Consider the following 247,101-nt stretch of genomic DNA (forward strand, 5'->3'; position numbering starts at 1 on the left):
AATATAGCGATTTCATTTAGTTGTTAAAAAGACTACCTTTCACAGTTTCTCCAAATATTCAAGGACATCTGGGAGCATTGTTTTAAAATAAATAAATAAGGTAAGAAAGCAGTAAATAACTGGAGAATAGGGAAGACTGTAGCTCCAGAAATTGGTAAAGAGCTTCTTAGAAGGGCCTTCCTCTAATTTCCCCTTTCCTGGTTGCTGGCCTTCCCTAATCATTGAATTCTGACTGAGGATGCTCAGGAGGAACTGTGGGGAAGACGTCTCTTGGCTGCCTGCCATCCTCTGAACTGAGGACGATAAAAACACTAAAGTACAATAATAATGGTAAATTATTCTGTCTTCTTCCAAATGATTTTAATCTTTTTTGGAGAGCTTTCAAATGCTTTTGAATTAAGAAAATGATTGCAATCCTAAATTTCAGGGACGTGACAAAACTTAAAGTGATCCTATTAATTTAAAGTTGAGGCACCTTTCATTCTTAATACATGTTATTTTACAAGTCCTTGCATAGTTCAAGGTCTAAATAGATTTTTTTTTTAATTAATTAATTAATTTATTTATTTTTGGTTGTGTTTGGGTCTTCGTTTCTGTGCGAGGGCTTTCTCTAGTTGCGGCAAGTGGGGGTCACTCTTCATCACGGTGCACGGGCCTCTCACTATCGTGGCCTCTCTTGTTGCGGAGCACAGGCTCCAGACACGCAGGCTCAGTAGTTGTGGCTCACGGGCTTAGTTGCTCCGTGGCATGTGGGATCTTCCCAGACCAGGGCTCGAACCTGTGTCCCCTGCATTAGCAGGCAGATTCTCAACCACTGAGCCACCAGGGAAGCCCAAGGTCTAAATAGATTTTAAAAAATGTTCTTAGAGCCCTAACTTCTTTATTTTAACAGAAATAACATAGACTCTTACTTAAATGTATAAACTTAATATATATTCAAATATCCAATAACAGAGAATGTTTCATGTTAGCTTGTTAGTTAAATTACATTTTGCGAGTAAACAAATTTAGAGCTTATGAATGAAACCAGATGGAGAACCAAAAGTACCAGTGTTTGCCATATTTCGACTGCAAGACAGTGACTGAGGCATTTTAGCTATGCACCATGCCTCAACCCTGACCTCCAGAGGCCGTTCTAAGAATGACGGAAGGTGTCTAACATTTAACTGTTGACTGAACTTTGTTAAAGCTATCAAATTTGTCCATGTGCTTCGGTGAACCTGTCTCAGAGTACAGCAAACAAATGAGGAAATTATCCTGTCTTAATCCAGAGAACAATTCCAAACTATTGTTTTAATTTCCAAAGCAATCCTTAATATTTTCCAACTGGCTGGAATTTCTAACCCATTCAAGTGTTACAAATAACTTTATTCACTCTCCCTTCCATTCTTTATGAAGAACGATAACTCACCAATATTCTCCTTACTTTTTATTATCAGCTAAATGAAGATTACCAGCAAAACAGTTCTCGGTTTCCCTGAATGACCCTTTAATCTTTTCCTACAGGTCTCATTTTCTAATCTCTACTTATTTTTATGAGTCTACTCTAAGACTTTTATTAGCTACCCAGTTAACATTAAAGGTCATATGTTAATGATGAAAGAGATGAATTTATTTATAATACTTTAGGGAAATTTCATATTTCCTTACACATAAGCTACCAAAAGACCATCCTGGAAAATTGCAGTTAATTAAATGAATTAGCTACTAATGAGATTTAAACAAACAAACAAAGCTACTAATGCAATTTAAATAACTTGAAGAAATGTTACTTAAAGCTCACTAATAATCATTACACCCTCAAAGTGTTACTTTGACATACAAATAGGAACAAGATGGTGTCAGATGCTACCCAAGATCGTGTTTTCCAGGAATTGGCTACTAAAGCTTATGCTGGTCACACGCGGCCCATGTTTGAAGAATAGAGAACTTACAACCAACAGGATCAATGCTTCTCGAAAGACTTGATGATAGACACCATTTTGGCAGGATCCCACATAACTACCACCACACCTCCACCACTACCCACCAAATTTCCACTTTCCCATTCCCAAGACATATAGAATCCCACAACCATGAATATGATCAGATTTGAGGACTTGCAGAGGGCGGGGTGATATTATTATGACATATCACTTTGCTGAGAATGATACTGTGATCTATAAGAAATACATGTAGAACCAAAACTGAAGTGGAGTCACTTATGTTGGGGACAAAAAAGGAGTTGGCGACACAGGTGCATTAAAGAAAAGCAAAGGTTAACCTTACCTTATATCAGTTGGGAGAATTTACAGCTCTTCTCAGAAATCAGCAGAGGACACCAGCAATCTGCAAAGGTCAAAAGTCTGTTCACACCACCTCTGGACTTTTTTGTTCCCCTAAGTCAGCTACCCTGATTCAAAAAGAAAGAAGAACATCAGGTAACCGGTCAGCTGAAAAAGACAAATAATTTCCGCATTTACCCCATAAAAACCCTTTAGCCTGTAAACAGCTGGGAACTCACTGCTCCCATAGCCTTGAGTTTCCCAGCTTGCCGGTCAAAACCCTTGCCATAAACTCATCTTTGGCTTTGTTTTACTTGGTGTGCAGAGTTTGGTTTTTCACAATATATTTGGCCATTCAGATGACCAAAATATATTTCTCATATGTATCTTGTCTTCCTCCATGGTTCCTGGCTCACAGCTCCCCAAACCTTTGGAATTTCCTGAGTGAGTGACAAGAACAATGGCAGCATCTTTTGTTATAATATTTGGTCTCTTGTCCTCAGTTTCTGGAAACACTTTAGAGTCATAAAGGTGAAATGGGTGTCTTGTTATATATAAAAAGCCCTCTATCACTACTGGATTTATGTTAGGGAGATGATTTTGGGATAGCAAATAAGGATGGGGGCTGGTTGCCAGGGGAACCAAATATTCTTTCAAAGAGGAGTATTAGGCCTGGCTTAATTGAGAACCACTGATTTGATACTATTTTAAATTTCCAAAGTTAGTCCCACTTTCTTATATCTCCCCTACCAATTCCTCTACCGAGGAAATAAAACCAAACAAATTTATTTAAATATAGTCAAGCCAAAGATGGCAAAGAATATTTTCTAAGCAGGGAAAGAAATTGAAATAAATGATTGACCAAATCATCAAAAAATTTATTTTTTTCAAAGGTGTTGCTAAACTCAAGCAGTCCCTCTAGTGCTTGGAGTTGGGGGCACCACTAAAGGGACGGCAAGGCTCAGAATTCCTTAAGAAGTCAATTCTGAAGGTGATGAACAAGAACAGAATAAGAAGCTTTTGCTTAAGAAGTCAAATGTGCACTCAAAGTATTTCCTGTGTCCTTGTCAGTGTGTTTTCTTAGAATTCACTGTGTTCACACCAGAATGAAAAGAGAGGATGGCATCCAGAACCCACACAAATCAGCTTTCCAGCCCAAGGTGGGCTCGAGTCTCAGCCCCCAGCAATGGGCGTGGATGAGAAGTTGGAGAAGAGTTCTTCCTGGCATATCAAGTCCTCTCTTTCTTTGGGAGAAAATAGCATACTTTGGCCATAATAGGAAAGATTGACAAACCTGTTTTAAAGGATGTTTACTGAAGTGTTTCTATTGTATTAAAGCTATGCCTTTTAGTATAATAAAAGGAGTGAAATTTTTCATCTCCTCCTAAATGCCTTCTCAAAAATAACTCGAGAGATAAGAAAAGTTTCGTTAACTTCTGCGCCAGTAGAGGAGATTACCCTCTTGTCTCTTCCCACAAGAGACATCAGGGTCTTAAGGGTATGATTCACTGTGAGATTAATTTCCCATCTCTTCGGTTACAGTTTGCATCTCCCAACTGGGAGGAACGTTTCGATTTTTGGTAAACATTTTAAAAAAATCAGCTAATGTTTTGCCAAGTTTGTATGGATTACCCAATTAATACTCAATATAATCATTATCTGGAAGCTGCTTTTGGGATAATCACCAATTAAATAGTTATTTTATTTTAATGAAGAGAGAAAAAACATTTTCCTAAGGAAGAATTTTTTTAAATTAATTGATTTGTTCTCCAAGTTGTAAGACGTTAGCATTCACATCTTGCCTCTGCTTTACAGCTAGACATCACTTTTATCATTAAGAGAAGGAAATTATGACTAGCACTCAACAGTAGGAATAGCACCTGGAAAAAATGAGTCTTTATCTCATTAAGGCTTTCAAAATGACTTCTGAGATGATGATAAATTATTTTACATTCCAGGAAAAGAAGAGACAACTGTAACTATAGTTACCAAGCGTTATCAGGGGCCCCTGCTTTCCAGAATAGCCTCCAGACTAAGTATTTATTCAAGGGAGTTGTCATGTAAACACACTGAGAGGCAGGAGGTTAGAGAAGGCTTTAAATGCACCTGTCACAAACATTTTAATATGCAACATTTCTTATCTTCACTTTTTTTCATAAAATACTATGTACTTTGGAAACATCTTTTAAGAGATAGCCTCCCTTGAGTTGCCTAGGACAAAAACCATTAGATGGCCTTTGTTCTGGTACAACAGGTATTATTTTCTAGACTTCACATGTCCAGGATGTAATGCTCATAGATGGCCTTGACTTGCTTAATACTTTTAACTGGAAAGAAGGAATTTCCTGTTGTTTTAGAAGACAGGAAGTAGAATGTCCAGCTCCCCTTGCCTCTAGAAAACACTCTCTGTACTTACTTCATGGGGATATAAAATTCCAGTGCTCTAGGTAACTTCTGGAATTAGAGATGTCTTTTCCCTGGGGCTGTGCTATAGGCTGTATTATTTATTCTACATATTGATACTCAATATATATTTGGCTTCTTCAGAGCATATAAGAACATAGGATCTAAAATCAGGTACCTGGATTTGAACACTGGATACTTCACTTACTAGACATGTGAACATGGCCAAGTTACTTAATCTCTTCAAACTCTATTTCCCCATCTGTAAAAAGGAGAAAATAGTAGTGTCTTCCTCCTAGGTCGGTTTTGAAGATTAAATGAGGTAACTCTCCAAGGCTTAGAATCTTCCAAGATTTCTCTACCAGTGTTAAGAAAAGAGAGGATAATCTTTCTCATTCTTCCAAGAGAATCAACAGGAAACTATTCTTTAAACACACACACACACACACACACACACACACACACACCCCTCCAAAGGAGAGGAGTGAAATTCAGAGTCAATATAATACCGAAGAAACTATTTCCCTAAAAAAAAAAAAAAAGTACAAAGTGCCTAGCTACAAAGATAATAGCCTGATATTACTATGCACAGTGGCATGAGTTTCCTTTCGTTCATCTATTTGAGATATCTGGATTAAAGTCCTAACCTCAGGCTTTTCATCCTGGTAGGGTTTTAACTCCGTTTGGAGAACTTCAGTTATCCCTACTGCCTTAAGCAGAGTTGAGGGGAACCAAGGAATATGCCTAGGGCTGCCCATGCTCCTCTTCCAGGAGCCAATAGAAGTCTTAGTATAAAGGAAGATTCTTGATTTTCTGGCCAAATTAGAATTATCTTACTGTTACTAGATGTAATAAATTTCAGTTAATTCTTTTTAGATTTTGTAGGTATAAATAATAGCACTGTACATTATGATAATGCAGATGCTTCTTATCTAATATTTATTCATGACCAAATTCTTAGAGGGAGCAATTTTATATGTACACTTTAATTACTAATGTTGTTAAAAAATAAAGGTTCAAATATTAGTCAAAAATATTTTTTGGGGGGCCTTCCCTGGTGGCACAGTGGTTAAGCATCCTCCTGCCAATGAAGGGGGACACGGGTTCGAGCCCTAGTCCGGGAAGATCCCACATGCCACGAAGCAACTAAGCCCGTGCGCCACAACTACTGAGCCTGCGCTCTAGAGGCCGTGAGCCACAACTACTGAAGCCTGTGGGCCACAGCTACTGAGCCTGCACTCTAGAGCCCATGTTCCACAACAAAAGAAGCCACCACGATGAGAAGCCCGCGCACCACAACGAAGAGTAGCGCCCCCCAGCTCACCACAACTAGAGAAAGCCCGTGCACGGCAACAAAGACCCAACATAGCCAAAAATAAATAAATAAAATAAATAAATTTTTAAAAATAAAATATTTTTTTTGAAAATGACCATTAGTGTAATAGAAATAGAATGTAGATTTCAAACCACAAAAAAAAGAGTAATAAAATAATTTTATTCAATCAAGCAAAAGTCAGGGCAAAAAAACAAGAAGAAGAATATAATGAAGACAGCATAGTAGGAATTAAATAGGACTTCTGCTTCTGGACTTGACAGAACAACTGGTACAAGTATCGTTCCCTCTCATGCTGTAAACAACTATTAAACTGGACAAAATATATGAGGTAACCATTGTCAGGGATTGAACAGCAGGCAGCACAGGACTGTGATTCTCCGAGGAGGAAAACACACGTGGTGAGCCTCATGATAGCCCTGGATTCTGCTTAGAGGTTACTTCTCTACCTTGGCTCAAGGAGGTGGCCTCTAAGAGGAGTGACGGGCATTGAGGAGGCAGAGATTGAAGTTCCAAGTTGCTGAAGGGGTTGGCACTTAGAGGGAAGCTACCAGAGCTCTACTGGTGGAGGACAGGCGGAAGTCTGCATAGAGACTGAAGGTGGGTCATTGGGCTAGGCTGAATACGCACAAGATCAGACTTCGGGAAACTTAGCAGAGATTGTCTGCTAAGTTTGGGGCTAACTTTTGGTTCAGCAAATTCTGAAAAGGCATTTTCCAAGTGGTTAACATTCATTTGAAGTTGAGCACAGGGGAGATACTATTAAAAATTATCTTCATCCAGCCTCATCAGAAAATGTAAATAAACATAGACGCTACTAGATGGAGAAACTAAATGAGAATGCAGTTAAATTGGCAAAATAACCCAGAGTGCACAACAATCAGGTCCAAGTGTAATATTACACGTGAAGAGCTTCAGTGAGTTTCTTTAAACTTGTTTCAAGATTCACTTCCTAGTAAGTCATATTCAAATTATAGATCTATCTCAAGTTTAGATATCTGTAGCTAATCAATATCCTAGCACATTTGCGACTCATTTCTCATTTGCATGGGTCAGTTCTGTTCTTAATTTTGCTGGACTATCAGAGCAAGAAAAACCAGAGACCAATACTTATGAGCCCTGGTTTCCTCACATGTAAACTAGAGGCAAATATCTGTGGGATCCAAACACAAAAGCTACTGCATAAATACTTTTTGATTATTTAGACTTATACTGCCAAAGGGGGCTATAAATTGCATACAGACCATAGTTTTATTGTATTTTCCTAATTAACTCATTCAACAAATTGTTTTTTAGTATTAATATATGGCAGGTATTGTTGGGCACAGGAATTAAACAGTGAATAAACCTAACAAAAATCTTAGCCTTTATGGAGCTTATAGATAATCATAGGGTAATTAAGTAAACATGACCTAGAGGATTGAGTTGGCTTATTTTCTTTTTTTCCTGGCTGATATTTTTAGGAATAAGTTACCCTGGTTATTTTTTTCATGCTTTGGCTTTATTCCTTATCTTAACAATTTAGGGTGCTTATTAAAAAATAATTACATTTGATTTATTCATAATAGTCAAGTATCAATAAATAGTTTTAAACATGTATAATGTACTTAAAAATCTGTACATACTGAGAATTTATTCTGAATTTAACTCAAAATGGATAAAAGTATCTCACCTGTTTATCACAGTTTTATTAGGGCAGGTTTTATTTTTTTGATTTTGTTTATACATGTATTTAAATTTTTCTACAATGATTGTATGGTGCTTTTCGTTAGAAAAAGAACATTATTTTTAAGTCTTTAAATATAGTTCCTTATACTGTCTATAGAAAATTAGGTCATGAATAAATAAACATAAAACTTGCTTTTAAAAAAATAATATGTTTTTGAACCTAGAAGTCTACTATAACCTAAGCAAATAACTATATTTATATATTTATATTTATAACTTTGCTTAGCTATAACCTAAGCAAATTCTGCAATTTGTTGAGGCCTCTTTGGCTGAAAAATTAGGACATTTCTTAAAGCAACAGACTGGAGAAAAACATTTTTGTGAAATATACCCTGGATAAACAAGCTTTAACTTAGTCTTTTCTGATGTGCACTGCAATATATTTTTATATGAAGGAACACTAATCTGTATAAAACAAGTTTTCTGTTGCTTAAATAGAAATGCCATTACATCAGTGACAACTGTCCTGAGTTTAAGAACTGCCCTGAATGAATAGTGAAATCCTCCACTGTTAACACTCTCCTGAAAGGGACTGCTAAGGAATTTTTTTTGTGGGGGGGGCTGCATTGGGTCTTCGTTGCTGCGCATGGGCTTTCTCTATTCGTGGCGAGCGGGGGCTACTCTTCATTGCGATGAGCGGGCTCCTCATCGCGGTGGCTTCTCCTGTTGCGGAGCATGGGTTCTAGGTGTGAGGGCCTCAGCAGTTGCGGCACGCAGGCACAGCAGTTCTGGCTCACAGGCTCCAGAGCACAGGCTCAGTAGTTGTGTCGCACGGGCTTAGTTGCTCCACAGCATGTGGGATCCTCCTGGACCAGGGCTCGAACCTGTGTCCCCTGCACTGGCAGGTGGACTCTTAACCTGGAGTATTACTCAGCCAGAAAAAAGAATGAAATAATGCTGTCTGTAGCAATATGGATGGACCTAGAGATGATCATACTAAGCGAAGTCAGAAAGAGAAAGACAAATACCATATGATATCACTTATATGTAGAATCTAAAATATGACACAAATGAACATATCTACAAAAGAGAAACAGACTCACAGACATAGAGAACAGACTTATGGTTGCCAAGGGGGAGGGGGTGGGAGGGAAGGATTAGGAGTTGGAGATTAGCAGATGCAAACTAGCCAAAAATACTGAATCAATATGCTGTACACCTGAAACTAATATTGTAAATCAACTATATTTCAATTAAAAAAAAATCAAACATAGAGTGTGTTCTCCATGTATTTTGTGTTCAAAAAATATTTTCTGAACACCTATATGTCTGGGCACTGTGGTTGGCACTTGGAATTTGAAAGGAAATAAGATAGACAAGATCCTTGTCCTTTGGGAGATAGATTAAGAATAAATTATGTACATATTTTTATAAGTGTTTTAGAGGAAATAAATGGAAAGCTGAGCAAGATGGATAATTTAGGCCAAAACTCTCCTCTGGTATAAAGAAACATCAACATAACATTTCACCAAGGAGTACAAGTGAAGGTGGACTTGCACTTCCAATGTGTCACTGTGGTGCTAGTGTAGGGTGAATTGTGCCCCTTCCCCAAAACTGGTATGTTGATGTCCCAACCCCAGTATCTGTGAATGTGACTTTATTTGGAAATGGTGTCTTTGCAGATGTGATCAAGTTAAAATGTGGAAATAATGGACTAACATGGGTCCTAATCCAACGACGAGTATTCTTATCAGAAAAGGAAAAATTGGACAAAAACACACACAGAGGAGAAAGTCATGTCAAAATGGAGGCAGAGATGGGAGTTATGTACCCACAAGGCAAGGAACACCAAGGATTGCTGGCAACCACCAGAAGCAGAGAGGAGTGTGGAACATACACTCTCTCAGAGCCTCCAGAAGAAACCAACGAAGGTGACACTTTGACTTTGGACTTCTGGCTTCCTCAACTATGATAGAATACATTTTGTTTGAAGCCACCCTGCTTGTAGTACTTTATTATGGCAGGACCAGGAAACCAAAATAGGTGCCAATGGCTTTATACAAGGGGACGACCACATAGGATGTTTTCTCGATTGTACTATGCAGAATATCATTTTTAAAAGAGAGAACAAAAAATCAACAAAAAAGAAAGATTGATTTATATTGGGCAGACCAAAACCAGCTAAGAGTCCCTTCAGTTCTTGAAATTCTCTGACTCTTAAACCAGAAAAATTGTGTAGTCGAGCAATTATCCACTCAATTAGTCCTCACGAGACCAACTTACTAACACAGGAACCCACTGAAATGGGGCATGCTAGCCTCGCAGTCTGAGTTGGGATGGCTTTACTTGTGCTCCTTGGTGAAATATTATATTGATGTTTCTTTACACCAAAGGAGAGTTTTGGCCTACATTATCCATCCTGCCTATCAAAATCAACAAAACCACACGTGTTGCATAAACATGACTTTAGTGTTCATATAATTGTGTTTTTTCAGAGTTTAAATACTTAAAATCCTTTAAACCAGGGAAACCTTCATTTCTCTTCTGGGATACATATATTTCCAGTGTAAATTTTTTAAACAAAGAAAAATAGCATAAATCTTTTCAACAACTATAATTTAAACTTGAACCAAATAAAAGTGATTTGGTATTTTCTTGGAGAGACATGCTCCTATGAAGCAGAAAAGGAAAAATAGAAATAGTTTTAAAACAAAGAACTTGATTTGTTTAAGACAAACATAAAGCAAAACAGAAAAGGTCGTGCCCCCAACCAAACACCACAGAAAATGTCAGCATAACAGAAAATGTCAAAAGAGAAAAAATTTAACCTTTTTTAAATCCCATTCATTTCCCACAGACTTTAAGAATCTTTCCTTTTTAAATAAAAATTTTCTTCCTTTTTCTTATTGCAGGAAAGAATATAAATCAATCTGGCACTGCCCTATAAAACTCAGACTTATACTAAACAGAAGCAACACAAGTGTGAAATGATCTTCCCTTTCCCGGTGCTGCCTTTCCTTCAAGGGCCTTAGCGCACCAATAACAGAGACCACTTACAGTCCAAGGTCATGCAATAGAGAACAGAATGAGCCTTAAGTTTAAGTCCACCCTTCCCTTTGCCCAGGGCGATAGAGCAGAGTGGAAGGGCTGCCATTTGCACAGCCCCAGGGGTGCCCTTCCCATCACATAATCTACGTTTGCAGTGTCTCAGCAGAACGGGTCAGAGCTAACCTCTCCAGGGAATAGGTGGGAGCCGGTGTGGCTTCATTACTTATTAACCATGTACCTTGGCAAGTTATAATAGTTAACCTCCTAAGCCTCAAATTCCTCATCTATTGAACAAGATAATAATATTCCCTATTTCATAGGATTGTCAAAGGGCATAAAATAATGCAAATACCTGGCATTATAAGAAGGAGCTCAACAAATCACTTATGTATTGTTAATATATATAAGCTTAGGAGATGGAAAGTGAGAAAAGGTTAAACCTCCCTTCTGGGCCTCTCCTCTACAAGTATGTTCATATATTTGTTCCCACCCCACTTCCTGACATTCTCATCTATTTTGTCCTCACAACACTTAATTAAACAGCTAAAAATAAAAATGAAAAAAAAAAACAGCTAAAGCTCCAGTTATGAAAGTGACATAATGCCCTTGATAGAAGACAGCTGTTGCCTCAGCTACTTATGCTGATAGAGATTCAGCTTCCAGTTTCCAACAAGCCTTGAGAGGCATTCAAGCCTCTGCATTGATGTTCTATCAGTGGCCTGGAGAAGCGACCAACATGAGTGAGGAGAGAGTGAGTTAAAGACACACGTAAGCTGGACCCTTCATGTGTGCTCACTAATAGATAAACATTTGGGGAGTCAGTAACCATTTGAGTGTCCTATCTGCCAAGACAGTGGTGATTTTTGACCAAAGAGCGAAAAGTCTCAGGCAGTCTGCTGGTCCCTCAACCACTAAGCCTAAAGATGTGCGCTGAATTGCAGCTACATTAAATGTATCTCTTTACCCATGAACCAACACAAAAGAAGCAAGCTGATTCTGGGTACCTCCCTTAAATGCCAGGTGGTGTGTCAACAATCTTGGAATGGAGCTGTTGAGCCAAGTATCAGTTTTCCTCAACAAATAGTCCTTTGAATATGTGCTCCATTAGATCTATGTGAAGGCACCAACTATGAAAGAGTTTCTTATATTAAGTCACAGTAAATTTTTTAACTTTCAGAATTAATGTTTTTGTCTTCATTCACCCAGAAGTAAGACTGGTATTACTTTGGCAAGCCTTAAGATTAAGTCCTAGCTTTGACAGAAATGAAACAAGTAAAAATTTTAGTGAGCTTATATTTGGAATTATGTGTCTTAGGAAGAGTGGGTCATTTTTACAGTTTGTGTTATGTATCCTAAGAAAAGTGCTGGAAGATGAGTTTGGATAAAAACTGCAAAGAAAAATTATTTTGAAATGAAATTCAAATCTCGTTATTTTCCATCAATCACAAGCGTGTACTAAGTGAGATTTCATTTGTCAGTTAAGTATAATTTTTACAATTCAACCAAAAATTATTATTTTTAAAACCTACTGGAATATAGCATACTAAAGAGGAATAATTAATTAAAATGTTAAATGTCTTATGAAATTTCTTGCCTTTGCTGCATGAGCTGTCAATATCTTTTTAAAAAGACAAAACGATCATCCAGTTTAGAAGGACAGCTCTGGTTATTAAAGAGAATGGTCTTCCCAACCTACAAAATTGTAAAAACAAAACAAACAAGCAAAAATAACCTACTGTGTGTTAATAAAATAAGAATTTATTGTTGGAAACCTGTGTGAAAGCTGGTCAGAGAGACATGTTCCACTCATGTTTTATTGTATGGCCTTTGTGAAATGAAGGCTAATGTTTCCTTAATGAACTGCAAATAAACTAGCAATTATGCTCATTTAGTTATTCCTAAAGTTGAAGATTTACTGTGACAGATAATAAAACACTTACAGTTAATGCTGTGACTATGGCTCTCAGAAAAGAATTTATCTATAGAGGCATAATAATTAGCCAAAACCACTTTTTTGAAAATGTCCAGTAAAAAAAAAGCACTATATTGAAGTGTTTATTATCTCACAATATATTTCAATTTATATCTAATGCATCCTTTTTCTATAATACACTATGAACTTTTAGAGAGAAATTTTAGACAAAACATTTCCTTTAAAATTTTTGTAGAAATGCATTCATGGACAGAATAATTTTTAAATGTCATTAAATGAATTGAAATTCACACTGTATTGGCCATCATTCTCTAAATGATAGAGACCAGATTTAAAACTCACTTAACTCCATGGAAATTCTATTTAAGAAGGGGAAAGAATTAAAGGTTTATTCTGAATTTTATGTTTCCCTGTAGTAAGGATAACATCAAGAATTACATTTAATGCATACAAAGCACCAGACATAATGCCTGGTGTTTCATGCAGCATTTTGTATCTTCATTTTGAAGTTGCAAAAAATTCCATGCAATAAACTGAAGTAACTTTCCCTGGCACCCAGTTAGATAAGTAGCAAAACTGGGATTTGAAACCAGAGTTCTGACTAGGAACCAGTGCCCTCATCCACTGCACTACAGCCTCTAAAGCTGGGCACTTTGATATGCGGATTCTATGCATAGATGTGAAAACAGTTGAGGTCAAGAATAAAATTTCCAGATATGTAGCATGATCTGAAAAATTAATGTTTTTCCAGTTGGTAATGAAAATGCAAAAGCTGTCACCAGGAAGACAGGAATATTTGATATTTGTGCCCTTATTCATAAAGAGATCAAAACTGAGTTGATTTCCTCTTTATTCCCAATTCTATCCTGCCTTCAAGTCTCCATTATATTTCTCAGGATTCCGTTCTTAGCCCTCTTTTCTTACTTGCAGTCCCTATGTCCTTGTTTCCATCTATTTTTGATGATTCCTAAATTTATAACTCAGGCTGCACCCACCCCTCTCCTGAGTTCCACTCTCCAACCCCCAGTTGCTTCCTGTACATCTCCATTGACGTATCACAGGTGCCACATCCTAAGCAAGTCCAAACAAAATCTACCATCTCTCTTCAAGCCTGCTTCCTTCCTCCATCATCAATTCCTCTTGATCAGTGCCATCTTTACCCATCAGCTCTCTCAAATTTAAAACATCAGGGTCATCTTTTCTCTACCCAACTATTTTCAATTCAACAAACAATTGATCGTTTAAATCTAACACATTCTGCTTCTAAGGTGTTTCTTGTATTCACTATGTCTTCATACCTATTCTGGTTCAAGCCCTTAACACTTCTTTTCAGGACTATTGCAGTAGTCCTAAATGGTTTCTAATCTCTTGCTCTCCAATTAATTCACCAAATAGTAGGCTGTGATATTGTGATTTATAATGTAGAACTCAACTAAAATGGAGTCACTTATGTCAGGGACAAAGTGGAGTTGGCCAATGCAGGTGCATTAAAAAAAATGAAACTTAACCTTAACTAACATCAGTTGAGGGAATTTATAGCTCACCTTAGAAATCAGCAGAGGACACCAGCCAATCCCCAAACGCCAAGTCTGTTCACACCATCTCTGGACTTCCTTGTTTGTCTAAATCAGCTACCCTGATCCAAATAAGGAAGAAGACCACAGGCAACCAACCAACTGAAAAAGACAAATAACTTCCAATTTACCCCATAAAAAACCCTTGGTCTGTGAGCAACTCAAAACTCATTGCCCCCATAGCCTCTAGTTTCTAAGCTTGCCGATTGAAACCCTTGTAATAAACTCATATTTTGGCTTTGTTTTACTTGGTGTGCAGAGTTTGGTTTCTGACAATATTAAAAAAATGTATATCTGATCTTTCCCCGTTTCTGGCACAGAGCTCCTAAAACACATGGAATTTCTAAGTGATGAGAGCATAAAAATGTATTTTCTTATGTTAATGAGGTGACTTTTGGAAAGTGTTTTAGGATGGGGTCGGTTGCCAGTAGAACCAAGCATGTGATTAAAGGGCTGGAACTTTCAATCGCCCCCTCCTCGCCCCATCTCCCACTCCACCTCCAGGCAGGGAAGAGGGGCTGGAGAATGAGTTCGATTAGCAATGGCCAATTCTTTAATCAATCATGCCTATGTAAGGAAGCCTTTATAAAAACCCAAAAGGAAGGAATTTAGACTGCTTCTGGGTTGTTGAACACATGGAAATGCTGGGAGAGTGGTGTGCCCCACGAGGGCATGGAGACTCCATGCCCCGTCCCACCTACCTAGCCCTGTGTATCTCTTCATCTGGCTGTTGATTTGTATCCTTTAATATCCTTAGTAGTAAACTGGTAGTCTAGTGAGTAAATGGGTTTCCTGAAATTGGTGAGCCATTCTAGCAAATTAATGGAACCCAAGGAGGGGCTCATGGGAACAGCTGATTTATAGGCAGTCAGTCAGAAGCACAGGTAACAACCTGGACTTTCATCTGAAGCCCAAACAGAGGGGTCCTTGGAACCTCCAGTCTGTTGCCAGTTAGTCAGAAGCACAGGTAGAAACCTGAGGTTTTGAGACTGGTGTTTGAAGTTGGTGGGGAGTTGGGGAGTGTGTTGTGGGCAGTCTTCTAGGAGTGGTCCTTTAACCTGTGTTACCTGATGCTACCTCCTGGTAGACAGTATGAGCTGAGTTGTGGGGCTGGTGCTGGAGCATTGCCTGGTGCTACGGGAAATCCACCCCCCACCATGTGCTGAAAATTGGGTGACCAGAACCTTGCATGGGCACAATAATTTTTCTAAAGAACAGAACTATTCATGTCACTCCGCTCCATAAAACCTTCCATAGTTTCCTATTAAGTATAGAATGAGATCCAAATTCCTATTCAAGGGTTAAAAAACTCTTTACACCTTAGTTCCAACTCATCTTTTCCCTGCAATCCCATTTCTCTACTGCACTATTTCTATCATACATCCTAGCCACATTATTGCCCCCAAACCAGATACCCCGACACCTCCAAGCCTTTGTTCATGATGTTTCCTCAGTCTGGAATGCCCTTCTCTACCTCTGCTTGAAATTTTTCTTAGTCTCTTAACTGACACCATTTCTTTGCAGCCTTCCCATAACTTTCCCATGCAGCAGGAAAAGTAAACTCTTCTGTGCGTCCATAGCTCTCTGTACACAGCTTCATTATATTGTGTTATAATTATCTTGCAGCGTCTATTTCTCTTGCTCTACTATGACTTTCTAAAAAGCGCTGGCTATGTCTTAATAACCTTTGTGCTCAAAATAAACATTTCTCAAATGAATAGTATTTACTAAGAGGCTAAACATTAAACTTTCATAATATCATATATTTTAGAAAAGTATCTGTTCAAACCAACCTGTTTGATTAGTTCAAACAGATTTTTAAAAGGAAGATTCTGTTCAAACTAATTTCTTTTTATTTGTTTATTTTTATTTATGTATTATTTTTGGCTGTGTTGGGTCTTCATTGCTGCGTGCAGGCTTTCTCTAGTTGTGGTGAGCGGGGGCTACTCTTCGTTGAGGTACACAGGCTTCTCTCGTTGCTGAGCACAGGCTCTAGAGCGCACGGCCTTCAGTAGATGCGATGCGTGGGCTCTGTAGTTGTGGCTCGTGGGCTCTAGAGCACAGGCTCAGTAGTTGCAGTGCATGGGCTTAGTTGCTCCCCAGCATGTGGGATCTTCCTGGACCAGGGCTTAAACCCGTGTCCCCTGCACTGGCAGGCGATTCTTAACCACTGCGCCACCAGGGAAGCCCCAAACTAATTTTTTAAAAGGAAGATTTCTTCCTTCATTTCATCTTAATTTCTGCAAAGTGAATAAATAGTTGCATTTGACAGTTATCTAAGCCTCAAGTATGTTTTTTTTGAAAAAAAGTTGATATCTCTAGATCAACAAGTTTTTAAAATATTTCTGTTAACCAAACACTATCAAAATCAAAATAAGTGAGAGTAAAAATGTTCCTCTTTATATCTGGCTCACTGTTTAATTTAGTTTGCATTGACTGTTTTTGTGAGTTGGGGACATGTTGTTAGACTTATTAAAGCTATCTGCAGAGACATATATCCTTCAAGTTTTTCAAAATGATAGTAGAATAGAAACAAGAGAACAGATTTAGCAGTGAAATCAATGTGTCCACATCTAGCTAAAATCTCTATAAACATCTTTAACAAAGACATCAGATTTTCTTTTGCCAAAATGTCACCATTACCAGCAGCACAGTAAACAAAAGATAGAATTAGTGTTGGTGACAACTGGACTAGCGTTATAAGAAGTCAGTGAAGACTAGTTTGTCACCATGGCGGCTCAGAGCCTTTAAGGTTTACAGATACATTTGGAATGACAACCTCAAAGTGGTCTGATGGACAATGTCTTTGAATCTAGAAGTTGCAATTCTTCTCAACAATCTCGCTATAGAACCATTAAGGTTTCACAACTGCTTGGTATTCTTTTGATCATGCCTCAGTGCCTGAGAGTCAAAGTTGAGTGAACACTTTCCTTTAAACTTCTTAGGCTCTGAGAAATACCACAATTATGATCTCTAACTTGGTTAACCGTTCCTCAGGGTTAAAAATCATTCTTAACTGGTTGCTTTCATCCCTAACTCAGGTTTAACAGATTCATTTTTAATAAATAGTAAAGACTTAAGCTAGACCTTGATCTTAGAAGCCTCAAGTCCTTTAAAATGCTAACTTATTTGTCCTTCCACATCGGTTTATGAAAGGGAGAGGATAAAGACTAAAATGTCCAACAGAAATATAGTGAAGAGGATACACCCATTTAGCTTCTTAATTCTACTTTCTTGATCCCAAAACAGATGCAGTACACTTTTAGCAAAAGAAGAAATTCATGTTTTCATTTATTAATTAATTCACCTATTCAAAGGACATTAATTAGACACATTCTCAACACCAAGCGTTTTACTTAGGCACATAAAACATTAAAAAAAAACTTTTTAAATAAATAAGCTGCAGTCCCAGCCATTAAAAATGTTGGGAAGATGATCAGTTAAGGCGCAATTACAATATAATGCAATATAGTGTGAGGACAGCTCTGATAGAAGCAACGTGGATGCTATGAGAATACCATGAAAATGGCACTCAGCCCACAGAGGGGGTGAAGGGATGAACAAGTCAAGGAAAGCGTCACATATCAGATGATCTCACAAGTAAGTCCAGAAAGATGAGTACGGATTAATCAGGAAAAACAGGTGAAAAGAGAACATTCCTGGCAGAAAGAGCTGGAAAATTCGTAACAGTGTCCATTTTGGGAAGTGAGCTAGGTCAGTGTGGCTGGACACTAGGGAGAAGGGCCAGATGAGTGGGAGTGGCTGGGTGGAAGCCAGTGGAAGCCAGGAGGTAATCAAGGCTGCTTCCTATGACACTCTACCGTGTTCTGCATTGTCCTGAAAGAGGGGGACTTAAGGATTTTTAGATGGTGGGTAAGATCACCAGCCAGGTGCCTTTTGCTCAGGTTTTGGTCATACTTTTTAAGAAAGTATTTGTATGCAAATGGTACTTATGTATCCATTTCACTTCTTGCCTGCTAAAATGACCTGGATTTTTGTGATAGTTTCTTCTTACACAATAGTATGCATAGTTTTGTAAATATAGGATATCTAGATACAACCTAAGGAAAGAATTACCCATTTCCAGGTTTCCTACTTTTGTTCATGCTGTTATCTTACCTATAGCACATTCACCACCTTTATTCTTCTATCTAAACTGCTCCAGGTTTTCAATCCTGCATCAAGGGTTTTGTTTGGTTTGGGGTTTTGTTTTGTTTGTTTTTACAAAGTTTTCTCCAACCCCATCAGGCCACCCAGATTTTTCACTTCTTTAACCTATAATTTTACTTTATGAATGTGCTACATCACCATGTTATCAGTGTCATCAGCATCATTGCTAATTACTTGAGTGCCCCCAAAAGTAGAGTTTGAGACAAAGACTTGGGTAATTTTTGTTTGGGAGGTGATGCCAGGAAGCCAGAGTAAGCAGTAAGGAGAGTAAGACAGAGCAGGGAAAAAAAACCTGGTAAAGTAGGTATTGTACAGCTGGTTATTGCTGTGAGCAACTGGGATTTAACCTCACTGGGAACCCGTGGCAAACCACCTAGAACGCACCACAGGATTCGTATTTAAAATCACAGCCCAGCTGACATCACTAAGAGAGAGATGGAGATGGGAGAGTGGGGAGATGGGGAGAGTAAGTTCTCCTGTGAAGTCAGATTATCAAAGGGAATGAGCTGGGCGGAGAGGAGGTGGTGGCCTCAAAAGCAGTGCTTGAAATTGAGATTATAGACAGTTTCACTGTAGTTCTTATGTTAGCTCCCTTATTGTAGGAGAGCTTCTTCTCTCCTGGTGAGAAAAGGAAGCTCAGAGTAACTACTGCCCCTCTCTGTGCCTTAACTCACTCTACCCCTGTGCAGGTTAATGGTTTATATGAATGTAAATTTGGAGGAACAACCCATGCTTCACTCAGCTCCACCCTTTTTCCTTTTGGAAGTACCTCCTTCCAGAGAGTACCAGCTCTCCTGTGCCCTCATACTGTAAGGATGCAGGGCTACCTCTGTCATGGGAAGAAGGGGAAGAAGAAAGGCCTGCTCCTGCCCAGTGCTGCTAGGGACAACATGCTTCCTAATTCTTGGGTTCAAAATTGGAAGTTCACTTGGCTTACGAACCTAAAATTCCCATGGAAGATGGGAAAGGGAATTGCTGCTGAGAATTTGAAACCCCAAGCTGATCCTATTCTAGAATATATGCCTCTTTGAGGTGGTAGAATCTTCAGCTTAAAAAAAAAATTTTTTTTTTTTTGATTAAGAAGAACAAGCCTAAGAGTCAAGTGTGAGTGAACCTAGGACCCATATAGGAAAGAGCTTCTTCTCATAGAGGCTAATCTAAAGGGATAAACAGGACTGTTTTGAAGCCAAGAGTGGAAGAGGGTGTGCTATCAAAACAATCATAAACTCATCATTTAGGATCTAGTATGCTTGCAGGGAATACTAAAAAGAACATGGTTTTGGAGTAAAACAAAGATCCCAGTTCTACTTTTGCCATTTGCTTGTAAGCTTCTTTAAGCCTCATTTTGTCATCTATAAAATGGGGCACTAACACCAAACTTGCCAGGATATTATGAAGATTAGAAATGTGTGTGTAAATGTATCACAGCACCTTGTGTTTACAAGGTAATCATGTAATAAATGGAAGCTAGAAGATGTCTCATTATAAAATGAGAAAAGTGATAGAGATGGACTGAAAATGACTGTGCCATGATTTAAACCTATGCCAAGAAAAGGAAGTACAGGAAACTTGCCTCAATTGGATATAGTTTGCTTTCCCCAATTATTCACAACATAAGGAGGTTTAGTTCTATCCTAGAGACACGAGCCAGCCTCGCATGGGCAATGTGGGGAAAGCGGGCCTCCTGAAAGAGAGGAAGCTGGTGTCTGTGGACCTCAATAGATGTCTCCAGGAGTTAACCTGAGTCCTCAGGTTATAGCAGATCTGAGAATATACCTAGCATCAGTTTAAAATCTAAATATGACAAAATGCGAACTCTGTCTAAACATTTCATTTTTGTTTTCTGAATCCTTAACAGATACCCCTAACTTAGACTCCACTGAAAAAATATTCATGAGCCTATAAACATCTTTTCAAATGTACTCAGCTAAATCAAAATATGTTTAAGCAAATCTATTCCAATCTTTGGTAATCCCCATATACTAATATTTCTCTATTTAAAATAATTTAAATTAGAAATTTCACTAACATACTGAGATAAAATGTTAATCAATGTGGTAACCGTGTATAAAATGAACTTTGTCATAAAAATAAAAATATTTATTTATTCACTAAATATTGACTGCATGCCGAATAAGTGTACTGATCTTGGCACCAAAGATACAGCATGCAGGCCCTTCTTTTGGTTTCTCCTTGATGCTAAAAAGATTCGACTGCAAACCAATTTGTTCAACTGTAATTCAAAAATGGTAAATCAATCAAAGGGTGATTGGAGAATTGTGGCAGGTTTTGGAGTCCCATCAAGGAGACAGTCTGGTGTAACAAACAAAGGATGGACTCTCCTTTAGAGACTTGGACCCTAACTAACATTTCCACTTTTTAGGTTTTTTGGTAAGTTACATACTGACTCTGTACCTCAGTCTTGGTCTGAAAGATGGATAGAATAAGCATCAGAGAAAATTTGTACAAAAAATAATTTTAACTAGATTGCAAAAGCAACCAATTATGAAAAAATTAACTAGTGAATGTGTTCGTCTCATGCCTTAAAGAAGACTTACGCTATGAAGAGAATTGATTTAATTCACATCATCCGCATCTGCCTTTTAACAGTTCAAAAGGCTTCTTCCTACTTTTGATGTTTTCTTGCCAAAGCATGTTTTTTTTTTCCAGCCCTACTGCTATTATCTGGATGGCAGACATTTCTTTTCTACCAAACTAGAGAGAAAAATTCACTAGATTCATTTAGTTTTTCTCTAGGTATCTCTAAAAGTTACTAAAGTAAACTTTACCTCCACATTTATTTTAATTAATCCCTATTCAAGGATTTTCTCTGAGAACACAACCACAGCTTTTCCCAAGGATACCATCATTGACTGTCTGTCAGTTACAAAGCAAACCCTTTCGAGTTTGCTCAGGTTGCACACTTATATAACCATTTCATTCCAAGGATCGCTGAGACCTTTGCTGGCATACACACCACTAAGCAAACACAACGTATGGAAATTCAGATTGACCCAAAAGATAAATGGAGAATATTTTTCTTTACAAAAGGAATTGCTATGGGTTTGTTCTGCCTACGCTGATGCATATCATCAAACACATTTTAAAAAAATTATTAAATGCTACCTGTAAGTCCACTCTGTTAGGTGCAGTGGAGAATGACTGACTGCCCCCAAGGAATTTACAATTAGAGCGGGGTAGAGCTACATAAAAAACTAACTGTATCTCAAAAACTTTAAATCAATTAGAAATAGGGGTTCAACCAACATATTGTAAATGTGGAAAAAAGAGAATAATACATTCTGATTGAAATATTAGTGAAGATTTGGTAATTATCATATCATAAGCATTAACATATCAGAAACATTTTGATAAATTGGTGCAACAGACTGTCTTGGTGGCCTGCTCATATCTCCTACCATCCCTTTTACTGGTTTGGTTGATGTACCCAAACCCTAGTCGCTGTAGGGTGCTTCAGCTAACAGTTCACACCGCCAATCCTCCGTGGAGGCGTGCCTGTGGATGACTAAAGCTACCTTTTTTTGTTTGTTTTGTTTTATTGTATTTTAACATCTTTATTGGAGTATAATTGCTTTACAATGGTGTGTTAGTTTCTGCTTTATAACAAAATGAATCAACTATACATATACATATACACATATCCCCATATCTCCTCCCTCTTGCATCTCCCTCCCACCCTCCCTATCCCACCCCTCTAGGTGGTCACAAAGCACAGAGCTGATCACCCTGTGCTATGTGGTTGCTTCCCACTAGCTATCTATTTTACATTTGGTAGTGTAAAGATGTCCATGTCACTCTCTCACTTCGTCCCAGCTTACCCTTCCCCCTCCCCGTGTACTCAAGTCCATTCTCTACATCTGCGTCATTATTCCTGTCCTGACCCTAGGTTCTTCAGAACCACTTTTTTTTTTTTAGATTTCATATATATGTGTTAGCATATGGTATTTATTTTTCTCTTTCTGACTTACTTCATTCTGTATGACAGTCTTTAGGTCCATCCACCTCACTACAAATAACTCAATTTTGTTCCTTTTTATGTCTCAGTAATATTCCATTGTATATATGTGCCGCATCTGCTTTATCCATTCATCTGTCGATGGACACTTAGGTTGCTGCCATGTATTGTAAATAGAGCTGCAATGAACATTGTGGTACATGACTCTTTTTGAATTATGGTTTTCTCAGGGTATATGCCCAGTAGTGGGATTGTTGGGTTGTATGGTAGTTCTAGTTTTAGTTTTTTAAGGAAGCTCCATACTGTTCTCCATAGTGGCTGTATCAATTTACATTCCCACCAACAGTGAAAGAGGGTTCCCTTTTCTCCACACCCTCTCCAGCATTTACTGTTTGTAGATTTTTTGATGATGGCCATTTTTTAATTTTTATTTTATTTATTTATTTATGGCTGTGTTGGGTCTTCGTTTCTGTGCTAGGGCTTTCTCTAGTTGCGGCAAGCGGGGGCCACTCTTCATCGCGGTGCGCGGGCCTCTCACTGTCGCGGCCTCTCCCGCTGCAGAGCACAGGCTCCAGACCCGCAGGCTCAGTAGCCGTGGCTCACGGGCCCAGTTGCTCCGCGGCATGTGGGATCTTCCCAGACCAGGGCTCGAACCCGTGTCCCCTGCATTGGCAGGCAGACTCCCAACCACTGCACCACCAGGGAAGCCCCTCATTGTAGTTTTGATTTGCATTTCTCTAATGATGATTAGTGATGTTGAGCATCTTTTCATGTGTTTGTTGGCAATCTGTATATCTTCTTTGGAGAAATGTCTACTTAGGTCTTCTGCCCATTTTGGATTGGGTTGTTTGTTCTTTTGATATAGAGCTGCATGAGCTGCTTGTATATTTTGGAGATTAATCCTTTGTCAGTTGCTTCATTTGCAAATATTATCTCCCATTCTGAGGGTTGTCTTTTCATCTTGTTTATGGTTTCCTTTGCTGTGCAAAAGCTTTTAAGTTTCATTAGGTCCCATTTGTTTATTTTTGTTTTTATTTCCATTTCTCTAGGAGGTGGGTCAAAAAGAATCTTGCTGTGATTTATGTCATAGAGTGTTCTGCCTACGTTTTCCTCTAAGAGTTTTATAGTGTCTGGCCTTACATTTAGGTCTTTAATCCATTTGGAGTTTATTTTTGTGTATGGTGTTAGGGAGTGTTCTAATTTCATTCTTTTACATGTAGCTGTCCAGTTTTCCCAGCACCATTTATTGAAGAGGCTGTCTTTTCTCCATTGTATATTCTTGCCTCCTTTATCAAAAATAAGGTGACCATATGTGTGTGGGTTTATCTCTAGGCTTTCTATCCTGTTCCATTGATCTATATTTCTGTTTTTGTGCCAGTACCATACTGTCTTGATTACTGTAGCTCTGTAGTATAGTCTGAAGTCAGGGAGCCTGATTCCTCCAGCTCCGTTTTTCTTTCTCAAGATTGCTTTGGCTATTCGGGGTCTTTTGTGTTTCCATACAAATTGTGAAATTTTTTGTTCTAGTTCTGTGAAAAATGCCATTGGTAGTTTGATAGGGATTGCATTGAATCTGTAGATTGCTTTGGGTAGTATAGTCATTTTCACAATGTTGATTCTTCTGATCCAAGAACATGGTATATCTCTCCATCTGTTTGTAACATCTTTAATTTCTTTCATCAGTGTCTTATAGTTTTCTGCATACAAGTCTTTTGTCTCCTTAGGTAGGTTTATTCCTAGGTATTTTATTCTTTTTGTTGCAATGGTAAATGGGAGTGTTTCCTTAATTTCTCTTTCAGAGTTTTCATCATTAGTGTATAGGAATGCAAGAGATTTCTGTGTATTAATTTTGTATCCTGCTACTTTACCAAATTCATTGATTAGCTCTAGTAGTTTTCTGGTAGCATCTTTAGGATTCTCTATGTATAGTATCATGTCATCTCAAACAGTGACAGCTTTACTTCTTCTTTTCCGATTTGGATTCCTTTTATTTCTTTTTCTTCTCTGATTGCTGTGGCTAACACTTCCAAAACTATGTTGAATAATAGTGATGAGAGTGGACAATCTTGTCTTGTTCCTGTTCTTAGAGGAAATGGTTTCAGTTTTTCACCATTGAGAATGATGTTGGCTGTGGGTTTATCATATATGGCCTTTATTATGTTGAGGTAAGTTCTCTCTATGCCTACTTTCTGGAGGGTTTTTATCATAAATGTGTGTTGAATTTTGTCGAAAGCTTTTTCTGCATCTATTGAGATGATCATATGGTTTTTCTCCTTCAATTTGTTAATACGGTTTATCACGTTGATTGATTTGCGTATATTGAAGAATCCTTGCATTCCTGGGATAAACCCCACTTGATCAAGGTGTATGATCCTTTTAATGTGCTGTTGGATTCTGTTTGCTAGTATTTTGTTGAGGATTTATGCATCTATGTTCATCAGTGATATTGGCCTGCAGTTTTCTTTCTTTGTGACATATTTGTCTGGTTTTGGTATCAGGGTGATGGTGGCCTCATAGAATGAGTTTGGGAGTGTTCCTCCCTCTGCTATATTTTGGAAGAGTTTGAAAAGGATAGGTGTTAGCTCTTCTCTAAATGTTTGATAGAATTCGTCTCTGAAGCCATCTGGTCCTGGGTTTTTGTTTGTTGGATGATTCTTAATCACAGTCTCGACTGAAGCTATCTTGAAGCCATTTGCCCCATTGCCAATGGCCAATTATTGACTAGACAGGAGTCTAAAAGCCTCTCTTCCTGTCTCAAGGTGGGACAGTGCTTGCGGTGCAATTTACATTCCAAAATTCCCCACTGTATCATGATGATGACTCTTCCTAAAACTACCAGGGATTGGATTCTTCCACAGCTTCTTCTCCTCTATATTGTTTCCACCCCTCAGATTTTACCCTGAAGCAGCTACAAACCCTGAGCTTTATCAGCTGGAACCAGGAAAGTATGCCTGGGAAGGATGCTAAGGGTGCTGGACCAAGGCTGGCAAAATGTAAGACTGGATAAAGCAGAGTTTATCAATATGGGGGGCCTCTCCACATTAGACAGATTTTAATGTCCTGGTAAGAGCCCCAGTCCTAAAGCACTGCGAGGAAGGCTGTTAGATACTTGGGAAAGTGTTAGCTCCCATTAAATGGGTAGCAATACCAGAAGTGTCCTGGCAAAGTATGAAAAAGGATCAAAGGCTCAGAGGAGTGGGCTTGCTAGACTGAGTCTATTATATAAGTCCTCAAACTCCTAGTGGACTGTGTTGTTTGGAATTCTCAGAGGACTCTCCTTACTTGGTGGACTAGCTACTGGTCTCAGCCTCAAGGAACAGACCCTGAGGGCAGCAAGCCTTGTTCTGTAGGGTGGATCTCTCCAGAGTGTATTTTAAAGGGCCCCTGTTGAGTGTGGCCAAATGGACAGAGTCTGAATTCACAGATCAAGTTTCCTTTAAAAAATAAAAATATATGGGAAATAAGCAGAAAACAATAGAAGGGAACTTAAATCCTTCCAAGAAAATCAGTGAGATTGGAAAAATGATTCTGAATTAATCAGAAATGCTCTCTCCTCCTTAAAGAAAGGCAGCAACAATGGACATTGGTCCAATTCAAAGGTTTTGTGTCAGGGCCAAGTCAGGACCTGCATCCCCCAGTCCCTTCACTGTTCAGCCTAGCATCTTGGAGTGGGAGATTAGGGACTTGCCATGTAAACATGAGACTCTGGAAGCAGCACAGAGCAAAACCTCTACACGCCCGTGAAAGCTCTTTCCCATCAGGAAGGAAAACACTGTAGATGGTACTGAGTGTACCATAACAAGAGCAATTACAGTGAGAGAGATTACAGCCTCAAGGATCAGTGCTTCTGTTATTCTGTCACAGAAGGAGCATTTGGAGTCACTGACACATGGTGTGTCGGGAAGGAACATAATGTTGGCCCCAGAGATAGGTGCTCCAGAGCCATGAAAAGTATGGCCCTCCTCCTAGCAACATCTGTCACCTTTGCGGTGCCCAAAGTGTTGTTACTGTAGCTTTTTTCAGAATATATTTTAGGCTTTCATTTTAGGCAAGATATCACACGCACATCGCCATCGACCCCATTACAGCATTTGCTGAGACATATGGGAAGAATAGTGAGGAGCAGGCTAGCACTGGAAAAAGTGAGAAAAGAGCAGAGCCAAGATTGGTTCTCATTGTTAACCCACAGTGTACCCAGAATGGAATCCGAGAGGCAAGAATGTTTGCAAAACAGAAGATATGTTAGTTGTTTTTATAACATAAATCTCTTGAAATAAACTCTGTCCAAAAGCTGTCATACCTGTGTTTGAAGATCATATAAATCAGGACAACATATACAAAATAAGGTGCTCAGTGTTTGCACACACTGGCAGCTCCACTCCAAGCACCATGCATGATCTGTATGTCTTTGGTTACCGTTAAATCTTACATGTTAATAATTTCTATCTGAAATCAGCTGGGCCTATTGTCTCTTAAAAAATGCACTGGAAAAAAAAAAGCAACCTGCTTTGATTTAACCTGTATTGTTCCTAGGTTTGCTTATTATAGCAAAGCAGCCACAAGACAGCACCACAATCCTTTGTGATCTTATGCCAACCATCTAGCCTCTCTGAGCTATAAATCTGTCATCTGAAAGTCTCTTCTTGGAGTTTCTAACTATAGAACTGCTGACTTTTGGACCCAAGATTCATGTGTAAGTTATTTGCAAGGTAATGAGAAGCCTATGTCAATAAATTGAATTCAACTGGTCTACTGCAGGTTGGGTTCTCCAGAATCAGGGCTGAGGTAAGAGATTGAGGGAGTTGTTTATTAGGGATAAATGCCTGGGAAGGGAAGGAAGAGGGAGCAGGATGGGGCAGAGGGAGAAAATGAATAGTGATGCATGACAAAGCCTCAGCCAACCCAGTGAGGTTATATGGAGTGAGTATTGTCCATCAGAGTATCCCGAATGGGGCAGGTATAGCCAGGCCGTTAAACCTGCTTCATGATCTCAGGTGCTGTGGCTTCCTACAGCTGAGCAGAACCCAAGTGGCTAAAAATTAGAGATTGTCTGTTTAGCACACTCTCTGCAGTGGGTCAGAAAGTTCTTTTTTTTTTTAAATAAATTTATTTATTTTATTTATGCATTTTTGGCTGCACTGGGTCTTCGTTGCTGCGTGCAGGCTTTCTCTAGTTGCGACGAGCGGGGGCTACTCTTCATTATGGTGCACAGGCTTCTCATTGCGGTGGCTTCTCTTGTTGCAAACCATGGGCTCTAGGCGCACGGGCTTCAGTAGTTGCAGCACGCGGGCTCAGTAGTTGTGGCTCTTGGGCTCTAGAGCGCTGGCTCAGTAGTTGTGGTGCACAGGCTTAGTTGCTCCACGGCATGTGGGATCTTCCCAGACCAGGGCTTGAATCCACGTCCCCTGCATTGGCAGGCGGATTCTTAACCACTGCGCCACCAGGGAAGCCCAGCAAGTTCTTTCTTGAAGAGGGATCTAGATGCTGCATTTCCGTGTCTGCCATATAGTTTCAAATTGATGGCGCCCTCTGGGTCCTAGCAGTAGAAAATACTTTCTGGGAAGAATTTTTCCTGATTCATGCCTCTTAGATTAAGTTCAGCAAAGTATAAATTCAAAATAATAAAGTATCAAACATGTAAGCAAATAAGCCAGTGTGAGAGAGAATCAGAAAAAAATAATAAAACATTTAGACACCACACAAGACTTGAATACTGACTATAAAATGTTAGCTTAAAATGAATTTTTAAAGTAAAGATATATTGAAAGTATGATTAAGAAACAAAAGGCCATCAGATTGACTGGGTAACTTCATATAATTCTATGGAACAAAATTTGAAATTCTAGTAGAAATTGTTGATCTTCTAGGAAAATTAATCTAGCAGAATTGGCCCAATTGAGATTAAAAAGTCCAAATAGACCATTTACCATAAAAGGATTAAGAAAATTGTAAAATAACTTTCGGGCTAAAATGTACCAGGTCCAACTGGTTTCACAAGGGAATTTATTGGATTTTTCAAGATCAAGTAATCCTAAAGCTATTTAAACTATTCTAAACCCTAGAATAAAAGAAGAACTTATAAATTATTTTTATGAAGCAGATTAACATTTATGTCAAAATATATTAAAAATTGCACAAAAATTGTAGACATCTCCTTTTAGAAAATTGGCATAAAAATCTTAAATGATTAGCGAGGACACTTGCAAAACACATTAAAAAACAATACATCATGACCAACTAGAGTTTATTACAGAAATCTAAGGTGATTCAGTGTTGGGAATCCGGTAATATATTCATCACATTAAAAGAAGTAAGGAGAAAAATCGTGATTTTTAATGAAAATTTGACAAAATTCAAACTCCATTTTAAAAACCCAATTAAATAGACAACTTACTGAATGGGAGAATATATTTGCAAATCATATATCTGATAAGGGGTTAATATCAAAAATATATAAACAACTCATACAACTCAATAGCAAAAAAACCCAAACAATTTGGTTAAAGAAATAGAGAATATGCATAGACATTTTTCCAAAGAAGACACACAGATGGCCAACAGGTACATGAAAAGATGCTCAACATCACTCATCATCAGAGAAATGCAAATTAAAACCACAATGAGATATCACCTCACACCTGTTAGAATAGCTATTATCAAAAAGACAAGAAATAACTAGTGTTGGCGAGAATGTGGAGAAAAAGGAATCCTCATTCATTGTTGGTGGGACTGTAAATTGGTGCAATCACTATACAAAACATTATGCAGGTTCCTCAAAAAACTAAAAATAGAACTACCATATGACCCGGAAATTCCACTTTTGGATATTTATCTGAAAGAAACAAAAACGCTATTTCAAAAAGATATATGCAGGGCTTCCCTGGTGGCGCAGTGGTTGAGAATCTGCCTGCTAATGCAGGGGACACGGGTTCGAGCCCTGGTCTGGGAAGATCCCACATGCCACGGAGCAACTGGGCCCGCGAGCCACAATTGCTGAGCCTGCGCGTCTGGGGCCTGTGTTCCGCAACAAGAGAGGCCCGCGCACCGCGATGAAGAGTGGCCCCCGCTTGACGCAACTAGAGAAAGCCCTCACACAGAAACGAAGACCCAACACAGCCATAAATAGATAAATAAATAAATTTAAAAAAAAAATTAAAAAAAAAAAAAAAGATATATGCACCCCCATGTTCATTGCCGCATTATTTTATAACAGCCAAGACATGGAAGCAACCTCAATGTCCATCGATAGATGAATGGGTAAAGATGTGGTATATATCTATAGAATGGAATATTATTCATCCATAAAAAAGAAGAAAATTTCACCATTTGTGACATGGATAGACCCTGAGGGCACTACGCTATGTGAAATAAGTCAGAGAAAACAAATACCATATGATTTCACTTATATGTGGAATCTAAAAACAACAACAACAACCCAAACCTTGAATTCATAGAGAGAACAGATTGCTGGTTACCAGAGGCATGGGGTAAAACGTGGGAGAAATGGGTGACAGTGGTCAAAAGGTACAAACTTCCAGTTATAAGATAAATAAATACTAGGAATGTAATGTACAACATGATGACTATAGTTAACACTGCTGTATGATACATAGGAAAGTTGTTAAGAGAAATCCTAAGAGTCCTCATCACAAGGAGAATATTTTTCCTTTATTCTTTTCTTCTTTCTTTTCTATTTATTGTTTCTATAAGAGAAGATGGATGTTAGTTGAATCTATTGTGGTAATCATTTCACAATATATGTAAATGAAGCCATCATGCTGAACTCCTTGAACTTATAAATTTTCCAGCCTAATACAAACCTGCTGTTGTCTTCCTACTTAGAACTGTAATTTGTTAACATTAGAACTGCTTAACCTTGAATTTAGAGGATACAGATGATTCAGACACTAGGAGAAAATCTCTCAGCATTTCAGCAGACTTTTCTACTCTTTTGAAGTAAATCCTCCTTATTACCTCTTTTTGAATTTCATAAAATCTATCATCCTTGCTTTGAGCTTTGGCAGGTAGGAAACCTCCCTGCAAGTGTGTGCAGTAGACTCCTGACAGTAAGTGAAGTGAGCTTGAATAAGCATGGAAGATCATGACTAACCAATCCAATAGCAGATTGCTCTCTTACAAGAGAGAGAATTATTAGAATTCACAGAAACTTGAAAATCGCAAGGCATTTCAGGCACTTAGTCCCAGTCCTCCTTCCTGCATCCTGACAAGTCTATAAATTCCACTCCAGTAATAAATCCAGGTTCTAACTAATAAGAACCCGCTGTATAAAAAAAATAAATAAAATAAAATTCAAAAAAAAAATAAGGAAAAAGGAAGGAAGCAAGTATGTCATCAAGTTTTTTCAAGATTCAGTGACAGATTAAATGAATAGCGACCTTCTCCGGGATGAAAGGATCCAGGAAAAGGAGTAAGCTTGTGAATAAAGGTGATGAATTTGCAAAAAAATAATAATAATAATTAATCCAGGTTCTTAGGTTTGAATCTTTAAGCTCATCTTTGACTCCTCCCCTTGCTCTCTCCACAACAGGTAGATCAACTGGTCTTGCTGGCTCACGCTGTCTCCTAAACCCATCCCTCCATTTCTGTTTAGCACTGCTCTAATCCCATTCTGAGCCGATACTCTCCTTCTTCTCCCAAATATCCCATAAATTATAGCTGGTTGAAGATAAGAAGAAAAGTTACAATGATGATCACCTTTTCCATCAAGTCAGATGTTGACTCATCTGCAAAGTTCACAGTACACACCCCCCAGAGAATGACGTAAAGGAAACTAGGCACGCCAACTTTTTCTTTCAATCTGAAAATCTTGGTTGACGTTGGCAATTCTGGCTCCCCGGCTTTTTTGAAAGTGTCCCTGTTTTTGGCACTAAATTCAACCTTTTCATATTTACACCGAATTCCTCAAATTACTTACTGGTTATGTCCTCCCAGTGGGTATATGTTACCTATTTGGATTATTTACTTTTAAAAGAAAGGAAGAGAGAAAAAGAAAAGAATAAAAAAGTGAAAAGAAAAAACCCAAGCGGGTAGAACCCAGAGTCAGCGGGTCACATTTAAAGCCCCCTCAACTCAGGCCACACATTAAATACTGCTTTCATTATGTTCAAGTCCAAAGTCCTTTTCATTACACTCAAGGCTTTTACCACTTCTCTCTCTCTTAATCCTGTATCCCATTACATATAAAATCACTTGGCCTGGAAGTATGCCTGCTTCACTAAGTCCTGCTTTATTATTTCCACAGCAATAAGGGAATTAGCTTTTGCACGTTGCCAAAGTAATTGAGTATTTCCCAAAGAACCCAAATACCCCTTGAGTTCTATACCAACCCACTCACTCCCAGCCAGTGGTTTTATCATCAGAATTGCACTCATTAAAGAGGTGGTGGGTCACTTCAGACTCCGTGGACATGGAGCTGGTTGAGTAGTCACTCACCCAGAAGTAGAACATTTATATAGGGAAAGTCTGCATGACATTTTGTGCCTTTCTAATAGACAACAGATAACAGTAAAGCAGGAAAAGTCAAAGTTACCACTACTCTTTCTTAGGCCCCGACTTTCTGTATTGATCATGAAGACACACATCAGAGTATTTATCCATATTTTATTAGCTTTGTGGCTCATAGCTTTTTTTGTATTTTAATTTAGCTTCAATTCAAGAAGTATATTTTTGGACACGTGATTCTAACTCAGAACCATGCTGGGTTCTGTGGGGTAATGGAAGATTGTGTCCCTTTATAAGTTAAAAAAAAAAAACCAAAAAAACCTGAAGAAAGCAGGAATGTTGTTTACCTTGAAAATGCATCATTTTGAATAATACTGGATAGAAGTATATACCTAGAAACTAGACTAAGGAGAAAAATGTGACTTCCAGGCTAGGTTTTGGCACCTATCTGAGAATGCAGAAATGTGTTCTACTCCTTTTCTTATCAGTCTGTATCCAGTGAAGAAAACAGAAACTGCTCTAGGTATTTCCAACAAACAGCGCTTTAATTCAGGGAACTGGTGTTTGAGAAGGTCTGGCTGAGCAAAACAGATAGGGTGTTACCCAAAGACCAGGAAGCTGCTACCGCTGAGGGGCCAGAGCCAGAACCCTAGACTCATCACTGACCCTGCTGGAGATTCAGCCACTGCAGTGGAGAAGGACATGTCCCTGCTACCTTTACCTGGGTCCCCCATGCTAAGTCTGTGGAGCAGCTGTCACTGAGGCTGCTGGACCCAAGGCCACCACTGAGGAACGTGAACTTGCCTGCCACTCCCAGAGACCCGAGGAGAAGAGTGCCTGCCTTCCTACTGCCTTCTCATTTTGCTTGCATTCCTCCTATTGGCAACACCTATCTGAAACCCAACCTCCAAAGGATTCTAAGAAAATGGCTCCAGTCTTTCTGGAAACAGAAGAATGCATGGAAAAGAGGGGCTGTGATTGAGTGCTGGCAGACAGTACCTGGTACACTTAGAGATTTTAAGAAGAAAATAACGAGGTAGGGGCTTCCCTGGTGGTGCAGTGGTTGAGAATCTGCCTGCCAATGCAGGGGACATGGGTTCGAGCCCTGGTCTGGGAAGATCCCACATGCCGCGGAGCAGCTAGGCCCGTGAGCCACAACTACTGAGCCTGCGCGTCTGGAGCCTGTGCTCCGCAACAAGAGAGGCCGCGACAGTGAGAGGCCCGCGCAATGCGATGAAGAGTGACCCCCACTTGCCACAACTAGAGAAAGCCCTCGCACAGAAACGAAGACCCAACACAGCCAAAAATAAAAAATAAATAAATATTAATAACGAGGTAGAAATGATACCATTAAAACAGGCTTGTATTTTTACAGTTCTGGGTTAATACAAGTTTTAAAAAATGCCCATTAAAAGAACTGTACATAGTTTCAAGAAAAAAATTTTTTCTTAGAGAATAATACATAATAAAACAGGCTATTAACTCTAGCTAGCTTTTAAACTCTGCTTACTAGAAAAATAAATAAAAGCCAAGTTCATGTGGAATACCATTAAGCCAATCTTCAAAGTTAAAGAGATTTTCTAATGTGAAACTTTACTTTGCAGTGAAACAAGAAGCTGACATACAACATCATTCATTCATCCACTCAGGAGTCTGAGATAGACTACATGCATTGTTCTAACTTCTGTGGATGGTGCACGAGAACACCCGTGGCTTTATCTGCACCTGCACAATTGAGATAGTCCGCCAATAAATAATTACAGCATACTGTAACAGATGTATGTACAAAATACAATGGAGGCATAGAGATGGAGTGAGAGAGAACATTGGAGGGCAGAAGAAATAGTATATGCAAAGCTACAGATGCATGAAAAAATTTTGATACATTTGGGAAGTGCTATTGAACAGTTTCACAATATCAATTTCACCTTGTTACTTTTCTATATCTCAAACCCTCCAGTGGCCTCCTTCACACCAAAAAGAATCCCAAAGTCTTTACAAGGCCCTGTGTGATCCGCCCCCTGGCTACCACTTGGACTTCAGTTCCTCCCACGTTGGCTTTCTTGCTGTTCCAACCTCAAGGTCTTGGCTCTTGCTGTTCCCTCTGCCCAGAATTCTCCACCTCCAGGTATCTGCCTGGCTTACTCCTTTGCCTCAGTTAGCTTGCTGCTCGAATACACCTCATCAAAGAGCCTTTCCTGACCTCTGTTACTAATAGAGCTTCTCTCTTCTAACCTTGATTAACTTTTCTTTTCTTTTTTTTTTTTTTTTTACACACACACACACTGTATTTTATTTTTACAAGAGATAAATTGATAAACTTTTCTTAATGGCATTTATCTCTAGCTGACATTATATATTTATACTTTTATATTAAATACAGTCAGGGCCAACTATACTAGTTATTTTATGTAAGAGACTTAAGCATCTGCAGATTTTGGTATCCATGGGGGTCCTAGAACAATTCCCTGATGGATGCTAAAGGACAACTGTACTTATACATACCTATATACTTGTACATTATGTACATATAGATTGGCATTATATATCACTTATACATTATTTGTCTGCCCCCCCCCACACACATGGGGACAAGGACATCGCTTTATTCACTGCTGTGCTGTACGTCAGCACCTAGAACAGCCAAGTACATACATGGTAGATAATAAATAATCACTTGCAAAATGAACTAATACATAACTGAATGAACAAATGAATCGATGAGTAGGAAAAAGGGTGGAGACCTGGACAGATCACCCTGGTGGGAAAACAGAACGTAGTATGAGGGAATCAGTCCTTGTATTTGATTGAGGTCAAAGAAGTGCCACCAAGATGGGTGAATACATGGGAAAGGGAGCCCCAATCAGTTTTTTCAGGTTCCGAATTTTGCCTCGCATTGGCCCTTTGGCAAATCACTGTGGCTTTTAGATTCAATAGGAAATGCTTTTGCTATACTTAGGAGACTTTCAAGGGGGAAACTCTGCATAGTCTCACTTCAAACTTTAGCCTAAAAAAAAAAAAAACAAAACGGGGGAGTTATTTGCTTCTAAGCACTGTAGCCAGAATAAATTATGGAAAGATAAAAATATCACAGAACTCTGGCTGAATGACTAACTTGTAATAAATCCCCTGCCCAGCCTCCCTTCCCAATCACTGTCTCCCACAATAACTGCAGGGAAATCTCTTGGAGATACGTGTAGTGAAAAGTGATCAGTTCCAAAGAAAAAAATGGAGTGGGGAGTGAGGGGTGGGTGGTGGCGGGAGATTAAAATTAGAATGATGACATGGCAAGTGAAATTAACACCAGAAAGGGAAAAGAGCTTGAAATCCAAGTCAGCCTGACAAACAGCACCACTCAAACAGCTGCTCCCCAGCTATACTGAGAGGGTTGGAGAGGGCTCTGCCTTTCTCTTTCCCAAAGAACCTCTCCCACTTGACACCCTATGTATCACTCCTCCCAAGTCCTCCCCGGACACTCTCTCATTCTCTTCCACTGTCTCCCTGACCTCGGAACCCAGGCTTGTTTTCCTTGGTGCCTTGCCAAGAAAAAGATGTAAATTCCACATAAATGTCAAGCAAGGCCCTGAAGCTCCTCCTTGACCTAAGAAGTTGGTTTTCCTCGCTGCTTAGTTAACTGGAGCACTAGCACAGAGATTTTCTAAATTTATTCAAAATGTTAAGACACTGAACCACTGAACAGAGGACATCAGGGAATCTAGACTGGGAAGCAGGATAACTTCTGCTGCCCCAGTAGGGATTTGTAAGTCGGTTGAAACACAATACAAACAGCTTACCTTGCTATAATCATTATAATGACGTAAATTATTTATATAGATGAGCACAGATAAAAGTGAAGTTAAAACACCACTAATGAATTTCACCATGTTCTGTTCTGTTTTGTTTTGCTGCACTTTAAAGCTTTTGAGAAGGAAAAAGCATGTTGATGAGGATGAAGAAAGTTTACTAGAATAGATGCGTAATTAACAATTTTTCTGGTTTAGTGAAAGTTCTCTTCAATTCTCTGCCTTTTGCCAAATGATTAGGGGCACAGAAAGCCAGAGAATTACTGCTATAGCAGACTTGCCAGATTTAACACAACAAAAATATAGCAAATAAACATTCAAATTTAACTGGACATTCTGTGTTTTACCTGGCAACTCTGCCCTGTAAGGCTCTTGTCTTATTCTGTGTCACGATTAAGAGCATGGCTTGGAGACCTACAGCTCTGTTATCTTAGTAAACAGTTTAACCTCATTAAATCTTTGCTTCTTCAAATGCAGAATGAGTTAATAATAGAACGTACCTCATAGAATTGTTTTGAGAATTAAATAATTCAGTCCATGTAATACCACACAGAATGGTGTTTCACACATAGAAGATACTTAATTAACTTTTATTATTATTATTAAGGGATGGTGAATTTTTAATCAATTAATGCAATTAATTTACAGAGGATTATTTACAAGAAAAATTCAAGCAAGTTTCCATATTTTGATTTTGTTTTATTGTGTTTTTAACTTTAGGAATTGCTCTTGAAAGTAAGAACAAAGGGTATATAAAATTATTACATAAATATTAAAAAAATATTATAGAACTACATTTCAGTTCTATATTGGCTAACTGGGAGGTATGGGAAAGGAAAAGGAATAGGGGAAGATGGAAGAAAGAAAGACAAAGACAGGCCAATATGCTTGGTTTGGACTGCATGGTACCTTAAAATGTTTTAAGTTATTTTCCAACACTTAAAGACTGGGAGAGTTCACATAAATATACACAGTTCTGGCTCCTCTGCACAAATTCGAACTTCAGGCCCTCCAAGCCTTGAGTAGCAGTTGCCCTTATTACATGGGGCATACGCATTACAGTTCAGCCCCTACCATCTACCAGACTTTGAGGCTTGGTGTCGGTCACCATGATTCAATGTACTTGCACTGTTTTCATTCTTAGACCTGGTCAGCTTCACTCATTCATGTCACCTGCCTGGCACAGCAGGGGGGTCCAGGTGTGGCTGCACTAAACCTCCAAGATAATCTCTAACAGCAACCCCAAGCTACCCAAATAAACAAAACATCTAAGTAAAGAACTGGTGAGCTTGGTGAGCTAAAATGACTTAAGACAAATCACCTAGACCCACAGACTTCGAATGTCTTTGCTCAAATACCTCCTAAAGGAACTTTGAAACCTTTGTACCTCTTGTACATTTTTATGTTGAAATCTAAAAAATTCTGTCATATGGTTTAACAGTTGAAATGATATAATTTCTAGCATAATGTAAGTACTAAGTTTTAAATAAAACTCATATCATTCCTTTAAAGGCACCTGATGGACTCTAAATATGACTGTATATATTCAGCATTTTATACTGAAATTTTAGACTTTAAGAAAAGACTCAAAGATAGTACAGAGAGCTCTCTGTGCCCGTCCCCCAACTTCTCCTAATGTTTATATCTTACATAAGTGTGGTATAATTATCAAAACTAAAAAATTAACATTGCTAAAAAAACTATTAACCAATACTAATAATGACAGACTTATTTGGATTGGCCCAGGTTTCCCACTAATATCCCTTTTCTATTCTAGGGTTCTATCCAGGGTACCACATTGTATTTAATTGTCATGTCCCCTTAGCTCCTCCAATCTGTGACAGTTCCTTGGTCTTTCCTTATCTTTCAGCATCTTGACACTTTTGGGGAGTACTGGTCAGGTACTTTATAAAATGTCCTTCATGGGACTTCCCTGGTGGCACAGTGGTTAAGAATCCGCCTGCCAATGCAGGGGACACAGGTTCGAGCCCTGGTCCAGGAAGATCCCACATGCCACTGAACAACTAAGCTCGTCTGCCACAACTACTGAGCCTGCTCTCTAGAGCCTGCGAGCCACAACTACTGAGCCCACGAGCCACAACTACTGAAGCCCGTGCACCTAGAGCCCGTGCTCCGCAACAAGAGAAGCCACCGCAATCAAAAGCCCGCGCACCGCGATGAAGAGTGGCCCCTACTCACCGCAACTAGAGAAAGCCGGCGCATAGCAACAAAGACCCAACGCAGCCAAAAATAGATAAAATTAAATCTTTAAAAAAATAATAATAAAATAAAATGTCCCTCAATTTGGGTTGGTCTGATGTTTTCTCATGGTAAGAAAGAGGTCATGGATTTGTGGGAGAATTCCACAGAGATGATGTGCCCTTCTCATTGCATCACATGAGGAGCTACATGATATCAATGTGTCTTTATTATTGGTGACGTTACCCTTCATCATTTGGTTAAGGTGGTATTTGTCGGCTGTCAGCTTAAAGTTACTAGACTTAAATTGTAATTAATAAATATATACTTTGAGGTAGACACTTTGAGACTACTTAAATAGCCTATTTCACTTGTTGAGTATCCATGGACAGGTCTTGCCCACAATTACTCTGGTGTTCTAAAGTGATTTTCTATTTCCCTTATCCCTTCTTCATTTATTAATTGGAATTCGTTTGTAATGAATACTTACCCCTTCTCCCCCATTTATTTATTCAGTTATTTATATTAGCATGGACTCATGGATATTTATCTGATTCTTTAGGTTATTAGTCAAGAGTTCTCCAGAGAGACAAAATGAACAGGACATGTATATACATATATACAGGTTGTGTGTGTGTGTGTGTATACATGAAGAGAAAGTGAGAGAGGGGTTTTAAGAATGAACTCACACTAATGTGGAAGTGCAACTCTAAAATATACAGGGGAGGCCAACAGGCTGGAGACCCAGGGAAGAGTTGTAGTCTGAATCCAAAGGCAGTCAGCTTACATAATTCCTTCTTGCTCAGGGGAAGTCAGTTTTTGTTCTACATTCAGGATTTCAACTGATTGGATGAAGTCCATCCACATTATGGAAAGTAATCTGCTTAATCTCATCTAAAAAACACCTTAACAGAAACGTCCAGAATAATGTTTGACCAAATATCTGGGCACCATGGTGGAGTCAAGTTGACACATAAAATTAACCATCTCAGGTTATAATCCAAATGACCATTATTTATTTTCTTTCTCAAATTTTTCCAACTTTACCCATTAGGAGTTCCTTCAGGTTGACTCCTATGTTCTCCTGACAAGCTTCTACCCTTTGGTACTTTTATACTTTCTGGAACTATGACATATTTCAGGCTCATTTGTATTTTACCTGTCCCAGCCCTGGAACCAACCACTTCTCCAAGGAACGTTGTTCTTTTTATGGAGAAAGATATTTAGAAACAAAGATCTAGGCACTGAGTGTGCTCACTGCTACTGGGGTATCAAAGCTTGTAGGACCTCTCAGTGGACAGAGCTAAGAAATATGTGTATGTACACTTACCTACACATATGCACAAATACATATTTATTTCTGTATCTATCTCTTTGCATATTTTAAAACATGAGTTTACATTGATACCTCTGAATCTAATTTAGTGCCACAGGGTTCAGTTCTAGCCTTCCCCCTTCCCTTATTTGTAATGTCTTTTTCCAACAGTGAGAAACCCTTTCTGACATTATGTACAACACATTAACTTGTTTGTTCAATTCTAGCTTATATATAGTTTCAGTATTGTTAGCCCATACTGCTGCAGGAAACACATTTACCAACCAGTGTTCAGTGACTATGTTTAGTAATTTTGTCTTTAGTCTTACATTATCCAGTCAAAACTCTGCTTTTCAAAGTTACTTAAGTCAGTTCCATTCATTCCCACCCCCTTCAGTGCAGTTATGCCGTTCCTTTAAACTACAGTTAAAATCATTTGTCACAGTCTATCTTCCATCTTTAGTTCCTTCCACATCATAGTCAATCTTTTCTTTTTATTTACATACAGTAAAATTCTCTCTTCATGGTGGACACTTCTGTGAGTTTTTACATAGTCATATAATACCATGATAAATGATCTTAACACTTTGCTGTTTATTAATTTTTTTTCTATGCCTATCTGTGTCAAAATTAACATTATAGTATTACTTCCATCCTATCTGGGAAAGAGTATGCCACTAGAATAAAAAGACTAGTTTTACAGATCATGGCCACTGTTTAGACTTCATCTACTTCATATTGTCTTCCCAAGGATCAAACGAGATCATCATATAACTTTGTCTGGCAGGAGATAATTGGCTTCAAGCTTTTTGTATTACCATCCATTTCTTTCTCCTGTAGAAATATAGTTTTGGCTCTTGTGGATATTAAAATGTATAAATTCATCTTTAAAAATAAAGTGAAATAAAAATAAGCGATCTTTCATTATCCAAGCTTATTATAGGATCTCGTGATCCATATGCTGATTCTAAAGATACTTTTCAAAAGCCATATCCATACATAAATTTACACTGGCAACAGTCCTTTCTTCCTGCTGGAGTGCTTTAAAATTCAAATGCAAAGAGACCATCCTGAAATTTTCTTGCCTTGTGAGCGACATGTTCCGTGAAGGCCTAAATTTATCTCCAGCCCACACAGATCCAGTCTTCACAGAGTTTGCTGCTATGAATTTTAATAGCTGGAATGAAGAATAGTAAAATAGAGGTCTGAGAGATTACTTGTGCTGAAAAAACTCAGCCGCACATCAGTTTAGATATCCTTTCTGAACATTTAGTTTCAAAGAAGGAGACTTACTTAAAGAGGAACCGATTACAGACTTGGACTCAAGAAGAAATAGGAGGCATGAGTCAATACACCTACAGAGGGTAGCCTGTGTTTTGTCACCTGAAATCAGGAATGGCCTTGAGAAAAACTGCCTTGTGGCACCTCCCAGACAGTAAAGCTGGAGTTAAAGGAAATGGGGTGAAAAAAGACTTCTGTAGTGTGTCCCTAAATAAGGAATTTCAAAATTTATGATAATATCTGGGGACATGAAGAAATATTGGGTAAAGAAGTTAACTGTGATATTTCTAGGTGTCAAATGAGAGATTGTTATTTAAAAAATGGTAAAAATGGTTCTCCATCTTTGTTTGCAATGGAACAGAGGACATAGGCCTGGTCTGTGACATGAAAAAGATTGGTTAGGTAATAGGAATTTCCCAGCAGGGAGGACTTTCAGACTGTGGAATGGTTAACAGGTGAAAGTGCTGGGCTTCATTAGTGAAAGCATTTTGGAATCCATATTCACTCTTACATTTGTTACTTCCTTTTTGGTGAGGGGAGGGTGATAGGAAAATGCACTTGATCACTAGCCTATTTCCAGTGCTCTTCCCAGTAACTAACTCATTCCCCAGTTAAGGGACAGGTCACAAGAGTTCACCTCCATTGATTATGGAAAGAACAAGACTCACCATGGAAATAGAAAGCTAAGCAGACATAGATGGTGAATGTTATTGGAAAGACATCTGAAATGAAAGGGGAAAATTGTTAGATGAGAAGTAGTGTCTGGGAGTGAGCAGTGGGCAGAAGAGAGAGAGACACTAGAAGCAGGGACTTGGGCGGGGCAGAGGGAGGGGTGGAGCCAGATGACCACTCTACTTCTCTCCAGGATGAGACTTAGAAAGGTGAGAGGAAGAATCTTTAGGGCCATCTAGGTCCAGACATGTTTATGAAATGGACAAAGTTTTGCTAGCACAGTTCACCTCCCAGTCCCTCTCTCATTCTAACATTTCCAGACCCTTGTGCCCTGTCCCCTGGTCAGCCAGTCCCTCTAGCACCCTAGCATGCCCATTTAGTCCTTTCTTTCCTCTATCCTCTAAAACTCAGAAATTGAGGGAGGTCTGCATTCATATGGATCTCTTCTTGTTCTTTTCCTTAAATATGCCCACAAAAGCAAGCTCTGTCATTATTTTCTCAATTTCTAACTCCTGAGGATTTTATTTCTTCCCTTCTCTGTCATCCTCCCTCAATGTCCTCGCATTGTGTTTCAAGTTCCCTAGATCTTGAAGGTGTCTTGTGAGGATGCAATAATACACGTAAACAATAGGTTGTTCAAGTGGCTCCAGATACTCCAGGATTCTACCTCAGAAATTCTGACTCACTAAGTCTAAAAAAGAATTGGGCTGCAGATTTTTTTAAAGCTCCCTTGGTGATTTCAATGGACTCTCTACTTAGGAACAACTGGATTAACAGATATTTCAAAGAGAAGGTATAACTCACCCTAACATTCACATCAAAATGCAAAACAGTTAACTTGACCAAGTACTTTTCAAAATACTAAGCATTATATCTGTTTTCTTTTAGTTGATGCATCTTCTTCATCCTTGTGAGTGTCTGTGTGTGTGTGTGCATGTGTGTGTATAATCTCCTTCTCTCTATAGATAGACTGATATTTGCATCTTTCCTCTTTCTAGTTTCCTCTTCTTTAATCCCTTTCTCTCCTTTTTTCTTTTTCTCCTACTTCCTCTGGCCGTACTATAGATTTACACGCTCTAATGTCTACAGAAGTTAGGCCAGTGATGCCCCCAGAACTTTTGCACCAGGGGAGCTAAAAGCCAGCAACAGTGTGAGAAAGGAAGGCAAAGTTAGCAATTTTCAACCTAAAGAGTTAGTGGCCCTGGGGCAAGGAGGGCACAGGAAGACTTTTAAGGGATGTAAAGCCACCCATAGTTTTAAAGGAATTAATTTCTCAACATTCATTTGCACTCTTTCTTAACATCAGGTAAATTCTATTTTCCATCTCCCTTTTCACAATATCCCATCTGCTACCATAAGTCATACCCTTGGCCATTAGGAGTCTCACTATGGTACATTGTTCCAAGGGGTAACAACTTCCAAGGTGACAAACTAAGGGGCCATTGCAAATACTATCTTGGGGACCCTCATTTAATGAGTAATCAAAGTAGATCAAACCTATCTTAATAAAAGCTTCCTGTCTTCCTGTGTCTTATATCAATTTGACGAAAGTAAGAAGAAACTGGGTATTTGTTAAGATGATCTAAAATCAAATATATTGTAGAACGTGGTCACTCAGAGTGATGATTTTCCTTTTACAACTTTAACCTCTCCATCCTTAAACCATTATCAAAGAATTAGTTACTAAAGAAGGTGCAAGCAAAGCAAATCAACAATATGAAAGAAAATATAAAGGCTGAAAATGGATTTTTTTTTACTTAAGTGTGAGCATTGTTTTTCCATTTTTCTCAGTATTCATCCACAGAATGAGTGATTAGGTGGAATAAAAAGTACCCCTAAACAACCAAAGAAGAACGAGAAGTACCACATCATTCTAATTACAACAAATAAGACCTGCAGATGCAAATTTAATGTGATATTATTTAAACTTGGGAAAATTAAAGCATACAATAAAGTAATACAATTAAGAACCTATTTTCAGAGATTGGTTCAAGATGGTAGGGTAGAAGGACGTGCGCTCACTCCCTCCTGCGAGAGCACCGGAATCACAACTAACTGCTGAACAAACATTGACAGGAAGACACTGGAACTCACCAAAAAAGATACCCCACAACCAAAGACAAAGGAGGAGCCTCAATGAGATGGTAGGAGGGGCACAATCACAATAAAATCAAATCCCATAACTGCTGGGTGGGTGACTCACAAATTGGAGAACAATTATACTACAGAAGCCCACCCACTGGCGTGAAAGTTCTGAGCCCCACATCAGCATGAGTGTGTTTCGTGTTTGGTAATTGCAATCATTGTTGCTTTTGTTGTGGTCATCCATTTACAATGCTTGGTGTCAGTCTATTTATCTCTTGTAAAAATAAAATACAGTGTGTGTGTGTGAAAAAAAAAAATTCAGACAATTTGAAAGACAATCAATAGAGAAAGGTAATTTAAATATATTGTTTGTCACAAATAGTGTATTTAAGTGTAATAACATTTGAGAAAGGGATGGACTAAAATTTCGTTCATTTGGAATAATAGTCAAATTATTTAATTAAGTTTCTTAAAAAGAAAATTGTTCTAAAATTTTCTAGGAAAAAAGTTTTTATTCTTCCGCCTTTAACACAGACAAATATATCTTCTTCTACATGACTGAATTTAAAGTTGATTTTAGTTTACTAGCTAATTTTTACTTAGGGAACATTTTGGTAACATTATTTCACAGATAGCCTAGATTGTATTTCTGTCAGTAAAGCCAAACTTTTCAAACATACAATCATTCAGATTCCACAGATTTATTTTAGGGAAAAAAGTGGTGTGTTTTTCCAAAACAAATAAGTCAACTTAAAAAAAAAAAACAGTTTCCCTTCATTTCATATAAGTTAAAATTACTTTTTACAAGCACGGCTATGAAGCTTGTAATCTTCACTGAGAAATTTCATTAGGAGAAAATTAAAAGTGTTTTGAAGGAATTGTTTATCAATTACTGATTTAGAAGAACTCAAGTAAAAAACTGAAATAGGTATTGTATTATACAAGCATCCAAATAATGAACAAAAACTTTTTCTCAAAACATATCTGAGAAAGAACACACAAATCAGTAAAAGCTAGATATTCACTTTTTACCTGCCTTTGTACTTGTTGATTTCCCTCTTTTCTGTTGAAGCATGAAAATTCAAGCAGGTAAACTATGTAAGAATGAGGGAAAGTTTTCATTTCAACAGTTGTCTACTGAGTTGTTTTTTCATCCATAATGTGACTTTATACGGGTCTCTGATCCAGCGCAACGGCTGTCAAAATGACTGATGAGGCTGATGCTTAGCAATGTTTAAGAGTTTGGGTCCCTGGGTATTTGGACAAAAGAGCAATGAAAAGTTTTGTAAAAGTTATTGGTCAATATCCTGATGGGTATAGAAGGATGTACCGGAAAATACAAGCAGAAAACATTCATATCTGAAAAAAAAAAAAAAAAAAAGAAACGTTTAACAAAGACCTAGAAGAATTAAAGAACAAACAAACAGAGATGAACAATACAATAACTGAAGTGAAAAATATACTAGAAGGAATCAGTAGCAGAATAACTGAGGCAGAGAACAGATAAGTGACCTGGAAGACAGAATGGTGGAAATCACTGCCGTGGAAGAGAATACAGAGAAAAGAATGAAAAGAAATGAAGACAGGCTAAGAGACCTCTGGAACAACATTAAATGCACCAACATTTGCATTATAGGAGTACCAGAAGGAGAAGAGAGACAGAAAGGACCTGAGAAAATATTTGAAGAGATTCTACTCGAAAACTTCCCTAACATGGGAAAGGAAATAGACACCCAAGTCCAGGAAGTGCAGAGAGTCCCAGACAGGATAAACCCAAGGAGAAACATGCCAAGACACATAGTAATCAAATTGACAAGAATTAAAGACAAAGAAAACTTGTTAAAAGCAACAATGGAAGAACAACAAATAACATACAAGGGAACTCCCATAAGGTTAACAGCTGATTTCTCAGCAGAAACTCTACAAGCCAGAAGGGAGTGGCATGACATATTTAAAGTGATGAAAGGGAAGAACCTACAACCAAGAGTACTCTACCCAGCAAGGATCTCATTCAGATATGACAGAGAAATCAAAAGCTTTACAGACAAGCAAAAGCTAAGAGAATTCAGCACCACCAAACCAGCTCTACAAAAAATGCTAAAGGAACTTCTCTAAGTGGGAAACACAAGAGAAGAAAAGGACCTACAAAAACAAACCCAAAACAATTAAGAAAATGGTCATAGGAAGATATATATCGATAATTACCTTAAACGTGAATGGATTAAATGCTCCAACCAAAAGACACAGGCTCGCTGAATGGATACAAAAACAAGACCCGTATATATTCTGTCTACAAGAGACCCACTTCAGACCTACGGACACATACAGACTGAAAATGAGGGGTTGGAAAACGATATTCCATGCAAATGGAAATCAAAAGAAAGCTGGAGTAGCAATACTCATAACAGATAAAATAGACTTTAAAATAAAGAATGTTACAAGAGACAAGGAGGGACACTACATAATGATCAAGGGTTCAATCCAAGAAGAAGACATAACAATTATAAATATATATGCACCCAACATAGGAGCACCTCAATACATAAGGCAAATGCTAACAGCTGTGAAAGAGGAGATCGAGAGTAACACAATAATACTGAGGGACTTTAACACCTCACTTACACCAGATTATCCAGACAGAAAATTAATAAGGAAACACAAGCTTTAAATGACACAATAGATCAGATAGATTTAATTGATATTTATATGACATTACATCTGAACACATCAGATTACACTTTCTTCTCAAGTGCACACAGAACATTCTCCAGGATAGATCACATCTTGGGTCACAAATCAAGCCTCAGTAAATTTAAGAAAATTGAAACCATATCAAGCATCTATTCCAACCACAATGCTGTGAGATTAGAAAGAAATTACAGGGAAAAAAACGTAAAAAACACAAACACATGGAGGCTAAACAGTACGTTACTAAATACCCAAGAGATTACTGAAGAAATCAAAGAGGAAATCAAAAAATACCTAGGGACAAATGACAATGAAAACACGACGATGCAAAACCTATGGGATGCAGCAAAAGCAGTTCTAAGAGGGAAGTTTATAGCAATACAATCCTACCTCAAGAAACAAGAAAAACCACAAATAAACAATCTAAACTTACACCTAAAGGAACTAGAGAAAGAAGAACAAACAAAACTCAAAGTTAGTAGAAGGAAAGAAATCATAAAGATCAGAGCAGAAATAAATTAAATAGAAACAAAGAAAACAATAGCAAAGATCAATAAAACTAAAAGCTGCTTCTTTGAGAAGATAAACAAAATTGATAAACCTTTAGCCAGACTCATCAAGAAAAAGAGGGAGAGGATCAAATCAATAAAATTAGAAATGAAAAAGAAGAAGTGACAATGGACACCACAGAAATACAAAGCATCATAAAAGACTACTACTACAAGCAACTCCATGCCAATAAAATGGACAACCTGGAAGAAATGGACAAATTCTTAGAGAGGTATAACCTTCCAAGACTGAACGAGGAAGAAATAAAAAATACTAAAAGACCAATCACAAGTAATGATATTGAAACTGTGATTAAAAATCTTACAACAAACAGAAGTTCAGGACCAGGTGGCTTCACAGGGGAATTCTATCAAACATTTAGAGAAGAGCTAACACCCATCCTTCTCAAACTCTTCCAAAATATTGCAGAGGAAGGAATACTCCCAAACTCATTCTACGAGGCCATCCCCACCCTGATACCAAAACCAGACAAAGATACCACAAAAAAAGAAAATTACAGACCAATATCACTGATGAATATAGTTGCAAAAATCCTCAACAAAATACTAGCAAACAGAATCCAAAAACACATTAAAAGGATCATACACCATGATCAAGTGGGATTTACCCCATGGATGCAAGGATTCTTCGATATATGCAAATCAATCAATGTGATACACCATATTAACAAATTGAAGAATAAAAACCATATGATCATCTCAATAGATGCAGAAAAAGCTTTTGACAAAATTCAACACCCATTTATGATAAAAACTCTCCAGAAAGTGGGCATAGAGAGAACCTACCTCAACATAATAAAGGCCATATACGACAAACCCACAGCAAACATCATTCTCAATGGTGAAAAATGGAAAGCATCTCCTCTAAGATCAGGAACAAGACAAGGATGTCCACTCTTACCACTATCATTCAACATAGCTTTGTAAGTCCTAGCCACAGCAATCAGAGAAGAAAATGAAATAAAAGGAATACAAATTGGAAAAGAAGAAGTAATACCATCACTGTTTTCAGGTGACATGAAACTATACATAGATAATCCTAAAGATGCCAGCAGAAAACTACTAGAGCTAATCAATGAATGTGGTAAAGTTGCAGGAGGCAAAATTAATGCTCAGAAGTCTCTTTCATTCCTACACACTAATAACAAAAGATCAGAAAGAGAAATTAAGGAAAAATCCCATTCTCCACTGCAACAAAAAGAATAAAATACCTAGGAATAAACCTACCTAAGGAGGTAAAAGACCTTTACTCAGAAAACTATAAGACACTGATGAAAGAAATCAAGGATGACACAAACAGATGGAGAGATATATACCATGTTCTTGGATAGGAAGAATCAATATTGTGAAAATGACTAGACTACCCAAAACAATCTACAGATTCAATGCAATCCCTATCAAATTACCAATGGCATTTTTTACAGAACTAGAACAAAAAATCTTAAAATTTGTATGGAGACACAGAAGACCCCAAATAGCCAGAACAATCTTGAGGGAAAGAAGCAGAGCTGGAGGAATCAGACTCCCTGACTTCACACTATGCTACAAAGATACAGTAATCAAAACAATATGGCACTGGCACAAAAACAGAAACATAGATCAATGGAACAGGATAGAAAGCCCAGACATAAACCCACGCACCTATGGTCAACTAATCTATGACAAAGGAGGCAAGGATATACAATGGAGAAAAGACCATCTCTTCAATAAGTGGTGCTGGGAAAACTGGACAGCTACATGTAAAAGAATGAAATTAGAACACTCCCTAACACCATACACAAAAATAAACTCAAAATGGATTAGTGACCTAAATGTAAGCCCGGACACCATAAAACTCTTAGAGGAAAACATAGGAAGAACACTCTTTGACATAAATCACAGCAAGATCTTTTTTGATCCACCTCCTAGAGTAATGGGAATAAAAACAAAAAAAAAAAAACAAATGGGACCTAATGAAACTTCAAAGCTTTTGCACAGCAAAGGAAACTATAAACAAGACCAAAAGACAACTCTCAGAATGGGAGAAAATATTTGCAAACGAATCAACAGACAAAGGATTAATCTCCAAAATATATAAACAGCTCATGAAGCTCAATATTAAAAAAACAAAAAAACTAATCAAAAAATGGGCGGAAGACCTAAATAGACATTTCTCCAAAGAAGACATACAGATGGCCAAGGGGCACATGAAAAGCTGCTCAACATCACTAATTATTAGAGAAATGCAAATCAAAACTGCAATGAGGTATCACCTCACACTGGTTAGAATGGGCATCATCAGAAAATCTACAAACAACAAATGCTGGAGATGGTGTGGAGAAAAGGGAACCCTCTTGCACTGTTGGTGGGAATGTAAATTGATACAACCACTATGGAGAACAGTATGGCGGTTCCTCAAAAAACTAAAAATAGAATTACCATATGACCCAGCAATCCCACTACTGGGCATATACCCTGAGAAAACCATAATTCAAAAAGACACATGCACCCCAGTGTTCATTGCAGCACTATTTACAATAGCCAGGTAATGGCAGCAACCTAAATGCCCATCGACAGACAAATGGATAAAGAAGATGTGGTACGTATATACAATGGAATATTACTCAGCCATAAAAAGGAAAGAAATTGGGTCATTTGTAGAGACGTGGATGGACCTAGAGACTGTTATACAGAGTGAAGTAAGTCATAAAGAGAAAAACAAATATCGTATATTAACACATATATGTGGAATCTAGAATAATGGTACAGATGAACCAGTCTGCAAGGCTGAAATAGAGACACAGATGTAGAGAACAAACGTATGGACACCAAGGGGGGGGAAAGTGGTGGGGAGGTGGGGGGTGGGATGAATTGGGAGATTGGGATTGACATATATACACTAATATGTACAAAATAGATAACTAATAAGAACCTGCTGTATAAAAAAATAAAATTTAAAAAAATTTTAAAAATTTTAAAAAAGAACCTATTTTGTCAAATTTTATAACAAAATGTGTATAGATATTCACACATATGTCTCATGTATATATACACATTATATGTAGTATATATAATAAAATCTTCATTCCATCCTTTTAATTCACCTTATAAAAAATTTCATACTTACCATATTCTACATATTAATAATACATAAAAATACATAGTAGCTACTGGATCAACTAGTTTTTAGTAGTATATACTTCTTTCTTTTGTTAATACATAGGAAAAGCTTAATCTTAACACCTAAAGAAATTAATGGAGTTATTTCTGACTTTTCATACATAATTCTTTTTTAATTATTCCCCAAAGCTGAACATCAGAGTCTAATATATGAATGTATACCCATTTATTCAAGGAATACTATCCATTTTAGCATCCTCTTTGCTTCTTAAGTAAATTATATTAGTTATTCATATAATGCATTAGTAAAATTAGTAATGAATAATTACATAAGTTTTTGTCTTTAAAACCTTCCAAAAACTTAATTACAGTAGTTATATCAGCTACAGTAGTATTCATTACATTAGTTCTTATATAATTTTAATCTTGAATTGACTGCTTTTTATATTTTATGAGATTTATTCCATAATTTATCTTAGACGTTTTTATTATATCCTGAAAATTCATTATTTTGTAATTGTTTATGTAAACTGAAAAAGGGAGCCAGACTTTCTGACAGAAAGGAAGTCTAATTTGACTGATTGTGTTGATTGTGAGGATTTGCTTTGTTAATTACATTAAATGGCAGATATTATACAGAAATTTATGTTACTTCAGGTCCTCCAAGAAGCACGTGCCAAGACAGAATTAGACAGGCAAGAGACTTACTAGGAAAAAAATCCTATGGAGAAAAAAGAGAAAGGAGCTGGGGTTGGCAGGATAGCCTTTAGACTACAATGCAGTTCTGACACCTACGAAAAGAGAAAAAGCAAGAAAGACCAGGGCAGGAAAAGCCTGAGACTGCCATGCAGTTCTGAGAAAGTTTTAACTATGGATGTGGATAGTCCGGAGCCAAAGCTGACTGTTAAAGGAACCTCATATTCACAGGAATGGGCTAGCACTGCTTTACCCACCATTGGTTGGGAGCAGCCAAGGAAAGTCCAGCTTCAGTGCAAACCCAGCAGTGGATCCAAGAAGCAGCAACTGGGGCTGTGAGCCAGTTACGCTCCCCACAGCAAGAGATCTAAGTGGCGTGTTCTACGGTCGTCACAAATTCCATGAGTTAAATCAATAATCTGCAGTCTTAAGTTTTGAAAAGAATACTTTAAAAATATCTAATGCAATAAAAAGCATTCTTAACCAAAATATTGTATTGGCAAAAGTCTTTTTAAAATTAACAATATTTTAATTTTCATAGACTTCTCTTGGAATATTGGGTTAAAAAGTGAAAAAAAGACTTAAAAAGTCTCTAAGTGAAAAACAAAAAAATAATAGATATGATTAATAAGTCATTTGGTAAGTCTTATTAATTCTCAGAATTAGGAAAGTAAATGATTATAATGACTGAGTAACAAATCCTAGTGTAAGCCAGGTGGTTTTCAGTTCTTTGCCTTGCACAAAATTAAAGAATCACCAACTGATTAACTAACCAACTGATCAGTAAAAGTTATTTGTAAATTTTGTATTCAAATATTTATATAAATAAATATTATTAAATATTATTTTTAATTATTTTTGAAGATAGAACTCTATAGGCTTTCTAGCATACAATTCACGAATTTAAGGAATTAAATGACATCGCCAAAAAATTGAAATTCCAGTTTATATGAATGTTTTGTTGCAGAGAAGTATGACTGTGATCAATAAAAGACTTTCAGGCATTAATATACACTAATTCCATCAAGATAAAGTTCTGTGAAGGAGGTAGAGTTGTGAAAATATAATGTACATATCATCCTTGAAAAGGTGGTTAAGTGGATGATGAAGAATATCCAATTGCTACTGTATCAGTTTCACCTTGGAAACTGGAAAGAGCATCATTCCCACTCTTGCAACAAAGAAAAAGCTGGAAAAATGTCAAATTAACAAGTTTCCTTTAACCAATCAGACAACTGAGGGCACAAGGCAAACAAACGACCAGAAATCTGCGGACAGGGGCTTGCAGGGAGAAGCAGTTGCTTATCTATGGTGGATGCTGTCAGATACCACAGATACCAGTAAAGAGTCAGCTGAATAAGGTTAATACATTACAAAGGGATGAGTGTAGGCTAGTATGACAGTGTGAAGCTCCTGAAGACCAGATATCCAGAGATAAAAGGTGTTCATGGGCTTCCCTGGTGGCACAGTGGTTGAGAATCTGCCTGCCAATGCAGAAGACACGGGTTCGAGCCCTGGTCTGGGAAGATCCCACATGCCGCAGAGCAACTGGGCCCATGAGCCACAGCTACTGAGCCTGCGCGCGTCTGGAGCCTGTGCTCTGCAACAAGAGAGGCCGCGATAGTGAGAGGCCCGCGCACCGCGATGAAGAGTAGCCCCCGCTCGCCACAACTAGAGAAAGCCCTCGCACAGAAACAAAGACCCAACACAGCCAAAAATAAATAAATAAATTAATTAATTAAAAAAAAAAAAAAAGAAGGTGTTCATATTTCTTGCACGCTTTTCCTCCAAAAACCTCACAAGGCACTCACTGAAATGACTGGGAAGAATCTAGAGAAAGTTCCCTTGTGGTACAGTTTGGGAGAGGAATCAACAACCACCTCTGAAGAACTCTGACAATACAGTTCAGATGTTACCCTTCTCCTGAGCCTATCCAAATTCTGGTCTGGTTTGTGTTTATTGTAGACCTAAAATTCTGGAAATGCAAGCACCACAGAGATTATCTGGGCCAAATGGTTCACTGTAAAGATGAAGAAATTAAGTTACTTATCCAAAGTTAAATACATAGTAAAATGCAGCATCAGAACTAAAGCCCAAGTCTCCTCAAATGTCCCACAGTACCTTTCAATAACACTTTCTCATTCTTTAGCTGTGGTATGCATATACATTCCAGCCTAAACGACACATATGGGAACACTGTAAAATCTTAAGTTAGATTTCCTGCTCAACTTTCGGAATTAGCCACATTACGCTAGCTAATGTGTGTGTAAATGAGACAAACATACTGTGGATAATATTAAAGTCAGAAATGCTAATTGGCATTTCTGCTTTGGACAGGTGAAGTGGGGCTGCATTTCTCTACCTGAGTAACGTTGGCAAATGAAAATACGGACCGTTGCACAGAGTGTATTATTTAGTTTCCTGATTGGCACCCCTTCCCAGGGATATGGTCAATCTTTTTCATTAAATATGAACTCACTTATAATGCATCATCAGAACAATTCAGAGAACAGAAAAAGAAAGCGAGAGAGAAAAGAGAAAACTCAGATTGATTTGATATTAACAGTTGAAAACATTCAACATCTGGATTTCATACATGAGTAAACTACTAAAATAAATTTAGTTTGAATGAACACTCATTTCTTAGATTGAGTAGTTTTAAAAACCTAATAAATTCAGTCGATCTGATATACTCATATATTATTTTAGAGGAAGTAATTTTTATGCCCAAAGTCAAATTATGGACTACACATATAATTGCATATGAATAAAAACCTGCCTCAAATATTTCTTCTCAGAAATGTGCCTTTAGGTTATATGAATCTGAGTAATATTATATGCACAGAGTCAAATATATAAAAGACATGTGACTGAATATTTACCTTGAAAAATATAAATTTTATTTAAAGAATAGCACTTGACTATTTTGCATTTCTATAAAATAAAAATTATATTGCAATTATAACATATTACATTTGTTGAATATAGCTAAAGCACTGCCTAGAGGGAAATTTATAGGATGAAATGTTTCTATGAGGAAAGAAAAGAGGTTTCAAATCAATTCACTAAGTTTCACTTGAAGATTCAGAAAAGATAAGTATTAAACCCCCCAAAAAATAGAAACTATGACTTAATAAAAGAGCAGGTATTAATGAAATATATAGCAATCAATAGAGAAAATCAATTAAAGTACCAATAAAAGAAGGCAGAAAAGATATTATTTTCAACAAATGGTACAAGAACAACTAGATATCCTCCATATTAAAAAAAAAGAAACTTTAGAACCAGAGTAATTTCCAGCTACTAGCCTATTGCATTTGAGTTACATCGTTCAAACTTTTGACATTATGCACAGGATCATTGATCTTTATATATAGTTTGCAAGTGTTTTAAATAGAGTTTAAAAAGAAATTATGGAGAAAAACACCAATTCATTAAGAGTTTTACCATGTGTTATTCAGGAGTGTTAATGTTCTGGGGAGGGGGGCCTGAGGGGGGATAGAGAAAGTGAAGGAAGAGAGAAAAGTATTGCATATGTAGATTTAGTATTGAATAGAAATTGTTATGAATATTTAAGTTGTATTACTGTTTGAATATTTTTCATCACAGGCATGAGTTAATTTTATATAAAATAAATTTTCTTTGTAATTTCAAAAAAATTGAAAACCAAAAAAATTAAAAAGCTGATTCACTTTGTTATACAGCAGAAACACAAGGTTGTAAAGCAATTATACTCCAATAAAGATGTAAAAAAAATTTTTTTTAATTAAAAAAGAAACTTTAATCAATCCTTATCTCACATAATGTACAGAAATTAATTCAAGATGGATCAAGGACTTAAATGTAAAGCTTAAACTACAAAGTAGAAGGAAATAATATCTGTTCAACTTTGGGGAAGGTAAACTCTTCTTAGAGAGGAAACAAAAAGCATAGACCACCAGAGAAACAATTGATTAATTGGACGTTAACAAGTTAAAAACTGTTACTCATGAAAAGACACCATTAATAAAATTAAACAGAGAGCCAGGGACTAGGAGCAAATATCCACAATACATGTATCTAACAAAGGACTTGTATCCAGAATTTATAGAAAACATTTACACCTAAATAATAAGAAAAACAATCCAATTAAAGAATGGGCAAAACACTTGAAAAAACATATTCCAACAGAATGCATAAGAATGATCAACATGAACATGAAAACTGTTCAACATCATTAGTCATCAGGGAAGTACAAATTAAAATTACAATGAGATGCCACTTATATCCACCAAAATGACAAAAAGGTCTACACCACCAATTGCTGGTGAGGATGCAGAGCAAAGAAAATTCTTGTACGCTGGTGGGGGGGGGGCGGGTATAAAATAATACAACCAATTCTGGAAAACCGTTTAGCATTTTCTGCTAAAGTCAGAGATATACCTAGCCTACAACCCAACAATTTCAGTTCTAGATATTTACTCAATAGCAATAAAAGCATGTCTGTTAAAAGGCTTGATAAAAGAAAGTTTATAGGAGCTTATTTATAACAGTCAAAAAAAACCTGGAAACAATCCAAATAAAATATCACTCAACAGTAAATATCAACAAACTGCTGAGACATCCAACAACATCAGTGAATCTTGAAAATGTTATATTGAGCAAAAGAAGCTAAGCACAAGAGTCCTTTATAAAATGCAAGAACTGGCAATGTTAATGTTTGATCATTGAAATCAGACTTGTGATTATCTATGGTGGGTAGGAACTGACTATAATGGGTCACAAAAGTACTTTCTAAGGTAATGTAAATGATTTATAACTTGATTGTCATGTTGGTTATACAGGTGTATACATTTTTTGAAATCCATTGAATTATACATTTAGGATCTACACATTTCACTATTTACAAATTTTACCTCAACAATAAAATGATGCAATAAAAATTAATTCCTTATGGTACACTTCAGTCACTGCAAATAAAAATTGTAAATAATTATAGGTATATTGGGGGATTTGGCATCCTTTTTATGAGTCAGATGTTGCCAGATTTATGTCTTATAAAATATAGTTTTTATTAAAAGAATAACTCGACTATTTTTGCTAGTTCTTATTCATAGCATTTTATTCATAGCATTTTTGTATTGATGTTTTTAAAACAAAGCATCGTTATGATGTGTCAAATACCTAAGGCCACTTTCCTTCGCCACATTTCCATAACTCACGGAGGGAACCTGAACAGTACGTGGCAGTTTGCCTTACACAATAAAGTTTATCCTTAAGAGTTATTCACAAGGAAAAGATGGATTAAAAGGCAGATCAAGATGAGTTAGGTCAAATAACATAATTAAAAAGCTGGAAAAAAAAACAGCAGACTAAATTTGTGCTAAAAATAGTTAATATCACTGGAATTTTGTCCAAAGAAAACAATTACAAAAATATATTGTTAATATAGAACAGCTGGAGATTTTGTTTAGCAAATAAGAATTTTTTATTCTTTATTAGAAAGCAACTTAAAAATTTTTTTCAACTCAAGGGTCTTTTCCTGGCTACTTGCTGTGCATAATAGAAATTAGTTTCTTACACTGGGAGACCAACTCCAGCTGCTTTTATTCATATTGATTTAAAAACAGGTAAGGAGAATAGAGCTATCACGATATATAATTTTTTATCCTAATAATTGATATTTTTAAAACTTTCACATTGTTAGAGAATATTTGTAAACTAATAAAGCCTAAAAAGTTTAAGACCACATACAGTTCTTTGTTTCAAAGCCTCCTGAAGTTTGAGAGAATTACTGGCTTTATAAATCAGAAAAGAGAGAATTAGTGAGTTGTTGTCTTCCTAAAATTGCCCAGCTGCCTCTAATTTGGGAAAGATAAATGCAGGTTAGGAAGACCATTGGAAGCTGCCAAACACAAGCATTAGCAGGAAGCCAAGCTGACTGGGAGGAGAGAGACAGCAATCCATCTGCAGATAAAGCTCTTGTGAAGTTGGGGAAGTTTTTTTCTGAGGAAGTGCCACGGAAAGTTCATAATAATTTCTTGAACACTTGTAAAATTCATAGCAGCAAGGTATCAGCAGTAGCTGTTCACACTTTACACACCTGAAACCTTCACCTCCAGAAAGTAGAGTTCTGTCTCTTTTGAATCGTTTTCATGTACATTAAAAGGAAACAGTGAGAATAAGCGATCACACTTGGACCAAATTAGGATACAACGGCTTTGGATGAATCCCCACAGTACGTGAATAACCACGTAGGGCACCAAGAAAATGACCAGTCATTGAAGGGTAAACCTAATTCTGTGTGTCTCCTATCAACATACTGCATATGAAATAATAAAAGAAAGATTATACTGTTTTATAAAACACTTAAAGCAAAGAAACACTAATCCTTCATTAAACAAACATTTAACACTTCCTGTGTCCCGTATGTTTTATATACACACTTTAATTTTTAACAATCCTGCAGCTGAAATAATGCCAACTTCACTTTACAGATGAGGAGACACAGAAAGACTGCAATTATTTGTCTGTCTGTCTACATGGGTTCCTTGAGGGCTTGAATAGTATTTTACTTGACATATGGCCCCAAGGCATAATAACTAGTCCATATTAAACTCAAGAAATATGTGTTGAATAAATGAGTAAATGACTGAATGAGGTACAGTTGGGCTGACCTTGAAAAATACGTAGGATTCGAATAAGCAGAAGCAGGGGAGTGAAGGTAGAAAAGAAAACCAGGAGGAATATCCAGCATGTGAAAATGCATTTTATCAGAGAGGGATAGGCTTATAAGTATAGATGATAACGATTTGAAGAGCTATTAGGAAAGAATAATGGAATTTCCTTCTTTCAATTACTTGTTCTTGTACCTAAGTCAATTCACAAATCCAATACTGATGTAAAACACCAAACCTCAGTGTATCATTCTGTTGGAGAGTCAGAAAAAACACAGACTTCTGACTTGTATAAAACTTTACACTCTGTTCAAATCGATTTGTGTGTGCATCCCCTATATTCGTCTTCACATCAAGTCACTTGAATCAGCAATGATTAAACATTGCTGAATTCTGTTTTGATACACTCTTAATTTCAGTTTCGACGCGATGTAAAAATGTCAACTCTCTAGAATCTAGGATCACTTTTCGCATGTATTTGTTAAGATTATAATTCAATTCTGCATTGCGTATGGGAGAGAAGAAATTCAAATTCAGTTTACATTTCACAAACATCTTGCAACAGCTGTCCACAAGATCCTATGAAAAGCAGACTTTGACTCTCGGTCATTATCACAAACTGTTCATATTTGAAAGATTCGTAGTTTAGTATGTATTTTCCTTTCCTGATTACATAAATATGCACATTTATGGGAACTTAATGGAAATATTTCCTCCTGAATCATTAAGGTTGACAATTCAGTATAGGTATATGTTTTTTAACATTCATTGATAACATTTTAATCTATTTTTATGTGTATTAGATTTTGTTTACTATAAGAAATGTTCTTTAAAATCTGCAGTGCATTAAATTTAAGTTGGTAAAAGGATTATCAGAATTTTCTCCAAGTCAAGAGCATCCAGGGGACTTCTAGTTTCCAATCCAGCAAGTAAAAGCTTAGAAGTCACCACTTCGCCCCAACAAGTAAAAAGCTAAACAAACTGAAAAAGCAACAACTCTTCTTAGATCTGTAAGAGAAGTGAGGTCACAGGACGAACCCCTACCCCCAACACTGGAGAGAAAGACAGGCAAATACAGAGAATCACAGCCTATTGGAGCAGAAACCTCCATGGGAACCAGTGCCAGGGTAGGGACCCTGAACTGTAATTGATGAATTGCTAGAGGCTCAGTGTGGACAAGTCTGAGAGATAGAAAATCCAGGGGAATCCAGGCATCAGAGATCTCCACATTTTGTAAGTTTTATTTCCTGGAGCTCTATAAGATTCTCACAGTGAAGATTAGAGAAAAATCCCCTCATGCTTAGGGGGAATGGGGAAATTAATCATTTCAAAATATGCCAGATTATTCAGTTCTTCTGAACAAGCTCTGCCCTCAGGAGAAACTATTTAACCAGAGACAAACCTACTGGGACTTTATCAGCACCTAACGGACCCGGGAGAAGGGAAATACCCAACTCCAGCTCACTCTAGCACATTCTGTCCCACTAAGTGGGAAAGAAACACGAAAACAAAAACCAAGAAGTACGTGTGAAGTTCACAATCCAGACTCACTAAAAGACCGACACTTAATCATAGGACTATAGAAACCTTCCCCTCCCCCTACACCTTACCACCACTGCTAAAGTCCTATATTACAGCGGTTCCTTTTACCCAGTTAATGACCCATTAGAAAATAAATAAATAAATTACAATATATACTAAAAGACAAACAACACAGTGTGAAGAGACAGAGCAAGCATCAAAGCCAGATCCAGATATGGCAGAGATATTGGAATTATCAGACCAGAAACTTAAAACAGCTATGATTAATATGCTAAGGGTTCTAATGGATAAAGTAGGCAAGCATGCATGAACAGATGGGCAATGTAAGCAGACAGATGGAAATCCTAAGAGAGAACCAAAAAGAAATGCTAGAGATCAAAAACACTGTAATAAGTGCAGATAAAATTAAAACTTTTGTTTTTCTTATTCTTAATTAATCTAACAGATAAATTCATTCAAAATAATAGCAAAAAGGTATTTGACTATATATATACTCATGTATACTTATATATAAGTGAAACAAATGACAGCAATGATACAAGGGATGGGAGGGAGGAATTAGGATTATTTTGTTGTTATAAGGTACTGGTACTACCTGGGAAGTGGTATAGTGGTATTTGAAAGTGGACTCAGATGAATTGTAAAGGTATATTGCAAACTCTAGGGTAACCATTAAGTAACACTTTAAAAAAAAAAAGGTATAACTGATGACACCATGAGAAAATTAGAGTAAATATAATAAAGAGAGGAGAGACAATAGATTCATATAAAATACTCAGTTAAAACCAAAAAAGACAGAAAAAGAATGGAAGACAAGAGTAGAAACAAAGAACATGGGTAACAAATATGAGCGATATTACTACAACTATATCAACAATCACTTTGAAAGTCACTGGTTTAAATGCACCAATTAAAAAACAGAGATTGTCAAAGTGTATCATAAAACAATACGCACCTATATGTTGCCTACATAAAACTCACTTTAAATATAAAGACAATTTTTATACAGATTAAAAGTAAATGAGTGGAAAGAGATATTCTATGCTAATACTAATCAAAAGAAAGCATGAGTAGCTATATTAATTTTAAATCAAGCAGACATCAGAACAAGGAAAGTTACCAGGGATAAAGAGTGGCATTACATAATGATAAAGGGGTCAATGCTCCAAGAGGACATAACAATCCTTAATGTGTTAATGCACCTAACAACAGAGCCTCAAACTGCATGAGGCAAAAACTGATAGAACTTCAAGGAGAAATAGATGAATCCACTTTTATAGTTGGAGACTTCAACACCCCTCTATTAGAAATAGATCCAGTAGGCAGAAAATCAGTAAGGACATAGTTGAATTCAACAACACTTTCAATTAACCAAATATAATGGATATCTAGCCTATATACTCCAACATGATACACATTTTTCTCAAGCCAAGAGCATCCAGTACTTTATTTTTGACTAAACTTTTTTGGTTCTCCCTCAGAAAGTCTTTCTTTTAAATATATATTATGATTCTATAAAATATAATGTGTGATAGTTTTTAGAGTCCAAAATGAAATTTCATAATGCCCGTTATGGAATGATACGTTATTCCTATAAAGCAACATGGTGTATTGCATCTATAAGGGTACCATAGTATACTACCTGGAGTATAATTTGGAGTGACAAGGGAGTCTTATTGTGAGACCTAATGAGAATAAAATAATCTTATATCCAAAAAAATGTGGAAAATGTTTCTTCTCAACCAGGTATCGGTAGCTCCAACCTGTGGAAAAGAGAAATTATGACCTGTTCACTTAGGACGACACACTAACTTAACCATTTGGGCTCTCTAAAGAATTGCTTTGTGCGTCTCAAAATCCAATTCACTGTGAATATTACTATGAATATTACTGTGTTCCCTGGAGAGATTCCTCCCTGTGCATAAAAGTCTACACACTCATTGAGTCCAAGGTTGAAGGGATGTGCATAGGTTATGTAGTATAATAGTGAAACAGGACACATTCAGCCTTATCCTTTTGTTCCTAGTCCTGTGCATTCTTAAGATAAGACAGCAGCATCCATTAACCAGCTCTACCCATTGTTTCCCAGTCTATGCATTCTGGCTGTGAGGGAGACACCACTTATTGGCCAAGGATTTAAAGCATGTGCTGTATCCTGTAGGACAGCACTCCAACCTCTCAGGGTGTTGTCACCCAGATGGTGCCATAACTGACCCTTTAGTAGGCCATGCCAGAGTTTTATCAAGTCAGGTATTTCTGGGTAATACAGACATGGTAAGATTGGTGAATTCTGTGAGCATGACCCATTGTCTCACTTCTGCCTCTGTAAAGCGAGTTCCTAGATTGAAGGTAATATAATACATGATACCACAGATGTCACATCTGTAACCAGAGCTGCAACTGGCATCATCATCTGATTATCTTTTTTTTTTAATTTTTTAAATTTATTTATTTTGGGCTGTGTTGGGACTTTGCTGCTGCATGCGGGCCTTCTCTAGTTGTGGTGAGCGGGGGCTACTCTTCATTGCAGTGCACGGGCTTCTCATTGCAGTGGCTTCTCATCGCGGAGCACAGGCTCTAGGCACACGGGCTTCAGTAGTTGCCGCATGCAGGCTCAGTAGTTGTGGCTCACGGGCTCTAGAGCACAGGCTCAGTAGTTGTGGCACACAGGCTTAGTTGCCCCACGGCATGTGGGATCTTCCCAGACTAGGGATCAAACCCGTGTCCCCTGCATTGGCAGGTGGATTCTCAACCACTGTGTCACCAGGGAAGCCCCATCATCTGATTATCTTTATGATAATCCACAGCTTTTCTTTAAGATCTGGATAGGATCTGCACCAGCCCAAAGCATAATTAAATGGGACTGTGGTAGGAATCCTAACCTTCCCAGTATTTGGTGGCATCAATTTTGCCATCGATGCAGTATTGCTTTCGGTTTACTCTTTCTGGGGGGAAAGGAGGGATTTGGAGGACAGTTTCGGGGACTTTCACTTGGCCCTTTCTATTACAATAATCCTCACTGCATAAATGAGGAAACATATGGGAGAATCCTGCTAGTTACTAAGTATATGCATTTCCACTTTATATTCTAACCTTGGGGAAATGAGCACAGGATGGTTCTGTGGTTGCCAGGCACTCATCGCTGAATTGATTTGGGGCAGGAACCAACTTACTGCCTAGCCATCACAGACTCCCAGTAAGCCACAGTGATGTTTTGAATCTCTGGAGATCAGAGTCATCTCAGAGCCAGTATCTAAGAGCACTTAGAAGGTCTGGTTACTTGTTTCCTCCTGGGCATTGTCAATGAGATAGGTCCCACTGGAGAAGGCTTGGAGGAACATACACAGTAAACACACGTTTGTGGAAGAGTCATTCTTTAAAGAGAGCCAGTCTCTCCCTGCATAAAGAGTCTGTAGGTCTGTGTTAAATTAATTAAACAAGAAAGCCATTAGACTGAGGGAGCTCTAATGCCATGGCAGCGTACATAAGGAAACCAAAAATCTAAGCCTGTAAATGTCTCAAGGTTATGAAATCAAAATGCTAAGGACAACCAATCACAAAGACCCAGCTAGGCTTTAAGTTATAGCCAATCAAATAATTTCTGTTCTCAAATTGGAAAAGAAGTAAAACTGTCACTGTTTGCAGATGACATGATACTATACATAGAGAATCCTAAAGATGCTACCAGAAAACTACTAGAGCAAATCAATGAATTTGGTAAAGTTGCAGGATACAAAATTAATGCACAAAAATCTCTTGCATTCCTATACACTAATGATGAAAAATCTGAAAGAGAAATTAAGGAAACACTCCCATTTACCACTGCAACAACAAGAATAAAATACCTAGGAATAAACCTACCTAAGGAGACAAAAGACCTGTATGCAGAAAACTATAAGACACTGATGAAAGAAACTAAAGATGATACAAACAGATGGAGAGATATACCATGTTCTTGGATTGGCAGAATCAACATTGTGAAAATGACTACTACCTAAACCAATCTACAGATTCAATGCAATCCCTATCAAACTACCAATGGCATTTTTCACAGAACTAGAACAAAAAATTGCATAATTTGTATGGAAACACAAAAGACCCCGAATAGCCAAAGCAACCTTGAGAAAGAAAAATGGAACTGGAGGAATCAGGCTCCCTGACTTCAGACTATACTACAAAGCTACAGTAATCAGGACAGTATGGTACTGGCACAAAAACAGAAATATAGATCAATGGAACAGGATAGAAAGCCCAGAGATAAACCCACACACATATGGTCACCTTATCTTTGATAAAGGAGGCAAGAATATACAATGGGGAAAAGACAACCTCTTCAATAAGTGGTGCTGGGAAAACTGGACAGCTCCATGTAAGAGAATGAAATTAGAACACTCCCTAACACCATACACAGAAATAAACTCAAAATGGATTAAAGACCTAAATGTAAGGCCAGACACTATAAAACTCTAAGAGGAAAACATAGGCAGAACACTCCATGACATAAATCACAGCAAGATCCTTTTTGACCCACCTCCTAGAGAAATGGAAATAAAAACAAAAATAAACGAATGGGACCTAATGAAACTTAAAATCTTTTGCACAGCAAAGGAAACCATAAACAAGACAAAAGACAACACTCAGAATGGGAGAAAATACTTGCAAATGAAGCAACTGACAAAGGAATAATCTCCAAAATATACAAGCAGCTCATGCAGCTCAATATCAAAAGAACAAACAACCCAATCCAAAAATGGGCAGAAGACCTAAATAGACATTTCTCCAAAGAAGATATACAGATTGCCAACAAACACATGAAAGGATGCTCAACATCACTAATCATTAGAGAAATGCAAATCAAAACTACAATGAGGTATCACCTCACACTGGTCAGAATGGCCATCATCAAAAAATCTACAAACAGTAAATGCTGGAGAGGGTGTGGAGAAAAGGGAACCCTCTTGCACTGTTCGTGGGAATGTAAATTGATACAGCCACTATGGAGAACAGTATGGAGGTTCCTTAAAAAACTAAAAATAGAACTACCATATGACCCAGCAATCCCATTACTGGGTATATACCCTGAGAAAACCATAATTCAAAAAGAGTCATGTACCACAGTGTTCATTGCAGCTCTATTTACAATAGCCAGGATATGGAAGCAACCTAAGTGTCCATTGACAGATGAATAGATAAAGAAGATGTGGCACATATATGCAATGGAATATTACTCAGCCATAAAAAGAAACGAAATTGAGTTATTTGTAGTGAGGTGGATGGAGCTAGAGACTGTCATACAGGGTGAAGCAAGGCGGAAGGAGAAAAACAAATACCATATGCTAACACATATATATGGAACCTAAAAAAATAATTTAAAAAAAAGGTTCTGAAGAACCTAGGGGCAGGACAGGAATAAAGACGCAGATGTAGAGAATGGACTAGAGGACACGGGGAGGGGGAAGGGTAAGCTGGGACGGCGTGAGAGAGTGGCATGGACATATATACACTACCAAATATAAAATAGCTAGCTAGTGGGAAGCAGCTGCATAGCACAGGGAGATCAGCTCCGTGCTTTGTGACCACCTAGAGGGGTGGGATAGGGAGGGTGGGAGGGAGACGCGAGAGGGAGGAGATATGGGGATATATGTATATGTATAGCTGATTCACTTTGGTATAAAGCAGAAACTAACATACCATTGTAAAGCAATTATACTCCAATGAAGATGTTAAAATAATAATAATAATAATAATTTCTGTTGTTTGTTTCCACACTTTCTCAATATAAGTCTTTCCCCTGGTTCCTTTTGGCAGAACGCCCCTAACCACTTAAGGTTTGACACGGCCCAATTCAAATAGACTGTACTCAAATAAACTCTTAAAAATTTTAACATGCCTCTATATTTTAACATCTGTGAAATAGCTTAAGTTTGAGAACTCTGGTAAAAGACCAAGATTCCTCACTACCATACCTTAACTAATTTTTTTTCTGCCCTTCAGAACTGGAATTTTTCTGTTCATATATGTCATATAGAACCATACTGCTATAGTGGATTGAAAGGTGGCTCCTAAAAAAGATATATCCATGTCCCAGTACCTGGACCTGGTAAATGTGACCTTATGTGAACAAAGAATATTTCCAGATGTGATTACATGAAGGATCTCTAGATGAAATCATCCTGGATTACCCAGGTAGGCCTTAACCCAATGACGAGTGTCGTCATAGAGACAGAAGAAAAGACACAGACACACATAGAGGAGGAGGCCAAGTTAGCACAGAGGCAGAAATTGGAGTGATGCAGCTAAAGCAGCCGAAGAATGCCTGAAGCCAGCAGAAGCTAGAAAAGCAATGAGGAATTCTCCCATAGGACATGCGGAGGGAATGAGGCTCTGCTGAACCTTGATTTTAGACTTCTGGCCTCCAGAACTGTGGGAGAAGAGATCCCTGTTGTTTTAAACCACCCAATCTGTGGTAATTTGTTACAGCCTCTAAAAAACTAATACAGCAGTCCATTTCATGCCCGTGGATCTGATTATCAATTAACCACTGTAATAAATCCCTGCAGGACCAAACCACTCTGCCCCTAGGGTTCTTATTATAACTCTGCCCACTTTTTTCTGATGCTTAAGTTTCAGCCTGACTTCTAGCATTGGGGATTGCATTATTCCCATTAAACCAGGCTGTCAAATTCCACTGCAGCCACCACTGTCATCTCCAGCTTACAGGGAACAGTCACCGTAGAGTTTTTCAAGGATGCTGGTAATCCACTTATGATCGCATTTTTTAATGTCTTGGTGAAGACCCTCTTGTGGAGTATAGACACCTTTAAGAGGTGTCTGAGAAAGTTGCACATAACAGATCCACTCCAACAACCCATCTTCCTAATATTTTCCAGGGGGAGTTCTGGCATTTCAAGCTCACTGATATAGGCCACTTTTGAGTTTAGGCTCCAGATAACACATATAGCAATTCTCAGGGCCTCAAGCCAACACATTAAATCTTGAATTCTAGGCAAGAACATCAATTTGGCTTGATATAATCTTTTGTTTTATCCTTTTTAGTCTAACACCCTTACAATAAATTCTTATATATACTCCCCTGAATCTAAGCAAAAATTGACACACTCCTGAAACTTTTTCAGTATATAGGCTAACTCATACCAGACCATACCTTGTCCTTCCTCACCAGTATCCTTACCTTAGCATGAGATCTAACCTGGGTGCACATCTAATTGACAAGACAACTCTACACACATTACAAGCAGGCTTCAGACTTAATCCTTAGCCACGTATTCGCTGTACATGCAGGAGATAATTTCTTTAGAGCTGTCTTAGGGCTTTCTGAATTTCTGTCTGGGTCTGTATTGGACATTTAAGGCTTTCAATACATCCATTTCTTTATGGACTCTCTCTAGTGTAAGAATACCCATCTTATGCCACAATCTTTGTCATCAAACTGACTAATTGCCTTAGCCATTTCATCTCCCTAAGCTTATCCTCCATCCTGCACCCCGTTCCATGCCTCCACTGGCGAAGTTTTGAGTAATCATGATGCTACCACACACTGCATATTACCAGTGTCCCATTTCCTATATGGAGGGTACCCACATGCTCTTCAAACATGTAAGCAGCCCGAGCCTAGGATTACCTCTTAAAGTCCGTTTGCTGGGACCACTCCTGGTACCAATTACTGCTTTGTTCATGGTCCAGCAGAACCTGTTGGCAGATTCAAACTGGCTAATTTGAGAAGTATTTAGTAAAAGGACTGTTTACAAAGATGACATTGTTTAAGGAAATCAAAAAGAAAAAGTGAAGCACCTTAAGCACCTACAGCCATTATCACCCATAAGCTGAAGAAGTAAAAAGAAGGAATGAGCCCCAGAACTCAAAGAGAGTTGGAGAGTAGGAGGGATGACCATCCAACCACAGCTGTGGTCTTAGGCAGATAAAAGCAGTCACTTGACAACAACAGACCAAAAGGCAGATGGGAGAAGCCAGGGTAATAAATATCCCAATATCCCAACCTCTTTCTCTCAGACCTCAAATTTCCTGCTGATGCTTCCTATTGACCAAACCCAACTGAGGAATATTATGCACTCATTGATGCACTGCATAAATATCAGCCTCCAAGGGCACAAAGAAGAGAAGAGAAGGGGGGAAGGTAGAACTGAAGAAGCACATGAAGAATATCCAGGAAAAACCATATGCTTTTATCTTTGAATACACTTTTTGGATTTGGTTTGCTAATATTTTGCAGTCCAATGCTCTACCACTGAGCTATACCACCTATTTGCTAATATTTTGTTTAGGATTTTTGCATCTATATTCATAGTGAAATTGGTCTATCATTTTCTTTCTTGTACTATCCTTGTCAAATTTTGATATCAAGGATATGCTGGCCTCATGAATTGGGGAGTATTCATTCTTTTTCCATTTATTAGAAGAAGAATATCTAGTTAGTAGAATCAGAATCTTTCATTCCTTCAGTGCTCAAAAGTGACACAAGATAATTTTATTTGCATTACATTGGACAAAGCATGCTACATAATCCTGCCTCACTTCAAGAGGATGGAGAATTGCAATCAATCACCCAGTGTTCCTGGAAAGAGAAGAGAAACAGCATTTTGTACCTCTTGACTCATTTCTTTTTTTTTTTTTTTTTTTTTCCATTTCTAAGGTTATCTGTATCAAGAACTGTGAAGTATCTGAAATGCTGTCCTAATTGCAAGGTAACAAGTTTGGTGCCACAAGTTCATAAATGATAGTAAAAGACATGAGACTCCTGGGTCAGAGATAAAGCACAATTTATTGTTCACAGAAACAGCAGCAGCCAGAATATCAGCATTTTGCCCTAAATCCCTCAGGGTGACACAAAGTCCGGATGACACATGCACACAGTGAGCTGCTTTTTAGACTGGGAATGCTGGGCTTACAGACTCTGAATCTTTTACAGGGAACAGTAAACACCATCTCTATCTTCCAAGACTGCTTGCTTTACAAACATCCTTGAAAAAAGGAGAACTAAGTACCTCTGCTCAAAAGACGTGCAGAAATGTTAAAAACCTACGGAGAATTGTTTCCCAACTGACTTTTTGTTTTAAGCCTACTTTCATACCCAATATAGAGATTAATTATTCATTTATATTGTGAATAATAATTTATCAAAATAAAGTAACTTCTTTTGCTCTCTTTTTCTTCTCAATTTCATCCTCGATATTAATATTGCCACCAATTATTTTGTTGTCTATTTGTATATGACTGATATAGTTTTACTATATATCTTTAAATGTCATTTTATTGGGGGTACATATCTGGTACACAGCTTGTAGTTCACTCCTTTGACACCATATAAGAATAACTATCCTCTACTAGAATTTTAACCCATTCAAATTTATGCACTGTGCTATGTTTAATCTTGTTTTTCTCTTATATATACTTCCTATTAACCTAAGAAAACAAACAAACAAAACCCCTTTATTTCACAATAGTTCTCAAGTTTGTTGCTGTTTCCTTTTTCTCTCTAGAAATGTGGAGTTTATAATTCCATTTTCATTCTGCTAGCAGCTGCCTTTAAAATTTTAAACTAAATATTTGAATACCAACTTTCCTACCTATATATCCATTTACTCATCTCCCCTTGAAAAGATGTGGAACACTTTTATCCCTCTGAACCCTCCTACAGCAGACATTTAGTGACAATACTTGGGGTATTTTTTTGTTGTTGATTCATATTGTTTTTTGCAGTATAGATTTTTATTTGAAAATTTATTTTTGTTCATTGCATTGTTTCATAACCATAAAAATGATGATCATTTAGAAAGGATCTTGAAGTTGTAGCGCTCACTGCCATTTCTCATGTACAATATCATGCCCAGACCCTACCTCCATAGTTTCGAGGTCAGCTGGAGGACAGAATGAGTACACATAGATTGATGACATACTTCCTGCCTAACAATGTCTTCCTGTTGTCTTCACCAAAAAAAATTTGCCTGAAAGTAAAATTCTTGGGTCATTTTTTCACCCTCAAAATTCAAGTCTTCAATAGAAATGTTCCTCCTTCACCTTCTGGCACTTAGTGTTGCAGAAGAGAAATCTATGCTGTTGTTATTGACTGTTTTCCTTGTGGCTTTTCCTCTTCAACTTGAATGCTTATAGAATTTGTCCAATATTTCTGAAATCCAGAAATGTCATGAGGCTGTGTCTATGTGTATCTCTATATTAATTTTCCCAGTACTTGGTAGATCCTTTATACAGCTATGGATATATGCCTTTTTAGCTTAGGGAAATTAGCTTTAAATCTCTCTTTGCTAAGTGTTTCTCCTTCTCTACTCCATTTTAGGCTTATGTTATTTCTAGTGTAGACAAAGCAAAGCTGTTAGACTTATCATTTTTGCTCATCTTCCTCATTTCTTTGACTTTTCCTCTGAATTCACGGAGACTATCTTTTTTTTTTTTTTGACCGCACCGTGTGGCACGCAGGATCTTAGTTCCTCGACCAGGGATCAAACTCATGCCCCCTGCATTGGGAATGCAGAGTCTTAACCACTGACTGGACTGCCAGGGAAATCTCTAGGGGACTATCTGGAGGTAATGCATCCAATCCCTGTATTAGCTTTAGCTTTCAAGTACCAAATCTGCTCTTCATTGCCATTAGTGTGTTGTTTATTCTAATTCAGCAATTGTTTATTTTGTTGTGGTTATTTATTTATTTATTGTAATGATTTATGTAATAGCAATTTTTCCCAGTATTTTTTTTCCAAAAGATGAAAAATGCTATCAAATGTCCTTAATATAGTTAAGAGATCTGTTAAATGAATATTTGTTCTCATTCTTCAAAAGGATCCCTTTTTTGATTTTTGAATCTTTACGTATATGGTGACTATCTTTGGTCAGCTTGTTTTTGCAATATTGGGATATAAAACTTTGTTCTGTTCTACTGTTTAGGCCTCTATCCATATAATACAGTCCTCCTAAAGGAGAAAGAAGGAAACACCTTCTACAGTTTCATTTGTTAGTGGGCCAGGGGAGGTGTGCTCATCAGGTCATAAACTAGAGAAATGCAGGTCCTTCTAAGGCAGGGGAATTTAACTTCTTAACGGGTGGTTGTCCAGTACCCTGGTGCCAGGATTCTAGTAGGCAGCAACTGGACTTTTTTCCCTGCTGGCTGCTCTCTAGCCTGACACCATCTCTAGCCCCTTCTGCTGTGGATTTTTGGAGACCTGTGTAAAATGAGAGCTGTAGTTCCAATAGGATGGAAAAGAGTTTCCCAGAAGAGTTGACCTTATTAAGCAAAGTCTGTCTGTTGTTGAGCCTGGTTTTTTTTTTTTTTTTTGCCTTTGTGGTTATTTCCCCAGCCCTAAATTAAGGTGCTGCCCCTTTTCATGTATGATTCAATAGCTCTGGTTGCCTGCCCTCGCTCTGCCCGCCACCAACTGTACTCCACAAGTCTTCCATTACTATAAGCAAGTGCTTTACTCCTAGGGCAATAGAGGAATTCTCAAAGTCCTCTATTTGCCCCTATCTGACTATTGCCCCCTCCCTGCCTGCTGCCTCCTCAGCTCCTCCTACCTTGACCTGGGGGTTTCTCCTGAACTGTCTTGTGAAAACCTGGTCATTTCCATTGCAGTGTAAACCCACTTTTGTCTGTGTTAAATTTTTACCTGTTTATTAGTGATCAGAATGGTCCCCAATCTAATCCTATCTGTAATTTATTGTTTAGCAAGTTCCCAGAACATCTGAATTGTCTATGAAAACTTGAAAATAACAACAGCTTTATAGTGCTTCCCTTTTCAATGTTTAGTTCCTTAAAAACAATAATCATGTGCCATGCTTTTGCTAAGTAAAAAAAACTGTGGATATCCTAGAAAATATGTTGCTAAAATGTTGGTAAATATTTATGTAGAATAAATATTAATATTTAGATTGAATTCCTTGACTCCTTGATCACTAAACTTGAGAACAGCCTCATTAATTACTGATTGAAATTAAGAGAATTCTCTCTCTATATATATATATATAATATACACATACACACATATATATACTTATATATAAGTATAATATATACAAATATATATAATTATGTTGTATGTGTATGAAATATTGCTACTTGAATTATAGCTCTTCACTTTCACTTTTAATTCTTCTCTCTAGCTGGACGTCTTCTCTTTAGCCAGCCAAATCCACTCTCCCACTTGTCTCCTCTGATCTTTGCCCTGAAGCTATATGAATTATGTCCACAGACTTCTATTTTTTCTGCTTTCCTTTTGGGTTCTTCCAATGGGAAACCCAAGCAAGAGACTGGAGGAAGAGAGAAGTGTGAGGTCAGAATATTTATTTCTCTAGCTCATGAGATCACCTAGGGCCCTGAGAGTTGCTCACTGATCTTCTCAGTTATCTCCTTTACACTCTCTTTCTGGGTTCCCAGACCGTTCCCTCCCCAGATCCATTTGAGATTAGGGTAGACACAGCTTATCTGATAGTGACCCTACATTCCTACACTATTCCCTTAGTTTCCCTACACACTGCTCATGCTTTATAAGAAGTCCCTTTGTAAATAAACTCTCCTTGAATTATCCTATTTTGAACCTATTTCCTGTTAAGATTGACTCATATACCGTTGTTCATCATTGTACGTCCCTGACATGCATGTGGTCAAGGTTATTCCTTTGGTTTATTAGGGAAAGGAATTGTTATAGTTTACTTGACCATTTTTATTGTTCTTACAGAGTTTCGTCATTGCCCCACAGGGAGTTTTTCTACCATATAATAAAATATAGTTCCACTGTTCACCCTGTTTTCCAGTATGGAATGCACTTTTTTGTTTGTTTACAGTTTGTTTTTTCATTGAAATTTTGAGAAGAATGCAAGACGAAAGTAGAAGATAAAATGAAGATTCAAATCCCTGTATTAAAATGTAGCATCTTTTATCCTATATGTAAAGATTTTCATGAAAGAGAATTCTATAATGTTTCCTCTCATCCATATACTGACTATTCTCCTGTAACTACATTTCCTTCTAAAATAAATTTTTTGAGTTGAAAGTTAAGCCTAGCTTTTGTTTGTCTGTTGATTTTAACTATAATATAATGTAGTTGCAATTTTTAAAAATTTTAATGTGAAAATAAGTAAAATTAAAATGTTCTCATTAAAATATTAATTTCAGTAACAAAATTATATTTAAATTTAACACTAACAATAAAGCATTTGTATAGGGATGTCTTCTCTTCATACAACTTATGACACTATGAAAAACAATTAAAATCAATAAAAGATAAAATTCTACTTCCGTATTGTGTGACCTCTGTATTACTCTATTAGCAGGGGACAAAAATGCGGATCATCAAACAAATAGTCCTGGATCTTTTAAGGACTAGGCCTGTGGATATCTATAATCTTAGATGTTGGTTCTGATTGACGTTTCTTTCTGATCTCATCTACTTCACCATCACCAAGTAAAAATGAAGCCAGCACTGGAATTTGTGAAAAATAGTTCTTAGCCAGGAAATGTTTGTGTTTGATCTTGTGAATAAACAAGGGTTCATATCCCTGAAAAGAAAAGAAAATCAAATTCTATTAAATGTCACAAATATATTTTGCCAAGTAAAAACACTTTTATGCCTCAGTGCCTTTACTTGTCAGTTCCTTCAGCCCAGAAAACATTTATTCTCACTTTGTCCATCATCTTTCGGGGCTCAGCTTTTATGACACTTTAACCTGGAAGCCTTTCTTGATTCTCCCTCTGACCTCTCTCTAAGTCTAAACTAACCCCTCCTTCTTCCATACTTGCAAGCACTTTCATGTATTTTCATTGTAATATTTAGTTCATTCTGCCTTGAATTTCACTATTTACTTGCGAGTCTCTTCCATGATAATAAGGAAGACTACTTAAAGATTCAAACTGGGTCTTTTTTTTAAAAAATATTTATTTATTTATTTATTTTGGCTGCGCTCGGTCTTAGTTGCAGCATGAGGGATCTTTTTTTAGTTGTGGCATGTGGGCTTCTTAGTTGCAGCACTAGTTCCCCGATCAGGGATCGAACCCGGGCCCCCTCCATTGGAAGCGTGGAGTCTGACCCACTGGATCACCAGGGAAGTCCCTCAAACCGGGTCTTTTTCATACATGTGTGTCTTGGCACCATAAGGTAAAGAGTCAATCAATACTTTTGTGTGAATGCTCTTGTCACCTTAGTTCTCTTTAAATCTATTTCAATACTGATACAATTACCCACTTGAATTTTTTTTTCTAAAATTAGTCCTTCCCTCTATATCTCCAGAGTTCAAAATAAAGATCACAAGGTGCTGTGACAATGTAAGCTTCTCTTTAGTCACCCTTTTTACTACCTTCGATATGACTCCCTGCACTGTTTCTCTTCTGTTTCTCTTCTCTGTCTTCTAAATAGAAAATAACCTTCCTGCCTTTATCAAATCTTCGTGCCTTTCCATTTTTATGTGTTCATAATTAATTGTTAGGCTTCTTGTCTCTCCACAGCTATAGCAGCATTTTGAACTTTCTCTGTTATGTAGCTTTGCCACATTATAAGACAATCTGTTTTCTAATGAGAGGGGCACACTGCTAGTTGCCAACCCAATATTCATTCTCTCTTGTATTCATATTTAGAGGCCCGACTCTATATAGGGGCCTTATTTTGTATTTTGTGATGTGCTCAGCTTTCTTAGGCTTTATTATAGCTAGGGGTGGCCATATGACAAGTTTCTGACATATATGTGTGTGTGTGTATATATATATATATATATATATACATGTGTGTGTATGTGTATATATATACACACATATATATGGCAGAAATATATATATATTTATATACACACATGTATATATGTACATTTTTTAAAAAGAAGTCATTGGATAAAGCTTACAGGGAAGCTTTTTAGGAGTGGGAAGACTCACCTGTCAAGTACCTTTAGGCTTTTGCCATATCTAGGAGGTGGATATAATGCAGAAGATGAAGTAGCTATCTGTCTCTAAGAGTACACAATCATTAGGATTAAAGCCAAAGGTTAAATATGGCTGAGGAAGAAGTTAGAAGGCCTGGGTTTCTGAGAGCATTGTGGAGCTACCATACAAGCCCCCAGATGCCAAACTCTGGGTTCCTATTATATAAGACAACTAACCCCATATTTGATTAAGTCATTATATTGCTTAGTCTGTTATTTGCAGCTAAACTCAAATGCAACTGAAACAATGAAGTATTGTATCCATTACATTTCCTTGCTTTTCCCCAAGCACTTATCACAATATCCGGTAGATTCAAAAGCAAATTCTGGTTGAATTAATAAATACCGTCTATTCTCTTTATTAATCATTTTTGTTTTTTGGTTTTTTTTGGCTGTGTTGGGTCTTTGTTGCTGCGCGCGGGCTTTCTCTAGTTGCGGCGAGCGGGGGCTGCTCTTCATTGCGGTGCGCGGGCTTCTCATTGCGGTGGCTTCTCTTGCTGTGGAGCATGGGTTCCAGGAGCGCAGGTTTCAGTAGTTGTGGCACATGGGCTCAGTAGTTGTGGCACACGGGCTTAGTTGCTCCGCGGCATGTGGGATCTTCCCAGACCAGGGCTCGAACCTGTGTCCCCTGCATTGGCGGGTGGATTCTTAACCACTGAGCCACCAGGGAAGCCCCTCTTTATTAATCTTAATTGACTCTTCTTTTCAACCAAATCACAAATACTACCTGTACCTCCTCCTAAAATTTGTTTTCTGAAAGGTTAGATATCTCCTTACTAAAGATCCTTCCATAGTGTCAAGTCAAGATAAAGAAAGCCCTGGAGAAAAGGAGCCAAAGGATGTGGCATTCTTAAAGAAAGCACTAAGTACAAATATCCTGGGCTTATTTTAAAGTTTCCTCTCTATGGTATATATGTAAATATACACAATGGAATATTATTCAGCCATAAAGAAAAGAATGAAATTCCACCATTAGCAACAACACAGATGACCTAGAGAGTATCATACTTAGGGAAATAAGTCAGAGAGAGAAAGACAAATACTCTATATTATCACTTACATGTACAATCTAAAAAATAAAACAAATGTATATAACAAAATAGAAACAGAGTCACAGATACAGAGAAAAAACTACTGGCTGCCAGTGGGGAAAAGGAAGGCGGTGGGGCAAGATAGGAGTATGGATTAAGAGGCACAAACTACTATGTATAAATAAATAAGCAACAAGAATATATTGTACAGCATAGGCAAATATGGCCATTGTTTTATAATAACTTTAAATAGAGTATAATCTATACAAATATTGAATCACTGTGCTGTACACCTGAAACTAATATAATATTATAAATCAGCTATACTTCAATTTTTTAAAAAAAGTTTCCTCTCTACAGACAAATTCACCAGGTCAAAATACTCATTTAACCTTATTCCAACACTTCTTAGCCCATATTTCATTCAAGAAATACTAACACATTTCTGTTATACAACATTAAACAAAACATGTAGAGAACTTTATAGGTTTTCAAAGTGCATAAATAAAGGCAAAAGGTAATCATTAAAGATGAGAATAGCACATTATGGTACATACAATAAAAGGAACAATAAGTAACTCTTAAAGAATAATATAATATGGAAAAATATCCAATATCCATTATCCCCATTTTATAGATGAGAAAACTGGGGCATTGTGACATTAACAAACTTGCCCAACTTCTCCCAGCTCATAAGCGGTAGAGCCAGAATTCAAAGCTCTAGTCTACTCTAATCCTTTATACCAATTTCATGTTTTTCGCTAACCTTTATAAAATTTTGCAAAGCAAAGAAGGCAGGTCTTAATGTCCTGCAGATCGTTAGTGACAGAAATGGGGAAATACTGGGTCAGGTGTCTTGACTTTAAATCCACTATTGTCCTACTCTGGCCATTGCACACACCAGGAGAAACTGATCTGCCTCATATACAGTTCAAAGAACAGAAGTCTTTTTCCATGCTTTTCCTACAATTTGTATCATGATTGCAGGAGTCAAGATTATTTTAATTTCTGAGTATTTTTTTTACTCAATGAGATAGCAAATACCTCTGCGCATATAGGAAATTCTGGAAATTACCACAAGACATAAACTATTCTTTAACTAGGCTGCATATTAATACTTAAAAGATTACACCAGCCCAAAACCATAAAAAGGCAAATTTTTTAGTTTGTCTGAAATGACAATTATATTTGAAGTCATTTCTTTATTTACACTAGGGTTGCTTGGCGTAAATGGAGCTCTATTTACAGAAATTCAATAAGATCCTGAAATTAGAAATGCATGTGAATAGAACATTTAATTTGATACTGCAGTAATTTGATTAAATACACAAAGGGAGTTGTGTGCATTAATTGAAGAAGCAGTGGGAATCAGCTTTGGGAATGAACTTCAATCCCACTATGGGTCTTATATGAAACACTATTGCTAGTATTGGCTAGGCTTTCAGTGATTAAATATTTATGAGGCAGCTTAGTTTACTAAATATAATATTTAACATAGCTTCAGTTTCTTGTTACCCTTTCCTTCAGTCCCTAGAGTAAAACTTTTCTTAGCCTGACTTCTAATGGAAAATTATTCAAAAAAAGTTAAAAATTTAACTAGTTTCTCCTCTTTACTCCTTCCCCCTCCCTAATAAAAACACAGGCAGGAAATAGCACGATTCAAAATAACTATTATATTTGAAGTCATTTCTTTATTTTCCCTTAGCTGACATCATGCATGGAATTAAAGTACAGCAATTTAATCAGTAGAAGGCAGAGAATCAATATCAGCTGTTGGGATCATAGGCTTGCTTAGTATAAATGGAGCTTTCTGGGAACTCATCAGGGACCCCTCAATTCTGTTCATCAAAATGTTTTACAGATTGCATCTTATAAATTACTGGAATTAAATGGTATTTAATTTTTACAGTGCTTTCCCCACTCCTAGTTAGTTGGAAGCAAATGAAAAATGAAGCCTCAGAACTATACCCCATCAGTATGATTGTCATTTAGGGCACAAAATTATGAACAGAATTTATTTGAGAATCTACTGTGCTTTTAGGCAGACTTGTGATGATTAATCAAAGGACAGACTCTAGGTTTCAAAATACCTATCTGGTGATAATATTCATTTATTCATTCAACAAATACTTATTAATTCCCTAGTCTGTGACACTGTTGTAGGTATTAGAGATATAGACACAAATAAACTAAACAATATCCCTGTTCTTACAGAATTTACTGTGGAACTAATGCGCTTGAACTTGCTATTATTCGGAGGGTCTGGTTTCATGTTAGGTACTTGAAAGACTTTCAGATGTCTTATCTTTACCTTTTATGTGTCTTAGCTTCCTTTCAATTTTAATCTCTGCCATACATACCATCCATGTATTTTGTTACTGTTATCCATGGGTTCTCTGTTTCTTAATCCAATGGAAGTATTTAACTTATGCATGGAATGTAGTAAAAGGCAGTCAAGTTACCTCTAATAATTCCAATGACCAAATTAAGGTCCCAAATAAAGTTTGACCTCCTTACCTCTTCAACACTCTTTAGCTTGAGATGAGTAGTGCCTTCATCTTTGGTAAGAAGAATGCAGTTCCAGGGTGACCACTCCAAGGACTTATCCCACCTGACCATGACCAGATCATTGAGATCGCTCCAGGCACTGAGCACTGACTGGGATGCCCAGATGTTCTCAGTCAGGTACTGAATATCTTGTAGCTGCATGTCAAAACATTTGTGAAAAACAATGTTTTCTTCTAAACATAAAGTTTTAAATTATTCTATTACTTGAGAAAACTAATTATACCGAGTATATTTTTTAAAGGAAAACATTATTCATGAGGCTTTCTGCGCACATAAGCTTCTTATTTCTCATCAAATCTCTGCTCATTCTGCCCAAACCATACGTTACGAGTCTCACAGTCATGACTGCATCTTTAACCCAGAGTAAGCTGTGTCTATTTCTTCCAGTATGCTAATTTTACCTTACATTTATATGGTATTAAGTACTTTTCAAAATTCATTAGTAATTATCATCTTATCCTCAGGGTTACTGCAGATCATTCTATTCCCATTTTACAAATGAGGAAATTAAGATTTAATAAAGAATAAGTAATTCGCTTAGTGTTATTAAAAACTTCATTGTTTTAATAAAAAAAGAGGGAAAAGGGAAGAAATGAAATAACTGTTTTAAAACTTTTTAAAAAAAATTTAAACCATATTAGCTAAAGCTCTTGAAATGACTTTTTTGTCACAAGGTCTGCATATTAAACTTAGAATTGCCAGAGAGGCAAGCTTCACAAAGAATAAACATAGGAAGAAGAACCATTATTTTAATAGGTTTGGATGGGAAAGCAGAAATCTTTTCTGTAAAATCAATGGACAAATTTCATCCGTGATTGGCAGCATTTACTGATCATACCTGCATCAGGAAAGCAATTTTAGAATCATCTTCATAATCAGCTTCTGAATAGTAAAGTCGCTGAAGTAAACATTTGTACTTCAAACATGATTCTCGTTTTTGAGTCTCATTGTCAAGGTTAATGCAGTGACGACAGCGGTAAATGTGGTGTGAGGTGGATGATACAGCAAACTCTGTAGAAGGCAAATACAGCTGGCAACTGAGGCAAAAGTAAATCTTCTTATAAAACTTCAGTGGGTCTTGAGGGACCTAAATGAAAGAAAGAAAGGAAAGGAAGGAAGGAAGGAAGGAAGGAAGGGAGGAAGAAAGAAAGAAAGAAAGGAAGAAAGAAAGAAAGAAAGAAACTATAACAGCCAGGCCAAATGCTAAGGGCTAATTTACCTTAGAATGAGATAAAAAGTTGGTTAATTTTAAAGTCATATTTTTTCCTTAACTTCCTACTCTATGCAAAATTTAAATTTCAAGTAGTATTCATTTACCCTGCCAAAATATTAAAAATCTCTATTATTCATAAACTTTTAGATATACATGGTAAAATCACCTAGAAAATTAACTGACTGAAAAAAATGAGTAGGTAGAGGCTTTTAGTTGCAATAGTAAGAAAACTTTCCAAAAAGAAAAGAAAAGAAAGTGCTTTGGCACTTATTTTTAAGAATTTAGATTTTTGGTGCTATGCTGTGTTAATTATTTTTACAGGCAATAGCTAGATTCACATAGAAATAAAAGCTCACTAAACCAAGTGTTGTTCTCTTTTCATTTATCTTAACACTAAATTTAGATTGGCTCAATTATCAATATTCAAAATTTGAAACTCTGCATTATATGGTAGTTCTATTTTTAATTTTTTGAGGAACCTCCATAATGTTACATTTCCACTAACAGTGCACAAGGATTCCCTTTTTTCCACATCCTTGCCAACACTTGTTACCCTTTGTCTTTTTGAGTAGACATTTTAACTTTGGTGAGATGATATTTCACTGAGCTTTTGATTTGCATTTCTTTGATTAGTGATAATGAGCACTTTTTCATGTACATGTTGGCCATTTGTATGTCTTCTTTGGGAAAATGTTTATTCAGGTCCTTTGCCCATTTTTAAATTGGATTAAAATTATTTTGTCATTGAGTTGTACATGTTGTTTTTGATACTAACTCATTGGATAAATGGTTTGCAAATATTTTCTCCCATTCCATAGGTTGCTTTCATTTTGTTGAATTCTTTCCTTTGTTGTGCAAAAACTTTTTAGGTTGACACAATCCCATTTGTCTATTTTTGCTGTTGTTGCCTTTGCTTTTGGTGTCATGAGCAAAAAATTGTTGCCAAAGCCAATGTCAAGAAACTTTTCCTCTATGTTTTCTTCTAGTAGATTTACAGTTTCAGGTCTTACATTTAACTAATTAATCCATTTTGAGTCGATTTTTGTATGTGGTATGAGATAAGGGCCCAATTTCATTTTTTTTGCATGTGGCTGTCCAGTTTTCCCAACACCATTTATTGAAGAGACTGTCCTTTCCCTGTTGTGTATTCTTGGCTCCTTTGTTGTAAATTAATTGACCATATAAGTATGGGTTAATTTCTGGGCTCTCGATTCTGTTTCATTGATCTATGTGTCTGTTTTTATGCCAATAATATACTGTTTTGATTACTATAGCATTGTAATATAGTTTGAAATCAGGAAGCGTGATGCCTCCAGCTTTGCTCTTCTTTCTCAAGATTGCTTTGGTTACTCTGGGTCTTTTGTGTTTCCATACAAATTTTAGGATTTTTTTTTTCTATCTCTGTGAAAAATGCCATTGGAATTTTGATAGGGATTGCACTGAAGCTGTAGATCACTTTGGGTAGTATGGACATTTTAACAATATTAATTCTTCCAAAAATTTCTTAAATACAAAACAAACAATAAAAGCATGATCCATTTTAAAAATGAACAAATTGAACGTCATCAAAACAAAAACTTCTGCTCTGTTAGAGATACGGTTAAAAGAATAAAAAGACAAGCCACAGACTGAGAAAATATTTGCAAATCATGTATCTTACAAAGGACTTATATGCAAAATATATTAAAAATTTCAATAACGAGAAAATAAACAACTCAACTGAAAAAATGGGAGTGACAAAAGATATGTGGAGACACTTCACCAAAAAGATATATGGATGGCAAAAACGTGCATGAAAAGATGCTTAATATTATTACTCATCAGGAAAATGCAGATTAAAATACTACACACCTATTAGAATTCCAAAAATGAAATAAAAACTGACAATACCAAGTGCTGACAAGGATGCAAAGCAACTGGAACTCTCATACATTGCAGATGGGGTGCAACATGGTATAATCAGTTTGGAAAAATGTTTGGCAGTCTTTATAAAGGTAAATATGCATTTACCATATGACTCAACAATCCCACTTCCTAGGTATTTAACCCCAAACAACCAACTTACACAAAAACTCACAATTGAGTGTTCGTAGTGACTTTATTCACAAAAGCCCCAAACTCTAAACAATTTAATGTCCTACAATTGTAAATAGATAAACTCTGGTACACCCAGACCATAAAAATATTATTCAGTTATAACAAAAAACTAATGATACACTGAAAAAATATGGGTGAATATCAAATACAATATGCTAAATGAAGGAAGCCAGTCTCGAAAGACTACAGGCATACCTTGGAGATATTGCAGGTTCAGTTTCAGACCACTGAAGTAAAACGAATAATAGCAATAAAGCAAGTCACACGAATTTTTTTGTTTCCCAGTGCATATAAAGTTATGTTTACACTATACTGTAGTCTGTTAAATGTGCAATAGCATTAAGTCTAAAAAAACAATGTACATAATTAAAAATACTTTATTACTTAAAGATGCTATCATCTGAGTCTTCTTTTTTCTGGTGAAGGGTCTTGCCCTCCTTAAGGGCTACTGACTTGTCAGGGTGATGATTGCTGAAGTTTGGGGTAGCTGTGGCAGCTTCTTAAAATAAGACAACAATCAAGTTTGCTGCACTGATTGACTCTTCCTTTCATTATGCTAACGGTTTCTCAGTAGCATGCAATACTGTTTGACAGCATTTTACCCACAGTAGAACTTCTTTCAAAATTGGATGAAACCTCTCAAACCTTGCCACTGCTTCATCAACTAAGTTTATGTAATATTCTAAATCATTTGTTGTGATTCCAACAATCTTCACGGCATCTTCACCAAAAGTAGATTCCATTCCAATAAACCACTTTCTTTGCTCAGCCATAAGAAGCAACTCCTCATTTATTAAAGTTTTATCATGAGTTGGAGCAATTCAATTACATCTTCAGGCTCCACTCTAATTCTAGTTCTCTTGCTATTCTCACCACATCTGCAGTTACTTCCTCCACTAAAGTCTTGAATCCATCAAAGTCATCCATGAGGGATGGAATACACTTCTTCCAAACTCCTGTTAATGTTGATATTTTGACCTCTTCCCATGGGTCACAAATGCTCTTAATGGCATCTAGAATTATGAATCCTTTCCAGAAGGTTTTCAATTTACTTTGCCCACATCCAACAGAGGAGTCATTATCTATGGCAGCTATAGCCTTATGAAATGTATTTATTTATTTTTAAAAATTATTGAAATATAGTTGATGTACAATATTATGTTAGTTTCAGATGTTCTACATAATGATTTAACATTTGCATACAATATGAAATGATCATCTGGATAAGTCTAGTAACCACCTGTCCCAGTACAAAGTTATTACAATATTATTGACCATATTCCTTATGCTGTATATTATCTCCCTGTGACTTATTTACTACATAACTAGAGGTTTGTACCTCCTAATCCCCTTCAACTATTTCGCCCCCCCGACCCTCTTACTTCTGGCAATCACCTGTTCGTTCTCTGTATCTACGAGTCTCTTTTCGTTTTGCTTTGTTTTTTTATTTTTTAGATTCTACATATAAGTGAGGTTGTGCAGTATTTTTCTTTCTCTGTCTGACTTATTTCACTTAGCATAATACGCTCTAGATCCATCCATGTTGTAGCAAATGGTAAGATCTCATCTTTATGGCTAATACTTCATTGTGTGTGTGTTGGTGTATATATATATATATACACACATACCACATCTTCTTTATCCATTTGTCTATCAATAGATAATTAGCTTGCTTCCATATCTTGGCTTTTATAAACAGTGCTGCAATGAACACTGGAATACATATATCTTTTCAAATTAGTCTTTTTGTTTTCTTTGGGTAAATACACAGAAGTGAAATTGCTTGGTTACATGGCAGTCCTATTTTTAATTTTTTGAGGAACCGCCACATTTCCATAGCGGCTGTACCAATATAAATTCTACCAACAGTGCACAAGGGTTCCCTGTTCTCCGTTTCCTCACCAACCTTTGTTATTTGTTGTCTTTTTGGTGATGGCTCTTCCACAGGAGTGAGGTGATATCTCATGGTGGTTTTTATTTGCATTTCCCCGATGATTAGTGATGTTGAGCACATTTTCACGCGTCTGTTGGCCATCTGTATGTCTTCCTTGGAAAAACGTCTATTCAGGTCCTATGCCCATTTTTAATCCTGTTGTTTGTTTGTTTTTGATGTTGGGTTGTATGCATTCTTTGTATATTTTGGATATTAACCTCTTATTAGACATTTCATTTGGAAATATCTTCTCGCATTCAGTATGCTGCCTTTTCATTTTATTGATAGTTTCATTCACTGTGCAAAAGATTTTTAGTTTGATGTCCTCCCATTCACTTATTTTTGGCTTTGTTTCCCTTGCCTGAGGACACATATCCAAAAAATACTTCTAAGACCAATGTCAAAGAGCATACTGCCTAGGTTTTCTTCTAAGAGTTTTAAGGTTTCAGGTTTTACATTTAAGTCTTTATTCCATTAAGTTGATTTTTGTATTTGGTGTGATAAAGTAGTCCAGTTTGATTCTTTTGCATGTGGCTGTCCAGTTTTCCCAACACCATTTATTGAAGAGACTGTCTTTTCCCCCAGTGTGTTTTCTTGCCTTCTTTGTCATAGATTAATTGTCCATATAAATGTGGGTTTGTTTCTGGGCTCTGTATTCTGTTCCACTGATCTATGGATCTGTTTTTGTGCCAGTACCATACTGTTTTGATTACTGTAGCTTTGTAGTACAGTCTGAAGTCAAGGAGCATGATACCTCCAGCTTTGTTCTTCTTTCTCAAGATTGTTTTTACTATTCAAAGTCTTTTGTGTTTCCATACACATTTTAAAACTATTTGTTCTAGTTCTGTGGAAAATGCCCTTGGAATTTTGAAAGTGGTTGCATTAAATCTGTAGATTGCCTTGGATATTACGTAATTTTAACAATATTAATTCTTCCATTTGTTTATGTCATCTTCAATTTCTATCATCAATGTCATAGTTTTCTGAGTACAAGTTTTACCTCGTTGGTTAGACTTATTCCTAGGTATTGTATTCTCTTTGATGTAATTATAAATGGGATTGTTTTCTTAATTTCTCTTTCTGAGAGTTTGTTATTAGTGTATAGATATGCAACAGATTCCTGTATATTAATTTTGTATCCTGCAACTTTACTGAATTCATTGAATTCTAATAGCTTTTTGGTGTTATCTTTAGGATTTTCTCTACATAGTATCATGTCATCTGCAAATAGTGATAGTTTTACTTCCTTCTTTCCAATTTGAATTCCCTTCATTTCTTTTTCTTGTATGATTACTGTGGTTAGGATTGCCAATACTATGTTGAATAAAAGTGGCAAGAGTGGGCATCCTTGTCTTGTTCCTGATCTTAGAGGAAATGCTTTCAGCTTTCCACTATTGAATATGATGTTGGTTGTAGGTTTGTCATATATGGCCTTTATTATGTTGAGGTATGTTCCCTCTATACCCACTTTGTTGAGAGTTTTTATCACAAATGAATGTTGAAGTTTGTCAAAGCTTTTTCCGCATCTATTGAGTTGATCTTATAATTTTCATTCTTCAATTTGTTAATGTGGTGTATCACACTGATTTGCAGCATTGAACCATTCTTGCATCCCAGAGATAAATCCCACTTGATCATGGTGTATGATCTTTCCAGTGTGTTACTGAATTCGGTTTGCTAACATTTTGTTGAGGACTTTTGCATCTATGTTCATCAGTGATATTGGCGTGTAATTTTCTGTGATGTCTTTGTCTGGTTTCAGTATCAGGGTGATGCTGGCCTCATAGAATGAGTTTGGAAGTATTCCTTCCTCTTCAGTTTTTTGGAGTAGTTTGAGAAGGACAGATGTTAATTCTTCTTTAAATGTTTGGTAGAATTTCCTGTGAAGCAGTCTAGTCCTGAACTTTTATTTGTTGGGAGTTTTTGATTACTGATTCAATTTCATTACTGGTAATTGGTCTGTTCATATTTTCTATTTCTTCCAGGTTCAGTCTTGGGAGATTGTATGTTTCTAGGAATTTATCCATTTCTTCTAGGTTGTCCACTTTATTGGTGTGTAATTGTTCATAAGAATATCTTATGATCCTTTAATTTCTGTGGTGTTGGTTGTAACTTCTCTTTCATTTCTGATTTTATTGATTTGGCCCCTTGTTTTTTCTTGATGAGTCTGGCAAAAAGTTTATCAATTTTGTTTATCTTTTCAAAGAACCAGTTCTTAGTTTCATTGATATTAGTCTCTATTTATTTCTGCTCTGATCTGTATTATTTCTTTCCTTCTACTAACTTTAGGTTTTGTTTGTTCTTCTTTTTCTAGTTCCTTTAGGTATAATGTTAGGTTGTTTATTTTGAGATTTTTCTTATTTCCTGAGGTAGGCTTGTATCACTATCAGCTTCCCTCTTAGAACTGCTTCTGCTGAATCCCATTGATTTTGGGTCATTGTCTTTCCATTTTTATTGTCTCCACGTATTTTTTTTTTATTTCCTCTTTGATTTATTCAGTGACCCATGTTTAGCAGCATATTATTTAACCTCCAAATGTTTGTGCTTTTTGTAGTTTTTTTTTTCTTGCAGTTGATTTCTAGTCTCATAGCACTGTGGTTGGAAAAGATGCTTGATATGATTTCAATCTTCTTAAATTTATTGAGACTTGTTTTGTGGCCTAGCATGAAATCTATCCTGGAGAATGTTCCATGAGCACTTCAAAAGAATGTGCGTTCTGCTGCTTTTGGATGGAATGTTATATATATATATATTCATTAAGCCATTTGGTCTAACGTGTCATTTAAGGCCAGTGTTTCCTTATTGATTTTCTGTCTGGATGATCTGTCCATTGATGGAAGTGGTGTGTTAAAATCCTCTACTATTATTGTGTTATTGTCAATTTCTCCCTTTACGTTTATTGATATTTGTTTTATGTACTTAGGTAATCCTATGTTGGGTGCATATATATTTACAATTGTTATATTCTTATTGGATTGATTGCTTTATAACTATGTAATGTCCTTTGTCTCTTGGAACAGTCTTTGTTTTAAAGTCTATTTTTTTAAATAAATAAATAAATTTATTTATTTATTTATTTATTTATTTATGGCTGAGTTGGGTCTTTGTTGCTGCGCACGGCCTTTCTCTAGTTGCGGCGAGCAGGGGCTACTCTTTGTTGCTGCGCACGGCCTTTCTCTAGTTGCAGCGAGCAGGGGCTACTCTTTGTTGCAGTGTGCAGGCTTCTCATTGCGGTGGCTTCTTTTGTTTCAGAGCACAGGCTCTAGGCGTGCGGGCTTCAGTAGTTGTGGCTCGTGGGCTCTAGAGTGCAGGCTCAGTAGTTGTGGCATACGGGCTTAGTTGCTCCGCAGAATGTGGGATCTTCCTGGACTAGGGCTCGAACCTGTGTCCCCTGCATTGGCAGGCAGATTCTTAACAACTGTGCCACCAGGGAAGCCCTTAAAGTCTATTTTTGTCTGATTTAAATATTGCTACCCCAGCTTTCTTTTTGCTTTCATTTGCCTGGAATACCCTCTTCCATCCCTTCACTCTCAGTCTGTCCGCTTCTTTAAATCTGAAGTAAGTTTCTTGTAAGCAGCATATACACGGGTCTTGGGTTTTTTTTTTATCCATTCAGCCATTCCATGTCTTTTAATTGAAGCATTTAGTCCATTTACATTTAAAGAAATTATTGATAGGAATGTACTTATAACCATTTTGTCCACTGTTTTCTGGTTGTTGTGTAGTCTTTTATTGTTGTTTTTGTTGTTCCTTTTTTGCTCTCTTCCCTTATGATTTGATGACTACGTTTAGTGTTATGTTTGGATTGTTTTCTCTTTTGTGTGTGTATCTATTATAGGTTTTTGTTTTGTGGTTACCATGAGGTTCATATATAACAGCACATATATTTTACGTTGATGATCTCTTAAGTTCAAACACATTCTAATAACCCTGCATTTTTACTTCACTACCCACCACTGCCATGTTTAATATTTTTGACATCATATTTTACATCTTTTTGTTCGGTATATCCCTTAACTACTTATTGTGGATATAGATGATTTTACTACTTTTGTCTTTTAACCTTCCTACTAGCTTTATAAGTGGTTGATCTCCTATCTTTACAGTATGTTTCCCTTTACCAATGAGATCTTTCCTTTTATAATTTTCATATTTCTAGTTGTGGTCTTTTCTCTTCTGCTCAAAGAAGTCCCTTTAACATTTCTTGTAAAGGTGGTTTAGTGATGCTGAATTCTTTTAGCTTTTGCTTGTCTATAAACCTCTATCTCTCTTTCAAATCTGAACAATAGCCTTGCCAAGTTGAATATTCTTGGTGGTAGGTTTTTCCCCATCATCACTTCAAATATATTGTGCCAATCCCTTCTGGCTTGCAAAGTTTCTGCTGAAAAGTCAGCTGATAGTGTTATGAGAGTTTCCTGGTATACTACTAGTTGACTTTCTCCTGCTGCTTTTAAGATTCTTTGTTTGTCTTTAATTTTTTCCGTTTAAATTATAATGTGTCTTAATGTGAACATCTTCGGGTTCATCTTGTTTTGAGGCTCTCTGTGCTTCCTGAACCTGGATGTCAGTTTCCTTTCCCAAGTTAGGGAAGCTTTAAGCTATTATTACTTCAAATAAGTTCTCTGCCTCTTTCTCTCTCTCATCACCTTTTGGGACCCCTATAATGTGGATGTTAGTATGCTTGATGTTGTCCCAGAGGTCTCTTAAACTATCCTCATTTTTTTAAATTCCTTTTTTTCTTTTTTTTCCATTGAGCTTGGGTGATTTTTCACTACTCTTTCTTCCAGTTTGCTGATCATTTCCTCTGTATCACCTAATCTACTGTTGATTCTTCCTAGTGTACTTTTTATTTCAGTTATTGTATTCTTAAGCTCTGTTTGGTTCATCTTTATATTTCCTAACTCTTTGTTAAACTTCTCACTGTGTTCATCGCTTCTTCCTCTGAGTTCATTGAGCATCTCTATGATCATTACCTTGAACTGTTTATTGGGTAGATTTCTTATCTTCACTAATCTAGTTTTTTCTGAGGTTTTGTCTTGTGCCTTCGTTTGGAACATATTCCTCTGTCTCCTCATTTTGCCTAATTCTCTGTATTTATTTCTATGTATTAGGTAGTTCGGTTATGTTTCCCAAGCTTGGAAACATGGACCTACATAGGAGATGTCCTGTGGAGCCAAGCAGCACATTCCCCTCTGGTCACCAGAGCTATATACTCTAAAAGTGGCCCCTGTGTGGGCTGCGTGGGCTCTTCTGTGTGGCAGGGCCAACTACTGTGGTCATGCTGTTAGGCAGGGCTGGCCTCTGGCCCTGTTGGCTGCCAGGCCCTGCCTCGTGTGGTGGCTGCCAGCCCACTGGTTGGCTGGTAAGCCCCTGGTGCTAATAGCCTAGAGGGAGGACTCAAAATGGCACTTGACAGCACCAGTGTCTTCTGTGGTAGAATGAGCTTCCAAAATGGCTGCCTCCAATGTCTATGTACCCAGAGGGAGTCCCAGCTGCCTCCTGCATCGCCAGGAGGCTCTCCAAGATCAGCAAGTGGGTCTGACTCAGGTTCCTCTCAAATTGCTGCCTCTGCGCTGGGACTCAGAGCATGTGAGATTTTGTGCATGCCCTTTAAGAGCAGAGTCTCTGTTTTCTACAGCCCTCTAGCTTTCCCATATGCAAGCTCTACTTGCCTTCAAAGCCAGATGTTCTGGGGGCTCGTCTTCCTGGTGCAGAACCGCTGGGCTGGGGAGCCCAATGGTGGGTTCGGACCCTTCACTACTTGGAAAGAACCTCTGCAATTGTGATTATCCTCCCACTTTATGGGCCACCTACCCAGGGGTGTGGGTCTTGACTCTACCACATCTCTGTCCCTCCTACCCTTCTCCTTGAGGTTCCTTCTTTAATCTTTAGTTGTGGGAAATCCTTTCTGATCATCTTTAGGTTGTTCTCATAGATAGTTGTTCTGTAAATAGTTGTAATTTTGCAGGGAGGAAGTGAGCTCAGGCCTTCCTACTCTGCCATCTTGGCCACATCTCTTCATGAAATGTATTTCTTAAATAATAAGACTTGAAAGTCAAAATTACTCCTTAATCCACAGGCTGCAGAATGAATGCTATGTTAGCAGGCATGAAAACAAAATTAATCTCATTGTACATCTCCATCTGACCTCCTTCATGAGCAGGTTCACTGTCAATAAGCAGTAATATTTTGAATGGAATCTTCTTTTTCTGAGCAGTAGGTCTCAACAGTGGGCTTAAAATATTAACTAAACCATTGTAGGAAAGAGATGTGCTGTCATACAAACTCTGTTGTTGCATTTATAGAGCACAGGCAGAGTAGCTTGGGCATAATTCTTAAGGACCCTAGAATTTTCAGAATAGTGAATGAGTACTGGCTTCAACTTAAAGTCACCAGCTGCATTAGCCCCTAACATGAGAGTCAGCCTGTTCTTTGAAGCTTTGAAGCCAGGAATTCACTTCTTCTCTATAGCTAGGAAAGTCCTAGATAGCATCTTCTTGCAATATAAGGCCATTTCATCTATACTGAAAATCTGCTGCGTAGTGTAGCCACCTTCATTATTTTAGCTAGAACTTCTGGATACCTTGCTGCTTCTGCATTAGCACTTTCTATTTCACCTTGCACTTTTATGTTATGGAGAAAGCTTCTTTCCCTAAACCTCATGAACCAACCTCTGCTGGATTGAAACTTTTCTTCTGCAGCTTTCTTACCTCTCTCAACATTCATAAAAGTAAAGAGAGTTAGGGCCTTGCTCTTGAAGAGGCTTTGGCTTATGGAAATGTTATGGCTGGTTTGATCTTCTATCTAGACCACTCAAACTCTCTCCATATCCGCAATAGGGCTGTTTCACTTTCTTAGCACTCATGTGTTCACTGAAGTAGCACTTTTAATTTCCTTCAAGAACTTTTCCTTTGCATTTACAAGTTGACTAACTATTTAGTGCAAGAGGCTTAACTTTTGGCCTATCTCAGCTTTCGACAAGCCTTCCTCACTAAGTTTAATCATTTCTAGCTTCCGATTTAAAGGGAGAGGTGTGCAACTCTTCCTTTCACTTGAACTCTTAGAGGCTGTTGTAGGGTTATTAATTGGCCTAATTTCAATAATGTTGTGTCTCAGGGGATAGGGAAACCTGAGGAGAGGGAGAGAGTTGGAAGTACCACCAGTTGGTGGAGCAGTCAGGACACACACACATCAATCAAGTCCGCTGTTTTATGTGAGTGAGGTCCATGGTGCCCCAAAACAATTACAATAGTAACATCAAAGATCAGTGACCACAGATCACCGTAACAAATATAACAATAATGAAAAAGCCTGAAACATTCTGAGAATTACCAAAATGTGACACAGAGACACAAAGTGAGCAAATACTGTTGGAAAAATTGTGCCAACAGACTTGCTCAATGCAGGGTTGTCACAACCTTCAATTTGTTAAAAAAAAAAGAAAAAAAGAAAAAACACACACACACAGTATCTGCAAAGCTCAGTAAAGTGAAGTGCAATAAGACATGGTATACTTGTACATAGCATATCATTCCATTTATGTGACACTCTAGGTTAGGTATAACTATAGAAATAAAATTCTGATCAGTGTTTGCCAAGGGTTAGGTAGCCAGGGGAAGGGCTGATTACAAAGTAGCAGCATGAGGGAATTTGGGGGAGGTGATAAGACTATTTTTAATCTTGTTTGTGCTGTTGACTGTTGATTACATGACTCTGAATTTGTCAAAACTCACCAAAAAGATTGAATTTTACCAAAGGTAAATTTAAAAAGTGAATAAAATGATACAATGTTATATGAATGTGTAGAATATTAAATTCTATTATACTACTGCAAGCATATAAAAACTGAGTAAGTCTATAGAAGACTAAAAGGTAGCTTGGAAAAATGAAACACCAATGTGAATAAGAAATAATTCAATGGTCAACTCTTCTCTTGAACTTTTGTTATATTTTGAAATTATCCTGCAATACAGTTAAGTTTCAAAACTTCATTAAAAAGAAAGACTATAAAAAACAATTTTAATTTTTCTAAAAATTTTGACTAAATATTGAGATTTTGTTTATGTTAAAAAAGCAAAATACATGTTTAGTCAGCTTCTTAAATAGATTATTAGTCTAAACATAATCACTGGAACAAAACGCTGTTTCAAATTCTTTAGTAAATACCCCCAAAACTTTACTAAAGGTGTTTTAAATAGTTTTGCAAAGTAAGAAGGCAAAAAGGCACTTATCTTGGCTTTAGAGAGAAAAATCCCCAAAGAAGGCTAAACATGTTAGAGTTGGAAAAGGTAGTTTAATTCAAATACGTGTTACATTTGAAGTTCTCGCAGGATATCTATGTGGATCTGTTCAGTAATAATTATAACTCCGTGATAAGTATTATAAAGGAACACAAACAGGTGCATGTAGAATCTCAGATATGAAGAGTTTAACTCTCTCTGAGGCCTAATGAAGGAGGGTACATGTGAATTGAGTCTTAGAAAATGAAGAGGAGTTGGCTGGGTAAAGTAGGGGACAGCATTCCAAGTAGAAGCAACAATACATGGAAAAGCATGATGGCGTGAGAGATCATGATGTGTTCCACACACTGTAATATTCAACTGGATATTTAATCCAGAGAGTAGGAGAGAATTCAAGCTTGGAAATACAAACAGAAAAAGTTAAATGATTCATTTATCAACATAAAAAATATCATTCAAAGGAGATTTCACCAATAAGATGGTCTTCCACATGGACCCCTAGTAAAGTATTAAAGCAAAATCTGCATATACTTCGACTTACTATAGCACGTCTTAGAATTTTGATAAAGGAATACAGGGAAGAAAAGGTAGAGTACCTTAAGGTGTCTTGCAACTTCTGGATTAAACAGAGGTGTTTTGATGTAATGAAAAAAGAGTGTTGCAATCCTTTTTCTGAGTCCTTCAAGGTTCTCATGTTTGACTCCTCTCATCATAAGGTCAACCTCCCTGTCAATCAATTCTAGAATTTCCTGAGTCAGTTTACATTCATGTTCCTGTGTAAAACACAACCATATTCAGTATAGAATTTTAAAAATCACTAATTAGTTTTTAAAATTATCACCCAAACAAATTGAAAACTAGATTCCAAAAGTAACGAAACATTGCTGACATAAGTATAAATTGGTGCCACTAATTTAGAAAAAATTTTGACATTATCTAGTAGAACTTAAGATATGCATAATCTACAACCCAGCAATTCTACTTTAAGTGCTTTAAAAAATGTGCACGGAGTCATCGTTCACACCAGCTCAAAATTAGAAACAACTAAATATCCATAAATAAATTGATTACATAAATAATGATGGCTTATTCATACAGTAGAGTATTATCTGATATATGGACATGAACTAACTAGAGCTATATACAGTAACAAGTTTAAATCTTACAAATTAATGTTGAGCAAATGAAGCAAGGCACAAAATAATACATACAGTCTCATTCCATTTAAATAAAATCCAAAAATAAACAACACTAGACCGTATTATTTAGAGATGTGTACAGAGGTGGTAACTATGAAGAAAAATCAAGGAAATGACTACCATGAAAGTCTGTATGGTAATTACTTTTAGAGGATGAGAGGGTGAATTGCAAATATGAAGAGAAAGGGGGATGTTGGCAATGTCCTGTTTTGGGGCCAGAGGGCAGTAACAAGATTGGTGGTTTTATATTTGCTAAACTATACACGTATATTTTATACAATTTTTTTCTGCATGTTTATATAATTCACAATAATCTTTAACAAAGTAATAGAAATGATGGTGATTGAATAAGAAAGCTCAAGTAAGAGTGAAGTGATTAAAGTAGAAGGATTTAGAAGTAATAAAATAGAAGTAAGTTGCTCCGACTGCCCAAGAGGGACTACAAAAACCATAGTTTGAATGAAGAAGTCAGAGGGTAACGTCAGTAACTATAAAATAATGCTCTTCTCTTCTTTTTAATATGTACTTGGTATGGCTAATACAAGAGTCTGCATCAGTGGTCTTTGACCCTGAGGGCACATTAGAATGACCTGGGGAGGATTTTAAAAGATTTTAACAGTGCCCTCACACTTGAGAATCTGATTTAACTGCTCTGAAATGGGGCCTAGATATCAATCCTATTCATTTATTCTCATACTCTCTCTCCTTTTCTCTGTGTATCTCTTTCTCTCTTTCAAGCTCTCCAGATGATTCTAACATACACCCAGGTTCAAAATTCACTGGTCTATATTAGCAACTGTCATCAAAATAATACTTATTATTTATTGAGGGCTCCCTATTTGTAAGCATTGAGACACATAAATTATATATTTTATTTATATTCTATATACATACGTATGCGTAAATATATACACACATATATGTGTATCTTCAAGGCAACTAATTTTACAGATGATGAAACTGATTTTCAGAAATATTAAATTACTAATCTAAGGTTGTGCAGCCACAATAAACACAGCCAGAAATCGAGTCATGCTTAAAAGCCTTAATCCTCCATCAAATATTGTTAAATAAATGTATATGTGGATATATTAGGTTAAACATATTAAGACATGCACAACTTATCTTTTATGAGTCCATCCTTTGGCTTTTTTAATTAACCAGCTAATGGTCCTAATTATGTCAGGTAAGAATATTTCTACTGTACTCCCTACCTGTACTCTCTTTTTTGCCAATTTGGTCTTTCTATTGCCCTCTACAGATACCATGCTTATTTCCCACCTCTGGCCTATGGTTTCTCCCTCTCTTCCTATCTCTAGCTTCAAAGGCATAGTCACTTGACAAACATCTCTGAAAAGGCTGTCCAGAAAAAAGGCAGTCAATGCCTAATTGAGTCCATGCCTCTGCTTTCAAGATGGGCAGAAATGTGAGAGACCTATGGGGACTTACCGTCCAACAAGAACCATTTACTCAACTACTTAAAGTGCCTTAAATCAATAACTGATGAGGAAAAGGAGATAAAAATACTTATACTAATGCTGCTTTAAAATTGCTAAAAAATAAAATTTTCATTAAAAAGTGTCAAAATATATAGACAATAATTGCCGTTTTATTGAACCGAGTTGAGTACTAATCTCATGCTATATATATCTGCATTCATTGCAAAGTTAAGGATACATTTACATTTACAATATTCATTGTGTTATATTTACTTTTGTATGTGTCATAATATATAGTTTGAGAACTTGCAGATAAATGTTAATGCATAAACCATATCCTCCAATTACCCAAACAATATAGTTGTTGACAAAATAAAATTCATATATATAGACATTTATTATCTTTATAATTACTTAATACAAACCATCTTGTTTATTTTAGTATTCAATTTTTTTATTGATAGTGGTAGTGATACCCAAAAACTAAGAGAAAGTAACGTACCTTCACAGTATGTTTAAGTGTTAAGAGCACATCTAGTCTCTCATCTTGAGAGATATTTTTCAGCATAATGCAGTTATAGATGTTTTGCAGCTCTCTGGCTCTGATGGTGAATTGTGTATCCATCTCAATTATTTTGCCATCAAATGTTCTCCATATCTTTGGAGCTGAACACTTAAAAATAATATGTTTATAATTATCAGTTAATTAAAGGTTCAAAAATAATTTTGTTCCTTCTACTATAAGTTAACCTTATTATTATGTGCTTTATGGAATAAAACTATCACTAAAACTTAAGAAAATGATTTGAAGAATTTGTAGACCATGGGAAAGTAAAACAATTTAGGAAAAAAAATATGAGAGAGCTTTAGTCTGCACAAGTACAAACACTTCCTCAGGATTCAGAATTTGCTACTAATTTGTACTAACTAGTATGATGGTTAGCTTGATGGATTTATGAAATAACCCCTGGGGAAAAAAGCATGCTATTTAGAATGCTAAAAAAATTATCTACTTCGTTCAATTATATTGAGTTGTATGAATGTGTCTTGATCATGCCTTGCCAATTGAGAACAACCTTTGTGGAACAATGATTACAATCCTCACGGTGTTAGACATACAGATATAGCAATATGGGACTCAGTTACAGTTCTGTTTCCTATAAAAATAAATCTATAACAAGTTCACAGTTCTTCACAAAGCAGATGTCCATAGGGAAACAGCTGTATTTAGCTATTTTAGCAGTGCTGTGGCCCCTGCCTCCCTGACAATGGCTAAGATTCTCACTTCCTATTTCCAAATCTGGCTTGATGCCTCCCAACATAGCCTGTCTCCTGAACTGAGGGTCAAAGATGGAGCTAACTTGCCCTGAAGCTCATGTGAGGAGTCCCAGGCTAAGAATTCAGAGACAGGAAATGGAGTGAGTCCTCCACTGACTCAGGACCACAACAAAATATTTAAAGACTATGTTTGCCAGTGCTTTTGTTGCCTCCTACCCAAACTATTGAGACTTTAAGAGAAGATTCATTGACCTAGAAAGAGCACAGTGAAAATTCACTGACTCTTCTACTTTTAAGGTATAAAGCTGCTCAGTTTCTTTCCCTGATTATAATCTATCAAAAAGGAGGCTATGTTGATCACGATTTCTAACTGTCCAAATGCTGTATTTTTTGTAGCCTGATTGGTAATTGCTTTGGAGACCTGTAGTCCAATTTATGCCATACTTGCAAGCATTTAAATCTTAGATTTGATATAATTTAAAGTTTAAATAGAAGCCCATGTATCGGAATAAATCATCAGGAATGTAGAATAGCCAAATAGAGAAACCATTTAAGGCTGTATTTAGTATGACAGTAGTATGAATTTTTAGTTACAGCCTCAATTTACCTTTAATTTTTTTTTACATTTCATATTAGCTAAATTACATTGAAAACTACAAAGCTACCATTTAACAACTATATTTGATATGTTTTCAAAGTAATGGCATCATTTTCTGATCAAAGGTAAAATGAATGTTGTGCAGAACTAGGAATCTTCATCAGAAACTTTAGATCCTCAGTTCTAGTTTTAATCTAGCAAATGAGAAGCTGCAGCCCTATGATTAGTTTCTATTTTTAAGGCATAAATCTAATATTAAATAATATAGAGTTAATTAGCAGATTGATAAAATTAATAAAATTTATTAAGGATTATAAAAGGGAAATAGCTCAATAAGAAAATATTTTATGATTTAATTATTATCACTTAGAAATTTTAAAAATATATTGTTTTAAATGGATACAGCCTTGTTTGGGGTAGGCCTCAGAGTGTTACTGAAATCTAATGTTTGCTGCAAAGCTCTTTTTAAAACCTTTAAGGAATAAGCAATCTTAGGCTAAGTTTCATATAGCAATATTCTAAAGTCTAAAGCCTTAATCTTTGCACACAGTTTTCCTCAGGGTGGCTCTATTAAATGTAATTTCCCTTCTTCCAGTAATGTGAACAATACCTTTAGCTCTTCAGGCTGATAAGTTATTTCATTTGTAATAATCCAAGTACAATAACCTTTTAATGAAATGCTTAGTTCATCTACTTTATTGTGGTTTTTTTCAGCTGTTGTATTGATTTAACTCTACCTTCCCTCCAAGATTTTAGCCCCATCTAAGATACTGTGATATAGTAATACCTTGGATTTTTTCCAAATATATTTAACATCCAAATCGTTTCTACCCTTCAATTTTTAACTTAAATCCTAACTTTTCTATAAAGATTCCTAACTACTATGGTTTGAAATCACTATTATCTGTCCTATTGTACTTGTAAACACACACACACACACACACACAGTATGCAGTGGGGCAATGCAATTTGGATCCAAATTGTTCTATAATTGTAACGTTATTTCTCCTTACAGATTATAAGAAATAAATTCCTTATGTAGTTTTATATATTTCACAGGGCCTACAGTATTCATTCATTCATTCAATAAATATTTATTGTGTTTACTATAAATTGGTCAGTGTACTAGGTAGCAAGTAGATAAATTCTAATTTCATGAACTCTTAAACCTAAGAGCATAGAAAGATTAATAAATAATTAAAATAAAAGTTGATTATGCTTGATGATGCAGGTAAACAGGTAACTACAGTTTGATATGAAGCACTTAACTGGTGAAAAGAAAATAATATCTAAGATAAAACCTGAAGAATAACTAGGAGTTAGCCAGATTAAAGGGAACTGAGGGATACAATCAAAGATTCCTAGATTTGAAGTTTGAGTTCCCTAGTGAAAGCACTGTAATGACATTAAAAAAATCTGTTTGGCAAAGTTGCTTTTATATTTGGATTTATTTCTGCCAACACTGATAACCTGGTCTTCAAGTCTAAGCTTCTTTGATTGCAGGCCTTAAGGTATCTTTTTTATTCTGATGCAGGAAAATGTCAACTTTGCTTATTTCTCTTTCTATGCCTTATTTTCTTTGAATGCTGTGGCTGTAATAAGAGATGTACAACAATCATGTTCTTAAATTGCTTCAGAAAACAGGAGCATAATAAATTCCACTTAGCTGCCAACAAATGAAACAGTGTAGACTCTGGAGGAGAGGAACAGAAAAACAGCAGGAAGACACATTTTGAGGAAGGGAAGGTGGAGAGATAACAAAAACCTTGAGAGCAGCAAGCTTCCACAAAAGAGAAGAAATGGCTGCACTGTGAGAGGCGGTCTTTTCTTTCTCCTAAATTAATACTCTAGACCCTCAGGGCACAAATTAAGAATAACACTAACCCCCCAGAGCTACTGGGTAGTGATCAACTTTTCTTTTACACAGCAAAGTGGTTTTGTCCATCCATAGAGGACACCCCTGTGGACTGTGGCGCTCAGAGAGAGGCAAGAGCTGGTTGCATTTTTCTATCTCATTACCTGTTGGCCACCTGAGTAAGAAGAAAAAAAATTAAATGACACAGCTAAAGTAGACTGCAGTTTTTTAGCTTGTGATTGTGAGAAGTGGTGTGTAAATCAAAGAGAATCAAAGAAATAAATGGCCTTGACTCTAGGGAAAACCTCTTGCAGAAATTCAAATTGTCTCTTTACACAGTTTGGGTAAGCAGTACCCAAGATATATTAGAAATTGGCTGATGATTTTTCATTCAAATTTCTTGACCTGAATTTCTTCACCTCTGTCAATTTATGAGTTTTTAACATTTGACAACCTGTGGTTGTCAATGTCTGATGTGATAAAATTACAAATTATTTAACTAATGCTTCAAAAATCTTTAGATTAAACTTTTTATGGAGAATGAAGGCTTAGTATAGAATCCTTAATAACTGATTAGTTCAGTGCTTTTATTGGACTAATTTAAAATAGTAATCATTCATTACTCAGAGAAATTCTGTGTCCAGGATAAGAAGATAAAAAATAAAATACTCGTTCAATACACTACATAATACTTAGACACATTGAAGTTAAACTAAAACCAAACCATAAAATTTTATTTTCCAGAGTTATTTCCAAATTATGAGAAAGTAAATATTCTCTTTACATATCTATATGTTATGGTGCTAAATGTGGATCTTAAAATCCGCATCATGGCCCTGGTTGTTAGCGTTAACATCTGAAAAAACTCTGACCTTATCTAGCCTCAGGGATTACTTATAAGCTGTTTTTTCTTAGCAATCAAAAAAACTGTAGAATAAGTTACTTCAAGTTTCATGAAATCAACACTGACTCCTCCTGAATATTACTGGAGACAATGCTAGGCATGGGTAGGGTGGGATAGACAGGCATAAAACGGAATAGAACTGGTGTAAGTATTTACAACAAAAGACTATAAAATCTACCTTAATTGTTTTCTATGATGTTTATTATGGCATCATATACAAAAAGGTGATTTAAATGACTTTGTATTAGAATAACAAAGATTTCACAATTTACTATAACAGGTTAAAAGCAGGTCAAAAGTCACCGTTCGTCAATATTTTTAAAGAATGGACTAACTAGGCTACGTAATGGACTGGCGATTGACCTCAAGTGCAGTTGTTCCATTCCGTGTTGTGTTTTTCTTGCCCTGTATAACACTTTGGTCAAAACTGAGGTAAAATTCTCTTGTATCAGCTAAAATTTCCTCTAAGTCTTAGCCTGGGGATTGGTGAGATTAACTGGTTTATCAGCTGGGGTGACCACGGGTTCAGAACCCCAATTCTAAAACCTATGACCCACAAAAAAGCCTTTCCCTTGATTTCTACAAGTTCTTGTGGCTAACTTTTCCATCCTTCCTGCCATCTTCTGATCTTGCATCTTTGTGTGCTGCCCTGAATCAGTCATTAAGGCCCAGTCATTTCTCTTGCTCCTTTTCCTCTTATGAAAAAAAAAAAAAATCTTGCACTTAATATTTCAATTATTAGTGATATAATTAATGAAGTTACAAGAAGCCACATTGTGTCCCACTGCCTTCTAACTGTGTCCTCCCTCTACTCTCTCCCCTGGCAACGCTCGAAAACCTCCATTTTCCTGGAATAGAGCAATTCTTCCCATACTCAGGATCATTTAGGGTCTCAGATTCTACCCCAAAACTTATCAAAGTATTTACCAAAAAAAAAAAAAATCTTCCTTCCTCACAGGAATTCCCATGAACAAAATCTCCCCATCTCATCTTTTTTTGGTGAAATTTAAAGAACTTCTTAGAAAGTTATACTTCATGACAGAGAGTAATCGTCATCAACCGACTCCAGAGGCGCTTTTATATGTTGGGACTTGATCTACCTTTGGACTCTCTATAATTCAAAACATGTTTAGGGACAATGCTAGACATGAAGCTGGAGGTTGGGGGGTGGGGTGAGGGGTGTGCAGGCTATAATGAAGAATAGACATTGTATAAGTATTTACAACAAGACTTTAAAATCGCTTATAGGAAACAAAGCAGCAGATGAAGCACAAGCAGGAAATCCGTAGTACAAGGTTCAGCCTTAAATAAGGAAGGTAAGTACCACCCATCTTCCCTGTCCATCGGCACCTGAGAGGCCTCCAGCTCCTTCTTGTGCCCTGGGTCCATGCTGTCCTCTTAAGGTTAACAATCAGACACGTAAGGAACACAGTGCGCAGTGATGAAGCTGGATTCAACATAGAGCAACTTGCTAAAGGAATAAGTTTAGTTCAAAATATGACTCTGGAGAAGTATGAATATTATGGCTACCATACACTAGAACTCAGCTATTCTAGAATGAAGATATTCAAGAATTTGAAATGATAGTATCTACATTGCATATTTTCTCATAGTACCTGAAATATAAAATTACAAACCATTGGGGCTTCCCTGGTGGGGCAGTGGTTAAGAATCCGCCTGCCAATGCAGGGGATACGGGTTCGAGCCCTGGTCCGGGAAGATCCCACATGCCGTGGAGCAGCTAAGCCTGTGCGCCACAACTACTGAGCCTGCGCTCTAGAGCCCGCGAGCCACAACTACTGGAGCCCGCACATCACACTACTGAAGCCTGTGCTCCGCAACAAGAGAAGCCACTGCAATGAGAAGCCCGCGCAGCGCAACGGAGAGTAGCCCCAGCTCGCCGACCGCGCGCAGCAACAAAGACCCAATGCAACCAAAAATAAATAAATTTAAAAAAAAAATTACAAACCATTATTTCTTTCCCTTATTTTTCCTCCCTACCTTCCTCCACAAGCACTTATTGATACTCTGTGATGAGCACTGAGCTAGGATATGAGGCTATGGAGATAAAAGATAGTTCTTGCCTTAAGAAACTCAGAATCTAGGAAGGATTCAGACATGTAAACAGATATAATAAAAACTGACCACTATGTACTAAGACAAAAATGAAACAGTCTTATGAAGGTATATAGTACAGGCTAAAGTAGGAGGATCAGTGATCCTTTCTGGAGGAAGGGACATCTGAGCTTGTTTTGAAGGGTGACTACCTGGTTACTGAAGAAGGAAGGAAAGGATGTTCCATGTAGAGGCCACAGCAGATGCAAAAGCATTGAGAGCATGTGGTCTTTCTGTGAACGTGCAAGTAATTGAGCGTAGCTGAAAGTATGGCTGTAGTGTGCGAGCAGAGATGATAAACAACTGTGGGATGGGTCAGGTGTGCCAAGAATCGACTATAAAAGTCCTTGTTCCCTGAGGGCAACAAGGAGGGCCAGGGGCAGAGCTGTGTTGAATGAGGTCCATATGGCAACAATACGGATGATGGAGGAGGGAATTAAGAAGTGAGACTGGAGGTCGAAAGCCTTATTTGGGGACATAAAGTAATCCAGATGGGAAGGAAATCCAGATCCAATTAAATCAGTGTCAAGCTCACACACACAAGGCAAGACCTGTCTCATGACAGCCTCTCAGAGGAGATACGGAAGCAGGAGAGGGGAGCTGCTCCATAACATCTCAGAAGCTTCCCATCCTCTCCAGTGCCAGCAGGATCACAAGGCATTCCACCAAGACTCAGATTAGCTGTGGTCCAAGTCTTTGTTTACGTGGCGTATTTAGATACACGCAAGGTCATCGAGGTACATGGCAGAGCCACTTCCCTGTAGGCAGTGGTAGTGAGTTTGGAAAGGAAGAAGTAAAGGACTGAGGAGATTATTAAAGTAATAGAACAGACAGGTTGGTGGCTAAGTGGGACGTCAAGAATAATGCCCGGGTTTCTGTCTGAAGCAACTTAAGTAGATTATGAAACATTCACAGAAGATAAATTATGTGAGTGTTACAGAAGAGGATCGGTTTGGAGGTGAGGGGTCAAGGAAAGGTAAGATGATATGACTCAGGGGTTGACATGTCAACTTGAGGTGTACTCTGGGGACATCCAAAGAGCAATGATAGTAGGCAATTCAGGATGTGATCTGGAAGCTCCTAGGAGAGGTCTGGCCTGGAACTGCAGGGAGTTCCAGGATGCAGGCAGTAGTTAAAACCACAAGAAAAATTGAGATCAAACAGGAGAGCATATAAGTAAGATGAGTGGGGGGCATTTATAGTATCAAAAACTATGGTTTTTAAGACTATGATAACTAAGATAACTATGTTATCTCAAATAACAAGAATCATACAACCAGAATCACTACAGGAGAATATCTTGAAGGACTCCATCCCTTTTCTTCTTGTGGCTGGATTGGCTTTTAATTGTTTGGAAAGATCAAGTTTATAAAAGGAAATTGGTCACTATGGAAACAGGCTATTCAATATCAAGCAGGCAGTTTCACCACAAAAGGGTAATTACTTTAGATTTTCCCTTAATTTTATGTTTTCATGGTTTTCAATAATCATATATCCTTTTGGTCAGAAATTTCTAGTTACTTAATGACCTGGTGAGCAAATGCAGAAACACTAGTCTATAGCTATTTCCCCCACGTTGCTTACTATGGGGCACTGCAGATCCAGACATTTTGTGACTTCAATACTCTACATTTTATCAGGGTGTGCAATTCATCTAATTTCTATAGCCAGCCTAAGTCTAAATGAACAGAGTCACAAAGGTGGTGTCTCCATTTTTTCCTTCATAGCTCTTTTGTTAAGAACACGTTAATTTCATGTGACTTGTCAATCGTTATTCTAGGCTGCAGTGAAAATCTAAAGCTGTATAAGAAAAAAGAAAAATATATACAAAATTTAAATAAATATGTCACCAAAATACTAAACAAAATTCACACAAATTCTTACAATGTAAGTCTCTTCTTTAGTTCATTATTCTATATTGTTAAACTCAGGATACATTCATATTTAAATAATTGTTACTTCAATAACCTTATCCAAAAAAGCTTGTATCGATGCTTCCTGGTTAGCCGTATAAGCGATGTATCTATGTCTCCCAATGGAAGCAATTATCTGGGTCTCTTTTTCCAGGAGTTCACACAAAGCAGCTTTCCTTTCAGCTCCAGTGAAAGACTGGTTAATGCGTGCAAGTTCTTCTTGCCTCCAGACTAGAGGAATAACATAAAAGACTCTTGAGTTTTTAAAATCCCACATCTTTACAGAGCATTTTTTACTATCACCTCCTGACAAGTGTATTTTATTTTTATAACAATTTAAATAAAATTATACATGAATAGAATCATTCATATTGTACACCTGATATATGAAAAAAATAGGATGAAATGAAAGCTGAGAGACGTAAAGCAATAAAAGTAGAGTCAAACTAACAGAAGTTGTAAGACATCAGTACAGATCATGTCAAATTATGCCTCCAAGTAAGCATGCACACCCCCCAGTATTGGAACAAATATGGCTTGGATTTGTGGCAGCCATGAACGTGTCCTGCTCAGATCTCCCTCCAAGAGAGTACCTGTAGCTAGGAGTACAGGTGGCTAACAGTACCAGCTACAGCACTTCGGATCTGCCGCCATATTGGAGCAGAGGCCACACTTTCCCCACTAAGCTCCCAGTCAATGAGTAAGAACCATGGGAGAATCAGGGCCTGGCCATGTCTGCCCAACAGTGGTCTCTTCTGTGGTCAATCAGAGCTGACCGTCGGGCCAGCTCAGACTTCCTCAGAACTCTACCTGTTTGAAGATCTCCATCCCTCATCCTCATTCCTTCCCTCTCTCAGCTTTCACAGGTATCAACCTACATCTCAATCTGAAGACTTTCGTTGCCTTTCCCTGCTCTCTCTTCCCTTTATCTTTCACTTCAAACTTCATCTTGGTGTCTGCTTCCCCCAGTACCCAAATTGACAGTTTTATGTAGAAATGTTGACTTCAATTGTTTTCTTCATTATTAGCACTTTTAGAACGATTTTCCATTTCTTTACAAAACCCTAATTATATCAGCAAATGTTATAAAGTAATTACATTTACACTTTTACAGTATTTTAAAGTGTTGGTTACTATCAACAAAGACTGTGTTGCACATTACTATATATAAAATAGATAATCAAGGACCTACAGTATAGCACAGGGAACTCTACTCAGTACTCTGTAATAACCTATATGGGAAAAGAATCTGAAAAAGAATAGATATATGTATATGTATAACTAAATCACTTTGCTGTACACCTGAAGCTAACACAACATTGTAAATCAACTCTACTCCAATATAAAATAAAAATTAAAAATAGAATGTGTTGCATGAAATACATCCTAAAACCAAACCATAAAATGCCAAAGAATAGTACTTTTATAAACTCACTTTACCTAAAGATTACACCATATTCTCAAAATTAACCTCAGAAAATACAGAGTACTAGATCCTACCCCAAACGTAAATAAATCAAAATGTCTGGGCTCAGAATATATTTATTTTAACAGTGTTCCATTCAATTCTTATACATGTTAAATTTGGGGGAGAAAACTGTTTTATATCTCATATTTCAAAAATGTCAAACTTATTTACATTAAAGGAAAAATAGTGTTGGAAAGAACCTTAGAAATTAAACAGTTCAACACCCCTCCCCATCTAAGACAGCATCCTCTTCCCAGCAGCTTGGACAGGTTTAATTTGCTCACCCTGGTCCTGGTCCTAGCCTGTGAGGCTAAACAGTCAGTCTATTCTTTGCACCACATGGCATCGAAGACAGCTGTCACGGTCCACTTAGGTTTTCTCTTTTCCAGACAAAAACACTTCCCTTTCTTAAATTGCATATTATTTGACATAATTTCATGTCCCATCCAGGCCTAGTTCCTCTTTAATATATGGCATACCAAATTTCTGACAAGATGGAGGTTTATATACAGGCTGTTAACTCCAACTCCTCTCTCCTAAGTTCTTCTAGAAATGATACAGCAAACATGAAATGGGGGAGGAGAGGGAGAGACCGGAAGCAGTACTGGAAATCAGAGAGAGGTGTGATCCATGTGGTAGAAATCTTAGGGCAATTTCCGTAAGACACAGTGCAGATTCGACTGGAAGACACTCAAGGAGGCACAAATGTCGTCCCCCAAACTGCTGTTGTCTCATCTCAGAAAGTGGACCCTCTAGCAGAAGGTAGTAAACCTTAACTCAGGACTCAGAACTAGAGAAAAGGGTAGGCTATGAATCCATTTGATAGTTTACCTGTTTTAAGAACGTCTTTGAAAAACTTTAAGAAGGAATAAAAAAAGAATGCTTACATTTCAAATCATTGCAGAAAAGAGTAACAATCATAAATGATTGTGCAGAAAAAGACAAAAAAATTAGAAATAAAAAGCATAAAGCAAGATGAGAGAAACAAAATCAGGCATAATCGTTAATATTGAAAAATATGAAATGGTTCGATTTTTTTGACTGAAAATAAAATATTATGGTTTTTTAAAAATTCAATGACATGATGTTTTTGGAAGGCACAAAGTGATGCCAAAGACTAAGGTTAAACATAAAAGGATGGTAAATATGAACAACAAAAAAGACAGATACAGCAATATTAATATATTGAAAATAGGGGGGAAAACACTCAAAATTCATCCCTTGGGATAGAAGATAATTTTATGATGAAAGGTATGACTCTCATGAATATTTATACTGAAAAGCACATCCCATCAAGCTATAAAAAGCAAAACTTCTATCAGTTATAAACACTACTGTGGTGAGTATATTTTATATTATATAAACATAAATAAAATACAAATGAGTTAATCTATGACAGTCAAGAAGAATTAAAAACAAAATATATCTGACACAGTATGATTAACCAATTTAAATTAATTAATATACATCAAGCTCTGAACACCAAAGTCTGAAAATATATCTTATTTTCAAAGTTCTATGAAGCATTTATATAAATTTACATAAATTCTAGGAGTAGGAATAGAAGAAAACATAAATCCCCCAAATCAGAAATGTCGAAAACTGCATTTTTTGACACAGTACAATTCAACTACAATTAATAACAAAAGTTTAAAAAAGAAATATATTCCCATCTGCTTGGAAATGTAAGAAATACTATCAAAAATAACATTTTAATCAAATAAGAAGTAAAAGGTATGAGTGTCAACAATTAAGGAAAGAAAAAAAAAAGCACTACATGTCAAAATGCATAGGATGAACCAAAAATTGCAGTAAGGTCAATTTGGGGGAATTTTACATAAGGAAGCCTCAAATTTAAATCAGGCACCTGAAAAGTGTGTATTGGGGCAGGGAGCTGGGCAGAGTTATAAAAATCTGTAATGTATGTGACAGTTAATCACAAGCCTTCTCTGGAAGGTCATGTCTTCTGGGCACACCTCCCATTCTCCATGATTACTGAAAGATAACAGTATGGCTTTGATCCCTTGGGACATACATTTGGACTGTGAACCTGAACTCATTTGAGCCATATTTGTTTTCTGTTCTTCACAGAACATGGAAGCAAAACAAAAGTAGAAACAGTGACCTACTGTTCTTTATTCTGAACAAATATTCCATAAATTCACTCTAGTCTTTGACATTCATCACAATTCTTTTCAATGTGAACTTATTAGGTGCTTTACTACTGGAAAGCCATATTTACTTAATTAGCCATGTAATTCTTTCCTTTTATGTAGAGATGATTTATTACTTTATTGTCAGAATGATGAAGCTTCAGAGTCTCATGAACTACACTCTAGCCATAGAATCAAGCCTATTTTTTATCTGAACTTCAAAAAACCTAGTTCCCTGATCTGGTTATTATATCAATACTTGTCAAAATCCTATCACTTCTTTGCCAATTCAAAATACTCAACTGCAATTTTTAAGCAATTATTATCTGAAAGAACTCTATAAGGTTTGATGGTACATACAAAAGTGAGAAAGACATAATGCCTTCTTGAAGGAGCAAACGTGTCTCTGCCTCTCCCTAGTTGGATAGACTGTAAAATCCTTCCACTGGGACAGAATTTTTGCTTGTCATTACAGTTATCTTTACCCAAAAGCCTGACATTTTTCACCATTAGTTTTAAAGACTTCCTTTGGGTAAATCAACTCTTGACATAAGATTACTTCCTCTTATCTTCTATTAGATATGATTCAATCAAGTAAAATGTACTCTTCTGTTGTTATATTCCAGGCATGATTACTCTCTCATCGTGTTGCAGGGATATTTCAGAATATATTACATTTATATATAATTTATATAATTAGAAATTATATTTTCCTTTTTCTATTAAAATTTCAAGTTTACTTTAATACGAGTCCCTGCATCGAAAGGTAAATATCTGAAGTCATAAGTGTTGTTTCTGGCCCTCCTCTGTTATAACCACTGCCTTTCATGATATCTAGTTTTATAATTTTACCATATTATTTCTTCCTCCTCTCAAATTTCAATTTGAAATCATCCTGATCAGGTCAAGGACTTGTCACTTGTGTTCTTTATAAGAATCCCATTCTGTCTCTTACCAGGAATACATTATTCAGATACTGTACAGTTTGGTCTATTTGAAAAGAGGATTTGTAAATTTAAAAGCTAAATTGTGTTCAGCAAAAGGGTTGTAAATTTAAGTGCTAAATTATGTTATGAAAGTCCAGAAAATCCAAGATTGATGAGATTATCATTTAAGAGTAGTTTTACCAACCAGAAAACTTTAAAAATTTGACAATATCCATATACTAAAAGGCAGTATATGAATAAAGAGGAAGATTGCTTGCTTGTGGAAATAATAACTGAGAATATTTACCTCATGGGATTATATGGATGTCCCCAGAAAGCAAATAAAAACTGAATGATATTAGTAAGCGTATTTTACTTCCCAGTTTCACATTAGAAACCTTTGGGACCAGTAATAAATTTAGGCCATTAGGATATTTAAGCTATTCTGCCAACCTCAAAAAGCAATATACTGATCTGCTAGATTAATCCTTAAGTCCTGGGTGAATCTGGAGCTATACATATGTGTATTCAAATACATTTATATCCATATATATTCAGATTTTGTATTTTGCTTAAATTATTAGTATGACTTTTAAAAAGGAAACAACCCAATGAAGCTAATTAGAAATATGAAAATAACGGACCTTAATTCCAATAAAATTCTCCATTAGATGAACAAACTCCCTGTAAATCTATAGTAAAGGATAGACCATGGCATCAGAAAAATACCATGACCCACTACTAATAAGGAATAGAAAAACACAGGGACCAGGAACAGCTATATAAAACTGATTTTATAACTGATTTGACAGTTTCCAGAACTATACAGAGAAGACATTGAGAAAAGTGAGAGATTCTTCCTGCTTTCATAAAATATATTCTCCCTGGGAATGATAATAAAAGCAAACAAAAAAAATTGGAATCCTGCATTAGTTTGCTAGGGCTGTCATTGCAAAGTACCACAGACTGGGAGGCTTAAATAACAGAATTTATTTCCTCACAGTTCTGAAGGATGGAAGTTCAAGATCAAGGTGATGGCAGGATTAGTTTCTCCTGAGGGCCTCTCTCTTGGGCTTGTAAAGGGCCACCTTCCTCCACTGTCTTCACATGACCTTCTCTCTGTGCATGTCTGTGTCCTAATCTCCTCTTCTTATAAGGATACCAGTCATACTGGACTAGGGTCCCATATGACCTCACTTTTTCTTCATTAGTTCTTTAAAGGCCCTATCTCCAAATACAGTCACATTCTGAGGTACTGGATGTTAGAACTTCAACATCTGAATTTGGGGGGAACATAATTCAGCCCATAACAGATGTCAATAACCTCCAATATTTTTAAAGAAAAAGATATGAAAGCAACCGGTTCCTTTCAAAGAATACATTTATCTTATAACCTTAACTTACATTCTTGAACAAATTACCTAATTTCCAGGGTCTGAAGTTCAACTATAAAATGAAAGGGTAGTACTAAAATATAAAGTCCATACACATTCTAAAATTTCTGAGATCTAATAAACTTGCTATTTCCAAACAAGAAACAGAAGAACATACAATATTTTGTCTGTCACTGGCAGTTTATACGCATCTGCTTTTTAAAATTCTTATCACAGACTGGAAGCCTGAATGGAAAAAAAACCAAGAAAGATTCAGACTGAAAGCCCAGGGCCAGATCTGTCAAAGGACTGGGGCCAGGGAGTCTCCAGAAGCTAGAAGTCAAGGGACCTTGAGATCAAGAGGTAATAATTAGAGAAGAGTCAGAAAACACCATTTCCACAAGTTAAAACAAGACAAAGCGTAGACGATTCAATTCAACAAACATTTATTAGACATAATGAACAAGGTCCTATCTGGTGCCCTAGGTACAGACATGGACAGTTAAGAGAATGGTGTGCACAGAGAATAATGGGGCAAAGAAAAGAGGCTCTGAGCCTAATCCTTGCTGATAAGAGAGGTTTCCTAAAGATAATGACTCCTATACCGAGTCTGAGATAAGAGTGACCAGTCAGATCAAGGAAAGAAGTTGCCCTCAACATATTGCTATAAGAAAAAAAAAAAAAAAGAAGACATAAAAATCAAACACTGTTGCCCGGAGATAGTCTTGTCTTTGATAGAGCATATTATCATATATAGTTAAATTCATTTTCCTAAATTGATATCATTTTGCTTTTATTACTAAGGAACAGGTTACCTGGAGGAAAAGTTAAACTTTGTTATTAGGAGTTGTAATTCAAACTATGCAATTGTCACTATGAGCCACAAGAGGGCAACAGTTTCAAACACTGGAGTAAAGAATATGGAATGAAAACTATAGTAAATAGAAGAGCTATGTAAATTACTGAGCTTGTGAACCAGAATTTTAACTACAACAAAACAGAACTTTAAATTATTCTTAGAGTTCTAATTTAGAATTTTAGGCCTGGAAGAAAACTAAGAGATGTCTCTTTTATGTAAGAAATTTCATTTTCATTTTCTTCCATTTATCAAGGAGATAGATGTATTACTATTGCTTGTTAGACCTAGTGTTTAATTGTATCATCTTCAGTAAATAGCATATTATCATATAGCTATTTAAATAGACCTGATATCTGATACCTAAAATTGTATTCGATTAGAGAGGAAAGGATGACCTGAGTAACAGAGCATGTAGTAACGTCCACAAATAAATAGTATATAAAGAAACAACGTTATAGTAAGAAAATTTACTTAAAGTTAATACTATGAATAATCATAGAGAAGTTAAAGACTATTATTTCTTTGGATAAAAAGACCGTATTCAACTAAAAAAAAAACCTGAGGCTACTTTTAATTTTTTTAATTCTTCTATGTCATCACAAGAGCCCAACTTCACTTTCCGGTATCTAAGGTAACAAATAACTCTTCTGTTCTGGTTACTTCCACTTTAGAGGTACTCTTGGGAAAGCAGAAGCTAGAGACAGTTGCATGGCTACATCCTTGGGTTTCCCTTCGTTCATTCACTTATTCATTCTACCAGTATTTGTTGGGCATGTGAGCTAAACACAGAAAAAGAGATCATCCAAAAAATAAATGAGTCATTCATTTACGGAGCTTACAGTCCAGTAGTGAAATTAATGTTAAAAAAAAAAAGTATTGTGGTGTTATAAATGAAAAGTTTGGTGTGCAGTGAGAACCATAAGATGATAATAGGATGTCCAAGTTGCACTGTCAGTCACAAAAGCCTGTGAGTAGGTGATATTTAAGCTGAGATTAGAGGGTGGGTATTGGGGAAAAGCTTCAAGAAGAACAGTGTATATACTGCCCAAAGTAGGGAGTGATTGGCTTGTTCAAGTAACGGAAGTTTTTAACTGTGTCAATGACTAGCACACATCCTATGGAAAAAATAAGCCATAAAATCAAATGTGTAGAGAATATATATACATATACATATACATATACATATATATATATATATATATATATGTATATATATGTATATATATATAATCATTAGTAGAGGGGAATAAAAAGGTATCTCCTGAAAAGAGCAGAATCAGAGACAGAATGCTGGACTGAGGGGTTCAAGACAGTTCGACTCTGAGTTCACAAATTCCCAAGACCATCAGAGAAACAGACTGGACAATACTTTCCCTTTTTATCTCATAGGGATGAGGAGCAAATGAGATAACATACTAAAACTGAATAATTCACAGAGCCGTGGTCACATTTTATTCATCCATTGTTAATATAAAAGCGTTTCCAATTTCACTCCAGCCTTAATTCCTGTTCCAAATGTAAGACATTATTCATCTTTTAAAATTCTCTAGTCCAGATACCCCAGACATCTTCCTAAAATAATAAGGTCCCCCTTTTGTCTTTAGTAAACCTGTTTTTCCTACTAATGAAAAATTATAAAATTAATATTTTATGCAAAGCCTAGTTCAAACTTACGTTCTAGTGCATTGTAAAGAAGTTCAAAATCTTCTTTTGTTTGAGGATTATGCCTCCGGTAATAATCCAATTTCATCCACTCTTCTTTTTCTCTTATCTTCCTTAGTTCTTCCTGTGCTTCCCACTGCAACCTTAACATTTTCTGTCTTTTTAAACTGTCTACGACAACTTTAGCATGCCATTGTCTGTAGTAAGTCTGTATCACAATTACCTATACTTAAAGGAAATAAAATATGGTCAACCTTATTACACAATGAAAGGCAACAATGACTATTTCTATTCCAATTCAATAAGTACTAAAAAATACTGACAGTCTAGTTTCAGCTCTATGCCATGTATTCTCACATACATTATAACAGAAAGGTCATAGATAATGCACATCAGCTATCTGACTTTGAAATCTAGTAGCAAGTATACCTTCACAGGAGGCAGTTAGTATGAAGTTAAGGGCACAGGGTCTGGAGTACAGCTTGGTTTAAATCTTCCCTCTGCTACTCACTAGTTAGTTAATTTGGGGTAAGTTACTTGCCATCTCTGTGCTTTAGTACCCTCAGGTGCAAAATAGTGATAATAATACTACGCATATAAAGTGCTTACCTCAAGCCTGGTACACCACAAGTCCTCAATAAATACTATTATTGTTATGAATACTATGTATTGTTATCTACTTTTTCTTAATTGTCATTAGCATAGGCTCATATCTTTTAAAAAATGGTATTTACTAACCACACAGTGGGTAGGTTATATGTGGAAACCACCAAAGCAAACATGTATTTATTAAATTGTGAGAAAAATATATATGTCTGAAGGTATATAATACAGTACTAGAGTCACAAAAAGCTTGCGATATAACTGAGAGTTTTTTTGTTTTTATTTAGTAAACTCATTTAAAAAAAGTAAAATATAGAGAGGCTAGATCAAGTTTGAGGGTAGAGAATATGCTGACACGTCCCTTCCCCTCATCCTAACCCCTGATGACTACAGAAAAATTATAGAAGCAGAAATCAATAAAGATATTGGATCATACTGAAGGAGTCTTCCAACAGAACAGAAACTTTAAAGAATTCCCTTCAGGAAAGGAGGCACGTGGAATAAACTGAAGAAGGAATTAGTGTTACAGCTCTTTTAAAATTTGTCTCAGGTTTTCCGGTCCACACCGGAAAACCCCCCACGGAGCAGGGGTGGAATTTGAAGGAATCTACAGCCTAATCATGCACTGGAGAGGCAAGCTAGAAAACACAGAAGTGTCTCTAAGATGTTTCAACCCCAAAACTGGTGGATCCTGTGAGCAGAAGGGGTCTTAGGGCAACTAACAAGGTGACTGCTTGAAAAATGCAAAAGGGACAGGGTCCTCTAAAACAATTTAGGTAAAGAGCATCAGAGGTATTTGCCTCTAGGCAAGAGTGGCTAGTGTCCCAGAAAGCTGGTGACACCCAGAATGAATAGAAGCCCCCTCTCCAGAAAACTAGCTGCCTCCCAGAATCAAGCCTTGTGCATCCCCGAAAGCCACTGAGGTAAGGCTACAGTAAACAAATATGTTGTAGCACTTTGGACATCAGGAATTTCAAATACTCTTGAGTACACACCCAAGAGTAACCAAAGATTTGAGAACAGCCAACAGAATAAAAGGTGCCTCATTCAACGTAGAAGAATTTACATTTGTGTGAAAGAGAATTACTAGAACAGAGGTTCTCAAAGTATGGTGGCCAGACCACCACCAGCAGCAGCAGCATCTGGAAAATTGTTAGAAATGCAGATTCTCAGGCCCACCCCAGAGTTACTGAATCAGAAATTCTGGGATGGGCATGGATTCTGTATATTTACAAGTTTTCCAGATGTTCTGCTGCATGCCGAAGTTTTAGAACCACTCTTTTAGAGTAAAACAAAACAAAGCAAAACAAAAAACAAGACCAGACTAGATAGAGTTAACATTTTCAGAGAGAAAGGAAAGGCTGTTGAATCAATACAAAAGAAGCAACAAAAGACTGTGACAACATTTTTATTGTTGAAATTTTAAAAAAATCAGTACAATGTGTTTATCTTGGGGGCTATTAAACTTGTTAAACTCATTAAGGATATTAAAACACCGTTGTTTAAACAACTTAGTTTTTCCCTTCTCGCATGATACTCCACGGATTGGCCCAGGGATTGGCAAGCAGTTTAGGGCTAGTAGGAAGCTCTGTACTGTTTTACAAATGGCTTCCTACTTGTGTTTCCTAGTGGCTGATCCACTTATCATCATCTTCTAGTCAGTAGAATGGGGGAAAAGACAAAAGAATTGCAACCCAGTCAGTTTAAGAGCAATATCCAGAAGGGGCACACATCATTTCCCCTCACATTCCTTTTTTCCAGGCCTTAGTTCCTTGGCCTCACCAACACAGAAAAGAGGTTATAAAATGTAGTTTTCAGTGTTGCAGCCTCATGCCCAGCTTAAGCTTTACTACAATGGGAAGAATAGGTATCAGCCAATAACTAGTAATCTATTCTGCTGATCTACAGAATGTGCAGAGTCTAAGAGGGAATTAGTAAGCAAGAAACTTAGACAAGAAAATCTTTTAGAATGCAGGGTGAAAGGTCGTAAAAATTAGAAAGAATGGAGGAATATTAAGAGACATGGAAGATAAATGTAGACATTCCAAAATATGTCTGATACAAGTTCCAGACAGAATGAAGAAAGTTGGATTAGAGAAACTGCTCAAAATATAATAGAAGAGGATTTCCCCAAACTAAAGACATGAGCTCTCAGACAGAAAGGATCCATCACCAAGTCTCAAGCACATCACCGTAAGATTACTAAGGATTAAGTGAAAATCCTAAAAGCTTCCAGAAAGAGGAAACAAAGAACTGAGAATCCCATTGACATCAGACTTTTAATCAAAAACATCTTCAAAGATATAGAATAAAATAATTTTGAAAATAAGTTTGAATCTAACCTTCTACACCCACTCAGACTAAAACCCAAAATGAGGTTCATTCAATAGGACTTAGATGGTTCACCTCCCATGTGTAATACCTGAAATAATTACTAGAGAATATGTTCCAACAAGAACAATAAAGAGGGGGAACCTTCAAGATGGCAGAGGAGTAAGACATAGAGATCACCTTCCTCCCCACAAATACATCAAAAATACATCTACATGTGGGACAACTCCTACAGAACACCTACTGAACACTGGCAGACCTCAGACTTCCCAAAAGGCAAGAAACTCCCCACGTACCAGGGTAGGGCAAAAGAAAAAAGAAAGAACGGAGACAAAAGAATAGGGACGGGACCTGCACCTCTGGGAGGGAGCTGTGAAGGAGGAAAGGTTTCCACACACTAGGAAGCCCCTTCACTGGCGGAGACCACGGGGATCGGAGGGGGGAAGCTTCGGAGCCACGGAGGACAGTGCAGCAACAGGGGTGCGGAGGGCAAAGCGGAGAGACTCCTGCACGGAGGATCGGTGCCAACCAGCACTCACCAGCCCGAGGGGCTTGTCTGCTCACCCGCTGGGGCAGATGCGGGCTGGGAGCTGAGACTAAGGTTTCGGAGGTCGGATCCCAGGGAGAGGACTGGGGTTGGCTGCGTGAACACAGCCTGAAGGGGGCTAATGCCTGACAGCTAGCTAGGAGGGAGTCTGGGAAAATGTCTGGACTTGCCTAAGAGGCAAGAGACCATTGTTTCGGGGTGCGTGAGGAGAGGGGATTCAGAGCACCACCTAAACGAGCTCCAGAGACGGGCGGAAGCCGCAGCTATCAGCTCGGACACCAGAGACGGGCATGAAATGCTAACACTGCTGCTGCAGCCACCAAAAATCCTGTGTGCAAGCACAGGTCACTATCCACACTCCCCCGGGAGCCTGTGCAGCCCGCCACTGCCAGGATAAATCCAAGGAGAAACACACCAAGACACATATTAATCAAACTATCAAAAATTAAATACAAAGAAAAAATATTGAGAGCAGCAAAGGAAAAGCATCAAACAACATACAAGGGAATCCCGATAAGGTTAACAGCTGATCTTTCAGAAGAAACTCTGCAAGCCAGAAGGGAGTGGCAGAACATATTTAAAGTAATGAAAGGGAAAAACCTACAACCAAGATTGCTCTACCCAGCAAGGATCTCATTCAGATTCAATGGAGAAATTAAAACCTTTACAGGCAAGCGAAAGCTAAAAGAATTCACCACCACCAAACCAGCTTTACAACAAATGCTAAAGGAACTTCTCTAGGCAAGAAACACAAGAGAAGGAAAACACCTATAATAACAAACCCAAAACAATTAAGAAAATGGTAATAGGAACATACATATCCATAATTACCTTCAATGTAAGTGGATTAAATGCTCCACCCAAACACCTAGACTGGCTGAATGGACACAGAAACAAGACCCGTATATATGCTGTCTACAAGAGACCTACTTCAGACATAGGGCCACATACAGACTGAAAGTGAGGGGATGGAAAAAGATATTCCATGCAAATGGAAATCAAAAGAAAGCTGGAGTAGCAATTCTCATACCAGACAAAATACACTTTAAAACAAAGACTATTACAAGAGACAAAGAAGGACACTACATAATGATCAAGGGATCAATCCAAGAAGAAGATATAACAATTGTAAATATTTATGCACCCAACATAGGAACACCTCAATACATAATGCAAACGCTAACAGCCATAAAAGGGGAAATCGACAGTAACACAATCATAGTAGGGGACTTTAACACCCCACTTTCACCAATGGACATATCACCCAAAATGAAAATAAAAAAGGAAACACAAGCTTTAAATGATACATTAAACAAGATGGACTTAACTGATATGTATAGGACATTCCATCCAAAAACAACAGAATACACTTTCTTCTCACGTGATCATGGAACATTCTCCAGGATAGGCCATATCCTGGGTCACAAATCAAGCCTTGGTAAATTTAAGAAAATTGAAATAGTATCAAGTATCTTTTCCGACCACAACGCTATGAGACTAGATATCAATTACAGGAAAAAAAAACTGTAAAAAATACAAACACATGGAGGCTAAACAGTGTGCTACTAAATAACCAAGAGATCACTGAAGAAATCAAAGAGGAAATCAAAAACTACCTAGAAACAAATGACAATGAAAACACGATGACCCAAAACCTATGGGATGCAGCAAAAGCAGTTCTAAGAGGGAAGTTTATAGCAATACAATCCTACCTCAAGAAACAAGAAAAATCTCAAATAAACAACCTAAACTTACACCTAAATCAATTAGAGAACGAAGAAGAAAAAAAACCCAAAGTTAGCAGAAGGAAAGAAATCATAAAGATCAGATCAGAAATGACTGAAAAAGAAATGAAGGAAACAATAGCAAAGATCAATAAAACTAAAAGCTGGTTCTTTGAGAAGATAAACAAAATTGATAAACCATTAGCCAGACTCATCAAGAAAAAAACGGAGAAGACTCAAATCAACAGAATTAGAAACGAAAAAGGAGAAGTAACAGCTGACACTGAAGAAATACAAAGGATCGTGAGCGATTACTACAAGCAACTCTATGCCAATAAAATGGACAACCTGGAAGAAATGGACAAATTCTTAGAAAAGCACAACCTTCCAAGACTGAACCAGGAAGAAATAGAAAATATAAACAGACCAATCACAAGCACTGTAATTGAAACTGTGATTAAAGATCTTCCAACAAACAAAAGCCCAGGACCAGAGAGCTTCACAGGCAAATTCTATCAAACATTTAGAGAAGAGCTAACACCTATCCTTCTCAAACTCTTCCAAAATATAGCAGAAGGAGGACCACCCCCAAACTCATTCTACGAGGCAACCATCACTGATACCAAAACCAGACAAAGATGTCACAAAAAAAGAAAACTACAGGCCAATATCACTGATGAACATAGATACATAAATCCTCAACAAAATACTAGCAAACAGAATCCAACAGGACATTAAGAGGATCATACACCATGATCAAGTGGGATTTATCCCAGGAATGCAAGGATTCTTCAATATATGCAAATCAATCAATGTGATACACCATATTAACAAACTGAAGGATAAAAATGATATGATAATCTCAATAGATGCAGAAAAAGCTTTCAACAAAATTCAATACTCATTTATAATAAACTCTCCAGAAAGTAGGCATAGAGGGAACTTACCTCAACATAATAAAGGCCATATATGACAAACTCATAGCCAACATCATTCCCAATGGTGAAAAACTGAAGCCATTTCCTCTAAAATCAGGAACAAGACAAGGTTGCCCACTCTCACCACTATTATTCAACATAGTTTTGGAAGTCCTAGCCACAGCAAGAGAAGAAAAAGAAATAAAAGGAATCCAAATCAGAAAAGAAGAAGTAAAACTGTCACTGTTTGAAGATGACATGATACTATACATAAAGAATCCTAAAGATGCTACCAGAAAACTACTAGAGCTAATCAATGAATCTGGTAAAGTAGCAGAATACAAAATTAATGCACAGAAATCTCTTGCATTCCTATACACTAATGATGAAAAATCTGAAAGACAAATTAAGGAAACACTCCCATTTACCACTGCAACAAAAAGAATAAACTAGCTAGGAATAAACCTACCTAAGGAGACAAAAGACCTGTATACAGAAAACTATAAGACACTGATGAAAGAAATTAAAGATGATACAAACAGATGGAGACATATACCATGTTCTTGGATTGGAAGAATCAACATTGTGAAAATGACTATACTACCCAAAGCAATCTACAGATTCAAGGCAATCCCTATCAAACTACCAATGGCATTTTTCACAGAACCAGAACAAAAATTTTCACAATTTGTATGGAAACACAAAAGACCTCGAATAGCCAAAGCAATCTTGAGAAAGAAAAATGGAGCTGGAAGAATCAGGCTCCCTGACTCCAGACTATACTACAAAGCTACAGTAATCAAGACAGTATGGTACTGGCACAAAAACAGAAATATAGATCAATGGAACAGGATAGAAAGCCCAGAGATAAACCCACACACATATGGTCACCTTATTTTTGATAAAGGAGGCAAGAACATACAATGGAGAAAAGACAGCCTCTTCAATAAGTGGTGCTGGGAAAACTGGACAGCTACATGTAAGAGAATGAAATTAGAACACTCCTTAACACCATACACACAAAAAAACTCAAAATGGATTAAAGACCTAAAAGTAAGGCCAGACACTATCAAACTCTTAGAGGAAAACATAGGCAGAACATTCTATGACATAAATCACAGCAAGATCCTTTTTGACCCACCTCCTAGAGAAATGGAAATAAAAACAAAAATAAACAAGTGGGACCTAATGAAACTTAAAAGCTTTTGCACAGCAAAGGAAACCATAAACAAGACAAAAAGACAACCCTCAGAATGGGAGAAATATTTGCAAATGAAGCAACTGACAAAGGATTAATCTCCAAAATTTACAAGCAGCTCATGCAGCTCAATATTAAAAAAACAAACAACCCAATCCAAAATTGGGAAGAAGACCTAAATAGACATTTCTCCAAAGAAGATATACAGATTGCCAACAAACACATGAAAGGATGTTCAACATCACTAATCATTAGAAACATGCAAATCAAACCACAATGAGGTATCACCTCACACCAGTCAGAATGGCCATCATCAAAAAATCTACAAACAATAAATGCTGGAGAGGATGTGGAGAAAAGGGCACCCTCTTGCACTGTTGGTGGGAATGTTAATTGATACAGCCACTATAGAGAACAGTATGGAGGTTCCTTAAAAAACTAAAAATAGGGCTTCCCTGGTGGCGCAGTGGTTAAGAGTCTGCCTGCCAATGCAGGGGACACGGGTTCGAGCCCTGGTCTGGGAAGATCCCACATGCCGCGGAGCAACTAAGCCCGTGAGCCACAACTACTGAGCCTGCGCGTCTGGAGCCTGTGCTCCGCAACGGGAGAGGCCGCGACAGTGAGAGGCCCACGCACCGCGATGAAGAGTGGCCCCCGCTTGCCACAACTAGAGAAAGCCCTCACACAGAAACGAAGACCCAACACAGCCAAAAATAAATAAATTAATTAAAAAAAAAAAAAAAGGAAAAAACTCAACTATTAAAAAAAAACCAAAAAAAACCTAAAAATAGAACTACCATATGACCCAGCAATGGTAGCAATGACCCAGCAATCCCACTACTGGGCATATACCCTGAGAAAACCATAATTCAAAAAGAGTCATGTACCACAATGTTCATTGCAGCACTATTTACAATAGCCAGAACATGGAAGCAACCTAAGTGTCCATCAACAGATGAATGGATAAGGAAGATGTGGCACATATATACAATGGAATATGACTCAGCCATAAAAAGAAACGAAACTGAGTTATTTGTAATGAGTTGGATGGACCTAGAGTCTGTCATACAGAGTCAAGTAAGTCAGAAAGAGAAAAACAAATACCGTATGCTAACACATATATATGGAATCGAAAGAAAAAAAAAAGGTTCTGAAGAACCTAGAGGCAGGAAAGGAATAAAGTCGCAGATGTAGAGAATGGACTTGAGGACACAAGGAGGGGGAAGTGGGGAAGGGTAAGCTAGGACGAAGTGAGAAATTGGCATGGACATATATACAGTACCAAATGTAAAATAGATAGCTAGTGGGAAGCAGCCACATAGCACAGGGAGATCAGCTCGGTGCTTTGTGACCATCTAGAGGGGTGGGATAGGGAGTGTGGGAGGGAGACGCAAGAGGGAGGGGATAGGGGGATATATGTATATATATAGCTGATGCGCTTTATTATACAGCAGAAACTAACACAACATTGTAAAGCAATTATACTCTAATAAAGATGTTAGAAAAAAAATCAAAAAAACAAAATAAAATAAAATAAAAAAATAAAAAGAACAACAACAAAAGAATAAAGAGGAAAAATTAAAGAAGTAAGCAAAAACTTCCAAAAAAGGTTTTAAGCTAAATATAACATATTTGAAAAAATTCATATATATTATATTGATGTAAATATATAAAAACAATCTGAAGTTATAATTATATAGTAAATTATAATGATGTAATATACATACAATTGTAATTCCAGATCAAGTCCTCACTGAACGGGAGGAGTGAGTGAGGAGGAGGAAGAAATGAAGAAAAGCCTGCCAGGGTCCTGACTTGTTCATGGAAAAGATATAGAGGCTGATTAAATATGCATTTGGTATTAAAAAATTAAGTCCATTAAAATTTTTTTATGAACAACCACTAGAAAAATAGAAACAAAGTACCTACTTCTGACCTATGAAAGAACAAAAAAATGGAAAAGTTTAGTCAAATCAAAAAAAAAAAAAAGGTTAGTAAAAAAAACTAAACAAGAATAAATAATAAATCAAAAACAAAATGAGATGGCAGGAATGAGTACAAAAATATCAGTAGTCACACATAATATAATCTTGCTTACAACAAGAAAGATATAAATACTAAGCGTTGAACTCAAGAAGTTCAAGAATAAAATAAACATGATACAAATAGAAAGGTATCAATCAAGATAGAAGCACGTATTAAATTGAAATTTACTCCTTTTACTGGCTTTTAACCAATCCCTCTGTTTACAGCTCACATCTCACTTCCATCTTCCACAGAACCTCCAGTTCACTTTCCAAGATTCTGTGGGGCAAACTGATTTGGTTCTTGATGCCATCCCCCTTGGCAGGCATTTAGATTTTCACTTCCTCTGCTCAAGTAAGTCAAGTTAACACTTCCCCATCTGCTTTACAACTTTAAAAACTCGACTGACATTTACTCTTCTCTCTTCCCATATATTCTTTGTTCCTGTATGTTTATGCTTTTCTTATTCCCTTAATATCATTTTATCCGAGTTTGGAAAGTGTTGTAGTGTAGTGTAGTGTTGTCCATTTCCCCACCTAATAGCCTTTCTCTCCGACTTCCTTACTAACAAAATCTCAGTCTTACTGAGGAGCAACAAGATGAAACTTTAAAAATGTAATTATCACATAGTCCCAGCAGGGACAGTGAAGTCACATGACCCAGTTCAGGTCAATGAGATGCAAGTTGAATCACTGGCAGGGGCTTTCAGGCAAAATTCTTGAATGGCATCCATGGGACATGCTCCCTTGACTTCTCCCTTCTTGCAGAATGCAGACATTATGCTGAAGGTTGATTAACCATTTTATCATCATATAGTAACAAGCTCATGATAGTAAGATTAATTATTAGAGTGGAAGGGTAAAAGGAATTCAGGTTCCTGATAACATCACAGAGCCACCAGCCAGGTCCCGTACAGTAAGAAATTAAAAATTCGTTTGGACTGAGAAAATAAGAATCTATCAGGCTTGAACACCAGGCACGAATAAAGTCAGCTACAAAATTAATAGGAAGCAATATTTTTCCCAAGGACACTCTGCAGCTATAAAATGTCATAACAACCCCTTCTTTGAGTGCCTACTATTTTCTTTCTCTCTGAGAAACTTTGTTCTCTAAAATCGTAATCTATCATGAACTTTGCTGTCTGAAATTAGATTACTAAGAATGAAACACCCCACTCTTGCCTGGAGGATCTGTGTTATTTTGACAGAGAGAAGCAGCCTTGATTTACAACCAACGTGCTGAACTTCAGAGAAGAAACACATCCACATCTCTCCTAACTTTGTTACCAAAGGAACAGGACTCTCTGGTCCATGTCTCGGTCCAGACTTGATGCTGACCCATCTACACGCAACCTTGTTTTACAGAGACAATCAAAATACTGTAACACTTAAATTTCACCAAAACTTCACTCCTCCCCAAAAGTCTATAATGACTCCACATTTTCCTTTTGTGAAAATTAGTTTGGACTGAAAACGTAAACATTCTTCAGGCTGGAATCATTGCAGGCACTGATAAAGTCAACTACAAAGTTAGCCGCGTGGTTCCCCCGGTAAGCAGTCTCCTTCAGTGCAGTGAGTCAACAGACTGAGACTTCAGGCTCCTCTCTCGATGTCCTAAGCTAATTGGGCTAGAACAGCAGTCTAGCTCCAGGTTTCTTGTCACGCAAAAAACAAAATCACTGCTTTCAATTTTTTTTATTCAAGCAAAATGATGCTAGGAAGTAGCAGAGATAAAATGCATATGCTTTGTATGTCATGTTTAACTGATATCCCAAATGTTTAACAGGGTAAAGGTGTCCATTTTTCCCCAACTGATCAATGTACTTCTGAGCGAGATCTGCAATTTTTCATGAAAATTGCAAACTTACTCTAAAATTCATATGGAAGAAAAACTTGCATTAATAGTCAAGACAGTCTTGAAAAGGAAGAACAATGAGGTAGAACCTAATGGACCAGGCCTCAAAATATATAACAAATCAGTAATAATTAAAGCAATACATTACTGACAGAGAAAAAAACATATACACTAATGAAAGAATGAAGAAATCAGAAACAGATGCATATATATATGAAAATTTAGTATACATTACTGTGGAGAGAATAAACTTGAATATTCATGGTACTCAGCAGTTGGCATTACATTTGGAAAAAATAAAATTTAACTCTTCTTCATATCATTTTTAAAAATCCAGATAAAGTTGTACACACACACCAACTATAAAAGAAAGTTATACTTGTGACTGTGGGATGATACAGCCTTTTATAACAATACATAAAAGGCAAAAACCATAAAAGGGAATATTAATAAGTTTGACTATAATGAAAGACATCATAAACTAAGTGTGAGTGGTAGGCTGCGAGAAAATATAAAAATATATTTAACATCTATAAGGAGACAACAATTTTTTAAAATAATATGTGCTACTGGTGAAGTCAGCATGGAATGGGCTCTTATAAGTGGTTTATGCGTACATCATTTGGTACAGTATTTCTGAAAAACACTTTGGTAATATCTAAAACTTTAAAAAAGTCATCATTTTTTCCCCTAGTAATTCAACTTCTAACATCTTCTCTAAGTATTTTTTAAATGCACACTACAATTTATATAGCATTAAGATTTTGATGAAAACATGTCTATATGTCCTAAAAAAGAAAGTAATTAAATTATAGTGTTAACATTGTAGAATAATATAATGCCGTTAAATTGTTTACAATAAATACTAAAAGGTAGAGAAATGATTACGATATAATGTTAGGTGTACAAGAAACTTCTTTAAAGTTCCATGTATAATTATCTCCCAATGGAAAGTAAGAAAAAGAAAAATCTGAGTGAGGAATTTTCTGCAAATTTTTTTAATTATTTTTTTCCATTTGGAAAAAAAGAAGGAAAATACCATATTGACTATGTTTAGGGTTAGATACTGAATAAAATTTTGTTTAAAATGTATGGTGACAGAATATCAACAAAGAGACAGAAATTTTAAAAAAAAGAACCAAGTGGAAATTTAGGAGTTTAATAGTAAAATAACTGAAATGAAAACACAAAAAGCAGGCTCAACAGCAGATCTTCACTGGCAAAAGAAAGAATAATGAATTTGATGATAGATCATTAGAAACTATCCACTCTGAAGAAGAGGGGGAAAAAAAGGTAAAGGAACAGAGACTCAGAGATCTTTAGGACACCATCAAGTATACAAGCATACACAAATACTAAAGGGAATTCTCCAAACTGAAAGAAAATGATATTAGATGTTAATTTTAACTCAAATGAAGAAATAAATAGCACCAGAAAAAGTAATTATGTAGGTAAAATATAAAAGACTATATAAATATATTTTCCTCTTTTCTACTCTTATTTAAAAGTCAATTGCATAAAAACAATAATTATAAAAGGAATTACAGGGCTTAGAACATAAACAGAATGTACATGTTTGTATGATAATAGCACAAAGAAGAAGGGATAAACTTGGAGTTCTACTGGAGCAAGGTTTCAATACGTTATTAAATTTCAGTTAGTATTAATACAAAGTATGTTGCTATAAATTGAGATGTATATTCTAATTCCTAAATTACACTTGGAGCAACCACTTAGCAAATAACTAAAAAAAATTTTTTAAACAATAAAGCAATAATAAAAAAGATGACCTCATTAAAATCGGACAAAGTATCTGAATATACATTTCTCCTAAGAATATATATAAGTTGTTAATAAGCACATGAAAAATATTCAGTATCATTAGCCATCAGGGTATGCAAATCAAAACCACAATGAGATACCACTTCACACTCACTAGGATGGCAATAATCCAAAAGTGCTGATAAGGATATGGAGAAATTGGAATCCTCACACACTGCTGGTGGGACATAAAATGGTGCAGTTGCCTTGGAAAACAGTCTGACAGTTCCTCAGAAAGGTTAAACAGAATTACCATATGAGGGCTTCCCTGGTGGCACAGTGGTTAAGAATCCGCCTGCCAATGCAGGGGACACGGGTTCAAGCCCTGGTCCGGGAAGATCTCACGTGCCGCGGAGCAACTGGGCCTGTGCGCCACAACTGCTGAGCCTGCACTCTAGAGCCCGCGAGCCACAACTACTGAAGCCCGCACGCCTAGAGCCCGTGCTCTGCAACACGAGAAGCCACCGCGATGAGAAGCCCATGCACTACAACAAAGAGTAGTCCCTGCTCGCCACAACTAGAGAAAGCCCACACGCAGCAACAAAGACCCAACTCAGCCAAAAATAAATAAATAAATAAATAAATAAATTACCATATGATCTAGCAATTACATTCCTAGGCAGATGCCAAGAGAAATGAAAATACATATCCACATAAAAACTTGTACGTGAATGTTTATAGCAGCCTTATTCCTAACAGCCAACAAGTAGAAACAAATCAAATGTCTATCAACTGATAAATGGGCAAACAAATTGTGGTATATATATTGACCTACCTACAGTAGGTATATACAATTGGGTACATACAATGGAATATTACTTTGCAATATAGATTGCAATATATTGATACATGTTGCAACATGGATGAGCCTTGAAAACATTATGCTAAGTAAAAGAAACCAGTCACAAAAGACTACACATTGTATGATTACATGTATATGAAATACCCAGAATAAGCAAATCAACAGAGGCAGAAAGTAGATTAGTGGTTGCCTAAAGCAGAAAGGATTGGAGGGAAACAGGGGCTGGCTGCTATTGGATGTGGGATTTCTTTCTGGGATAATGAGAATGTTCTAAAATTGACTGTGGTAATGGTTGCATAACTCTGTTTACATAGTAAAAAGTCATTTAGTATTCACCTATAATAAAAGTTATCTTACCGCCTTTAATCTTTTAGCGTGGTATTCTGCTGCTGAAAAATATTTTCCTGGTGTTACCAGTTTATCAGTCATATTTGATACATACACACCAATTTTAGTCATCTGTGTGGGTGTTGTATTTGTAGTTTGCTGGAGCTTTCTTCTCTGAAAAACTGTCTAAAATAAAAACATTTTAAAAATTTAAATAAATATCCACTATATACACATAAAGTGAGTAAAGAGCATATTTTCCTACACATTTAAGTTAATATCTTTTATTATTTTAATTACCATATAATTCCTTAGAAGATTTTAATTTTAGAGAGCTACACAGTAAAACATTTGTTGTTTCTGTAGCTTCAAAATCCTACATGGAAAAATAAAAATATTACCTGTGTATCCCTACAAAATGCATTCAGTTTTTCAGGAATCTTTTTAGGTACAGTTTGTGTTCCAGCATTGTGATATTCCATTCCTGTTACTTTATGTCTGAATCCACCAAGAAATGGTTTGTGAAAATCAGATTTTATCATCTCAACAGCTACTTCCTGGTACTGATCAATGCCTGAGGAGATAAAACCAAGATTAAATGAAAGTTCAACTACAAAGGGACTCTAAAAAAATACTTTATCTAAAAGATATATCAAATAACTAACCAGTTTGTACTCTGACAGTTATGATTTGAGAGGCATCACTTGATCTGTCTATTCTTTTGATTGGATATAGATCTGGATGTAAAGAAAAGATTTCCACTTGGACAATATCCTGGGGCTTAACTCCATGTTGTAGTAGCGTCTCATGATTTTTAATAATCATTCCTAAAAATGAGATAAAACTATAAGAAGTGTTATGGCAAAGAAATGATTATATGTACTCATTTTAAGGGATGGAAAACATCAGTGGTGCTTATATGAACACATATTGTTTAATTACCAAATAGCATATTGATGATGTCCACCTCTTGCTGTATTATTAGTATCAAAAACTCCACGATGGAAAAAATTAAGGTGGTACTCCTGAGCAAGAATTCAGCATTATGAGTAAAGTAAAAATACAACTCTCAACTCATCAGAAATACAAATATACAATAACCATGCAACTATAAACATTTAAAAATAAAAAACACATTCTATAATATGAGTAAAATCATATTCTAAACATCGATTCTCTAAAAAATCACAATGTTTTATACATAAGCATAGGACATACCCATATCAGGGAAAGCCTGATTATTTTAATACACACTCCCAATGTATACACTCAGAGTTCTAAAGAATCCCTTCCTTTCTGTTTCTATAATCAGAAATTCATATAAATTAATTCATGCCAAGGTAGGGCTAAGACTCAGTTTTTTGCTGAAAAAAGTGTACATCATCACCTTATTTTTATGTTTTATTGCTTCAACTTATACCCCCATCCCCACTGGTTTATTTCATAAACTGACTATAAATTTTTTTCTATATTTTAAGGCATACATAAATACGTACAATGTTACTGGCTGCTGCTTTGTATAATGATAGAAACTATATCAGTTTTCCAATGTATGTTCTTCCTAAATTACAATTAGGAATTTAACATAGCAAAGGTTTGTTTTACTCATTCTTAGAAATAGGTCACATACCACTAGTCTATTTTAGCTATGTTCAAGAAAGCACATTCAAAAATCTTTGAGTTTCAATTTCACCTTAAATTCTTAATTTAAAAAAATTAACGTTATATGGATTTTGCAATAGGTTGAATAATGGCCCTAAAATATATCCATGTACATTCCTAGAGTCCATGAATGCTACCTTATACGGAAAAAGTGACTGCAGATTTTATTAAGTTAAGGATTTTGAGACGGGTAGATTATCCTGGATTATTCACAGGAGCCTTAAATGTAATCAGAAGTGCCCTTTAAGAGGAAGGAGGAGGGAGATTTGACTACAGAGAAGATGATATGACAGAAGCAGAGAGAGATTTAAAGATGCTATGCTGCTGACTTTGAAGATGAGGAAGCCCAAGAAAGCAAGAAATGCAACTCTAGAAGCTGGAAAAGGCAAGGAAGCAGACTCTCCCCAGAACCTCCAGAGGGAGAACAGCCCTGCTGACACCTTGACATTATCCAAGTGAAATTGATTTAGGATTTTTGGCCTCCAGAACCATAAGCAAAATAAGCCACTAAATTTGTTAATTGTTACAACAGTCATAGGAAACTAATAGAGATTCCTCTTCCAACTAACACAGAGCCCTCTTCAGCCCTCTAATTGTTTCTAGTGTAGGCTTAGTCCCACCAAACTTGAACTCCACTTCTAGTACTAGAAGAACGTACCTGTCTTAGAGAGTGGTTGGCACAGAATCAAACTCTTTTTTTTTATTGTTGCTGACATAAGCCAGTGGCGATGCATGGTATTTACACATAAAGAAGAAAAGTCATGAAATGCAAAGAAATAGATTCTTAGGTACCACTGGCCAGGTGCTCAGTCTCAAAGTGCTCTCTCTTCTCCAGTTTTGAACTTCACCTTATAGTTAATGCCAAGCAGTTCCAAATTCCCTTTTTGGAGTCATACCTATATTTAAGTTCAGACTCTGCCACTCATAAGCTTTGGGAATTTGCAGAAGTTCCTCAAGCTTTAGCTTCCATCTCTCAAAAAAAATTAACAGTAATACCTACCTCAAAGGATTGTTGTGTAGATTGAATGATAATGTGATAATGTAGGCAGAATATTCTGTAGGACTAGCACATAGTAAGTGCTCATTAAATTAGCCATCATCATCAACATGATCATTATCATCATCAGTATCATTATTGTTACAATAACTATTTAAATTTTAGCTTTGTTTCCTCAATCAAGCTTTAGTAACCTGTTGTTTGAATACATGAACATCTTACTGTTGGAGCACATTCATTACAATAGTTTTCTAAAAATAATTTTGAAATTGAACTGATCGTTTTTCTCTGATTTGGCAAGGAGGAAGAACTTCATAGGTATGGCTTACTCCTTTTTAGCACTTCGGATTTTCCCACAAAAAAAATGTTCTTATTGCCCTAGAAACTTGTGGCATCTTTATAAGTTAATATCAAACTTTTAAAAATAAAATAGTATGATCTGTGCAGGCATATTCTACAGAAACATTTCCTGAGCTATTCTAGTCTGCTTAATTCTATCACAGTTACTAAGACCTCAGCCTCTCATGACACAAGGCTAATATAAGGTGGGCTACTCAATATTGCCCACAAAATACAAATAAAGTTGAACATCATCAGAATATGAACTGACCTTCATGTACAGAAGACTGATAGATAACCCATTTTCAGTCCTCTTCTTTTTCTATACATGCTCATTCATCATCTATTTTTTTAACCTCATTTCCTCCTACTTCCCATATATAATTTACTTCTACTCCCTCTAAACTCCTTACCACTTCCCAAAAGTCCCAGGTTTTCTCACGTCTTTGGGACTTAACACAAGTATTATCATTTTTATCAGATGAAGCTTTCTAGAATCTCCCAGTTTCCTTCCTCGCTGTTCTCACAGTTTTTTGAACATATCTCCATCAAAACATTTACACACTGTGTGGTAACCATTGCATACATTTTCTTCCTTCCTAGTCTGTAAACAACTTGAAAACAGGGATTTTGTTTCATGTTTCTTTATATATTTGGCTCTTAGCAAAGTATTTGGAACAAAGTATGTCCTCAATAATAATGTGTTGAATGAATGAATATATAACCACAATATAATGTTCAAACAGTAAACATGAAGATATTTAGTTTAACAAATCAAAGAGAAGTCTCGATAAGTTTTATTAGCCTCCAAGCTTACCTGCACATCTTATCTGCAGGACATAAGGTGGGACACCTAATAGAGATGAAAAATGATCCTTGAGGCATGTTAGAACAGTGTCAACTTTAAAGGGCATTATAATTTCTTGGCCCACAGGAAGAAGTACAACTTTTACTGTAGAAAAAATAAGAGAAAAAAAAGAGTCATAGTTAAAAGCAAGGGTCAGCATCATAGAATCCACAGGCAGACAGAGAAATATGGGACAATTTGTAATCACGTAGAATGCAGGTTGTCTCTGCCATGTTCTCCCACCACACCTCCGTAATAAGAGCTAGTGTTCATTTTCTAAGAGGAGATGTGACAAACATTCAGTTGCAGCGTTTTGCTTTGAAAATCAATGCATAACCTCAAGAATTGGCATCAATGGTCAATGCCTGCTCCCCCAACTCCAGCTCAAAGTTCAGATCTCTCTTGCATTGCCTTCTATGAGGATCAGTGCACGTTCGAGATGACCTCCTCGCCCAGAATACCATGAGAAAGAGGAAATGAAACTAAAGTGCTTTTAAAGATTCTTTTAAAATCATTTAAAAATTTTAAAGATTCCCAATATCTGATATATATAATTCAGATATAAACATAGGAAACATCTCAGAACATCAAGCGTTTTTGTGTAGTATTACAAAGGGAGACCCTGAGACCTGAACTTAGAAACATACATGCTTTGATTATATATTTATACCATGCATCAGGAAATCAGTGTGTATTCATGAAGTTAAGAAAAACCAATAGGGAAATTTTTAAAGAAAATTTTCCTTGACCTTGCGATGACAAAAGATTATCTAAGTCCATTGTTCTTCCCATAATTGATTTATGTCTATAGGTGGCAAAATGCAAAACAGAAAATCATCGTTTTTTTACAACTATCTGGAATAACTATGCACAAATCTACTTTTCACAAAAAAATGGACATTATGTAGCTCACTCCCAACTCTATAAAATAAAAATCAAGACACATGTTAAAAATAGAGAAAAACTGTTATTATAAAATGATTATCTGTTCAGAAATTATAGGGAGGGTATATAGTACTTAAAAACTAATTATGATGGGCTAAACTTTTTAACTTTTATATCTACAGACTTTAAATTTTAATGGAGAAGATATAATATAAGTAAGATGGAGTGGAGAGTACACATGTAGACCAAAAAAGTTTCATATATTTCTAGATGCCTGACATGACAGTTTTCATAAAGCTCTATGAGACATTCATCACTAATCCCAGCATGAAATGTAACAAGGCATTATTGATGCTAAGGTTCTTTAAGCTTGTTAAATATTATTTTCACAGTTCTCTCTTAATAAGAGAACACTCTCACAGATGTTACATTATCAGAAGGCTATTTTAATTGTTTCCTGGATTCAGAATTCTATGATTAATGTACTTTAAATTTTTCACAGCAGTGACTTCCTAAGCTTTGGGAAGGGAAAGTTTGTTCAGGAATCTGTGAGCCTCAGGAAGTACAGGACCAAGACCACTTTTTTTTAATCATCATATATTTGGTAAAAGATATAATCACAGGGAATCACAGAATTATCAAAAAATGGAGCCCAAATTCACAATGAATAATGTAATTGAGGGAAAACAACTTCAATTAGGCATAAATGGGCTTGATTACTTCTCCTCCTCCTTTTTATTCTTACTTGTGTGGACACACCACACAAGAGCTAACTACTCCACTAGATTCAAAAGCTACATTTTACCAGCCAGACTAAGCTGCTGTTATTGTTAAATGATGACCCATGTTCTCCACTCTATGGATGGAAACTCTCTCAAAAGTTATGGACAAGGGGGAGAAGGAGCAGTCAGTTAACCACCCAAGTAGAATTCTCCATGTAACCACCTTCTTGCTGCTCCCCTTCTGCTTTGTTACCAACGATGTAGTAATAACTTCCACATGCCATGTGATCAACATTATATCTTTAAAATTAACCCATAATGAAAGACAACAATGATTTTTCTGAAGCTTAATATAAAGTTAACACTAAGCAGAAATATGGAAATATGTAAAAGCAACGAGATATGTGGAATGAGTACTGTATATGAAACTAGAAAAATATGGTGTCAAGTTTCCATCCCACCTCTTCCTAGCTATGTACAATTAATTCCAAAATGGCATGCAAAAGAATTACAATTATACTCAAAAATTTCTCCCTAAACATTTTAAGAACCTATTTTATTTGGGAAAACCAGATAAACAACACTTTAAAATTTATTGATGCTCCTTCATTTAGGGAAGTAGATACTGCAGAATAGAGGAGAGGCTTCACACATAATTAGGAGATTCAAGGGGCATAGCCACAGAGGTTTGGTGGATAAGGGAGTGGGAAAGTAATATCAAATATAAAATAAATCTTCAAGCAAAAGCAAACAAGAAAAAACAACCATTCTTCAAAATGAGGTGGAAAAAATACCCTGTCTTCCCTAGGTAATACCTGTTGCTGATGAATCTTTCATTGATGTTTTCAGAGATTCCTTTACAGCCTTTATTTTTTCCAGAAATGCCAGAGAATCTTTTGAATATTGTTCGGCTGACTGCACTGCATTATCAGATTTAGCTAGAGACTCTCCACCGTCTCCTGGAGAATATGAAACTTGTTCATCTGCCCTAACATCTTCCATGAGTTGCTCGACATCATTTCGCTCCAGGCTTAAAACGCTCTGGTCACTCGTCTCCTCAACACGTTTTTCACGGCCCCCACTAGATGGCTCTAGTTCAGATTCACAGTCTTCAGTTTGATCTGACTCTGGAACCTCTTCTGCGGGAACTGGAATATTGATAGTCCCGAAAGCATCCTCTCTTTCTTTTGCTGAATCAACACTCTGAGCATCAGATCCTTCCTCCTGGTCAGACATTGTCCTGAATTTAAAATATATATATATATATATTTACTACACTTAAAATTTCTGCACCAAATATCAAATTAATTGCTGGCATACAGCAATGTTCATAGTATACTACAATGTGGCTCATTTTTTTTTAAATATTATCTTAGTAATGGCATTAGGTAAAAAACAATGGTGAATTTTTAATAAAAACACCACAGAAAGTAAAAATGTGTACCAAAAAGAGAACCTCAAAACACAATAAATTTGAGAGAAATATTCCATGAAGAATATATTAAAAAAATTCTAAAATATGTTATCATCTCTTATTCAATGAACAATGCCTTGTGAAAGAAGAATTTTTTTCAATAGTCTTTTTTCTAAAAAAGGCTATTTATGCTTCTGACATTGCAATTGAATAGAAGCTCCAAGGAACCTGACATCTCCACAGCAGCTATATGCTGGAAAGTACACACTGTAGTAGCTTAGCTCTCACAAATTGTAGCAGAGGTGTCCAATGACCTCTGTCCCCCAAAACAAACATATCAACAAACAAATGTGGGTTGATCTTGGAGCTAACTAGGGCCTAAGCTACAGCAACCAAGAGTTTTGGCTTGGGAAACAGTATGACAGCGTACAGGAGCTTGGGCCAGGGTGGGCCACAGCAGCCCAGAGCCGGGCGTCAGAGGCAGGAGCTGGATCAGAGCAGTGAGAAGCCAGTATAGCCAGGAGCCTACCTGTAGAGGTTGGCAGCCAGGAAAAGGGGACAGGGGAAGTGACCCTGAGGCTGATTTCTGAGGCAAAAGCACAGGGAAGATTAAAACTTGAAATAGTAGTGAGATGGAAAAGCTATGTTTGGAACTTTCCCTTAAGCATAGATCCTTATGGAGAAAAAAATTAACCTTAGTGAAGTTCTCTGGCTACCAGATGACAAATTAAAAATAATTAATAATAATAATATCCTGAATAAAAATGTATACTTTTTGAATTCAATGAATACAGCATTAGAGCTGAAGAGAGAATTAGTAAACTGGAAGATAAATCAAAAGATTTTATATAGACTGTTGCAAAGAGATAAGGATATGAAAAATATGAGAGATTAAGAGCCAGGGAGAAAAGAAAAAGAAAGTCTAGCATATTTTTCTGCTAAGCATGTCTCTTGCTGTGAGCTAAGAATGGCTTTGTATTGCTAAAATAAAAAATAAAGAGGGACTTCCATGGTGGTGCAGTTGTTAAGAATCTCCCTGCCAACTCAGGTGACACGGGTTTGAGCCCTGGTCCGGGAAGATCCCACATGTGTGCAGCAACAAAGACCCAACACAGCCATAAATAAATAAAAGAAAATTTTTAAAAAATATATTAAAAAAACAACAAAGAGTGTGCAACAGAGACTGCATGTAGCCTGTGAAGCTCTTTTCAGAAAAAGTCTGCCAGCCCCTGATCTGGCATGTGTCAAATTGGAGTCCTAGAAGAAAACAAAGATAGAAGGGAGAAAATATCGTAAAAGGTAATGGCTGAAAATTTTTCAAAACTGATTAAAAATATGAATCTACAGGTCCAGGAAGCACAATATAAAAATATACTTAACAGGATAAATAGAAATAATTCATAGCCATTTATATTGTAACTAAATTACAGAATAACAAACAGAAAATCCGAAAAGCAAACAGTGATCAAGGACATATCATCCACTGTTTTGAATCATATTTGCTGGCATTAATGCAAAGGAAAGAAAAGTAAAATCACTGCAATTTCTCATCAGAAAAATAGAAGCCAAGGCAACAATAGACTAATTAAAAGAAGGTAACTATCAACCCAGAATTGTACACCCAGCAAAACTATCTTTCAAGAAGAAAAACAGAAACATTTACAAACAAGTTATCACCAAGCTATCTGCTCTAAAGGAACTTCTAAAGGATACACTTGAAGAGGAGTAAAATGGACCCAATGTAAGTCTGAAGCGCAAGAAGGAAAGGCAAACAAATAAATCATAAACATATGGGTAAACCCAAATAAATATTGTCAACACAAAATAATAGCAGAAAATTAAAATATGAGACAATAAGAATATGTAACTGGGAAGGGAAAGATGAGAATAAACTATTATCAATTCCTTATACTGTTTACAAAATTGAGAGCTATGATATTCTTAACTCTAGACATTGTTAAATTAAATATGCATAGTTAAACTTCAAGAACAACCAATAAAAGAACTGAAATAAAGTTTTAAAATTCCGGAACAACAAAGAGAAAAAAAATGAGACAAAACTGAACAAAACTTCAACTTTTAAGAAGTTCTAGAAACTTCTTTAGGCTCTCACCCACACACACACAAAAATCTTCATTTTGGTTATTTTCTCCTATGACAAAGTTCAGTGGCCTGATTAGAAAGAGAGCACCATAAAGAAGCCTTAACTCCTAGCAACATAATTATCTACCCTTTTTGGAGAATCTGAGATAATGCTTTTGTTTCTATCTGGTGGGTCATCCTCCCCCCATGATGGCCAAGATAGCATCTTCTAAAACAGCAACAGCAACAAAATCAAAAACTTCTGCTCTTAAAAAAAGACAAGTAGAAGAATCAAATGGCAAACCATACACTGGGATGTAGTTTTTTGCAAAACTCTTATCTGATAAAGGACGTGTACCCAGAATATATAGAGAACTTGCAAAACTCAATAATAAGAAAAAAAAAACTGTGAAAAAAATGAGTAAAAGATTTAAACAGATCCGTCACCAAAGAATATACAAAAGAAAGCAAATAAGCAGAGCCAGGACAAGATTGAGGCAAGCGTGGCACCTGCACTGCCCTATACACGCACTTGCACCTGAGAATAAATGCCTCCTAAGATTTTAGACCTAGTTGCCTCAGTTGCCTCACTCTAATCCTGGCCCTGAGTACAAGCACATGAAAAATGCTCAATATCATTAGTCATTAGAGAAATGAAACTTCAAATCACAATGAGATTTCACTACACATCTATTAGAATAGTTTTAAAAAAATTTTAGCCCAACAATAGCCAGTGAGTATGAATACAAGTGGAGCTCTTATACCTTGATGCAAAAGTGAAAACTGATATAGCATTTGAGATAACTGTTTGTCAGGTTTCTTGTAAAATTAAACACATTTATCATATGACCCAGCAATCTGTATCCTTTACCCAAGTGGAATGAAAAACTACATTCACTCAAAACCTTCACACAAAAGTTAATAAAGTCTTCATTTTCAATCACCAAAGACAGGAAACAACACAAACGTTCCTTAGCTGAGGAATGGATACACATACTATGATGCATTCATAAAATGGAATACCACGCATAAATAAAAAGGAATAAACTATTGATACAACATGTGTGAATCTCAAATAAATTATGATAAATGAAGAAGCCAATTCTAAAGGCTACATACTGTATTGTTCAATTAAGTGAAAAAGCAAAGTTCTTGGTTCACAACCTCCAGAATTCGCTGGGTAAAACAGAAATTGAGCCTGGTACACAGAGGGCAAGGAGAATCGAAGAAAGAGGCAGACCGCTCCAGATTGCAGGTGGCAGGTTTAATAAGCAAGGAAACTTACAAAGGAGGGTTGTCTTACGCAGCCTAAAGACAGTAAATCTCAACATCTACCCGCCAAAATTCCTGAGTTTATGAGATCTTAACTGGGTTCAGTCAGGTATACAGTTCCGATGGTCTCAATAGCACATCTCCTAGTTCAGGAACAATGGGCAGAAGGTACATTCCAAGGACAGGGGAGGGGAAAAGAGCCTCCGATTGCCCCCCTGGGTAGTGGGTAAACCGGAGGTCATGTCCTTTCAATGACCTCTCCTCCAACAAAAGGACATACCAGTATGTACAATGTTACAGATACGACTACTTTTGTATATGTGTAGAATACCTCTGGAAGGTGAACTGGAGGGCAGGGAGTTGGGGAACACGGGTGCAAGACAGATTTTCACTGTTCACTCTTCTTACTGTTTCAACTTTTAATCATCTTTATGTAGTATTATGTATTATGTATTCAAGGGTAAATGTTATAATCTTTAAAAAGTTGTTTAAAAAGAAAAAAAAAAACACTCTACTATGATTGCATACAAAAACGTCCCCCTTTCACCTACAATGCATAATTTCGTTGGTATATCTAGAATATTAGTGTAAGTAGTAAGGCAGGGATCCAGTTTTCCCTTCTACCAAATAGCCTTGTTGAGCTTTTAAGTTTCTTAAGAGGGCACAGCAAAGACCGTGGGTGGAGAGGAGTGAAAGAGGAATGTCTGAAAGCGCTCTGTAAAGACTAAAAATGGTCACCATGGATGGCTAAACATTTTCTAATGCCAGACTGGGTTGCACACACGTCTTGCTTCTATATTATTAACCGTGAAAAGCGCTCGGGGTGGGAGGTGAGGTACACCTCCTAGCTTGATGCCGCTACTTCCGAATCCCAAATTAGAGATACGGAGCCAGAAAAGGAACCAAGAAAGATGGGATGCTTGGCACAGTTTTTTAGGCAAAGGTGAAACGTTCCCGAGTGGCCATACAGTCCCCAGAGCCCAGGTTGCATCAACGCCCCGCACAGAGCCCTCGGAGTCCAGCGCCTTAGCCACCCGCTCAAGGTCGGCCTAGGGATAGGGCCAGTCGAGGGCAGCCAGAACCTGTCCTCCTACCTAAGAAACGCAGTTAGTCGGGGAGAAGCGGTTTCCCGGGCTCCTAGAAAGCAGAGTCCACACTCGACGAATTCTCTGTTTCCGGTTGTATCCTAGCAACGGCCCCGGCACCACTCCCTCCCACCAGAACACCACTCCCGCGAGAAGAGGCGGTGCCCGCGCTTAGAAAAAAAGGGGCGAGGGATGGAGCCAGGGGAGGGGGCGGAGCCAGGGGAGGGGGCGGAGAGAAGGAATGAAGCAGAGGTTGGGGCGGGGTGAGGGAGCGAGGGGATTTCTTACCTACTCGCTACCTAGATCCGAAAGTGGTTCTGATGGTAACCACTCTCTAAGCTGTCTTTTACACTTGTGAAATGGCACAGTTCTCCGAACCAAATACTGACAGCAATTCGCGCTATGGATATAAAAAATCAGGGTTAGAGAAAAGGAGAACACAGGTGTACAACAGCAGGTGCCTACTTGCTTTTCTTAAATTTGGAACTTGGCTCTTAGCTCCCTTGCAGCCAAACAGAAAAGGGAGATAGGAGCTACTAAATAATTCCCCTTTTAAGTCAGGAGAAGCAAAGCTATTGTTAATCACTGAATTATAAACGGGTTTTTTTTCCTATGACTATAAATTCTTTAAATTGAGAAGGTTTTTAAAGAAGCACGTATTATTGCGGGAAAGGATCAATTGTGTTCCTATTGTATATGTAGTAACAAACTTCATGTGGCTTCATAATAGCTAACATTTATTATTATTTGTTACTAAGCACTTACATATACTTCTAATTTAAATTTTACAATGATTTTTTAAAGGAAGAACTGTGATCTGCTTCCTCTTACTAATGAGGAAACTAAGGCTCAGAGAGGTTTGGTGGGGGAACCAGAAATAAACCCAAGCAGTGTGACTCCAGAACCTCCATTTTAAACCACTATTCTATGCTGCCTTTAACCTAAAACCCTTTGCTATTTAAAAAGGATGTAAGATTAAGTAATAAAATTAAAATTTGTGTTATATATAGTACCGGTCCATTCTTCCTTCATAATGTTCAATGTCTTCATTCCTTTATGCCATTCTGTTGAAATTGCATTCTCCTCTTCCCAATAACTTCCCAATAACTTCCCAATAACTTCCCAATGTAATTTTTTTCCGTCTTTATCTCATTTTAAAATAGATATTTCTTACTAGAACAATATAAAATATGTATTATATTCTCAGATGAAATTGGCTTTGCTAATGGTTTTAGATAAAAATGTTTTGTTTTTTTTTTTTGCCTGCGCCCGGTCTTAGTTTCAGCAGGATCTTTAGTTGCAGCATGCGGGATCTTTTTTTAGTTGCAGTATGCCAGATTTAGTTCCCTGACCAGGGAGGGAACCTGGGCCATCTTCATTGGGAGCTTGGAGTCTTAACCACTGGACCACCAGAAAAGTCCCAAAGCATATGCATTTAAATCATTTCATGAATCCACATATTCATGAAGAGCAGAGAAAAGGGCATTTTGATAACCACTAGGGTTAGTCTCTCATGAATAAACCAGATGTTGCTGGAGATATGCAGACAAATTCTTCCCAGTGCTCCCCTACTCCCATCTCCAAAATCATAATGTATCTTAAATTTTACTAGTAATGAGAATTTAATTGGTTTTAAACACTCACCTTTCTGGGTCTCCTGTTTAAAATGTATCATTCACTGCCCTCCCTGTTAGGGACAGTATGAAAAGCTAGATTTAGTCATAGAGGCAGGAGATGGAGGGATGAAAACCTGGTGGTAGATAACTTAAGTACTTCACCATCTTAAATGTGACTTGATACCCACTATATGTTCATATTTTATTTATAGTTTGCTGTGGAGGCGATTTTATACAACTCAATTTTACAATATAAGCCTAACTTAATTGGTAGGCTTCCCAGGTAGTCTATACAAGTTGGAAAGCACATCAAAAGCACATACATATATATGTGTATATACACACACAAACACACACAGATATACGGTTGTTTGGTTATATAAAATAAATGTAAATGCAAGCTGAAAACAACCAATCAGAAAAAGACCCTCAATTCTGAAGGTGGAAAAGTAATTTAAAATACCATTTTACTTTTCACCATAAACCTATGCATTTTTCTCAGGATTTATTGCCCAAAATGACTTATCTTTATTTCTCATGAAATAAGAATCCACCTTTATTTATCTCAGCCTTTATTTATACAATAAACATTTCTTTTAAAGTATTTTTATTTTTACAAAGATGCCATCTAGTGGCTTTATGAAATCAGGCATTTCAAAGTATTTCCCATTGTTACTTCATGCTAAAATGCAAATGAATGAATCAGAAAAAAATATTAGAAGAATAATTTAGACCAAGGACCTCAAAATTATTCTTTAGAAATTATCTGTAAGAACTGAATTTGGATCATAATACCTTTGTGAGCTTGTTAAGAGACTGGAAATACAGATCCATAGTCCCTTTTCTGAAACCTTAAGGGACAGATGCGTTTGAAATTCAGGTTTTTTTCAGATTTTTGAAAGGTAATATGGACATATACTGTATATTCTGTAACACCTTCAGTGGGTCTGGGGAAGTACTCCAGAAGCAAATACATTAGTACTTCTATAACAAAATATAACCATAATCACATTAAAGTGGGTTAAAGACCATAAACAGCCTTTTCTCAATTCAGGTCAGGTTTTGCTTCCAAATGAGTTATTAAAAAACTTTCCATTTTCAAACATTTTTGGAGTTTAGAATTTAGATATGGAATTGTGGACCTATTTTACCCTAAGAAAAAGAACCAACCCTCCAGTCATAGAAAAAGAGAGTTAAATGAAATATTATCATAAAATAGTAATGTTTACCTTTAGAAATGCCTAAAATGTTCACCTGAAAAAGAAACCAACATATTTGAAGATTATGAGAAATCCCAAAAAAGAATCTCTGTAATGCTTTTCATTTACAGTCATGTATAGAAAGAAGCTAATTGACCATACATATCATGTACGCACACAACAAAAAATTAGCAGCAAATATAAACCGAAAGACCACTTTGAAAACCCAATATTAGCAATGTGTGGCAAGTTAAATTTATGAGTTCTATAGTACATTACAAAAAAATTGTTTTTAACTTTGGTTTTCTATTTCTTGTTTCTATATATGATTTACCATGTTCCCTTTCCTCTGCCTCTGTGTTTATGAAACCACGTGTTGAAATGTCATCATTCTCAGCCCAGATCCATTGTGTGACTCTTTTGAGCACTGTCGACCCTCATTGGACATGTAATATGAATAAGAAACAAACTTTTGTTGCATTAAGACATTGGGATTTAGGGGTAGCCTATTCTAATTCACTATTTTTCTCATATTTTCCTTCACTAAGGAGAGTTTTGGCTTATTACCTCTAAATGAAAACATTCGAATAAATTTCTTCAGTCCTCATAAATAGTTCAATTTCTGTATCACATTCCCACTTTGATTTTGTTGGGGAGGAAGAAATTTTCCTCTACCCTTCTACGGTCTTCTGCCTGGTCAAAGAATTAAGTTGACCTGAGACAGATTAACAAGAGAAAATCACACAAATTTTAATAACACATACATGGGAGAGACCCAGGAAAACTGAGTAACTCACCAAAATGGCTGAAACCCTCACATTAAATACCATCTTTAGCTAAAGACAAGAGGATGTTGTGGGTAGTTGTTTGGGACTTCAGAGGGGAGGAAGGCATTTCACAAGGATATAGAAGAGCGAATGTTTGGTAAATAAATGTTTGCTGGGCCATGCAGAGACAATGGGACATGGAAATTTTAACAGACTTTGCTAGGTTCCTCCCTGTCTATACACCTAGTTCATACTATAGTTATGTATGGTGACAGCTTCCTTCAAAATTTCTTCCTGAATCTTTTAGGCCTTGATTGTTTCCAGCTCAAAATAATCCGCATGCCACAGACATATTCTTGTGAATTCTATTGAAAATAAACCTCTTCATTCCCCTCTAAACCAAACTCCTATCTTCTCATTTACTTTTTTCTCCATTGTAATTGTAGTATAGGCTGCCATCCCACCAAGTACTGAGTTTCAAAGGAAATTCTGACCTAAGATGCAAAATACTACTCATGGTATGTTCGGTGATTCGCTGCTTTACCTTTGACCCCAGAACACACTTGCACAGGCAGTTTCTTTAACTTCCATTTGTCTATATAGCCCTTGAGAGTGGGAGGAAAAAGAAAAGGCTGATATTAACCTATATGTGGGAATTTTCTTCGATGGAGCACTGTTGATTTTCTCCCTTTTAAGAAAAAATGTGAGGGTAGCAAACTGCCTTCCAGTGATTAAGAAGCCTGATATAGATAACTGGGGACGTGGCAAGGGTTCAAGCTCTACAGTCCTCTCTTCAGTTGGAGAACACGGTAGGCAAGGTCCTGCAAGACCTGAAGATCTTGGCTTTTTGAGAAAAATGAAAGTGATCTTCAATTTCATGGGAGAGTTCCTGGGTAAACAGAAGAACACAGACTCTGGAATACTGTCTTGGCTGTTAGAAGGAATTAGAAGAGCTGGCCCAGTGGGAAGGCCCATTTGAAAAGCCTGATGAAGCATCAGGTAAAGAGACTTAACTTCTAAAGGCAACACAGCAAGTCTTCCCATCGTAGTAGGTCCCAAATTCAGCTACTTAAGAATCTGGTGACAAGAGTTACGTGGATTTGAGGAAGCTCTCACCTGGACCCAAGTGAGAGGCAGGCAAACCGGCTGGGTTGACCAGCTGGGTTGACCTGGGGAGAAGTTGCCCTGCACTCCACTTTGCAAATGTGGACCAGGCAGCCCTCAGGGACCCTTGCACTTAGAGAGCTGGCCTCAGGGCCTCTGGGGCCCCTCCAGCTCAGAAATGGAGGCCGACAGGTTGCTCGCCCCTGCACCCACCAGCATCACAAGAATAATGTAAGCTGCCTTTTTACAGTGAAAAAAAAAAGAATCCTGATCTTCTCCATTTGATAGATTTGACAGAAGATTGCTTTCCTTTTTATCTAGTATCCTAATCTTCACTGCTGTGCTCAAAAATAAATCTGCTTTGCCCTGTAACCACAAAAAAGCTCAATTAGCTTCACTTCTCTAACTATACTTTAGGATTAGAAAAGGAAATTAAAACAGAGATAAGCTTCCTTACTTCCATCCCCAATTCTGAGGGAAAGGACTCAGAGAGTGGAATAATGCGGAAGAGGCAAAATGACACCTGAGGTCTGGCGGCACATGATGGCTGCCACTACTGGCATCATATCCTTTCTATTCAGAAAGGCAGACAACTTCCCCAGCTTCTCCTGATCAGGATGGCAACCCTCAAGGCTGAGCCATATCCTGTGTGCCCAGGATAGCCATGGCTTATACCTATTATTCTTATCATACTTCCTTTCACTCTCACAATCATTACACAATGAATGAAAAATTATATGCTTATCCTAGATATAATCCATTTTCATCCCAAAGGAAAGAATGCCAGAAATTTGAATATTCTGCACTCAGTCCACAGACTGGAAAAAGGGGGCATCACTTTGCTGCTACTTTCTTCTTTGTCTGCAAAGCTCAAACTGATTAGCTTCTTTTTCTTGAGGTGCCTGGATTATGGTGATTTACTTGAATGAGACCTATGAGGAGCCCAGGGAGACTGAAATGGGCCATTCGGAAAACTACTCAAATTAGTCTAGAAGCCACTCAGCAACAACTGAAGATCTTTAAATAGAAGAATCAGCTGCAAAAGATCAGGAAAGGTTAATCTGGAAGTTTATAAAAAGCACCTGGAGAACATTTGCAGACATAAAAACAATCAGGTGTAAGATTATAGGGGCAGCTGGAATGGCAGTTAGGAAGTGTAGAAGAGTGGACCACACAGTGATGTCTTTAAAATACCTACCCCATTAACATTACCTGCCTATGATCCATATGAAGATTTCTGTACAAAATGAAATCCAGTTTATTACTTTATATTTGTTTTTTATAGGTACTTTGACAGAAAAAGTTAAGAAAGCAGATCTACATTCTTTTTTTTTTTTAGATCTACATTCTTTTGGTGCAGTCCAAACAGTACAGGCAGGAGGGACAGCTTCCCAAGCATATTCATAAAAAAAATATAATGTTTAGGAGCATGAGTTCTGGAGCAAGACTGTCTAGGTTCAGAAGTTAGCTCCACAAGGAGCTAACTATGTAACCTTGGGTATGTTATTACACTGTCTCTTTGCCTCAGTTTCTCCAGGGTCCCCATGTTGCCTAATTGCAGGGGAGCACTACTTGCAACTGAATTCTGGTTTCTTTATCTGGAAAAATTTGCAGGATCTCACTCTTAAGAGTTGTAATGCAGATTTAATGAGTAACATTAGTCAAGTACTTAGAAAATCGCCTGGCAAACATCAACAAACATTAGTCATTATTATTATTACTATGACTACTACTGCTATTCTACAACTAGCATTCTAATTTCTAATGTAAACATCATATAAAGTCCCCTTTTATTAACAGCCACAGGAGCTCTGCTGGTGAAATATATAAGATGCCAAGGATCATGGGAGAAATGGAGCTGGAAGTATGTATCAAGTCATCTTTCTGTTTTCATGTACCCAAAGGACCTGAAAAAATGGTTGGCCAGAAAAATAGCTTGAAAGCACCTATGCAAACATGCTTTAAGATCATATATTTTGACCTCAGTAAAATTATATATTAAAGCAAATGGTTAGAACTGAAAAGGAAGATATAAATCATAAATTCTACTTCTTTTACAGAGAAGGAAATCAATAGGTTCTTTTGAGAAACTGACCACGTGCCTCGACTTAGTCACTGAGTTCATGGTAGTGCTGGAGCCTGGGAATGAGAGCCCCTGGACTCGCCCCCAAATGCTTTTCCCACTTCCCACACAGAAGCGTCCTCTTGCAGTCTGACTGCTAAAAATTATCTCAATCCACTTTAAATATTCCTTTAGCACTCAATTTACATCTATATAAGGGGAGAAATATTGGAAAAAAAGAAAAACACATTTTTTCCCCTCATTCCGAAAATTCTGAAAGGTTCTGTTTGGCCACAAGAGATAGCAAAACACATATGTACATGCACACATACAAACACAAAAAACAAAAGTACGTTGTTCTTATCTTTGAAGGTAAGAACTACCAAATTTAAATACTTAGAAATGATAGGAGGCTAGGTAGAAAAGGTGAGGACATATGAAAAGTAATTTTATTTTTGTTTAACCTTAAACTTTACCAAACTGCTTCTTCCTTTGAACAGCATTTATCTTGTTTGATACCCAGCTGCATCCATATTGGAAATTAGTGAAAACTACTTAATGATTCCACTTTGAAGTTATAACCATATAACTAAGATGTTTTGAATATAAGCCTATCTGTAAGTCAGATAACCTTTAAGAACTCTTAGTGTCTCTTCTTTTACAGAAATTCTATCTCTATCCTACTGTACTTCGGTTGATCAAGAAAACTAAAGGCAAAGGGCCAGAAAGCTAACTTCCTTAAAAATGAGACAAAAGGAAAAGTTTTTCCAACTACCACTATAAATAAAAATTTTTCTTTCAAATACCAAATCAATTTTCTCAAGTGTACAATGAATTCTAATTTGATAGGTTTTTTTCTTACTACTTCACTTCAAACAGTGACCTATAAATTTGTTTAAACAATAATAATAATTAAGTACCTTTTATGTTTTTTCAGAATAAAAAAAATTAAATGACGTGTTGAAGATACTACTAAAAATACTTCACCTTTTGAATATGGCCCCTGCGTTGGAGATCTATAGGAATTTTTCCAATTAACTTTCAAATCTTCCCACAACATTTCTGTTTTAAAAAATATTTTTGAAATAATTTGAATGAATGCTCTACAAATCAAAAACCAATTCACAAGTCCCTATTACATAATCAGCGATTTTATCAAGTCTCCTATATATGTTCTGTATCAGTTTTCTTGATTATAAGATGTCAATAATATGGAAATATTTTTAATATAACAGAATATTTAATTACATCAGTTTCCCATAAACACACAAGTCATTTAATGATGCTTATATTGGCCATTTCCATTGGTTGGCAAGAGGCTCTTCCACTAAAGGCTCCCATGGTTTCCATTGCACCATTTTTCTTGCCAGACTTAGTTCATTTTCAGCCTGTTAATAAGAAATTTTTAAAAGATCGTTTGATTATATTGTCTAATAGATATTTATCACAGCTAATAACTGAAATATAAACTAGTAGAGCTACTTCTTTCATATTAATACATAATAAGCTGTTCCACCATCACATGTTGAACATCATTAATTAAATTACCTTAATTCTCACAGCTACACAATCATCATGAGTAAGAAAGGATGGCTTTTGATTTCTTCCACTTGATTAAAATTTGCTTTTAGAGTGTTCAAAAGTTTAGTTGGTGAGTTTTTGATCTTAATTGTCTGTTTCACCATTTAGACTACAAATTCTCTGAAGAAGTATGTCTCTTAATCTATGTTAATGGCTTTCAAACTTTATTTGACCATGGCCCACCGTTTAAAAAAATTTCTTTTTTTTTTTTACTAAGGGATCCACAAGATGCACATACAACTAAAACAAAACTAAAAATATCATCACCTTTACTAGCTGTCATACACTCTATTTTCTATTGAATGTAAAAAAAAAAAACTAGTCACAATCCACCTAAACTGATTTCATGATCCATAATCCTTTAGACCCACAATCTGTAAAACTGTGATCTGTGAAGTGTAAGAGCATACAATAGTTGTATTTTTATTGATCAATCAAATCAGTTTCCTTAATCAGATTATGTTACATTTAATTTTTCCTTTCAAACACAATTTACAACATATTTAACAAATATATTTTAGCTATCTTTTTTTTTTAACATCTTTATTGGAGTATAATTGCTTTACAATGGTGTGTTAGTTTCTGCTGTATAACAAAGTGAATCAGCTATATGTATACATACATCCCCATATCTCCTCCCTCTTGTGTCTCCCTTCCACCCTCCCTATCCCACCCCTCCAGTTGGACACAAAACACCAAGCTGATCTCCCTGTTTAGCTATCTTCTTATTTCACATTTTTTCCACAGCAAAAAGACCTATGACAACTCTGGCCAACTTAGAAGAAGAACACTGTTGAACATCTGTCAGGACATCAGAGAAAGAATTCAAACACAGAATGAATGCTTAGTTTCTATCAGAGGCTATAATTCTCCAGTTAAAAGGCAATGCCTCGGGACTTCCCTGGTGGTGCAGTGATTAAGACTCTGAGCTGCTAATGCAGGGGGCCTGGGTTTGATCCCTGGTCCGGGAACTAGATCCCACATGCATGCTGCAACTAAGAGTTCACATGCCACAACTGAGGAGCCGGCAAGCCACAACTAAGGAGCCCGTGAGCCACAACTAAGGAAAAAAAAAAGGCAATGCCTCAGTTATGCCAGTGGTGTGAAACAGCCAATCTATGTTTAGCAGCAACAGTCTAAAATGTATATAAACAATGAGTTAAAAAGAGTAGATAAACAGAAATCTGGGGGTAGAGGCATTTCCTAATGCTGAAATGAGAAAATACTGATTAAAACTATCCCTAAGGATGACTCTCTCTCTGAATGCCCTTTGACTTTTGCCTCTTGAACATTCATGCCTTCTCTATGCCCCCAAAAAGTCACTGCACGCTGAGGAGGGTTCCTACCCCTGAACACCACTTAAGTCAGCCCTACTTCAGGGAGCTGGACTCAGCTGGCATGTGGTGCCTGTATCCACTCCCTCCCTCTTCTCTGGCTTCCGACACACTACCCTTTCCTCATTCCTCTCACATGTCCCTCTAGAAATGGGCTGTCCAGTACGGTAGCCACTACCTACCTGTGACTACTGAGTGAGCACTTGACATGTAGCTAGTTCAAATTCAGATGTGCTGAGAGTATAAAATACACACCAGATTTTAAAGACTTAGTATAAAAAAAATGTAAAATGTCTTAATTTTTTACATTGATGATATGTTTCAATGATACTATTTTAGATCTACTGGGTTAAATAAAGCATTATTAAAATTTAACCTTAGCATAGCCCATGAAAATTTGAGAACTGCACAGATAACATAAAAATACTTAATGTACCCTACAACTATAACTGCATGATAAATTAATGTACCAGCTAAACTAAAGTTATGATCAAAGTGAAATCAGGTAGAAAAGAAAGAGGAACAGAAGGAAGACAATAATAATAAGTTTGCATTAAATTCCCATAACACTTTATCTAGTACCATATTCAACCTGGCAAATGAATAGGAAGGCGAAGAAAATAGGCCTCTGAATGACTGAAACAGTCTACATTTATAGAAAGCTGTCTGAATACTCCATTCCTCTTTTAACAGAGCCATCTAACAATTCTTTCAAATTTATATATTATGTCTATTGGTAAGAGATTTTGATAAAAGGCAAGAAAACGTAAGAAAAAAATGTTTACATTTTTTAAAAATATGAAAGTCATAAAAATTACATGAAACAGAATTAAACATTTATCAGACCCTTATAAGGGGAAGACATTCTAAACCTATATATAATATTAGGAAGGAGGGGAGATTAAAAGGGGAGTGGGCAGAGGGAGAGTGATTTGGCCAAGTAAAAAATTTAAAAACCTCTACATATGGGAGAAAAGTCAAAAGGCAAAGAACAGACTAAAAAAAGAAAAAAAAAACAATATAGCAAAAATTTAAGGTTAATATCTTTTATTTGAAAACAATCTCAAAGAAATATATAAGAAAAACACTAAAAACAAATGACAGAGTAAAAACTTTAACAATATAAATTACAAAACATGAAATACAAAAACATATTTTAAGAATTTAACCTTCAAGAGTCAAAAATAAAAATGAAACTACATTTTAATTTTATGACTCAAAAGATCTGTATTTTTCCATATTAAAAATATAGTAACCCTTTAAAATGTAAAAGTATATGTATCTAAAAAGATAAATTATTCAAATAGCAATAATACTGTGTTACTAATTTGAACTAAGGAAAGACTAACAAGAACATGCTAATTAAATTCCAAACTTCCAACAAAAGCCTCATAAATTCAAATTATAATCAATGATAAATATTTAACTGACATACACATGTCAGAGTATGCATTTTCTTATGTGGTTAGTCTTCTATTGGATGAATTGATATAAATTTAAAAGTTTAGTTTTCTTTTCTTTCTGGAATGTCAGTTTTGTACCTCTATAACATTGTGCCTTTGAACATTTGAAGCTAAACATCTGAATATTCAACTTTTCTTTACCTGAAGAATCACCTCTTCTATTTGGCCTCCCTGAAGTTGCTCTTCTAATTTTTTAACATTTGGTTCCTATAATTTAAGGGAAAAAAAGAAAAAAATAGTTAAAGAAGCACAAAAAGCACTTAATATGACAAATGTAATTAATTTTTCTTTCATTGTACCCTTGCTAATTTTTACCAAATATCTGGTTAAGAGCCATTTCATCTCTCTACTATTTTATTGCTTTTCTGTCTTAATATTAAAAGTATTAAATGTTTATTGATGTGCTTATCAAGGGTAAGAATATGATGTTTAATTCAGTTTCTCTAAAATATGGATTTTAAAATAATACTTTATTTTCTTAGTACTTCCTATATTTCCTCTTAAGCATTAGCATTAAAAATAAATGCTAAAAAATAAATAAATAAATAAATAAATAAATGCTACCCTATGACCCAGAACTCTACTCCTAGGTATATGCCAAACAGAACTGCATAATACATTAACCAAATGACATGTTCAAGAATGTTCACAGCAGCATAAATTACATCCCCAAACCAGAAACAATCCAAATGACCATATATAATAGAATAAATGAATAAACTGTAGTATTTGAATATAATATAATATTATAGAGCAACGAGAATGAACTACAACTATATGCAACAACATAGATGATTCTCTCAAACATATTATTAAGCAAAAGAAACCAGACAAATACATATTGATGATTCCACTTATAAAAAGTTCAAAACCAGGCAAAATGAATCTGTGGTGTTAGAGGTCATAAGAGTAGTTATCTTCAGGAGGGGAGTAACCTTGAGAAGAATAAGAAAGGGTTTTTGGCATTCTGGAAATGTCCTCTTTTTTGATTTAGTGTTGACATGTGTGATTACTTTGTGAAAATACATCAAGTTCTATGCTTATAATGTCTGCACATTTCTTTATGTACATTATTCTTCAATAAAAGGTTACCTGAAACTATCACAACATTGTTAATCGGTTATACTCCAATATAAAATAAGAAGTTAAAAAAAAATAATTAAAAATAAAATAGCCACTGTGCTTCCCCACTTTGACTCCAAAAAAAAAAAAATGTTAATATAGTAACTAGAACATTCAATGACATATATTTATTTTCTAGTAGACCAAGCTTTTTGAGAGCCAGAAAGCATGATCTATATATACACATGCATATGTAAATAAGGTGTAAATAGGGTAGCTTCTTGGCCTATAAACGGAGTGAAAAGAGGGAGAAAAAAAAGTTATTTTCTACAGGAATTGGCATCTGTCTCAGGGCATCTGCTGGCTGACCCAAGATATGTGTATGGCTTGTTCCTCCACTTCCATCAAAGTCTTTGCTCATACATCTTCTTCTTAGTGAGAACCACTCTGATAATTTATACTGTGGTAGGCTGGAATAATGCCCCACAAACTGTACATGAACTAATCCCTGGAATCTATGAATGTTACTTTATATGGCAAATATTTCGCAGATGTGATTAAGGATCTTGGAATGGGAAGATTATCCTAGATTATCTGAGTGAGCCCTAAATACAATTATAGGTGTCCTTATAAGAGAGAGGCAGAGGGAAATTACACATGGAAGAAGAAAAAGTAAAGACTGGAATGACTCAGCCACAAGCCAAGGAATAAAAAAAGCCACCACAGCTGGAAAAGGCAAGGAATGAATTCTATCCTAAAGCCTCCAAAGGGAGTGCAGGCCTGCCGACACCTTGATTTTTGCCCCTGATACTAATTTTAGCCTCCAGAAATATAAGACGATAAATTTCTATTATTTTAACTCACCAAGGTTGTTGTAATTTGTTACAGCAACCATAGAAAACTAATACATATTACAACACCCCTCATCACCCTCATACACACCATTCTTCCTTCTTTAATTTCCTTCACTGCACTTACTATGTTCTAACACACTATGGAATGTACTTCTTTATTCACTTATTTTTCTTATTTATTTCTTTGCCTCCCATCATTAATGTATAATCTCCAAGGCAGGGATTTTTATGTTTTGTTCATTGCCATGTAGGCACTAGCTTCCATGCCCAGAACCATACGTGGCATATGATAGACATGCATTAAGTGTTTCTTGAATAAATACAAAGTAGTTAGAAAAGAGAGGGAAAAAAAGCAGATGAACATGTTTGAGAAAGACTGTTTAACTCAAAATGACTGAGCTATGAAGCCAAAAATTAATAACAAAACAGGGAAGCTGGTCACTGTCATGACACCCAGGAGGGAGAATGTAGAGAAGGCAAGGAATATTCAACATTATTTTCAACTCAGGAAAAGCCTGTGTTGGGAAAACAATTCAAAATTTGTCTTACTTAAGTTGGGTCAATAATGTGAGTTTTATTTACTAATGGCATAATGCCACCAAGCTTAATAAGGTACCATGTACTGAATGCTCACTATATGCTTGCAACTGTGTTAAGCACTGTACATATATTACCCATTCAGTCCTAACAACAAGTGTTCAAGGCAGGTATTATTATATCCAAGTTATAGATGAGGGAATTGAGACAGAGAAAATGGGCAATATGCCAACTCACCAAGTAAGTATTAGAGCTGAGATGAAAATTTTGGAAAGGCTACAAACCAATGCTTTTCACCACTATGCTATTACTATCTCCCTAGTATAATCTGAAAACAATATTTACTTTTATTTCCATTTTAGGCTTAGACACTTTATAATCATTACAATATTCCCTGAAGATTCCATGGCTCTATGGGTGGGGTTAAAAATCTATGTTAATTTTATCAAACAGGATTCAGCAATACAGCGATTACATAGCGCTTGGTGTTTTAAAAAATTATTTGTATACAGCCTTTTGGAAAAACAAATATTTCTAAGGACCTCATTAAGTGTCAGGCACTAAGCTAGATTCTTGGGATACAAAGATGACTGCAATTCACAAGTAGCTTATGGACTAGTAGAGAAGACATAAAAGGCTTCACAGAGGAAGTGATGGATCTTGAGGACTGAGTAAGAACTGCCTGGCAGACAAGGTAAGGGTATTCCAGGAAGAGGGAAGAGAAAATACAAAGAAACCAAAAATAAAATTGCATGGAACTCACATAACTGTCAGCAGTCTGGTATTACTGAAGTATAGTGTACAAAACAGGAAACGACAAGATAAGATTGAGAAGGTAACTTAGAGCCAGATCTTGGGGGGGTTTCCATACCATGCTAAAGACTTCATCCTATAAGCCAGTGGCTCCCAAACCTGGCTATACGTCAAAATCATACAGATAAAGGTAGCTAGATGAGTTTCACACAACCAGCCCAGCATAAATCCTTAAACTCAGCCTTTGAGAAACACTGAACAGGAAACCATAGTAAGGTTTTAAGCAGGAAAATCTCATGATCAGATTTACATACTGAAAAACAAACTCTATTGGCAGTGTGGGGCATATAATGAAATATGATAGAACTAAACACAGACCAATTTAGTTATAAGGCAACTGAAACAGCCTAGGTCAGAGAAAAGAATTTTAGAACTATTAAGTGAAAGCAATGACAGTGAACTCTTCTTTGGGTGACATTGGCAAAAGTAAAGGAAAATATAAGGATAAGTTTTCTTTTTCTTTTAAGGTAGGAAAAAGCTAAATACATTTTGAGGCTAACTGAAAGATGATAATAAAATGGGAGGCTAAAAGAGAAACAGAGAAGAAATGATTAAAGGGGAACACGGTTATGGAGAAGGAAAGCAGAGAATAAAAAGACAGTTGAAGAGACTGACTTCATGAAAAGAAAAAGAGAAATTTCTTACTATGAGATGGGAAAAAATGCATAAGCCCATTTTCCTTAAAGAAAGATGAATTCAAAAGAAATGTTAATTTCCCCTTTAGAGACTTGTAATCTGTGAATTACTTCCAGAACTGCCAAGATAAGAATAAAAGCTCCAAATCGAATTGCACTGTTTTGCCATATACCTGCAGAAAATGTAAGAATTCTCTCTGGACTACAGAGTTTGGTGATCTAATAATAAGAAAACTATATTAGGGCCACTTATTACATGTATAAGTGGTCCTAAACTTTTGGAGTTTATGAACACTATTTTGGATAATTACAAAAGTCCACGAAATAACTGCTAGTGTGGAAATTTAACAACAGTACAATATAGTTTGGTATAAAAGAAGTAGCAGCAGTCTATTGTGTGCCTGTCTAGGGCCTTTGATTCAGAAGCTGTAAAATGCTTGTATTAGTCTGCCTGGGCTGCCATAACAAAATACCACACATAGACTGGATGGCTCAAACAAGAAAAATTTATTTTCTCACAATTCTGGATACTGGAAGTCCAAGATCAAGGTAAGACAGAGTCCGGTGGGAGCTCTCTTCCTGGCTTGCAGACAGCGACCTTCTTGCTGTGTCCTTACATGGCAGAGAACGCGAACTCGCTGGTATCTCTTCTTAGAAGGACACTAATCCTACTGGATCAGTGTACCACTCTTATGATCTCATTAACCTTAATTACTCCGCACTGTGGAGTTAGGGCTTCAACATATGAATTTGGGAGGACACAAACATTCTGTCCATAACAATGCTCAATATAATTTTTGGTAGTTAAGAGACTAACTTGGTCCTCTTCTTTTCATAACAAAGCACTTTTTAAAATAGTTATTCCTGACAGTTGTTAAACACAATATACATATTTTTTTCGGTTTTGTTTTCATCCTTCTCTACTCTAAAACTAGAAAAATGAAATAAAGATTGATATATCTATGGATAAGAAGTAAAAGATCAATAAAGGACTAGACAGGTAAGAGAGATAAAAGAAAGCTATAATGTTAACTTAAGGAAGGGACTTGATCTTATTCTTTCACTCCTGTATTTATAGTGCCTGTCATATAAAAAGTACTCAATAAACAGGAGTTTGATGAATGAAAGGGAGAAAGGATGGAAGAAACGCACGGAAGGAAGGAGAATAGAAAGGAGACAGGAAAGTGTGCAGAATATGCAAAACGTAATCAACTGAATTTTGTATTTTTTTGTTAAATGTTGCATTGGATACCATACATCCAAGAAAACAAAATCAAGTTAGCTACTTACCGCTTTAACCATACTCAGCTTCTCATTTGTAATCTGTTCTGTATACTTTCTATATGCTGCATTTTTAGGGATTTGTCCAAGGACATCAAGAATCTTTGTATACAATATTTTTAGCCTCTGAAAAGACAAAAAATACAAATTTCCAGTTTAAAATGTCACCAAAGATTTAAAAAGTCTCATCGATTATTAAAAAAAAAAATTCACACCTGTTTTTTAAAAATGCATTTAACTTTTCCTTGCTGCAACTTCTTCATGTCTACGCCTATCGATCCCTTTACAACTTAGGAAAAATGTGAATATAAAGATGGAAACTTCTCATATTTGTATGTATGACAAAAGTTGTACAGAAGTTAAAGGTATGATAACAAAAATAAAACTGCATTCTAACTTATTGCTAACAATCTTTTTGGTAAATTAAATCACTTACTAAACCAGTATGTCTCAAATTGAGGTCCTAAGCACTGCAAATTCTGATTTTTAAAAAATTTTTTATTTGAATTTCTATAGAAATAGAAAAATATATAAGCAATATATTATCAGTATGATCACATTTAACGGAATGTAGTGATGATACTTCAGTGCTTATGCTTAGTGACTATGATCAAGTTGGTACCATGTGAAGATTTCACCACAGGCTCAACAGAAAAAAGGAGCAAGAAAACTGAGTCACTGCACATATTAAAGCAGCACGTATTAAAGCACACTGAACTTAAAGTTCAATACAGCAGCCAGCAATAAAGTCATATGATAAAAAGTTGTTATAGTAGACCCTAATTCACAGTTCATAAATATTAAGTATTATCATAAATATACATATGTGATGAGGATTTTTCATTATTTCTTTGAAATTTAATTTGAAATTTGTTTTAGTTTAATTGTATGAAACCATAGATGCTAATACCTAATTTCATTCATATATATTCACCATCTATATGAATGAACAAAACCAACCTTAAGGGCCTCTAAGAATCATTTTTCTTAAAAAGTGCTCTGCATATTTAGACATTACTTCTATATTTGAATATGATGTTCCATAATAGAGGGTATTTTACTATACTAATGTAGAGCTTGTTAGATAACATATAATCTAAATTGTGTGTGTGTGTGTGTGTGTGTGTGTGTGTGTGTGTGTGTGTGTGTGTGAGGGATGGTTTAGCCTCATTTCTTCTCAATTTTAGCAAAGGGCATGACAATAGAAAGGCCTGGTAAGAGACATGGATTCTAAAATGGGGATGTTAATAATATTAGCTTCATAGGATTTTGTATAACTTAGAACAGTACCTGGCGCACATTAAGTTTCAATAAATGTTAGCATTATTATTCTATTGGGGAAAGAAGAGTCCCATCAGCAGATATCAGAGAAGGTTTCATAGAAACCTAGAAAAGGCAGCATCTGAGATAGACCTGGAGGGATGGTAGGACTTAGACATTTGAAGATGTTAGAAAAGGCAATCTTACACATAGAATACATACAGAGGATTGAATGGCAGAAAATACAGGGAATGTAAAGTAATTATTATATAGTTCTATTTCCCTTGAACTGTGTTGTCTAATATAGTAGCCACTAGCCAAATTTGGCCATTGAGCACTTGAAATGTGACAAATCTGAACTAAGATGTGCTGTTAAGTGTAACTACACACTGGATTTTGAACATTTAGTATGAAAAAAAGACTATAAAATATCATTAATTTTTATATTGATTATATATTGAAATGGTAATATTTTGGATATGTTAGGTAAAATAAAATATATTAACTTTTTCCTTATTAAAAAAAGTGACTCCTAGAAAATTTTGTACTACAAGCATGGTTTATATTTATGACTTGCATTATATTTTTATTGGACAGCACATGGCTAGAATATAGGACACAGAGAAAATGCTTTGGAGAAAAAGCAAATCAGACTGTAAGTGGTTCTGCATGGCAAGTTAAAGCATTTGGGCTTTATTATGTGGGCAATTAAAAGATTTAGGGAAATTGTGATTAGATGTATGCTTCAGAAAAATTAATCTGGCAGTAGTGAGTTAAAAGAATAGGATAAAGGAGCAACAGAGAAGAAGGCCAGTAACAAGGTTGTTGCAAATCTCTACACAAGAACAAGGGACTAAACTGTGGTAATAATAGTAGGACAAAAAAAGAGAGGTCATAATGGAGAGCTGTTATAGAAAAGGATCAACAAAATTCATCGCTGCAGTGAACATGAAGATAAAAGAGTGTAAGAGAAGTATCAACTATGATGTCCAATTCCCAGCCTGCAGAGTAGAAAGACTTTGATACCATCAAGAAAAATACTCCACAGTGGAAGAAACAGATTTAGAAAGGGAAAACCATGAGTTCAGTTTTATACAATGAGTCTAAAGGCATTATGATCTCATAATGAGCACAAGACATTAACTCAACAAACATTAGTTACTGAACACATACCATGTGCTAGCATAGTTCTAGCAGTGAACAAAAGAATAAAAACTCCCTGTCTTGATGAAAACCTACAATCCAGTAGAGAGAGACAACATACAAGATCAATCAGTAGAATACAGTCCGTTGAATAGCGATCTGGAAAACCATTGTAAGCACTTTTGTATTTAGAGTGAAATGGAAAAGCACTGGTGAATTCTGAGGAAAGGAGTCACATGACTTGACTCACATTTTAGCAGGCTTACTTTTGTTGAAAAAAGATCAAACTGAGGCAGTGAAAAGCAGGCAGAGGCAGTTAGGAAGCAAATGCAATTATCCACAGCCATGATGATGGCGGCTGAGAATAGGGTAGTAGAGGAGGTGGTGAGAAGTAATCAAAATTTGGATATAATTTGAAGGTAGAACCCAGAGGATTTACTGAAGTACCAAATGTGGGGTGGAAGAGAAAGAAAAGAATGAAAGATGACTTCAAGGCTTTTGACTGAGTGAACAGAAAAATGGAACTGCTGTTCACTGAGATGAGCAAACCTGAGAGCAGAGCAGGTTTTGGGGAGATCAGGAACCCCATTTTGGGCACGTTAAGTTTAGGTTGCCTGCCTGACATCCAAGTGGAGATGTCCACTAAGTAATAAAATATACAAGACTTCCACAAAGGGAGAGGTCAGTGTGCTTGCCACGGAAACCCAAGAGTTATCAGTGTGTAGGTGGTATTTAAAACCATCGGAATGGGTCCAGACACCAACAGAGAGCAAATACAAATAGAGAAAAGACCCAAGAACAAAGTCTTAGAACTCCACCATTTAGAAGTAGGGATATGAGGGATAAGCAGAAAAGGAGAAAGCCAAAAGAAGTAGGGAAAAAAAACACACCAGGAGATTGAGGTGTCTTGAAGCACAGTAAAGTGCTTGATGGACAGTGCCAAAAAAGTCAAATGCTGCTATTGGGCCAATAAAGATGAGAAACGTGAGCTGACCATCGGATTTAGCAGCATGGTGACCTTGAAAAGAACAGTTCTGGCCAAGCCTGACTGGAGTGCCTTCAAAATGGAATAAGAGAAATAAATAGGAGACCGTTAAGTACAGATAACTTTTGAGTTACCTGTAAAAGAGAAGGAAGGAGAGAAATGGCGTGATTATAGGAGGGAGGAGAACGATCAAGGGAGGTCTTTTTTTTTTTTTTTTTTGATGGAAGAATGTCTGAATACTGATGGGAAAGACCTACTAGAAGGGAAAAAGGATGACAAAAGGCGGCAACTGCTAGACCGCTATCTTTGGTAATCTAAAGTGTACAGAATCTAAGGCACCTAAGAAAAGGTGAGGCGGGGGAAAAGGTGGAAAATGGCGATACAGATCTGGGAAGACACTCGCAAAAGTACCGGTGAGTCACTAGAATGCCACGGAAAAACTCAACAAGAAAATGGTTTGAGAAAGAGATCATGGCAAAACAATCAAACAAAAACGTGGTACCAGATAAACCAAGTACTAAATACCGCTGTTGACTCAAGAGCTCACGCTGAATTGTAATTTGGGGCTTGCAATATCCGTATCCCGTTAACCATTCAAGAAACAAGGTCGCAGGATTCCAGGCTTCCTTGGAAACTCAGGAAGGAAGAAAAGAGGTACATACCTCGTGTGGACTCTCACATACAGCCAATCCCACAAGGCCAGTGGTCTGTTCAAAAAAACAAAACACGATTCATGCTGTTTACTACAATTCCCCGTGTACCCACGCTAAGACAAGCAAAACCACTACTGTCCTGGCTAAAACTGGCCTAAAACCAGCTACCGGTCTCTCAAAGCCGCTGGTTCGGAGTTTCCTTCTCCCTCTCCGATCGGAGCCGCTAAACTGGTGACCCCTAAGGGCAGAGCAAAATGAGTCCCCCAGAAGCACCGCCAAGCCCGTGACAGTTCCGGCCACCACCCGCGGGCTGACTCCATCCCCACGGTCTAAATTCCGTCAGTGACCTCCACCCGCCTCACCTTCTTCAGCAAGCCCGCCATGACAACGCCGAGCAACCGGCACGCGCAGCCCTCTGGGAACTCGCCCAGACCCGCTCAATCCACCACAGAGGCCGCCACTCCGTCACCTTGGAAACAGCTTGGCCCCGCCCCCTGAGGCTCTTTACCGGGGCAAAGGCTCTGCACCGCCCATTCCTAAAAGAAAAAGTGACGCATGCGCAATGAGTGCACAAAGCCTCTAAACCAGAAGGGTGGGGCAAAGGTTATGTTAGGTGTCTTACGTCTCAGTTCCTGACCCTCTCACGCTGCCTGCCTGCCCAAAGGTTGAGGGAAACCGTCCAAGCTACAAAAACACACCAGGAGATTGAGGTCATAGTCGCTCTAGGAACCTGCATTCGTGTTAACCTTTGGTGAATTCCTCTCTTCCAGCGTAGTGTGCAGTAAAATGAGGGTGGTCGCGGAGCTATCGTCTAAGTGATCTCTTAGGTGCAAAGGTTAGTTCAGTATTCTCAGTCTTATGAGCCAAAGCAGAACCAGAGGACATTTCCCATCGCAAGCCTTTTCTCTTTCATTTCACTCACTGAAGTACAACATCCATTTTCGCATTTTCCCAGGTGAAGTGATACCGGACCATACGCTTACCTCTACAAACATGTATTGAACACCCGTTATGTGTTAGTTGCTGGGACATAGTTTGTAAAACAGCATCTCTCATCGCGAGATTCACAGAACAATGACGAAGACATGCATTAATAAGTAATTCGTTAAGTGTTCCAAAAGAGGTTTGTGCCAAGTGCAATGGTAGCAGGGAAGAAGAAATAACAAAATTGTGGGATGACTGGAGTTAAAAAGGGCATTTGCTTAAAAAGTCAATGGGAGAAGAGCACAACAAATTGAGAATATATATAACTTAAATGGTAAAACAACCCACAGAATGGGAGAAGATATTTGCAACCACATATAATCACCAAAAGATAAGTGGTGCCTAGAACATATAAGGAACTTAACATAAATCAGTAAGAATAGAACTATGAATTGGGAGATTGGGATTGACATATATACACTACTACGTATAAAACAGATAACTAATGAGAACCTAATGTATAGCACAGGGAACTCCATTCAGTGCTCTGTGGTGACCGAAATGGGAAGGAAATCTAAAAAAGAGGGGACATACGTATATGTATACTGATTCACTTTGCTGAACAGCAGAAACTAACAACATTGTAAAGCAACTATACTCCAATAAAAATTAATTAAAAAATAGAAAAGAACTAATAACCAGAACAGGTCTTCCTGCTTCCATTCTTGCCTACCTCTCTGGAATATATTAAATGGGTTAATATATGTAAAGTGCCTGACTCAGTGCATGGAACACAGAACCACACAAGTGATTTTGTTATTTTTTATTTTGCTGTTATCATTCTCAACCCAGTAGCTAGAATAATCCTTTTAGAAAATACTTCACAGGGCTTCCCTGGTGGTGCAGTGGTTAAGAATCCGCCTGCCAATGCAGGGGATACGGGTTCGAGCCCTGGTTCAGGAAGATACCACATGCCACGGAGCAACTAAGCCCGTGTGCCACAACTACTGAGCCTGTGCTCTAGTGCCTGAGAGCCACAACTACTGAGCCCTTGTGCCACAACTACTGAAGCCTGCACGCCTAGAGCCTGTGCTTTGCAACAAGCCCTTATCAGCTTCTAAAATGCTATCTAATTATCTTACTTATATTGTTTTGGGGTATCATCCTTTCTAGAATATAAGCCATATGTGGATGGAAATTTTTTTCTACCATATCTCATGTGCCTGAAATAGTACCTGGTACATAATAGGCACCCAACTAATATATTTTTAGTGAATACAGTAGAAAAATAAACAAAAAAATGACTAGACAATTGACAGAAATGGAAACAGGATGAGTCAATAGACATGAAAAGGACTCAACCTCCCTGTTAAACAAGGAAATGCAAATTAATTATAATTTTACTGCCATCTTATGGACAAAAATTAAGGACTTACAATACCAAGTGTTAGCAAGGATGTGAAGCAACAGGAATACTCATACACTGCTGATGGGAGTGAATTGGTATAATCACTTTGGGGAATAATTTTACAGTAGTTAGTTGAAGATATGCAAAACCTATGACTGAAAGCCACGGGTGAATTTGAATTTTGTCCCCTTGGGTACGAACTAACACTGAGTAATACATTAGCTTGATCGTATGCTCCTCTCTTCTCTTAGAGTAGCTGCCCCTGGAAACATGAGCTATGGGGATATAATCTTTCCAGTTCAGATTACCCAAGAATTAGGCTTTACCATAATTTCCATCATAATTTCCAACTTCTAGTTTTTAAATCATCCACAATTACAATTCAGGACAGAGTAAATATACAGTAATGAATATGCATGTGTCGATGGCATTCTAAAGATACACATGTGCATGGATATAAACACATACATAAAGTAACTATTGATTTGGAACAAATCATCTGATGTACCCATTTGCTTCTACAAAGGTGACATATATATTTGGACACACTAGATTAGATTCAGAAAGCCACATTAGGACTGGGAAGAAATGCCCCTCTTTTTCAAACCAGACAATGCTGAAATAGTCACTGGAACTTAGATGAATGGAAGTTTATGAGGTCACAGTCTTTGTTCCCTGTCCCTCCAGATTCTAAGAACTTTTGCCATTGTGGGATGTGTTCTAGAATGTAGAATCATGGGATTATAAAAGATGCATATGTTTTCATTGGTTGTAACTTTGGGTTCAAGCTTCTGCCGTACGACATTTGCTGAAGACACCACTGCTAAACAGACCTAGCTGATCCTGGCTAAGGTACTGCATAGCTAACCAGTTCTATGTCGTGGGAAATTGTGTAGGTTTTCTGAGCTAATCCCTTTGCAGAGGTGCGGGGCTATGTATGGAAGGGGCTTGATAGTGGTATCCTATGGCTGGTGGCAGTAGAATTAGCTACAAAGGGAAATCAACCTTGGCATCTGTGATATCAGAAGGGGATTTGGGAATGTCTTAATGTGAGTAGCAAGGGCACCAAATGCACTATATTCTGAGGTAAGAGTTTCCAGAGGGATAAATGTTGGGATCCTCGTCAGGAAGGAGATAGATGTTGGAAAGTTCTTCTGCAAATAAAGTTAGCAGGCCAGGTAACTTAGAGTTAAAATCTGTAACACAATTTGCCCTGCAGGACCTCTAGCCTACCCAACAAGGGAGTTCTTGTTTCTCCAAAATTAATTAACTGGAAGAGTTAGGACCTCCTACACTGCTTCTTAATGACACAGACTCTTTTGTGAAGGGCCAGATCTTACCCACAGTTAAACAGTTAGAATATTTGCCTAGAATATCTTCTCAGAAAGATTTTACCTAAGAGAGGCATGAGAAAAGGAAGAAAACATCTCAGTTTTCAGGGCAGGAGGAGCTCATTCCTGAAAATCTAGAGGGGATGAGTACTGCCTTGGTCACTTTCCCCTTAGTTTTCATGTCAGGGGGCAGAGGTGAAAATAATCTCGACTCAGGGAGTGTTCTTTCCTCTCCCAACTTGGTAACCCAAAAAATTCATTTTTCTGAAGTTAGTTCTTAGAACAGACCTGACATATTAAGATGCGAATAGTTTGGATATTATCCATCTCTTATGCCTCCATTCATATCAGGCGTGTTCAAAACAATTTGGATTTTTTTCCTGTATTCTTCTTTATCTATGCTATGGATACTTCTAAAAAGTGTTCGTACCAGATAACTGGGTGTTTCCAATATGGTAGTTTTTAGAACTTCATTCTAAATTGGGCTGTAAGTCAGATAAAAGCCATTACCCAGTTTTATCTGAGTGGCTATTGGCTTCCAGGTGTTTGAGTTGTCTAATGTGTAAAAATGGAGCTAACCAACACTTCCACCCAGATTTGGATTAAGTTTAACAATTGAGATTAAACATAGGCTATTGAAAAATAGAGAGAACCTATGGGAGGATGGAATAATAAAGATGTCTGTGGGTACATATCTAGCCCCATTTCTATGTACGAAATGCTGCCACTTCTTATTTAAAAGCAAAAAGGAGGGACTTCCCTGGTGGCACAGTGGTTAAGAAGCCGCCTGCCAATGCAGGAGACACGGGTTCGAGCCCTGGTCCGGGAAGATTCCACATGCCGCGGAGCAACTAAGCCCGTGTGCCACAATTACTGAGCCTGTGCTCTAGAGCCTGCGAGCCACAACTACTGGACCCGAGCACCACAACTACTGAAGCCCGCGTCCCTAGAGCCCGTGCTCCACAACAAGAGAAGCCGCTGCAAGGAGAAGCCTGTGCACTGCAACAAAGAGTAGCCCCCGCTCGCCACAACTAGAGAAAGCCGGCGCGCAGCAACGAAGACCCAACGCAGCCAAAAATAAATTAATAAATTAATTAATAAAAGCAAGAAGGAAAAAAAGTGATGAAAGGCAGGAAGTTTGTTTGAGGAAATAAAAACTATTTTATGAGACTAAAATAAATATTTATTAACATAAGAATATACTAATAAAATGGTAATAAAACAATAATTATTTTAAAAATAAATTTTTAACAGAATTTAGAAATAGGAAGATAAAATTAGGTATAAGAAAAAAGTTGAAAATGGTGAAAAGATATAATAAATGTCAATATTGTATTTTTAACTATCTCTTCCAAAGTAAAAGGACAAATTAAGTGAAATAAAATAACCAAGATAAAATGAGAGGAGGGGGAGACAACAGCTAAAGTAGAGAAGGGACTTCAGAAATATGAGAGGAAGCATATGACTATTTTTAAAAACTGGATAAGCAACAGAAAAACTAAATAATCTTTCATTAAACAAATGTATATTGATTGCTTACTTTGTATCAGAAGCTGCAATGGGTCCTAGGGTTCTGTCAGTGAACCAGACTGACAGGTCTCAGTCATCAGGGAGCTTTGTCCTAGTGGCTGGACACACAGTAAAAACGTAAATCAATTAATAAATAAAATTACCAAATGAGATTATTTTCAAAAGGGAATGAATTAACTGTGTTAGGATACGTGGATACCTAGCGCAAGAAAACCTTTCTGAGAAGGTGACATTTATTCTGAGGCATGAAGGAAGAGAAGGATCCAGTCATAAAAAGTGAGTTAAAGAGTGTCCAGGCAGAGGGAGCGGTAAGGGCAAAAGTGTGAGGAGGGAGAGTGCCATGACTGGAGTTTGACTAGGGTAGAAGGCTGAACAGTAGAGTGGCAAGGACAAGGTTGAAAAGATCGTGCAATGGGAATGGCTTAAATATGGTATGTTATTGTCTGACTTACACTTTTAAAAGACAACTCCAATTAATATTGGGAGAATGGATTGCAGCAGGGAAGGAATAGAACAAAGAAATGGTTAGGAGACTATGCCGTAATCTGGGCAAGAATGATGATGGTTTGAACAATCTTGTAATAAGATTGGCAGTGGAAGAGGGCAGATTCATTGTTTAATTTGAAAATGAAACCAACAAAAGCTACAGCTAGATTGGATATGAGAGGGGAAGGAAAGGACAAATGAAAGAAGAGCTCCTAGGTTTCTGGCTTTGGCAATAAGGCAGGTAAAAATTCATACCAAAGAATTTTTTTTTTAAGGAAAAGAATGAGTTTCAAAAGTTTAAACAGATAAATATTAGCCAAATTATAGACTAGAGAAATAAAATAGCAAAACCAAAAATGAGGGTTTAAAGAAAGGAATATTGGAAGTCATCAGACCCAATATTTAACACCCTCACACAAATGTGATGCGATGGTGGGAGGCCCGCACACCGCGATGAAGAGTGGCCCCCACACCGCGATGAGGAGTGGCCCCCGCTTGCCGCAACTGGAGAAAGCCCTCGCACGAAACGAAGACCCAACATAGCTAAAAATAAATAAATAAATAGAGTAGCTATTAATTAAAAAAAAAAAAAAAAACAACCAAGATTATTGGGCTTCACCCTCAGAGTCTCTGACTCTGTAGAGCTGGGGTGGGGACAACACTAAAAAAAAAAAAAAATCCAGCCGTAAGAAGTGGAACCTGCATACCCAGCTTAAGGCCAATCAACAAGGTGGAAAAGGGAAGCTAAATGGAATTCAAATAATATCCTACAAGCACAGTATAGCTGTGATGGTTGTAGGGGACATGGTGGTGAGACTCTTTTTAAAAAATATTTATTTATATATTTATGTATTTATTTATTTGACTGCGTCAGGTCTTAGTTGCGGCACGCGGGATCTTCATTGCCAATCTTCATTGTGGCATTCGGAATCTTTAGTTGGGAGCTCGGAGTCTTAGCCGCTGGACCACCAGGGAAGTCCCAGGGGGTGAGACTCTTGAGGAAACTGAGAAGCAAGCATATTAAATACAATTGATTTCTCTGGTAAATTACAAGGAAGAGGGTGCAGAAGAGAGCTAGAGTGTGATGGAAATGCCTTACTATCGATAACTTAGACAATTAGACATTAGAAGTAAGTAATGATTGCTGTTATTACCTTTTGGTCTAAGAAAAAGTGTGTTACGATGGGGTATGATTAAATTCTTGTCAACAATACTGGAAGTTTACAACTATTGCCATAGTCCTTTTTCTTCAGCCCACCCTTCCCAGACTGCCCCTTCCACAGAGACCTGCACGGGCTGCTGCTGCTGGTACAATACTCATGTCAGCAGTCACGTGGTGCCTTCTTGATCGGCCTTTATTTTGGGGATATTCTAAGCATGGGCAAGGAAAATTTTCAATGTCCTCGCTTACTCCAATAGATATGCCTGCTCACCTTTACCTGTAGGCTTCAACCAACCCACCTTGACAGATTATGGTCTGAGCGGATTGGCCCTAAAGAGTCCTTCAGTTAACCAGCTGTTAGTTCTGCAAGGGACACAATACAAGAGAGATACCAAGCAATTTCTCCCTACCTATCTTAATTTTGCAGAATCAAGTAGGCTATATATCTTACTTCTTCAGCCCTGCCCGTTCCCCATTCCCACTGAAATTTATATATTCCTTCTTCTAACACATATACCCCACCCATACGGCCTTTTACTCAAAATAATTATGAACTGAAAAGAACTCTAAGCAGGAATATTAGCTTCACCGTTTATTAGCTCTATGGCTTGGGGAGGTCCTTTAACTTCTTTGGATCCTGACGAGTATCTCCATCTGTAAAACTCATGATGGTTGGACAAGGTCATTATTTTCTGGAAGGTAGTTCAAGAACCCCTAGCTGTTCCAAATTGTGTTCCAGGGCATTCCGGTCAATATAAGTTGCAATGATATTTGTTTCGATTTATACTTTCAAGTGATAAAAATTATTTAAAATTTCCCATTAAAATGGAAATATTTGAGAGCCTCCAATAGCACAGCAGGTGACTATGCTGTGGTTAATGAAGGTCAGATGATTTGGGAACAGTTCATTACACATGTACAGAGAAAGCCTCAACCATTTTGACTGTTATTCAGTATAGTTTTTTAATTTTGGAAGGGATATTAACATTTATACAGCATATTGACATTTATACAGTTAAGATACAGAACACTTCCATTACCGTAAGGATCTCTCATATTGCCTCTTTATAGCTACTTCCAATTCCCTCTCATTCACTCCCCCTTTAACTGCTGGCAACCATTAATCTGTTCTCCATTTCATTTCTATAAATGAAATCATACAGTATGTAACCATTTGGAATTCACTTTTTTCACCCAGCATAATCCTCTGAAGATTCATCCAGATTGTTCGTGTATCAGTAGTTCATTCCTTTTTATTGCTGAGTAATATTCCATGCTAGGGATATACTACAGTTTGTTTAACCATTTACCTGTCAAAGAACATCCACGTTGTCTCCAGTTTTTGGCCATTACAAACAAAGCTTCTATGAACATTCATATTCCGATTTTTTTAGTCAGTGTAAGTTTTCATCACGCTGGCATAAATGTTCAGAAGTGCAATTGCTGGGTCGTATGGTAGCTTTATATTTAAGTTTTTGAGAAACTGTCAAACTGTTTTCCAGAGTGACTATATCATTCTACATTTCTACCAGCCATGCATGAATGATCCAGTTTTCCACATTTTTGCCGGTATTTCGTGTTGTCACTGGTTCTTTTTTTTTTTTTTAATTTTAGTCATTCTGACAGATGTGTAGTTATGTCTCATTGTGGTTGTAATTTGCGTTTCCCTAACGGCTTATTGATGTTGAACATCTTTTCATGTATTTATTTATCATGTATATAGGCTCTTCTCACCAAAAAAAGTGGTAACTATGTGAGGTGATGGGTGATGGATGTCTTAACTTGATTATGGCAGTCATTTTACAATATATACATACATCAAATCATCACATTGTACACTTTAAATATAGACAATTTTGTCAATTATACCTCAATAAAACAAACAAAAAACATTACCAGCACACCACTAAATTTAGCTCATCCATTTCTCATTTCTCTGATTTCCTATGTACTCTAACTTAGTACTCCACGGTTTAGAAACAATTTGATTTCTGTTTCCTCTTTGCTAATTTTGAGAGCAGAAAACATGATTTTTACTTCTTGTACTTTCCCATGGCACTTTCTACAGAGCTAGTCAGAAAGTAGGTGTACCTAACAAATATACCGAAGTCAACTGATTGTTAAAGCTTATAAGTGGTGGAAGAAACCTGAATTTGAGAACCATACAACTTTTTCTTCTTTTACCACCAATATTTTGTTTTTACTTTCAGCATTTCAGACTTAAAGATCACTGAAGGAAAATATTCAACCAGGCTCTGAAGAAGTGCTCCGGAGCTTGGGCATAAGCTATTCTCTATTCTTCACATGAGTATTTTTGGCCTGAGGCTGCACTATTTAATTTTTATTTATTTATTTTTTAGTAATCTCTATTTACTGTAGCAATTCATTCAGACAGCTAGACAATTTATTCCTTAATCTACTGTGTTTTGTTCAAAAGATCTTGTACCAATATTGTTTCTTGAAGGATGGATTCATTTCTTAGCCAGTAACAGGATCAATGTCAAATTGATCCTTTTCCTTAATCAATGGTAAGCTCTTTTTCATTTACTGATGACAGATATGTTTGCTCTGGTTTTTGTAGTTTTTAAACATATCTTTTCCTAGGCAACCTGTTTTTATTTTTTATGTAGTTCTTCAGATATTTAGAAAGGCTTTATTTTTTGTTTCATGATTATATTTATAATATTACATACCTCTCTTGGTTTCCAGTTTTCCTAGACAGTACCTGTTAGTTTCCTACTAGAAAAAAATTGATAAATTATAATGTTCCTTTTTTGTCTCTCCCTGCTCTGCATTTCCTCTCTCACCCAATTTTAGTAAAAAATATTACTTTTCTTAGTGTTCACCTTCATATGTTAAATATTTTTATACTCCCATGATTTGGTACATCAGATTTACTTTTAATCATTTCACTCCCAGCTACACCAGATGAAGCAATCAATGCCACTACCTTCTTTTCCTTTCTGTCCCAAATTTATGTTAATTATCTCATGTCTGTGTTGTCAGGGCATATAACACCAACACTCTGTTCTGTAACCTTAATTCCGACATTTCTTTTATTATTAGTTCTACAGTAAATATATTTTTTCAATATTCTCTGCTGTCGAGGATGGGAAATTTTTCCCCTACCCCTCTTGGTTATTTTGGCTGGTCTAGTAATTAAATTGACACAAGGCAGATTAACAGGGGAAAACAATTAATTTTGCATGTACAGGACTTCATAGAAATATGAGACTCAAAGAAGTGACCAGAGCAGGCAGCTTTTATACCTTTTAGACAAAGAAACAATACATTTGTGAAGAATTGACAAGACAAAGAAGTTTGGGCTTGAGGTAGTGAATTGGTAAAGAAGTACGAGTTTTGTTTATTCAGCCTTCTTGGCCCTGCACTTCATATCTCTGGAGATAAGGATGTTTCTTTGCCTTCTGGTACAGGGAAGGTGCCTTTCACATGAGAGATTTATTTCCTCCTTTCAGGGGAGCAAAAAAGGGTCAGAGTGTCCTTCTCAGGCCAGCTGTTTCTGACATAACTTTAATTCAAAATAATCAATATGCCAAAGTGGCATATTTGTGGGCATCCTGCCCTGACCTCCATCACTGTTAATGATGTCCATACGTCATAGTTACCCCAGTCATTTATTGTTTGGCTGAATTAATCCCTTAGCCATTTGTTTTTTTTTTCCTACAGGTGATTATCAAATCTCATCTGAATTTATGCTGATTTGTTATACATGTCAGCAATTTCTGATGTACAGCAAAGTGATTCAGTTATATATATGCCAAGCATAGAACCTTGCACATAGAAATTACTTTTAAAATATTGAATGAAGAAAAGGATATATGAATAGTAAAATAAAGTTCAAGTAACAAAAGTTATTCACAATTCCTACCGGAAAATCTAGTTCTGTCCTAACTGCTCACAAACTACCTGCTTATATTTTGCATCAGTTTAAAGAAATCATCACATTTACCCTTGCAAAGCTTCCTGGTGCCTCTTTCACTCTCTGTCTTGCTCAGACTTTACCAACAGTGTTTCTGTGATCAGCACTGGCTATTGTTCAGTCTCTAGGAGGTAACTTGCCTGGACCTGGATACTTTTCATTCTATTATTTGCCATTCACCTAAACTGTGAACGTACCCCTCTTTCCTGCTTCTACTTCTTTCTCTTTAAAGAACTGTTCTTTAAAAAGTTCTATAGTTTTAGTACTTGCTCATTGATTCATTGATTCATTGGTTCATTCATGCCATCTCAGTTAATTTGAGGCTTTAGCTTTTAACATTATTATCACCAGTCTTTATATTTATCTGTATTATAGGGGCCCTTGCCATCTTTAATATACACACTTTTAATATCTGAGCTCATGAAAGAGGTTGCTGTGAACCACAGTAATTTCACTCAATGCTTCACCCTTTTCTTTCTCAGTGAAATTTGTGTGTGCCTGGTTAGAATTTTATATCCTATACCCTACCCTCCCTCTTGTAAATATTCAGGCAACTAAATCATTGCCATCTGGAAACTTTATGAATTCTAATTTCTCTTGTTTCCTATCTGAAATATCCAGTTTCTGTTTTTCTTAATTAATATAAATCTATAACACAGTTTATATGTGAGGTATTTTATATGCAAAGGTTAAGAATCAAGTAACAGTATTAATAGCAGCTGTTATCCAATATATAAAAATGTGGGTCATGTTTATTTTACCAATTATATTTGAGTACATTGATTCCATAGTAACAACATGTTTTCTTTGATAATTTCAAAGCTTAATTGGGAAAAATCTTAGATGAAAATATCTTCTTAGTTAGGATTGAAGAATGAGGATCTTAAATTTATTTCTTGAATATCTGTTGTTAAATTTCTACATTGCTATATACTCAACTGCAGAGGTTATAATAGTTATGTTCTCTGAATTCTTTTTTTTACTACCAATTCACTTCCATGCAAAACAAATTCTCCATAAATATTCTCAGAAATATCCTGAACGGCTTTTCTGTTTCCTTCTATTTAATTCCTGCCTGACTTTAGCCTGAGGGACTGATAGGTAATTGTAGTCAAAATGAAAGTTTAAAATCAACTCAGAACTAGTTTGCAACTTGCCTGGTACTAAGGGATTTGCAAATCTGTAACTCAATCAGCTCTTGGGAGCTGAGTTAATTATGGCAAATCACACTAATTAAATTATTTACTAGGTCTTTATTAAAAACAAATCTGTTATGTTTTAGAATGCATTGTGGATTTGCCTTAAGACTCCTAGCTTGTCTTGCCCTGTATTATGAAATTCCTAGTTAGACATTTAGTTTAAGTGAGAACCTTAAAGATACGGTGAAGCTGCAGGTTTCTCTTGCTGTTTTTTAGGTCCCCAGGCCTCCAATTCAATTCAATTCATATTTATTGAACACCTGTGTTGTGCAAGTCCCACGTGTTATATGTTATACTCTATGTCCTCAGAGGTTACAAATAAAAACCTGATGTAAGAAATGTACATAAATGACTACAATTCAAGGCAAACAAAAAATACATAATCAGAAAATAAAAGAGAAAAAGAGATGGGCTCTGACAGGATTAGAACTTCACAGAGATGGGGAAAGAAGATTTAAGCTGGGTCTTAAAGGAGTAGAAGGACCTCTACAGGCAGAAATGGGGAGTGGCGCTGAGGGCGTTTGAGACAGGTCACAGTGTGAATAGGACTCAGAGGGAAGAATATGCGTAGCCTGATCAGAGAGCAAGCAAGTTAAGCTAAGGTAGCAGGTGAAGTCTTGAGGGGCATGACAATCCACGGGTCTCTATTGCAGGGCTTGATAAGTTTTTGGTTTGGCTACTTTGTTGAGTTGCTTGAATCATTGAACAAAGCAGCCATTACAATCAACTTGCCAGGTACAGAGGCAGCTCTGAGTTTGCCTCCGCTTCGGGCCACTTGAGCAGGGGCTACTCTGCAGTGGAAAGACACTGCACAACATCTCTCACTCCAGTATGGGAATGGGGAGGGCAGTGATTCTACATAGGAGGACTGGTGCACACACACATCTGCACTCACGCTCCTGGGAGGCCTCCAGCATATGGGCAAGTCTGTCTGTGTTAAAATCCTAGCTCTGCCCCTATGAGCTATGCAAACCTGGGCAATTTACTTAACTCCCTAAGTCTTACTTCCTCCTTGAAAAATGACCACGATAATATAACACCTACTTTGCAGGAATGTTGTGAGGATTAAATGTGAGTTAATGCATATACAGGACCAGGACTGCATTATACAGCACCTCTGTGCATTCAGAAAATGTCAACCCTCTCTCCAGGTAGGTACAACCCTTCGCCAGGGCACTCACATCAGTGAGTGGAGATGAAGGTGGATTTCAGTCCCCTCACTCCTTTACCCAAGCATCCTTGTGCAGGGCGCAACCTGCACAACTGTACACACAAACCTTGAGGAAAGGTCTTTGCATAATACTTGGTTATAGCAAGAGCTCAATAAACATTGGCCATCATTATAGTTATTAGGTGGCAAACCACTCCACATGGTGTTGAGGCTCAGTCGGAGACCATCTGGTTAAGCCAATTGTGAAAAGAGACTGATGTATTCACAATGCACAGGTAGGTCTTAGAAAAGTTCAAAGCACAGAATTGGAAAGCAAACCCATGGGCATCCATTCCTGTGACACTCTCCTCCCACTAGGTGGTGCTGTCTCTCACAGAGGCACGGCTTCAGCTTGCTTTGGTGGAACTGACCTCCGATTAGAAATGGCCTTTATTTACCAATCATTCAATAAATAGCCACGTGGTATCTGTGTCCCACAGGCTTCCTTCAACTCTCTGGAGGTGTTACTTCTCTCTCAGAGCACCAGTGTCCCATAATATACTTAAACACTGCTCCAAAGAAATGATTCTCACTAGATGGTAGAAAGCTGTAGGAGGGCTGTCAGCTGCTGTGAAAAAAGTTCCATTAACCTCCTAACTCTTCGGATTGAAAACCAGAATGTTAGCAATAATTTATTTAACAAGTAGCAGCATCACTTTACTATTTGACGACCTTTGGCATTGTTAGAGCGTGAGTGTGGAAGCAGGACATGATAATTCAACTGTGTGGTTATAAAAAAGTTAATCTCTAGATGCCTAGTATCCACACCAGAGGAAGGGGATCCTTCCCAACTTAAGTCCTAAAACTACATTTTTGTTATTTTTATCTTTATCATTTTTAAGTTTTTCTGGCTCTAAACTTGTGAGCTTCACTACACACAAGATAAGTTTCTGAGAAGTCTTTTAGTTAAATTTGTATACATCAAATTATGAGGATAACTTGCTACTTAAGAGATTCTTTAATAAATTACTTTGTAAAATGAAATTTTTCTTTTACTGCTATTTAAGTCCACTTGTGAATATGCCATATATGTTTGCAGAGTTTCTCCCTTTTTGTCACTCCCAAGTCTGACAGATTTTGAGGAGAAAATATGAAACTTCAAGGGTATTTTTCAAAAGATTACTGCAAACCACTGAAGACAATATGAATGAAATTTTCAGGCAAAGCAAATGGATTGATTAACAAACTGTAAGCGGTCTTCTGACTCCTCCCGCTGTTCGTTTTGGGCAGTGCTGGGGCAGACGCTGTGCTGCCGCTGTGCCGTGTCCATTTGTAAACAGAGTACCTCCTATTCATATGGAGAAAAATCTATACCTCAGTTTTAATGGTGAATTATCTGCAAAACAAGAAGAGGGAGTAGAAATTGTGAAATCAGATCATGACATTTGTCCTGCCTAAAATGCTCCTGTAACTTCCCCTTGCCATGGTGGTAATCAGACTCAGAACGCTTGCAGGATAGACTCCTTCCACAGCATTTGAAGGTTACATCTTTGCAGAAGGAAGGATGTAGTCAGGATGAGAGATGACACTATATTAGAATATCCAAAGAGAGTGTGTGTTCAAAATGTTCAGACCATACACACAGCCTTTGAGAGTCTGGTGAATAATATACCACATACACTAGTTCACCGCAGGGAGAAAGTCCTTTCTCCACTGCCCTGGAGGAAGAAATAAAATACTGAATTCCCTAGTTCAGTATATAACGTCCTACATATTCTGACTCCTGCCTAAATCTCCTGCTCATTTACTGCAGACTCCTCAATGCATTCTGTGACCAGCTATAATACATGTTCATAATTACCCCCATATACGCCATTTTCCCTCAGACCTATGTGCATTTTTTCTGCCTGGAATACTTGTCCCTTTATTTATTTATTTATTTATGTATTTATTAAAAATTTTTATTTATTTATCATTTATTTTTGGCTGCGTTGGGTCTTCGTTGCTGCGTGTGGGCTTTCTCTAGTTGCAGCGAGAGGGGGCTACTCTTCATTGTGGTGCACGGGCTTCTCATTGCGGTGGCTTCTCTTGTTGCACAACACAGGCTCTAGGCACGTGGGTTTCAGTAGTTGTGACACATGAGCTCAGTAGTTGTGGCTCGCGGGCTCTAGAGTGCAGGCTCAGTAGTTGTGGCTCATGGGCTTAGTTGCTCCGTGGCATGTGGGATCCTCCCAGACCAGGGCTCGAACCCGTGTCCCCTGCATTGGCAGGCAGATTCTTAACCACTGTGCCACCAGGGAAGTCCCTGTCCCTTTTTTAGATTCTCCAAAAAAGTCCTTCTCATCTTTCAAGTCTCAAGCCTTTATCGTCTCTCTGACATACTCTTGTCTTCTCCTGGAAGCTAATTCTCACCTTCTTTGGGTCATCTCTTTATTTCCTCCATCAATTGAGATTAAGAACTGTCTTGTTTAATATCATCATTGTACCAGGCACGTAGTAGTGAATAAACCCCTGTCCAGTGAATAAATGAATGCAGTACTGTTACTCAGAAATGATAACTTAGGACTGTGAAAGAAACTGGTGTAAATCTTATTTAAGAATTAATCAATTAGCCTGTGTTTTAAAATCTAATTCAGATAGAAGGCAAAGAGACGGCAAGCATCACAAACAAAAATACTTTAGCAGAAGCTGAAACTTTAAAAGTAAAATGTTCAGGCTATTGAAGATAAGATGATAGCATTATAGATTCTTAAAATTAAAAGAGAAATTCAAGTTCATATAGTTCCAGGCCTAATTTCAATATTTCAGTTGAGAAAGAGGATCCTGAGAGGTGAGACTGACCCATTTCAAAGTATCTTGGCATTTTCGTTTCTGATGATCTTATGTCACGGGAGGCGATATCATGGGAAGTGAGCTCTAAGGACAAGCTGGAAGTGAGAACTATTAAGCACAGCAAAATTCTAAGCAGCCCCCCAAGTCCTCTCGGACCGTGGTCATCACGCTGCAGTCCTGCCCTCCACCTCGACCACTTGCTCCTCCTTCTAAGGAATTATAATACAACAGTTTTCAATTCTACTTAAATTTCTGTTATATGACATTATTTTTATTCTCAAGTAGTTGCTCATATAAGCTTTAAAAGAACTGATTTTTATATTAATGGCCCTTTTTCATAAAATGAGATAAAAATGAGCTGAGAGAGATTTTTTTCAGAGAGAAAAGGAGTAGGAAAAGGAAGTAACGTTCCTAAATTTAGGGGCATTGTATGTGGGTCTTATGAGCCCCTAAACATAAGAACACTGTGTCTTTCTTCTTCATACTGAGAAGCAGGGCAGAGAGGGAGAAAGATGGGAAATCTTTGAAATGAAGCCTGGGCAGTTAGTGAGATGATTCTGGAATAGAAGACAAACCGAAAGGTTGCTAAGTCCCATGGTCAGTTCTTAGTCTTCATCTTACTTAACCTAGCAGCAGAATTTGATACAGTTGATTGCTCTCTCCTGCTGCAAATGTTTTTCTTTCCTTAGCTTGCATTCTATCTTGTGGCTTTGGTTAGCCACAGGGCTCATCCCTTGAATGCCTTTATTTTTATGTCTTTGTGTATTCATTTGGTGAGCTCATCTAGCCTCATGACTTTATGTATCACTAATTTGTTTTTCCAGCTCAGACTCCGCCCACAAATGTGGACTCACATTCACCTGCCTCGTTAACCTTTCCTCTTAGACTTTAACAGTATTTCAAGGTTTACATGATCCAAGCTGAGGTCCCATTCCTCCTCTCTAGACCTGCCCCCTCTGGGACCTTTTCGATCTCAGTTTATGGCAACTCTATCCTTCCAGTTGCTTAGACTCGATCCTGGTCTCCCCTCTCACAAACCCAACATCAAATCTAAGACAAATTCTGTTAATTTTACCTTCAAACAGAGCAAAATACCTGCATGTTAGATGGTGAAATGTTGTGCTCATTACTGTATCCTGAGTACCCAGAAAAGAAAGCCCCCTTGAAAGTACTCATTTACACTGACACTGGGTGGTCCAGACCTTCAGGATTGTACCCAGACTTTCTAAGCTGCATCAAAACACTTTAACAAAACCTCAAAACTCAACTTGATTTTAGTATTTTTGAATTATAGTATTCGAATTTAATATTTTTGAATTAATACTTTGAACTATTTAATATTTTTGAATTATAGGAAATGTGAAAAATTGTCTTATTTGTATGGTAATTGCATATTAAATCCTCAAATCAAGCTACAACTAAGCTGCATATAATGTATGATAGTAGAAATTCCATTTTGGAAAAATCAGAGTGTTTTGTCCTAGGACTGACACTATTTACTAGAGGTAAATCTAAGTCTAGCAGAAAGAATTACATTTTTCTAGTTTCCTGACAGAATCACTAAGCTTAACTTTTATACTGGAATTGTTTGAACAAAATGGTGAATCAATTTTGAAATGTAAAAAATAAAGATCTGAATGCAAGTGGGGGGCAATACCAGGATCTCTTAATGGTAATGAATTTACACTGAAATTTAAAAATTTTAGCATGGTAAGTTTTCCTCATCCAATTCATAAAAATTTTCTACAACAGGTAAGGTCAAAATGCTCTTTTTCATAATTAACTACTAACTGATGGAATGTCATGCATGAACAACTTCAAAAAAATCAAAACGTAACTACAGGTGCACATGAAAAGATCAATTCTTTTCAGAAAGAACAGAAGAGAATACTGGATTTTCAGTAATTCAAATTTTACTTTGGTTGTCAATATAAAGCTCTATTATACAGTCTTGATTATGATGATGTTTAGTTTATATAAAACAAGATACTAAGAGTAGTGAAAGTCCCCTTGCCTTAGCACTATCAATTTAGAATATGTAAGAGGTTAGAATTAGGAAAGACTAGAAGAAAAAGACTCAAAATACTTTGAGTATCCATTAATGTAAAACCAATCTCTCTCTCTTTAAAACTCAAATGTGTGTGCGTGTGTGTCTTTTATTCTCTGACCCTCTCCTCCATAGCCTACTTATGTCTTATCTCTCTTACCAAATTTGGGCTTCTTTTCTACTTATTCTCTCTGTACAAATGGTAAACTTCTTCAGGGCTAGAATAGTGTGTCCCACTGCCCCACCCCATCTTGGCATGCATGCCCTGAGCGGTCTACATCACATTCTGCATATACTAAAATGTCTGCATGTAGAGAATAGACAACTGAATGGGATAGTTGCTTTAATGTCCATTTTATGTCCCAGGAGTATGATACTGTTAGTAAGCCCTGTGTCTGTAGAGTGATTACTATTTTTTCAAAGAACTTCTGTAATTATGCTCTTATTTTATTCTCATAATGATATGAAGTAATGAGAGCAGTATTATTACACAGGTGGGAACTAAGGCACAGGCATTTCAACGGTTTGCCTTAATTCACAAAGACATGGACAAATCTGAGACTAAAATACAGATTCCCTGCTTTCTTTTAGTTCAGGGTTCTTTCTCTTGATGCCCTTGAAATGTCTCTCACAGTATTGAAAATTAAGAGCTTTGTTCTAAAAAAAGAAAAAAAGAAAGGTCGACCTGCTTTCTTAAAATTCACTTTGCGTCAGTTTTAATTGAATCAACCTTTAGTTAAGTTAGACAGGATATAACTGCTAACCTACATGAACAAGTCACCAGTGTTCGGCAAACCATTTAGCACATATTTGATGCGTGCTTTCTATGTGGCAAGGTCTTTACCAGACACTGGTGATGAAGTGGGAAATGTAACTGGGGGCCAGTACAGAATACTCCCCGCTTTTTGCCCATTATTGGTTTAGTGTGCTTCTACAACACTACCTTACTAAAAACTACCCTCGCGTCACTTGCCTTTGTGCTGCTGTGTGGAAACAAAATGACGGAGTGATGTCAGCAATGCAGTTTCTCCCAGGGGCCTGTGACATCAGCGCTCCTGATGGAAGGCGGTGCTAAAACTTTTGACTCACAGTTTCAGTTGTGTTCCAGTCTGAAAAAAACAAAAACAAAAACAAACAAAACAAAAGAGTAGAAAGCACAGCAAGAGCAAACAACCAATTATCAAAGTACTGGTAAGCATACTAAAATAAATGATTTCTTTTCTTTTCTCACATTTTTCTACTCTGTTTTATACACAGTTGAAATAAAATATGCATTTCTTAAAAAAATAACAGCCCCCAAGACCAAAATAATGAACAAGTGCAGAAAGGAAGGAAGGAGGAGGAGAAAATCTGAAATATATCAAAGTATAAAAATGAAGCCAAGTGAAACATACACAGTACTGCTCCCTAAACTACAAAATAACAGGGCAGAACAAAGTGGGGTTCTCCAAGATGTGTGAATGACACCGTTTTGCCCAAGAGGCAAGATAAAGCTGCAGTCTGATAAGGCTTTTATGGAGAATGGGCTGTATCAGAAGGGAATATGGGGTGCCAAATGGCTTTGTGAGGTGGATGGTAACAAGAGCTGTATTTTAAATTCTCAGTCAAAGGCCTGCAAGCCCCATATCTGTTTTCAGGAACACAGAGTACCTGTGGGCAGGTGAGAAGTGTGGTGGCAGTGGGTGCCTTAAATATGAAGACTGGGAAGCCACATGGCTCCCTGGAAGTTCACGTACAGTGCTGCCAAGTCTCCTGTTCCCAAAATAAAAGTGGGTGGTTCCAGGAACAGTCCCTTTAACACTGTGCTGCAACCATTTCAACCTAAGACTCCTCGTATCAGTTGCTAAAATTATCAACTTGACACAGGACATGCATTTCTTGCTATATATATATAAAAGGGACATCTATTTGGATGTCAGTAACGTTATATGTACCTTCCTCAGAACAGCGGTAGTGTTCAGTAGTCATTCACTGCTTGATCACATCCTCACTGAAACTCACCCTCACCTATAAACCACGGGTACACTGTTCAAAAATCCAATTCACTTTGTTTCCATTTGAGAAAACCAGCAGGAAAAGCCAATTTCCAAAACAGGCAAATGTGGAAGTGATTATTAGCATTATGAATAGGTCATTCTCTTAAATGTTTGAATTACTCAAAGCCTGCTTTACTGTGTGTGTATAGATGATTAGCTACTTGAGGAATAGATCTCATTAAAATGGTGAGTGCCATGGTCATTGTATTATTATTATTTTTATTACGGTTATGATTATTATTACTCCCAAATTACAGATGAATAAACTGAGTCTCAGAAATTTTAAATAGCAAATCTAAGGCGACAGAGAGAGTAAGTGGTGAGGCAAGACTTGCTCATAGGTCTATGTCATCAGTAGCATATTTTCATTTATTTACCACACCGTTTCTCTTTTTTGTTCTTTCTATTATTTTAAATATTGTATGATATAAGTAGATCTATAATAACTATTATATAAATGGATAAAACAGGCATAAATTTATTCACATAAGAGCAGAAATGTCCCTGAAATGTACCAAACTACATTTTCAAATGTCGGGTATAGGTTTTTTTCATAAATTGAATTATACTCTAAACCTTCATACGAATTTTTAATATTATAAGTTACAGGGCTTCCCTGGTGGCGCAGTGGTTGAGAATCTGCCTGCCAATGCAGGGGACATGGGTTCGAGCCCTGGTCTGGGAGGATCCCACATGCCGCGGAGCAACTGGGCCCGTGAGCCACAACTACTGAGCCTGCGTGACTGGAGCCTGTGCTCCGCAACAAGAGAGGCCGCGATAGTGAGAGGCCCGCGCACCGCGATGAAGAGTGGCCCCCGCTTGCCACAGCTGGAGAAGGCCCTCGCACAGAAGCAAGGACCCAACATAGCCAAAAATAAATAAATAAATAAATAAATAAATAAAAATTTAAAATAATACAGACATACATTAAAAAAATATATTATAAGTTACAAAGCTATAAAAATTAGTTTCACAATGTTGCTTGCTTTTTATAAGAATTCTTTATTGAAAAATTCCAAATCAGATTAATAATTATAAAATGTGCACAATGTTCTAGGCTTCAACCTTAACTATTTCAAGACACAGTTAATGGTGGTATAAATACAAAATATTTCTTGGGGTTTGCTCCAAGGATGACAGAAATACAGCCTCTTTTATCACAAAGAGGAGGTAGAACCTCTGAATTCACATTTATGGTTTCCACATTTTGAAATAAAACTGGTAAATTCACTACAATCCATGTGTTTATTTATTAACACTAAGTACAGAGAATGAATCAGAGAGATAAGAAGAAAAATAAAAGCATATAGTACTCCACGAAGCCTAGGGAGTAGAGAGTTCCAGGAAAAAAAGGGAGGGATCAATGGCAGCAAATCCAACAGAGGGCCTGAAAAATAAGAAATGAAAAGTGTCCATCAACCTTAGACACTAGGAGGTCAGTGATACCCTTGAGAAGAGTTATTTTAATGGAGCTGTGGGGACGGAAGCCAGATGGCTTTGTGAATGCTGACAGTGGCCGAGTTAATCCAGGGATACCCATGTCAAAACAAACTTAAGGCAGATTATTTTCATTAGAAAATCAGTAAGACACTAAACTTTATTTTTTAAAAGAAAACAAACAACTCTTCCCAATTAAAATACTAATTTTCTGCTTGCTTTACCTCTGCTGCTCACTTTAGACTCTATGTTTTATAACTTGAGCTAAAAAGTCTTGATCAGATTAGATATCACTGAATGTCATATCCCCATCTGTGTATCAGACTGGCAGGTATGAAATGCAAATCAAATGAAAAACAGTAAATTCCTACAACAAGAAGATCATATTTAATGAGATTTGACATGAGTCTAAAAGATGAAGAATGAGAAAGAGTGTGTGTTAAAAGTGACTAAAAGTGGATTTGGATCTGCAGATGCAGACTCACAGATTTGTCTCTTGAACAACTGATTTTAAAATATTTTTAAATTCTACTTAAGTGGTTTTGCTTTGTTCCTTCAGCAAGGACCCTCATAGCAGCTGGGTTGGCAGATCATTTGTTTTCATGAGAGCTCTTTGAACCAATCAGGACCCAGATAATCTTATTACACCTCTGTGGCCATGTGTTTCTTGTGATGAGGGTCCAGAGAAATCTCACTTTACTATGTGCCAGGAATCGTTCATATTTCAGTTGTACAAGGTCAGATCTTAATTTAGCCACCAACTGGGTACTTAATTTTAGATACACAGAGGAACACATTGGCTCCAAGACACTTTCTCTGATTTAGAAAGGCAAGGTCCTGGATAAGAATGACAAGATGATAATTCCAAAAGGTGAGAGATTATGAAATATTTTATCTGTTCCTCACCAACTAGCTTCAGTAGTCTAGTATTGGGAATATTTTGAAGAGATGGAAACACGTATTGTGATAGCTTCTCATTACTTTCTTTACCATTGATCACCTGTCTAGGGCCTTTTTAATTACAGAATAAAGCCAGGGTTGTTTCATTCGTTTACGGAATATTAACTCAATTGCATAGTTATTAAGCTTAATAAAAAATAGTATGAGAAAAACAGATCAAGAATTAATATGCTCATAGAAAGTGTCAGCATAGACACTATGGAATGTCTTAGCTAGCCCTGGTTTCTGAGAAAAAAATTGAATGATTTTTGTGAATAATTAAATTTTTATCAAGGTGTTTTTAAATCACTTATAACAAAAGATGGATGCTTAATATTCAGATCAAAAGAATTCCTTTAACTTCTTTTAGGTCAGATGGAAAAAAAAGGATCTCAGTAGAATTGGAAATTCGCTTCTGGAAATTAAATCATAGAGTCTTGAGGTTGGAAAGTCCTTAGAATTTATTTGAGACCATCACCCATCTGGCTCTTAAATGAATAGATAACTTCTAAGGAACATTCTACATCTAAAATGAAATGATTTCTATGAAATAGCAGTAATGTGGACGAGGAAGTCCTAACACTGCTTTGTGCTGAGAACATTATTATTGTCATAAAATATCATAATTCTACACTTTGTTGTTTTTATGGGAATACCTTGTTTTGAAATGAAAATCTACCTAAAATATTTATATTTTCACTAGAGTTGTTTGATAGGTTTGCTAGTTATTTGCTTAAACTCTTTTTTTTTTAAATTTATTTATTTATGGCTGTGTTGAGTCTTCGTTTCTGTGCGAGGGCCTTCTCCAGCTGCGGCAAGCGGGGGCCACTCTTCATCGCGGTGCGCGGGCCTCTCACTATCGCGGCCTCTCTTGTTGCGGAGCACAGGCTCCAGATGCACAGGCTCAGTAATTGTGGCTCACGGGCCCTGTTGCTCCGCGACATGTGGGATCCTCCCAGACCAGGGCTCGAACCACTGTCCCCTGCATTGGCAGGCAGATTCTCAACCACTGCTCCACCAGGGAAGCCCTTAAACTCTTTTAAAAACTTTTTTCTGAGGCTTATGAATATTTGGATTATAAAATGAGACACTTTTGTATTAATTCCGTCAGAGCAGCTGAGTCATGAGTTACAGTACAGCGGTCAAGCTGTGTGACCTCTAATGTCAAATGACTGGGTTTGTATCTACATCTCTGCCACTCACTAGATGTACAGACTTGGACAAATTACCTAACCATTGTGTTCCTCAGTTTCCTCATCTGTAAAATGGGGGGGGCGAGTGTGTCATAGAAATTACATGACATAAAATATTTAACATAGTTAGCTTAATGCATGTCACAGGTAGGCACTTAATAGATATTGCTTATAATAAGTATTAAATTCAATAAGACAAATATTTATTGAGGACCTGCTGTGTGCTTGGCTCTCTGCTAAACCTTTGAAGGGAGGGGAGTTATTGGTGTTGTTTCTGGGGAAAAGTGTAGAATGCATTATTTAAAGGCAGTAAACTCCTTGGTGCATGGATCCTATTGCCTTGTGTCTAGCAATGTGCCTGGAATATAGCAGACACTGAATACATATTTTTGAATGAACGAATAGGATGGTCTGAAAATCCTCAGGAAAAATAATAATAATTACTGAGAACTGGTGAGTCAACGCTCCTCCTTTGTCTTTTTGACTTAGTAGAGAAGAGGAATGTAGTAGATACTATGCATCTGTATTTCAACAAGATATTTGACAGTATCTCTTGACAATGGTCTTGTTATCATAAAGGAGACATTAATAGTAGATGGTGGTGTCTTTGGGAGGATTTGTAACTGCATAAACAGCTTTTCTTGAAGGGTGCTAAATAATAGATCAATGTCAACCTGAAGGCCTCTGTCCTGCGCCAATTTCTGTTCAACATTTGCATTATTAATGGAGCAGGTAGACATATAGAAGACATGCAAATAGAACAGTATTTGGAGGGATCGAAAATGCATTATCTCTTAGCAGACTGAAATAAAGGTCAAATCTAAAAGAAAGAAAGAAACACAATAGGATTAAATAAAGAGTCCTACACAGAATTGTACAGTAGTAATGTGGGGGGGGAAATATGACTTGTAGAATTTAGGGGAACAGAGGTCCAAATCAAGTCTGTAATATAACAGCCCCAACTTGTCTGAACTTGGGCTAAATTAACAGATCTTCAGTGTCTAGCAAAAGGGAGGTGGTCACACCTGCTTACTGTTGTGTTGGTCTGACTACAGCTGTCGTACTGCCATCAGAGCCCATGGTCCAGAGCCACTTTTAGAAAGAGATGGATAAACGAGTGTGTTTACAAGAAAGCAATCAACATGGTGGAGGAAGGTGAACCCACGTCATAGGAAGAACAGTTGTCCAGGTCTGGGTGGAGAAGCCTCAGTGGAGACCTGACAGCCTTCCTGAGAGATGTTTAAAGGGCTCTCGTGTGGCAGAGGAGCACATTTTCTCAACGTGGTCCTGAGGAATAGAACTAGGATTATAGAATACTTATTCGAGGAGACGGATTCAACTTAAATGTACTTCCTAATTGTTAAAGCTGGCCATAGATGAAGGGCTGTGTGGGATATAGTAAACTTCCTGTCACTTTGCTGTTCAAGCTGAGGCTGGATAATTACTTGTTGGGCATCTTGGAAATGGGATTTACAAGTGGGGCTACCTAATGCTCTTCAACTCTGAAATCAGGTGATTCTAGAGAAAAGGAAGGAGAAGGAAATAAGGAGTGTGTCAGCATACCTGTTCAAGAGTGAGGACTAGAGCTAAAACCACCAGACAATCTCTAGACTTCTACTTCCTCATTCCAGAGGGGTTCAGTCACAGAATAATAACAGGTAATGTTTGTTGACTACTTGCAACACGTCAGACACAGCTAATAAGGCAGCTAAGCTGGGAGGGCAAATTCAACTACTGCCTCCAGCAGGAAAAAATCAGTGGCCTGTATATAATTTCAGAATAATGTATGAAGAAATGCAATGGCTCATTATTGAGTTTTTAATGGAAAAAGATTTGACAAGCGCCAAACAGGAACTTCTGCCCTGTTCAGATGAAACAAATATTTCAGGAACAAATATTTTTAGAGGGAGAATATATGTATATCTCTATATGTATTTGTATATGTATATATGTACAAATACATATAAACATATGTATATGAACAATACTTTTTATTAAGGTCTAGAGATATTTAATTTTTATTGTTATTGTAGCTAATTAATGTAGTCAGAACTTTTTTACTCAACCTACAATTCAACTGTGTAAATAAAAGGCAGCTATTTTATAATCTATAATGGGCTTCATCTTCCTCAGGAGCTGCCACTCACTAATTAGTGGAAAATAAATTTGGTCTCATGCAGACAGACACAATAACTTAGGTAAGGAAGCCTTTGCTTGGATCAGGTAAACAGATCAGTCTTTCATATTTCTGCTCCTCCCCAAGCCAAGACACTCTCTCCACCAGGGTTCACCTGCTTTACTATAAATGTGGGTACTTTCCTCTCTTCTCAATGTCACCAAGGTCTGGCCTGCCAGGAAGTGACCTATCTCACCACCTGTAAGGCTCAGCCTGTGAACCAGATACCAGGCCAGTTTTCTGGAAGACTTTGTAAGCTTTGGCTCTATAAAATCAATCTTAGTTCCCTCAAAGTGTCTGGTCATATTTGATTAAATGAACCTCATTCTTGTATATGACACTTATCTATGGCATTAAATATTCTTCAAGGATATGATTTTAATAACTATATAGTTTTCCATAGCTTGGGTGCACAATAATATCTTCTACAAATTCCCTCTTGTTGGACATTTGATAGTGTTTCTAATGTTTTGGCAGTTTACATATGACAGAGGTGAACATTTTCACATACAAATCTTTTTCCACATCTCTGAATTTCTATATGATAGATTCCTACATTTAGAATTACAGACAAAAGGATAAGTCTTTAAAAGAATCATGTCATCATACCAGCTTGTGATAAGGTCGTGTCTGTGAATAATTTGCTTTTTCACGGGCCATGTCTGCTCTATTCTTTTCCATTCTCTTGTTTCTATTCCCCTAGAAATCCACATAGTTGTGAACCTAAAGCTCCTTCCTATTCTATGTGAGTGTCATTTTCAAAAACTAGCATACGTCTTCAGCCATCTCTGTCACAATTGAAATTGCCTTGGAAATCAATAGGAGGGAGTAAAAATGTCTAATTTTGTAATATGAAACTAGAGATAAGCAAAACTACTATGACAGGTTTTTTTTTTTTAATTAATTAATTTATTTATTTATTTATTTTTGGCTGTGTTGGGTCTTCGTTTCTGTGCGAGGGCTTTCTCTAGTTGCGGCAAGCGGGGGCCACTCTTCATCGCGGTGCGCGGGCCTCTCACTGTCGTGGCCTCTCTGGTTGCGGAGCACAGGCTCCAGACGCGCAGGCTCAGTAGTTGTGGCTCACGGGCCTAGTTGCTCCACGGCATGTGGGATCTTCCCAGACCAGGGCTCGAACCCTTGTCCCCTGCATTAGCGGGCAGATTCTCAACAACTGCGCCACCAGGGAAGCCCAGTATGACAGGTTTTATCACTAATGTTTTTACTTAGAAATTAAGCCTCAGTTAGTGCAGCCCCAAAATTGGATGTGAACTTGGCAAAAACATACATATGACGTGGAGGAAAAACACAAGGTTAATCTATTCTTTTGCTAATTTTAAGAGTAGAATATATTTGATCATTCAATTATTTATTTATTCAGCAAATACTTAGTGAATTCTTATTACATACCAGATATCATACTTAGTGACTAGAGAACAATATGTTCACTTCACCTTTTTATATCCTTTCTAAAATGTTGAGTTGTATCTTTTTGAGGCAACATAAAAGTAGCATTCATTTTCTGGACTAACATTGTGTGTGTGTGTGTGTGTGTGTGTGAGTGTGTGTGGTTTATCAGAACTAGTTGTGCTGTTAAGGAAGCTGCTATTTCAACTGGTCTAGTTCTCCTTGTCATTCACAGGATTTCTCTCTAATAGAAAAGGCAAATACCACGAAGAGGGAATTGCTGTAACTTATTACTTGTAAATAGAAGTTACCTTTGTCTGTGCGTTGGAACCCAATTCTGACAGTTTTACGTCCCTCTGAAATCTCTTGGGGAATAGTTGCTGAAATCAGCCTAATAAAGCCATTTATCTGATTTGCCACTTTGTGCTACAGGATTCTGAAAAAGCAAAAGTGTGTAGCCACCAAATAAAAAACAAAGTTGTAACAACATTTTATTTATTTTGATTTCCATATGTCTTCAGTATTACACAGATGAAGGTCAAAATGAAGAAAAATGAGAATGAATATTGTTTTGTATATGAAAACTGTCTTTTTCTAATAAAACCAAAATGTGAAAATGCCTTTTAACTAAAGCTACTCCTCTCATAGGACAAATCCTGATGATTCTCTCTGGGACTTCTAATAGATAAGCTCCTCGCTCCAGAACCATTGCACTTTCAAGGTAAAAGAAGATTTCCTCAGAATATCAGCATCCCCAGTTCCACACAGCAGAACTTGCACCTCTTTCAGAACCTCAGAGTGTTTATTTTGGGGCTGGCCCTGTATAAAGAACACCAAATTTTACTGTATTGCCCTTTTCTTATCCCCTCCTGTCACCTTCCACTAGATTCAGTCTTAGACCCTCTACCATCTTCCCCACCCCATGCCACTCTCGGCAAATATTCCAAGAGATCCTGGTCCTACATGGGGGGCCAGTATGGTGTTACTGGCATTTTAAAAGGGACACTGGAAGATGGAACAATAAGCCCCAAAGGACAGACTCTCTCACTGATGTAACAGAATTACACTGATGTGACAGGTGCTGAGGTAGGGTGATATTTATGAACACAAAGTCCTTCCTTGCATCATGGAAGCACCTGCCCACTCCGGGAACTCTTAAGACCAGCCCTGTTTAGAACCCACAGAGATGGCTTCAATTTTTTATGCCTAAGACAGAGCATGTGAGTGAGTGATGTAAACAGGGAACTCTTGAGACCAGCCCCGTTTAGAACCCACAGAGATGGCTTCAATTTTTTATGCCTAAGACAGAGCATGTGAGTGAGTGATGTAAACAGACTTGTATGTAATTGGAAGCAAGCCAACCAAGCAATTCACCAGGAACAAAGGTATACTGGCCCTGGTCCAGGGAGAAGGAGGACATTGGTCCCACGCTTTAGGAGCTCCCAGGTTTCAAGGGGAGGTCTGAGGGGCCTCACAAGCTTATCAACAGTATTGTGGCAGCCTGGATTGTGGATTGAGGGGAGATTAGAGAATTCAGTGCCGAGAGGCATCATGTACCCATGTTCACCCCTGCATCATACCTGCAACATCGTCCCAACCCCTTGGCCACTTCAGTCAGGCACAAACTGGAATGTTGATCCAATTTTTTAGGCAGTAATGTTTAGATTCCAAGACAAAAAGCATAGAATAAAAGCAAGCTTACGATACCTCAGACCACCCTAAGCAACACACATCTTTATTGCACAGAGCTGACGATAAAGATCGATGTGTCCCTGGAAGCTATTTTTTATTTTTGGAAGTTATTGTCATCAAGAGCTGGCTGTTAAGAGCAAGATGAGAATGTTTTCTTTTAAGTACAACAGACTGTGGGCTGTTTTCCTGCAGCTTCGGAAAGACATTAAAAATGAAGTTACTGTACTCTATCCAGACCCTACTTAGCAGCTCTGTGACACTGGGTGGGTCTCTCAACCTCTTGAAGCCTAAGTTTCCACCTATGCACAATAAATCTCTAATACCTACAAAGTAGAATTGGAGGATTTAAAGCAAGGCAGTGTATGCAAAGTGCTTTGCATGGTGCTTGAAACAAAGCAAGCACTCAATAACTTACGGCTATTATCATAATCACCATTTTTATTATTACCAAAATTATTCTAAAACTTACAGGATCACCAAATCCTTTTCCCACTATCTTACTCTAGGATTTTATTCAGCCCATCTGAAAGTAAACTAAAAATTCTTGATATCTGAATAATAAATTTAGCATTTGGAAATCCTTAATTTAGTGGTTCTTTTCCTGGGGTACATGAAAGGGCTTCAGAGGATCCATGAATTCCCTAAAATTTTATGCAGAATTTTGAGTGGGCATGCATCCCTCCAGAGGGAGAATCCACTGCTTTCATCAAACATGTTCCTGACTCTAAGCAAGGTTAACCAGTGCCTGAACTGAAAAGGTTAACGTTCCAATGATAGTCCCAATTATTGTGTAAATCAGCTACTTATGGAGAATAAATCTCACTAATGGGCTTATCCAGAAAAAGATTGACAAATGATTATCTAGAAAAGGTCAATTAATTATCTAGACTGGGAAGTGGGGTTTTTGTGAATAGGTCTTAAATGATGTCAAAATATTATTTGGCCTTTCCTCAGACTCCTGGTTGGTGCTTTATTTAAATAACTTTAAAGAAAGGCTGGCAGTAGACAGATATATCTCCTTTTGCCCTTCTCATTGCATCTTGATGTCTCTGGTTCTGTTCCAATGATGCTCCCTTGATTGTCTGTCTGACTCCTTAGAGGACCTGCACACAGGTCTTCAGTTCATCCCAAGCTTTCAGGAAAATTTTGGAGACAGTTTATTTTAGATGGGGGATGTTCCATGTAGTAGCAAGACTTTCCTCACCATTTAGATCCTGCTGTTGCTAAGGATACAAAATAGTTAAGAGTCTTAGATAACATCCTACTGGATGGTAGTTAAAAGGACATTAAAAAAAAAAACCAAAACTTTCCACAGAGCAACTCAGTTCTCTAAGGAGTCTGTGGTGTCTCACGTACTGGAAGCCCAAATTTCAAACAGGTTTAGAGTTAAGCTGGTGACTTAAATAGGCGAAAGTCTCTGGATCCCATTACTAATCCCAGAGCCATGCAATCCCCCCATCTCCACAGTGACATTAGTGAGAAAGGCAACGGGCGATGCCACACTGCTAACTTCATCATCTAATCATACTGCCGGAAGGGACTCAGGACTTGTCTGCCAGTAATGAGTCAACAACTTTTTTCCAGTGATCACTGAGAATGGCACTTTCCTATAGTTGATTAGGAGTGGAATTAGAGAGAAAAGACATAAAGGACAAAGAAAGTAAGGTTTTTTTTTTCCCTCAGAAAACTAATAGTCCAAGTGAGAATACAAAACATGAAAATGTGAAGAACTTGCAAAGCTAATACAAAATGAGTGTAAATCCAGATGTTGGAAAAATACTATATAAGAGGAGATATTCATGGATGAAGAGGTCCGGAGAGGAGCTGAAGAATTTCAGCAAGGGCTTCCTTCCAAAGGAGGAATGGCTGGAGCTGGGCTTGAGGCCATGGGGACCATGAGTTGGAACAGCTGGGAGGGCCTTGTGAATGAAGAGGAATAAGATGTAAAAGCACAGAAGGGAGAAAAATGAAGCCAGACACAGAGTGGGCAATCAGATTCGTTTAGTTGGAAGAAAGATTCCATACTTGAGGAAAATGGTCAACTCTAAGAATAAAGCAGAACCTAGATTATGTTAGGTTCACTTATTAGCTCATTCATGCATTCATTCATTCAACACCCATTTATAGTCCACATACCTTAAGATGGTACTTCTCTTGGCTCTGAAAATAGACTAATTCTCTGCTCTTATTGGGTTACGTTCTCGGAGAAGGTAGACAATGAACAGATAAACAATAGATTTTTAAAAATACCACTTGAGTCTATTTGGTGAATAAGGTCCCTAGGGCACGTGTCAGACTTTTGAGGTTGCTGAGATACCATGGCTTTCTTTCTGAAGGAGAGTAACCAAATCCTGAGGCCCTTCCACTTTGGGAAAAGATTGGAAGACTGGATGGTGAAAGGTGTCATGTCCATCTCTCCTCATTTGTTATCCAAAACACTAAATAATCCGGCCTCTTTTTGTTTAATTTTCTGGTGTTAAAAAATTCTCAGCTGAATTCAGGAATCCCACAGGCTATAAGCGCTTTGGTGCAGATGAAGAAAAGATGCTGCTTCCTTGGGGAAGCACCCAGCCAGCGTGCACAACTCGAGTAGGGGAGATTTGGCTGGATTTCATCAACCAGGAACACTTGTGTAGCGCACATCCTGCAAACCATTCATGGTGGCTCTGATTTGGTTGAAACAAGTGGATTAGGGAGAACTGAAAGAGCCATCAATAAATGACGTCAGTCAGTCCAGAAGCCTCTCTGTTTTTGACTCTTTTCTTCAAAAGCAGGAGTCCATTTTAACTCTGCTTATTGTTTGACAGTTCCCACAATTAAGCCTCACTTAATAAAGCTGGTCCTTACCACACCTGTCCTTATATTAGCAGTTCCAGCCTCCCTAACTGCATTAAGGATGCCCTTCTGTCAAGGTGTGAGAAAGGATCTTTCCATGGCCAGGAATGCATGTAGCACAAGTCCATAAACGTGGATTTCCTAGAGTGCCCAGAGAGCCATGTGGTCTATCAAACCCATCTAAACTGGTCAGTAAAGAAGTCCTCCAAGTGCCTAAGGCTGTTTTTGTCAGGTTAACGCTCTCCTGTTTTATTTTAAAGTTCTGGACTTCTGAAAGCTGTTCACTTCATTGTGAGACTAGACAGTATTTTCTCAAGAAGAACAGTGCTTAAAAGTTCTCAGTTCCTTCTATCTGAAGTTTCCTTCGTGTCTTCTCCACTTGCTCTATCAAATTTCCTGAGGGCAGGGCTAAGTCACTACATTTGTGATGTCCTGTTCTCTCCAACTTTAATTCAACAGATGTTCATTGGGAAGCTTCCCCATGCCAGACACCTTCTAGAGTTGCAGACAATGCAGCGATAAGTGAGGTAGAGCCCTTCACCTCAAAGAACGTAGATTTTGGTAGAAGGAGTTGAACACAAATACAGAAATAACTACAATTCAACGCAGCCAACTCAAACCATGGGTGTGAAGAAAGGACTAAACCAGCAAAAACACCCACACGGAACAGAGAATAAAGAAAAAGTAAAGAATGTGAAAGGCTCACCGTTCTTTATTCCTACCCCTGTCTGTCTTCTCAGAGTTTTGAACTTCTAATGTGCTGTGTAGAACAATGTCTTGAGAAAAACCATGGGCCATATTAGTATATGTCAGAAGTGTGGAAAAAGTAATTCTTGTAAGCCCAACTATAGTCATTACTCAAAAGAAAGTCAAAAATTAGAAAATGTAGACACCCAAAGGGCAGGCAATTAAGGTTTCAAAAGTTAGAATGGGTGTTATATATACAATATGGATTAAAATATTAACTGCATTGTGTTTGTTAAATGAGGAAAAGTGAACGCATTTTAATTTTTCATTTTGCGTCTTTCAGGTAAACTCTATATGTGGTTCTGTGGCATTTGCTGATAATAAGAATTTGCCTCTTTCAAAATTATATTCAGTCATGGATGCTAATGATGACTCCGATGAAGATTATCTTACAAGTTATGATGTTCAGCTCAGTATTCAAGAATCCACTGCAGCCAGCAAGACTGTATTTTATCCTGAAAGGTAACATTCAAATTGACTCTCCTCACCAAAACTTTTTCATGGCCTTCATTTTGTTGTAAAATGAAATGAATGACATTTCCTGAGCCCTCCTCCAGGAAAACACTTCCCTTTCTTTTCTGGCAAGGAATTCAATACCGTACAAGAGCTACTGTGCACAGGTTTAGCTATTTGATCTTCTACAAATCCCCGTCTCCTGTGGAATATGGAGATTACCTAGATGGGAAATTCCCAGTTGAATTTGGTTATATACAATTGCCTATTTCCTAAATTCCTATGGAATCAAACAGGACAATAAATAATGTGAACAAATTTGCAAGCACTGTTTATACGACTAACGTACAGATAAGTATACAGAATCTGTTCTGCTACTGACTCAGGCAGCCTTTATAAGAAATGGATTCCATGTTGCACCTTTAAAATATGAAGAATAATGTTAACTCACCTAGCCTGTAAGTTTAATGAATGGGAAAAGAGTTGAGCGATTTTATTATATACGACAAAGTAATATATAAACCAGAGCCTATTTAATTATCTACTATTCAAGTGACAGCAGTTAACAAATTTCACATAAAATTGGTGTTTTGTGTTGGCAAGAGTTATAGAGTCTAAAACTGCCAAAGTAAATCTTTGTCTTGAATAGCATACATTATATTTCTGACAAAAACAAATTTTAGTTTACCTTTATATTCTATTATAGTATTTAGAATCCTGTATTCTGAAATTTTGAAGTGCTTTTGAAAAGGTTCAGTGCTATAAAATTATTGCTTTTGAGCTTTTAAAAAAATGGACATATTACATTTAAATTTCTGGTCTCGTTAATTTTTCCCTCATCTGCAACAGATTTTAAAACTTCAGAGTTCCCAGGAAGGCATTCACAGTCCTAGAATACCAGTGGATGCTTCTGCTTTAATAGAGTTAAATCAATTTCTTATGAAATACCTTGTTGCCTCTGAATAAACACACACACCAGAGAACTTCCTTGAGGGTTGACAACGACCTGCTGGGCCAGTGATTGGGAGTTTGTTCGGTAGATGCTCAGCCTATTTTTCACTTGTGGATCGGTTGTTTAAAGACTCTAACATGCAGCGTAGAGCATACACTCCCAAGTAAGCAATCATTAATTAGCAATTATTAAGTTCAAAGCAACAAACCTTTACTGAGCATAGTGTTTTTAAAGTTGGGAGAAGCCTTAGAGATGTTCCTATTTAATCCCCTCATTTTATCAACGTAGGAACCACCATCCAGAGAGGCTACTGGCCTCCCCAGGATAACAAAATCACAAAACCTGAACCCAGCTCTTCTGACTCTGACTCCAGTTGTTTACCCCTTTTTCATTGCCTACAACTAATTTCAGAGACGATGTTATAATCTTCTGTTTTTCCATCTTCACTAATGTTCTTAGGTCCAATGTATCATAAATACACTCTGTATCTGACTTTTAGACATTTATGCTTTTAAAGTAGATAAAATTAGTTGTGTGCATTTCTTATAGATCTTGATTATTAAAAGTATGTGCAAAAACTAAATAAATGTTTTGGTTCCTTGAAGTATACCATGAATACAAATATAGCTTGTTTTTCTTTCTCTGTAGATTTGTACCACTAAGTGATAAAACGAGAAAGCTGGTGGAGGCCATAAAGCAAGGTAAGTGGGTGTATCGCCTACAGTAGGATGGATTGGAGATTCTACTTGGCCAAGAGATTTGTTATCAGCCCATGTGTTTATTTTAGGTTGCATTCTTGAGCTCCAGGAGTATGTGAAATATAAATATGCATTGGATGAAGCTGATGAAAAAGGATGGTTTCCATTGCATGAAGCTGTTGTTCAACCCATTCGACAAATACTTGAGGTTGTCCTGGATGGTAAGAGAACATAAAATCCCCTTGACCAAACTGAAGCGGTAATGTAGATGTTATGGAGTAATCCCAATGAACATAACAAGCAAAAAGAAAAATTAGAATAAAAGATGATTTGCAGTTTGGAAAAGGCAGTACTCATGCTTTAAACTGAGTACAAAGATCAGTACATTTTGTGGGGTTCAGGGCTCACCCTTTGCATCCTCCTAAAAATATGGCACAGGTTGGTGGGAAGATGTTTGTGATTATCGCTTAAAAGTTTGTTTGCAGCATGAATTAATTTATTTAAATATAAAGCTTTTTGCTTTTAGAAGTCAGTTTTAAATTTTCATCTTGAATTGTCTCTTGAGTTAGTGGTTTCCAAAAGAGTATTATTTAGTACAACAAGTAGTACTTACAATATCTATCCTTATATTACATTAATTTTTTCATAATGCAAACATTAATAATTATTGCGGTAAGCCTACCTAGGGTTAGATATTAATAATAATTCTGATGTTCTAATATAGCATTTTTCACATCTCAGCATCTTATAAAACAATTTGAAAGTGCTCTACTTTTCAACCTTCAATGTTGCTCCCTGATTCTGCTGTAGGAGATAATGATAGCTACCGGATAATTAGCTATCCAGCTATCCAGCCAGCTAAAAAAATGTTAAAAACAGATAATTAGACAGGTAGACAGATAGTCAGACAGACAGAAATAGATGATGTTAAGCATGGTATTTCTTTTCTGACATATTCTGACTGGATACATTCATTCAAATACTTCTCATTCCCACATTCACAGACTTCATTTGATAAAAAGCAATTTCAGATGCAGTTTAAATAAAAACACAAAGGATTGGGGATTTGTTTTACAATTTATTAAGAAATGAGAATTCACAACCCATTATCATTTTTTAAAAAAGGCACCTTGAGACATAAATGTTGGTTTGCTAGCTGTCAACTTGATTAGCAAGCCCACGCTCATCTACTTCTACTCACTGGCATTTGCTAGACTTTAATCATATCTCTTTTTAGTCTTCCCTTTTTCATCAGTTGACTTTGTTCAATCTACTGTAGATAATATTGCATCATTCTGATCTATATGATATCCTTTAAGTAAAGATTTTTAACTTTACACAATGCTTTCATATCTCAGCATCCTATAAGACGCTCTGGGAGTTCAAGACCTCTGATGGAGAAACACCCTTGACTTTGGCAGTCAAAGCTGGTCTGGTGGAAAATGTAAGAACCTTACTAGAGAAAGGAGTGTGGCCAAACACCAAAAATGACAAAGGAGAGACACCCCTTCTGCTTGGTAAATGACCTTTCTTTCTAGAACTTTTATAATTTGAGATAAATAATATTTAATAAGTACTTATTGGAAACCACTGTGTATTGATTGGCTAAAGTTGTGTGACCTCATCTCCTTCCATTCCCTGAGGTCTTCCCCTAACCCCCATCTCACCTGTCCTATGATTTTGTTTTTCTATCCCACAAAGAGGTCAAATGTGAAAGCTCTTTCAGCAACAATTAATCAGGAGGGACCCGAATGAGGAGTTTTATGAGGCCAGGAGTGCCAATTCTAAAGGAATATTCTCTAACTGGTGTCCAGCTATAAGGAAGGTTGCATGTGTGATCTGTAGCCTGAATATAAAGAAGCAGAAAGGGAATTCCAAAGAGAGACATCAGGTCCACAGCAGGACAAAGAAGAAGAACTGAAAGGCAGGAGATCCAGCAGATTCTGAGCACACAGGTGCGGCACTGGGCACCACTAGGGGGTTGCCGCTGTGACACAACATAGGAATGATTGTAAGCCTGAAGGTGTCGATTATCTATCAGCTTCTTCTCAGGCTTGTGTGCTGCTTGTTGACAGATAAGAATTAGCAGGTCTGTTTGTAGAAGCAGAGAGAGATGAGATTAACTACAAATGACCAAAGATAAACTTTCCTTCTCTTAGGGACATAGGTGTGGAGTAAGAGTTTCGGCTTTGGCACCTGAGATCCTTGGATTTATTTTCCCCCCCATTTTATTGAGATATAATTGACATATAACATGGTATTAGTTTAAGGTATACAACATGATTTGATATATGTCTATATCACGAAATGATTACTACAAAAAGCTTAGTTAACATACATCACTTCACAGTTACACACTGTTTTTTCTTGTGTTGAGAACTTTTTCTTTTTTAATTTATTTATTTTATTTATTTTATTTTTGGCTGTGTTGGGTCTTCGTTGTTGCTCACAGGCTTTCTGTAGTTGCAGCGAGCGGGGGCTACTCTTCGTTGCGGTGCGCGGGCTTCTCATTGCGGTGGCTTTTCTTGCTGTGGAGCATGGGCTCTAGGCTCGCGGGCTTCAGTAGTTGTGGTGCTCGGGCTCAGAAGTTGTGGCTCGTGGGCTCTAGAGCACAGGCTCAGTAGTTGTGGTGCGCGGGCTTAGTTGCTCCGTGACATGTGGGATCTTCCAGGACCAGGGCTCGAACCCATGTCCCTCGCATTGGCAGGTGAATTCTTAACCACTGTGCCACCAGGGAAACCCCAAGAACTTTTAAGATCTACTCTCTTAGCAACTTTCAAATATACAATACAGTATTGTTATGTGAATGTTAATTCTAGCTGTGAGATTGTAGTCATGGACCACAGTTTCCTCCAGTATAAAATGGAAATACAACACCACCATGCAGAATTGTTATAAAAAATTAGAGAAAAATATAAATATGTAAAACTCTTGCCACATGGTAGATGCTCAGGAGAAGAGAGACGTTACGAAATAGTGTAGGCATGGCAGGAGGAGAGGGAGAAGCCTTGAAATTGTGCACCAGCAGTCACAGAGGAAGCAAATAAAGCATCACGAGCTGTGGGCACAGCGAGAAAACAATACCACAGCTCCTGTCCACACTAAAAATCACTAAAATTTTTAAAACAACCTGAATATCAGTAACAACCTGAATATCAGTAACAACTCGAATATCAGTAACAGAAAACTTAGACAAGTTGAACATCAGTAAAGTATTTACATTTGACAACATTAATTCAACAACATCAGTGCAACCAACGTTTACTGAAAAGTCACAGTAAGCCAGCATGTGCTGGACAGCATGGATAGAAAGACGAATGTTATGATCGTCTTCCTCTCAAAGGGTCTAGTAGGAGAGTCTAGATATGATTGAAATAGAATATTAGTGTTAATACATGCTATAACAAAGGTGTATATTCAAAGTAAATTGGGGAAATAAGAAAGCAGTGAATCTGTGAAGCTTCCAAAGAGAAAGTTGCTCTTGAGTTGTGACTCAGGGGGATGTAAAGGGGATCGTCAGCGGACAGGGGAGGGAAAATCTCCTAGGCAAGCCTTCGCCCCCGGACAAAATTGTTCAATGAACAGTGTCACCACAGTGTGGGTGCATTCTGATCTGATTCCTTACTTACTCTTGCCCTGTGTCAGAGCTTCCAGCCTTCCCAAATTCAGATTAAATTGGACAAACTAATTATTATAGTTAGGGTAGAGGTAAAGCTTCCATAACAAAACAAACAAACACAGACACACAACACAAACAAACAGCAATGACTTCAAAAGAAAGAAGTTCATTCCTCTCTCACACAACATTTCAGAAGTGAGTGGCCTAGGGTTGGCAGGGTGGCTATGCCTCCTTTACACAAGACTTTCAGATGTTACATTTTCCAGCCAGCAGGGGGGAGGAAAGAGGCAGCCTTGGGAAAGCATGTTGGCCTCTAAGAAGATGACCTAGACATTGTACACAGCACTTCTGTTCATACCATGTTGTTCAGATTTTGTCACATAGCCACACTTAGGTGCCAGGGAAGCCGGGATATTTAGTGTCTACCTGGATAGACTGTGAACAGCTAAAACTTGGGAGTTCCTCTTGCTCGAGGAAAAGGGGAAACACAAGTACTGAGGAAGAGATGATTTTTCTCTGCATACATGTTACCAGCCTTTATGTCACAGTAACATGGTGCTTTTCATAAATGAACGGAGCTCTTTTCCTGAGCAGGGATACTAAATGGAATATCACCTCTGGTTGTTTCACCACTATTAGTGTGATCTATTATTTTTGTAAAGGCATATACCATGGAGTATTTGCATGTATTTGTTGGTGTTTCTATAGATAGTCTTTGATTTCTGCAAAAAAGATACACTTTTCCAGAGTTTGTATACTATCTCACTTTGCGAATATACAATTATTCTCTACTTGCTATTCTCAATCCACTCATGTTCTTAAGGGACAACTAGGTCATGATTATCACTCATTTGTTTTCTTTTTGTTTCATTTAAATTTTTCTTTACTGCTTAAGTAAAGCAGAGCATTAAGTATTTATTTATATGCATTTCAAAGTCTCAATTGTTGATCTCTCTACTCTAGCAATAACTAAAGTATGGGAAAGGAACTGGATCGTTGAGTTATCAAAGTCAAAATAGAATTAACATTTGGAAATAATATTTTTAAAAACCAGATGGTAACATCAAAGATAAAACCAAAGTCTCATGAAGGAAATATTATGGAGGTGTTCACTTATGTCCCTATCATCCACATTTCTGGAGAATAGGGACTCTCCTTGGGTTACCTTCTTCAGGACATTCGTTGTGGAATCTATGTCAAGTCTTTTTAGGTTCAGAGGAAAATGGATCATCCATGTCACTTTCTCAGTTTTTTCTTGAATTTTTGGGCTACTTTGAAATTGGCTACTTACAGTCCATTAACATATAAAGGAGAGATTAGAGAAAAAAGTGCTGTTTTTTAAAAAAATTTTGATGCGCAATGCCATTTTTATTTGTCTTAACCTGCCACCATTATCTTTGTCTTTATTTATGGAATACTCCTTAGATGGAAAAAAAAAATCACTTTTGGTTCCTCCAGGGCCCTTCTTCCCCATCAGCCACCTGGCGCTTACTTATGGTACTTAGATGTATTACAGTCATGTTATACAGTTACTTGCTGAGTGTAGATATCTGATTTGTGATGATCTGACAGTTATTAACTGTTTTTTGCCCCCGGACTCCCTCTCTACCCATCCCTCTGAACCTGGTGTAGCCTTTCTCTAGTAGGATAGCCACAAGATTATCCTGGCCAGTGGGTCCCAGGGTACAGAGGAAGACGAGGGAACAGTCTGGCACAACATCTCAGTTCCACTGCCCTCTATTTTCCGAGAACGTTATGCCATTTGCAATTCAGTTAATTTTACTTCAGACAGTTTCTTTCTCACAGATCAATACATATCCTCTTTACTCCATCTCCTCTTTCAATCTTCCAATCCTTGTCAAGATACTGCAAAACAAAATCTCTTCTCTATTGGTATGTCATATGAGTCAGAAGATAACTCACTGCTGATATTAAGTAAATTATATGAGCAAAACACATATATCCAGAAAGAAAATGGCAGAATTTTTTTTAAAAAGAAAAGTGCCAGCAAACTATAAAGTGTTCAACACTGCCTATAACCAATGCAAAATTCTCTAATTCCCTAACTCTTCAACGGAGGCTTGCTTTCCTCTAAGCATATAAAGATACATATATATGAAATATATTTTTTACTTCGTAAATTATTTAATTTGTATTTTACTTAGCTACATTACACAAATTCTGTACCTTGTTAGTTTTCATTATTTTAGCCAATTATTTGTTAAGAATGCCTTCATGGGTTAGCTTGGGAGGGGTTCCCTTTGATTTTGATTATTATTTCTATGAGAAATAAAATGTATTCTTAGTTCCAAAAATTAAACTGCAAGCAAAGTTTTAATTATTTTTTAATTATTTGAAGTTGAATATGGCTTATATATGCTGTTATTTTCTTGAAAAAAAGACTAATATCTCTAATCAACATGTTCCCTGAGTCAGACAAAAGGAAAACAGATCATGAGGGAAGAGTTTCATTATTTTAATACATTTTTTCTAAGTAGAAAAAATGGAATAGGAGCAAGAAGATAAATGAGGACACATTATCTCTTAGTTTGTTTAACTTATTGATGTTTGCTTTGCAAGAGCACCAGCTAGGATGAGGTAATTCACTGTAATTAGAGCTGCCAGTGGCAGGTGGGTGATTCAGAGAAAGGCATTTGTCAGCAGACTCTGCTTCAGACAGTGAGTAGGAGAAAAACTGAAATCTCACTGCCTGATGGCTTGCCTGCCTCCAAACGAAATAGGCAAAGTTTGTCTTCATCCTCCTTTTATGCCTTTTGGAGCCCTTTCCTTTGCCTTGGCCTCAGAGCCTTTCTGGATTCTGCCTCCTAGTTGCCCAGGATGTTCTGTGTGGCCCTACATGTCCTCCTGCCTTTCCCAGCAAAGGCCCAGACTCTGAGTCTCTCTTCAAACAGAAGACAGTGTAGGCTTCTTCCCCAGGCTGTAAATTCCACGAGGGAGAACTACGTCTGTCTTTTTCCTGTTGTCCACAGTGCCTAACTCAGTGCCTTTCATATAGCCAGTGCGTATTAACTGCATGAAAGGATGAATGAACGAATGAATGAGTGTTAGAGAGTAGCACTCGTCCTGCTCTGTTTCTTATTAAGATTTTACTTTACTGATAAGAGGAAAATGCATTACATCTTTGAGAAGTATTTCTATCTAAACTGGGGCAATCCATTAACAATCCGAAGGGGGAAAAAACTTTTAACAGTGTAATTTCAGCTATTAGAAAAAAACAGAGAGGGAGAGAGACATCTGATTTAGTGAACCTTGGAAAACGTAGGGCATTAGCTGTCACGTACTTCACCTATAAAAAAGAACAACTGACCTATCTGGATTCTAAACATTCCTATTGCTAACCTCTCATAAGAGTATGGGAAAGAGAAGTTTATTTAATATTTACTGCTGGCTTTGGTGGGGAAAAAACTCTTTCTAGAGGGAGAAAAACTTGATAAACATTATTTACACATGTGGCTCCATGATCCTAGAAGTGATGAAATTATAGTAATAATAATGGTTATCATTTATTGAGCTCCTAGTATATACTAAGCATTTCACATACATTAATTAATTTATTTAACTTATACAAAAGTTGATGTTATTTTGATTTTGTTGATGAAGCAACAGAAGTTTAGAAAGAGTACACACAGCTTCCTTGTGATAGGCATCCTGTTTTCCATGAAACTCTTACCCATCCTCAGGTCAGGGTCTTAAAGAAAAGGCAGTATCATCTTGCATGCTTATACTCCACAATAGGAATTTGGTATGTGAAATAGAAGGGGTATGAAAAATACAAGAAAAGAAATCACTAATATCTCTTTTGATATTAAGTCAGGTAATTAGTTTAATGCCATGTAAGGTATTTGTGTTATATGCCTACCATTGACTATTCTTTCTAAAATCATCTTCAAGCTGTAAAAAAGGGCTCCTATGACATGGTGTCTGCCCTGCTTCAACACCACACCAGCCTTGACCAGCCCTGTGTCAAGCAATGGTCAGCAATGCATGAAGCAGCCAAACAAGGCCGCAAAGATATAATAGCTCTACTACTAAACCACGGAGGCAACGTCCACCTAAGAGACAGATTTGGAGTCACCCCGTTAGGTGTTGCGGCCGAGTATGGTCACTGTGATGTGTTGGAACACCTGATCCACAAAGGTATGTAGAAAGGAATTGCATGTTGCTGACTTTTCTCCTGCCTCTTGGATCTCCTTTTCTCCACTTCTCACTGGCTCCTCTTCCTCTCCTGAATGTATCTGGGCATCAAGCTTTTGTCCCATCCCTCGGTAGCCCCCTCAATAGACCCTTATTGCACAACTCACTTGAACCCTATGCGCGGGGAACTACAAATCTGAGTGCCTGGCCCCGATTGCTCCCAGTTTTCACATAGATGGCTCACCAAGGTCTCACACTCATCTTCTCCTGAGTTGAATTCCTCTTCTTTCACACTTCTAATAATTTCTCTCAGCGAAGACTGAGAGCTTAGATTTATCTCTAATTCCCCCATCACCTTCTGTTTCAAATATGGTCATTTGCCGTGTGCTACAGCAACCCTCTCTCTCACCTGTTCTCACCTTGGCAGACCCTCTCGTCTGCATCCTCCCATCTTCCCTGGACCAGTGTAATTGGTTCCTAACCATTTTCCTGGTTTCCAGTCTCTCCATCTGAGAATCCATACTGTATACTACAACTCAGCTCCTCTCCCTAAAGGTCAGCTACAGTAGAACAAACTATTCAGAAAATCCCCAGTGGCTCCACACTGCCCACTGAATCATGCTCAGGTCCCCACTGCACCATCCTGAATTGTTTTTCCAGGTTTATCTCTCACTACTCCTAATATTTATCCTGTACTCCAGTTAAATAGCCTAGCAATATTCCCAAACATACCTTGCATTCATTCTTTCTGGGTTTGGATCAGGTCCTTGCCCTCATCTGGAATACCCTCCAACACAATTCAAAGTTAATGTCTTGAGACACCTCCTCCCTGAAGACTTTCCTAATTCTTCCCAACAGAGTGTGATGTTGTCCTCCTTTGAAACCTCCAAGTGCTTTATACAACAACTGAACCAGGAATTAAGATACTGACTTCTTAAACTGGTTTCTGCCACCTACCCATTGTCTGACTCTCGCCTAGTTACTTAAGCACCTGGGTCTCAGTTTCCTCATCTGTAAATAAAGGCTAGGACAACATTATCCTCTGTGGGGAAAAGACTCACATTTTTGAGCCGCCCCCAAATGCAACTTCATTTAATTGTCAAATAAACCCTATGAAATAAGCTGTATTACTCTAGTTTACAGAGGAGGAGTTGGAAGTTCACAGAAGTAAATAGCTTGCCCCAAAATCTCACAGTCAGCAACAAAACCACAATGCAAACAGACCACTTTCCCCTGCATCATGCCTTCTGGTCCTGACGTCACTTGAATATTATACAGTTTGTGTTCTTTGATGATATTTTGTCTCATTTCCCCTCAGAGCCACTTAAGATAGTCAGATTTATTTACCTTAGCATCTTCTGCTGGGTCACACATGGTGTTTGCACACAGAAGACAGTTGATAAATATTTATTGAAATCGAGTGTTAACTGCTGTCTTTAAAAGTCTAACTGTACCTTTTTGGGGGAGCCTTTGCTTATCGTGGGAATTGACTTGATTTCTCAGATGTTCTTATGACGGAAAGATTTTCTAATAGAATGAAACACGCTGCATGATTGTTTATTGAAAAGACCGAGAACACAGGTGTTCTTAATTTTATACTTTTAAGTCCTAACCAGAAGGGAAAACAACAGGTTATTTTTAAGGAGATTATCTTGACAGTCTGTCCAGCTATCACTATGCCGCATGTTTTATACTGCCAGGAGGGGATGTGCTTGCTTTGGCGGATGACGGGGCATCAGTGTTGTTTGAGGCAGCAGGAGGGGGCAACCCTGACTGCGTCTCCCTCCTGCTGGAATATGGAGGAAGTGGAAACATACCTAACAGAGCAGGGCATCTTCCTATACACCGAGCTGCCTACGAGGGACATTATCTGTGAGTAATAAATCATAGCATGATCATTTCAAGTGGAAAAACACAAGCTTGTATATATGGTATAATCCCAAATCTATCTATACACCTCCCAAAATCCAAAAAGAAAAAGGCAAAATGTTCACAAGTTTTGTATATCTATATATTTGTTTGATTTTCCCCATTCTTTTTATATTCTTTTACTTTAAAAAATTTCCACATTGAATTTATACTACTTTTTTTTTAACCCAGATTTATAGAATTGCCATTACATGATGCTTTTATTTTTAATTTATTTTATTTTATTTTATTTATTTATTTTTGTCTATGTTGGGTCTTCGTTTCTGTGCGAGGTCTTCCTCCAGCTGCGGCAAGCGGGGGCCACTCCTCATCGTGGTGTGTGGGCCCTACACCATCACGGCCTCTCTTGTTGCGGAGAACAGGCTCCAGACGCGCAGGCTCGGCAATTGTGGCTCACGGGCCCAGTTGCTCTGTGGCATGTGGGATCTTCCCAGACCAGGGCTCGAACCCGTGTCCCCTGCATTAGCAGGCAGATTCTCAACCACTGCGCCACCAAGGAAGCCCGAATTTATACTACTTTTAAAATGAAAAGATATTTTCTTTTAGAAGAAAGTAAGTTATAAGTGAGAATTCTGCACAAGCCGCCCAAATGTGCCTTTTTGTTTTTTGTTTTTTTTAATATGTTTAACAGATGGCTACAGGTTTCTAAAAATTTTGCCCTTGGCAAAGGATTAAAATTTGTGTTACTCTAATCTTTATCAACACCAACATATCAATAGAAATCTATAATCATTATATTAAACTACCCACCATGAAAGGAGGTTTTAGGCAATTAAGTATATTTCATAAATTCAAAAACTTTGAAATCATTAGGCTTTATCACAATTTCAATGGTGACATTGGCTAAGTTAAGTAGCCAATGACACGTAATTGACACTAAGTGACACATTGTTAAAGTTCATAAATTCACACGTGGTAGCTCTGAATTAGGCACAAGAGGTCAACTTATCCTTGCCTGTGGCTCTCATACTTCTCTAGTTCATCAGTCAAGTGTGAAATTCACAGCTCTTTGTCACAGGTTCTTTGAAACATAAGCTGTGGTTAGTTGTCTCGGTTGAACTGATGTAAGGTTGATGGAACAACAAAGGCTCTTCTTGTTGCCAATAATTCAATTTCAAGTAAGCAGACAGGATGTACATGGCCAATAGTAAAGCATACATTGCTCAGGAAGCAGTGAAAGGGGAGTAACAAATGAGAGTTCAAGAGACCTAAATTGTAGTCATTGCCCTACATCCATGTGACCTTGGACAAGTCATTTCACTTCTCAAGACTTCATATGGCTCTGCTGGTAATAAAGGGGTTGAACTCAGTGATGCTCAAGGTCACTTCCATCTCTAACTTCCTGTGACTCCATGTTCTAATGGTCAAGAGTGTGAAGCATTTTTCTATGGCATCAAATGGACTTACTTTCCTATTATATTTTTTTCGTTACATAGCATTGGTTGATTATAGATATTATGCTGTTCAGAGAAGAACTGAAAGATGGGGAGGGTTCCTGAATAATTACAATTCTAGGACCAAATATATAAGATCCAGTATTTTCCCCAGGAATATTTAGCTTGGGAAGCTAAATCAAAACTAAACTAAATTACACGAAACTGAAAAGTAGTAAGTCAATGGACAAAGATTAAATGTTTTTGTGTAAGGTTATCTAGAGAAAATAAAGGAAACTAAGTAAATTGCATTCACTTGTCTAGTGAGGAAGCTGGTTTATTTAATTTCTTGATTTTCTTCATGCCATGTGGATATTTGATTTTTTTTAGTGCACTGAAATATCTTATTCCAGTAACATCCAAACATGCAATCCAGAAAAGTGGGCTAACGCCAATTCACTCAGCAACAGATGGACAAAATGCACAGTGCCTAGAACTGCTTATTGAAAATGGCTTTGATGTCAATACCCTGCTTGCTGACCACATTTCCAAGAGCTACGATGATGAACGGAAGACTGCGCTCTATTTTGCCGTTTGCAATAATGATATCCACTGCATAGAAGTCCTCCTGGCTGCAGGTGCAGACCCAAACTTAGATCCCCTCAACTGTCTTCTTGTGGCAGTGAGGGCCAACAATCATGAAATTGTCAGGCTGCTTCTCGCCCATGGAGCTGATGTCAATTGTTATTTCAGGCATGTGAATGACACTCATTTCCCCAGTGCCATTCAGTATGCCCTAAATGACGAGGTAATGCTCAGGCTGTTGCTGAATAACGGCTATCAAGTGGAGATGTGCTTTGACTGCATGCACGGGGACATCTTTGGAAATTCGACTGTATGGTCAGAGATAGAGGAAGAGGTACTGCCGAGATGGATGTCTTGTGTCGTGAAAGATAACCCGGTGAGTTACATCCTTCTCTTCTTCATATTGGGTCATCATCCTAACGTTTGCTCATTAGGGATGTTAGAAGAAAAGAAAAATCAACTCCAACTTTTATATTTTTCTTGTTCTTGAGTTTTTGTTTGCAGTGATATGGGGAAATAAGCATAAAACTAGGCAAAGAAAAAAAAGTGTATTTTTCTTGAATTCGAAACCGAATGTTGAAGAATGTGGGAAAATATATCAATAATTTATGCTTATTTGGTGGAACGTTGGGGCTAGAAGCATGGGAAAAGCATGATTCTTCCACATCGTGCTGAATACAATCACATCAGAGCCACGCGTGCTTCAGGGCTCATAGTTTCACAGAAACAAGCAAACCGTTTATTTTTCTTCTTTTGTTCATTACAAGGAGGGAACTTTTATTTCCTGTAAAAAGACACAAAATAATTTTTCAGAACACAATTAAGTGTTTATGTATATAGTATATTAAAAGTACTACTAAATTAAATTTTATCACTTCTCTCAGTTCTGTGAGTTTATTACAGTTCCTTGGATGAAACACTTGGTAGGCAGCGTTATTCGTGTATTAATGGATTACATGGATTATATCCCTCTGTGTGCTAAACTGAAATCTGCACTAGAAGTACAGAGAGAATGGCCAGAAATCCGTCAAATACTAGGTAAAAGCAAAAGTTTTTCCTACAAAATTTTTTATGGAGAATGTATATAGGGGAAATTTCTTAATGTCATTTTTGATACTTTTTCATAGCTACTTCGCTTTCAGAATTATCTGTTTTTTCAAATCATCCTTAATACTTCTTCTGATATAAGATACTAATTTTTTGCTTTTCTTGATAATTTCCAACTCTTTAATTGTATAATGAGTAATACTATTACTATATTATATTCTGACTAGAACTCACTTTTTAAAAGTTAACTTCTATAATATCATAAAGTATATAGACTGTAATCTCCATGTGGGCAGGGATCTGTTTTGTTTATTTTTGTATTCTCAAGGCTTAGCATAATGCCTAGTAAGCAGTAAATACTCAATAAATATTGAGTAAATGAATGAATTAGAATTACCCTTTTTGATATGCTCTCTTCTGGGTCTTTATTGACAAATTCCTACCATCAAAAGTATGTATTACAAGCAGACCATTTTGTATTCTCTAGGTTAAAGTTTACTTATAATCATAAAAGTGAATCATATTACAAAAGTTTCAATAAAAGTACATCTAAAATTACTCCAAATTCAAATAGAAACTAGAAAAAAAATCATAAGCTGGAAAGGTTTTCTCCTTCAAAATATGAGTTTGGAAAAATGAACTTTCAAAACCTACATGGACATCACTTTATAGAGCCCGAGGACACATCATAGAACTTGGCATTACATTTAAATATTCTGGCACTCTTAATACACCTAAATCAAGTTTAAATGTGAAAAACCATGACAGCCTAGTCTTTAGGATCAGCCAAATTTTATGCAAATTAGTAGATTATATTTTATAGTCAAGAAGATGAAACTGAAATGTTGAGCTGATTCACATACCACATTTGTTAGGTATAAAGTTCTATAAAAAGAAATGGGCAATATAGTGGTTTTCATCTAAGCACTTTGTTTCCATCAGAGTCTCATACATTAAAGTATATAATCTGAATTTGGACCATTTTGACTATGGTAGCAAGAGACGTAAATTGGAGGAAGGATGGAGACTTTGATGGGCTAGAAAGAGTGATAGTTCAACTGAATGCAGATTTGGAGGTAAGCTTGGATTTTCCTCACATGGCGCTTCCACTGGAATGAGTTGGACGGTACAAGAGACTTTGTGGCAACTGAAACAGGAACCTTAGAGAATCTGATGAATCATATAGTATCGTGAGCCTAGAAATCGACCTCTGGGGTCAGATAGACCTAGAATGGGATGGAACTCTGGCCTTGCCTAGGTGTAGGATGGCTGGGTCATATAGTGCATACGTCATTCAGGGCTGATATTTTCATGGAAACAAGCAACAATTTATTGCATCATTTTTGTTTCATTGAGAGGAGGGGAATTTTTTATTTCCTGTAAAAAGACCAAGATAGTCATACTAGTTGTGTGACTTTGAGCAAGTTACTTATCTTTTTTATGACAAGGTTTTCCCACTGCAAAAATGGGGCTAGCATAGTATTCACCTCATAAGGTTGTTGTCGGGATTTAAAGAGATGATGCACGTAAGGTGTTTAGCATAAAGCCTACAGCATTAAAAACACTTATAAATTTAGCTATTTTAAAAACTAAATTATTAGTATTTTATGTTATTTTTATTGCAGTAAAGTACATGAAGTATCTGAAATGTATATGTAAAGTATGTCATGAATCCCCCCAACTGGTAGAGTTGCGTTACCATTGCTAATTTTTATAAATAAAAAACTAAGGCTAAAGAGGAATTACAAAGTATTCTGGGCCCTATAAATTCTTGAAACTAGTTCCCCTTCTGAACCAAGGCACACACTGGGAGTGAAGTCAAAATCAAGCAGGACAGAGATGTGAGAGCCCACATAAACATGGGGGCGACAAACAGAACCAGGAAACCTCAGGGAGCAGCCACCATATTCTGGATCAAAGCAAGAAGACAGCAGAATAGGGAGCTCTGTAAAGTTAGAAGAGCTATCTTGACCCAAGCATCCTTCTAGAAAGTCAGGAAAACTAAATTCACATGAAAATGAACAACAGGAAAGTATCCCAGTCAAATTCCATATAAATTTATTATAAGAAAAAATAGAAAGAGGAACAGAATAACATCCCCACAGACAACAAAAGCACACCAGAAAAACATGCCCTCAGGACAGATTAAAATTGAAACCCTCTGTTTCAAAACAAGCTAAAAAGCATAAGGAAAATGACACAAGACATGAAAGAACAACACAAGTCAGTATTAGAAAAAATTCAGAAATGAGGTAACAGTACTGAGGAAGGAATTAGAATGAAAAACAAAAAATTAATTTTGAATATAAAGACTGAACTGGAATGAAAGCAAGAGCTAATAATGCAATAGATAATGACTTAGGAGAAATAGAAGATGAAATTAAAGAAAATTCAAAAAATAAAGTGGAAATAAAGGGATATATAAAAGGATTTGAAAGACAGGGACAGTTTTGAAGACAGCTAAAGAAAAAGAAAACCAAATCAAAGGAACAGAACAAATACAAAAACGTGTATTGTGAAAAACTTTCTGTAATAAAAAAAGATTTGAAGCTGAAAATTACAAATTACTATACCCTTTGGTCATGTAGGTAAAAAGAACAAGTGACTTATAAGGGAAAAATTCAGATTATCTTAAACAATATTACTCTTCTGATCACCTTCTCAAGAATCTACTAAAAAATAAGCTTCAGACAAACCAAAATAACTAAAGAGATAATGACATAGGACCAGTAACGAGCATTAAACAGAAAACCAAGACTAAGTGCCAGTTAAAATGGAGAAGATATATAATGGTTATACTGTCAGATAATGTAGATATGACACAACTATTTTTAATGGGAGAAAAATGGAAAGAGCACACACAAAGACATTTTTAACAGAGCTCAGAAATTATATTGGTTGGTAGCATAATATTAATATTGTTATGCTGAGAATGAGAGATGTAGTCAGTACCTAGGATATTCTAATTCTATTATTCTTTGTATCCTTGAGAACCAGGATTGCCAGTGTGGAAGAAAGGGAATACAGATGTAATATGGAAGAGCTTAAAGAAAAATTCTGTAGTTCTGAATTTGAATTGGTGCTACTAGTATGAACTCATAAACTATTTTACCTTGAAAGCGTGTGTGTGTCTGTCTACAGAAGAGTCTTAGAAATAACGACAAGCCCAGTAGCAGTGCATATCCCTAGCACCCAGACTGTGGCTTTGAAATAGCATTTCCTAGAAAAAGAAACCAGAGTTTCTTGGAGAAATGGATGATTTCAGGTTTGGGGAAGGAAATATGCAAGATGAGTCAGGTATATCTGGTCATGCCAGATAACAAACTCTCACAGACTCATGTCCAAAGAATTCAGGAGCCAGCTTGAGGCTCCCACTGGCCAAATACGGGACAATTTAAGCTTCAAAAGGATAATTATTTCAATGAATTGAAACCAATTAAAATATTTAAATATAATATTTTAAAAATCGGTCAGCTCCAAAGGATAAGAAAATCAATACATCATCTTGAAAATTAATGAAGGAAAAGATGCAAGCATTTATTCCACCTTACCTGTATGATTTGTGCCACCAGTAACCAAAGAATACATGAGCAAACGTATCCTTCTATAAAAGTATTCCAAATAATAAATTAAAAAGAAATGATATAATTAGATATCACCATCTTGCAGCCCTCAGTAAGCTGCTAATACCCCGTAATGTGGTTCTTGGTGAAAGAACACAGCACCAGCTATAGTTTTGCCAAAGAGATCAAACCCGAGTCTGATCAAGCCTCTGGATCCAGCTAATAGTCTGCAAGAAATAGAGAAGGCAGTAGGACACAGGAGTGCACCATGAAAACGCAGTCTCAAAATTCAGGCTGTGGGAAATACGGCATTTTGGATATTCAAAGATTAATTGAAAGGAAGAAGGGGATAGAGAGAAGAACCTGCAGATTTAAAAAGCCTTAAAGAACACATCAAATTAAAAAAAATGTTGTCAATACTATAGGGTAGGGATAGCACACTGAGATGATGAAGCTCTAAAGGGAGTGATTACTATAAAAATCAGAACAGTAGTTCCTTATAGGGGAGGAAGGAATGAAGTTTGGGATGGATTGTGGAGGGAATTCTGTTATGGCTGGGGAAGTTCTTCTGTTCATGACCTGGGAAATGATTAAAGATGTTCACCCGATAATGACTTATAATAACTTAAGGAACTGTATGTTTGTGCAGTGGCTTTATCTATATTTTATTTTACAATAGAGGAGTTAAAATATTTTGGAGATTGTAAAGGAAAAAACCCTAAGGCTTAGATAAATTCATTTCCCAGAGTTATAGACAGAAAATAACAAAGCAAGGATTTGAACTCTTAGGTCTGTCTCACGTCAAAACACAGGCTCTTTCCCCAATACCACTGTGCTTCCTGTCATAGAACAGATTCTGCTTCTAATTGGTAATTCATTGTCCATGTGTTTGTATTGCAAAAGAATGACCAATTCTTATGACTTTAGAAAAGCAATCCAAGTAAGAATAAGACCAGGAAGTTTTTTTATTGTTTCAGTCACACATCATTGCAACTAGAGCTTAAGTCAGTTGATTGCTATGAGTATGGTTAACCAGTGGATGTCAGGATTCCTCCAGGTATACGTAGGGCAGAGGCTTTGTTAGGGAAAAAAATAATGTAATTTTTTTAAAAAGATGGGTTTATTCTGCCTATTTTGGTAACAATAACTTTGCCTCAGTGGTTTTTCAAAAACACTGTTTTAATTTTTTCAAGATAATTTGAATGTTTATAATATCAAATAGAACAGAAATGTGATCTCTTTGATTACTGAATTGAGTGATCGTTCACATTATTGAATGATTACAATGTACCGAGCACTTTTCTAATACCTTACATGAATTAATTTGTTCGATCTTTAAACAACCCTGTAAGGTAGGGTTATCCACATTTCCCAGGTGAGAATACTGAGACCACAGAGGTTAAATAACTTGTCCAAGATCACACAAATATGAAGTGGCGGAGCCAGGATTTTAATCCAAGCCGACTGAGTCCAGAGCCCACAACTAAGTCTGTGTGCAATGCTGCCTTTTCACTAGCTCATGTTGCTGGAGAATATATCGGTACTGTAATTATACTATAGATAAAGGTACTAGAGGTAAAGTAAGAGTTGAAAATAAAGGTTAACATCAGCTATCTGAATAACATTAGTAGATTTTTTTGGAAAATATAAAATGTTTAAGTATCAGACACTGAAACAAACCTAAGATTGAATAATGGATATATGGAATCGTTTGTATCAGATGTTTCACAGATAACTATTCATCAGAAAGATTGGTAGGAGAGAGCGGAAGTAAAGAAATATATCTTTCAAATACTCAATTCTAAAAAATAAATAGAAGGAGAAGTAAACATTTGCTTTCTTTAATCAAGTCCATTCATTCATTTAACATATTGTAGTTGAACACCCTGTAGGAGCCAGACTCTCTTTCTGACACAGGAGCAGACTAAACGTGTGCCTTCATGGAGCTTACATTCTAGAGGAATGGTCTGGAAGGCTTAATTGCAATTTGAATTTTACTTAAAGTCACCAGTTGCTAAGGTGTGCATGCCTGTTTTTTAGAATGACACTATTAATATTATTCTAAAACAGTCTGTATCTTACAGGTTAATCCATTAATATTGTTTTTATTTTTTGCTTGTTTTTCCCATTCACTTTAGAGAATCCCTGCTCCTTAAAGCATTTATGTAGGTTAAGAATTCGAAGACTTATAGGACTCCAGCGACTCTGCCAGCCAGCCTCAATGGAGAAGCTCTCTCTGCCACCAACTATTCAAAGATACATATTATTTAAAGAGTATGATCTCTATGGACAAGAGCTAAAATTGCCATAATTTAAAATAATATTTTTAAATGTGATTTAAAAAATGTGTTTAAATGAGATTCCTTCAGAGAATTTCTTGGAACCATTTTACATCCTTATGTGCATTTAAATCCATTGAAAATTTTATAACTGGATCCTGGGTTCTTTTGGGAGCACCATATTTTACATCTCTAAGGACCTTTTACATTGTGATTTTTTAAAGCTAGTCAATATTTTGTATTGATTGTCTTCACTTGCAATAAGTCTTCAAACTCTCCTTATCAAGTGACTCCTACAATATCCATGAGCAAGTCTCTCCTATGTTTATAAAACAAAGAACCACTTTCTCAAACCCACATCTCCAGCCAGTTGCTGCCCCATTCTCTCTTTTATCGCCACACGGCGTAAAAGAGCTCTTTCCTGTCTGCAGATTCACTCACTGTGATCTGGCTTCTGCTCCTTCCACTGCCCTTCTCAAGGTCCTTAACAACTTGCTTGTTGCTACTTTCAATGAGCATCCTTCAGTCCTTGCAACTGATTCCTGCAGCAACTGACTGATTGCCTGCTCCCTCCAGGAAACAGTTCTCCGGATACCTTGCTCTCTTGGCTCTCTTCCTACTTCTCTGGCTGCTCTGTGTCTGGCTTCTTCCTGCATTGCTCATCTCCTGCCAACTCTTTAGTAATGCGTCTTAAGTCCCCTTTTTTTATGCTAAGTTCTCTGGGAAATTTCATCCATGTCCATGGTTTCGTTTACTATCTACATGCTGTCGAATGTAAAATTTATATCCAAAGTTCAGCTTTCTCTCACGTGCTTGAGACCTGTGTAGACAATTGGCCTAAAGGACCTTTGAATACAAAGATACCTCAAATTCAGCATGTCCCAAAATGAACTCACCGTCTTCCTCCACAAGAAGGCTCCTTCTCTTACCATCTCTAGCTCAATAGTTAACCCAATTATCAATTCAGTTTCCCAAGTCAAAAGCCTGGACATCAACCTTGACCATCCCATTTTCTTTACCCAATATAACAAATCACCAAGTCCTGGTAAGTTTATTTCATGAAGTCATCTTCTACTCAGTTTCACTAACTCAGCCCAAATACCAGCTATTATCTCCTTTCTTCCTGGGACACTGTAGTGCTACCCAACTTGTCCTTCTCCCTGCTATCTTGCCTCATCTAACACACATTCTACACATAACATCCCAGAGTAATCTTTTACAAATGTGAGCAAGTTTCACTCCCCTGCTTAAAATCATTCCCATTGCTCTTAGGCAAAGTCCAAAATTCTTCCATGGCCCTTCATGATCTAACTCCCTGCCTTCCTCCTTAACCTTATCTCTTGATAGCTCCCTTACCCGTCCTCTTTAACCATGTTAAACACCTTTTAGAAGTTTATTCTTTGAACAGTGATTCACAGATTTTTCGATTCTATATGTTAGTAGTTTTTAGTAATTTTAAAAATAGGGTCATCTATTTATCACTGTCATTTCATAAAAGAGGGGCCATTTTAATGCCAGAAAATGGGGCTGCCTTAAACTCAGTTATTAAAATTGAATGACTTTAGGGGAATTCCCTGGCAGTCCAGTGGTTAGGACTCCGAGCTTCCACTGTAGGGGTCACGGGTTCGTTCCCTGGTTGGGGAACTAAGAACCCTGTATGCCGCACAGCACAGCCAATAAATAAATACATAAATAAATAAAATGTTTAAAAAATCTAAAAAAAAAAAATTGAAGGACTTTAGCTTTGAAAAGACTTAAAGTTTGGTCTTCATTTCCCCATTGATGAGTGAAAATTTCATTCTGGCCCAACAAGCCTCTGAGGTCTTTTATTTGGGAACCACTGTTATAGAAGAAACCATACTCTCTTGCACCTCAGGGTTTTTGCATGTTCTTCTTCTTCTGCCTGGAATCCTCTTTCCATCTCCTTCTTCCCCCCTCCATCCTTTATCCTACAGGTCTCAGTTTAAATGTTCTTTCCTCTAGGATGGGAGGCCCCAGAACTGCACTTCTCATGCTGTATTACAGGAGCCTATGTTCCCCATCTGTCTGCCCCACTAGACTGTAAGCTCTATGAGGGCAGGGTTTATGTCTGATTTGTTTTGCAGTGTTTTCTTAGGGCCAAACACATTCCCTAAGAGCATAGAGAAAGTGCAAAACTTACTTGCTGAATATACTGAAGGAGCGAATGTCATATGAGACCCAGACAAAAGTAATCAGCGACCTCATGGTAAAATGATAGTTTTGAGTCTCTGAATTGGTTATATAGCTTTATAATGTAATTACTTAGACTCATTCTTCTTAGATTTTTCTTATTTTTATCTTCAGGGTTATTGTATTCTTTCAATAGTAATACCTCACTGGTTTATGAACTTTTCAAATTGTGTTTAGCTCTAGTTATAGGTATGAAAAAAAACCTGTATAATTAGAGCTATAGTTTTAACAGCTTTTATTCCCTAAAGAATATATTTTCCTATAGATTAAGCTCTAATGTATTTAAGTAGAACTATAATGTTTTGTGTATGGGATTTCGTGATTCCTCTGTTGCTCTCCTACTTGTGGCTAAAGTACATTGTTACCTATAAATATTGCTCTAAATAAATTTTAAAAATAAGGATGTAAGTGTGCCATATGATACTTCAGATATTAAATAAACTAAAACTTTGATATTTAGTGTATTATTGTATAAATACATTCAGGATACTTCAGATATTAAATAAACTCTAGTACACAAAAGTTTGACATTGTCTTTAATGGGTTTTATGTAAATATATTCAAGAAACACTTGAATGTAAGGATATGAATTCACTGCACAGGCTATGGGTTGAAAGTGGCTCTTTTGGTACTTGTGAAGCAGGAGAAAAATATATCCTATGAAACTGAGGCAATCACTATATCCAAAATGGATTTGATCTTTTTCTTATCACATTTTGAAATTTTCTAGCAGTGTTTTTGTTTTGGGGTGGGCTGGATGGTAAGAGAATTAATTTACAGCTAATTAGGACTCTGTTTCTCCTAGAATATGTCACTTTATCTGGGAGAGGGCAACAGCTGCTCCTCCCCAGTGAGCCTCAGGAGAAGCCAAACATTCTACAGTGGTGCCTATTTAACCACTATCATGTTTAATCAACATGATAGAGTTTTGATGACATCTTCCCAGGCTGCCAAGATGATCATGGCTGTTTTGGTAACTGTGGATTTTGTTTGTGTCATACAGAGACTCTGGTTGGAAAGAAGCAGATATGGCTTCTCATTTGTGTGTGTTTTGTTTAGTTTTTCAGTAGGCGATCTTTAAATAGTATTTCCATTTCTGACTTACAATAATTTCATAAGCACATAGAAAACAAGTGCCTCCTGAAGAATATGGTTTAATCATTTTAGATAATCACAGGACATGTTTCCATGCATAAGATGGCAACACAGAAGATGTGAAAACAATTGTGTAAATGTGGTACGGCAAATATTCATAGGTAACACTCCCTTTGATGCAGGTTTTTGAAAAGTCAGTACATAGCGGTGAGACAGCATGGAAACTACCCAAAAAAGGTGGAGTCTTTTATGACGTAGAGAACACACTTAAACCTTGACCTTTTATTAGACGTTCCTACCAAAATTTTAGGTTCAAGTCATATTACTCTTATGTGTATAGGCACCTTCCAATCAGAAATTATTTAGAATGTAAAAAAACTCTAATCTGCTTCCAGTTATTTACGAGACAAAATCAAACACCACATGCATATATCCATACTTTCAGACACACATGTATGCACATATATATATGACATATCCGCATCTAGTATACATACATACATGCATGCATTATAGTGTGGCGTATTACTACAGTCGTATATAATGTCGTAGGTAAGAACATATACTTTGTAGTCAAACAGACCTTTTTGGCCTTAGTTTGAGCCAGGCTCCACTAATTATTGGCTGCTTGATTTTGAACGAGACATGATAAGTGTAAAAACACCAAATCTAACACAGAGTAAGTGCATGTGAAACTCAAGCTCTCATTATTATTGTTACATAGTGGCCATGCCAGTGCCAGAGTTGCAAGCGTCAGGAACCTTGGTCTTATGGCACAAGTTTGAAGATTGTCATGCTTAGATGGGAAAATATGAAAAAAAAAATGTTAGAGATATAGACGGCATCTCACTATCATCTGTAAATACCTTGAGAAAATGCACAGAATGAAAACAGCAGAGAATTGCCCCTAGCGCATAAAACCCCACATCTGCTGTTGCTTAGTAAAGCCCCAATCATCAGTCGTTAAAAGGGAAGAAAGGGCTTCTCAGGGGAGAAGATATGTAGAAGGAACAGACTTATTTGACCTCAATGGCCTGTGTTGTGTAATCTCAGGGAATGCGAAAGATGTCTGGGGGTTTGCTGTTTTTGGAAGGAGACAGTCTAGTAATTTGAATCTTGGCACTGGGAATGCCTGAGTTCTAATGTCGGATTGACCAGGGAATTCCACCAGAGGCACTGGATGGGTGCTCATATTCTGTGCTTTCATATTCTAGTAAACGACGGACAGCCATTTCTCTTGCCTTGGAAGTCTTTCATCCCAGGAGGTCCCAATGAGATTTAAGATAAAACTTCTTGGAAGCAGCCCATAGTGTTGGATAAGGTAGAAGGTGTGGAGGGTGATACATGTGATACTTACTTGGGGATTGAGTGGGTGTGAGATACCAGTATCCGGTTCTTTCTGTTTGAAGCAAAGTCTGAACTGGCTTCTCAGATAAACTCTTTTTCATGCTTTGTGGAAGTCAAATAACTAGACGTGACATTTAATAGTCAACAGTCTATGTTCCTGAATGTTTGAATAGCCCTCACAATCTAGTTACACCAATTGGTTTAATATTGTTTCAATGAAGTGACAATTTTAATCACCTTTGACTGGAGGATGGAAACATTTGCTTAGACTTTAACTCACTGGAAGCCCCTCAACTGGACTCAACTCTGTCCCCAACTCCCTTATTGGGGGCCTGACCTTCACAATCACCTGAGGTACCCAAGAGGCGAAATTGAATCTATGGGTTGGAGGTTGACCTGATTAAATTTGAACTGCAACTGTACAGAGTCCAACTTTCTATAGTGATTCTAGGATATCTGAAGATCCTCTCTTCAACAGGAAAAAAAGACTTTTATTTGACAATCAAAAATAGAGTTTAAAATACAAGTAAATTTAAGAGAGGTAGAATAATTTTAAAACCTTTCTAAATAACAGGGTTTGGTAAGGGAAAGATGGTGAGAACCCCAAGTCTATAGAAGGAAAAAGGCAGTTATTTCCTACAGATCATTTGTTCTATGAATGTGGAAAGAATCTTGAGAGAAATCTAGTTCATTTTAATACGTTCTAGCAAGAGTACTTCAATAACAATGCCTTTCATATGTCCTGTGTTTTACAGTTCACAAAGCATTTCACATACGTCATCCCACTTGATTCTTACAATTGCTGTAGGAGAGGACAGGAAAGGAGTTAATGAACTCCACTCTATAGATAAGGAAATCATTTTTACAGTTAACCAAGGTAGTATATGCCAGAGCTAGGATGCAGTCTGGGACTCCTGACTCCAAATCCCAAGTCTTTTCCACCCCATCATTTTTAGTACGGATTAGGAGAGCATTGTTCAGAATAGCCAAAAAGTGGAAACAATGCAAACGCCCATCAACTGGTGAATGGCTAAACACAGTATGGCCAATCTACACAATGGATTACTATTCAGCAACATGCTACAACATGGACAAATCTCAAAAGCATTAGGTTGAGTGAAAGAAGCCAGACACAAAAGAACACTATTTCGAGATTCCATTTATATAAAATGTCCAGCCAAGGCAAGTACATAGAGACAGAAAACAGATGAGTGGTTGCCTGGTGCTCGGGGGGTAGGAACAAAGGGTGACTGCAAGTGGACACAGGGATCTTTGGGGGTACTGGAAATGTTCTAAAATTCTATTGTGGCGATGGTTGCACAACTTGGTAAATTTACTGAAAATAATCATTGAACTTTACACTTAAAGTTGAGTGAATTTTATGGTATGTAAACTACATCTGAATAAATCACTTAAAAAAACAAAAGCAAAATAAGAAGAGCATGCCTCTCACTGACAGGTGGTACCATGTTTACAACCTCGCTGAGGTCGCCCAGCTAAACAATGGAATCATCTGGCTCAGAGGAAAGCACTTGGTTCTTGTGCTGGCAGCACATGATTTATTAGTTTTGCTCTGCTGATAAGACCATTATAAAAGCAGATGAGGACACAGCATTCAAGGGCAGCACCGTGCTTGCCGCGTCCACCAATCTCACTGGCTCTCAAACACAAACAAACGCAGCCTGCTCTGCCAACCTCTGACATTTTCATGCTGGTTGTAATAGGACTTCCCCACCTTTTATTATTACCATTACTATTATTATTGTTTGCAAAACACACAAAAACCTACAGGTTGGAGAGCTAAAAATGAAGCTTTCCTATCCCATTGAGGGCACACCTTGACAGGGAATCATGTTATCGTGGGATGGGTCCTTTGTAACACTCATGAAAACTAGCTCTGATTCCCTGGGCGTTCAGTGGAAAGGAAAACAAGCAGAAATGGGGGGGAGGGATGGCATTCCAGGGGAAATCAGAGAAGGTAAACTTTCAAAAGGCTGTGGATCTCAAGAACACAGGGGAACTGTGGAAGGAAAGGTCAGTGAGGAACTGTGAGTCTTTGTGAAAAGACAGTGCCTTTGATTTTCTGGATAAATTTGCCAATGAAAAAGCTCAGTAACCAGACACCAGCTCTCAAGCACTGACTGTCCCATCACCGGGCACACCGAGTCCCCATATTCCTGGACTGTGACACTGAATTTACCTTCCTAGCCCCTCTTCACAGTGGGATCTCAGCTGTTCTGCCCTTTCAGTTACCACTTCCCTGCAGGACTGGAGTTTTCTCAAGTGAAAATTGTCATAAACCTGAGGAGGGAGCCCTCCTGGGGAACAGATCCAAGTCTTGGGTGGTCTTGGGTGCCGACCCTCCACATCATTCTTCCTAATACACAGTGAGCAAACCTTCCAAAACTGTCATATCAACACTCAGGGTTACAACTAAACTAGTTGATGAAATGAATGAAAGCCTCAGAAGTTCCAGCACGCCCCAAGTAAAATTCCCTTTATTAGGACTTCGTATAATATATATCAAATCTGCTCCCGGTTTCATAAGTGGAATTCCATTTTTATGACCTGTGTTATAAGCTGGAAAACCTGATTGAGGAAATTCAGCTTTTCTTTCCTCACTATTGTATTTTTCTGCAAACCATTTTTTTGTCTTTACAATTTTAACATTATCAGTTTACCTTTCCACTTACTTGCATGGGGTTCATTTTCACATGTTTGAATTCATTCAGCAAAAGATACTTGAACCTACTACACACGAGGGAAAGCAATATCTGCGCTATTAAAAAGTTTCTGTCTTTCATCCCATCTGTCTTCTATTATGGTACATTTTGAAATGACAAACTAGAAAATCTCAATATGAGAAGCAGCTTGGACTTACGGAACATAAGACTAATTATCACTTCCTAGCTGGGTATGCTTAAAGGGACTTTTTAACCTCTCAGAATTTCAGAACCCATTTTCACCCTTTGTAAAATGGAAGGCATAGTATCTATTTCATCAAGTGTTGCCTCGCACGCAGTAAGTGTCAGCTACACACAATTTTTAAAAGGAGATCAGATTGCTATGTTAGGCTACCTGGCACACTGAATTTTGTAAACTATAAATTATACAATTGCAAGATATTATTTTTATAAATAGCTCTAATAATTTTAAATTTGACTCATGCTCATGACCACAAGCTGGCATCGCTGGGAGACTGGCTTGGCGGCCAAGCCTGAGAGAGAAGACTTGATAAGGATATTGCCAGTTCTCATCTGATCCCCGTGGCCTGTTTGGTTGTTGTCTGTGCTGAGGCTGACCTTTCCCTGACATTCTCCCGGGAGCCTGTCTCCAGCTAATCTGAGAAGCTCCTAGCAGACAGACTGAGTGAAGTCGGAAGCTTAACTTCCTTAGGGGGTCATTGCATTAGTACAGCAGCTTTAGGACCAACCATCTGCAGGAAATGTTGAAAACCCAAATCCTTCTGCGTAAGTGAGAAACAGGTTAGATCTGGCTCAGGAAGCAACCTGGCACCTGTACAATGAGAGAGACGAGCTAAGCCTTAAAAAAAAAAGAAAGAAAGAAAGAAAGAAAAAGTTAGGAATGGCTTGTTAACAGTAGATAGACAGTTGACATTTGTGAAAATAAGAGAATTTCTAGGGCTTCCCTGGTGGCGCAGTGGTTGAGAGTCTGCCTGCCAATGCAGGGGACACGGGTTCGAGCCCTGGTCTGGGAGGATCCCACATGCCGCGGAGAAACTAGGCCCGTGAGCCACAACTGCTGAGCCTGCGCGTCTGGAGCCTGTGCTCCGCAACGGGAGAGGCCGCGATAATGAGAGGCCCGCGCACCGCGATGAAGAGTGGCCCCCACTTGCCGCAGCTAGAGAGAAAGCCCTCGCACAGAAACGAAGACCCAACACAGCCATAAATAAAATTAAAATTAAATAAATATTAAAAAAAAAAAATGACAGCATTTAAAAAAAAAAAAAAAAAAAGAGAATTTCTAGTTTCCCAATCTTGCAAATGACCCTGTGGCATAGATTTTTGTGTTTCCTCATCAGCCAGTTGAGGACAATTTAAATAAGAAAGGCATCCATGAAATGAACAAAAATGGCATCATGAGATATGAACACATAGTGACCAGTTGGGCTAATTTGTCAGTTTGGGGGCCACACTCAGAGGCAGACTGATCGTGAAGCAGGAGCCTCGGGGCCCTTGTGGCTGTTGGTGGTCCCAGGAGTAGTGCAGTGCTGGGAGCAGGGTGGGGCAGCCGAGAAGCCAGGTTATAATTAGGTAGCATTTTTCCATAAGCACTTCATGAGCTGCTTCAGAAGAAGAAAGCTCGAATCACCTAAGATCTAGTAGTTCGTCGTGATTCTATCAGTGTGTTATATACAGCCTCATAACTAATCTTGTATTTAAAATTTTTTATTATTATTCTTAAAGCGGCCTCCAACACTGTAAAATCTCCAGGCTCTATAAGACCCGGATCTACCCCTGCCTACACTGCAAACCCTCTGGGCTTTATATTTTTTTAAACATACTTCCTGAACACCTGAGAACTATGCTAGGCCTTGGGGATGGTGAATGGGCAGACATGGTTCCTTCCTTTTGAGAAAACGCCTTTCCTGTGAAGACGAATTCATATGAAGCGATCCCAAGTGGGATGCTGCATGGAATGGAGTTTTGTGGCAGTTGGGAGAACTAAGCTGGCCTCGGGCATCAGGAAAGGCCTCCCCTCGGGAGTGTTACTTAAGAGCAAGGAGGAGGATGCATTGGCCTTGCAGGCGAGGGGAGGGCATGCGCAGTGGCTTGGAGAAGGAGCCAGCCTGGAGTTCAGAAGCCCAGCGTGGCTGAGGGTGAGGGTTGGAGAAAGCAACCCAAGTTGAGCCTGGAGAGGTGAGCAGGGCCTGATCCTGGAGCGGCCAGAGGGTACCGTGAAAGATTCTCTCTGAAGGACAATGGAAGCCATTCGAGGGTCTTAGGCCGAGAATGACCTGATGAGATTTATGTTTTCAAAAAATTACTCTGGCTATATTGTGGCAAAGGGAAAACTGTCAGTCTTCAAAGAAAATGAGGACAGGAGCTTAGACTCAAGTTGGGACCAGGGGAAGGGTCACACATGAAGTAGGATTCAAGAGCTTGTGACCGAATATGACAATGTTGGTGAGAGAAGGTGACACACAGGCTCCACAACTGGGTGGATGAGGATACCGTTTTCAGAAATGTGAAAGCCTTCGTGGGGGAAGGTGGAAGGAGAGAAATCAAGTTTGGAGCAAGTCGAGTTTTCGGTGCCGGTGAGGCCCCCAGATGAAGTTTATCTTGGTAGTTTCATAAATCATTCTTGAACTTGAGGACACAGATTTTAGCTCAGTAAAATTACATGTCATTATAAATCTTGGCCCTTTGGGATACTTTCAAATTATTGAAACTACATATATTAAATCTGTGAGTGACAAGTGCCTATGGCAGAACAAAGCCGAGGACCAGGGGAAATGAAAATTTTATAAATGTGCTCCTATAGTACATTCATTTAACTCTGCTTTGTGGTTATAGATAAGAAACGCCTATACAAATTGTTTTTTCTTTTCCATTATGCTTTATTATAGGACATTGAATATAGTTCCCTGTGCTGTACAGTAAGACCTTGTTGTTTATCCATCCTATATATACTAGTTTGCACAAAACATTTTGAAATATGAACAATTCCTGAAATTACCAAATTCTTCCTGAAATGTGGGGATTATTAAAGAAAACATATTGATAGGACCTTTCAACATTTCTGAACATTAAGAGCCAAAAGTACAAACCAAGAAACTCACCTTTAGGGAGAGGGTCTCCCGCCTTGCCGAGCATTAGGCTGAAGTAGTTATTACTTACAAGTGAAGTTAGGAGATCTCTGATCACTGCCTAAAAATGCTATTTATTGAAATACCAGATCTGTTGGCAGGGCTAGTAGTGGTGATTTTTGGAGAGGCTGATGAGTTTTGCTCTTGCTGAGTCTTCATTAACACGAGGACACTTGCTGATTAACAGTTGCCTGTATTTAAGAAGGCAAATTTTGGCTCTGGGATAATGTTAGAGATTTCCACTTAACTTTGGATGATAATAAAGTCCAAAACTCCTTGACCTGGCCCTTCAAACAAAAAATATTCAACATCGATATGCATCTACCAGGTGCCAGGCATGACGGTGGTGGCTACAAAAAAAAAAAAGAGTTGCAGGGGAGGCCAGTTTCTGCCTAGCTCCACCTCCCCCCCACCTCTATGCCAAAGAATGCCCTGTTTTTGTTATGTTTTTGTTTTCATACTCCTGTGCGTTTGCCCCGGAGGCTGCTCTTTCTGCCAGGAAATCTCTTTAGGGATCCTGTGCCTTCTCTGACTGCACCCACGTGGGCTGCCTTGCTTCTTCATCTGTATTTATTCCACGGCTCTTGTCTTGCTGGCACCTTGGCGAAGCTGTCACTGCACTGTGTTACTGTCAGCTGTCTGCCTCTCTCCCAGGAGTATGAGCTCCTGAGGGCAGGGACTAGATCAATTTCTATTTTTCTGTTTATAATCCTAGCTTCCAGTACAGTACCTATCCGCACAGCAGGTATTTGGTAAATGGGTGTTGAATAAAGAAACAAATAATAGCATTTTTGAGAGGAAACTAAAGGGAAAAAAGGTTGAAAGAAAAAAAAACTGTTTTCACTAAAAAGGGAATTGCTGATGTCCTGGGAAATAGTGTGTATCAGATTGACAATCAAGAAGCATGAAAATAATTCTCTCCAAGATAGAGATTTTTTAAAAAAGAAAATGCACATCTTCAGAAGGCTTATAGTATTGTGGACTCTAAAAAGCAATTCTACTCAAAAACACAGTGTGATCAGGTAAAAATCTCAAAACAGAAAATGCTGATGCTAGGAACACATATGACTGGGATTTGTTCCCTCAGTGTAGACAAGGTTGCAAAGAAATCTAAATTATTCATCATACCTAGGTCTGGCCAGGGTTAGGCAGTGATATTTAATTACTCAGCAGAATTTTATCCAATGGATTTAAAGTCTCTGGAGAAAATGTAAAGAGGGATCCAGTGAACTAAGATCATCCAGGAGTTGTGATTATTATCGTAATCAGAGTGATTTGTAACATAAATATTAGACTATCTGAATGACCATTGTTCTTAAGGTAGTGTCTTGAGAGGCCATAATTTTTTCAGTGATGCTGCCACAGAGCAAAACACTTTAATGTCTCCTCTTCCAGAGTTATTTTCAGAGTCATTCATGGGCCACCCAAGATTTGGAAGAAGAAGCTCACACGAGACCGTATTTATTCTGGGTTGATCCAATGAGAAAACTAAAATATATGTGTAGTGGTTTTTCAAGAGATCAGTTTTGACACAATAGAAAAAAGAATTTTCTAATGATTTGAGCCATCCTACAATGGAATGAATTTTTGGTAATGTACAATTTTCACTGAAAGTGTTCAAGCAAACACTAGATGACCATTTATAGAAGTGATAGGGGATTGATATGTTTCAAAGTCCCTTAAAAAGCTGAGAATCTGTGATTCCAAGAATATCTGAGTCATTATTTTATAGTCACATTAATTGTGTATTATAATCTGCATCAAGCCCTCACTTCTCCATGTCTGTGCTCAAATGTCACCGTATTAAAACAGAGATCTTTCCTACATGAAATATTACCCTCACAATCTTCTTTCTTCCCGTTTACCCTGATTTATTTCTCTCCATTGAGCTTCTGTCTGATATGTTCTGTATTTACTTGTTTATTTACATATTGTCTGTCTCCCCCAACAAGACTATAAACTCCATGAAGGCAGGGACTTTGTTGGTTTTCTTCAGTGCTCTAACTCCAGCTCTTAAATTAGAATCTGACACAGAGTGTATGTTCAATAAGTTGTCGAATAAAAATAATACTAAAATATTATAGAAAAGTTACAAACAAGAGAGAAAGAATAAAACACAATTTCATTTTTTTGTACATAATTGCATATCTCTAAATTTGTATACGGGTCAACATAGCATATGTGCCTAATACATAATTGTTGAAGAAATGAACCTGTACTATTCTTTTAATGTATTTTTTCATCTTTTTTTTGAAAAAACACATAGGTTTTTACATAGTTGAAATCATCATTTTTTAACCTAAAATGTCATTATTCAGCTGAATAACTCATCTTATTCACCAGATTTGGATATAATAATTTGATGTCATTTCCAAAAATCAAACCCATTTTCACATTAAAAAGATGTGTTACCACAAAGGCTACACAAAGGTATATGCTAGAAGCCACAAAAAAAACAATGAACTCATCATTTCTAATATCATAATCATCTCTCTCACTAGTATCATTGAAAAGAGTCATAGTTATTTTGGGATGCAGACTGCCACAATGAGTTAAGGTCATAAATAGCCAAAACATTCTTGCAAAAAAAAAAAGTTGGAGGACTTACACTTCCTGGTTTCAATACATACTACAAAGCTATAGTAATTATGCCTAGGTGGTATTGTCATAAGAAAATAGACTTACAGATCTATAGAACATAATTGACTGACCAGAAATAAACCCCTACATTTGAGGCCAATTAATTTTCCACAAAGGCACCAGTGCAATTCAATAGGAGAAGGCATAGTCCTCCAAAAAAAAAAAAAAAAAAAACTAAGACAATTGGACATCTGTATACAAAAAGATGAATTTAGACCATCACCTTACACATATGCAAATATTAAGTCAAAATGAGTAATAGACTTAAATATAAAAATCAAAAACCGTAAAACTTGGAGGAAAACATAAGAGTAAGTCTCTCAGACCTTGTGTTAGGAAAAGATTCCTTAGACATAATACCAAAAGCTCAAGCAATAGAAGAAGAAATTGAGAAACTAGACTTCATCAAAATTAAAAACATTCACTTTTCAAAAGACACCAACAGACAATTCACAGAATGGGAGACAAAATCTGCAAATCATATATCTGATAAAGTCCAGAATATACAAAGAACTCTTATAACTCAGTAATGAGAAGATAACCCAATTTAAAACTGAGCATAAGATTTTAATGAATATTTTACCAAAGTAGATATAAGATGGCCAAAAAACACATGAAATGCTGCTCAGTATCATTAGTTATTTGAGGAATGAAATTTAAAACTATAATGAGATACCATTTCACAGGCACTAAAATAGCTATAATCAGAAAGAAGAGCAATGACAAACTAGAATGTGGAGAAACTGGAACTCTCATCATTGCTGGAGGGAAAGTAAATTGGTGCAGCCGTTTTGGAAAATAATTAGTTTCATGAAAAGTTAAACGTAAATTTACCGTATAACTCAGCAGCTCCACTACTGCATACCTACCCAAGAGAAATGAAAACACATGGCTACACAAAGACTTTCACATTAAGTGTTCATAGCAACATTATTTATAACTACCAAACCTGGAAACAACCCAAATATTCACCAACTGCTGAAGGAATAAACAAAATAACATATATTATGCTTGTGTTGATAAATGTATATTTCTATGCATATACATTTTAACAGATGTTTATATATCTGCATGCTAAAATGATATATTTATGAAGCCCTGTAAACTATGTATATATTTCATCACATTCATAAGAATATGGGCACATATATAATTTCAAATGAGCATCTCTTCAGTTTTCAACCCAGATGCAAATCTAGTTGCAAATTCTAGCTCCACCACTTCTTAGCTCTGTGGTCATGGGCTAGTTACTTAACCTCTCTGAATCTGTACTAGTAAAATATGGGTAATAGTGTACACCTTCCAGAACTGTGGGATTAAATGAGATAAAATGTATAAAATGCTTAGCACTAGGCTGGCACGGGGTCAGTTCTTAATAAATCACACCCAGTATTATAATTTGTCTTTTTGGAGTTTTAGTTGCAAATCCAGTTGCTTACTAATATTCAGGGGTGAGGAGAAGGAAACCATTTTGTGCAGATGAGAGAGCTACTTCTCCCCTTCTAGGTGTCTGACTTTTTCACTTAATTTCTCAGAGCCTCAGTTGCCAAAATCTGTAAAGGAGGATAATGTAAGTCATTTCACAGGACTTATGATTAGGAAAATTACATTGAAGTGCTTTGCAAACTGCAAAATGCAAAGTAAATAGGAAAGTGCTATATTATTATAGCCTTCTGTTCCCGTCAATGCCACCCGCAATATGTTTTTAGGAGAACCAGAATAACTACTCTAGGGGGACGTGCAGTCATTTCTCATCCTGGGAGATTATAAGGAAAGAATCTTTTCATGACCATGGTGGTGGTAGCGAGTCATTTTCAAAATAAATTTTACCCCCTTGTTGTTTGAATACAAAGCAAGAACTGGGCTACTCCCTATCTGAGGCACTGTCTGCCTGTCCTCATGGGCTATCAGGCTCAGCTAAATATGTCCCTGGCCAGTATGTGAATAATCCCCACTGGTTCTGAGACCTCCATCCACCACCGATGTGACATTCTTTGTGTTCAAATGTCTAGCTGACGTCTGATGCTTAAAACAGCCTATGTCTTCACCCCTCTCTGCATTGTCACAGCCTGTACCACCACTCTTAAAAGGCTATCGCAGGCACTCCCAGCACCAGTTGCTAACCAGCCTACCTACTTGCTTCCCCTGCCTGCTGCTGGCTGCCTCGAATGCCTCGTGCTCCGAGCTCCTTGTGGGTCTGACAGAGCAGGGACCATGTCTACCTTCGGCTACAGGAGAGGACTTAGCAAATATGAATCCATCGATGAGGATGAACTTCTGGCTTCCCTGTCAGCCGAGGAGCTGAAGGAGCTAGAGAGGGAGCTGGAAGATATTGAACCTGATCACAGCCTTCCCGTGGGGATGAGGCAAAAGAGCCTGACCGAGAAAACGCCCACGGGGACATTCAGCAGAGAGGCACTGATGGCCTATTGGGAAAAGGAGTCCCAGAAACTCTTGGAGAAGGAGAGGCTGGGGGAGTGTGGAAAGGTAGGCTCTCGGATTTTTTTTCTTTAGCTGCTCCCATGGCCCTACCCCGAACCCAGGAAGCTGTTTTTTCTGACTTTTCAGCCCTCCTCACTTTTCTTTTCTTATAACCCACTTGTAGCTGCTATTGAAAATCTTCTCAGGCTGAAATAGTCATCTAACTTTTATGGCCACCCAATGGATTATATGTAAAATTCTTAGTTGGGGGTCCTATGATTGACAAGGATGGGATCTTCAAGAAGAAAATAATGCACAAGCAAAGCATGGGTTTAAATATTTTGCCAAACGTAAGTCTAATTTGAGTTATAAATTGGGGATGTGGCATAATAGAAGTGCAGATGTATTTATATATGTGTATAGATATGTGTGTGTGTGTATATATATAGTGGTTAACTAAATTTATTTTCTTCTATAAAGACAAAAGTGTGTACTCTGGTTGCTTGGACTGTGATGGTGACTCTAGTAAAAATAATTCTTTTTTTCCAACAGCAGGAAGTGTGGGGTGGTGAGAAGTATATGGGGCTGAGAGTCAGGGGACCTTACTTCTACTCCCTGCTCTGTGTCTAACTTGTAAGATCTTAAACAGATAGTTACTTCTGCAGGGTTCTCTTTCCCATCTGTCGATGGAGGACACTGGATTCAGTGTTTCATTTGTGAATCAAACACCCTTTTGAGATTTTGCTAAGTTATGGACCTTCTTAAGAAAATGAACGTGCGCTTGTGTAAACATACACAAATTTTACATAGAATTTCAAAATGATGACACACATCCTGAAACCCACCTAAGGACCCAGGTTAAGCATGCCTGCGTAGATGATCTCTAAGATTCTGTTCTATTTTATAATGGTGATTCTAAGGCCAGGAAATGTGCTTATATTAGAGGTCAGACCTATTAAGCTCTTGTTCTCTGACCTGTAAACAGTTACCTTGAATTTGCCAAATGAATCATTCACAGAAGGAAGTTCAAAAGACTAAGCCCTGGGAAAATATTATAGTAATGACAATAAGAATGTCAAAATAACAAATTCCTGAATTTGTGGAAGAATACTGGTCAGGAGCGACAGTTTAATACCTCTGTGCTCCACTGGAATCATCTCAAATCAAAATGGCCCAAAGCCAATGGCGAGACTTCCATGGTACTAATCTAGGCGCTGTTAGATGATCTTGATGATAGGGTGTGTTGGCCACATTTTTAGCATGATATGTGTGAGCTTTGTCCATGTCAATCATCGCAGGAAGGGCCACTGGGATCAGGCCAGGATCTGCCAAGGCCACGGTGGCCACCTGCATTGAGGGGCTGAAGGAGTGGGGTGGTGGTGAGAAGGAAGGATACACATGATGGGCCAGGATTTGGGTTGGTCAGTTCCTCCACAACCATGATTTTCAGAGGTCTTTTTTTTTTTTCTGATGTGGAAATGTGTGTCCAAAATCTGATCAAATATAAGAAGTATGACATTTTCCTAACAGTTCTTAAAGATTTTCCTTAATAAAAAGATTAAAATTGCCTCATAATGTCCAGGACAGATAGCCATTGGAGCAATAACCCAGCAAAGGCATTTTAATGTCATAATGTCTTGAGATCAGTGGGAAACAAAGGGCAAAGCCTGTTGTCAGCTGTTGATGGAATCCACTAGCTCCTGCCAAAGGTTTTGTTGATCCCTGATCCCTGCCAATAGCTTATCAGCTCAATTAGAGAGGCTGTATGTTGATGAACTTTGATTCCTTTCTCAGCTAGTTAACTTTTCTCCCGCTACCCTTTCCCTGCTGGCTAGTTGTCTCTGGAGTCACAAGGAGTGCTGAGCAGAAGCTTGCCAGTGGAGGGTGTCAATCCATTTCCACTCCAGGAAAAAGCTCAAAGCAGCTGACTGGTGGCTGCTGGGGGAGGGGGACGGCAGCGTAAGTGAAGAGCAGCCCAGTACGGACCATGAGAAGGAGATGATTATCAGGCTACGCCTGGCGCAGTAAATGCTTATGAAAATCATGTTCAACCCCTAGGGAATGACAGCCTCTGCCCAGCTGGACTCACACAAACTTATCCTGCATTAAACAGCTCCAAGGGGCCTTGCCGATCCAAAGATCTAGCTCCCCTAGCTTGAGTGTCTGCCGGGCTTCAGGCATAGGTGCCAATGAGTACATTCATTTTGCTTCACTGAATTCTTACCTTCTGGACATGAGAACTGAGACTAGGAGAGGTTAAGAAGCTCAATTGAGATTAACAGCTTCTGGCTGAAATTCAAACCAAGTTCTGTTGGCACAAAGACTGTGATTCTCAGAATGTGGGTAATAACAGCATCACCTGGGATCTTCTTAGAACTACTAATTCTAGGACTCCCCCAGACCTGCTGAATGAACAACTCTGGGAATGGGGCCCAGCACGGTGTGGCCTCACAAGCCCTCTGGGTGATTATGACACACGCTGGTTTGAGAACCACTCAACTCTACTGCAGTTTCTTTGCGACTCCCCTCCACAGAGCTTTAGTGATTTGTCTAAAATCAACCCACTCTTTATGGGTAGAACCAGAACCAGAACGGAACCAAGCCTCCTTGTTCATGTAATGGTGCCAGGGAGGTAATGAGGAGAAATGGTTAGACACCTTCTTCTTTTGGCCTAATTTATGCCCTAAGGGTACCAACATCGCCCCCCAGCACCTCATGCCCCGCCCCTCCACCTTCCCCCCCCTATTCCTGCAAGGATCTGGGTTAACTACAGAGCAGTGGCAGATAGGTGATCTGGAACAGTGCAGTCAGTACAAATGCCAGAATAATTTTGAAAGTAGGCAATGATTGTTTTTACATCCTCCTTCCTCCCTCTCTAGACACCTTTCTCCCTTCCGCTGTTCTTCTCTTAGACGTCCCCCACCTAGGGTGACTAACCAGCTCAGATTGTCTGGGACTATCTAGATTTTAGAACTAAAAACTCTGCTTCCTGGGATACCTTTCAGTCCTGGGCAAACCAGGACAGTCGGTCACCTTCCCCCGACCCCAGCCCCATCAGTACTTTTCTCTTAGGCCTTGTCCCGACTCTCAGGGGCTGTTAACCAATGTCAATTTAGAGCCATTCCGTTAACAAATTTTATTGAGTCCCTACTACGTGCTGAGCACTGTGCAAGGTGAACAAAACAGACATCATCCTTGCCCTCACCCCACAAACAGTCTTTTGAGAAAAATGACAAATCATTAAATAGGTACTTTATTGGAGGAAGTACAACACTGTGGGAACACATCACAAGGATAATTTGAGGAGGTGTCAAAGACATTTCTGGAGGAAATGTCATTTAGATGTTACAGGACAACTCATTGCTGGATAACAGTTTCTCCTATGACTTCTCCAGATACATTTAAGGGGAAAACATCTCTTGCAGATAAAGCCTAAAGTTCTTTTTAAAAACTAGAGGGTACAATTTAATGGTGGTATGACAGGCAGTATACCTTGAATTTTGTGACAGGTCCCTCTCCTCCAAATACTGAAACAGCTAAAAACATATACTTACAACACACACACACACACACACACACACAGTATCACTCTCCCTCCTGCTCCTGAACAAGTGAGTAAATTAAGACTGGAGGAGCCAACCCAGGAGTGGCTGACCCCTTCCCCAGGCCATCACTTGGTGCCTGCCACTCCAAACAAGTGGATAACTGGAGGCTATTTTGTGGTAGCAACTGGGCAAGCAAACCTGGAGACCAGCACAGTGTTTTCCAAAGCTCATTCCATATGCCTCGGGCTGGGGTCAAAAACATTTCCAGTACGGAGGGAAGAATCAAGGCTTTGGGGACAGAAAGGCGTCTCAGGGCTTTAGAGAAAATAAAGGACTAAAAAGATAGCATTAGAGAAAATCGGACTGTGTCAGCAAGTTCGAGATTTTTATTTTATCAGAAAAGGTAGCAAGAAAAAGAAAGATGGGGTCACCTGAGCTTCTCAGTACAAAGAGTCTTGTAAACAGGAAAGACAAAGATGGAATGAAATTGTGTTTGCCTGAAAGTCTCTCATAATTGATACCTGGTAACTAATTTAAGACCATCAGGCTGAGGCAGTGGCTTGCTTCAAGATTTTCTACTGTTCTCTGCTGTTCCACATGACGGTTGGAATCTAGTTGGTGCCAAGGGCGATTATCTTTCCCGCCTCGTGTCTCCTGCAGTCCTGTCTCATTTAACCCTGTGATAACATGAGATTTCAAGCTGATTTGCTGAAAAGGGTGACCTGATTGAGTTTCTGCAGAGAGCTGGGTTTTGACCTGCTGCTGCCCTGAACAGCAGCCCTGCCCCCTTGGCTTCTTTCCCCAGAGAAAGGACAGAGACCGCCTCAGCTTTCAGGTGCTGTGGGGTCTCTGAGACCCTGTGCCAGGCTCTACCCCAGAGGGACATGCCCCGCCTCTGTCTACACTGAGACAGGACAGGGCAGGGGGCTCTGGGCTCCTGTCACATAGGCTATAGGAGGCAAATTGGGGGAAGAATTTTTGAACATTAAGAAAGGGAACCCATGAACCTGTTGTATATTTTCGTTGTCACTTGTATGTTTGGGATGGAGAAATAAGGAAGGACAGAGGGGTGATTCCCTAAGGGATAGTCGAATTTGCTAAACTGTACTAGACTAGGAGTCAAGTAGTTCAGAAGAGGTAGTTAAGAGAATAAAAATTTTATCAAGGGCTTTCCAGAGCGGAAGTTCCGACGTATCTGTTCAAACTGGTAAAATGCTAGCAAACTTTTATTCAATAAACTGCATTCTGGATATTTATTTTGCAGAAAACGAAAGAAACGTTTGTAGAAAAAGCTGTTGGGCTATGCAAGGAAATATTAACCTTGGTCACCCAAACTAGAGAGATCAGAAGGTGGAGATGAACTTTTTTTTCTTATATACTTCCGTATTACTTGCTGTGTGTTACTTTTTAAAACATTGATTGAGATGTAATTGACATATCACATTGTATGAGTTTTAGATGGACAACATGATGATTTGATCCATGTATGTACTGCAAAACCACGTGTTACTTTTGTAAATTTTAAAAATGTGCTTAGAAATGACAAACTTAATGATGATACCATGATCTTTAGGTTGCAGAAGAAGACAAGGAGGAGAGCGAGGAAGAGCTTATCTTTACCGAAAGTAACAGTGAGGTTTCTGAGGAGGTGTATACGGAAGAGGAGGCCGAGAAGGAGGAGGCCGAGGAGGAGGACGACGAGGAGGAAGAGGACAGCGAAGGAGAGGAAAGAACGATTGAAAACGAGAAAGGGATGAATGGATCTGTACATTACGGTAGTGTCAGTTCCGACAACTCGAGGCCAGAGACGTTTAAAAGTCAAATTGAAAACATCCATCTGACCAACGGCCACAGCGGAAGGAACACAGAGTCCCCGGCTGCCATCCACCCCTGTGGAAACCCGACGGTGATCGAGGATGCCCTGGAAAAGGTGAAAAGCAATGACCCCGACACCACGGAAGTCAATCTGAACAATATCGAGAACATCACGTCGCAGACCCTCACCCGCTTCGCGGAGGCCCTCAAGGCCAACACGGTGGTGAAGACCTTCAGTCTGGCCAACACGCGCGCCGACGACAGCGTGGCCACTGCCATCGCGGAAATGCTCCGAGTCAACCGTCACATCACCAGCGTCAACATCGAGTCCAACTTCATCACGGGCAGGGGCATCCTGGCCGTCACGAGGGCTCTGCAGCACAACCCCGTGCTCGCCGAGCTGCGCTTCCACAACCAAAGGCACATCATGGGCAGCCAGGTGGAGATGGAGATCGTCAAGCTGCTGAGGGACAACACCACGCTGCTGAGGCTGGGTTACCATTTCGAGCTCCCAGGACCAAGAATGAGCATGACCAGCCTCTTGACCAGAAACATGGATAAACAGCGGCAGAAGCGGATGCAGGAGCAAAGACAGCAGGAGGGGCGCGATGCAGGAGCCCACCGTAGGACCAAAGTCTGGGGAAGAGGAACGCCCGGCTCTTCACCTCTCGCATCCCCCAGGCCCTCTCCCCGGTCATCCCCCAAGCTCCCCAAGAAAGTCCAAATTGTGAGGAGCCGTCCTCCATCTCCGGTGGCCCCGTCCCCTCCTCCTCCTCCGCCGCCGCCGCCGCCGCCGCCCCCTCTTCCTCCCCAAAGGCTGCCCCCCCCTCCTCCTCCGCCTCCGCCCCCTCCGCTCCCAGAGAAGAAGCTCATCACGCGGAACATCGCAGAAGTCATCAAACAGCAGGAGAGCGCCCAGCGGGCCTTACAAAATGGACAGAAAAAGAAAAAAGGGAAAAAGGCTAAGAAACAGCCAAACAGTATCCTAAAGGAAACTAGAAATTCCCTGAGGTCAGTGCAGGAGAAGAAAATGGAAGACAGTTCCCGACCTTCTACCCCACAGAGATCAGCTCATGAGAATCTCATGGAAGCTATTCGGGGAAGCAGCATGAGACAGCTAAAGCGCGTAAGTAACCCAAGGGCAGACCCTGGGGCGCAGACCTAGGAAGGGAGCCGGCGGCCGCCGCACAAGTGTACCAAAGTCGCCTCTCAAATACTTAATCACTATTTTAAATGTTTTAGTATGCCAGCAGGCTACCAAATTTGGAGCAGGTCACCAGATAGCACATTTCCATTTGAGAGATGTGCCTGGTCCACATTCTTGGCATCTCAGTCTTTTAAGGGCCAGGCTCATCTTAAGATACTTCAATCTAAAAAATTCCCGATTTCCTTAATAAGAAAGTCAGGGCGTATCATCTACATTCCAGAAAAGATTCATCACTTGTCAAAAATTTTACCACAGAGTTGCAAGTGATTTAAAACCTACCTTATAATATAAAATTTGAGTACCACCCAGCAATAATCTATATCTGAGTTCTTCCTGGAGAATACTGCTAAAGACACACTCTACAGATATTTTTTTCACTTTATCATTTGTACCGTTTTTATTGAAAGAAAATCCCCTATTTTTGTAGGTGGAGGTTCCAGAAGCTCTGCGATAAAAACCCGATCTTTAGAAGAGGATGCAGAAATATTCAGTGGTATTAGATAAAATGCATTGTGAGATGTTTCTAAAATACCTTCTTCAATTTGAAATGTTCTCTGACTTTAAAAGTAGCCTCACCCATTAATTCCAAAGAGAATTTTAAGAAACTATCTGCATGTTTCTTCTGTAAATATGAAAATAAACTTCTTTTTTTATGTCATGAGATTTGTATTGGCAAGAAGCAGTTTATTTAAACATGCTCTGGCTGTGTTGGTAATTCTGAGCTGTAATGAGTTAATGAAATGTGCTGTTATTTTTGTAATCCCAATAAATCTGGATTGAAGTTTTTCGGATTTTTTTTAAACAAACTAATTTTTTTTTTGTAAATTGATATTCACATCTGTCAGGTATGTGACCTTGCTAAATATTAAAAATATTACATTCTCAGCCCCCCCAAAAGGTTTGGGTCCTTAGCATTTGCCTTTGTTTTCTCATGTCTAAGAAAATCTGATCAGAGCTCTCTCTAAAGGTCTGGAATCAAGAACCTTCTTAAAAGTCTTTTTGGTAGTGAGATAAAAGCTTGGGAAAAGACCCCAAACTGACCATTATCATCTTAGATGCATGGATATTGGACCCAGGATGGCAGCTGACACTCCCATATTTCCATAAGGCTGATAGGTACCCAGAAGTCATTCAATCATTTATAATTAAAACCAACTATTTCTGGAGGAAGAAGAAAAAAAAAAAAACAACAGTTGAAAGTTAGAAATCTCTTGGTAGAGAGGAAGTAAGTGCTAAGGGAACATCTGGAAGATAGGCACCCCCGCCCCCCGCCCAAATTCAGAGCTATCTTGAGGCTGATGCTAAAGATTTCACCATTCAAGTCTCCTTTAAGCTCTCCCTGGATGAGCTTTAGTTTAATGGGTCTCAGCCTTTTTGTGCTCTGAATACATAGCGGTGATGTCAGAGTCCACAACACACATCCAGGGACAAGGGTACATGTATTTGCAATCATTCTACCCCACCTCCCTCTCACTCAAGGAAGATCTGAATTCAGATAAGAGAAAGACCTATCAGAGATTCCCTTCATTCCACCCTAGTGCTCCTCTCCAGTTTATGAAAGCTATAAATCTCCTCTAAAGTCCTTTGTATTATCTATGATTAGCAATGTTTCCTTTGTGTCCTACAGAGTATGACAGTGGTCCTGGCGAGCTCCCTGGGCCACCCGTTTAATAACTGTTTCCTGACTTTGTGTAGGGAGTGACTGACATTTTCAGAACTAAGTTGTGTACTTTTCACAGCAACATTAAAAGGTGCTCTCCCCAGTTAGTCCATGAGGAAAGCCAGGCTCAGAGGGGCTGGGGTTGCCTGGGAGCCTGTGTTTTCAGAAGCCCGTGCTCCTTCTGCATCGCTGCCCGTCTCTGCTTGCATCTGGGCTCAAACGCCCCACCCCACGAAGGCTCCCTGTCCTTAGAATAACAGTGGGGATTTCAGTTTCCCTTAGTAGCGACTTCACTATTTTACCCCTTTTCACTAGTGTTTACAATCATGTTCTTTATTGTTGCACAAAGAAATAAAAGCTAAAATGTAGGTTTTTAAAAGGTGTGTATGGGTGTGTGTGGGGTGTGTGTGTGTGTGTGTGTGTGTGTGTAGTGAATTTAGGACAGAAAGCCAAGACTGACCTTCCTTTCCCCTGGCCTTTGTGTGTGCATGAGGATGGGGCTCTTCTGAATGCAAACAGCTTTCAGCTCCATCATGATGAGGCAGAGGGGCAAATGGTTGCTGATAAAAGGGTCCTTTGATAAAACCATGTATGAATCCCAGAAAAAGAGGGTGTGCAGAACCAGGAGGGAGAGGCTAGTTCCTGGGCTGCTGGGAGCTGCTAGGGCTGTGGAAACCTGCCAGGCCTTCTCACCAGAAGTGAGTGATTGGGAGACAAATATTCTCTCCTTCACATTTTAAAAGACTGCTTTGCTGGAAATTTTTGTGCTTCGGGAGAGAGCAGCGTGCACTTACAAGGCACTTCACAAAATGTAAATAAAGTTATCCTCACTGTCAACCCACAATACAAAATATTATAAAGCCCCTAATAAGACAAGTGTGATATGGTCAGGCACTAAGTTGGCACGTTTTTCATTCAGGAAAAGCATTTCTAGAATGTGATTTCAGAATACAGCACTGTAAACAGGCAAGTTGTCATGACTCCTCAGCACAGAACAGGGATCCTGAGTTCATCCTTCCTGCAAACTCACGGAGCTGGTATGAAGACCGGTTAGTTCATCCTCTCTAAAGAGTGTCCAGCTCACTGGGAGAGAGACTGTCCAAGACCAGATGAAGTGTTTAGACCATGATTTATATCCGCACACTAATCTCTTAAAGTACGCCTCATCCTGATTGAAACAGGGCCAGGATGCCGAGTCTCACCCTGCTTCTTGAGCCCTGCTGCCACAGGTATTCAATAACTCAGTGATTTAATACCTGCCCTGATGTATGTAGTTGCTCCAAGTGAGTGAGAGGGAAGAGGTAATAACAGACGGCAGTGGCCGTATTGAGAGGCACCGAAGACTGGGGTAAATTGATACATTCTTGAAAAGACCTCTTAACCACTTCATTTCCAGACAAGTTCACACTGTCTTTTCTTTGTTTCTCTGAGGTTTGGAAGGTGGGGTTTTGTCTCCATCAGTCGTCAAATAGCGGATGTAAAAGACAAAGAACTGAGGTAAGAATTACAAAACTCAGAAATATGGTACCAATACGGACACACCCAACTTCCGCAACTATTTTCTGAGTGCCTACCATGTTCCAGATACTTCTGGATGCTGAGGATATACAGTGAACGAAGGAGATAAGACGCCTGTCCTCCTGTCACTTACAGTCTAGGAGAGGGAGCTGACAACATTCTTTCCTGCATCGTGTGTCTGTGTATCAGGTGCCCCCCGTGGATGAGGCACTCTCCTCGATGCTGGGGAGACCAAGTTGAATTAGAAAGTGTCCTCCAGTGCCCAGCAGTGAGGATCCTCATTCCTTCCAGAATACGCAGTAAGAACTGAGCTAGAGGCTGGTGTAGGGTCCTATATGAGCACTGAGGAAGCCTAATCAGCTCAAGCTGGGCTTAGCATACTTTTTCTGTAAAGAGCCAGAGATATTTAAAATAGCATATAAAATATTTAAATATTTTAGATTTTGTGGGACATTTGGTGTTTGTCACAGCTATTCAGCTCTGCCGTCGTAGGGTGAAAACAGCCACAGACAATACATAAGTGAATGAGTGTGCTGGTGTGCTAATACAACTTTATTTATGGACACTGAAATTCAAATTCCATATAATTTTCATGTGTTGTTCATTTTCTTCTTTGATTTTTTTTCAGCTAGTAAAACATGTTAAAACTCTCCTTAGTCTGCAGACTGGACAAAACAAATGTTGAATGCATTTGACTTGTGAGCCACAGTTTACCACAGACCCTGGACCAAAAGCAGATAAGGGGTCAAGAGAAGCTTCTCAGGGAAGGTGACACTTGTTTTGGATTTTTAAAGAGAAGATGCCAGGCTAAAAAAGGAATCAAATGGTAGGGGTGATGAATGAAGAGAGACATCTGAGTTTGAGAAAACAGGGTATTATAGAAAATGGTAGAAAATCATAGGGTTAATGTAATTCTATAAAAACAAGAATGTGGCAGGTTTAATATTTTAGTTTTTTTTCTAGTATTGATAATTTTGGTGGATTAAGAATAGTACTAGTATGTAGTTTCAGTATGGTCTTTTCTTTTTGCAAAAATAGTATGTGATCATTAAGAAAAACTAGAATATACAGATAAGGCAAAAAACATAAAGAATCCCCAAAATCTCACCCACACAGAACTACTGATAACCTTTTAGTGTATATCCTTTTAGATCCTTCTTAATGCATATTTAAACACACATATAACTTTTTTTCTACAAAAAGGGGGAAATAATGCACATACCATTACATAGCCTACCATATTTTATTTAAGCAATTTCAATAACTTGGATATTCAGGTTATTTTGATTAGACTGCTGATGTTGGAATTTAGTTTGTTCCAACTTATCTTTTTGAGTTATTCTAACTTTTTAACTTTCCCAAAAAGCCCTTAGAAGAAATGATTGACTGAAAAATCACAGCTAAGAAGCCATCTCCCAGTTAGACAAGAGTTGCGAGTACATCATCATTGTGGTATACCGAAACTGGAAATTAGGTTTCAACCAAATTGTCATGTTTACCAGTTTTCTCTCAGTCAAATTATACGCCTATCTGAACCACAGAGGCATGTGTCGGTAAGACGCATTTCAAAAAGTCCATTCAATTTTCTATGTCTGAATAAAAAGCCTGGGAGGGCCTGAGAGTCACAAAAGTCCGTCCTGAGCAACTCAGTGTCAGCTAAGGAATGTGGATTCATTATGAGAGTCATGGCGAGCACAGAGGATTTCAAGCGGAGGAGTGACATGGTGTTTATACAGCTTTACAAAAATATGGCTTGCGTAACTGAGAGAGGGATGGGCTCAGTGAGGCCCAGGCTGGCGACAGGAAGACCAGTTAGGAGACCATTGCAGTGATCTAGAAACAAAGTAATGCAGACGAACTGACCGCTGTGTAGGTATGAAGAGGTCAGAACAGATAGAGCAGAGACTGAGAAAGCGCACGCTCCACAGAATTTAGTTACTGGTTAGACGCAGGGAGCAGGAGGCAACAAAAGAGAGAAGTCTAGGTTGATACGATCCTGGCTGGGCCATCTGGGTGGGTAGTGGTGCCACAAAACGGGACAATGGCATAAGGCAGGAGCAGGGTTGGAGGAAGAAGATGAGCTCAGTTTCGAACAGTATCGTGTCTGAGGTGCCTGTCCATTTGAAAGTAGGGGTCTAGAATCATGGGGTGGGATTTGGGCTGGAAGTAAGGATTTGGGGGTTGTATATGAGTAGCATTTCAAGATGGGGGTTTGGACGAGGTCACTCAGGGAGACCGTGGAGAAGGGCAGAGGCTGAGTATGTCCAGAGAGAAACCAGAGGAGTGTCAGGTGGCAAAGCAGAGAGTTGCGCTAAGGAAGGGCCAGTCGGCAGCATAAGATGCCTCAGTGAGTTCTGGAGCTTGACACGGTTCACTTGAGCCGGTGATCTTGGTGGGAGAAAGTCCGTGGGAGCCGTGGAGATGGAAACTAGACTGTAGGGGTAGAGTGGGGCGACTCTACCACTGCAATGAAGAATGTAGCGCGATGCTTCAAATAATGGGCATGTTGCTCTCTTGCAGAGTCAGCCAGTCCACAAATCTCAAAATTAAAAAGGCACATCTTCCTGGTATGTCATTATATTATATTACATTATATTATGTTATATTTTCACATACACAAATATACACATACATTATCATTTTTACTCGATCTGAGAAAAAAATGTTATATATATTTCTCTGTAAATACATTTATATATTATATACATGCTTTTCCTCATGTCAAATAAAAATGACATATATGTGCATATACATGTATATATACAGTCTAGATAAAGTTAACTGGAAACCTCAGTCCACCTCTGTGACAGTCTAAAGTCTTCTGCAAGATTTCTGAGAATTTCTGGGATGAATTGGCTGGGGGCCGGAGGTTTATCTGCCCATCGTTGTCTCTGGCTCCACGCACAAAGCATGCATCTAGCAAACCTATGGTTTAACGGCCCTATTTCAAAGCACATGGAAATGGACCTGTGGCAATCAGCCCTCTTTCTTGGTTTCCACAGGTTCAACATTACATGAAAATTTGGGAAATAAAGGTAAGGTTGACATTACAGCAACACAAATGACTTCATATCAAACATGAGATGTTGCAACATAACAGAGGGGCTAATTCCCCATCAGAGATTTTTTTTCCCCACTGGCTATTTTATCCCACATAATAGTCTGTATTTTCTTGTTAGTTTATTACACTTTCCTCTTCTCTCATGATTCACCCTCATTGCTATCCTCCTAAATCACTCCTGGGAATTCCAGATTCTCTTCATTTTGTTTTGCACAGCAAATTCAACTCTCTCCAACCCCTGGCGAAGGGCAGCTCCAGTTTACCTTTGCATATTCAAACTGGTCAGAGTGGTGCAGATCAAAAGATGCTTTTATTTAACAGAAGCCTCCCTGAGGTTATGGCTGTGAATAGAATTTCTCCCCTTGAAAATGGCACATCCTCTCCTTGATCACCACAAAAACCTTTGGTGGGTCACTCACAATCTGTTATCCGGACTGTTGCTTCTGAACTGGTTTCTTCCTAACTGGTTCCTAACCAGTTGCTTCCTAACTGGTTTCTCTGTCTCCATTCTCCCTCACCCCACATTGGTCCTCCACATGCTAGAGTGAGATTTTTCCAAGATGCAATTCTGTTGACATCAGTCACCTGCTTGAAATTCTTCCGTGGTAACCCATATTCTGCAGAATAAGCTTCAAATCCCTTGGCCTGGCAAACACGGCCCTGCTGATCTTTCAGCCTCATCTGTCCTCACGTGCCCTGTGCTTAAGCCATACTAGCATCATGCAGTTCACTGAACCAGTGATGCTGCCTCTTGACACACACCTTTCACATACCATCCTACCTGCCTGGAATTCCCCTCCCACACTTTACCTCAGGGGAGCGCCTACTCATTCTTCAAGAGACCTTGAAAGATGAGTAGCTGATTGAACCAAGGAGATGGGGAACAGGGCGCCTTTCAAAGGAGACTCTATTCTCTTCCACACTCTCCCTGGGTGACCTCAACCAAACTCCTATCTTTAAATTCTACTCCTACCACGTGATGCCCAAATCCTTACTTCCAGCACAAATACCACCCATGTGATTCTAAACCCATATGTTCAAAAGAACAGGCACCACAGACACAACATATTTAAGGCTGAGCTCATCTTTTTCCTCCAACACCTGCTCCTGTTATATTCTGTATTCCACTATCTCGCAATACATTTTACCTTGCATTATATGCTATCTGTGTAGATGTCTTAATCTTCCTACTATCCTACTGGATTCTATATCCTGGAGATCCGGGACTTTATCAGCAAGCACTCAATGCATATATCTGAATAGATGGAGATGATTAGCTGCTCAGCAACAATGAAGAGACAAATGACAGTATCTTCTCTCCATCCCTCCCAGGGTGGCCAAAGGGTGATGCGGGACCAAAAACGATCATGGTTGAGAGACCAAGTTTAGAGGCGAGATTGGTCCCAGGGTCTGTGACAGGGCAGGACCTACATGTGGAGGCTAAGGGGCTCCAAGGAGCGCATCACTAGGGAGCAGCCAATGGTAGGCACTCCCTCTGTGCGCATTGCAGGGCCAGAGCTCTAAGAATATCTGCATCCACTCTTGCTGGCCCTCCTCTCACAAAGCCTCACTCCACCCCTTCTCCCATGTGATCTGGGGCCATGGTCAGGATGTAGTCATGAGCGGCTGTGCAAGCTACAGTCGGGAGAGTGTTCGGGTAAGCCGAGAACTGACAACTGGCAAGTGGAAGTCCTGTTCTCTACATCCTGAGGTCAAGTTAGTATAATCCTTAAACCCCTAACTCTTGAATTCATTAGACAAATTTGCACTCTGAAGCAGAAGTCTTTACTCTGATATACTATCTATTTGTACATTGGCTATTTTGCACTAATTTTCAGACAACTAATCACTTGTTCCCTATTGAAACTTTGTGTAATTAGCCATCTAGTCTTTATGACAAGTTCAGCAGGTTCTTAAGCAGCACGACTTTTGTGGGGTTATAGATTTAGAAGTTTTAAAAAGTAAGCGTGTATCTGAAGTCTAGCCATCTCCTCTGATCGAAATACTGTTGTCACTAGTACCCACAGCTAAATTCTCTGTCTTCCTGAATGAAATCTCAGCTGATCCATCGGAGTAATCATCATTACATAAACACAAAAACAAATGATCTAAAGTCAGTCTCAAGTCACAATTTGAAATTTGCCCTCAACTGTTGCCTCATAGTTGCAGACTATGCAGGAGACCAGCAGAAAGCTGAAAATATCACAGTCAGAAGTAGCAAGACCGTACTCACCAACGTGCTTATTTATTTTTCTCTAAATGCTGCCAGGAAGTTTTGGTGATTCTTCTCCGCGACACTCATAAGAAGGTTAACAAGAATCTTGATCTGTCAGAACTTGTTCGGATGGTAACTATGCTTTTACCCCAGAAGCTGTCATTAATAAATTTGTTTTTAAAGAAATGCAAATTATTTTTAACAGAAGCAAAAAAAAAAAAAAAAAAAAGGCAAAACAAATCTAGCTTCTTTTCCACACATGATATTCACAAGTTAAAAGTCACCATTGGGGTGATAAAAAATATGAAATCAATGAAAAATGCTTAAGGAAAGAGACACACTGACAGAGATTACTTGAAATTCAGAGAGAAGATTCTGAGGTAATTCCAAATAAATTCTTGTGTAATCATTTATTAAGCATTTGGGATTACTCAAACATGCCAGTTACCTAATCTAATATTTTAAATGGAAAAAATATTTTAATGGTGATGGAAGGAGGAATGGGGATTGGGGATGAGCAAACAAAAAAATTATGAAAGATTCTATTTACTGAATACTCCAAAAATCTGAGGCTGTACCAATCTCAAAACTTGCCTTGGCTTGCTTTAGCGGCTGTTGGTTTGGCTGCATGATTTTAACATATTTTCCTTCCTGCTTTGTTTTTTTTTTTTGGAAAACAGAGAATGACAGCGTTTCCCTTTGGGTCTTTACATGTGCAAAAGCAGAACAATCCCAAGCCTTCTATATTTGAAGTAAAGATATTGGAGTAATATTTTGATTTTTTATCCAGATCATTGCTGGTGTCTTGACGCACCTGAGAGGCCGGGAATTATAGTGGTCGAGGGTACATCCTTTGTATTAAGACAGACCTAAGTCTGATGCTCAGCTCTGCCATTTACTATTTAACTTGGTGTAAATTGTTTGTTTCATTTGCCTTGGCTGAAAAATTGGGATAATAACTTCCTCATGTAAAACATTTCATGTAATACCCAACACTTAATAAGTGGTCCAATAAATAGTGGTTAGTATTATGATGGGTCCTTTTAAACATGACTTTTCTCAAAGGAAAAACATCTCAGTTATGAAAGGTCTGGGAGTGGAATAAGCACAGCCAAGGGGCTTCTGGAAGCCCCTTTAAATGGCATCATCATTATCATCAAAAAGTGGCTTGGTCTGAACTAGCTGATTGCCCACATTACAGTACCCCCTGCAGAAAGGAGACAGGGCCAGGGGATGCCTCCCTGTGGAAGTTAGAGAGCAGTCTACACTGGGAATTGCACACTAAGTGTGCAGGTGTTGACTGTGCCCTCTGGGGACAGTGTTTATCAGAAGAACACTTGTATGGGCAGGTAATGTACTCCCTGTACAAAGCAGAACCAATATCTGGAGGTGTTCTTTTTTTTTTTCCTTTTTGGCTGCGCCGCGCGACACGCAGGACCCTAGTCCCACGCCCCCTGCAGTGGAAGCACGGAGTCTTAACCACTGGACTGCCAGGGAAGTCCCTATTTGAAGGTGTTCTTGACATTACTTATACAAGAAATCCATTGAAGTTTCACTGTGCTCCCCAAATCCCAATATCAACTCACAAGTCTCAAGAACCCACACATGCAAAACCAAATCCTCTTCTGTGCATTTTATACCCCCTAGCTCTCTTGGTTACCAGACAATTACTGTTAACTTCTGTCCTGGGGGAGAGATGTAGGAGGGGATGACAGGAACCATAAAGCAACAACCAAAAACATTGTATTGGATAATTTCTAGGAGAGGTAAGCAGAATGGAGGTTATTGCTTTAATAGTCAGAGAAAGAGTAAAGCTGGAGGATGATTTAAGGGGACAATGCTTTCAAGAGAAGCAGTAACTGAAGACTGGGAAGCAGCCCCCATAATTTTCTGAAACCTGTTGTTTCTTCCAGTTCTCTATTCAACATTGTGTAGTAGTTTCTATCTCTGGGGGAGATGCTGTGAAAAAAACGCCATTGGGAATTCAGGTATGGAAACCAAACAACTTGGGGAAAAGTTTTCTGTATTTTGAACTCTACATGGCATTATTTTGTTCCTCCAGAAGACTTGTCAGAACAGATCTCTTGAGTCAGTTAATACCGTCGTCAAGGTGCACATTTATTCAGGCCAGTTATTCCAGAAGAAATAGATGACGGTCTAAATGTTGCCTGGGCCTGCATTTCACTGAATAGTGTGTAGGGTATCGAGATTTGTGCATGTCCAAAATTCCACGTCTAATGGTTGGTCGTTTTTCCCAATTATAAGAGAACAAACAGCCATGGAGAGATGCTGACATAGCGTTGACAAAGCTTGAGATGTATTTCCTATATTACATCAGTGATTCAAACTCTTGCCATATTTCGAGATAAATCTTATGGCAATTGGATGTTAATACTCCTACATAAAACAGCCTGGAGTCACCAAATCTTTAAACTAGCCTAAGTTTTCACCACTAAGCTCATTGCCAATCTTGTGGGTAACGCTTACCAATAGAAATCTTTTCCCTATCTTTTTCTGTTTTCCCCACATTTTCTCATTAGATGCTGAGTGCAGTCGTGTGAACTTTCTAAGAATCATGACCTATGGCTAAAATGCTACTTCTCAATCTAAATGGAGTCAGCTGAGAAACACTGCACTGATTCCTCCTACTTTTACCTGGGCAAGTTAGTAATTTCCACAGGCCAGGATGGTTCCATAAATACATTTTCTATACATCAAAATACATAAATGTTCCTGTTCATACACACTAACACAAAGAAAATTCTTAAATAACGTTAAGTGGCTCCCCCAGTGACCTGCTAGAGGAACCCACACAAGTGTATCTCCAACATATAGTGTCAAGTTTTTTCCAGCCCTCCTTTCTTCTTCACCGTGTGCCTTTTTGCCATTCTTTCATAATCAGTCATGAGCACACCTTCTATTCCTGATTGTGTGAAGGTAATTGAGTAAACTACAAAAACCTGCTAGGGCGCTGGCAGGCGGGGTTGAGAGGGGAGCCTGATTTCTCAATGGGTCTTAGAATTATGTGGTCACATGAATTTCCTCTATTACCTTGATGTAGATACATTAATACATGGAATGAGAGATTTGTTTTATTCTGAAGCCTACTTCCAACTTACAGTAACAATAATCATTTAAAATAGTTTGGTTTAGGATAGGGCATTAGGATAACACTTGCGTTCAAGTGCATTCACCTAGTAGCTCTGAAAATACGATGTCTGGGAATTTGTGACAACTTGGGAACATGATCTAGGAGAACATTTCCTTATGTTTCTGTTCCTTCTTGCTTGATTCATCGGTTCCTATTAATATTTAAGAAACTTGTGTATTTGAAGGCTTTGGGGGCAAGATTCTCCAAAAATGTTAACAGTTTTTACAACGCCCATCCCCATCCTCAGTTTTGTGGAAAATCTTATCAACATAAAGACACAGCAATTGTTTTCATGTGTTGAAAGATACTCCAAAGTTTTATTATAATGTCGGACAGTTCATATGTGGGGTCACTACTGCAATTATAATTTACCATATATCATGAACTGAGACCAAGGTATGAAAACAGTGCTACATCTAAGTGTTAACCAGCCATGCAGTGGAAAGAATACAACCACATTTTTTTCCTACAAGTATCCTATCTTTTCCAACAACCACCAAATCCCACATGAGGAGTAAGCTTTACAGAATTACAACTGAACTCAAATGCATGTTTCTCCCTATCCATCTTCTCCCACGCAGGCTATTGGAATAGCCAACGTAATGATGATTGGTTTAATATTTAGCTAGCTGGGAAATGAAGAAACATATATGAAAAATATACAGCGGTCCCTCAGTATACACAGAGGCTGAACCCCATGGATACCAAAATCCGAGGCTGCTCGAGTCCCTTATATAAAGTGGCAGTCCAGTGGTTAGGACTCTGCAGTCTCTCTGCCGAGGGCCTGGGTTCGATTGCTGGTTGGGGAACTAAAATCCCGCAAGCTGCACAGTGAGGCAAAAAATTTTAAATAAAAATAAATAAATAAATAAAATAAAATAATAAAAGTAAAAAGTAAAGTATAATAAAATAAAATAAAATGGAGTAGTACAGGGAATAGAGTTGGCCCTTTGTCTTTAGAGGATGCGACACCTGCGGGAACAGAGAGCTGACTGTAGTGTCCCCATCAAACCAGTTTCTCTGTTGTTCTGCGTTCTGGAAAACAAAGTGATGAAAATGGAAAGTAAAAAGAAGGATGCTGAAAGGGCTCAGGTTGTGTGTAGAATTTCTCTTTGTTCGTGGTCTAACTGGCATAAACCTTATGAGGCTGTCCCAGACATGTTGGCTATAAAACCGTGGGGCACTGGTACAGATCTAAAGCATTCATCGGGCTCAGAATCTACTTGAACTTTCTAAACATCCTGAGGCATCAGGTCCTTATAAACATGTTCCATAGGGGCCAGAGGCATTCATGCATGAACAAAGCAAGACCACTTACAGAAGAGAATCCATTTACAGGTGGCTTGGAAAATGGTTGCAATTCTAGGACTATGCTTATTAAGTTAGACTAATAATTTTTTTTTTTAAGTTGATTTTTTTTTTTTAAAGGTTTTTCTGATATGGACCATTTTTAAAGTCCTTATTGAATTTGTTACAATACTGCTTCTGGTTTTATGTTTTGGTTTCTTTGGCCATGAGGCATGTGGGATCTTAGCTCCCCGACCAGGGACAGAACCTGCACCCCCCTGCCTTGGAAGGCGAAGTCTTAACCACTGGACCGCCAGGGAAGTCTCAACTCTCATAATCACTGAACTATTAATGTTAACTACATCACAACCTTCAGCAAATATCCATAGCAAAGTTCATAGAAGTCTTAAAAAAAAAAGAAAAAAAATTTAAAAAATTTCCATTTGAATGGGCTAGTATGGATTGAGCTTTAGCTGAATATACAACTAAGATGTTGGCCTTTCTACATTTACATCCTTGCTCAATAAACAAAACCCAAATATGCTAAATATTTCATCAGCTTCTCCCTAACTAGTTATCATCCTTCAAAATGGAGATTTGAATATACTTCTTAATTTTACTTGCTGAGTGTTTTCCCAATCCCAATCTTAAAACAAAAATCTGGTTGCAGACACAAATTCTCCTTTCTATTCTCTGCCTCCTTAGAGTCCCACTCTAGTTAAAAAAAAAAAAAAAAAAGAAAGAAAAGAAAAAGGAAAGATTGTTTCTTTTTAGGCCCAGAAACTGATTTAAGAACCAGAATTGTCTTACAGACAACTACAGAATTGAGATATTATGAACAGCTTTGATGATTTGTTTCCCTACAGTTAACTGGACATAATGCCTTTTCCTTTCACTTAATTTCTTTCAACACCACAAATACTGAATATGTTTTATTTTCCTGCCTCTTTTACAATAAGGGTGAAGTACATGCAACCAAATTAGAATCTCCCCTGTCTCACTAATAAGAAAACCAGGAAACTGGATTTAAAGTGTTCAGTTTGTCCTTGTACTCCTTGGAAGAACTCCTGGTCTTTAAATTGACAGTACAGCTGTTGGTTGGAAATTATACAGAAAGATTAATACATTCTCAAAGTAATTTTCTGTGAGGCCGTTGACTGTAAGGGTTTACAAAATACGTATGTTTATATAAAGGCAATGCTCATTTACATCTATAAGAAATGAATGAAAATAATTTGGATGTAGAATAAAAAGCTCAATTTCATTTCTACCCAGTACTAAATGACAGGAGTGTCCTGTGATGACTGAATGCCTGGACAATGTAGGGTGACCGCCATCACTGAGCCAGAATACTATCACATGCTTTAGAGTCAGAGGCTGGCTCCTCAAAGTAAGCCAGCTTTCCCGGGCAGATGACAACAGGATGCTGGAGGCTTCTATCAACACCCAGCTGACATGTGAGAAAGGGTGAAACTTGTAGCCATAAATCTTTCAGAAACAAAGTAAATCTGCAATTTAGCCACAACTTAAGAAAAATAGAGAAAACAAGGATAAAACAGTATTATGGTAATAAATGGAAAAGAGCAACTGACCTAGTAGTCAGATCTGGCTTCTAGTATCTGGCTTTCTAATGGGCTTCAGGCAAGCCCCTCAACTACCCTGGATACCCTCTCACCCAGGAAAAGAGAACAGGCTCGATATAACTCGATTGTCTCCAACTGTCTTTCAATTGTGAAGTTAAGTATTTTAGATTTCAGGAGGGAGGGAAGCTGACTGAACTGTTATATTTTACAATACCCATCACATATTTAATTTTAATAAACAGTTGTTTAAATAAGGTGATATTGATGCTTAAAAATTCTTAGACTTTAGGCCTTGATGAAAATCCTCACACATCTAGCAATAACTAAGATAAAACTGAATTTAGGCCAGGACACGCCAACCAATTCAAGGCAGAAAATGCCAACATGACACTTGGAACTTCAAGCTCTGTAACGCAATTGGATACTGCTAAAACTGTACTTCTTCTTAAATAAAAAAATTTTTTAAATCCTTAAATTTTTTTGGTTGCTAAAAAATTAAGGGGCTACTTCGAATTTACTAGAAATTCCCCAATACACAAACATCTAAGCCAGAAACCACCTATAAGCTACTGTTATATTTTACTCAAAATAATTGTGTTATTCATACCTTGACTTGTCAATAGTGATGGTGGTACACATGACCAGTTTAGATTTACACTGGACTTGTGTAAAAAGTAATACTATATGTGTATCAATAGTTAGTATGGCCATTGGTGTGTATTAAAAAGTTTTTTTAAGCTATGGTTGATTTATCTAGATTTTGTTATAAAGCCAAAATTTGCAATGGGTTCCCTCATGGCAAGGGAGGATACCATGTATCACATATAGAAGTAAAGGCAGTCTTAGTATTAACTGCAAAGTAAGTTCCCCATCATATTCGTAACAGCCAAGTTATTACACCTTTTTCCAGTGGCTTCACTAAAAGCAAAGTTAAAAGAAAACAATCTATGAATAAAAGAACAAGCGATTACAAAGAGTATGCTGTGTTTTGGAGGTATGATGTGACAATGTCAGTAAGATAGGTGTGCAAAATAAAATGCCTCAACTTTTCCATAAATAATTTTCTATTGTACTATAAATAGGCCTTATCTCTATAGCTGTCCTTTAAGAACTCCATTTCTAAAGCAGAGTAAGTTGTTTCAGGAATTTCTTCACTGATTAGATTAATAAAATGCGACAAGAGCAATTCTGAGGCACTTCCCTCTTTAAAAAAATTTTTTAAGAAACAAAATTTTTAATAGGACATATCATTATGGAAATGTTTAAATTTGACTAACGCTCTTAGAAAGCATTTTGTAGCATCCTACACGCTGGATTCCGTAACTCAGTTTAATCTTCAGACATCCACTTGTGCCAGGGCCAGTAGAACAGAAAATTCT

General features: G+C 37.6%; 4 protein-coding genes and 1 non-coding gene across 7 annotated transcripts; 3 read left to right on the plus strand and 2 right to left on the minus strand.

The window, feature by feature from the left end:
* Positions 1-14,239: 14,239 nt before the first annotated feature.
* On the minus strand, positions 14,240-136,037 carry IQUB (IQ motif and ubiquitin domain containing). 3 transcript variants are annotated; one of them, XM_061197999.1, is made up of 13 exons: positions 135,676-135,746; positions 130,629-131,053; positions 128,177-128,311; positions 125,027-125,188; positions 124,763-124,935; positions 124,392-124,547; positions 110,225-110,435; positions 101,827-102,002; positions 93,611-93,781; positions 91,067-91,243; positions 77,826-78,074; positions 76,937-77,122; positions 14,240-14,325 (listed from the first exon to the last, which is right to left on the minus strand). In XM_061197999.1, exons 2-13 carry the CDS (start codon positions 131,047-131,049, stop codon positions 14,281-14,283), a joined length of 2,262 nt encoding a protein of 753 aa, XP_061053982.1. In that variant the 5' UTR covers positions 131,050-131,053; positions 135,676-135,746; the 3' UTR covers positions 14,240-14,280. The 3 variants fall into 3 exon arrangements, with proteins under 3 accessions (XP_061053982.1, XP_061053981.1, XP_061053980.1); XM_061197998.1 differs by lacking the exons at positions 14,240-14,325; positions 135,676-135,746 and adding exons at positions 73,804-74,016; positions 135,955-136,037; XM_061197997.1 differs by lacking the exon at positions 14,240-14,325 and adding an exon at positions 73,804-74,016.
* Positions 111,334-111,393, plus strand: LOC133097063 (U7 small nuclear RNA). The gene has a single exon (XR_009701939.1). It is a non-coding gene; the product is annotated as a U7 small nuclear RNA (small nuclear RNA).
* A 6,804-nt stretch (positions 136,038-142,841) lies between the features above and the next one.
* On the minus strand, positions 142,842-156,473 carry NDUFA5 (NADH:ubiquinone oxidoreductase subunit A5). The gene is made up of 5 exons (XM_061198000.1): positions 156,378-156,473; positions 156,025-156,069; positions 151,984-152,100; positions 146,934-146,999; positions 142,842-143,802 (listed from the first exon to the last, which is right to left on the minus strand). The coding sequence occupies exons 1-5, from the start codon at positions 156,396-156,398 to the stop codon at positions 143,701-143,703; spliced, it is 351 nt and encodes a 116-aa protein (XP_061053983.1). The 5' UTR covers positions 156,399-156,473; the 3' UTR covers positions 142,842-143,700.
* Positions 156,474-188,838: 32,365 nt separating this feature from the next.
* On the plus strand, positions 188,839-209,168 carry ASB15 (ankyrin repeat and SOCS box containing 15). The gene is made up of 9 exons (XM_061198002.1): positions 188,839-188,945; positions 190,537-190,589; positions 190,676-190,807; positions 191,945-192,103; positions 198,118-198,363; positions 200,061-200,232; positions 202,053-202,623; positions 203,132-203,285; positions 208,996-209,168. The coding sequence occupies exons 1-9, from the start codon at positions 188,839-188,841 to the stop codon at positions 209,166-209,168; spliced, it is 1,767 nt and encodes a 588-aa protein (XP_061053985.1).
* Positions 209,169-224,473: 15,305 nt separating this feature from the next.
* On the plus strand, positions 224,474-231,701 carry LMOD2 (leiomodin 2). Its single transcript, XM_061198003.1, has 3 exons — positions 224,474-224,750; positions 229,806-231,166; positions 231,675-231,701. Exons 1-3 carry the CDS (start codon positions 224,474-224,476, stop codon positions 231,699-231,701), a joined length of 1,665 nt encoding a protein of 554 aa, XP_061053986.1.
* The last annotated feature ends 15,400 nt before the right edge of the window (positions 231,702-247,101 follow it).

Source organism: Eubalaena glacialis, chromosome 8, assembly GCF_028564815.1.
Source record: "Eubalaena glacialis isolate mEubGla1 chromosome 8, mEubGla1.1.hap2.+ XY, whole genome shotgun sequence".
Lineage (NCBI taxonomy): Eukaryota > Metazoa > Chordata > Mammalia > Artiodactyla > Balaenidae > Eubalaena > Eubalaena glacialis.

Coding starts and splice junctions, on each gene's coding strand:
- IQUB (XM_061197998.1), bottom strand. CDS start 131,049: ATGTCTGACCAGGAGGAAGGATCTGATGCTCAGAGTGTTGATTCAGCA. Junction 125,189..128,176: donor CCTGCAGATAAGATGTGCAG/GTAAGCTTGGAG, acceptor TCTCATTTTTAG/GAATGATTATTAAAAATCAT. Junction 124,936..125,026: donor AACTGTCAGAGTACAAACTG/GTTAGTTATTTG, acceptor TTATCTCCTCAG/GCATTGATCAGTACCAGGAA.
- NDUFA5 (XM_061198000.1), bottom strand. CDS start 156,398: ATGGCGGGCTTGCTGAAGAAG. Junction 156,070..156,377: donor TGGCGGGCTTGCTGAAGAAG/GTGAGGCGGGTG, acceptor TTTTTTGAACAG/ACCACTGGCCTTGTGGGATT. Junction 143,803..146,933: donor TAGAAGAGGTGATTCTTCAG/GTAAAGAAAAGT, acceptor TCTTATTAACAG/GCTGAAAATGAACTAAGTCT.
- ASB15 (XM_061198002.1), top strand. CDS start 188,839: ATGGATGCTAATGATGACTCCGATGAAGATTATCTTACAAGTTATGAT. Junction 190,590..190,675: donor GGTGGAGGCCATAAAGCAAG/GTAAGTGGGTGT, acceptor TGTTTATTTTAG/GTTGCATTCTTGAGCTCCAG. Junction 198,364..200,060: donor GGAACACCTGATCCACAAAG/GTATGTAGAAAG, acceptor TTATACTGCCAG/GAGGGGATGTGCTTGCTTTG.
- LMOD2 (XM_061198003.1), top strand. CDS start 224,474: ATGTCTACCTTCGGCTACAGGAGAGGACTTAGCAAATATGAATCCATC. Junction 224,751..229,805: donor GGGGGAGTGTGGAAAGGTAG/GCTCTCGGATTT, acceptor TTTAGGTTGCAG/AAGAAGACAAGGAGGAGAGC. Junction 231,167..231,674: donor GCATGAGACAGCTAAAGCGC/GTAAGTAACCCA, acceptor CTATTTTTGTAG/GTGGAGGTTCCAGAAGCTCT.